This window comes from Bubalus bubalis, chromosome 1 (genome assembly GCF_019923935.1).
Source record: "Bubalus bubalis isolate 160015118507 breed Murrah chromosome 1, NDDB_SH_1, whole genome shotgun sequence".
NCBI classification, from domain to species: Eukaryota; Metazoa; Chordata; class Mammalia; order Artiodactyla; family Bovidae; genus Bubalus; species Bubalus bubalis.
The window spans coordinates 48639439-48927796 of record NC_059157.1 but is presented as its reverse complement, the minus strand read 5'-3'; the positions used below and the strand labels follow the sequence as shown (position 1 = coordinate 48927796).

Sequence of the window (288358 nt, the reverse complement as noted above, 5' to 3'; positions counted from 1 at the left end):
GGATTTCTTTGGAAGGACTGATGCTAAAGCTGAAACTCCAGGACTTTGGCCACCTCATGCGAAGAGTTGACTCATTGGAAAAGACTCTGATGCTGGGAGGGATTGGGGGCAGGAGGAGAAGGGGATGACAGAGGATGAGATGGCTGGATGGCATCACTGACTCGATGGACGTGAGTCTGGGTGAACTCCAAGGCCTGGCGTGCTGCGATTCATGGGGTCGCAAAGAGTCGGACACGACTAAGCGACTGAACTGAACTGAACTGAAGGGCAGCAAGACTTTCCCTCTGGGTTTCTTAATATATGAAAAAAGTAACCCCTAGGTTTTCATTGCCTCTAGCTGACCACATGCTAACTGCTATAATAAGCACAATGAGGAGAAAACAGGAAGGAGAGGTGAACTTATCTGGAGTGTAATGTGTTGTGTTGGGCACCAGTGGAAACATGGCTTTGTTCTCTAACTTTTTTATGTGTCGTAAATCTTGAAGACAGAGTCATCGTTTCTGTTTTTTACCCTCCTACCCACTTCCTACTTTCCTTGAGCCCACATTAAGCCCACGTGCTTCATGACTATTGGTTTGGAATAAAGAAATTTCTCCTTTGTTGACTCTCATTGTACCTTTGTCAAGTGATCAGAAATATTCCAGGACAGAGGGCAGAGACCTGAACTCCTTCATTGTGCTCCCGAGGGCCTTTTACAGATGCTTTCTTTCCATTCTGTTGGGTGCCCAGAGGGAGGTTGGTAATTTAGAAACTTGAAGAAAAAAGACCTCAAGCAAGAAAAGTCATAAAAGAATTTGGAGGGGTGGAGGAGGGCAGTTGTTAAAATGACAAAGACAATGTAAGAAAGGGAAAGAAAGGATGAAAGAGTGCTTTTTGTAACACTCTAGATTTTCAAGGCACCCAGTAAAGACTCTATAACCCCTCCCCAACCCAACACATCTGTTGTTCAGTCGCTCAGTCGTGTCCGACTCTTTGCGACCCCATGGACTGCAGCACGCCAGGCCTCTCTGTCCATCACCAACTCCCGGAGTTCACTTAAACTCATGTCCATAGAGTCGGTGATGCCATCCAGCCCTCTTATCCTCTGTTGTCCCCTTCTCCTCCTGCCCCCAATCCCTCCCAGCATCAGAGTCTTTTCCAATGAGTCAGTTCTTCTCATGAGGTGGCCAAAGTACTGGAGTTTCAGCTTTAGCATCAGTCCTTCCAAAGAACACCCAGGACTGATCTCCTTTAGGGTGGACTGGTTGGACCGCCTTGCAGTCCAAGGGACTCTCAAGAGTCTTCTCCAACACCACAGTTCAAAAGCATCAATTCTTTGGCACTCAGCCTTCTTCACAGTTCAACTCTCATATCCATACATGACCACAGGAAAAACCATAGCCTTGACTAGACGGACCTTTGTTGGCAAAGTAATATCTCTGCTTTTGAATATGCTATCTAGATTGGTCATAACTTTCCTTCCAAGGAGTAAGCGTCTTTTAATTTCATGGCTGCAGTCACCATCTGCAGTGATTTTGGAGCCCAGAAAAATAAAGTCTGACACTGTTTCTACTGTTTCCCCATCTATTTCCCATGAAGTGATTGGACCAGATGCCATGATCTTAGTTTTCTGAATGTTGAGTTTTAGCCAACTTTTTCAGTCTCCTCTTACCAAAAATCCCTGTTCCAACTGCCACCCCATCAATGATGGAGATTTGTGGAAAAAACACTGCTGCAAGAGCTCCCAATGGCCAAAGCCGGACAACCTGAGCACAAGATAATGAAAGTACATTGGATTGTAACCCAAAGTACAAAATAAATATCCATGAGTACATGCTAATATAATATGTGTTGGAATAAATAAATGAGGGAAAAAAAGATCTCCTGTGCAGAAAAATTCCAAATAATTTATGTAGCTACTGTATCCTCAAAGAGGTGGAGCGAAACAACCTACTCCTTAAGTTTGCAATGTGCAGAGACTTTCTTCTGAAAAGTAAGCTGTGGAAACAGAGGAGATGAGGCTAACTTGTCAGTGGAGAGTCCCGACACATGTGACCTTAGCCAGTGGTCAAGGTCAGCATCAATAGTGATGTCATATTGAAGGTGTGTATCTGATATAATGTGATGAGAACAGTACTTTGTATCTCTGGCTTTTCTTCCCCAAATCCATAACTCCTGTCTAATCAGAGACAAACTTCAGACAAACTGCAAATTCAAACTGAGGTATATTCTAAAAATTTCCTAGTGAGTACTCTGCAGAAGTATCAAAGTCATCAAAAGCAAGGAAAATCTGAGAAACTGCCACAGCAAGAGGAGCCTAAGAAACAATGATGACAAAATGTAATGTGGTGTCCTGGTTGGAATTTGGAACAGAAAAACGATGAGCTTAAAAAAAATTATTATACTGAATAAAGTATCAGTTCAGTTCAGTTCAGTTGCTCAGTCGTGTCTGATTCTTGGTGACTCCATGGACTGCAGTACTCCAGGCTTCCCTGTCCATCACCAACTCCCGGAGCTTACTCAAACTCATATCCAGTTGATAATGCCATCCAACCATCTCATCCTCTGTCATCACGTTTTCCTCCTGCCCTCAATCTTTCCCAGCATCAGGGTCCTTTCCAGTGAGTCAGTTCTTCGCATCAGGTGGCCAAAGTATTGGAGTTTCAGCTTCAGCATCAGTCCTTCCAATGAATATTCAGGCTTGATTTCCTTTCAGATGGACTGGTTGGATCTCCTTGCAGTCCAGGGGACTCTTAGGAGTCTTCTCCAACATCACAGTTCAAAAGCATCAGTTCTTCGGTGCTCAGCTTTCTTCACAGTCGAACTCTCACATCCATACATGACCACTGGAAAAACCATAGCCTTGACTAGATGGACCTTTGTTGGCAAAGTAATGTCTCTGCTTTTGAATATGCTATCTAGGTTGGTCATAACTTTCCTTCCAAGGAGTAAGCGTCTTTTAATTTCATGGCTGCAGTCACCATCTGCAGTAATGTTGGAGCCCCCGTCCCTCCCAAATAGTCTCTCACTGTTTCCACTGTTTCCCCATCTGTTTGCCATGAAGTGATGGGACCAGATGCCATGATCTTAGTTTTCTGCATGTTGAGTTTTAGCCATCTTTTTCACTCTCCTCTTTCACTTTCATCAAGAGGCTCTTTAGTTCTTCTTTGCTTTCTGCATATCTGAGGTTATTGATATTTATTGGTATTTCTCCCTGCAATCTTGATTCCAGCTTGTGCTTCATCCAGCCTGTCATTTTGCATGATGTACTCTGCATAGAAGGTAAATAAGCAGGGTGACAATATACAGAGTAAAGTATGGACTTCAGCTAATAATGATGTATCAACATGTGTTCATTAATTGACAAGTTTATTATACTAATGGAAGTTGTTAATAATAGGAGACAGGAGGTGGGGCATATAGGAAGTCTCTGTACTATCTTCACAAATTTTCTGTATATCTAAAAGTATTCTAAAATTAAAAGTTTATTTTAAAGAAGAGATATTAATATTAAGAATGAAACAGGTCTAAATAACTACAGATGCTACAGATATTTAAAGGATATATTATGAATAATTTTATGCCAATATATTTGATAACTTTGATGAAAGGGACACCATTGATAAATACTGAAGTTCATCCAGGAAGAAGTAGATAATGTAAATAGCACTATGTCTATTAATGAAATTTAATATCCAGTTTAAAACTTTCCTGCAGGGAACTCTCATACACTGTTCATGGGAATTAAATTGGTATAGCCACTGTGGAAAACAATATGAAAGTTTCTCAAAAAACTAAAAAAAGAACTACCATATGACCCAGTAATTCCACTCCTGGACATATATCTAAAAACAAAAACAAAAACTTTGAAAACACTCATTTGTAAAGATACATCCATCCCAACGTCCACAGAAGCATTATTACAATTGCCAAGATAAGGTAGCAACCAAAGCGTTCATCAACAGATGAATGGTTAAAGAGGATGTGGTACAGATATACAATGGGATATTACTCAGCCATAAAAAGAATGAAATAATGCTGTTTGCAGCTACAGGGATGGACCTGGAGGGTGCTGCTGCTGCTACTGCTGCTAAGTCACTTCAGTCGTGTTCGACTCTGTGCGACCCCATAGACGGCAGCCCACCAGGCTCCCCCGTCCCTGGGATTCTCCAGGCAAGAACACTGGAGTGGTTTGCCATAAGTGAAATGTCAGAGAGAGGAAGACAAGCACTGTATGATATCACTCCTATGTGGAATGTAAAAAAGAAAGCAAATTGGTGAATGTAAGAAAAAAGAAGCAGATTCACAGATATAAAGAACCAGCTAGAAGTCGCCAATGGGGAGACGGAAGTGGGAGGGGCAAGATAGGGGGAGGGGTTTAAGAAGTACAAAGTACTATCATAAAATAAATAAGCTACAAGGATGTGTTGTACAACATAGGGAATATAGCCAATACTTTATAATGACTCTAAAAGGAATATAACCTATATCAAATTTTTGAGTCACTATATTGTATACTTTGAAACTAATATAATATTGTAAAGTGGCTGTATTTCAATAAAAAAAGAAGAAAATAGTAAAAAGTTTTAGCTAATTGAATTCAACAATACATGAATAACATATTGTGACTAAATGAGGTTTGTAAGGAATGCAAGGCTGATTTAACACTGCATACTGAACACTAACAAAGTAATTTACATTATCAAAGTAATGATAAAACAAAATAAAGTGAATAAAAGTTCACAGAATAAGAAAGTATTATATAATACAGAGTAAAAAAGAACAAAACACCTAAAGTATGATCCACGAAAGAAAAATTGTTAAGTCAGACTTCATCAAAATTAAGAATGTTTTAGTTTTTTCAACATCATTGGAATAACTGGATATCCACATGCAAATGAAAGAAAACGTACTTATACGTAATGTAAGAAAATCAACTAGGGTGTAACACTTAACTGTTAAGATCAAAAGCTTTGAAACTCCTAGAAGAAAACATAAGGAATAAGCATTATAACATGAATCTTGACAATGATTTTATGAAAACGATATCAAAAGCACAGACAATAAAACCAAAACCCAACAAGACTACGTTAAGCTAAAAAGTCTCTTCACAGCAAAAGGAGCAATCAACAAAGTAGAAAGGCAACACATGGAGTTGGAGAAAATATTTGCAAAGCACATATCTTCCATGTGGATAATCTCCAAAATGTATAAGGAATTTGTATAACTCAATACTGAAAAAATTAATAACCTGATGAAACAATAGGCTAAGGGTTTGAATAGACATTTTTCCAAAGAAGACAAACAAATGTGCAACAGGTGGATGAAAAAAAAACCTCAATGTTACTAATCATCAGGGAGGGCAAATCAAAACCACAGGAGGACTCACCTCACACTTGCTTCACACGTGTAGGATATTAGTTCCCTGACCAGGGATCAAATCTGTGCCCCCTGCAGTGGAGACATGGAGTCTTAACCACTGGACCATCAGGGAAGTCTCTCAATTTTTAAAAAATTACTAATTTTTTGTTCTTCAGAAGTCGGTGTAAGAGAATGAAAAAACAACTCACAACTGGGGAGACAACATTTTCAAATCCTATTTCTGATAAAGAACTTGTATACAGAATATATAAAGAAAGCTCAAGATTCATTAATAAGAAAGTAAACTATTTTTGGGTGGGCAAAAAATGTGAACAGATACGTCACCCAAAAGATCAATGGATGGAAAATAAACACTTGGAAAAAATACTCCATATAGTTAGTCATTGCATGTGTGCTCAGGCGTGTCTCACTCTTTGCGGCTCTTTGGACTACGGCCCACCAGGCTCCTCTGCCCATGGGATTCTCCAGGCAAGCGTACTGGAGTGGGTTGCCATGCTGTCCTCCAGGGGATCTTCCTGACCCAGGGATCAAGCCTGAGCCTCTTATAACTCCTGCATTGTCAGGTGAGTTCTTTACCACTGGTGCCATCTGGGAAGCCCAAACTGTTTCTACATTATAAAAGTAGCACATTTATTTAGTATGAGATTTATGATAGATTTTTACTGACATGAGGAAAAGCACATGGTATTAATAAAGAAAAGTGAGATATACTCTAAAGTTGCTCAGTTGTGTCTGACTCTTTGCGACCCCATGGACGATACAGTCCATGGACTTCTCCAGGCCAGAATACTGGAGTGGGTAGCCTTTCCCTTCTCCAGGGGGTCTTCCCAACCCAGGGATGGAACCCAGGTCTCCCGCATTGCAGATCATTTACCAGCTGAGCCACAAGGGAAGCCCACTCTAATCACAGTTTAACTGGGCTGCCGTCTCTGGGGTCGCACAGAGTCGGACACGACTGAAGCGACTTAGCAGCAGCAGCAGTAACTGTCCTCTCTCCCTCATACCCACTTCTAGATAAAATTCCTGAAGGAGATGCACTAAAATTGTGTCTGGGTAATTATAGTTTTTCTATACTGTTTACTTCCATACTTTCCAAACTTTTTACAATAACCACAATTAATCTTTTTTTTTTTTTTACCCAGAACATAATACCTTAATTTTGAAGACAATTACCCAGACTGGTGAAGATACTGATTCATTAATCATCAGCTACTGGATGTCTGCTTTTGCATGGTACCAAGCTTCTGCTTGTTCATATGTCCACACACTTGTAGCTTTAGTTTTGGTGACAACTATTTGTTCCCTCCCTGGAGGTGGAGCATACTGATAGACTCAGCCGTACAGCTTGTTATAGCTAATGGAATGTGAGTGGACATGATTGAGGCCACTTCAGACCAGAAGCTTTAGGTGCAGTTATGTGGTTTGGCTTGGCAGTTTGCGCTCCTGCCCTCTGCAAGAGAACTGCATGAGGCATGGGGCTGTTCCTCCTTTCTGGGTCCCAGAGTGAGATGGCACATGAAGCTGACTTGAAGCCATCCTGCTATCCGAGGTAAGGGCACTGCTGACCTGCAGCCCTCCTACAACAGGAGTGAGAAATCAAGGTTTGATGCTAGAAGCCGCTGAAGTTTGGGGGATTGTTTGTTACTCAGCAAAAGCTGACCACTACATATTGCCTACTATAGACGTAAGCTCTCAGACAGTAGGGACCAATGTGTAGCATAGCACAGCAGTATGTGTACCACAAAATCTGGAATCCAAGTCAAGCGCCTCTGATGCCTTAAATTCCACATCACTGGGCCGAACTGTGTGAATGAGGGTTAAGGGCTTAGGTGGAGTGTAGCAGGCAATGGCACCCCACTCCAGTACTCTTGCCTGGAAAATCCCATGGACGGAGGAGCCTGGTGGGCTGCAGTCCATGGGGCCGCTAAGAGTCGGACACGACTGAGCGACTTCACTTTCACTTCCATGCATTGGAGAAGGAAATGGCAACCCACTCTGGTGTTCTTGCCTGGAGAATCCCAGGGACGGGGGAGCCTGGTGGGCTGCCATCTATGGGGTCACACAGAGTTGGACATGACTGAAGCAACTTAGCAGCAGTAGCAGCAGCAGCAGCAACGCTTAAAGATGCCTTTAAAAAGGAGAAGGAAATGGAAAACTTAAGAGAGAAAGAAAAGAAAATTTTAGAAATGGGGTAGAGGAATGAGAGAATGGAGTGGAACTGTAGAGAAAAGAAGTGGGTGAAGATGGAGAAGGAGGAAGGTACATACAATAAAAAGGTGGCTAAGAAATGCTTTCTATCTTAGTTACCACAGGTAGCCTTTCTGTTCTTAAAAATGTGCTGGCATCACCTTCTCCTCAAATGCACCCGTCACCTCCCTTCCTCAGCCAGAAAGTGGAAAATGCTCCACCGTGGGCTTTGGTGAAAGCATCTTCTGTCCTAGCAGCTCAGGGCACCACGGGGTCTGTATTTCTTTTCTGTCCACATTAGAGCTTCCTTGAGGTTCTCTTGTGTACGTTGCTTTTTCTGGGTGCTTGTCTCTGAATTGCCCTTTTCTCTTAACCTGCAGGTTTCCAGTTCAGGTCTGTCCTGTGCACCTAACTTCTCCCGGGAATATCTCACAGCTTCATCTTAACGCGTCACACCTGTCCGCCTTTCTTGGCGAGCAGAATTATTTGATGTAGGGGAGGGCCCAAGAAACTTCACTGAAGATTGAGATGTAGGTGGCAAGAATTTAAATTCATATTTAATAACCAGCTCATCTTTTTTTAATACCTAAAGACTTTTTTTTTTCAAAAGAAATAAAACCTAATTATGCACAAAAGAAATTCACTTAGAATTAATTCACTGGGAATTAAATCGAAAAAAAGGTAAAGATGTTAACAATCCTTTTAAAAAATAATTCAAATTAGAAAGACTAATTATAGGAACTCCTTTATATAACAGGAAACCAAGTTCTCTGAGGCATGGTGCAGAGGAATAGCTATAAAGGAGACCTGAAGAAAACAAAGTTTCTGATTTATGGGAGAATTTTTGTGGATGAGGAATACAATTTCCCTTGATGAAGTACTGCCCCATTCTGCTGATAAGCTGTGTGATTGTTTCCGGGGAGATCAAAGGATATAGCAGGACCAACATTTAATTCTGGAATCAGGATCTCAGAGTTCACCATCTTGGACTCATGAAATCAGGAAGAAAGGAAGACTGAACGTTTCAGTGGTCTCTCTGGTTGGAGAAGTCTGCCCGGTGAGTGATAAACCTGGGATTTCTATTTGGGGCTGACTTACCCAAAGCATTTGCTCTTTTCACTGCTCCCTGAGGACAGGCAAGGATCTCCATTAGGATCTGAGGGTTTATGCTTTCTGATTCCTTTTCAAGGTTTTATTTGCCAGTCATCAGACCATAGAGTAATGCCAACGTGTTAAATGGTGTTTTTCAAATTCTGGCTTGTGTCTCAGTGGGTCATGAAGTCAAATTTTAGAGCCTCTCATTATGTATTTTTGGAACACAGAACAGAATAGAAAATAACCAATGGCACTGGATCCATGCAGAGAGTGTTATGAGGGAACTGTGTCCCTTCAAAGTTCGTGTGTTGAAGTTCTAAACCCCAATACCTCAGAAAGTGACTATATTCAGAGGTTGTTATTGTTGTCGTGCAGTCCCTAAGCCGTGTCCAGCTCTTTGTGACCCCCATGGATTGCAGCACGCCAGGCTTCACTGTCCTTCTCTATCTTCCAGAGTTTGCTCAAATTCATGTCCGTTGAGTTGGTGATGCCATCCAACCATCTCATCTTCTGTCGTCCCCTTCTCCTTTTGCCTTCAATCTTTCCCAGCATCAGGGTCTTTCCCAGTGAGGTGGCTCTTGGCATCAGGTGGCCAAGTATTGGAGCTTCAGCTTCAGCATCAGTCATTCTGATGACCCATGAATATTCAGGGTTGATTTCCTTTAGGATGGACTGGTTGGATCTCCTTGTAGTCCAAGGGACTCTCAAGAGTCTTCTCCAACACCACAGTTCAAAAGCATCAATTCTTCATGCTCAACCTTCTTTATGGTCCAACTCTCACATCTGTACATGATCACTGAAAAAATAAAGTCTTTTCTTTTTCCAGCTGTGCAGCATGTGGGATCTTAGCTTCTAGACCAAAGATCGAACCTGTGCCCCAGCAGTGGAGGTTCAGAGCCTTAATCACTAGGGAAGTCCTGGAGATAGAGTCTTTAAAGTGGTAATTAAGTTAACATGAGACCATTAGATTGTGTACTAATCCAACATGCAGGTGTGCCTATAAGTTAGGACGCAGACGTACAGAGGGAAGACCACGTGAGGAACCAGCTAGAAGGCAGTCACGTGCAAGCCAGGAGAGAGGCCTCAGAAGAAACCAACCTGTCCACATCTTGATCTTAACTTCCAGGCTCCAGAACTGTGAGAAAATAAACTGTTGTTTACATCATCCAGTTTGTGGAATTTTGTTATGGCAGTCCTAGCAAAAATAGCAAACGGATTAAGTATTATTTTGTGGGATTTTAATTTCATCACACACTTACACATTTATGCTCTGAATATGGATTTACAGCCTGAAATTATTGAAGAACGCTGAGTTAGAGTGAGGCTTCATTTCCATAGTCAGGGAGTCAGCTACGGAGACCATCTGTGGCCATCCAGGTGAGGGCACTGACAACGGGGCAAAACCACTACCTGAACCACAAAGGCTGCCTGGGTCCCTACCAGCAGCAAAGAGAAGCCCCTGGCTTGGCAGTGGAAAATCTACTCTTACCTGGAATTTTACCATGGCAAAGAATGTGTGTTAGAACAATGCAGCAGTCTTTAAGGGCAAATTATTTATACTGATTTTTTTTTCCCCCTCAAGGGAGCAACTGAGCTTCCCAGGTGGCTCACTGGTAAAGAATCCACCTGCTAATACAGTAGCTGCAGGAAACAGGCGTTCGATCCCTGTGTCAGGAAGATCCCCAGAGAAGGAAATGGAAACCCACTCCAGTATTCTTGCCTGGAAAATCCCATGGACAGAGGAGCCTGGCGGGCTACAGTCCATGGGGTTGTGAAGAGTCATATCTGACGTAGCAACTGAAAATCAACTCAGTACCTGGTGAGCTCAACCATTTGTAATCAACCCAGAAGCCTGGCAGGAAGCTGGACACATTTCACAAGTCAGTAAGCCTCAGTCTCACAAAATCCATCCCCGAAAGTTTACCAACTGTGTTCACAGGAAAGCTCCTCTGGTCCTCATTCCATCTCTCCCTTCTTATTTTTGGCCCTAATAGTTGGGAAAAAAAAGTATTACTTTAAAACATTAAAAAAGCACTGCATTTGTTAGCCAAAATCAAGAGCAAATTCTCTCTTTTGATTTGAGCCTTATTCTTGGTGATGAGGCCAATCAATGCTTCAGGACATTCTAGAATCCTCAAAGAGTCATTTTGCTTTCTCCTGAAAAATTTTTTAAAAACACTTAATTTTTTTAGTTGCTCCACGTGGCTTGCTGAATCTCTTCCTCCACCAGGGATTGAACCCAGGCCTACAGCAGTGAAAACTTGGAAACCTAACCACTAGACCACAAGGGAACTCCCACCCCCTTATTTTATACTAAATAATATAACATAGCTTTTAGAGATAATCAAGCAGACTTCTGTTTTGTTGATGAGAGGATTTATGTTTCCAGGGGTGTGAGCAGACCAGGATCTCCCTGTTAGCAGAGCATCCTGAAACTGGGGTCTGCTTGGAAGGGGAAAATGTGGGACCTTTTGTAGCCTTTCTTGGGGCAAATGTGACTGACAGCAACAGCATCCAATCACATTTCCATTGCCTGAGTTGGGCAGGCCTAATGGGGCTGCCTCTGTCCATTCTTTGGAATAGATTTTTTGCAAAAGATTTGAGATCATCCAGTTGCATATTCAAAAGCAGAGACATTACTTTGCCAACAAGGGTTCGTCTAGTCAAGGCTATGGTTTTTCCTGTGGTCATCTATGGATGTGAGAGTTGGACTGTGAAGAAGGCTGAGCGCCGAAGAATTGATGCTTTTGAAGTGTGGTGTTGGAGAAGACTCTTGAGAGTCCCTTGGACTGCAAGGAGATCCAACCAGTCCATTCTAAAGGAGATCAGCCCTGGGATTTCTTTGGAAGGAATGGTGCTAAAGCTGAAACTCCAGTACTTTGGCCACCTCATGCGAAGAGTTGACTCATTGGAAAAGACTCTGATGCTGGGAGGGATTGGGGGCAAGAGGAGAAGGGGATGACAGAGGATGAGATGGCTGGATGGCATCACTGACTCGATGGACATGAGTCTGAGTGAACTCTGGGAGTTGGTGATGGACAGGGAGGCCTGGCATGCTGCGATTCATGGGGTCGCAAAGAGTCGGACACGACTGAGCGACTGATCTGATCTGATCTGATCTGATGTGTTTAATTTGTTGCAGTGCTGTGAAATTTACAACTCCGAAGGAGATGCACCCAACTTTTATATCTCCAATACAACACTTAAGTATGTTAATCTTTTTTCTCCCAGAAGGAGGGAGAAAAATCATAAATGGTGAAGATGAGTAATGCCAGGCTTCAAAAGGGGATTTTGACCAGAGGTCTCTCAGAACAAGCAACCGGAATTCTAGCATTCTGTTCTCACCATTGTAATTAGAAACATTTCACACAAAGCTGGCAGGCCGGCTCTCTAGTTTACAGCAGACTGGAAGGAAGCAGCAAGTTGGGAAGGCAAGTGTGATGACAAGCGCAAAAATAATAGCTAATAGAATAAGAAGAATAGTGACAACCACAATATTAGAGGTAGACTAAAGATCTTGGGAAGCCATCTCCTGGGGCCCTCTCGTGAAGGACCATCCCTCCCAGCATAACGTAGAAGCCCCTGGCTGTGTTTCAGACCAGAATGACACTGTGGAGTAATCAGGGAGACAAACAATGATTCTGTTGTGTAATGACAAAGATTCTCGCTTTGACCAAACTTTAGTTGGGGTTCTCTGAGCTTTCTCAACTGGGCCTCCACCTTGGCCTCTCTCCTTTTCCAGGTCTGCATACTTTTCCAGGTCTGCATAGCCTAGCTGTAGCAAGAATCCTGCTACGTTAATTTTAAGAGAACCCCTCCATTCTCAATATCTGGTCCCCCCTCTATCTGTGATCAGATTCTTCATCCCAGCACTTGATACCTGATCACCTTGGCTGCCTTCAAAAATCCCCTACTCTTTTTTTTTTTAGGCAACTGGTTTTATTTTAAAAATTATTTTGGCTGTGCTCGGTCTTAGCTGCGGCGTGCAAACTTTTAGCCGTGGCATGGGGGATCTAGTTCCCTGATCCGGGATTGAACCCAGGTCCCCTGCATTGACAGTGGGGAGTTTTAGCCACTGGACCACCAAGGAAGTCCCAAGATATCCTCTTGATGTCTCCTTTAGTAATTCCGCATCCACTGGCCCCCTCACCCTGCACCTTGCCTGTAAGTTCCAACCCATCTTTGCATTCAGAGGTGAGCCCAGTCTCTCTCCCTTGTTGAGACAGTCCTGACACCCATTGCAATAACCCCCAATAAAGTCTTCCTTACCATTTTAACAAGTGTCAGAACAATTTACTCTTTAACAGTCATCAAGAAGACAAGCCTTTCATAACAGCTTGCTTGCAGATGCTTCAGCTGTTTGCTGTGCGGGTCCCAGGAAGCTTAGGCACTAGCTCCTGCCCACTTTACTCTGGGGAGCCCAAATCTGAGAGGCAGAGCTAAGATAATTATTATGTTGGTGGGTTTTTACCAAAGCAGGGGTGTGTAAATTGCTTCCTGCTATGAGTTCCCAGCTGAACACGGAGCTCAGCTCAGTGCTCTGTGAAGACCTAGAGGGCTGGGATGGGGGTGGGTGGGAGGGAGACTCAAGGGGCAGGGGATATATGTACACATATAGCTGATTCACATTGTAGTACAGCAAAATTAACACAACAATATAAAGCAGTTATACTCTTTAAAAAAAAAAAAAGAGTTCCCAGCTGAAACCCAGCCTACATCTCCTTGGCAAGTGTCTCACCCTTGTGTGGGGCTGTATTCTCAGAGCGAGTGATGCTGTTTCCTAATCTTTTCAGGGCCCCATGTAAACTGTGTACCTGGACATATGTACCTGCTGGGTTCATATACCTGGAGCTGCTGCTGCTGCTGCTAAATCATTTCAGTCGAGCCCGACTCTGTGTGACCCCATAGACGGCAGCCCACCAGGCTCCCCCATCCCTGGGATTCTCCAGGCAAGAACACTGAAGTGGGTTGCCATTTCCTTCTCCAATGCATGAAAGTGAAAAGTGAAAGTGAAGTTGCTCAGTCGTGTCCGACTCTTAGCGACCCCATGGACTGCAGCCTACCAGGCTCCTCCATCCATGGGATTTTCCAGGCAAGCGTACGGAGTGGGGTGCCATCTCCTTATCCCAGGTACAGTTTGGAGAAGTAGTCTGAACACAGGTGTGGGATGGGTTACAGGGCAAAAGATAACTTTGTCTTAATACATTCAGTAGTAAGTCGGCTCTAACAGAAAGAAAAACAAATACAGTTGACCCTTGAACAACAGGAGTTTGAACTGAGCAGGTCCACTTAAACAGGGCTTTTATTTTCCAGTAGTACAACACGATCCACTGGTTGGTTGAACCATGGATAAAAAGAACCGTGTATATGGAGTGAAAATGAAGATGTTGGTCCCTGTCGTGTCCGATTCTTCTTGACCCCATGGACTGTATAGCTCACCAGGAACTGTAACTCCTCTTTCCATGGAATTCTCCAGGCAAGAAAACTGGAGTGTGTTGCCATGCCCTTCTCTAGGGGATCTTCCTGACCTAGGGATTGAACCCGGATCTCCTGCATGGCAGGCAGATTCTTTACTATCTGAGCTACTAGGGAAGCCCACATATATGGAGTTCAATTCAGTACAGTTACTCAGTTATGTCCGACTCATTGTGACCTCATGGACTGCAGCATGCCAGGCTTCCCTGTCTATCACCAACTCCTGGAGCTTGCTCAAACTCATGTCCATAAAGCTGGTGATGCCATCTAACCATCTCATCTTCTGTCATCTCCTTCTCCTCCTGCCTTGATTCTTTCCCAGCATCAGGGTCTTTGCCAATGAGTCAGTTCTTTGCATCAGGTGGCCAAAGTATTGGAGCTTCAGCTTCAGCATCAGTCCTTCCAATGAATATTCAGGACTTATTTCCCTTAGGATGGATTTGTCTGACCTCCTTGCAGCCCAAGGGACTCTCAGGAATATTCTCCAGCACCACAGTTCAAAAGCACCAATTCTTTGGCACTCAGCTTTCTTTATAGTCCAACTCTCACATCCATACGTGACTACTGGAAAAACTATAGCTTTGACTATACAGACTTTTGTTGGCAAAGTAACGTCTCTGCTTTTTAATATGCTGTCCAGGTTGGTCACAGCTTTTCTTTCAAGGAGCAAGTGTCTTTTGATTTCATGGCTGCAGTCACCATCTGCACTGATTTTGGAGCCCAAGAAAATAAAGTCTGTCACTATTTCCATTGTTTCCCCATCGATTTGCCTTGAAATAACAGAATCAGATACCATGATCTTCTTTTTTTGAATGTTGAGTTTTTCACTCTTCTCTTTCACTTTCATCAACGGGTTCTTTCGTTTCTCTTCACATATATGGAGGTCTGGTTATAAATGGAAGGTGGGTCCCCCAGCCCCCATGTTGTTCAGGTATCTACAGGTTGAATCGTCTACTTGAGAGGCCAGTGGTTCTCAAAACTCATTGTGCACCAGAATCACGGGGGAGCAGCTTCCCAGGCCACCCCCACCAACCACTGGATTCAGTAGCATTGGCCTCTTGACTGGGAATCAGCATTTTAAATAACTGCTTATGTGATTCAGATGCTTGCAGCTCATGCTTTGGGAATCCCCGTTTGGGAAGACTGCAGAGTCTGCCTAAGAAAACAACTGCTCTCGTAGGCAGAGTGAGGATGTCCTTGGTAAAGTCTTTGCATGGAGTCTGGAAGAGGTGATGTGAACAGTGATGGAGCTGCATTGTTAGGTGTAATCAAGTATCAGGGGTCTGGAAATTGTTGGAAGCCTGTAAAAGGTTCCAGAAAGATGGAAAAGGCTTCTCTCCTGGGAGGATGGGCCCAGCAACTTGATAAGAGGCTAGGGCCAGATGGGTGGAGCAAAGTTCCCAGTGGTGAGAATAAACAAGGAACATTCCAGAAGATTAATGTCAAATATTTAATTTTAAGTTGCTTACGATTACGGGTATTAATACCCTTCTATTGCCCTCAAACCCTCAGAAATTCTGTTTTGCAAACTCGTCTTGTGCCATTAGTCATTTGTGGATAAAGAAGAAACCCAGCCCAAGGACCAGAATGGAAAGGGGACCGAGAGTTAGGAGGCTGGAAGCAGCACAAAATTCACTTTCTGTCTTGTGAAGTTGCCTATTCTAGATTCCTCATATGAATGGAATCACAAAATACCTGTCCATAGCAAATTTCAGCTCGGAAGGGATGAGCAACAAATCTTCCCCACAAAGGTCCTAAAGCCCTGGTGTCCTACCTTTTTTTGAGCAAATATGTTTATCAATAAAGAAAGATGGTAAGTACACCCCTCTGATACATATGTATATCTATTTTTGTCAATAATAGACATGTGTTACCATACTAATATATTATCAGTATTACAAAACACATATCAAAACACAAATCAAGGCTAAAAAAGAAAGAGATCAGGGTTTCCCTGGTGGTCCCGTGGCTAGAAGCAACAGTTAAAACTGGACCTGGAACAGCAGACTGGTTCCAAATTGGGAAAGGAGTACATCAAGGCTGTATATTGTCACTGCACTTATTTTACTTACATGCAGAGTACATCATGAGAAATGTTGGGCTGGATGAAGCACAAGCTGGAATCAAGATTGCTGGGAGAAATATCAATAACCTCAGATATGCAGATGAATCCGTACTTATGGCAGAAAGTGAAGAAGAACTAAAGAGCTTCTTGATGAAAGTGAAAGAGGAGAGTGAAAAAGTTAGCTTAAAACTCAACATTCAGAAAACTAAGATCATGGCATCTGGTCCCATCACTTCATGGCAAATAGATGGGGAAAGAATGGAAACAGTGAGAGACTGTGTTTGGGGGGCTCCAAAATCACTGCAAATGGTGACTGCAGCCATGAAATTAAAAGATGCTTGCTCCTTGGAAGAAAAATTATAACCAACCTAGACAGCATATTAAAAATTAGATACATTACTTTGCCAACAAAAGTCCGTCTAGTCAATGCTATGGTTTTTCCAGTACTCGTGTATGGATGGGAGAGTTGAATTATAAAGAAAGCTGAGCACCGAAGCATTGATGCTTTTGAACTGTGGTGTTGGAGAAGACTCTTGAGAGTCCCTTGGACTGCAAGGACATCCAACCAGTCCATCCTAAAGGAAATCAATCCTGAATGTTCATTGGAAGGACTGATACTGATGCTGAAACTCAAATACTTTGGCCCCCTGATGTGAAGAACTGATTCATTGGAAAAGATCCTGATGCAGGGAAAGACTGAAGGCAGGAGGAGAAGGGGATGACAGAGGATGAGATGGTTGGATGGCATCACAGACTCAGTGGACATGAGTTTGAGTAAACTCTGGGAGTTGGTGATGGACAGGGAGGCCTGGCATGCTGTAGTGCACAAGGTCGCAAAGAGTCGGACACGACTGAGTGACTGAACTGACTGACTAGTGGCTAAGACTCTACCGTCTCAATGCAGGGCCCTGGATTTGATCCCTAGTCAGGCAGCTAGGTCCTACATGCTACAACTAGGAGTTTGCATGCTGCAACTAAGACAGAAGATTCGGAGTATCACAACTGAGACTCGAGGCAGCCAAATCTTTTTTTTTTAAAGGGAAGTGATGAGACATCAACACAAGAGCCCTAATAATTTACTCTTGTGCCTCACCCCAGCCCTGGGCTGGACTGAGTGGCTACTAGAGCACATGGGCTCCATATCGGAAGGGCTGACGGAAGGGAAGGTGACCTTTAAGTAGAGGAAGGACCAACCTTGCTGCTCTGTGGACGGGGCCGATTTAGTTAGCAGTCACTTGAATTACAGGAGAGCTGTAAGGAAGGAAACAGGAATCTATGTTCAGGTCAAAGGATGGTGCTGTATGTGCTTCTGAGACTGTGGTCAGTAGATTGTCTCCCAAAGAAAAGCCATGGCAAAAATATCTCTGTTACAACTCACTGTGATCAGTAATTAAAAGGGGGAGGAAAAAACCAACTTCAGGTGACCTTGAAACATTCAATTCTTGTTGACTGAGCAGGTATTCTGGGGCTTTTGCCCAGGCGTCTAGGTTCTCCAAAACCAAGAGCAAGATGACTATGACTCCTTTCACCAGGGCTCTGAGGCCCAGCTTTGGCTTTTTCGACTCAATCTTTAAAAATTGTGGAAAAATATAGATAAGATAAAATTTGCCATTTTATGATACTTTGGCCATCTGATGCAAGGAGCTAACTCATTTGAAAAGACTCTGATGCTGGGAAAGATTGAAGGTGGGAGGAGAAGGGGATGACAGAGGATGAGATGGTTGGATGGCATCACCGACTTGATGGACATGAGTTTGGGTAAACTCCGGGAGCTGGTCATGGATAGGGAGGCCTGGCGTGCTGCAGTCCATGGGGTCGCAGAGAGTCAGACACGACTGAGCGACTGAACTGAACTGAACCACTTTAAGGTGGGCATTAAGTACATACACAGTGTTGTGCAACAATAAGTACTCTGTGGTTCCAAAACATTTTCATCACCTGAAACAGACACTTAGTACCCATTTGTTAGAGGAGGTCATTGAGAGGATGTGCCTGCCTGTTGCCCCGTGAGCTGGACCTCGGCAGTTAGAGGCTCCGTGCCTTCTGCCCTGTCCTTGGAATGCACATTCTGTTCACTGCTCCCAGCATGGGAACGATTTTGAAGGACACAGACTTAGAAGAGCAATGTGTTGTTGAGACCATCTGGATGGTTTATGTGTGACTGCACCCCATGATGCCTCTGTATAAACTTTTAAGAGTCTGGTGGACAGGTGCAGAGATCTATTTATCTTGTAGATGCCCAAGAAAAACCTCGCTTATCAAAACTGCCCCTTACCGATCTCAAGCAGTCTGCCTCTTCCTTGGTCTCACCCAGTCCTGTGTGTACAGAGGCCGCTTTTACCTGGGAGACCCCTGAGGTTTTGAACCAGTACCTTAAGCAATAACTGCCCATTCTGTCCCCCACAGCCCTCATTCACCTCTAATCAACCTTCTGTCTCTGAGTGTCAGGCACATCATGAAAGTGGAGTCATATACAATATTTGTCCTTTTGTGTCTGGCTTATTTTACTAAGCATAAGTTTTCAAGGCTCAACTGGGTTGTAGCATGTGTCAGAACTTCATTTTTTTTTATGGCTCAATACTATTTCATTGCATGGATCGATCACATCTGTTTATTTATTCATCTGTTGATGGACACTTGGGTCATTTCCAGCTTTTGGCTATTGTGAATACCGCTGTAGTGAAGATGGGTGTGAATCTGTTTGAATCCCTGTTTTCATTTTTAAGGGGTACAAGAGCGAAGTTGCTGGGTTATGTGGTAATTCTAGGCTTAGTTTTGGAGGAAATACTAAACTGTTTTCTGCAGTAGCCATGCCAGTTTGCATTTTCAGCATTGATGTGTGGGGCTTCCAATTTCTCCAGGTTCTTACTAACACTTGTTAATTTTTGTTTTTCTTTTATAGTCATCCTATTAAGTGTGAAGTGGTATCTCAGTGTGGTTTTCATTTACATTTCCTTCATGATCAATGATGTTGAGCATCTTTTCATGTGTTTATTGGCCGTTCATATGTCTTCTTTAGAGAGATGTCTATTCAAGTCTTTTGCTCATTGTAAAATTGTGTTGTCTTTTTTTGTTGTTGAGTTGTAGGAGTTCTTTATATATTCTGGATATTAAATTTCTATCAAATATATGATTGATAAATCTTTTCTCTCATTCTGTAGGTTGTCCTTTTGTCTTTGGATGGAAATTTTTTTTTTTATTTTAATCAAGTTCAGTTTAATCTATGAAAACCTTTTGTGGCCTTTGGTATGGTGTTATATCTGAGAATTGCCAAATTGAAGGTCATGAAGATTTACCTCTGTGTTTTAAGACTTCTATGGTTTTAACTATTTAATTTGGGTCATTTGTTTTGAGTTAACTTTAGTATATAGTATGAGATTTGTGCCCAGCTTTCTTCTTTTGCATATGAAAATCCAGGTATCTCAGCATCATCGTTTAAAGAGGTTGTTGTTTTCCCATTGAATGGTCTTGGAATCCTTGTCTATAGTTAATCGGTTCATATATGTATGGGTTTATTTCTGGACTCTTAATTCTATTCCACTGGTTTCTATGTCTATTCTTCTGTCAATACTAGATTACTTTCTCTTTGTAGTAATTTTTGAAACTGAGAAGTGTTGAGTCCTCTGACTTGGTTCTTTTTCAAGATTGCTTTTACTATTTAGAGCCCAATTCCACACCCCTAGCAATTCCATAGAAATGTGAGAATCATCCTTTTCTTTTTGAAAAGAAAGATCGTTGGAATTTTGATAGGGATTGTGTTGAATTTGTAGATCACTTTGGGTCCAGCCCTGGCTTTTTTCTGGGACTATTAGGACTACTGAGAAGCTTCTCACCGGATTCCAGAGGGTTTAACCTTGGAACTTCTTAGCCAGAAGGTTCAGCAACTTCTCAGCACTCTGACCATGGTGAGATGGTGCGTTTGGAACAGTGAAGCCAGTCAGAACATTCAGTGACTGTCTGAGTGCATCACTCAAAACACCAACATGTCTCTCTCTTGCATTTGTTCCAACCCGGAGACCATACTTAAGAACCCACTGTCTTAGTGGGTTGATGAATCAGCACCCAATTGAGGAACTGAAATTGGACCAGCTGGGTGTTCTGAGGCTAATTGGAAAGCAGACTTTGAATAAACTCTTGGCTCTCCAGTAACTCTTCCCCTTTTATGAATGTATTTTAGTACTTTTGTACTTATATTTTGCAATGTATGTACATATGGTTAGGAGTGCATTCAGTTGCATGTAACAAAAGATTTATTTTTCTCTTATGATGAGAAGTCTTAAGGTAGGTGGTTCCTGGCATTAGTTCAGGCATTCAAAGATTTCAGGGCTGGCATCTTGGCAGTTCTTTCTGCCTTTCACTTGCAATCTCAAGATGGCTTCATCACTCCAAATATCACATCTACATTCATAACAGGAAAGGGTGGGAGAGGCAGCTCAGAGCTTATATCAAGGAGACAGAAGCTTTTCTAGAAGCCCACAGAAGTCTTCCTATTCTGTTTTGTCAGCTAGACCTGCATCCCCTGGCTCTCTGTAGTTGCAAGAGATCTGGAAATTTAGGGAGCAGGGTTGTCATGACTGGTTTCAACCAATCCTGATCCATTTCTCAGAGCCGGGTACATTATCTTCTGAAACAGAACTCGGATCCTGTGGGCAAGGAATAAGAAGTAGGATATCAGTACAGGGTATACTGGTACATGCAAATGGTGGTGGTGGTTTAGTCACTAAGTCATGTCCAACTCTTGTGACCCCATGGACTGTAGCCTACCAGGAAGCTGTGTCCACGGGATTTCCCAGGCAAGAATGCTGGAGTGGGAGCCATAACCTCCTCAAGGGGATCTTCCCTACCCACTGATTGAGGCCACGTCTCCTGCATTGCAGATGGATTCTTTACTGACAGCCACCAGGGAAGCCCAGTACATGACTATACATATTTGTAGTTATTTTATGATGTTTCCTTACCATTTTTTGACTCATGTGGGCTTGTTCTCATCCTGATGCTCTAATACCAGAAGTCATCTCTTCCTCTTTATTTCTCTGTTGGGCTTACATAATGGCTTGATACATTGTGATTGAACAGTAAATAAGGGGTGATCTCACCGACAGACAAGCTGGAAGGTTGCCCTCTTTAAGAGAACATGCACAAGAGGGGGCTGGACGGTGCTGTTCCTTTTCTGTTGATGAAAGTCTGATAAGGTAGGGAAGGCAGTGTGTGCTCACCTTGTCAGGCTGTAAACAAATTCAAGCGGAGTTACGGGCTCTGTGTCTTTAAGGCCCCGAGTTCACACTATCCATGATAGGCTTCCTAATTATATCCTTTAAATGTTAAAAACACTTTCTTTTCTTACCCTTTAGGGGAAACAAGCAGTATTTCCAAGAAAACATCTCATCTACGATTCAAACAAGGAAATAACTTAATAAGAAGACAAATAGGAAAAAAAAATCCCAATATTGTATTTGGGGAGATTTTGATAGTTCATTTAGATTTCCAAATGTGAACGTAAATGAAAAGGCTAAATACTTGAAAGTCAAAAATATTCCATATTTGACATTAAAATCAATGAATTGATCCACAGTCACTGAATGTAGCTAGTAAAAAATGTTAATTTATGGCTAAGTGATTAAACAGGGAGACAGATGGAGAATCAAATGAGTTTTCCCCACACCCAAATTTGCATACAGCTTCTGACAGCGCATACACTTACTGCTCTATATGGTGCCCTCCAGTACTCGAAGCACGTGGAAAGCTGTTCATGTCAGTTCTGCTCATGCCTCCCCAAAGAAAGTAAAGGGACTTAGATAAAATACAGAGCTCAGTTACATTTTCTTCTGGGTCTTATTCACTCATCCCTTTTGCTTCCATTTCATGATGGGAAGAACAGGCAATCGTGAAATAATGAAATTCTCTCCATTCTCCCTTGTGTAATGGAAAATACATTGGTTGAGGAATCCGAAGACCAGCTTATTCTGGCTTTCTCAGTAACTAGCTATGTGACATTTGGCAACTCTCCTCTCTCTCGTCCCTGGTTGCCTCATTAGCCATTAGAGCTTATTGTTGACGAGATTATCTCTAGGTAGTCCGGCATGGTGGAGAATTGATTTTGGATCAACCACATACCAGCTGAGTCATCTTGGACAACTTATCTTTGATACTGACCAGGGTTCTTGCCTTCCCCGATTGATGGAAATTAACTAGAGGCCAAACAGGGAAATCCAGGCAAGACTTATTGGGGCCCCTGTGCAGCAGGGGGGAGTGAGAATAAATAACAGGTTCCTTTACTTGCTGACTCCCTGAGTGCGGGCAAGCTTGTATCGGATATGGGGCAGGGTAGGAGTGTGTCCAGGGGTTGGGCTGAGGGATGGCTTAAGCGGTCTGCTCACCGCTCTCTTTGTGGTGTTGCGTGCAGGGGGGCATGCACAGTACCCTACATTTGCTTCCAACACTCCATTTTTGCTCCTGGCTCCTCAGAAATGGCAGTTGGATTTTTTTTCCTTTTTTGTCTTTTTGGTCTAGAATTTGCCCCAACGGTGCACGCACACAGTTATTTTTCGTCCCATATAGTTTCTGTGTGTTTTGTTGCTCAAGGAGAGCTGTGTCCAGGTGCAAGCATTGCGGTACTGCTGCGAAGTGTCCCAGGTCCCAGGCCTGTCTCACTTTGGCCACAATGTGCCATAGTTTCTTAGCCAATGCTTGATAGAGGGAACCTGGGAGTCTGTTCCTCGGATGGCATGAAGAAATACAACTCTGTGACCCAGACTTGAGCTGTCAGACACTGCTCCTCCCCTGCAGATGCTATCACAGAGCTGTGCCAATGAGGGAAGCAATTCCCTTATCATTGTTTGCAGAGATTCATTTTTAACCTTTCACTGAATTTTTAACCTCTCACAAATATGGAAGACCCAGTGATCAAGTGCCAGTTAGTTTTACAATCTGTTTCATTTTCATTTTTGTGTTGTAGCCAGTTGTTTGGGGTTACAAAAGTACTAAAATCTATTTTTCTTTTTTTAAGTTTCAAATGATTTCATGGTAGATATCACTGTCTGGTCACTATGTTGCCTTATTTCTCTAAAAGTAACTTGATTTGCTTTAAGTCTTAAGGTCATAGCAAATCAAGATGGTCTGCCCTTCCCTACCCAAGAGGTGAGAACCAGGTCCAAACCGGGCAACTTGGATTCCCCTCTAACTTGAATTTTATGCTAAATGGAGTAAGAATGGGCACTGTGCGCTCTTCACTGGTCGCTCCAGTTCACCTCCTCCAGCCATCCACACTGCTCAATGTCTTAGAAAGCTGATCCGTACAGAGTCCATCAGTGGACTTCCTTGACCTCTGGATTCCATTTGTGTTTGGCCACCGGAACGCCCTGCAGGAGGCCAGCAGGCAGAAGAAGGGTGATCCTGGGGTCTTTTTTCATCTTTTTCCCTCCCTGTCAGGCACTTTGGGCTGGCTCTTTCCCTTTCCCATTGCCTCAGCTCCTAGAAATGAGTAATTTCTTTCCAGAACTTTGCTGGTGGTCCAGTGGTTAAGAATCTGCCCGGCAATGCAGGGGACACGAGTTTGATCCCTGGTCCGCGAAGGTTCCACATGCCTCCGGGCAACTAAGCCCACGTGCCTAGACGTCTGAGCCTGCCGCCAGCTGCAGTTACTAAAGCTATAATTACAAGAGAAGCCACTACAATGAGAAATTCTCACCCCGCAACTAGAGAGGAGCCCCCACTGGCCACAGCTAGAGAAACTTTGTGTGCAGCGGCAAAGACTCAGCACAGCCAAAAATAAAAGAAAAATTTCTTTCCAGTTTAGTACCGCCAAAGAGCGGCAGTCCTGATCATCACTCCTCGAAAACCAGGATCGGTGTCAGTTGAGAACTGGAAGCTCTGCAGTTGTGGTGTGCATTTAAACATTAAAATTAACTCATAACCTCTTTCTTTTCTTGGCAAACATTCTTCAGTCAAAGCATTATTGTATTTAGGGTTGTCTATTTCCGTGTTTGTAGTAGTTAACCTGTAAAAAAATTTAGATATAATTAGCATTTCCTGAAATTCACCCTTTTAAAGTGTACAATTCAATGACTTTAGGTCACTTTTTATAAAATTAAAACATTTTTTAAAATTGTGCAATCATTTCCACTGTCTAATTTCAGAACATTTTGGTGATTCCAAGAAATCCCACATCCATTAAGCACTCACTCCCTATTCCTCCCTTCTCTATGTCACTGACATCCACTGCTTTACTTTCTCTCTATGGATTTGCCTATTTTGGATATTTCATATAAATGAAATTATGGATTATGTAGTCTTTTGTGACTGGCTTCTTTCATATAGAATAATACTTTCAACATTCATCCAGGTTGTAGCACGTATTAGTATTTCTTTTTATGGACAAAAATGCATTCCATTGTATGAATATGTTACATTTTGTTTATCTGTTCATCAGTGGATGAGCATTTTGGTTATTTCAGTTTTTTGATTATTATGAATAATAGTGCTGTGAATATTCATGAACAAGGTTTTTTTTTTGGAAACATCTGTTTTCAGTTTTTTTGGATGAATACCAAGAAAAGGAATTAGTAGATCATATGGTAATTCTGTGCTTATTTTGAGGAATTCTCAAACTGCTCTCCAAAGTAGCAGTACCATTGTATGTGCCCACCAGCAATGTAAGAGGATTCCATTCTCCACATCCTCACCAGCACTTGTTATTGTCTGTCTTTTTGATTGTAGTCATCTTGGTGGGTGCAGCTTGTGACTTTGATTTGCATTTCCAGTGGTTAAATCTTAGTGCTTTCACTGCCGAGGGCCTGGGTTCAATCCCTGGTAGTGGAACTAAGATCCCACAAACTGCACAATGCAGCAAAAAAAAAAAAAAAAAAAAAAAAATATATATATATAATTTATATATATAAATAAAAAAATATATTTATTTATAAAATAAAATATAATATATATTATATATATAAATAAAAAATATATATTTTTATTTATATATAAATAAAGTACCTGTCTGCCAGTGCAGGAGATGTAAGAGATGTGAGTTTTACCCCTGGGTTGGGAAGATCCCCTGAATGAGGGCACGGCAACTCATTCCAGTATTCTTGCCTGAAAAAGTCCCATGGACAGAAGAGCCTATTGGGTTACAGTCCGTGGCGTCTCAAAGAGTCGGACACAACTGAAGCAACTTCACAATAACTAATATTGTTGAACATGATTTTATGTAGTTATTGTCCATTTTGATGTTTTCTTTGGAGAAATACCTACTCAAATCATTTGCCCATATTTTAATTAAATTGTTTTTTTTTATTGCTGAGTTGTAAGTTTCTTATATTGTAGGTGCAAATCCCTTATCAGATATATGAATTGCAAAACTTTTCTCCCATTCTGTGGATTGTCTTTTCACATTCTTTTAAAACAATTTTGTTTATTTGTATTTTGGGCTGTGCTGGGTCTTCCTTGCCGCACAGGCTTTTCTCCGGTCGCAGCAAGCAGGGCTACTCTAGGTGTGCTGCATGGGCTCCCGTGCGGGTCTGCTGCTGTGGAGCACGCACTCTAGAGTTCAGACTCAGCAGTGGTAGCACACGGGCTCAGCTGCCCTGTGCATGTGGGATCTTCCCTGACCAGGGCTCAAACCCACATCTCTTGCATTGGCAGGTGGAGTCTTTACTGCTGAACCATCAGGGAAGCCCCTGTCTTTTCACTTTCTTGATGGTGTTCTTTGAGGCATAAAAGCTTTTACTTTTGATGAAGTCCATTTTATCTATTTTTTTCTCGAGTTGCTTGTGCTTTTAGTGTCATATTTAAGACACACCTTAAATATGAAATTCTCATCTATTTTATATTCTAATATTTCCTCTTTTCCATGAAATTCTGAGGAACTGTATTAGATATTCTGACTTTATCCTAAAACTCTCTTAACCACTCTTCCATCTGCTGTTCTTTCTTTCACTTCTTTCTCCAGTTTCAGTGAGACATAATTGATACTGTGTAAGTTTAAGGTGTACTTTGTGTGAATCACAACAAGCTGTGGAAAATTCTTCAAGAAATGGGAATAGCAGACCACCTGACCTTCCTCCTGAGAAATCTGTATGCAGGTCAGGAAGCAACAGTTAGAACTGGACATGGAAGAACAGACTGGTTCCAAATCGGGAAAGGAGTACATCAAGGCTGTATATTGTCCCCCTGCTTATTTAACTTATACACAGAGTACATCATGAGAAACGCTGGGCTGGAGGAAGCACAAGCTGGAATCAAGATTTCTGGGAGAAATATCAATAACCTCAGATATGCAGATGACACCACTCTTATGGCAGGAAGCAAAGAAGAATTAAACAGCCTCCTGATGAAAGTGAAAGAGGAGAGCAAAAAAGTTGGCTTAAAGCTCAAGATTCAGAAAACTAAGATCATGGCATCTGGTCCCATCACTTCATGGCAAATAGACGGGGAAAGAATGGAAACAGTGGGAGATTATTTCAGGGGGCTCCAAAATCACTGCAGATGGTGTCTGCAGCCATGAAGTTAAAAGACGCTTGCTCCTTGGAAGAAAAGCTATGACCAACCTAGACAGCATATTAAAAAGTAGATACATTACTTTGCCAAAAAAGGTCTGTCTAGACAAAGCTATAGTTTTTCCAGTAGTCATATATGGATGTGAGAGTTGGAGTATAAAGAAAGCTGAGCACCAATGAATTGATACTTTTGAATGAATTGATACTTTTGGTGTCCGAGAAGATTCTTGAGAGGCCCTTGGACTCCAAGGAGATCCAATCAGTCCATCTTAAAGGAAATCAGTCCTGGGTGTTCATTGGAAGGACTGATGCTGAAACTGAAACTCCAATACTTTGGCCACCTGATGTGAAGAACTGACTCATTGGAAAAGTCCCTGATGCTGGGAAAGATTGAAGGCAGGAGGAGAAAGGGATGACAGAGGATGAGATGGTTGGATGGCATCACTGGCTCTATGGACATGAATTTGAGCAAGCTCTGGGAGTTGGTGATGGACAGGGAGGCCTGGCGTGCTGCAGTCCATGGGATCACAAAGAGTTGGACATGACTGAGCGACTGAACTGAACTGAAGGTGTACAGCATCATGGTTTACATATATTGTGTAAATACTTACATATATTGATATTTAAATATTTATACATATTGATTTATAATATTGGGAAATGATTACCACCATATAATTAACTAACATCCATTTTCTCATAGATACAATAACAAGAAAAATAAAGAGGACAAAAAAATTCTCTTTGTGATGAGAACTCTTAGAATTTACTCTCTTAACAACTTTCTTACTTACCATATAGCAGTATTAGCTATAGTCTTCATTCTATATGTTACATTCCTAGCATTTACTTATGCTATAACCAAAATTTGTTCCTTTTGACTACCTTCCTTCAATTTCCCCTTCCCCCACTTTCTTCCTCTGGTAACCACAAGTCTGATACCTTTTTCCAAGTGTTTTATTTTTTAGTATTAGACTTCATATGTAAGTGAGATCATACAATATTTGTCTTTCTCTGTCTGACTTGTTTCACTCAGCATAATGCCTTCACGATTCATCCGTGTTATCTAAAGTGGCAGGATATTCTCATTTTTATGGCTAATTAATATTCCATTATACATAGATATGGAGAAGGCAATGGCACCCCACTCCAGTACTCTTGCCTGGAAAATCCCATGGATGGAGGAGCCTGGTGGGCTGCCGTCTATGGGGCCGCACAGAGTCGGACACGACTGAAGTGACTTAGCAGCAGCAGCATACATAGATATGTATAATTAGTTTACCCAATTTTTTTTCCTATTCATCTGTTGCTGGATTCTTAGGTTGTTTCCACATCTTGGCTGTTGTACATAATGCTGCTGTGAATGTGGAGATGCAGCTATCCTTTGGAGTTAGTGTTTTCATTTCCTTTGGATATATTCCCAGAAGTTGAGTTGCTGGATTATGTAGTAGTTTTATCTTTAATTTTTTGAGGAGCCTCCATACTGTATCCCATAGTGACCGCATCATGATTTGTTTAGTTTTTCTATATTCCATCCTAAGTAATTTCATCATATCTATCTTCCATTTCACCAATTCTCCTTTTAGCTGTGTCTAATATGTTGCTTTTCTACTTATTGATGATGTCATTTAATATATTTGTATGTCTCGAATCTCTGTATTTTTTAATGTCCTTGTTGTCATTTATAGCTGTTTGTTCACTTTATAGGGTTTCATGTTCCCTATTTAAGTCTTTACTTATTTCTAACATATTTAATTTGTGCTATTTTCCAGATTCTTGATTTTTAAAATCTTAGGGTCTCTAATCCTCTTATTTGTTTTGTATTATGATTGTTGTTTCTGGGAAAGATTGAGGGCAGGAGGAGAAGGGGGTGACAGAGGATGAGATGGTTAGATGGCATCATTGACTCAATGGACATGAATTTGAGCAAACTCCAGGAGACAGTGAAGGACAGGGAAGTCTGGCATGCTGCAGTCCATGGGGTCAAAAAGAGTCAGACATGACTGAGTGACAGAACAACAAATGGTCCCTGTGGATTGTTTGGTGTGCGTTTACATAAATACATATGTATGAATATATGTATGCGTGCATGCATGCTAAGGTGCTTCAGTCATGTCCAACTCTTTGCAACCTTAGACAGGGCTACTCTGGACAGATTCTAGCCTGCCAGACTCCTCTGTCCATGGGATTGTCCAGGCAAGAACACTCGAGTGGGTTGCCATGCCCTCCTCCAAGGGATCGTCCCAACCCAGAGATCAAACCCAGGTCTTCTGCATTGCAGGCAGATTCTTTACTATCTGAACCAGCAGGAAAGCCCCATATGAATACATGTATATATACTATATGCTGCTAAGTCACTTCAGTCGTGTCCGACTCTGTGCGACCCCATAGACGGCAGCCCACCAGGCTCCCCCGTCCCTGGGATTCTCCAGGCAAGAACACTGGAGTGGGTTGCCATTTCTTTCTCCAATGCAGGAAAGTGAAAAGTGAAAGTGAAGTCGCTCAGTCATGTCTGACCCTCAGCGACCCCATGGACTGCAGCCTTCCAGGCTCCTCTGTCCATGGGATTTTCCAGGCAAGAGTACTGGAGTGGGGTGCCATTGCCTTCTCTATATATACTATATAATGTAATACATATGCAAGTTCACCTTTAGCAAGGTTCTATTTTATGGCAGTCTAGTGTGACTTCTTTGCAGAGAATCTGAGAAATCATCTTGTATTTTCTTCTCCCCTGCTCTTTTCCCCCCTGGTCCAGGACCACTTTTTATATTAATTTCCGGTCTGGTGCTTTCTGGACTCTACTAGTATAAATTAGAATCTCAGATACATGAGGCAATGACTTAAAGTTTTGATTTCTTTTTATTTTTTTATCCAGAGCCTGAGCAGAAAACAGATGAGCTTTCTTCCCTACTATTGCCTGTGCTGGTGGATGAATGTTCCTGGTCTGCTCTTTTGCTGAGGTTGTCACTATTTGACACGTAAACTCCATGTGTGGTTTTTGACTCTTCCTTCTTCATCTCACCCCGGCCTCAGTTCCTATCCCCACATAAACATTGAAACTCAAGTCCTTTGGCCATTTGGAGGAGACCTGCCCCTCGACCCCACCCCTTGGCAACCTCATATCTACAGTGTCAACGCACATAATTTTTTCAGTTCTACATGGCCCTGGGATTTCTTCTTTCTTTCTTGTGAGCGCAGGTAAACATTTAAAAGGATTTTTAAAAACTATATTTTAGGCAGCAGGTCTAAGAGTTTGTTGAGGGTGGTTTATCTTATCTTAGCCTATCATCTTGCCGGTAGATTTTACCCCCCATTCTCACCACATGATTATTTTTAAAAAGTCTTTGACTAGGAGATCACTGTTACTGGCAAGCTTCCCAGGTTGGCTCAGTGATAAAGAATCTGCCTGCCAATGCAGGAGACTCAGGTTTGATCCTTGGGTTGGGAAGATCCCCGGAGGAGGAAATGGCAACCCACTCAAGTATTCTTACCTTTAAAAATCCCATGGATAGAGGAACCTGGTGGATTACAGTCCACAGGGTTGCCAGAGGTCGGGCAGAACTGACCAACTGAACACATACACACGCTGTTACTGGAATAAAATGAGCATTAGGCTCCTACGTCAAGCAGGCTACACTCATGAGAAGAGAGATTTAGTAAGGAAAGGAATCTTTGTTACATTGAATGTATAATGCTGAGCCATTTCTCTCAGCTTACCAGTTTTTTAGCATCTTCCTAACATGCAGTCTGAGCACAGGGGCTTGAATTATTGTTTTAGGACTAATTACCCAATGAGTGAATTATTAGATCTTTTTTGTTTTCTTCCCCTCTGGATCATGGAAAAGATGTCAACTCTTAACAAAACTATTGGGTTGGCCAAAGAGTTGGCTCAAGTTTTTCTGTAAGTGAAAGTGTTAGTCACTCAGTCGTGTTCAACTCTTTGTGGCCCTAGGGACTGTAGCTCGCCAGGCTCCTCTATCCATGAAATTCTCCAGACAAGAATACTGGAATGAGTAGCCATTCCCTTCTCCAGGGGATCTTCCCAACCCAGGGATCGAACCTAGGTCTCCCGCATTGCAGGCACATTCTTTACTGTCTGAGCCACCAGATGTTATGGAAAAACCCAAACAAATGCTTTTGTCAGCTCAATATTTTAATAACTGTCATTGGCGTCTCTGATAGAACTGTGATTGGAAAGATGTAGGAACAATTGGCTGAAATAAAATCTGAATTTTTTTTTTACCATCTCTGCTTATTATCTTAGTCTACATATAGAAATTTGACAACTAAATCTGAAACCTCCTATAGCATCATACTGTTACTATGGAAAACTTAAACTCTGCTCTATGGACCTATATAGAGTTCCCCAGAGTGTCTTCAAAGAATTCTGCAGGAAATAATCTATCTGTTTATTTATTCAGCAAATATTCACAGAGTGCTGGCCAGATGTCTGGCACTGGCTTGAGTATGGTCTTTGGGGAGATAGACCTGCCAACTTCCTGGCCCCCACTCTTTCAACCAGCGCAATTCTGCTGGTATCAGTTTAATAGTTGGTGTTCTGCATAAGGGGGTTCCGCTGCTTAGAAAATGTTTGAAATCTTCTGTGACATCAGATCAGTTGCTTAGTTGTGTCCGACTGTTTGCGACCCCATGAATCACAGCACGCCAGGCCTCCCTGTCCATCACTAACTCCCGGAGTTCACTCAGACTCACGTCCATTGAGTCAGTGATGCCATCCAGCCATCTCATCCTCTGTCGTCCCCTTCCCCTCTTGCCCCCATCCCTCCCAGCATCAGAGTCTTTTCCAATGAGTCAACTCTTCGCATGAGGTGGCCAAAGTACTGGAGTTTCAGCTTTAGCATCATTCCTTCCAAAGAAATCCCAGGGCTGATCTCCTTCAGAATGGACTGGTTGGATCTCCTTGCAGTCCAAGGGACTCTCAAGAGTCTTCTCCAACACCACACTTCAAAAGCATCAATTCTTCGGTGCTCAGCCTTCTTCATAGTCCAACTCTCACATCCATACATGACCACAGGAAAAACCATAGCCTTGACTAGACGAACCTTTGTTGGCAAAGTAATGTCTCTGCTTTTGAATATGCTATCTAGGTTGGTCATAACTTTCCTTCCAAGGAGTAAGCGTCTTTTAATTTCATGGCTGCAGTCACCATCTGTAGTGATTTTGGAGCCCAGAAAAATAAAGTCTGACACTGTTTCCACTGTTTCCCCATCTATTTCGCACGAAGTGATGAGACTGGATGCCATGATCTTCGTTTTCTGAATGTTGAGCTTTAAGCCAACTTTTTCACTCTCCACTTTCACTTTCATCAAGAGGCTTTTGAGTTCCTCTTCACTTTCTTCCATAAGGGTGGTGTCATCTGCATATCTGAGGTTATTGATATTTCTCCCGGCAATCTTGAGTCCAGCTTGTGCTTCTTCCAGTCCAGCGTTTCTCATGATGTACTATGCATATAAATTAAATAAACAGGGTGACAATATACAGCCTTCACGTACTCCTTTTTGTATTTGGAACCAGTCTGTTGTTCCATGTCCAGTTCTAACTGTTGCTTCCTGACTTGCATACAAATTTCTCAAGAGGCAGGTCAGGTGGTCTGGTATTCCCATCTCTTTCAGAATTTTCCACAGTTTATTGTGATCCACACAGTCAAAGGCTTTGGCATAGTCAATAAAGCAGAAATAGATGTTTTTCTGGAACTCTCTTGCTTTTTCCATGATCCAGCAGATGTTGGCAATTTGATCTCTGGTTCCTCTGCCTTTTCTAAAACCAGCTTGAACAACTGGAAGATCACAGTTCACATATTGCTGAAGCCTGACTTGGAGAATTTTGAGCATTACTTTACTAGCGTGTGAGATGAGTGCAATTGTGTGGTAGTTTGAGCATTCTTTGGCATTGCCTTTCTTTGGGATTGGAATGAAAACTGACCTTTTCCAGTCCTGTGGCCACTGCTGAGTTTTCCAAATTTGCTGGCATATTGAGTGCAGCACTTTCACAGCATCATCTTTCAGGATTTGGAATAGCTCAACTGGAATTCTATCACCTCCACTAGCTTTGTTTGTAGTGATGCTTTCTAAGGCCCACCTGACTTCACATTCTAGGATGTCTGGCTCTAGGTCAGTGATCACACCATCATGATTATCTTGGTTGTGAAGATCTTTTTTGTACATTCTTCTGTGTATTCTTGCCATCTCTTCTTAATATCTTCTGCTTCTGTTAGATCCATACCATTTCTGTCATTGAGCCCGTCTTTGCATGAAATGTTCCTTTGGCATCTCTGATTTTCTTGAAGAGATCTCTAGTCTTTCCCATTCTGTTGTTTTCCTCTATTTCTTTGCATTGATCTCTGAAGAAGGCTTTCTTATCTCTTCTTGCTATTCTTTGGAACTCTGCATTCAGATGTTTATATCTTTCCTTTTCGCCTTTGCTTTTTGCTTCTGTTCTTTTCACAGCTATTTGTAAGGCCTCCCCAGACAGCCATTTTGCTTTTTTGCATTTCTTTTCCATGGGGATGGTCTTGATCCCTGTCTCCTGTACAATGTCACGAATCTCATTCCATAGTTCATCAGGCACTTTATCTATCAGATCTAGGCCCTTAAATCTATTTCTCACTTCCACTGTATAATCATAAGGGATTTGATTTAGGTCATACCTGAATGGTCTAGTGGTTTCCCCTACTTTCTTCAATTTAAGTCTGAATTTGGCAATAAGGAGTTCATGGTCTAAGCCACAGTCAGCTCCTGGTCTTGTTTTTGCTGACTGTATAGAGCTTCTCCATCTTTGGCTGCAAAGAATATAATCAATCTGATTTCGGTGTTGACCATCTGGTGATGTCCATGTATAGAGTCTTCTCTTGTGTTGTTGGAAGAGGGTGTTTTTATGACCAGTGCATTTTGTTGGCAAAACTCTATCAGTCTTTGCCCTGCTTCATTCCGTATTCCAAGGCCAAATTTGCCTGTTACTCCAGGTGTTTCTTGACTTCCTACTTTTGCATTCCAGGCCCCTATAATGAAAAGGACATCTTTTTTGGGTGTTAGTTCTACAAGGTCTTATAGGTCTTCATAGAACCGTTCAACTTCAGCTTCTTCAGCATTACTGGTTGGGGCATAGACTTGGATTACTGTGATACTGAATGGTTTGCCTTGGAAATGAACAGAGATCATTCTGTCATTTTTCAGATTGCATCCAAGTACTGCATTTCAGACTCTCTTGTTGACCATGATGGCCACTCCATTTCTTCTGAGGGATTCCTGCCCGCGGTAGTAGATATAATGGTCATCTGAGTTAAATTCACCCATTCCAGTCCATTTCAGTTTGCTGATTCCTAGAATGTCGATGTTCACTCTTGCCATCTCTTGTTTGACGATTTCCAATTTGCCTTGATTCATTGACCTGACATTCCAGGTTCCTATGCAATATTGCTCTTTACAGCATCAGACCTTGCTTCCATCACCAGTCACACCCACAGCTGGGTATTTTTTTTGCTTTGGCTCCATCCCTTCATTCTTTCTGGAGTTATTTCTCCACTGATCTCTGTAGCATATTGGGCACCTACTGACCTGGGGAGTTCCTCTTTCAGTATCCTATCATTTTGCCTTTTCATACTGTTCATGTGGTTCTCAAGGCAAGAATACTGAAGTGGTTTGCCATTCCCTTCTCCAGTGGACCACATTCTGTCAGATCTCTCCACCATGACCCGCCTGTCTTGGGTTGCCCCACAGACATGGCTTAGTTTCATTGAGTTAGACAAGGCTGTGGTCCTAGTGTGATTAGATTGACTAGTTTTCTGTGAGTATGGTTTCAGTGTGTCTGCCCTCTGATGCCCTCTTGCAACACCTACCATCTTACTTGGGTTTCTCTTACCTTGGGCGTGGGGTATCTCTTCACGGCTGCTGCAGCAAAGCACAGCCATTGCTCCTACCTTGGATGAGGGCTATCTCCTCACATAGTGCTCTTATCTCTGTGACATAGCGCTCTTATTTAAAAGAAGTTCCTATTAAGCAATGATATTTGGGTGCCAGGGGCTTTTATAGTTTTATGTATAAGTTGATTTTTCATCCAACACAATGATAGGCACAAGTGGGTACTGTGTATTATTCAGGGTAGGTTATATTAAGATGCTGTAACAAACAACCTCTTAATCTCAATGGCTTACAACACAAAAGCTTTATTTCTTGCTTGTATTGCATGTCCTTTGCTCATCTTTCATGGCTCTGTTTACATATCATGCTACTTTGGGACTCAAGCTGACAGAGCAGCTGTGAACTAAAACATCGCTGCCCCATGGCAGGGGTCAAAGCAGAACATGGTGAAACTTACATCGCCTCTTACAGCTTATGCTTGAAAATGACGTGTCATTGCTTTGGACATTTCAGTGGCTAAAACAAGTCATATGGCTTTGCCAGATGTCACAGGCACAGGGAAATATTCTCTTTCCATAGCGAGGGGCGGCAAATATTTGAGAATAATCATGCAAAATGCCGTAGTATTCAGTAAATATTTGTCAATTAAACAACTCTATATAATAAATAATCTTGTCCCAATGCATTCTCAAATTCCAACCCTTTAAGCCATTCTCTCTGAATAGAAGTCCATGATTGTGTGCTTCTTCAAATTATGAGTTAAGTGGAAATGAGATTAGGATAATCTCAAGGTTTTTATTACCACAACTAAGTAAAAACTTCCCTCCATTACTGGGTAAAGAAATCACAACATCCATTCCTTTAACCCCACATTGATTGTGTCTTTTCAAAATGCATTCTAAAATATTAGAAGGTAAAAAGGCCTACCACTTCTAAGGATTTAGAAGAAATTCACATCATCAGAAAGCTAGAATGTAAATCCCATGGAGTTGAGGAGCTTAGTTCCGGAGCTAGATTGTATAAAACAGGGCTTAAAAAATAATCTGGAACCATCCTATGTAAAACTAATTGTCCACCAAGAGGAAGCCTCAAAAGGGGTTGTTGAGAATGAAGGAATGAAATGGATTCCAGACTACCATGACAACTTTCTTGATTGAAATGAGACCAACTTATAGACTTACAGAATTCTGTAAGTCTCTGAATTAAGAGAATCATATCATGCTCTGTATGAATCTATGGTTTCCCCCTTTCTGCAAAAATATGAAGGAAAAAATACAGATATTCTTGCTGGAATACTTAAAGATGCTTATCTATGCAAGAAGATACATAAAGGGAGGCCATGACTACTTTGCAGTGCAAGTGGCAAAAATTACTTGATTCACACATTGGAGGGACGGATGTTGAAGCTGAAACCCCAATACTTTGGCCGCGTGATGCGAAGAGCTGACTCATTGGAAAAGACCCTGATGCTGGGAAAGACTGAAGGCAGGAGGAGAAGGGGACGGCAGAGGATGAGGTGGTTGGATGGCATCAACGACACAATGGACATGGGTTTGGGTGGACTCCAAGAGTTGGTGATGGACAGGGAGGCCTGGCATGCTGCGGTTCATGGGGTCACAAAGAGTTGGACACGACTGAGCGACTGAACTGAACTTTTAGTGGAAGGAAATAATACTGGCTCTCAAAGCTGCAAAGCCCAGAGGTGGATTTGGTTTTACATGTGGCTGGATCTAGGTTGCCCCCATGGCTCTGTGGTAAAGAATCTACCTGCAATGCAAGAGACGCAGGAGATGCAGGTTTGATCCTTGGGTTGGGAAGATCTCCTGGAAGAGGGCATGGCAACCCACTCCAGTATTCTTGCCTGGAGAATCCCATGGACAGAGGAGCCTGGCATACTATAGTCCATAGGGTTGCAAAGAATTGGACAAGACTGAATTGAGTGAGTGATGGCTGGATCCAGAGTCTCATGCCATATTGTGTCCTCTCTGTCTCTTGTCGCTCCTTGTTTTTGTTTGGATTTATTCTGCAGGCTGGGTTGTATCCATCGAGGTTGTCCTCACCAGGGCCATGACTTTTGCATCCCATACCTCCCTTGGCTGAGCATTCAAACATCTCTGGAGTTAGCTTCAGCTGAACCATGTTTTCTGAGAAGGCGATGGCACCCCACTCCAGTACTCTTGCCTGGAAAATCCCATTGATGGAGGAGCCTGGTAGGCTATAGTCCATGGGGTTGTGAAGAGTCAGACACGACTGAGCGACTTCACTTTCACTTTTCACTCTCATGCATTGGAGGACATGGCAACCCACTCCAGTGCTCTTGCCTGGAGAATCCCAGGGACAGGGAAGCCTGGTGGGCTGCTGTCTATGGGGTCGCACAGAGTCAGACACGACTGAAGTGACTTAGCAGCAGCAGCAGCTGAACCATGTTTTAGCCTGCAGCTGGCCCGTGTGTATCCTTCCTTTGCAGCTAATCTGGGCCTCCTTGTGAACTCCCCCGGGGATACTCTGGGAGTCCTCACTCTCTGTCATTTGCTGTCTCTTCTTCTCCTTCTGCAGGGCATCAGTGAGACTTAGTATAACTCAGCCCATGCTGCCGTCTCTATAGGCTTTCCCCCCAGGTTTTTCACATGTCCCTCCTACCAGGACACTTTTCCAGGCCACCACCAATGAAAGCTTTAGCAACTGAGCTGCTACTTTGTGACCTACCAACCCAGACGGCATGGGCTTCCCAGGTGGCTCCGTGGTAAACACTCTGCCTGCCAAGCAGGAGACGTGGATTTGATCCCTGGGTGGGGAAGATCCCCTGGAGAAGGAAATGGCAACCCACTCCAGTATTCTTGCCTGGGAAATCCCATGGACAGAGGAGCCTGGTGGGCTACAGTCCATGGGGGTCACAAAGAGTAGGGCATGACTGAACGACTTGCATTCTCAGTAGACTTTGAGGGAAGAAGGGAGGGAGGGTCTGGTGCAACCCAGACTGACATGCAGTTTAAGGAAGATTCTGTGTGAGGATGCCAGGCAGTCCTCGAGCCCACCTAGGGGGTCACCTGTCTCTCAGGCAGGACCAAGTTATATCATATGCAGGGCTGGGGGTGAAATGAACATGCAGGATTCCCTTGTTAACAAATTAGTAACAGCAGAGGTTTTTAAAGCAAGCACAGGGCGCTTATGAGAGGAAGGCTCTGAGTGGCAGCTTGGGACTTGTGTTCATGAAGCCCTCCCTGCTCCCAGGAGTGGGCTGCCTCAGTATCCCCACTGCGCTCATCAATGCCTGGGAGTAGCTCATGGGAAAATGGGGGCCTCAGTGCCACACAGTGGTGGATGTCAGAGCCCAGTGGATGGGGCCTTTTGTGCGTGTGCGTATGTGTGTGTGTGTGTGCGTGCGCACGTGTGCATGTGTTTATTTTTGTCTCTTAAGAAGGTTGAGGATGAACCTTCTATTATTATCCTCTATTTCCAGCTAATACTTTAAAATGGAGCTGTAATCCTGATGCGGTTTATTTGTATGAATGGTGTGAAGTGGAGATTTAAGTCTTGCCCTTCGTTGATAATCGGGTATCGTATCCTTATTTACTGAATGGCTGTTTTTTTTCTTATTTAAATACCCTTTGTGTCAAACATTAAATTGCCACCTCTACATGGCTGACAGGAAGTGATAACGGAGCTGTCTTGTCTAGTTTTAACCTGGATTCTAAAGAGATTCCACATCCCACTTTCCATGTGGGAGCACCAGGCAAGGTTGGTAGAAAGGTGTTAGGACCCTGTTTTCTCAGACATACAGAGTGCACAAAAGGACTAAGAGTGAAGCTTGTTGCTGTTCAGGCGCTCAGTCATGTCCGACTCTGCAACCCCGTGGACTGCAGCACGCCAGGCTTCCTTGTCCTTCACCATCTCCTAGAGCTTGTTCAAACGCATATCCATTGAGTCGATGATGCCATCCAACCATCTCATCCTCTGTCATCCCCTTCTCCTCCTGCCTGTAATCTTTCTCAGCATCAGGGTCTTTTCAAGTGAGTCGGCTCTTTGTATCAGGTGGCCAAAGTATTGGAGCCTCAGCTTCAGCAACAGTTCTTCCAAAGAATACTCAGGATTGATTTCCTTTGGGATTGACTGATTTGATCTCCTTGCAGTCCAAGGGACTCTCAAGAATCTTCTCCAACACCACAGTTCAAAAGCATCAATTCTTTGGTGCTCAGCTTTCTTTATGATACAACTCTCACATCCATACATGACTACTGGAAAAACCATAGCTTTGACTATGTGGACCTTTATCAGCAAAGTGATGTCTCTGCTTTTTAATATGCTGTCTAGGTTGGTCATAGATTTTCTTCCAAGGAGCAAGTGTCTTTTAATTTCATGGCTACCATTACCATCTGCAGTGATTTTTGAGAACAAGAAATAAAATCTGTTACTTTTTCCATGAAGCTAGAAGAGGATTTTCCTTAGAGAGAGTGGGTGATGAATTTGGAGTCTCTCCAACCTAAAAGGGAGGAAGGGATGCTTGCCCTTCTTTCTAAGTTTAGAGAAAGGTGATCCCGTGGGCCCACCCAGACTGCTTGTTCTTTGTGTCCCACGGCTGTGGAGGGGGGATCCTGTTGGCTGGTGTTTGACTTATTCCAGAAAAATCTTAAACTCAAGGATCTGCCGCTACTCTGTGAGGCAAGGGGAGGTGTCTCCCCAGTTCTCCCCCAGGACTGCCCTCAGCCCCTCTACCCTCCTGGCATCATAGAAGCAATTTCCCAAATGACATCAGCTTAGCTCCTTGCCCTCTGGCTTCCTACTGGGTTTGGGCATCAGGAGGCCCCAGCGGAGGGGAGCGTGGACAGGAAGGGCTGCTGTTCACAGCTTGACATTCCTGCCTCCTCTCACTTCTCCTGGTCCGAGGCTGAGAGATGCTTCTGCTTTCCTAAGTCTCAGAGGGCTTCTCTTCTCTCTTGGTTCCCCCCAGAGCAGCCCACGCTTTTATGGCTTATCCTTTGCTGGTTTTTCCAGTAGTCATGTGAGAGCTGGACCATAAAGAACATTGAGCGCTGAGGAACTGATGCTTTCAAACTGTGGTGCTGGAGAAGACTCTTGAGAGTCCCTTGGACTGCAAGGAGATCCAACCAGTTCATCCTAAAGGAGATCAGTCCTGGGTGTTCATTTGAAGGACTGATGCTGAAGCTCCAATACTTTGGCCACCTGATGGAAGAGCCAACTCAGGGAAAAAACCCTGATGCTGGGAAAGATTGAGGGTAGTAGAAGAGGGCAGCAGAGGATGAGATGGTTGGATGGCATCACCGACTCAATGGGCATGAGTTTGAGCGAACTCTGGGAGATAGTGAAGGACAGGGAAGCCTGGAGTGCTACAGTCCATGGGGTTGCAGAGTTGGATACCAACAATTCCCTTCATTGAATCAGCTCCTGTTTCCCTTCCAAGTGGGCCATCTGCCTCCCACTGGGAAGAAACCTAGAGCCCACGTGTCACAACTACTGAAGCCCGAGCACCCCAGAGCCCGTGCTGTGCAGTAGGAGAAGGCTCTGCAATGAGCAGTTGGATCACTGCAACTAGAGAGGAGCCGCCACCTGCCCCAACTAGAGAAAACCCACGCAGCAACAAAGACCCATTGGGAGAGAAGGCAGGCAGCTTGCTGGAGCAGTTTTCTGCTGTCTGCCTGGTCTACCAGTGTATTCGTCACTGGGATACACTGTTCCGGTTATCTGTGCTGTGTAAAAAAGCACCCCAAACCTGGTGGCATTTTGAAAACTAATTTTCTTTCTTTATTTTTGGCTGGGCTGGGTCTTTGGCAAGAATACTAGAGTGAGTTGTGGTGCATGAGATGCTCACTGCAGGGGCTTCTCTTGATATGGAGAGAGGACTCTACCGAACTTGGGCTTCAGTAGTGGCGGCTCCCGGGCTCTAGAGCACAGGTTCCGTAGTTGCAGAGTACAAGCTCAGTTGCTCAGCAGCGTGTGGAATCTTCCCTGATCACGGACTCAAACCCATGTCTCCTGCATTGGCAGGCATATTCTTCAGAACTGAGCCGAAGCTCCTGGGTGGCATTTAGCAGCAATCACTTTATCGTGCTCACACATTCCGTGGGTGAGGTATTTGGAAAGGGCACTGTGCGGATGAGTCTTCTCTGCGCGTGATGGCTTGGTGTCAGCAGGCAGGACTCCAGGCTGGAGCGGAAAGAGCAAAGGCTGCAGGAAGCACATCTGGTTGGCTCCTTCCCTGACCTGCCTGGGGCCTGAGCCAGGCTTGCTGAGAGCTGGGGTCCACTGGGACTGTAGAGCCCAGCGCCTCCACATGTCTCGGCTGACTAGGGTATCTCACGGCATAGTAACTGGGTTCAGGGTGGGAGCATCCATGAGGAGTGTTTGGGTGATGACCATTATGAGTGCTTTGGGGGAAGATACTTGCTTAACTTGGTGGTTACAGGGGAGGGGCAAGAAGATGTGTGAAGCTGGTAAAAGCCGACAAACTTCCAACTGTAAGATGAGTAAGTTCTGGGCTTCCCCAGTGGCTAAGACTCTGCTCTCCCAACGCAGGGCACACAGGTTCCATTGCTCGTCAGGGGGCTAGACTCCCAGACGCTGCAACTAAAGAGCTCACATGCTGTAACTAAGGCTGGGTGCAGCCAAAATAAATAAAAAATAAAATTAATAAAAGATAAGTGAGTTCTGAGCTTTTAATGTACAGCATGGTGACTATAGTTAGAAGTTGTATACTTGAAAGTTGCTAGGAAGATACACCTTAAATGTTCTCACCAAACACACACACACAAGAACTGATAGATGTACTAACTCACCATATTGTGGTAATAATTTCACCATATATACACATATCAAATCATCATGTTGGATACCTTAAATTTACACAAAGTTGAAAGTCAGATATATCTCAATAAAGCTGAAGAAAAAATTAAGATGACGTTTTCAAACCATCTCATATATACTCAGCAGCTAACACAGTTCCCAGGACATAGAAAATAAACAACAAATGTTTGTTGATTGCACAATCAGAAAAGCTCAAGCCATGTGAAAAAAATATCACCCTTATTCTACTACCTGGAGATAATCACTATTAAAATATGCTTCTGCTATTTTTTTCAATGCATGGACTATATACACATATGTTCTTTTTACTGAACCATTACTTCTATAAATGCCACTAGCCTTATAATATTTTCTGCTTAATATTAAACCTTTTCTGTGTCCATAAATATACTCCCATACTTCCCAGGTGGTGCTAGTGGTAAAGAACCTCCCTGCTAATGCAGGAGATGTAAGAGATCCCGGGGTTAGGAAGACCCCCTGGCGGAGGGCATGGCAACCCACTCTAGTATTCTTGCCTGGAGAATCCCATGGACAGAGGAGCCTGGTGGGCTACAGTCCATAGAGTCTCAAAAAGACTGAAGCGACTTAACACGCATGCATGCAATATGGCATTTTCAGAGGTACCATATTTTATGCATTTGATCCTTAATGCTGGACAAGTGGATGTTTCCCAATATTTTGCTATAAGCAAATTCTGCAATAAACATATTTGTGTGCATGTCTTTATATTTCTTCTGAGATTTCTTTTCAGAAAAAATTCCTGGAAGCAACACTGTGGGTCAGAAGGTAAGCACGTTTTCAAGATCTTTCACAGATATTTCTACATTATGATTTTCCTTTTTTTTTTTTTTTTTTGAGGAACCACAACTGAAGAGTTAACAAAAGCATCCTTGCTTGGTTTTACTCTAATTGGAGTAGAATTGCTTTACAATGTTGTGCTAGTTTCTATGGTACAACAGCATGAATCAGCGATACATGTACATTGTTCCCCTCTTTCTCAGGCCTCCCCCCAACCCTCTCCCGTCCCATCCCTCTAGGTCACCACAGAGACCAAGCTGAGCTCCCCATGCTATGTAGCAGCTTCCCACTAGCCATGCACTCTACCCCTGGTAACGCGTATATGTCAGTGCCGCTGTCTCCATTCGTCCCACCCTCTCCTTTCCCCACTGTGTCCATAAGTCCGTTCCCTATGTCTGCGTCTCTATTGCTGCCCTGCAAATAGGTTCATCTGTACCATTTCTCTAGATTCCATATATATGCAGTAATAAATGATATTTGTTTTTCTCCTTCCAACTTCACTCTGTATGACAGACTCTAGGTTCATGCACTTGCAAGTTTTAAATGAGATTTCTTGTCTTTAAAACAATAAAGCATTCATGTATTTTTTAATCTCTTCTAAATGTTGATCTTAATGACTTTTGCTTTTTTTTTTATTTCCGTAAAATCAGGAGTGCTTCTGAAAAGAAATCTCAGGAGGCTTTCTAAAAATAGCCAAGTTTGCAAAAATGTTCAGATTTGAAAATGAAATGCGTCCCTAGTAATTGAATCCCCCTGCAAACCAATTCTTCTTGGTTCTGTGTAGCAGAGAAAATTGCAGGGTGAGAGGCGTCACAGAGCAAATTACTTGTGCTGCATGACTTGCAAACTTGCTTGAACAAAAACCCGGAGCCTAGATGCACACAGAGAGGTGATTCAAGTTTTCAGTTTTATGATAGTGATATGACATTTCATCTCTTGGAACACAATTGTGTTCTATGAGTTTTAATCTGGTTGGGGACCATCTTGTCTCTTTCATGGTGGCACACCTCTAGTTATATTAATGATGGGTGTTATCCTGATGCATAATCTAACTTTTACAGTCTAACTAGAGTTGCAGAATAAGGATACTGGCTGTCACACACATGATGCTGTTGTAGCTGCATCTACAATTGATCATCTGTGTATAATCAAGCTCTCCTTAAGCTTGTACTGTACATTCTACATGCTTAAAAGGTGCACATTCTCTGAATCATTTGGCTTCACGGTATCTTATATTGAAGCAAGCCAGTGTGATGGCCACCTACTTCAACTGTATCAGGGAGATAACCTGTAAAATCCATATCTGCTCATGTCTCTTACAGCAAACATCATTGGTGGAATAAAATACTAAAAGGCTTCCAATTTTTAGATAAAAAATAAAATGATATATAGTAGTTTTCTCCCCCTACTTTGAAATATAATCAACATTTAACATTTAAGGTTTTACTAGTTTATACTGTACATCATAATGATTTGATGCTTGTTTATATTACTAAGTGATTACCGCAGTAAGTTTGGTTAATATCCATTATGTCATATAGCTACAATTTTGAATCTTACTATGAGTTACTCTTTTAGCCCTTTTCAAATGTACAACATAGTATTGTTGATGACCCTCAGGATGCTCTACATTACATCCTCAGAACTTACTTATCTGATAACTGGAGTTGTATACTTTTTAACCACCTTCACCTCCCCTGGTGGTTCAGACAGTAAGTTATCCGCCTGCAGTGCAGGAGACTGCGGTTCACTTCCTGGGTTGGGAAGGTCCCTGGAGAGCATGGCGAACCACTGCAGTATTCTTGCCTGGAGAATCCCCATGGATAGAGGAACACGGTGGGCAACAGTCCATGGGGTTGCAAAGAGTCAGACACGACTGAAGCGACTGAGCACACACACACACACATATGTTATGTATGCAAGTTGTTAAGGGAGTAAGTGCTGAGCTCTCATCACAAGAGATGAGAAATTTTTAATGTTTAATTTTATGTGAATGTGAAACGATGGATGTTCATTAAATTTATTGTCATAATCATGATCTCTGACTGTACTATGTTGTACACCTTAAACTTATACAGCGCTATATATCGATGAAACTGGAAGGAAAGAAACCCCAGGAAGTCTAGAAACTCATCGATAGCGTAAGTAAATGGAAATAGAAATACATTCCTATCCCAGCTCATCAATGACATGTCACATTTCTTTTCTTCTGTGTGCTAATGGGAAAAAAAAGCCCAGTGGTTTTTCTCAGAATATTTCCATTGAGTTGTTTTTACCTTGGTGCCTGGACTTTTCTTCCTTGCCAGTCTTCAGCACTCTCTTGAAATTCATGAAGGCACACCATAGATTAGCCACCAAAGCTTTATTTTTATGCCTGTTTTCTTTTGTACACTGTACTGTATTACCAAAGAGGCTATAATTTTGACTTTAATTAAGGTGGAATGCATTAAAATCTTTTATTACATTTTTGGTACAAGGCTGGACTCAGAATTTGCTATTATGCATTTAGATTTCTTTGTATAAGCTTTAATGTGAATATGCTTTATTGATTCTCTTTTGAGATTGGTTTGTATTTTATGTTTTATGCTTTTGGTCTAAAAATAGCATTTAGTTTTCACATTTCTTTTATTTAAAAAAAATAATTTTATTGAAGTATAGTTGATTTATAATGTGTTAATTTTGGCTGTACAGCAAAGTGGTACAGCAAAGTGATACAGTTATATGTATATATTGGATTTCATATTCTTTTCCACTATGGTTTATCATGGGGTATTAAATATAGTTCCCTGTGCTATCTAGTAGGATATTACCAGGAGAAATATCAATAACCTCAGATATGCAGATGACACCACCCTTATGGAAGAAAGTGAAGAGGAACTCAAAAGCCTCTTGATGAAAATGAAAGAGGAGAGTGAATTGGCTTAAAGCTCAACATTCAAAAAACTAAGATCATGGCATCTGGTCCCATCACTTCATGGGAAATAGATGGGGAAACAGTAGAAACAGTGTCAGACTTTATTTTTTTGGGCTCCAAAATCACTGCAGATGGTGATTGCAGCCATGAAATTAAAAGACGCTTACTCCTTGGAAGAAAAGTTATGATCAACCTAGATAGCATATTGAAAAGCAGAGACATTACTTTGCCAACAAAAGTCCGTCTAGTCAAGGCTATGTTTTTTCCAGTGGTCATGTATGGATGTGAGAGTTGGGTGGTGAAGAAAGCTGAGCGCCAAAGAATTGATGCTTTTGAACTGTGGTGTTGGAGAAGACTCTTGAGAGTCCCTTGGGCTGCAAGGAGATCCAACCAGTCCATTCTGAAGGAGATCAGTCCTGGGTGTTCATTGGAAGGACTGATGTTGAAGCTGAAACTCCAGTACTTTGGCCACGTCATGTGAAGAGTTGACTCATTGGAAAAGACCCTGATGCTGGGAGGGATTGGGGGCAGGAGGAGAAGGGGACAACAGAGGATGAGATGGCTGGATGGCATCACTGACTCAATGGATATGAGTTTGAGTCAACTCTGGGAATTGGTGATGGACAGGGAGGCCTGGCGTGCTGTGGTTCATGGGGTCGCAAGGAGTCGGACACGACTGAGCGACTGAACTGAACTATGTGTGTCTGTTTCATATTTGATAGTTTGCATCTGCTAATCCCACATTCCTAATCCATCCACCCTCACCTCATGGCAATGACAAGTCTGTCCTCTAGGTCTGTGAGTTTGTTTCTGTTTTATAGATATGTTCATTTATGTCATATATTCGATTCCACATATAAGTTATATCATATGATATTTGCCTTTCTCTTTCTTACTCCACTTAAGATGATAATCTCTAAGTCCATTTATGTGGTTGTAAATGGCATTATTTCATTCTTGTTTATGGCTGAGTAATATGGCTCTCATTTATATGTGGAATCTAAAATGCATCTCTCCTTTGATGGACATTTAGGTTGCTTCCACATCTTGGCCATTGTAAATCGTGCTGCAATTAACATTGGAGTGCATGTATCTTTTTGAAAATATGGTTTTCTCCACATATATTGCATTTCCTTTACTTTTCACATCCATCTTGACAGTGGAGGATTCACTTTTCTTTACTGTTGTGGTCTCATCCCCCTGTTAAGGGCTAACACTTTCCTCTTGTTTGGGCATGGTGCAGAAGCCTTGGTCCAACCTCCCCTCCCAGCCAAGAGATCAGTAGCTAGGATTAAGTCACAACATAACATATTTGGTAGAAGTGCTAGTCTGAATAAGGGAGCAATGCAACCATATGTTGTAGGACCTAGCCAAAGCATGCTGGCATAAGCAGAAGAACAGAAGGAAGTGAATTCTCAGATGTTGGATGAAGGGATGTGGAACATGAAGTCAGATAAAGGAGAGCTTATCAATTTGGGAGTACTCTCCTGGGATACAATCAACAAAATGAAAAGGTAACTATAGGTAAGGAGAAAATATTTGCAAATCACATATCTGATAAGGGGTTAATTAATATCCAAAATATACAAGGAACTCATGCAACTCAATAAAAAAAAGCAGATAAGCTTATTGAAAAATGGGTAAAGGATCTGAATCTGAATGGGTAAAGGTCCATATAGTCAAGGCTATGGTTTTTCCAGTAGTCATGTATGGGTGTGAGAGCTGGACAAGAAAAAAGCTGAGGGCCGAAGAATTGATGCCTTTGAACTATGGTGCTAGAGAAGACTCTTGAGAGTCCCTTGGACTGCAAGGAGATCAAACCAGTCAATCCTAAAAGAAATCAACCCTGAATATTCATTCAAAGGACTGATGCTGAAACTGAAACGCCAATACTCTGGCCACCTGATGTAAAGAGCCAACTCATTGAAAAAACCCTGATGCTGGTAAAGACTGAAGGCAGGAGAAGTCGGGGATGACAGAGGATGAGATGGTTGGATGGCATCACCAACTCAAAGGACATGAGTTTGTGCAAACTCTGAGAGATAGAGAAGGACAGGGAAGCCTGGCATGCTGCAATCCATGAGGTCGCAAGAGTTGGAAGTGAATGAGTGACTGAACAACAAAGGATTTGAATAGACATTTCTCAAAAGAAGATATACAGATGGCCAACGGATACATGAAAATGTGCTAAGCTTCACTAATCATCAGATCAGATCAGATCAGATCAGTTGCTCAGTCGTGTCCGACTCTTTGCGACCCCATGAATCTCAACACGCCAGGCCTCCCTGTCCATCACCAACTCCCAGAGTTCACTGAGACTCACGTCCATCGAGTCAGTGATGCCATCCAGCCATCTCATCCTCTGTCGTCCCCTTCTCCTCCTGCCCCCAATCCCTCCCAGCATCAGAGTCTTTTCCAATGAGTCAACTCCTCACATGAGGTGGCCGAAGTACTGGAGTTTCAGCTTTAGCATCATTCCTTCCAAAGAAATCCCAGGGCTGATCTCCTTCAGAATGGACTGGTTGGATCTCCTTGCAGTCCCAGGGACTCTCAAGAGTCTTCTCCAACACCACCGTTCAAAAGCATCAATTCTTCAGCGCTCAGCCTTCTTCACAGTCCAACTCTCACATCCATACATGACCACAGGAAAAACCATAGCCTTGACTAGATGGACCTTTGTTGGCAAAGTAATGTCTCTGCTTTTGAATATGCTATCTAGGTTGGTCATAACTAATCATCAGGTAAGTGCAAATCAAAACTACAATGAGAGATCACCTCACACGTGTGTGAATGGCTATTATCATAAAGACGAAAGATAACAAATGTTGGTGAGGATGCGGGGAAAGGAAACATCTGTGTACTGTTGGTAGGAATGTAAATTAGCATAGACACTATGGAAAACAGTGGAAACACTGGAAAAGACCCTGATGCTGGGAAAGATTGAAGGCAAAAGAAGAGGGCAGCAGAAGATAAGATGGTTAGATGGCATCACCAACTCAATAGACACAAATCTGTGAAAACTCCAGGAGATAGTGAATGACAGGGAAGCCTGACATAGTACAGTCCATGGGGCTGCAAAGAACTGGACATGATTTAGCGACTGAACAGCAACAACATGGAAAACAGTATAGAGGGCCCTGAAAAAATTGAAATAGAATTACCATATGATCAGCAATTTCACTTATGAAGGCGTATCTAAGAGAGATGAATCCTTATCCTGAAGAGTTAGCTGTGCTCCTATGTTCACTGCAGCGGTATTCACAATAACCAAAATACGGAAACAACTTAAATCTTGGTCCGTGGATGAATAATAAAGAAAATGTGGCATATAAATACAGTGGAATATTATTCAGCCACGAATAAGAAGGAAATACAGGCATTTATAACAACACAGATGAATCTGAAAGACATAATACTAAGTACAATAAGGCAGACACAGAAAGACAAATATCGCCTACTCTTATTAATCTGTAGAATCGAAAGTGATCAAACTCATAGAAATGGAGGGAAGATGGGACTTCCCTGGCGGTCCAGTGTTTAAGACTGTCTTCCCCCACAGGGGGTGGGAGTTCAACCCCTGGTCAGGAACTAACCTGTATGCCACACAGTATGGCCAGAAACAAACAAATAAAAAACATGAAAGAAGTGGACAACTGGATGGGGCTGGGAGCAGGGGATATGAGGAGATGTTGGTCAAGGGCTAAAAAGTTTCAGTTACACAAGATAAGCTCTGGAGAGCTAATGTAATACAACAAAGTGACTATACTTAATAATATTATATTGTATGCTTGAAAACTTACTAAAATGGTAAACATTAAGTCTTCTCAAACCACACATACAAAAAAAGATAACTATATGAGGTGACATAACAAACACCCTTTTCCAACAACACAAGAGAAGACTCTACACATGGACATCACCAGATGGTCAACACCGAAATCAGATTGATTATATTCTTTGCAGTCAAAGATGGAGAAGCTCTATACAGTCAGCAAAGACAAGACTGGGAGCTGACTGTGGCTCAGGTCATGAACTCCTTATTATCAAATTCAGACTTAAACTGAAGAAAGTGGGGAAAACCACTATACCATTCAGGTATAACCTAAATCAAATCCCTTATGTTATACACTAGAAGTGAGAAATAGATTCAAGGGATTAGATCTGATAGACAGAGTGCCTGAAGAACTATGGACAGAGGTTTATGACGTTGTACAGGAAGCAGTGATCAAGACCATCCCCAAGAAAAAGAAAGGCAAAAAGGCAAAATGGTTGTCTGAGGAGGCCTTACAAACAGCTATGAAAAGAAGAGAAGTGAAAGGCAAAGGAGAAAAGGAAAGATACACCCATTTGAATGCAGAGTTCCAAAGAATAGCAAGGAGAGATAAGAATGCCTTCCTCAGCGATCAATGCAAAGAAATAGAGGAAAACAACAGAATGGGCAAGACTAGAGATCTCTTAAAGATAATTAGAGATATCAAGGGAACATTTCAGGCAAAGATGGGCACAATAAAGGACAGAAATGGTATGGACCTAACAGAAGCAGAAGATATTAAGAAGAGGTGGCAAGAATACACAGAAGAACTGTACAAAAAGATCTTCATGACCCAGATAATCACGATGGTGTGATCACTTACCTAGAGCCAGACATCCTGGAATGCAAAGTCAAGTGGGCCTTAGGAAGCATCACTACGAACAAAGCTAGTGGAGGTGATGGAATTCCAGTTGACCTATATCAAATCCTAAAAGATGATGCTGTGAAAGTGTTGCACTCAATATATCAGCAAACTTGGAAAACTCAGCAGTGGCCACAGGACTGGAAAAGGTCAGTTTTCATTCCAATCCCAAAGAAAGGCAATGCCAAAGAATGCTCAAACTACTGCACAATTGCACTCATCTCACACGTTAGCAAAGTAATGCTCAAAATTCTCCAAGCCAGGCTTCAACAGTACATGAACTGTGAACTTCCAGATGTTCAAGCTGGATTTAGAAAAGGCAGAGGAACCAGAGATCAGATTGCCAAAATCCGTTGGATCATCGAAAAAGCAAAAGAGTTCTAGAAAAACATCTACTTCTGTTTTATTGACTGTGTCAAAGCCTTTGACTGTGTGGATCACTACAAACTGTGGAAAATTCTTTAAGAGATGGGAATACCAGACCATCTGACCTGCCTCCTGAGATTTCTGTATGCAGGTGAAGAAGCAGCAGTTAGAACTGGGCATGGAACAACAGACTGGTTCCAAATTGGGAAAGGAGTATGTCAAGGCTGTATACTGTCACCCTGCTTATTTAACTCATATGCAGAGTACATCATGAGAAACGCTGGGGTGGAAGAAGCATAAGCTGGAATCAAGATTGCTCGGAGAAGTATCAATAACCTCAGACATGCAGATGACACCACCCTTATGGCAGAAAGTGAAGAAGAACTAAAGAGCCTCTTGATAAAAGTGAGAGTAGAGAGTGAAAAAGTTGGCTTAAAGCTCAACATTCAGAAAACTAAGATCATGGCATCTGGTCCCATCACTTCATGGGAAATGGATGGGGAAACAGTGTCAGAGTTTATTTTTTGGAGCTCCAAAATCATTGCAGATGGTGACTGCAGCCATGAAATTAAAAGACACTTACTCCTTGGAAGGAAAATTATGACCAACCTAGACAGCATATTAAAAAGTAACAATGTTACTTTGTCAACAAAGGTCCACCTAGTCAAAGCTATGGTTTTTCCAATAGTCATGTATGGATGTGAGAGTTGGACTATAAAGAAAGCTGAGCACTGAAAAATTGATGTTTTTGAACTGTGGTGTTGGAGAAAACTCTTGAGAGTCCTTTGGACAGCAAGGAGATCCAAGATCCAACCAGTCCATCCTAAAGGAAATGAGGCCTGACTATTCATTGGAAGGACTGATGTTGAAACTGAAACTCCAATATTTGGCCACCTGATGTGAAGAGCGGACTCTTTGGAAAAGACCCTGATGCTGGGAAAGATTGAAGGCAGGAGGAGAAGGGGACTACAGAGGACGAGATGGTTGGGTGGCATCACCAACTCAATGGACATGAGTTTGAGTAAATTCTGGTAGTGGGTGATGGACAGGGAGGCCTGGCATGCTGCAGTCCATGGGGTCACAAAGAGTTGGACATGACAGAGCAACTGAACTGAACTGAATGTGAGGGGATGGATGTATTTATTGACTTGATTATGGTGAATATTTTGCAATGTATACACATATCAAACTATCCAGTTGTATTACTTAAGTATACAAAAGTTCTCAGTGTCTATTAAAACTCAATAAAATTCTTGAAAGCAAAGTTATTGAGGCTTCCGCTTTGCATTCTCTTACAGGTTACTGCACTGAGAGGAAGCCTTGTCATGAGGATAGTCAAACTATTTGGAGAAGTCTATAGGGCAAGGCACTGGGGCCTCTTGTCAACAGCCAGAATGAACTTCCCATCCATGGCTCTTGGACTTGGACCATCCATCCCCAGTGAAGTCTTCTGGGATGGAGCATAACCATGGCCTGAGGACCATGCAAGCTGTACAAGCGGGCAGCTCAGATCTCCATAACTATACCATTGTGAAATCTGCAACCTTCCGTCAGCTCACGTCTGTGGCCACATTTGGAAGGGGGATCTGGTGGCTCCCTGATGGAGGAGGAAAAAGGACGAGCTTGGGTGTTGGTTTGTGTGTATGGTTACAAGCCAAAAACACACAGTGATTTGCTTTGACTGTCCCCAGGATTGGCCTTCCTTCTAATGGGTGGAGCTTCAGTGGTGTATTTGGTTATCTGCTGGTCTAGATGGAAAACATATGTCAACCATCTATCTCCTATCTCTACACATAGACTCATCAGCAGTAACAGATGGCTTGTCAGCTGATAAGGGGTCTCTGGAGAAGGGAACGGCAATCCACTCCAGTATTCTTGGCTGGAGAATCCCATGGACAGAGGAACCTGTCAGGCTACAGCTCATGGGGTCACAAAGAGTCGGACACTGAGCAACTAACATTACTGGAAGGAGAAACATTGGAAGGTCATTGTTCAAGGAGGTCTGAGGTGGGGTATGTGGATGGACCTATGACCGTAGGCACAAATGAAGATGTCTCTACCCATGTCAGTACTCCCCAGAAAGCCTCTGCCTTGAAAGGAAGAGGCTCTGAATAACCACATCTTTTCAACGATTCACTTTCCATTTTATTTTAAATTTATTGTTTTCGAAGGATAGCCCTGGTGGCTCAGATGATAAAGAATCTGCCTGCAATGCAGGAGACCCGGGTTCAATCCCTGGGCTGGGAAGATCCCCTTGAGAAGGGAATGGCAACCCCCTCTAGTATTCTTACCTGGAGAATTCCATGGACAGAGGAGCCTGGTGGGCTATAGTCCATGGAGTCACAAAGTATTGGACACGACTGAGTGGCTAATACATACAATGTATAACCAGGGCTTCCCTGGTGGCTTAGTGGTAAAGAATCTGCCTGCCAATTCAGGAGACTTGGATTTGATCCCTGGGTCTGGAAGTTTCCCTAGAGAAGGGAATGGCAAACCACTCCAGTATTCTTGCCTGGAGAATCCTATGGACAGAGGAACCTGGTGGGCTACATTTCACAGGATCGCCAGAGAGTCAGACCTGACTTGGAGACTGAACAACCACGAGAATGTATGCCCCAGACACTTTGCGTTTTGGCTTAAGACACCAGCGACCAAAGTAGCTTCCATTTAAGAGAGGCACATTCACGCCAATTTGCTTCATTTTATCCAGGCGGCAGTCCTGGGGACTAGGAGTGACAGGAAGGAGTTATTCCCTTTAGAGACGGAGAGAAGTGAGGTCAGAGATAGTAAATGCCCTACTCAGGGTCACCGAACGGGCTGGTGAGTGTCGATTCTGGTTTCCAGACTGGTATTCTGTGGCTCCTTGGGCAGTTGAGTGGAGGGAAATCAGAGCCCAGTCGCCAGCAGGCGGCGCCTGACTCTCGTTTGTCTGAGTCCGGCCACTGGACCGCCCAGGGCAGGCTTGTGCAGTCAGCCTGCCTGTGTGCCCGACCTGCAACAGATGAGTGGACTCAGTTCCCCGGTGTCCTTCCTCTCTGACCCCCCGCCCAGCACTCACATTCTAGAGCTGCTCCACTGTGTGCTCACTCAGGGGTCACTGCAGACCCCAGGATGCTGCCGGGTGCCGCCCAGTCCCCAGCCAGAACCAGACAAGGGTTAGCACCCATAATGGGGGTCATCAATTTCCAACCTTAGTGCTAATAATAGCCTTTCCCTTCCTGCCACACTACAAATGAGCTTGCTTGGAGGTTTATCTTTGTGGCATGGTTATTGATTCTTTTTTTTTTTCTTTCAAATCTGTCTTGATGATGTATGCTTTCTCTAGCAGAACTCAGTTTCGCTGTGTTTCTTTTTTTCTGCTTTCTCGTGTATCACGGTCCCCTCTTTGGCTGTGGGAGAACCTGTGAATCACAAATTCATTCAATCAGGACAGATGTGTATTGAGTACTTCCTGTACGCCTGGCTCCAGGCAGAGAGCCCTGAACTGAAGTCCCAGCCCTCATGGAGCCTCCATTCTAGGAAAGGAGACAGAAGGTAAACAAAGTAAATAAGGAAAATGCATGATTTGTCGGTGGTGTTAAGTGCCAGGAAGGAAAATCAAGCAGAGAAGGGGAAGAGGGGGTTGGGGAGGTGAGAGTCTGGGGGAGGTCTGCATTGTAAACGAAGGGGTCAGACCCAGGCTCACAGAGGGGGTGACATTTGAACCAAGACCCGAAGAAACAGGTATTTGGGAGGAAGTTTTTTTAGGGAATGCATAAGTTAAAGGGCCCACTGCAGGAGTAAGCCTGGTACTCGTGGGAGCAACAGGCAGCCTGGTGTGGCTTCACTGGAGTGAAAAGGGGAGGTGAGGTGGGAGAAGTAATGGGAGGGGTCACAGAGGGGGAAGCGCCTCGTGGTCCACAGGGATGTTGCTGGTGAGGATGTTGTTGGTGTTGACCGACAATGAGAAATGCAAGCAAGGAGAAATGGTCGGTGGAGGGGAAGGTGTGAGGGCCTCTTTCTAGAAAACACTTTAACTTTCATTTCTTCTCAATAGCCTCCCTCTGGAATTTGGAGGAAGGGACCAAACCTTAAATTGTTGTTATTGTTCAGTTGCTAAGTTGTGTCCGATTCTTTGTGACCCCATGGACTGTAGCACGCCAGGATCCCCTGTCCTTCACTATCTCCTGGGTTTGCTCAAACTCATGTCCGTGGAGTCGGTGATGCTATCTAACCATCTCATGGTCTGCAGTCCCCTTCTCCTTTTGCCCTCGGTCTTTCCCAGCATCAGGGTCTTTTCCAATGAGTCGGCTCTTCGCATCTGGTGGCCAAAGTATTAGAACTTCAGCTTCAGCATCAGTCCTTCCAATGAATACTCAGGGCTGATTTCCTTTAGGACATGGATTAGGATGAGAGAGAGCCTGGTGGCTGGCTTGAAGAGGGTGACAGAGGTGAAGGTGATGAGCTCTGGTCAAACGCGGGTGGCCTTGCGTGCTGCAGTCCATGGGGTCACAAAGAGTCAGAGGCGACTGAGCGACTGAACTGAACAGAACTGACATTTGCTGAGGGACTGGATATGAGACCCAGGAAGGAGAGAAAGCAGAGGATGACTCTTAAATTTTGGGGCAAATTTGGGTGAAGCCCTAGGATAGGAGTAGGGCGGTGTGTGTGTGTGCGTGCGCTGAGCCCAGTGTAAGTCCGAGATCCTTTCAGACAGCCTGGTGGAGAAGAAGGCGGTTGGTCACAGGACTCTGACTTAGGGAAGTGGTCCAAACTGGAGGAAATGCTTTGGCTTCCTCTGTGATAAGGGCAGTTGTGTGTGTGGCATTCTGGAGTGACTTTTCCAAGTGTGGTGATGATGCCAGTATTGACTGAAGGGGTGAGAGCTAAAATTTACCAGGTGCTTCTCAGTGCCAGGCTCTGGGCTGAATGCTCTGTGTGCATCATCTCGCTGAATCCTCACGCTTCCTCAATACCCCAGTTTTATAGATGGAGGAGACGGGGGCACGGGGAGATGGTGAGTCACGACTCACTTTCAGACAAGGAGTTCACTGCTAGGTACCGCATGCGGTCCGCTCTTCAGAGCCAGGCGAAGTTGCCTCCCCACCCCAGCCCGTGCCGGAGGGGACTCCGCCTTCCTCAGCCTCTGTGCTGTGACAAGATCACGGTGGACATGAACTCTGGGGACCATGAGTTCGAGTCCTGCCTCTGATTAACCGACAGCTTTCTTTGGGGAGAATCAAGGGGTAGTGCTCAGAGAATTGTCTTCCAGGCAAAGTTTCTTCGTGCCTGCTGTCTTCGCTTTCCTTCTCCAGTCACCAGCCGGCTCTGCCAGCCTAACTCCCTCCAGCCAACTTTCATTTCCTGGCCATGCCAGCCTGATTACTTCTAATTGTCTTTGACTGCTTCCAGCTGGGTCTCCTAGCTGGCGTTCTGTGGGAGCACACAGATCGTCTCCCAGCCATATGGTGGGAGGAGATGGAGAAGGAGACAGGGAGGAAGGAAGCAGCTGGTACAAGTCAACTGAGAAAGCTTTTCACGGCTTTCCAGCCCACTGTCGTTGGTAAATTTTTTTTTAAAGGGTTAATGCATCTAAGTTAGAGAATTGTCCGACTCTGACAAGACAAACAGTTATATTTGTTGACCACCCATAGGCAACCAACTCTTTAGAAAACTGTTAGAAATGTCTTTCCCCAGGACAGAGGGGGATCTTCCTGTCTGGAGCAACTAAACTCCACTCATTTGAGAATCCATGAACAATTGCTTTCACTTATGCAATAAATATATACTGAGAAATGGCCATGTCTCAGGCACTGTGCTAGGTGCTCCAGGGCAAATATCAATATAAAATAAGGGAGCTCCCATTTGCAAAGAGTCTAAAAGAGAAGCAAGACATTCAGTAGGAAGTAACATAGGACTTTGGGGGGCTTCCCCAGTGGCTTAGTGGTAAAAAATACAACTTCCAATGCAGGAGACGCAGGTTCGATCCCTGGGTGGGAAAGATCCTCTGGAGAAGGAAATGGCACCCCACTCCAGTATTCTTGCCTGGAGAATCCCACGGACAGAGGAGCCTGGTGGGCTACAGTCCATGGGGTCACAAAAGAGTCAGACATGACTTAGTGACTAAAAAACAACAATATAGGACTTAAGAAGAACGAGGGATATGGAATAAGAAAGAAGGAGGAGCGATTAGCCTCTTGCAGCTCAGTGATGGTGGAGGGCTTCATGAGGCAGGGAAAGTCTGTGTGGGTTAGAAATGGGGTTGGGGCAGCTGACTGGGCAAGTTCATGGCAGAGGCAAAGGTGCAGAGGTGAAGGCAGCTGAAATGTAGTGCTCAGGGAGGTCCCACAGGCAGATAAGAAATAGAGTTCGAGATAATCAGTAGAGAGTCTTCAGTGCTGGACTGTGCTTTCAGCTAGGTGTTTTCTGCATTTCTGTCTCATATGAGGGCAGTCCATTGTTTTGGGTACTCATCTGTCCTACATAAAGAGATTTCTGGGGTTATTCCTTATTAAACAAGGCCATTTCAGAGAACAGGACCTGTAGTTCAAACACCAGTTACGAAGCCCAGGAAGGGTAGGATCTGGACTTCTCTTTGGCATCCATCCCAGCTGATGGAGTTAGCAGTGAGCTTGAATCAAACCCAGGCATCAGGCTTGAAAAAGATTTAACGGGCTTGGATTTTCTCTCTTCTTCACCCCTTTCCTGACCTCCACCCCAAGAGGATAATTAAAAGGAAAGAAAATCTCTATTTCATTGTAAATGTCTTCCACCATGTATGGAAGAATTAGCTAGCTTTTTTTTTAATTCCATAAAGACACTTTGATGAACTGTCTCTGACATTTGCCTTACATTATAAGAAAGTAATTTCTACATTTTCATACAGAGCTAATTATCCAAAAATTTAAAGAAAGTTAAGAGTCCCTTGGACAGCAAGGAGAGCAAACCAGTCAATCCTAAAGAAAATCAACCCTAAATATTCATTGGAAGGACTGATGCTGAAGCTGAAGCTCCAATACTTTGGCCACCTGATGCAAAGAGCCAACTCATTGGAAAAGACCCTAATGCTGGGAAAGATTGAAGGCAGGAGAAGAGGGCAGCAGAAGATGAGATGGTTGGATGGCATCACCAACTCAATGGACATGAGTCTGAGCAAACTCCGGGAGATAGTGAAGGACAGGGGACCCTCGTATGCTGCAGTTCTTGGAGTGGCAAACAGTCAGGCAGGACTTGGTGACTGAACAGCAATACTCTACTAATACACATGCTATTAATTGGGAAAACTCTAAAACCTTTCTCTGAAAGAAGAGGCAGAATGGTTTCGCTCTCAAAGTGAGCTCCATATTTGTCATCCATGAGATGTTTGTTAAACATTCACTCTTCAGGCACGGTGCTGGTCATACAGCCTTTCTCTCCCCTGCCTTCCATTGTCCTAACATTTGATTGCTGAATCTGAGACATTCTTGTGATTACATTGGCCTTGCAGAAATTATGGGAGTGGAGTGGTGGTAAAGAAGCCCCTTAGGCACAACAAGAAAAACATTTTTAAAGTGTATTTTTAATATTGGGAAAAGGGAACGACGAGAAGGCTGATGGAAAACAACCTCAGTCATAACCCGTGAGTAGCTGATTATAGCATTTTTGAAACGAGATCTACTTAAAATAGGCGTTTCTCTGGGTCAGAAAGCCCCGGAGACACTGGATTAATGACTGCCGAGCATCCCTTTCTCATCCTGCCCCGCCCCAATCTCAGAGCACTGACGTGGATCGTGCCATAATTGTTTACCAAGGAATTAGTAGTGAAAGGAACTTGGTTAGGACCAAATCCTGCCTTTCAGCTCCGATGCTGTAACTCTGACGGGGGGTTAAGTACGCATTAAACGCTGGCGCCTTTTATCTGGCTGCTCAACAGGTAGCATTTTGCAATACAAAAGGGGGGTATCTCCCCCTACCAGCCCTCCACTCGCCACCCCCACCTCCCTGCCCTCATTTTTTGCTTTGAGAAGACTTTGGGGATCCCGGAGAGGATCAGAGTGGTCAGGGCGGTTGCACTTGTTTACCAGAGATGAGCAGGGTCCGGGCGCCTCACAACAAAAGCCTCCAGGAGCAGGGAGCGCTGGTCCACCGCGTCCTGCAATCGCCGGCATCGTTTCAATGGAAAGCAGCGAAGGTGTAAATGTACAAGCAGAGGGAGCAAACGCCCTGATTCCTACGTTGCTGCTGCTACTATTATTGTTGCGGCTGCTCCTCCTCCAACACCGCGTGCCCGCCTGGTGTAAGCCCAGGCTTTCGCCACTCCATCCTTCCATCCATCCACCCATCCCTCTATCCATTCATCCGGGGTCCAGAGGGTCCTACTGTGTGCGGGGCCCGGGGCTGGATACCGGGCACTTAAACCACAGTCCACCGGCTTCGAGAGCGCCTCCTTCCTTTCCTCCTGCCCCGGGTGGGTGCGGCTGCTGGTGGCGGATTTCTAAGCCGAAAGGTCCAGAAAGCCCAAGCCCAGAAGCCGGGCGAGAGGCACAAGCGGAGGCGGCCCGATTTGGGCGGCCCGGGAGCGCGCGTCTCAGAGGCCGCGCGGGGTCCCCCCCTGTCTGGAGCTCAGGTGGCCCCGCCGCCCTCCTCCTAGGGCCCTCCCCTCTCCGGCGAGGGTCGAGTTTGGCTGTTGCGCGCGGGGAAGGAGGGGCTACGAGGGATTTGAAAGTGCACACGCTGCGGAGTGGAGCTCGCATCTGTTCCCGCCGCCCGCGACCGGATTAAATTTCTGCAAATTCAAACTGAATGGGGCTTTCTTCTGCTGCCTTCCAGAGGGCGCCTGCAGCCCGCCGCGCGCGCCGGCTCTCGGGCGGGAGCGGCCGCCCGGCGCGCAGCTAGGAACTAGCAAGCCGGACCCGCGTCCGTGCGGGCCAGCCGGTGGCGGCGAGGGCGGAGGCGGCCGAGGCGCCCCAGGCTCCGGGACCAGACATCTCGGCTCCGGGACCCGGCACAGGATCGCGCCCCCCGCCGCCCCAACGCCCCTCCACGGCCGGCGCGCTCCCCGCGCACCCGAGCCAGGAGACGGTCACTAGCCGCCTGGACGGGACTCGGGGCAGGGTCTCCGCAAGGAGCCTCAGTAAAAGAACTTCTTGGGGGTGGGGGGCGGGTCCCCGGTACCCCGTGGCCCCGGCGGCCGCTATTGTCTGCGCGCCGCGCTCGGCGGCGGCCAGGGGCGCGGGAGCGGCGGGCCGGGCGGGGCCGGGCCCAAGGCAGCTGCGGCGGCGGCGGCGGCGGCGGGAGGAGCCCGGGGAGCCGGCCGAAGAGGAGGAGGAGCCGCGAGCTCGGGAGCCGAACCGGAGCGGCGCGATGCCGGCGGCGGCGGGGGACGGGCTCCTGGGCGAGCCGGCGGCGCCCGGGGGCGGCGGCGGCGGCGGCGGCGGCGGCGCCGAGGACGCTGCCAGGCCGGCGGCCGCCTGCGAAGGAAGTTTCCTGCCGGCCTGGGTGAGCGGCGTGCCCCGAGAGCGGCTCCGCGACTTCCAGCACCACAAGCGCGTGGGCAACTACCTCATCGGCAGCAGAAAGCTGGGCGAGGGCTCCTTCGCCAAGGTGCGCGAGGGGCTGCACGTGCTGACCGGAGAGAAGGTGAGCCGCCCGGGGCGCTGGCCCCTGGATCTCCCCGCCTCTCAGCCCCGGGATGGGAGATCGGGGCGGGAGGGGCGGCGGGGACCCTACGGGGAGCCAGCCCTGCGCTGCGAGTCTGGCTGCGGAGCCCCGGCCCAGCACCTCCCCGCTCCGCCTGCTTTTCCTCTCGGGTTGAACGCGGGGTCGAGCCAAACGCGTGCGCTAGCTCTCGCAGACCAGGATTCTGGCATTTCCCAGAGGAGCGATCTGGAGTCACTTTCCCTGGTGGGGTGGGGGAGTGGGGGGCGACTGGTTTCGCCGCGAAGCCAGCCGCCCGCAGCCTTTTTGCATCTCGAAAGGCGCCGCCTGGCGGACACCAGCGCGGGGTTGGGGTGCAGTGCGGGGAGGGGGGGACTCTGCTCTCGAGCCGATAGGGGCGGCAAGATCAGTGGAGAAGCTGGGCCCAGGACTGGAGTGCGTGGGCCCTGATGTTGAAGGTGGGAGAGCCGATTAGCCAGCCCTTGGGGGCCAATTTAGAGGCTGATCCCCCTCGCGGGCTCTGGGGAGGAGGTAGGGAAAGGCCGAGACCCCAGGGACATTCCCACCTGTGGGGTGCGGAGTTAGGGGACGTTTTACCTGGTCACAGGAGGGTTTTCACACGCCGCCCCTCCCACCATCCACCCTTCCCGCCCCTACGTCCTGGATCACCCCCACCGCACCCCCAGACATCCCACCCCCTCCTTCCCTCCTCACTCCCGCCGCTGGGGTGGGGGCCACTGGCACTGATACCCCCAGACTTCAGATGTTGGGAGAGACCTTATCTCCTAGAAGCGAGGAAAGCAAAGGAAGACCTCCTCCCGCCCCCAAGCCCCCCAGACACCTTGGAGCAGCCCCTCCAGCCCCTTGGAAAGTTAGCAGGGTGTGAGCCCTTGTCAGGCAAGGCCCTGCTAGACCTCAGCTGTTCACTTAGATCTGAGAAGAAACTCAATACAGGATGACTTACTTTTGAGATGCTGCGCAAGCTAGCCCGGGAGTTACTCTAAGTTTGGAGCCACTTCAGGCTGGAGCTTCATGGTCATCTCAGACTCAAGGCTCCCCCCACCCCCACCCCAGGCTGGGGCTTGCTCAGCCCAGGTCGGGTGGGTAGCAACCCCCTTTGGTGGCCCATTCAGACAGAGAGACGCCAGCAGTTTGGGAAAGGCAGGGAGGCTCCGGGCTTCCCACCTGCCCAGCCACTCTCTGCCCTGGGATCCTCTGCCAGCCTGGGGGTCCCGGACGCACTGCTGTGGGCCCTCTGACCCCAGAGCGAACTGCCCTGGCCTCTGACCCCCAGCTTCTCCTGGCTTTAATCTCTCTTGCCAGTTCCCTCCTGTGTGCTGGAGCCCCTGGCATGTGACTGCAGGTCTTCATCACCCTTGTCACTTGTTCCCTTCCTACAGTCTCTCGAGGTGGTGTGCCCCTTTGTTTCGGGTAAGTGGGGTTAGCAAGTGGGGTTAGCAGTGAGTAGTTTTCAAAGTGCCTCTGGCTTCAATTTCCATGCACAAGGGGGAGTGTTTGGGAGAGGAACTCACTGAATGGAGGGGCTCTTTCAAGAAGAAGAAGAAAACCCCTCCAAACCTCCTTCTAAGTCCAAAGTGAGCGGCAGCGCCGCTTACTCCTGGGTTCGCAGTGGGCTGGGAACTTAACCCATCGCGTCTGGGCGAAGGCGGGGATGCCCGCGGATCCGGCTCGCTAATTACAGAGAGCTCACTTCCGCGTGCCTGGCACTGGTGATAGAACTTACTTTTCACTCGAAATGTAGAGGAGTCAGTCTGGTTACGTCCGTTTCCTCTTTGAAACTTAGCAGAAAGAGACGAGGTGCTCTGCTCACAGCATAATGGGCAACGTTTAGGCGCGCGCGCGCTCCCCCTGCCCGGCCGCTTAGCTTGTTCGGGCTGCCTTATTCTCTCCTGTGGCTCGGCTCCTCGCCACTGCCCTTTCCCTCCCTAACATCAGGCTGTGTGCTTTGGCTGAACGGCCCGGGGTTGCACTCCGAACTCAGTCCCTAGCCGGGTGCTGCGGTTCTGTAGCTCAGGGCTGGGCCCCCAGGCACTCTGGAATGCGAGGAATTCCTGCCCGGATGGGGTCCAGTGAGGATTCCGCCCCACCCCCCGCACCCCTTAGGGGCTCACGCCCGTTTATCTCATCTTGTCTTTTTCAAACGCTGCATTTCACTTCCTCTCCGCAAGGGGAGGACCAATTAATTGGACGTAAAATTATTGCGCTGGACTAATTGATTGAATCTAGTTAAGGAAGGTGGATCTTAGAGTGGTGGAGCAGAGTGGGAGATATTTCTGATGTGTGCCCTACTTCAGCAGGGACAATCAGGGGCTCCGGGACTGCAAGCCTCCTGAGAAGTCTGGATTTTAGTTCACATAATGGCCAGCTTTAAAGAAACGATGGGTGTCATTCATAGCTTTTATCTCACAGATCCAATAACGCCTTGCTGCTGCTGCTGCTAAGTCGTTTCAGTCGTGTGAAACTATGTGCCACCCCGTAGACGGCAGCCCACCAGGCTCCCCTGTCCCAGGGATTCTCCAGGCAAGAACACTGGAGTGGGTTGCCATTTCCTTCTCCAATGCATGAAAGTGAAAAGTGAAAGTGAAGTCGCTCAGTCGTGTCCAACTCTTCTGGACCCCATGAACTGCAGCCTACCAGGCCCCTCCGTCCATGGGATTTTCCAGGCAAGAGTACTGGAGTAGGGTGCCATTGCCTTCTCCGAATAATGCCTTAATGCTTAACTAATAGATTTGGGGTTTTGGCAGATTGTAGAGATTAAAATGTGTGTGTGTGTGTGTGTGTGTGTACATGACTCTACCTTGTGTGTGTGTGTGTGTGTGTGTGTGTGTGTGAGATGACTCTACCTAGGAAGGACTGCTGAGTTGATGAGTCCCCAGCCCCACTCATGTGCTGGATCCTGTCTTACTAAGAACAAAACAAAGGTGAAATCAACCTCACACAATTTGCAGCCTTCCAGGTCTCTTTAAAAGGTGACCTATTAATAGAGATTTCACCCAGAGAGTAGTTACTCCTGAGAGCCAAGCTAGGGAACAACTGGAGGTGACAGGACCTGGAGGAAGGGAAATGAAATGTCCCCAGAGTGGGTGATGTGAGTGTCCCAGGAGGCCCTCTCCTCTCAATAATTTCCCCTTGGGGGAGGTGCATACTTTTTGGAGAAAGCTCTTCACTTTTCTCTTTTCCTTTCTTTTTGAGAGGACACAGACCACAGACCACACATGAAGTCATGAATGATGTACTAAGATGTGTGTGTGGAGGAATCGATGTATTCTCCCCCGCCCCTGCCCCCCACACCATCCCCAGAGTGTGAGGATCCAGGGCAACCTGTCCTGAGGAATCAGTTCAGGAAAAATCTGCAGAGGGGAATGGAGAAAAGGAAGAAGAGGAGGCGCCCCACGCCCGCAGTTGTGGTCTCAAACTGGGCATGTTGTTTTGGGTGATTTATGCCAAAATCCAGAGTATCACTGGTTTAGGGCACTTGGTGTGTGTTGCATTTTGATTTGTGCACGTTTCCAAAAAGCTATGGGTGCCATCCTCCACGGCACGCTGGGAATTACTGTCTGAATCAGGTTGAAAAATGAGACACTTTTCCCTGACTTTCATCCAATCCTATCTTATCAAGAGGCACCTTTTCTCATCACTGCCTGCAGGAAAGAATCCCCCCCCCCCACCCCACCTCCCCCGGCCCTGGCTTTTCTTTTGCATATCTCTTTCCAAAGTTGTTTGAGAGTCATTTGAATCCGGTTGGCCCTTTTACTGCTTGAAAAAAACCGACGGCTTTGGGCAGGGCCTCACTTCGTCCTCTAGGAGCTTTCAGGTGGTACAGCCTGCCTTAACGTGGCTTTAAAAATAAATCATTCACTAGATCATGTGAAACTCTTAACCGGCACATTCTCAGTCTTGTCTTTGACTAAGTTGATGATTAGACGAGGAAAAAAAATGATGACAGGATCAGACTTTGAAAAGGATTCTCGGTGGCTTTGAGACAAAGAATGAAGTTGCCGTGCAGGAGTATGAAGTGATAACTTGTAAAGACCCAGGGGGGAGGTGTGCTCACAGCCTTTGATGCTGGTCCCCAATACCTGGGCAATGCAGAGTCTCTGGCACTTGATAGGTTATGGTACTTAATTTTTCAAAAGTATTTGTTTCTCTCTCTATGGCTGCACTGGGTCTTTGTTGCTGCGCGGGCTGCTCTTCGTTGTGGTGCATGGACTTCTCATTGCAGTGGCTTCTCTCGTTGCGGAGCACGGGGTCGAGGATGCACAGACTCCAGTCGTCACAGCACATGAGGGCGGTAGTGGTGACGTGGGTCTAGAGCAGGGGCTCAGCAGTTGTGCCTCGCTGGCTCAGTTGCCTAGCGACTTGCAGGATCTCCCGGGACCAGGGATCGAACCCGGGTCCCCTGCATTGGCAGGTGGATCCTTAATCGCTGGGCCACCGGGAAGGCCCAAGGTTATCACATTTAAAACATGAAGAAAGTATAGTTGGAGAGGCTGACAGGGATGAGCGTAGCTGCCTTCAGGTATAGAGCTGTTTTCACCGACAGGCAAAACTGCAGGAAGGGAAAATAGTTATTGCCGCAATTACTTTTTTTCGGTGATTAAGTCTCTGTGAAGTTAGGTACGTAAAATGATTGGTTAAGATGCTTAAATACCTTGTTCTAACCCTTAGTTTTTTTTTTAAAGCCTGTTAATCATTTTCATTGGAGCTATTTTGGGGCTAAAAATAAGGGTTGCCTGCTTAGGAAGTTGCCAATAATTATGCCCGAGCATAATAGCTCCAGGTACCTGGAGTGAAGGAGTTACTAAAAATAGAATTTACTATGTTTTTCAGAGCAGGAAATATGACTAATTTTAGAGGTGGCCTTTTGGCAGATCCCTTTTTAGCAAGTATTTCGGAGACAAACAGGTGCTAAATCCTGTAATTTTTTTTTTTTAAGTGCTAGAAATTTAGCGGTAATAGCTCTGAGGCACAAGAAATGCTTAGGGAACTGGATATTCCTATTAACCCTCAGCAGGGATTTCTTGGCAAGTGAGAGGCATCGGGCAAAAAGCACCTGCTCTAAGAGTCGCGTGTGTAAGGCTGTGCCTATAATTTCGGAGATTGCATGCTGCAGTTCGAAGGCACAGTCTTTTTTGAACTTCCTGCCCTGCCTCATCTTTTTGAAGTCCTTGTGAATGATGGAAATTGGCACGTAGGGCTCGCTTCTCAGTGTTCATTGATCCTCAAGTCCCAAGGACTTCAAAGGGCGCTTTGAGTCAGCACAACAGTGCTGAACCATGCCCGTGAAGAGGAGCACAACCTGAAATTTTCTCTGTGGGTGTGTGGAGTCATTGCTGCCGGCTGGGCTCAACTACAGTGGTGTGCACGCTGGAGGCTGTTCCAGGGCCACGTGGCGGTCATCCATGCCCAGGGTTCTCCTCCTGGGAGGTGTGGGGACTGGCCCCCATCGTCTGCCCTGAGAAGGGGCAGGCTGGGTGTCCTCTGTGAAAAAGTGGGCTGGGCACGAGGTATCATTTATCTCGGGCTATACACCCCATCTCGATTATTCATGGTAACCGAGCAACCTGCTTGCTCTCTTGGCTAATTGAAACCTATAGATAATCCCTGAGCCTTATTTTTAGCAAACTGGCGAAACCGCTTCCCCCACTCAGCCTGGGCCCTGGCCGCTTTCAAGTGCTGATGTGAATTGAATTTCACGTTCTCTGATGCAGTGCTGCTGGCTGGTAGGATGACCGGCAGGAGAGGGGTGAACCACGGGGCCTGAATGGTACCCAAGGAGGCGGAGCTTCTACAAAAGCAGAGAGCTGTCACCCCTCCTTTCTCCTGAATGCCAGCTCAGCGGTAGAGCACTTTGTGGCGTATCCAGGGTCTTCCATGCGTTTTCTCATTAGATGCTTGAAGTGACCCTGAGCAAATAAGAACCACCTCTCTGGTATCCTTACCTGCGTTGACCACGAGGAAGTTGGCCTGGATGGATTTTTTCCTCTGACCTTCTCTTCTCTATTGTCAGGGTGTGCGCATGCTAAGTCGTTTGAGTTGTGTCCCAACTTGTTGCAACACTGTGGACTGTAGCCTACCAGACTGCTCTGTCCGTGGGATTCTCCAGGCATGAATACTGGGGTGGGTTGCCATGCCCTCCACCAGGGGATCTTCTCGATCCAAGGATCTAACCCACGTCTCCTGCGTTTTCCGCATTGGATGCCCTAACAAATGACCGAAAGGGGAGGGGAGTTTGGGGGAGAATGGATAGATGTGTATATATGGCTGAGTGGCTCTGCCGTGCACCTGAAGCTATCACAACGTTGTTAACTGGCTACTGTTGCTCAGTTGCTAAGTCACATCCAACTCTTTGGACATGGACCGTAGCATGCTAGGCTCCTCTGTCTTTCACTATCTCCTGGAGTTTGCTCAAACTCATGTCCATTGAGTCAGTGATTCCGTCCAACCATCTCTTCCTCTGCCATCCCTGTCTCCTTTTGCAATACAAAATAAGTTTCTTTAAAAATGACCACAAACTGGGGGACTTAAAACAACAAAATTTTATTTTCTTAGACTTCTGGAAGCCCAGAGTCCAAAATCAAGGTGTGGGTGAATGGGTCTTTGAAAGCTTTAGGCGAGGTTCTGGTACTTGCCAACCATCCCTGGTGTGTCTGGGCTTGGGGCTGCAGCACCCCAGTGTCTGCCTCTGTCCTCACAGGTCCTTCTATCCCCTGTGAGTCTTCTCTGTCTCCAAATCTCCCTCTCCTTATAAGGACACCAGCCATGGGATTTAGAAAAGTAGTGAAAGTGTCAGTTGCTCAGTTGCGTCTGACTCTTTGCAAGCCCCTGCCAGGCTCCTCTGTCCATGGGATTCTCCAGGCAAAAATACTGGAGTGGGTAGCCATTTCCTTCTCCAGGTCATCTTCTGGACCTAGGGGTTGAACCCAGGTCTTCGGCATTGCAGTTCAGTTCAGTCACTCAGTTGTATCCAACTCTTTGCGACCCCATGGACTACATTGCAAGCAGATTCTTTACTGTCTGAGCCACAAGGGAAGCCAGCCCAGTTGGATTTAGGGTCGACTGTAAACTAGTAGGAGCTCGCCTTGATAACATCTGCAAAGATCCCATTTCTCATAAGGCCATATTCACAGGTGCCAAGGATGGGACCTATGCATCTCTCTGCGGGGCACAGTTCAACCTGCAACAGCTTCTTAGATGATGAGGACTGGATTGTAGGTGACTTCCTGGGAAGCAGACCTTGGGAAGGAAGGAGTGTGGTCTTGGGGTGTATGCTCGGTGTATATCAGCACCGTGAGAGGAGGAGAGGTGAGGGGAGGCTGGGGGAGAAGTCAGGCAGCCTTGGACCCTGATGCAGTCCCAGCTGAAGTCCTCCACCCATGCCATGCAGTTCTCCAGGAGCTGAGATGTCCAAGCTGGAGGCTTTAGGTCTTTATATCTTTATATCTGGGGGGGGGGGGGGTGGGTCTGGGTTGGGGGGAAGGGCCCTGGACGATCATTGGCTGGGAGCGGCCCTGGGGAGGGGTGTGGCCTTGGACACTCGCCAAGGGCAGTTTCTGGGGCGAGCTCGCAGCAGAGTTCAGCAGCTGCGGAGGAAGTCTTTGGCCCAGAAGGGGAAGCGGGGCAGCGGGGCCAGGTGTCCACGGTTTCCTGCGGGAGACGGGCCAGAGTTCAGGGTCTTGATCTGAATCCAGGCCGGTTCCATAAACGGAGTGGGGGGCTCCCTGCGTCACCTTGCACACCTAGTGTGGTGCTCGCCTCCTCTGGAATGAGGGAACAGCCCACAGAGGCCAGTTCCCAGCACCGAGCATCATTGTGGGAATATTCTGGCATCATGTTTCTTTTCACTAGGATGCCCAGGGCTCTCTGTTGGGTTTGTGGGCGCTTTTGAGATACAATTATACATTCTATGTATTTTCTCTTGAGGATGTCATGGCCAGAGAGTTGGGCTAACTTGTCCACCAGTGGGTCTAATCAAGAGACAGTGGGAGAGACCCTCCCTTTCGATCACTCCTGAGTTGTGGGAAACTGGATAGTTCTCTGAGTCCTGGTTTGGGACATTTGGGTGACAGAAGGGTTGCTAGGTGAGTGCCATCTCCTAACATCCTGTTACCACTTCCACTGAACTGGCTCTGCCCTCCCTAGCTGCTGCTGCTGCTGCTGCTAAGTCGCTTCAGTTGTGTCTGACTCTGTGCGACCCCATAGATGGCAGCCCACCAGGCTCCCCCGTTCCTGGGATTCTCCAGGCAAGAACACTGGAGTGGGTTGCCATTTCCTTCTCCAGTGCAGGAAAGTGAAAAGTGAAAGTGAAGTCGCTCAGTCGTGTCCGACTCTTAGCGACCCCATGGACTGCAGCCCACCAGGCTCCTCCGTGCATGGGATTTTCCAGGCAAGAGTACTGGAGTGGGGTGCCATTGCCTTCTCTGCCCTCCCTAGCTATGCGGTTTCTACTTACGGAATCCTTTTTGGTTTTTAATCACTTCTGTGTGTTTATGTTTTAAGAGTCATTTGGTTAAAGTCTGGAATGGGTGATACAGACACGTGGTCTTAAATGGAAAGGTTTCCAGAGCGGGTGCAGCGAGAGGTAATTCTGCCTCCACCTGGGTGCCTGGGTATTGGTTGGATTCCTCTCCCCAGAGGCACCCCACTTCTGGCTTCCTGTGTCTCCTTCCACACATACTCCATCTTCATCCAAGTGTGCATACGTTTGATATTCTATACACATACATTTGTAAATGGATAGATATAGGAAGAGATATTTTTACACCATACATGCTGTTCAGTGTGTTGCTTTTTTCACTTAGCAGTATGTCTCGAACATCCTTTCCCCAAATTTACTAAAGAATTATCTTACTCTTTTTAATTACTGCGTGGTATTTAGTACATGCTGTTGTTCAGTTGCTAAGCTGTGTCCGATTTTTTTCAACCCCATGGACAATAGCCCACCTGGCTCTTCTGTCCATGGGTTTTTCCAGGCAAGAATACTGGAGTGGGTAGCCATTTCCTTCCCCAGGGGATCTTCCCAGACCAGGGATCAAAACTGCATCTCCTGCATTGGCAGAAGGATTCTTTACCACTATGCCACCATGGAAGCCCATTCAGTACATGGAGGTACCATATTTATTTAGCCATTCCTTGATGAGGACGTCAATGGACATTATTTAAAGAATTAAGCACAATTAAAGAATGGGCATTTAGGTTGCATACGATTTTTTTGTTACAGTAAATCCCCTACATACGAATTGAGTTCTGTTCTGAGAGCACATTCTGAGAGTAAGTCCAGTTTGTTCGGAAATCCAACAAAGTTAGCCTAGGTACCCAACTAGTACAATCAGTTATAGAGTACTGTGCTGTAATAGGTTATAATACTTTTCACACAAATAATACATAAAAACAAACACAAAAGTAAAGAAAACCTTTTTAGTCTTACAGTACCTTGAAAAGTATAGCACAGTACCACAGCTGACATGCAGGGGTTGGCGTCGAGTGAACGGGCAAGAAGCGTTATTGACTAGAGGTGGGAGATGGTAGAGCGGAAGGATCATTAGCAATAGGAGACGAAGGGCAAGCTGCAATGTGACTCCTGTTGATGGCAGAGGCTCTGAGCTTGAAATAAAGACACTGAGCGACTGGACTCTATACAGTGCTGTACAGTGAAGTACACAAAAGCACGACCATTTGTAGAGGATGCACGCACGTGACAACGTACACCAGACACGTGAACTTTCTTGCGTGATTGGACATGTGATTGCCCAGTTGCATCTTTGAAAGTTCACAGCTTGAAGGTTCATATGTAGGGGACTTGCTGTATCCCAATTGTGCTGTAGTACATATCCGTGCCTATGTATCATCTTGTAAATGTTCAAGTATATCTGAGGTTTAAATTCCTAGTTCTAGGTGAAAGGGTATGTCTGATTTTCTTTTTTTTTTGGCTGCACTGTGTGGCTTTCGGGATTTTAGTTCCCTGGCCAGGGATCAAACCCTGGCCCTGGTAATGACAGTGCCGACTGAGTCCTAACCACTGGACTGCCGGGGAATTCCCAAGGATATGACTGTTTGAACTGTTAATGCTGCTGCTAAGTCACTTCAGTCGTGTCCGACTCTGTGCGACCCCATAGACAGCAGCCCACCAGGCTCCCGCGTCCCTGGGATTCTCCAGGCAAGAACACTGGAGTGGGTTGCCATTTCATTCTGCAATGCATGAAAGTGAAAAGTCAAAGTGAAGTCGCTCAGTCGTGTCCGACTCTTAGCGACCCCATGGACTGCAGCCCACCAGGCTCCTCCGTGCATGGGATTTTCCAGGCAAGAGTACTGGAGTGGGTGCCATTGCCTTCTCCGAAACTGTTGATGAGTCTCGCCAAACTGCCTGCCAAGGAAGTTGTCCTAGTTTATACTCTCATCAAATTTCCAGATTTTTATCAGTATAAGATACTGTCAGACTTTTTGATCTTTGCCAATCTAGTTGGTTAAACTTAATATCCTGTGTTATGTGTAGTTTATCATATTTGTGAGTTTAACGTATTTCAAATGTCCAACAACAATTTGCATTTCATTTCTGTTCATTATTTGTGACCATTCACCATTTTCCCTTGGGTTGTTGGTCTTTCTCTTCCTGATTTATAAGCATTTCTGTGTATTAAGGCAATCAGTCCTCTTTCATGTATTTTGAATCCTCTTTTTGATGTATTTTGAAGCCTGACCCATCTTGCTTGCTCCCTGTTTCTTCTTTGTCTTTGTTTCTGGGTAGTTCTCGCAGCGATTGGTTCCCTGGATTCCATTAACTAGCAAGGGACCATAGCTGAGCTTTGAGGTTCTGTTCAGTTCAGTTCAGTCGCTCAGTCTTTGCGACCCCATGGACTGCAGCACACCAGGCCTCCCTGTCCATCGCTAACTCCTGGAGCTTACTCAAACTCATTGAGTCGGTGATGCCATCCAAGCACCTCATCCTCTGTCATCCCCTTCTCCTCCCACTTTCAATCTTTGAAGTTCTGTGGATCCCTGTAAATTGTATGTGTATAATTATATTTCTGGGACAAGGATCCGTAACTTCATCAGCTTCTAAAAGGAATTATTTACCCCCAAAATGTTAAGAGCTACTGCTTTGTTGCTCCTCCCTGTCAGCAGTGCTGTCTGAATGGAGGTTTGTGTGTTGGGATGAAGATTTGGGTCACTGTGGTGTGTTAGCACCTGTGCTAATTGAGTTTGAGTTGCAGATTACACTCAGATGAGGCAGATGTACAGTTGAGACTATGACCTTGGCTTGACATGCCTGATTTCTTCCTTCCTGCCCCTGCCAGGCCTGGGTCCCAGGGAAAGGATGTGATGGAGTATAGACGGATCTTTGGGAGAGCTTGACTCTTGCTCGGACAACTCTGAATTGTGTCCTGTTATTTCTTCCTGGGAAGGAGGATGGATATAGTGTGTGGTGGGCGGATGAGAAGAAAGAAAAAGAGGGACATTGGGAGAAGTGAAATCCTTTTGAGGAACAAAAGCTGCTGTTTAACTTGGACATAAAATGCACTGAGCCAGGTGTAAGCACAGGTGTACGCCTGGGGCCTTTTGGGGGTTGTTTTGTCCACCCAAGAAGCCCCTTGAGGGCGGGTCCTGGTGGAGTGAACAACCAGGCCTGTTTGGGACCCTGGGGGTCAGCATGGGCTCTCTCTGATGACCCTCTGTGTTGTCCCCATCCCCTGTTGCTCTCTGCCCCCTCACCTTGCTCTGTCTTTCCTCAAAGTGCGTCCCATCACCTGTGTTAGTTTGCTGGAGCCCCTGTGACTCAGTACTGCACACTAGGCGGTTAACTAGCACACTTATTGCCGCACGGTTCTGGAGGCCAGAGCCCAGGTCAGGGCTGGGTCTGCTCCAGGCCCCTCTCCTTGGTCTGTGGACAGCTGTCTTCCCGCTGTGTCCCTTCACGTCGTTGCCCTCTGTGTGTGTCATCTGCATTTCCCCTTTCTACGAGGATGTCAGTCATGTTGGATCACGGTCCGTCCTGATAACCTCACGTGATGACCTCTGGCAAGATCATCGTTGCCAAATAAGGTCACGTTCTCAGGTCCTGGGGGTTAGTCTGAATGTGTCCCCTCAGAGTTCATAGGTTAAAACCTCATCCCTGAGGTGATGGTATTAGGAGGTGGGGGCTTTGGGAGGTGATTAGGCATGAAAGCAGAGCCCTTATGAGCGGGATTCGTGGTCTTAAAGAGGAGACCCCAATAGCACAGGGAACTCAGCTCAGTGCCCTGTGATGACCTAGATGGGTGAGATGGGAGGCCCAGGAGGGAAGGGATATATGTATACAGATAGCTGGTTTGCCTCGTTGTACAGCAGAAACTAACAGAATGCTGTAAGCCAATTAACTCCGAACATAACACTTAAAAAGAAAAAAGAGAGAGCCTAGAAAGCTCTTTTGCCCGTTCTGCCACATGAAGACACAGTGAGTAGATGTCAGTCGATGAACCAGGGAGAGAACTCTGACCAGATACCAAATCTAAGCCTGCATCTTGGACTTCCCAGCCTTCAGAATTGGGAGAAATAAATTTCTGCTATTTATAAGCCATCTAGCCTCTGGTACGTGTTGTAGCAGCCTGGACAGACTAAGACAGGACTTACACTGATGAATTGGGGGCGGACTCCTTCCAACTCATAACATCACCTGATCCCGTGGTATATATTTACGGGCTCATGTGTTTATTATTTGTCTCCCCACTAGCCTGGAAGCCCCAAGAGGAAGGGAGCACTGCTGTATGCCTGGTGGCTAGAATAGTACCTGGTAGAGAAAGGATGCTCAGTGAATGTTTTCTGAATGGATTGAAGAATGCTTTGATCTCCCCAGGACATGCGGATGACCTTCTGGATGACAGTGATGTTCTAGTTGGCCAGGAATGGTTTGAAAGCCCTGTCTGTCTCACTCGCTTGCCTTTCCTGGTTGTGCCTATGTGAGCGGTGGGTAGATGGGACAGGTGGTTCAGCTAGAGCTCTTTGGGAAACATTCCAGACCCAGAACAGCTGTGCCTTCTTCGGGGACTCATTAAGGAAGCCACCTAGGCATTAGAGGGACCTACCAGAGGCAGAAAAATATTCTGCAATGTCATAGGAATGTTAAAGGACCCTCAGCTCTTTGCTGAGAAAATGTACCGACACCACAACAGATGGACGACGCTGCTATTTGCAAACATACATTTCTTTGGATGTCTCCCATGGAGATATATGGAGCTTTGGATTCTGTCTCTTTGACTACACATTTTTTTTTTTTTTTATAAGTTAATCAGTCTCTTGGCCAGCTTGCTGCCAAAACATTTAGCAAACCTGCTCACTTCTCTTGCCTGTTCTCTGAGCCGTTTGATTTGTTCTCATCCCTTTCCTTGAGTTTTTCTGTCATTTTTTTTAAAATGAAGTATAGTTGATTTACAATGTTGTGTTAATTTTTGCTGTACAACAGAATGTTTGGCATATATATTTATATATATGATTCCCTGGTAGTGCAGACGGTAAAGAGTCTGCCTGCAGTGCTGGAGACCCATGTTCGATCCCTGGGTTGGGAAGATCACCTGGTGAAGGAAGTGACAACCCACTCCAGTATTCTTGCCTGGAGAATCCCATGGACGGAGGAACCTGACAGGCTATAGTCCATGGGGTCCCAAAGAGTTGGATATGACTGAGCGACTTCACTTTAACTTTTTACTTTCATATATATATATACTTTTCATATATATATGCGTTCCTTTTTATCTTCTTTTAAATTATGGTTTATCATAGGGTATTGAAGATAGTTCCTTGTGCTGTACAGTAGGACCTTGTTTATCCATTCTATATATAAAAAATACATATATATCCATTCTATATATATCCCTTCTTACATCTGCTGACCCTGACCTCCCACTCCATCCCTCCCCTAACCTCCTCCCCCTTGGCAGCCACTAGTCTGCTCTCTGTGTCTGTGATTTGGTGTCTGTTTCATGGATTGGTTCATTTGTACTGTAGTTTAGATTTGGCATATCACATATCATATATAAATATTCCCCATATACATGAATGATATCACATGGTGGTATGATAATCTATTTGTTTCAATGTTGCTGCAGATGGCATTATTTCATATGGCTGAGTAGTATTCCACTGTACATATATCACATCTCATATATATATATATTTTTGGGGGGGTGTTGTACCTTGTGGCTTGTGAGATCTTAGTTCCTTGACCAGGGATTGAGCCTGGGGCTGTGGCAGTGAAGGGGCCCAAGCCCTAACCCCTGGGCCACCAGGGAAGTCCCTGTGCCACGTGTTTATTCTTTCATCCGTTGATGCACATTTAGGTTGTTGCCACATCTTGGCTATTGTGAACAGCGCTTCTGTGAACAAGAGGGTGCATGCATCTTTTTGAGTTATGGTTTTGTCTATATGCCCAGGAGTGGGATCGCTGGATCATGTGGTAGCTCTGTGTTTAGTTTTTTAAGGAACCTCCGTATGGTTCTCCATAGTGGCTGCCCCAGTTCACATTCCCACCAACAGTGTCGGAGGGTTCCCCTTTCTCCACACTCTCTCCACCGTTTGTTATTTGCAGACTTTTTAATGATGGCCACTCCGGTGTGAGGTGACACCTCATTGTGGTTCTGATTTGCATTTCTCTAATAACTGGCCATGTTGTAGCTCTGCCATTTTAATTTCCTACTGAGTTTCTGTTGTCTTACATCCGGTCTCTCGGCTTTCTGGCAAGGTGTCCGGCTCAGATACTCTTCTTCCAGGAAGCTCCTCTCTTCGTCGTGACCTACTCTTTGCCAGAGCTCTGTGTAAGCGCATGGCGAGGGTGAACAGCAGTGACGGATGCTCTCCGGGCATGGAGCATGGTGCTCAGGGTCAGAGGAGGTGGAAGATGCAGCTACCCACGAGGAGGCTTGCTACCTCTGTTCCAGATGATGGGGTAAAGTTCAGAATCCCAGTGATTCTTTATCTACCTGGAGCAAAGCAGGATTTTGTGACCTTCTGAATCATCAAAAGTCTACAGGAAAGGATTGAGTGCTTGCTCTCTGCTTTGACCACAAGGATGTAATACTGATAACGATAGTAATCATTAACATTTATGGATCACATACTGTCTGCTAGGCCACGCCCTAGATGCTTTGCTGCGGAATAGAATTTATCCCTTACAATGGCCTTCTGTAGTACGTACTGTTGTCCCAATTGTGCAGCCTTAGATTGACCAGCTGCCCGGGGTGCCCAAAGGCTTCCAAAGTCTTGCATTTTGAGAAACTCCTCAGGAAATGGCAAAACGAAGAAATCTCATCAATGTTGGTAATCCTGCTAAGGGTTTTCAAATAAAAGTATTTAAAAAATATGTATTTACTTACTTGGCTGCATTGGGTCTACTCGTGGCATAAGGGATGCTCACTGCAGCTTCTCTGTAGTTGTGGCATGGAGGCTCCGGAGCTTGGGGCTCAGTAGTATCGGCACGTGGGCTCTCTAGTTGTGGCACATGGGCTTGGTTGCTCTGCCACATGTGGGATGTTAGTTCCCTGACCAGGGATTGAATTCACGTTCCCTGCACTGGAAGGTGAATTCTTAACCACTGGACCATCAGGGAAGTTCCCTCAAATAAAAGTATTAAAGAGCAATGAATCAGGTCATGAACCAGCCATGAATGAACCAAAGCCTAAAGCCCTGGGGTTAACTGGGCTGCTTGTGGATGATGACCTCCATGTGTGGTCCTGGGTGGTGAGAGGGCTTTTTCTACCCCTAGGAAGGGGACAACAGAGGATGAGATGGTTGGATGGCATCACTGACTCAATGGATGTGAGTTTGAGCAAGCTCCAGGAGTTGGTGATGGACAGGGAAGCCTGGTGTGCTGCAGTCCATGCGGTCGCAAAGAGTCGGACTCGACTGAACAACTGAACTGAACTGAGAGCTCCAATATGCTAGGTTCACAGGGCACTCCAGGTCTCCCGAGTGTGGGCAGAGGTCCTGGTCTGCCATCTTTTACAAGTTCACTGTGAGATGAAGAGCTTGAGCCTGGTGTGTGTGTACTATTAAATAAAAATCATAATACTAAACTAAATATCAACACACATAACTTTTGGGTAGCAGACTTTCTTAGTGAAGGAAGTGATGAGGACTGGTACCCACTTTGAGTAGCTCTGGTTACCGTTCAGTCTTAGTTTTAGTACCTTTCCTTTGCACTGGAGGCAGAAAATTGTGTATGAGGATTTTGAATTAAATGGTGAAGCTGCAGGTGCATGTCTTATGTGGCTCACTGAACATTCGCTAATAGCCTCCTTGGTAGACCACCCCCCTTCAAGAATGAACACAGATTATTTATTGAAAACAAAGAAAATACCCAGCACCTTTGCCTTGCTTATTATGCAGATGGGCAGAGCTAGACTAACTTTTCTAAGCCCTTGGTCTGTCCTCATCTGGACTGAGAAGGGACGCTGGAGGCAAATGGAAGGAGGAAGTGCCGAGTGAAAATGCAGGTTTAGGGAAAGTGGCTGTAAAGTCTGGGATCCGAATATTCTAGCACGTTATCTGAGCCCTACTTTAGTGAAACCAAATGGCTACAGATGAGTGTTACCACTTACGTAATCTGGTCTTTCATTGGAATTACTGCAGCTCTGAAGTAGCAGTCGAGCTTTTTAAGTGCATTCTTTATTCCCGGTTAAAAATTTAATTAGAGAAACTAGTCGATGACTCAGTTCTCAGTTGAACGTTTACACTTACAATACCAATAAAAAACTTGAAAACACTTCTTGAGGTTTGTAAAGTGTCAGTCCCACAGGATGACATTTTATTCTATTAAAAACTAACATTTGTGAGCGGCAGTTGTAATTTCAAGGCCAATTTGACATAATGAAACTTGAATTTCCCTTTGGAGGGAAGGTGCTTTGTGGCTACGGCACTCCCACCCAATTCGTTACCCTGAGATGCCTTTTCCCAGATCAAGAATGAGCTTTTTATCATAGAAGCCATTAAATTAAAGTGCCTGAGAGCTCGTAGCGTAACAGATAGTTTCTTTCCAATAATCAGACTTAGAATAATGTCCTACAGATTCCAACAGGGTATATTTATTTAAAAAATATATCTAAATCATCGAATATAAGTCTGTTTTCCTACAATTAACTATAAATATCTCTAAAATAATTTTTTAAAGTACTTTGGATTAAGTAGCTCATGTTTTAGAATTCTTTAAGCTAGTCTAGTCACAGGTACATTCTAGACTATTTGAGGTTTCTAGTTAATCAAAATAAATCCAAGGCTAATATTTGTTAACTGCCATGGATTGATATTTTGTTCTTGCATTGCCACTTATATTACTATTTGCTACCACATTTGACTAAACATGTTTCATTATATACTCTACTTCTGTTTTAGATACCTTAAAAATTATCATTTTTAAATCTGATTATTTAAATATGATCCCCACCCCCAGTTCCTTTTGGAAAATAAACAGAAACACAAAGAAGAAAGTACAAGTCATCTGTAATCATACTACCCAGTGATAATCACTGGGTTTAGGTGTTTGGGCTGGTTACATGTGATACAGATGTATACATATATATGCATGCATATGTGTGTATATGTATACATTAAAAAGTGTGTTTTGATAATTAGTAAGGTTTATCATAATTTGTGTATTTGATTGAAAGTGTGTTTCCTCTTTTATTAACTATTGTTAATGATTTATCCCCAGGTTCCTCCTGTTTGTCTTATTGATTTGCACAAACTTTTTACATATTAAAGATAATAGCTTTTTTTTTTTTATCTGTTATGCTGCAGATGTTTTCTCCCAATTGGCATTTGCTTTTGATTTACTTTATGACTCCTTTTTTGGGGAGAGGAGTACAGAAAAATTTTATATTTTGTCTAGTTAAGCCAATTAGTCTTTTTTCTTCAGTTTTTCTCTTATTTTTTATGCTAAAGTAAACGAGAGGGTTTGTTGTTGGTTTTACCTTATAAATTATCAGTGAAGCTTGCCAGTGTTTCATTGTTGTCTGCAGAAAAATCTTTGTGTTGGATAGGGATTTTTGACTGAATTTTCTAACCTGTTGCATGACAATGGGGTCATGTATTAAAGCTCAGGCTTAGGCTTACAGACTGAAAGCCTTGGGTTCCTATGGCTTTTCTGGTGCTACCTAGTATCTGTGTGATCTTGTGCAAGGTATTTAAATACTCTAAATTCCAATTTTTGTGTTTGTAAACTGGTGATAATATCTCATTAGAATTCAAGGGAAATTTGACTAAATATATGTGTATATATAAAATGCATATCAATTACATAATATATACATACATGTGTATTTTATGTATATGTGGTAGGGTTCCCTGGTGACTCAGCTGTAAAGAATCTGCCTGCAGTGTAGGAGACACAAGTTCAGTGAAACGCAGGTTCAGTCCCCGGGTCGGGTAGATCTCCTGGAGGAGGAAATGGCAACCCACTCCAGTATTCTTGCCTGGGAAATCCTATATTTGTTAACTGTCCCTTTGCTGCTGCTGCTAAGTCGCTTCAGTCGTGTCCGACTCTGTGCGACCCCATAGACGGCAGCCCACCAGGCTCCCCCGTCCCTGGGACTCTCCAGGCAAGAACACTGGAGTGGGTTGCCATTTCCTTCTCCAATGCATGAAAGTGAAAAGTGAAAGGGAAGTCGCTCAGTCGTGTCCGACTCTTAGCGACCCCATGGACTGCAGCCCACCAGGCTCCTCCGTCCATGGGATTTTCCAGGCAAGAGTACTGGAGTGGGGTGCCATTGCCTTCTCTGGTCCCTTTGCTAGGAGTTCCCATTATTTCCATTGTAATCTAAGATCTCTTGCGAGTCCAGGATTGCACTGAGAATTTTTTACTGGATTATTATTGTCAAAATATCTGTCTTTCCAGTTCCTATAGTGCCCCCCAGACTTATCCCCCGTTCTTCAAAGGCAACTTTATTCGTCTACTTTTTCAGCTACATTTGGCTCCCAGTCATTCTATGATGTGAGAATAGAATATTGATTGTTTCCTGTTGCCTGTGGGACAGGAATGTTTCTTGAATTAAAGCTAATTTTGGAGTTTAAAGTACTAAATGTCAACTTTTGAAGATACTCTAAGATCTCTTTGTTAGAAGGAAGGTTATTCAAGGCCGAGGGGAAGGGAAAGGAAGATAGAGAAGGGAAAAAAGAGAAAACAGCTGATGGCTTCTTCTCCCTCTTCTGAGTCATTCCCTCTACACTCATGGAAAACTCTTTCCATTTTCATAATGTCCTTGTTAAAGATTTATCTCTTCATCTAAAGCCATTTGCTAGGTGTACTGTGAGGTCAGAACGCTCATGGCTGGAGAAATTTCCCAGTTGTGAGTGAGTTTCTAAAGAAAGCATTACCTTGACTTGGCTGTTGCAGATGATCACGTATTTTTTTTCATTCAGACATTTATTGATTTCTTTCATTATGCAGAGCCGCTGGCAGCTTGTATGGGCTTTTGTACAAATTAGAAAAACCATGAATGTCTAGACAGACTGGTTAGAAAAATGTGTTGCCCTGGGCAGACTGTTTAGAAAAAGGAGTCTCCTCTGGTAGACCAGTTGGAAAAAGGCGCCCCCTTTGAGTGGCTGCAGCTCCATGGCACCTGGTGCCTCGAGGGCACATGGGTGGGCAAGCCAAGTGGTGTCTGTCCCGAATGGCCCCTCCAGTGAATGTCTTTGTGTGTGTGTGTGTGTGTGTGTGTCTAAGGCACCAAATACACTGTGAGTAGACCCCAGAACCAGATCTGCCCTCAGGAAAACTGGGTTCTACGATCAGAACTGAACCGTGAACCACAAATACAGAACTTACGGTATTATAGTGAAAGTGTTTCCACAGACTTTACTGTATCGCACAGGGAAGTATGTTCAGCATCCTGTGATAAACATAATAGAGAAGAATATGAACAAGAATTGTGCTTATGCTAAGTTGCTCAGTCCTGTCTGACTCTTTGGGACCCCATGGACTGTAGCCTGCCAGGCTCCTCTCTCTCCATGGGATTCTCCAAGCAAAAATACTGGCATGGGTTGCCTTTCCCTTCTCCAGGGGATCTTCCCAACCCAGGGATGGAACCCGGGTCTCCTGCCTTGCAGGCGGATTCTTTACCGTCTGAGCTAACAGAGAAGTCCCATGGAAAAGAATATATATAAAAGAATATACGTAAACTGAATCAGTTTGCTATGCAGCAGAAATCAACACAACTTATAAATCAACTATATATCAATAAAATTAAAAAAAGAAAATTTCCTCAGTGAGTGACCGATGAAGCATTATAGGGTTTTAAGGAACCACAGTTAAAATTCTGCAGAATCAGTCCTGGTTCCTCTGTGGAAACATCCACTGTGTTACTTTGCTCCATAAAAGAAAGACAAGCAAGATGAAGCATCTGGGTGAGAAATAAATTCAGTTGTGTTTGTGTTACTCACTGTCTGGGAGACAGAAGACATGCTCTGGCATATGTAACATTAAGATCTTGGGGGAAATGCCCTTCAGTGGAGCCTCAAGACCTATGACCCCGCTGTCTCCTGAGTCATCATTCAAGGCGATGGAGAGGCCCAGGGCTCAGACTTCCTGTGCTTAAAGAACTGCAGCAGCTGTTCAACTGGGATCCTATAGACCCTGCTGCAGGAGTTCAAGCAGAAATATTCCCCCAAAGTGCTGATTGGACCTCGGCTCTTTCGGCACAGTACTTACCTTGGATGGGTAAATAGTGTGACCATTTAATGAAGGGTCAGTGACAATTATATGTGAGTGGAGAGAATGAAAAGCAAGACCTTAAAACAGAGTTGGTTTTCGTTGTTGTTTTTTTCTGGGAGAGGAACATGATGGTGTTGGATTTCTCCGTGTGTAATCTGAGAGGTTCATCCATCTCAGGGTGACAGAGGAAAATTTCAACATTAGGAAAGTACCGTGATTTATTACAAACAGCTGGGTGGGCCATGCCTCATTGGTGCCTGGGCATCAGCGACCTTTTCAGTAGAGTTGCTCAGTGTGCTCTGCCCCTGAAATGGCTTGTAGGCTGGTGTTTGGTGTTCGAAGTGGTTGTAAGCTGCTATCATCCCGAGCATCCTTACTTAGAGGCACAAGCCTTGCATCTCTTGGGGTTTTTGTTCTGGGATGAATTGTGTCCACCCTCACTCCTATCCACCTTCCCAAATCCAGTGTTGGAGTCCTAACCCCTCGGACCACAGAATGGAGCTGTTTTTGGAGGTAAGGACTTTAAAGAGGTAATTACAATAGAATGAGGTCTCGTGGGTGGGCCCTGATCAGCAGGGCAGGTGTCTTCATAAGACTAGGGGATGAGAAGTGCCCTGTGTTAGCTTGTCCCTCTGCCTTCCCACAGAAGCCTGTCCACCTGAGGGCCCCCAGCTCGAATCTGGGTCCTATATTTCTTAGCCTTGACGTTCACGCACGTGACCCTTGATGAATCCCCAGCTGGCAGAACCATTTTATGGTTTGTCATTACTGTCACGACAGACTTTGTATTTCATGGTTTTATCAGGGCTCCCCTGGTGGCTCAGATGGTAAAGAATCCACCTGCAATGCATAAGACTTGGGTTTGATCCCTGGGTTGGGAAGATCCCCTGGAGGAGGAAATGGCAACCCACTCCAGTATTCTTGCCTGAACAATCCCATGGATGGACGAGCCCAGTGAGCTGCAGTCCATGGAGTCACAAAAAGTCAGACACAACTGGGCACCTCAGCACACACATGCACACCAGGCAAAAGTAAGTGTAAGGCATATGTATTTTGCAAGTTCTCTCTTCTTCCAGCCTCTGTCGGCCACCCCTCTGTCTCTGGGTCACCCCTGGGAGAGGCCCAGCATTGAACTTTGCTGTGGGTTGGAGTGGGGCGGGGCGGGGCGTGGGGTGGAGGGTGATTAAAGTCAGACCAATGTGCCAAGTAATGGGTTCACAAAGTTTGGCGGGAAGGCACTTTCTGTGGATACTCAAAGAGACTGACTTTGAAAGCTAAGCCTTTGATAGCCTCAGAGCATGCAGTCAGTGTGCTTCAGTAGTTTGGTAGGAGCCTTCACCTACGCCGTTGGTGAACCTCCTCTCGTTTATGGTGCAATGTTACAGACACCGATGTGCGTTGTAGTGGAAGCAGTTTCGGTGATTGTCAGTTATCACCCTCTTCCCCTGTTGTGATAGGCCTATCCCAGGAGATCGCTGATTCCGTACTTACCGCTACAGAGGAAGTGACTTTAGGGCTAGCTGAGATTTCCTGATGAACTAACCCTACTCACATCTTCGGTTTCCACATTTGTATTTGTTTCCTGGGCCCGCGCCACAAACAGGGTGGCCTCAAACAACAGGAATTGTGTTGTCCAACGGTTCTGGAGACTTAAAGATTCTGAAATCAATTGTCGTCAGGGCCTATCTCCCTGTGAAACCCGGAGGGGAGCTTTTCTTTGCCCCTCTCCCAACTTCACTGGGCTTCCCCGGTGGCTCAGATGGTAAAGGATTTGCCTGCAATGTAGAAGACCCGGGTTCAATCCTTGGGTTGGAAAGATCCCCTGGAGAAGGGAATGGCTACCCATTCCAGTATTTTTGCCCGGAGAATCCCATGGACAGAGGAGCCTGGCGAGCTGCAGTCGATGGGTCGGATTTGCAAAGGGCCAGGCTCCAGTCGATGGGTCGGATTTGCAAAGGGTTGGACACGACTGAGTGACTAGCAGTTTCTTCCAGCTTCTGGTGGATTGGCAGCAGTCTCTGGTATTTCTTGGCTTGTAGCCACATCACCCCATCTCTCTCTCTGTTTTCCCAGTGTTCTCCCTGTGTCCCTTCTCTTCCTATAAGGACACGAGCCACACTGGATGAGGGACCCTGCCTATTCCTGTAGGACCTCATCTTGTCTTAACTAATTACACCCGCAATGACCCTGTTTCTGAGCAAGGCCCCACTATGAGGTTCAGGGTAAGATTTCAACTTATCTTTTTTAAAAAATACATTTTTAAATAATTTCTTTTATTTTATGTTTTGACTGCGCTGTGTCCTCATTGGTGCATGCTGGGTTTCTCTAGTTGTGGCGGCTACTCTGTAGTTGCATGCCAGTGGCTTCTCTCATTGCCAAGCATGGACTCTAGAGCTTGGACTCAGTGGTTGAGGTTCATGCGTTTAGCTGCTCTGAGGAATGCAGGATCTTCCTGGATCAGGCATTGAACCTGTGTCCCCTGCATTGGCAGGTGGATTTGTATCTACTGGACCACCGTGCATGGATGCTAAGTTGCTTCAGTCCTTTCTGACTCTTTGCGACCCTGTGGACTGTAGCCCAACAGGCTCCTCTGTCCATGGGATTTCCCAGGCAAGAATAGTGGAGTGGGTTTCCATTTCCTTCTCCAGGAAGTCTTCCTGACCCAGGGATCAAACCCAGGTCTCCTTGCAAGAAAGAATCTTGTAAGCAGATTCTTTTCCATCTGACCCCAGAACCCGTCTGGGTTCTGAAGCCCAGAACCAGGTTTTAGTGAGTGGACATAAAGACTCTTCTGTGCCTCTCCTGATGTTTCATGCATGGCAGGACTTGGCAGCTCGGGAGACTCCAGGTCTTCCTGTGGGGACTCTGGCTGCCCTTCTGAGGCTTTGTGACCGTCCAGAGGTTTCCTTCAGACAGTAGGACTCTGCCGAGCCCTGTGTGAGACCTCAGTTAATCAGTACTCTGGAAGTAAGCCTTTATCCAGAGTTGGCCACCAGTTCAGTGGTTTATTTTTAACTTCCTGTTGGGCCGGATGTGGAGTGGTTGGGAAGGATTCAGACACGACTGAAATGACTTAGCAGCGCCAGCGCTGACCTCATCGTGGGCTTTCCAGGTGGTGCTAGTGGTAAAGAACCCACTTGCTAATTCAGGAGACTTAAGAGATACGGGTTCGATCCCTGGGTCAGGAAGATCCCCTGGAGAAGGGAATGGCAACCTACTCCAGTATTCTTGCCTGGAGAATCCCATGGACAGAGCCTGGCAGGCTACAGTCCATGGGGGTCACAAAGAGTCGAATAGGACTGAAGCGACTTAGCACATGAGCAGTGATCTCATCTTTAATTACATCTGCTGAGACTTTATTTCAAAGACGGTTACATTATAGGATACTGAGGGGTAAGCTGCTTAGTAGCTTAGTCATGTCCAACTCTTTGTGACCCCATGGACCATAGCCCGCCAGGCTCCACTGCCCACGGGGAATCTCCAGGCAAGAATACTGGAGTGGGTTGCCATTTCCTCCTCCAGGGGAGCTCCCCAACCCAGGAATCGAACCCAGGTCTCTCACATCACAGGCAGATTCTTTACTGTCTGAGCCACCAGGGAAGCCCACTGAGGGGCTGGCGTTTACATAAATGTTTTGGGGGCACATTTCAACCCATAACAGCCTGTAGAGCCTGAAGTGTGTCTGCTAGGTTAGCTTGGGTAAAGCAATGAATTCGGAGGGAGGCACCCTGAGAGATGAAGGAGGTGAGGAGAAGGGGCTGACCATTCCCATCCACTCTGCTCACCTCTATGTGCTAAGTTGCTTCAGTCATGTCCACCTCTGTGCGATCCTATGGACTGTAGCCCGCGAGGCTCCTCTGTCCATGGAGTTTTTAAAGCAAGGATACTAGAGTGGATTGCCATTTCCTCCTCCAGGGGATCTTCCTGACCTTGGGGTTGAACCTGTGTGTCTTACAGCTCCTGTATTGACAGGCAGGTTCTTTACCACTACCGCCACCTGGGAAGCCCCTGCTTCCCTCTAGTCCCTGGGAGATGACTCTGGCCTATACACCCGGCTGTGGGTGCATTGCAAGCAGTTCTCCCATGGGGGTGTGGGGGTGGGCTCAGGCTCGTGGCCAGAGGGACCCACCAGGCCTGCGGATCCAGGCAGAGGTCAGCAGGAATGGGAAGGCCCTGTCTGAGGGAGCTTCAGAGATATCAGCATTAAGATTCTAGCATCAGTCACGTCCGTGTTCAGCTAATGTTTACACTTATGACTTGTACTTTTCTGTTTACACTGTCCCACCTGTACCACTGCTTCCGCTGTTCACCAGGTTCCGATCACGCGTGTGGTCGAACCCCTTCCTGTTTGTTAGGACAGATGGCATAGGATTGTTTCATTAGGCGGTGGCATAATGTAGAGATTTAGGATTTAGGCTTTAAGATAACTTGTTTTCATTTTTCTTGGTTGCATCAAGTTACCTGATTTAGCTGTTTTATAATGATCTAATAACCCACTGGGTAAGACAGCTTGGGCTTCAACCCAGGTCCAGTGGCCCCTCCACATGGCAAGAAGCAGCTTAGCTGTGGGTTGAGAGTCAAATTCAGGCTGCGCCTTGTCCCAGCTGGGCTGCTGGTGGGACTGTGTATAGACCAAGTTTCCACTCTGGTAAAAAGGGAAAATAGAGACTTCCCTGGCAGTCCCGTGCCTAAGACCTGTGCTTCCACTGCAGGGGGCCCAGGTTTGATCCCTGATCAGGAAACTAAGATCCCACATGCTGTGGCAAGGCCAAAAAAAAAACCAAAAAAAGGGAAAATAGTAGAATCTGTGGGGGTTGCATGAGACAATGCATGTGAAACGTCTTGCAGCTTCTTGCTTGGCAAGTGCCTAACACGTAGGACTAGCCCCAGTTTGAACTTTCCATGGTTTGGTGGCTGTGGTCTTTTAATTTGTTTCCACACTATGCAGTTAATGAAGAAATGGCGATTGCCCTATAGCTCATTAATCTTATGCTTATGGACAACTAAACTGGACAATTTACATCATCGAATGGCTCCCCAGCTAGTTCAAATATTTATGTAGCTTCAGTTATTGAGACAGCTGCCTACATTGATTGATCGATTTATCTGGACCATGGAGACCCAATCCTAATTACAACATGAATTTTTAATACTGTTCATACTATGAATCTTTTCTTTATGTAATGATAAAAAATACATTCAATATAATGGTATTATCACTACTGATCCATTTTAAAAAGTATGATAATGATCAAAGTATCTATTTTTTTCTTTTGGTGGAGAGGGAGGGGTGAGGTTGCAACCAGGAATCTTGTCTTCTATGAAAAACGCTATTAAAATCTTTCTGATTTTGACATAACAAAGTGCCATTAATTTTAATGGAAGAAAGAGATAACTAGTACTTGACCCAAATTCACAGTACAAGACCCAGTACCAGAGGAAATCAAACTGAGTAATAACTCCCATCACAGGCACACCTCCACCCCCACAAAAAAAAATCTCAGAATTTAAAATGTGTTTCCTTAGTGATCACTTTCTTTTTAAGTGAGAAACATCCTTTTGAAGTCGGTGATAGTCTATTCTCTTGAAATGGTTCTTTTTATTGAACTTGACTATATAAATATTTATGTTGCTGTGTATGCATATTTCGCATTGTTTCATTAGTTACTGTTTTGCCATTGGAATAACAAAAAATGTTTACTAGGTACAGATAATACCTTGTTGAAAAATAATTGTTTAAGTTGAAAAATAATTTTAACTCTTGGCCAAACAGATTAGTTTATTATTATGATTCTGGCTGCACTGGGTCTTGGTTGCGGCACTCGGACTTTTTTCTCCTTGCAGTGAGAGGGCTCGCTAGCTGTGGCTTCTGGGCTTAGTTGCCTGAGGCTGTGGGATCTTAATTCCCCAAGCAGGGATTGAACCCATGTCCCTTGCAGTGGAAAGCAGATTCTTAACCACTGGACCACCAGGGACGTCCCCACATTAGTTCACTCTTGCCCAAAAAATTCACCTTTGCTGCAGGCCATTGAGTAAATGATGAATAAAAAGTCTAAATTTTAAAAGAATTGTGAACAATGGTGTCCTGGATAGAATTGGGATAATTTCATTCCGGTCTGGCATTGCCACATTGTCCATGTCACCCTCGGTAAATCCCCAAACTCCTTTTAAATAAAATTTACCTCCTGTCATCAGTAGAAACAGAACTAAACTCCCACTCCCTTCTTAAGTGGTTACATTTTAGGAGGGTTTGTGCTTTGAAAAATGTATTAATACTTTGACAAGATGAGCAAGATTTTAGAGAAAAAAGAAACATTTGTAGTTAAGTCTTTCTAAAATTATCAGATTGTATCTAATGGGATGAATGCTGCTGCTGCTGCTGCTGCTGAGTCGCTTTAGTCGTGTCTGACTCTGTGCGACCCCATAGACGGCAGCCCACCAGGCTCCGCTGTCCCTGGGATTCTCCAGGCAAGAACACTGGAGTGGGTTGCCATTTCCTTCTCTAGTGCAGGAAAGTGAAAAGTGAAAGTAAAAAGTGAAAGCGAAGGCGCTCAGTCATGTCCGACTCACAGAGACCCCACGGACTGCAGCCTATGGGACTCCTCTGTCCATGGGATTTTCCAGGCAAGAGTACTGCAGTGGGTTGCCACTGCCTTCTCTACATAATATTGATTTAAAATGATTTCTTCTTTTTTTGGATAGCTGATTTAGATGATGTTACTCTTTGGACCTTGATACCATTTAAGAAAACAAAATGATATCAATGGAAAAATAACCTCTTTGGGGATAGGTATGAATTTCTCATCTGATAGTTATTGAAAGAGTTTTAGGGCTTCCCAGGTGGCACTAGTGATAAAGAACCTACCTGCCAATGCAGGAGATGCAGGCAACACAGGAGATGTGGGTTCGGTTCCTGGGTCAGGAAGATGCCCTGGAGGAGACCACGACAACCCACTCCAGTATTCTTGCCTGGAGAATTCTATGAATAGAGGAGGTTGGCAAGCTACAGTCCATAGGGCCGCAAAGAGTCGGACACGGCTGAAGTGACTTCGCACAGCACAGAGTTTTAAAGACCTCTTTAAGGAGGATGGAGCCAAAACCCAATTCAGTTCCTTCCTAGAACCATCTCTACCTGTACCCTGCCCCCGCCCCCCTGCACCCCAGCTCCCCGCCCAGGCTGAGCAATTAATCACAGCTCTCTGTCTAGCATGATTGTGACTATTCACCACAGAGGATTGGATTTTTATTTGTACATATTGAAATCCTGGGAATTTTCAACCAGGATTCGTTTCAGGAAATCGTTAGGAATCCATCCTCGCATTCCTTTTCTGTCTCTTTATTTTTTGCTAAACTTTAAAGGGACAAATGGTATGGAGTAGAGAGTGTAGGTATCTGGTGTTTCCTAAACTTTGTGTATCACTAAAGGCAGCTAAAAAAAAAAAAAGGCAAGAGAGTTCTTAATTTATCCCTCTCTCCCACCTTCCCCCTTGGGTAAGCTTGTTTGTGTTCTGAATCTGTGAGTTTGTTCATTTGCATCATTTTTAAGATCTTTCTGATTTACTTCACTTAGATAATCTCTAGGTCCATCTATGTTGCTGCAAATGACACCATTTCCTTCCTTTTTATGGCTGAGTAATATTCCATTGTATATATGTAGCATATCTTCTTTATCCAGTCCTCTGTGGATGAAAATAAATTTCTGTTGTTGAAGCCACCCCATCTCATGTTGTTTGTTATGGCAGCCCTTGCAAACGAATACACTGGGAGACGTTAATTCAGATGATGGAAAGAACAGCCTGTATTAAAAAGAAGTCCTGGAGCATTCTGGTCTCACCCAGGCGCTCTTCTTGCAGCCCGTGCCCTGCGCCCAAGTGCCTGCGAACATGTGCACACCGCCCATCCAGCCCTTTTGTTACCTGCTTGTGAATTTCTGGCTGGCCCTAAGAGCCTTTATCTGTTGTCAGCGGAAGCCGAGCTTTCAGGATTCCCAGCAAGTGGAGGGGAAGCTGGGAGGATTTATGGTGTCATTGCAGGAACACAAATTCTGCTTTCATGCCGACTGACACCATAAATGGAGGCGTATAAATCAGAGCACGAGTGGGGAAGGAAGACCTAGTTTTTCTCTTTCCAAGGAGCATGGGCGCGGGGGCCAGCCCTGATATTTAACACGTGATTTATGCAGAGAGGAAGGCAGCCTTGTGTGCGGGTGGCACTGGGAACCGGTCAGCAGACGCGGACTGAGGCCCTCGTGGGAAGGGGCAGCAGCCGTCCACGGGGCTGGAGGCGGGAGGGCTGGGAAGGATTCCTTGGCTTGGTGGCTGCACAACTATTATTGTGTTCCTTTTTCTGGAACCACCACATCTTCCCCTGCCCCTGCTCCCCCTCCAATTTTCTGGGGCTGGTGAACTTTTCCACCTTGAGCAGGTCATCTCTCTTCTTGAAGGTTTCCATGAGACACCCACCTCTCCCCTTGCAGTCCTTCCTTCTTTCCTTTCATCCCTTCCTCTCTCCCTTGCTTCCTACTTTACTCCCTGCCTCTTTACTGTGGTCCTGTCTTCCTTTTTTCCTTTCTTCCCCTCCCTATAAGCGTGGTGCGATTGTTGCTGTTGTGTTTCTGTGAACCCACGGACTGCCGCACACCAGGCTTCCCTGGCGTGTAATCATGGTGTGATTGATTACTGCGCTCATGTCCTTTCCCCACTGTGGTGTCACTATTGTTTGCTCAGTTTTAACTGCAACTAGGGAACGGTCATTATATGCCAAGCCCTGTATGCGGTGTATCCTGGCCACTATCACCCCCCAGTTGACGGATCAACAATTCGAGGTTTATTGAAGTTAAGTTTCTTGCATGGGGTTTCTCAGTTCTAGACCTCAACCTTGGTTTGGCTCCAAAAGGGGTGATTTTATTCTCACTCTGAATCTGTGTGATTGGCATTCTCCTCCACACTGTGCAGCTGAAGACCACAAGCATCTCTTCATTCCTTTCTTCGTTCACCAGACCTTTTTGTGAGTGCTCTGTCTCAGGTAGACTATGCTGGGTCCAGGGCTCAGAGAGTAAGTGACTCAGTCAAAGCTGTGGAACCAGGACTGCCTGTCCAACCCTGGCCACCTGCTACATCTGCCTGTTGAACCCTGGAAATGTGCCTGGTGTGAACTGAGATGTGCTGTGAGTCTAAAATCCACATCAGCCTTCAGAGACTTAGTATGAAGAAAAGAATGTAAAACAGTTTGTTAAGGATCTTTCACAACGTGGAAAAACATATCTGTGGACAGATGGATTAAAAAAATGCAGCACACATATGTGATGGAGTATTATTGAGCATGAGAAGGAAGGAAACCCTGACATTTGTGACAGCGTGGATGAACTTGGGGGACATGATGCTAAGTAAAATAAGCCAGACACAGAAACACAGATATTGCCTGATCTCACTCATATGGAATCTCAAAAAAAAAAAAAAAAAAAGACAAATCAAAGAAAGGTGATTACCAGAGGAGGAAGTCATGGGGAGCTATTGCTTAAAGAGTAAGGAGCTTCGGTTCTGCAAGATGGAAAGAGTTCTGGAGATGGGTGGTGGTACTCTTGCCTGGAAAATCCCATGGACGGAGGAGCCTGGTGGGCTGCAGCCCATGGGGTCGCGAAGAGTTGGACACGACTGAGCGACTTCACTTTCACTTTTCACTTTCACGCATTGGAGAAGGAAATGGCAACCCACTCCAGTGTTCTTGCCTGGAGAATCCCGGGGACGGGGGAGCCTGGTGGGCTGCCGTCTATGGGTTCGCACAGAGTCGGACACAACTGAAGCGTCTTAGCAGCAGCAATGGTTGCATGACAATGTGAATGCACTTGATACCACTGGATGGTGTACTTGGTAACGCTTGATTTCATATGAGATGTCTTTTACCCAAATAAAAATAAATGAAGAACAAACGAAATCTTCGGGACTATGTGTCTCACTACGACTATTATATGAAAACATTTAAAGCATGAAGATTTCATTCGACTGACAGCGTTCGGGCCAAATGAAAGTTGATGGAATCCAAGCTGGTCAAAATTTTGTTTCAAAAAAAGAAAAAGTAGGTAAAGGGGGCACTGGTGTCAGATCATGAACAAATTTTAATTTCTCCTCAAGGAGTTGAGTTTCTTTTAAACGCTCTGAGCACAGAAGATGGTCATAACCGTCCTTAGAAAGAAAACCCAGGGACTTCCCTGGTGGTCCAGTGGTTAAGATTCACCTTGTGATACAGGGGGTGCAGGTTCGATCCCTGGTCAGAGAGCCAAGATCCTCCTTGCCTCAGAGCCGAGAAACCAAAACATAAAACAGAAGCAATACTGTAACAAATTCAATAAAGACTTGAGGGGGAAAAAGTCGGGATGCCTCAGTGGGTAGAGAAGGAGGAAGGTGGAGACTTGAGGGAATCCCAGGGAATCCTTAGGAGACTGGGTCAGGGGTAGTGGAGGTAGGGAGGAAGGAAATTTCCAGATGAGATTGGGTGACTGGTTGCCATGGGGATGGGTTTTGGGGGGAGGAAGGGAGTCAAGTGCTCAGCCAGTTCAGTTCAGTTCAGTTGCTCAGACGTGTCCGACTCTTTGTGACCCCATGGACTGCAGGACGCCAGGCCTCCCTGTCCATCACCAACTCCCTGAGTTTACTCAAACTCATGTCCATTGAGTCAGTGATGCCATCCAACCATCTCATCCTCTGTCATCCCCATCTCCTCCTGCCTTCAATCTTTCCCAGCATCAGGGTCTTTTCCAATGAGTCAGTTCTTCACATCAGGTGGCCAAAGTATTGGCGTTTCAGCTTCAGTATCAGTCCTTCCAGTGAATATTCATGTAGGTAGTGATAATGATGGGCTCAATAAGGAGGGGAGCAATTATCTCAGAAGAGGAGTGTGGCGGGTATGGTCTTGGAGCAGCTGTAATGGGAGGGTTGGATGCAGGCTGTCTGAGTAGAGTATCCCGTGGGCAGCGGGGAATTGCTGTTCTCAGCCCGTTGACAGGGATGGCTGACAAAGGGTAGTCAAGCCCAACCATCCCATTATCTTCTGGATTCCACGGATCGATTTGCTTCTAGGTGATGTAATTTGAGCCTTCCTCTGTATTGGCCCCGAGTTACATTCTGATTCATTATATGTATGCTTGCTCACTTGCTAAGTCGCTTCAGTCATGTTGGACTCTGTGACTCCACGGACTGTAGCCCTTCAAGCTCCTCTGTCCATGGGATTCTCCAGGCAAGGATACTGGAGTGGGTTGCCATGCCCTCCTCCAGGGGATCTTCCTGACCCAGGGATCGAACCCGCCTCTGTTACGTCTCCTGCAGTGGCAGGGGGGTTTTTTTAGCACTAGCGCCACCTGGGAAGCCCCCATTATATACATACCTTTGGCTGATTTATGTTGATGTATTGCAGACAGCAACACAATATTGTAAAGCAATTGTGCTTCAATTAAAAATAAATAAATTGAAAAAGTTGGGCCTAGTTGGAAGAGAATTGGAGCAGGAAGGGGCTGCTGGGGGATCAGAGTTAAAGGGTAGTTGAGACAAATGGACATTGAATCTTTTAATCAGTGAATTTATTGATGTAGTATATTTGGTGCTTTCAGAGCCAGACGCTGTGGGGAATACAAAGATGAATCACACATGCTCTCAAAAAACTTGTCGTCTGTTGCTGAGCTGGAGCTTTTTGATGCGTTTCCAAAGCCAGAGAACTGATTCTAGCATTACCTGTTTTAATTTGTACCTCATCTTTTTAGATTTGGACCCCATCTTCCCTTAGGATTTCTGAGTTTTGGTGAATTCCAATTGGGCAGGGAATTTGGGCTTCCTTTTATCCTTGTGGATCATAAGTACATTTCAACGACAAAGGAAGCATGCATACGGTAGCTAAGTGGACGGGAGGCGGATTTATAGGAATCGCAACAACGGCAGTGCTGCTGCCCTGCGTGGGCAGCCTGGCCCGTCTGCCCAGCTCTCTCAGACTCCTCTGTTTTGCACTTTTCCTCCTTGCAGGAAGCAGTTTCTGGATTCCTACCTGCAGGATATCTCTAGGGTGTCGGGATGTGACTTGCTTTCTGCGTTGGAGCTGGAGTCAGGGCTCGGAGAGCCTGGTGATGGTGGCTTCAGAACTTCCCTAGTGGGGGTGGGAGGGTCTCCCAACCCTGGGTTCTGCTCTCATCACCAAGATCAGCCCTAATGAGCTCCGTTGTTTAAACTGGGGAAGGAAGCTTTCCCCCCTCATTTCCACAAAGACAGATTTTAGTGTAGAGTCCCAGGAGGGTGGCTGGCAGGGAGCCAGGGGTCAGAGCTGTGTTGCTCTGTGACATAAATTACAGCAATTAATGGGCCCCCATAAAAGACCGTGATCTGTGTTTGCTGTCCAGCATCGTTTCTCCTTGAATTAGAGCGATGCTGAAATTAATTATACAGCCAGCAGAAGATATTTTCTGCTTTCTGTTAAATGAGTATCCTCCACACAGGCTCACGCTCTACTCCGATGCGTTGAAGGCGTGAAACCAATTTATTTTCAAAACTTTCTACTGGGTTGTGCCAATCACCACAGTTTTCAGCCCTTTTACACTGAATTCAGGCTTGGGCTGGAGCCTCAGAGCCCTCAGCCCCATGCCGATTCTTCCTGAATTTTGGGGCATCCCCTCCAGCTCACACCTGCTCAGTTTACTTCATCCAGCATTGTCTAGATGTCTATACATCTAGATTTCATTGATGCAGATGAGATCTACACGGCCAGCCAGCCTATCACTAATAACTTGCATGAAAGTTCTATATTGGTCCGCTCAGGCTGCCGTAACAAAGTAGCACAGCCAGGTGGTTGAAATGACAAGTTTATCGTCTCATAGTTCTGGAGGCTAGAAGCCCAAGGTCAAGGTGTCAGCAGGTTAGATTTCTCCTGAGGCCTGTCTCCTCGACTTGCAGATGGCCGTCTTCTTGCCATGTCCTTGCATGGCTTGTCCCCTGTATGACTGGTGTCTCTTCCTCTTCTTACAAGGACACCAGTCCTGTTGGATTAGGGCCCCACCCTTATGTCCTCATTTAACCTTTAACTCATCTCCTAGTAGTCTCATTGGGGTTAAGTCTTTAACATAAGCATTTGAGGGAGACACGATTCAGTCCATAACAGGTTCTGATCTAGTTAAAATAGAATCTTTTCCTTCCAGCTGTACTTTCATTCATTCATTCAATCATTCATTTATTCATCCAAGAATGTTTGTTGGGTGTTGTCTTTGAACCAGAGAATATTCTGGTTGCAGAAAGCATGACAGCAAAGGAGGCAGAGCACTGTTTCTGCAGCACCACGGGCCAGGCAGACTCCACACTCAGTTGATGAGTTCTGTGGGGTTTAAGAGGTGCTGTGCACCATGGGGAGGAATAGACTGGACTGAGGCTTTGTTGTTGCTCAGTCGCTCAGTCGTGCCTGACTCTGTGACTCCACAGACTGCAGCATGCCAGGCTTCCCTGTCCTTCCTACTTCCTGGAATTTGCTCAAACTCATGTCCATTGACATGCCACCCAACCATCGCATCCTCTGCCGTCCCCTTCTCCTCCTGCCCTCAATCTTTCCCAGCATTGGGGTCTTTTCCAGCATGTGGGCTCTTTGCATCAGGTGGCCAAAGTATTTGAGCTTCAGCTTCAGCATTACTCCTTCCAATGAATATTCAGGGTTGATTTCCTTTAGAATGGACTGGTTGTATCTCCCTGTGGTCTAAGGGACTCTCAAGAGTCTTCTCCAGCAGCACAATTGGAAAGCATCAATTCCTCAGCACTCAGCCTTCTTTATGGTCCAACTCACACATCCATACATGACTACCGAAAAAACCATAGCTTTGACTAGGCAAACCTTTGTTGATAAAGTGATGTCTCTGGTTTTTAAAATGATGTCTAGGTTTGTCATAGCTTTTCTTCAATGGAGCAAGTGTCTTAAGTCCATGGCTGCAGTCATCGTCTGCAGTGATTCTGGATCCCAAGAAAATAAAACCTGCCACTGCTTCCCCTTTCTCCCCATCTATTTGTCACTGCTTCCCCTTTCTCCCCATCTAGATATTGGGGACCGGAGTGAGGGTTTGGCTGTTGATAAGTGGGTCAGGGGAGCCTGTGTGAGTGGTGCCACCTCAGCAAGACTTGTAGGTGAGGGTGAGAGTCTGTGGCCGGGGCGGAAATACCCCTGTCTCATCAGAGGACCTACAGGGAGGCCCGTGGGTGAGCAGAGGGGCTGAGAGGGGGCGGCAGGGAGATGTGGTCAGAGAAGGAGGCAGGTGCGTGATGCATTCTCCAGGCATCTTCAGGACTGTGACTCTCTGGGAGAAACGGGGATTCTGGGTGTGTCTGGTTGGTCTTTGCTTTAGGGGGGCTTTCTTCCCAGATGGACCTAGTGGTAAAGAATCTGCCTACCTGCCAGTACAGGAGATGTCAGAGACATGGGTTCAATCCCTGGGTTGGGAATGGCAACCCACTCTACCACTATTCTTGCCCGGAGAATCCCATGGACAGAGGAGCCTGGTGGTCTATGGTCCACAGGGTCGCAAAGAGGCAACTTGGCACACACACACTCACACCCTGTCCTTCTGGAGTAGCTATTCTGGAAAAGATGCAGATGGCTTAGACAAGGTGAGGAGTGGGGAAGGGTGCCTGGCAGGGGCACAGCCCAGACGCTGGGAGGGAGGGACTTAGGGGACACAGGGGGGAAGCAGGAGGCTCCTTCTGCGATGGATGCCAGGTGCCCAGATGGCACACTTCACTGCTGGTCATGGCTGTCCTTCCAGCTCTCCTTCTCCTTGGTGACTTCTCCCAGCCAGGGTCTCAGGAAGGGAGAGAGTACTCTCTTCAGCAGGAGGTCTGGGCACCTCCAGTGGAGCAGGGGATCGCAGTCCACCCCCATAGGCTGGCAGCGATCCTGAACTTCTCTCTGTGCTCTGTCTCACCCTGAGAGGGCCCACCATGGCTGCTGTTTGTTCCGCATCATCTGATCTCTGTTCTAGCATGAGCGTCTCGTGTCCGCTGTCTGCCTTCTGTCCAGGAACCCACGAGGCTCGCGCGTTAACTGGGGAGGCATGGAGCATCCATCTGTCCATCCTTTCTCCCTTTCCCTCCCTCACTCCCTTCTCCTCTCCTTACCTTGCACAAGCCTTGGCTTTGTCAGTGGCCCTGTACATGTTGCCTGAGCCTCTTCTGTGTTCCCGACACTGCCAGGCATGGGGCGTGGAAGAGTGAGCTCTGTTTGAAGTGACGGTGGGGATTGGGCTCTAGAAGAAAATGAAGTTACTCAGTCGTGTCTGACTCTTTGCGACTCCATGGACTGTAGCCTGCAAGGCTCCTCCATCCAGGGGATTCTCCAGGCAAGAATCCTGGAGTGGGTTGCCATTTCCTTCTCCAGGGGATCTTCCCGACCCAGGGATCGAACCCGGGTCTTCTGCATTGCAGGCAGATTCTTTACCATTTGAGCTATTCTACAAAAAGGAGGAGGCTTGAAAAGCGGTGAGAAGGGTTCAGCAGGACCAATCCCCAAATCAGGGAGCACTTTGTGCCATGAAGGAGGAAAGCCCTAATGGAACCAATGGAAAACCAGAATGGAGTAAGGGGGTTGTGGATTGCTGTCATGGATGGTAGAGGGTGGAGGGTGTGGTGCAGCTCTAATTAGGCTGGTTAGGGAAGTCTCTGACCTGGAGACTTTTGGAGAGGGGGTAAGAGTGGGAAAGAGTGTTTCTGCATCACAGTCACACACGAGCTGAAACCACGTGCACAGGTGGCGGCACATTTTGTAATTTTCATGGTCGAAGGGAAGGCTTTGGTCAGCCTGTGTTGAAGCTGAGAAAGTGGAGGGGAGGTGTTGGTCAGGTGGCCAGCTTACCCATGGCAGGCATAGAGATGAGCCACTGTGGCAGGCGGCTGGGACCTTTTTCTTTTATTTCTTCCCCTCCTGTCCTCGCCCTGGATGAACCAAGCGCAGTGCTGGAAGGCCAGACAGCTGCCTTCCTGGAAATGAGAGTGGAGGGTGTCCCCCACCGTTAAGAGTGTCTGTGATGGTGTGACAGCTGGGGAATTGCAGGGTGGCTTGAGCCAGTCTGGGCCGGAGAAAAAAACTGTAATCTGAGGTCAGAGAGAGGAGTTGGGAGTTGGGAGTTGCTCTGACCGAGAGCCCTGTGTGGGAGGGAATTCCAGGCAGGGGTGGGAGACCTCCAGACAGGATGGTGGTGCAGCCAGGGGGGTGGAGGAGGAGAGGGTGTGCAGAGATTTTGAGAGGTGGAGGCCTTGGTGAATAATTATGTGTGGGACTAGGGGTGTGATGGATGGAGGAAGATGCATGGCTGGGCTTCAGGGACACCTGTGGAGAGAACTGCTTCGGGGCAGTAGGGGGAAGCGATGGGTTTGGGGAGCCAGTGTGTGTGTCAGTCACTCAGTTGTGTCTGACTCTGCAACCCCATGGACTGTACCCCGCCGGGCTCCTCTGTCCTTTGGATTTTCCAGGCAAGAATACTGGAGTGGGTTGACATTGCCTCCTCCAGGGGATCTTCCCCACCCAGGGATTGAACCTGGAGTATCCTGTACTTGCAGGCTTTACCTCTGTGCCACCTGGGAAGTCCTTGGGGAGCCAGAGGACCATTCACACGGAGATGTCCCAGGCAGTACTTTATGACAACCGGGAGGATGGGGTGGGGAGGGAGATGGGAGGGGGGTTCAGGATCAGGGAGGGGGGATGGGGACACAGAGGTGTGCCTATGGCCGGTTCATGTTGATGTATGGCAAAAAGCAGCAAAATATTGTAAAGTAATTATCCTCCAATTTAAAGTGAAAGTTTGGGAAAGAGGTGTAAGCAGGATGTAGGTGGACTGGTCATTAAATGGATGCTTGTAGGCATCTGGGAAGTGGACGGTACATTGCTAATGTGAGGAGGGAGGTGGCCTGCGGCAGCAATTTGGCAAGATCAGGCTAGGAGGAAAAGCAGGAGGCTAGGAGGGAGAGTGGCCTCACGGACTGGGTGGTCAGGACGCCCTGGGGACCCTGGTGAGGACCTCAGGGAGTGGCGGGGGTGGGAGCCAGGTGGGGGGCTTCCTGGCTTCTGGTTCTACACACTCTTCGTACACAAAATACACAGACCCTAACACTTATTGAGGGCTTCCAGGAATGTTCCCAGGGCTCACCACCGCATAAGGTAGGCACTTTGATCGCCCCTCCATTTTTTGTAACAATGAGGAAGCTGAAGTAACTTAGTGCGGTCCAAGGCACCAGGTGGGAGGGGCCGGCTTTGAAGTCCAGGCGCCCAGCCTGGGAATCTGCGTGTCTGGCTGCTATAGTCTGCCACCCTCTGAGTTGCCAGCGTGTGGAAAAAAGCAGGAAAGGAACTCTCAGACCTGACCCCAGCCCTTGGAGGATGGACGCTTGCCCTTGGTTCTTACAGTCATGCTCTTCTGCAGGGTAAGGGTATCTCGTAGGATTGTGTGATGCTCGGGTGGTCCATGAGTCTGCTCGGGTAGCCACAGCAGAAGATCACAGACCGGGTGGATTAAGTGACAGACATTTATCTTCTCACATTTATTGAGGCTGGGAGTCCCAGATCAAGGTGCTGGTAGGGTTGCTTTCTCATGAGGCGTCCCTCCTTGGTTTGTAGGTGGCCAGCTTCTTGCTGTGGCCTCTTATGGCCTTTCTTCCGTGCAAATGTGGAGAGAGAGAGAGGTCTCTCTCATCTCTTCCTTTTCTTATATGGACACCAGTCCAATTAGATCAGGTCCCCACCCTTAGCTGAAGCTCCAATACTTTGGCCACCTGATGTGGAGAGCTGACTCATTGGAAAAGATTCTGATGCTGGGAAAGATTGAGGGAAGGAGGAGAAGGGGGCAACAGAGGATGAGACGGTTGGATGGTATCACCAACTCAATGGGACACGAGTTTGAGCAAACTGTGGGAGACAGTGAAGGACAGGGAAGCCTGGCATGCTGTAATCCATGGAGTCACAAAGAGTCGAACGTGAGTGACTTTGTGACTGAACAGCAACAATAACCCCACCTTTTGGGGCCCGTTTAACCTTTTGACTGCATACAGCTCTCTCCAAATAGAGTCATATTAGGGGTTAGGGCTTCAACTGTGAATTTGGGGTTGTGGTGAGGGGAGGGTGGAGACGATTCAGCCTGTGCAGATGGTCATCCTAAATCACTATAAAAAATCTGAATTATGGCCACAAGTAGGCCTGAAGATCCATGTCTCTTTCAGAGTGTACGCTTGGCGTGTATAACAGTGTCAACTATATTTTAGGTGCCTTAATAAGAGTTTGCTAAAGAAGAAATGATTCACTCGAGTTTAACCTAGTGTATTTATTAAGAAACCAACATGTCCTGGAAAGAAAGCTGTTCTTGGCTCATTTTTACGTAAAAAGAAAATTCATTCGGATCGGAGCCTCCTATTCTCCATGCATTCTGATTATTTAAAACATCACGAATAAAAGTGCTTTGATTAAGGGAAGGCTGAACGTACAGAAACACATTGGACGTTGTATAATGGCTGAAGCATATATGCATATTTCTGTGATATTAAAGAGTAGTGTCTTTGATCAGTGATTTCCTTCCTCTCCATCATATGAAGATCCATTTTACATCTGCCTTTTCATTTTGGAGATTGGATGCGTGACCCATCCTTGATGTATTTCAGAGGAATGAATTTTAAAGGCAGTGAAGGGTGATCCAGGATGAAGGGATGAATTATTTTAAATCCTGTTAAGTCTGATCCTATGTAGGCAATCTCAATGAAGTCAATATTTAAAGGAGATGAGAGAGTAGACTAATATTAAACCACCGCCTTGGGATTTAAAAGCAGCTCTGTTCCAGAGAGTTCGAAACACTCAAATGTGATTCAAGCCGCTGCTGCTGCTGCTGCTGCTGCTTCTTTTTTTTTTTTTTAATATGCTAAGGTGACAGGTCAAGGCGATGCTTTTTTTTTTCTTGGCTGAACTAAGTTTTGAATGCTCTTCACCCTCTACAGGTGGCCTCAGTGAAAGCAAAGCAATAATGATTATAAGAACATCTTTTTAAGGAGCTCTTACTAAGTGCCAGACATTTTCAGAGTGCTTTGTGAACATCATCTTTGCACACCCATGGGTCTGTGGAAGTGTGTGCCGAGACTGGGGCCACACGCTTTGTGCGTCCCTCATTCTAAGTAAAATTCTACATTGGAATTTTTCTCCTAAGACGTCACAGGGGTCATTAGGCGTGAATGCCTTTCTGCAGCTAGCCCCTCTCCGGAGGAATTAGGATAGGCGTGTTTCTCCTTCTCCTCCTTCCTCGTGTGGGAGGGAGCAGGCTTCCTATCCCCACAGACCAACCTCTTCCTTTGCTTTCTGAGGATCTTCTTCCTTTGCTTTCTGAGGATCTCCTTCCTTGCCATCACCCCTTCTTCCCTGTATCTTCTATTTCTCTACACCGTAGCTGCTGCCGCCTCATCTTGGATCTATTCAATTTTTTTTTTTTTGCCTTGGGATATTTCCTTTTCTTTTGTGTGAGCTTAGCTATTTAAAAGTTTGCTGATTTTATACACTGAGAGGTATTTATTTATTTATTTATTTTGCAGGAGCCTGGGAGTGATGATGGGGTGGGAGTTGCCATACTGCGATAAGTGTGGTGTCTTAATTAACGAGAAGCTGAAGAATGATCAGTTTCACCTGTGGTCCACTGTTGCTGTGTTCCCCTCTCTCTAGTAATTTCTCAGACTTTGCTACTTACTTGGAAATGTGGGGGCAATCCTTGAAAGCAGATTCCTCTGTAAAATTTCAGGAGGCTATGCAACTTGAAGCCATCAGAAAGTTGGAGACTTTGTTTTATTGACCGTTCACAGCAAAACTTCTTTCCCCATATGCTCAGGATGAAACTCACAAACTCCCCTGACAACACCTCCCACCCCCTGCCCCACACCCCATTCACAAACTCAAAGACCATGTTGGGAGTTCTAGTCTGGTCCATCAACTTGGGTCCTCAGTCCGTCTGTGCAGATTTAATTTTACTCTTTAAAACTCTCCTGACTGAATCAGTTTATCTTTTCAGCTAGAGACCCATCATCACACTGGGCTTCCCCTGGTAGAATTAGTGCCTGTAAATCTCTGATTACTGTCAAATTAAATTAGATGCCTCCCTTTGCTGATCATTGATCACTGCCAATTCCTTAATTTCCCATTCATCCCCCCCCCCCCATTTCAGTTGTTACAGACGAAGTTGATTAAACGGTTTTGTGTAATCAAGAACGTCATTCCATCTTCAGTATTATCAATACAGAGTTTACAAGTTTAGTGACGCTTACAAGTGAAGGTGTTTAAAAATAGAGAGGGGCCTTTATAGGATAGCTTCTCTAGGCGGGGCTGCCTTAGGGTTCAGGGTTTTCACAAAGGGACTTTCAGAATCAGTAGGACTTGGGAACCAAGATGTCAGATGATGGTGGAGTGGACCCCTGGTGTGTTAGTTTCCTGTGGCTGCTGTAATGCATGGGCTTCCCAAGTGGCTCTAGTAGAAGTGGGTTCCATCCCTGGGTCGGGAAGATCCCCTGGAGGAAGGCATGGCAGCCCACTCCAGTATTCTGGCCTGGAGAATCCCATGGACAGGGGAGCCTGGTGGACTGCAGTCCATAGGGTCACGAAGAGTCGGACATGACTTAAACGACTTAGCACGCGCACACACATGCTGTAATGTGTTACTGCAAGCTTGGTAACTTAAAACAACAGAAGTTTATTCTCTCACAGTTGTGGAGGCCAGAAGTCCAAAGTCAATTTCACTGGACCAAAGTCAAGGTGTTAACAAGGCTGTGCTCCCTCCGATGGCTCTAGGTGGATCCGTTCTTTGCCTCTCCCAGTGCCTGGTGGCCGTATTATCCCATCCCTGCCATCTCTGCCTGCTTCACCACTTGGACTTCTCTGTGTATTTGTGTGAAATCTCCCACTGCCTCTATTTTATGGGGACACTTGTGGTGACCCTTAGCGCCACCCAGATAATGTAGGTTAATCTCATTTCAGCATCCTTCACTTTTTCCAAATAAGGTCACATTCACACGGTCTAGGCGTGGGGGCTTAATGTCTTTGGGTAGCCATTATATAACCTACTCCAGGCAATGAAAGAGCTAAATAAATTATCCTCCTAATAATTGTGTGTTCTGTTAAGAAAGGCAGATCGTATTACTGCCGGGCTTTCAGACTGTTGTTTATTCACAGTACTTTTAAGAATTTCACTGCCAAAGGGTGTAATTTTTAAAACGTTGCAACATAGAGTTGAGCAGACAGAATCTAATTGTACTTTTCAGCATTCCTCTTTCTGCCCCCACAAGATGATGGATATATATTTGTGTGTATATATATGTGCATGTGTTATGCATATATACATATATTTTGTCGCAAATGAGTACAGTTTTTAAAGCTCTTGGCTTTGTATATACTGAACTGGTAGACCAAAGTGCAGCCCACTTCTGTGGGCAGATAGCATCAGCCTCACGTCGCCCTGGGATGTTGCAGGTTCTGATTTATCTGGTCTAGTCGCTGATTGTCCCCTCTTGGTCATACCTGTGGTTTAAGGGCCTGATAATCTCCATTAAAATGGGCGAAGGTGGTCAAAAGGTACAAACTTCTGGTTGTAAGATAAATCCGAAGGATGTAACAGGCAGCATGGTGACTGTAGTTAGCAATGAAAGTGAAAAGAAGTGTTAGTCGCTCAGTCGTGTCCGAGTCTTGTGACCCTGTGGACTGTAGCCCGCCAGCCCCCTCAGTTCATGGGATTCTCCAGGCAAGAAGACTGGAGTGGACTGCCATTTCCTCCTCCAGTAGTAAGCAATACCATATTGTATGTTTGGAAAGTTACTAATATTGAAGATCATAAAAATTCTCATACACACGCAAGTTTATAACTATAGTGATGGATGTTAACCTGATTTATTATGGTAAACACTTCCCAATAGAGACACACACCCAATCCTTATGTTGCATACCTAAAACTAATACAATGTTGTATGTCAATTGCATCTCAAGTTCTTTTTAAAAAAGACTGTTCTAGAAGAAACGATAAACTGTTTACAGCTGGATTAAGCTGTTTTCAGCTAGTTTTGCTTCAATGATTTAAAAAAAAAGGTTCACTGATTTGCTTGTTAGTAACCTGTTGGTCACTCATCATTTATAAAGTACTGTAGTGCAGCAAAGTGGGGAGTGGTCCCTGTGTTAAGGGGAGGGATTGGTGCTTTAAATGGTATCGCAGGTGGTAGGTATGATGGGAGCATACAATAGGAGTGTTAAAGAGACTTTCTGGGAGAAAGGTGGGACTGGAGTTAGTGTCTGAGGATTTGAAGGTGTAAAGAGAGTGGAGAGTAGCTGAACGTGTGGTCGGGGGAGTGAGGAGACCTGCTCTGGGGGGCTCGGAGTCTGGGCTGAACAGTGGCGGGGTTGATGGAGAAGAAGCTTCAGTGCTGGGCTGAGGCGCTGTGGACCTTGCCCGATGGGCAGCAGGGAGCCCCCAAAGAGCTTCAAGCAAGAAATCAGAGTTCTAGACATCAGGGCAGGGCAGAGTGTGAATTCAAGGGGCCAGGGTGAGTATCAAGGAAAAGAGGCAGGACATTAATGTCATAGTCCAGAGCAGAGGTGGCCAGACTTGTATTTTTATCACAAATCTGTCAAGAAAATAAAATTTGAAACCGACACAACAGTGTGAAGCAATTATCCTCCTATTAAAAAGTTACAATTTGAGTGGTGGTTGCCAGGACCTGGGAGGACTTAGGATAGAGGATTAGTGTTAAAAAAAAGAAAAGAAAAGAACATTTGAGCCCCTTTGTACAAACACGTATCTGCCTGTATCTGCCTGCCTGTTGTTCAGTCGCTCAGTTGTGTCCGACTCTTTGGACCCCATGGACTGCAGCACGCCAGGCTTCCCTGTCCTTAACCATCTCCTGGAGTTCACCCAACTTCATGTCCGTTGAATTGGTGATGCCATCCAACCATCTCATCCTCGGCTCCCTCTTCTCCTATCTTCAGTCTTTGCCCAGCATCTGTCTATCTATCATCTATTAATCGTTTACTAATTAATCGATATCACACTTCTGTACACTGAATGCATTATGAAGCAGTTACAAAATATAATTACAAAAAAAAAGAAATAAATAGAAATGAAAGGTCCAGTGTTTCTGTCCTGCAGCCCAGTGGCTTGACAGCCTCATAGAAGAATGCCCCTTGGGTTGCTCGAGTCTCACACAGACTCAGGGCATCTGAACGCTGGGAGGCAAGGTCCCAGATGAATGCAGCCTGGCGTGGGGACAGAGAGGAAGGAAAAGTGAGAGAGGCAGTGAGCACAAGCAGACGATGAGGTGTCAATGGCTGGTCGCCTTAGAGAGGAGAGAAGACGTAAGGAAGAAAAGAAGAGGGCAAAACAGTGTTGTGTTTTAAGGCTGGGTAAGTGAATTGCCAATAGCCAACGAAGGAAGGGCAGGAAGGTGGAGACTTGGGCAGAAGTCTTCTCTCCCCCTTCATCCCTCCATCCTTATTCCATTCTCCTTTCCCTCCCTTCCTCCTTCCTTCCTTCCCTTTCTGCAAAGCTGGAGGGTCTATACCTGTGACGTGTTGATTGTAGGGGAAGTGACCCAGGAGGGGCGTCCAGGTGGCAGCGGAGGTGTCACTTTGGAGCAGCAACAGGTTGGGCCTGACTTGGGGCCAAGAGTACATGCGTCGTGATTCAGAGGGAAAGAGGTGACCACTGGAAGCCAGGGGCAGCCGGACCTGAGGGCCTGGTGTAGAGCAGAGAAGGGTGGGGAGGAAGGGCAGGGCTACCAAATCCCTGGGCATTGCACCCCTCAGCTCCCTAAACACACTCCAGAACTGAAGATGGAGGCAGATTTGGCTGTTTCAGAAATGAAGGCCTGGGGGGACCCAACCAGGAGCAATTACAAGGTCTGAGCGAGGTGGGGTGGGGGTGGGGAGGGGTCTTGGCTGGAGGTGACCTTGGTGTTTTCTCCACAGGATAAAACACCAGGTTTGACACTGACTCTTCACTGAGCCTTCCAGACTTCTTCGAGCTGGCCTGAGTGAATGACATTCTCTTCCTTCGTGGTTGACTCTTCCGACCTTTGCTGATGTAACACTTTTCTTTTCTCCCTGGATGCTATTTCAGATCAGGCTTTGCTCCTGGTGTGGAGAAGGAGCGATGTGTCTTCCTAGGGTTTTGTGGCTAGTCAAGGGGGTAAACTTTGCCTGCAGTGTCTGGTAACAGCCGCATTCCTGGTATCTCCTTAGGTGGCCATCAAGGTCATTGACAAGAAGCGAGCCAAGAAAGACACCTACGTCACCAAAAACCTTCGGCGAGAGGGACAGATCCAGCAGATGATCCGCCATCCTAACATCACCCAGCTCCTCGATATCTTAGAGACGGAGAACAGCTACTACCTGGTCATGGAGCTGTGCCCCGGGGGCAACCTGATGCACAAAATCTACGAGAAGAAGCGGCTGGAGGAGGCGGAAGCCCGTAGATACATCCGGCAGCTCATCTCTGCGGTGGAGCACCTGCACCGGGCCGGGGTGGTCCACAGGTAAGGGCTGCGCCGTGATGCTGGCCACCAACTCTGGGCCGGACGCACTGCTCCAGTGCAAGTCAAGCAAGGCTGAATCCATCCTGGCTCTGTCCTTTAAATAGTTATGTGACCCTAGCCTGGTTACTTAACCACTCTGAACCTCAGTCTCTTCTTCTGTAAAATGGGAATAATCATGATACTCATCTCATAGTTGGTATAAAGGGAAATGAGTTGTTATACGGAAAGAACTTGGAACTGCGTTTGGTATGTAATAGGGGCATTTTAAGTGTTGGCTGCTCTTGTTATTATTATTTCCAAAACAATAAAAACTCTTGCTCAGGTGCCCGAAAGAAGCAGCAATGTTAAGATGGCATGAGACTGTTTTTTAGCAATGCTTGATGGTGCTTTCACTGTATTTGCTTTGCATATGGTAGTTGCTTAATAGCCATTTTATTCAATGGAATTGAATCACTACATGAATTGTGAACTTGCCTTTGAAAGTGAGGCTTGTTCCCCATAACTAACTAACCTTGTTCCCAAACTAACCTTGCAAATAATTATGAAAAGCAAACTTTTTTTTTTTTTTTGGAATAGCCTGTTCCCTCCTGAGGAGGCGCTTTGCAAGCAAACTGAATGGAGACAGAATTCTTGGCAGTGTTGCTGTTGGTGGTGGGGGCCGACTTGTAGTGCTAGACTAAAATAAGATCAGTGCTGCTGCTAAGTCGCCTCAGTCGTGTCCGACTCTGTTCGACCCCATAGACAGCAGCCCACCAGGCTCCCCCGTCCCTGGGATTCTCCAGGCAAGAACACTGGAGTGGGTTGCCATCGCCTTCTCCAATGCATGAAAGTGAAAAGTGAAAGTGAAGTCGCTTAGTTGTGTCCGACTCTTAGCGACCACGTGGACTGCAGCCTACCAGGCTCCTCTGTCCATGGGATTTTCCAGGCAAGAGTACTGGAGTGGGTTGCCATTGCCTTCTCTGAAAATAAGGTCAATAGAATATAGTAAAATTAAAAAAAATGAAAGTGTCCTCTTTTCCTCCCGAAAAAGTGTTGACTTCATCGATAAATGCATACTTCTTCTTCATGGAGTTATAATTCATAATTACTCTGGGTTGTTGAGAAAAATTAGGGCTCATGTTTAATTGATTCTCATTTAAAAAACCAAGATCAAGGAATTATATAGATATGCACACACATATGTTTAAAAATTTTGTATTGAGATACAGCTCACATCCCATTAGTTATCATTTTAAAGGGTGCAATTCAGTCATTTTCAGTATATTAAGAGTTGTGCAACTATACTCACTGCCTTAATTCTAGAATATTGCCATCACCCCTAAAAAGAAGCCGGGTACCCACTGGCAGTCACTCTCCATTCCCACCCCTCCTACCAGGCCCTGGTCATAACCACTACTAGTCTTCTTTCTGTATCTATGGATCTGCCTATTCTGGATCTTGCATATAAATGGAAACAATACATGGTCTTTTATGAGTGGCTTCCTTCCAGTTAACTTTACCAATGGGCTTGGCACCGGGGATGCTCTGCCCCTTGTGCCTGAATCTGGGACACGGTAGGGAGGTCTTGGTGGAGGGGGCAGGGAGACACTGAGGGGAAGTCCCAGTCTTGGATTGGGACTCACTGTGGGGAAGTCTCTGGTACAGGGGGGACACTGAAGGGAGGCCCCAGGCTGGGGGTGGGGGGACATAGATGGGGCAGGAGGCCCGGGCTTGGGGGGAACTGGGGGAAGGGGGAGGTCCCGGCCTTGGAGGGGAACTGGGGGGAGGGGGGAGGTCCAGGGCTGGGGGAGGGGGGCATTGGGGGAGGTCCTGGGCTTGGGGGGGACCTGGGGGGAGGGGGGAGGTCCCGGGCTTGGGGGGGAACTAGGGGGAGGGGGAGGTCCCGGGCTTGGGGGTGGACTGGGGGGAGGGGCAGGTCCCAGGCTTGAGGAAGAACTGGGGCGGGGGGAGGTCCCGGGCTGGGGGAGGGGGGCACTGGGGGTGGTCCTGGGCTTGGGGGGGACCTGGAGGGAGGGGAGAACTGGGAGGGGGAAGTCCCGGGATTCGGGGGGGACTGGGAGGAGGGGGAGGTCCCAGGCTTGGGGGGGAACTTGGGGGAGGGGGGAGGTCCCCGGCTGGGGGAGGGGGCACTGGGGGGAGGAGCCAGCCTTGGCCAGGCCCCATTCAGGCAGATCATTTCCTCGCTAAGGTAAGAAAATCTCTCCATGTACGTATTTTTAGTCAGACACACTGTTAACAAATCACGATTCATCAGAACTTTTCTGAGTTTCGATCAGCAAGGAAGGGAACATTCAGAAATTGTAAGTGAATAACCCTATTTTTGGCTGTTAACAACCCCCTTGTGTAACCTGCGGTGTCAGAGCTCTGCCACAATGGGGGACATGATGATCGTAGGATGCCTGGTTTGGTGATGAAGACGACAAAGGCAGAAACCTCGCAAATGAATCAGCTTGGGTTACCGGCTCCGCTGGTCATGGAGGAAAAGAGAACTGGGGGTGGAGCTTTCCGAGGGACTCAGGGTGTTATTACACGGGTTTCATGCTGTCAAAAATCAGATGCGCCCCGGCTCGGAGCTTCCGGGACAACAAAGGGAAAGCCAGCGAAGGCTGTGCATTGCTTGCTGGTCTCTCCTGCAGGAAATTCTCAACAACCCTTTTAAAGTAATTTTAACAAAATCCAGTCCTTCTCAGCGCAATTACTGTCAGAACGTCAAAGGAATGCATTTAATAATGTTTTGATAGCAACGAGGGTGCGCTTTCTCTCTCTCTGATCTCCGGCATTCCGCTTCGTTCCCCACCTCTTCGGAAATATATTCATCAGCCAGTAGTGGCAAAGGCTCAGATCTTTTGAAGTTAGGGAAGGTTGGAAATACAGGTGTCGTTTTGGAGGAGTTCTTCATTTTCTCCTCTAGAAATCTCGTTAATGAGTGTCAGCGCACGTGGGCACAGGTGATTAGGTGGTGGAGACATCACAGGAAACTGTTTCCAATATATTCCTGGATGGCTATATCTGGAATGTCTTGAATTTTCAAAGGTTTTGAGTGTCTCATTTCTAGCAGCCATAATCTGGTAATACACTGTAGCCTTTTTTAATGGTGGAGAATTGTCTCCTTTATGCTGCAGAGGTGGAAAGAATTCATAAATTATTTCAAGGTTGGGCTTCCCTGGTGGCTCAGATGGTAAAGAATCTGGCTGCAGTGTAGGAGACCTGGGTTTGATCCCTGGGTTCAGAAGATCCCCTTGGCAACCCACTTCAGTATTCTTGCCTGGAGAATCCCATGGACAGAGAGGAGCCTGGTGGGTTACAGTCCATGGAGTAGCAAAGAGTCAAACACGACTGAGGGACTAACATACATGCATATTTCAAGGTTAGAGTTTTCAAATGAGGAAGAGAGTTTAGATAGCATTTCAGAGATTTCCTGGTGTCCCTAGCAGGAAGATTTCTGAGCAAACCGATTGGATCATCCAAAAGGATTTAGGATGAATTTTGGTGGCTATGTTATATGATTTAAAGGGCTTTAGGTGATGTGTGTTAGAGGCTGCTTTAAAAAGCATAGTTCCTGATGAGTCTGATACTGTACCGTCATATCATCGTCAGCTTAATGCCTGGCAGAGCCCTCATTTCCTGTGAAATTAAATCTAAATATTTAATTATCGATCCAGAGCTATTTAAATATCTTTTAAAGGAAGTGACTCTTTAAAAATCATGTAACTATTACAAGTAGAAGGGAAAAAAGGAAACCAAACGTCTGTAAAGCAGATTTCCTTAGCTGGCAGAGGACTTCATTTAAAACTGAACCTGGGCTTCCCTGGTGGCTTGGTAGTAAAGAATCTGCCTGCCAATGCAGGAGACATCAGTTTGAGCCCTGATCTGGGAAGATCCCACATGCTGCAGAGCAACTAAACCCTCGAAACGCAACCATTGAGCCTGTGCTCTAGAGCCCATGAGCCACGGCTACTGAGTCCGTGCTCCAGTTACTGAAGCCCAGGTACCCTGGAGGCTGTGCTCCCCAATAAGAGAAGCCCCTTCAGTGAGAAGTCCGCGTGTCACAGCTAGAGAGTAGTCTCCTCTCACCACAACCAGAGAAAAGCTCTCACAATAACAAAGGCCCAGCACAGCCAAAAATAAGTAAAGTTATTAAAAAAAAAAAAAAAAAAAGACCTGCCATGTACCTTTCGTATCATCTGCTGCAACAGTGGGGTTGTTCACTTTACGCAAAGTTCGAATGTGGACCTCACATCTTCATTACACCCTCTGAGGACTGCCTGAGATAACTTTGGGTTTAAATTCTAACAAGGGTTTCTTTTTTCCCATTTTTCTTTTCCTCAACTGGGCTCACACCAACATCTGATGATTTTTCTATCATACAAAAAGCGTCGACCTTAACATCCATCATCAGGAATGCTGATTCTGCTGCGAGGCTCATTTGGGATTCAATTGTTCTTTCAAAATAACAAAGTCCAATCAAGCCGTACAGACAAAACACACCCGGGTAATACAATACGGCCATCCCTAAGCAGGAAGAGACAAGCAGGACTGGGAGAGAGACATGCGTGATCAAAGGGACCAGGCGCCCGTGTGTCAACACGGCTGCTCCCAGAGCCGTGACCCCAGTCACTCATCAGGGCTGGGAAGGGGCCTTCTGCACTCCGAGGAATGCCGGGCAAGAGAGGGGACCCTTCTTTGTTCTCGTGAGCCTGACAAGAAGCAGATCCCACCTGTGCTGATGGGGTTTTACGAAGTTCTTTTACCTTTTTGGTTTCCTTTGGAGAGGGGAGAGAGGGGAAGGCGGATGAGAGAGGGGTGACTTCTGCTTTACTTGGGGGGAGGGGACTGTTGCAGATCCCAGGGCGAGAACGCATATTTGGAGACATTGGTTATATAGATCAAAGTTTCTTTTGTTGGGGACTGAGAAAACATGATAAGAAACATGGGATTTCACAAAGCTCTAGCCTGACAAGTTTGTGGATTGGGTTGCACCGTGGTCAGCGTGTGGATTCTAAGCCAGACTGCCTGTATCCATGTTCCGGGTCTACCTCTTAAAAGCTGCACTGGGCAAATCTCTCAGGCCTTTGTGCCTCACTTTCCGGAACTACACAATAGGGGTAAGGGATTATCCACTTCATGTGGTTGTTGTGAGGATTAAATGACTCAATTCCTGTAAAGTGCTTAGCTCGAGACCCTCAGGAAGTACTGAGGATATGTATGCTATAACTACCACTGAGCCCACCTCATTCGTTTTATCTGTGGAGGCCGAGTTCTGTGTGTTCAAGGCCCCAGAGCTGTTCTCTGCTTGTGTTTGTTGCTTGGTCGTGTCCGACTCTTTGCGACACCATGAACTATACAGTCCATGGAATTCTCCAGGCAAAAATACTGGAGTATTTTTCACATCTCCAGGGTATCTTCCCAACCCAGGGACTGAACCCAGGTCTCCTGCACTGCAGGCTGACTCTTTATCAGGTGAGCCACCAGGCTCTTGAAATCTTTGGCTGAATTGTCTTCATCCTTCAGGTCCCAGCTCAGAAGCTCACCTCCTCCAGGAGTCCCTTCTCTGGTCATAGACTCCCTAGCACCTTCTATTTTGTTTTCCAAACACTTTTCACAAGATTGCTGTTGTTCAGTTGCTAAGTTTTGTCCGACTCTTTGAGAGTCGGACACAACTAACTCCTTCACTAACGCCAAGAGCTTGCTCAAACTCATGTCCTTTGAGAAGGTGATGTCATCCAACCATCTCATCCTCTGCCACCCCCTTCTCTTCCTGCCCTCAGTCTTTCCCAGCTCCAGGGTCTTTTCCAATGAGTCGGCTCTTCGCATCAGGTGGCCAGAGTATTGGAGGAGCTTCAGCTTCAGCTTCACAAGATAACTGGCTTGTTTCCTCTCTGGCTTTTGCACAGACCACCATCTAGCCCAGCGCCCAACCCAGTTCAGACACAGTAAGACTCTGTTGGATGAGTGAAGGGAAATTGAATGAATACAACTAGCGTCAGAGTTAGCACTGGGATGGAAGCTTTCTGGTCACCAATTCATGTTCTTTCTGGAAGATTCCATATTCTCTGGAATTTTAAGGGTGTTTCTTCATTGACTTCATACCATTTTATTTAGTTTTCAGGCCACATTTTGTCAGGTGGCATCTTTTTAGTGAATGAATAGCTCTTCCATTTTATGAGCAGAATTTGTTTCTGGAGCATTGTAGGAATTCAATAAAGGTTTCATTTTGAATAAATAAATCAGGTTACATGCTTAACACATTATTCTTGCATTTAACCAAATTGTTCATCTTATAAATAAATCAAAGATTAAAAAATCATCTGGTTTTTAAAAAATTATTTATTTTTAATTGGAGGGTAATTGCTTTACAATATTGTGTTGGTTTCTGCCACACAGCAACATGAATCAGCCATAGGTATACATATGTCCCCTCCCTCTTGAACCGCCTTCCTGCTTCCCACATTTGGTTTTAATACAGTGCTTTTGATGATTAAACCTAACTAAAAAAATATACAAAAAAAACAAACAAAAAAACTCTTGTTCACTGCAAAATGCCTGGGGAGTTATATGCTTTTCTTGAATGCTTTATTCTTAGCTCATTACTAAAATCCATCTTGTGGCCATATCCGCAGGCACAACTTTCTCCCCCAGATCTAGTCCTCTCTGAGTCTGGTCCAGGCTCCCCATCTCCTGTCTCGGGCCCCTTCTGTCTGACCTTTCATTTGCCTCCCAAGCTGGGCAAGATTGAAGGCTGGAGGAGGAGGGGGTTGGGCAACAGAGGATGAGATGGTTGGAGGGCATCACCAACTCGATGGACATGAGTTTGAGCAAACTCCGGAAGACAGCAAAGGACAGGAAGGGCTGGTGTGCTGCAGTCCGTGGGGTCGAAAAGAGTCGGATGGGACTGAGCGGCTGAACAGCAACAACTGTGTGCTTATCACCGAGGGAATCGCTTATCTGAAATCTGTTTTCGAGTCTCCCCTTCACTGTGTCTTAGAACCTTTAGCTTCACCGTCTCCCCTGGCCACACCAGCGTCTCACCTCGTGTCTGTCCGTGCTTGTGCAGCTGGGAGGGGCCCGTTTTTGTCATCCTTACCTGTCAATCGGCCCTTCCAGGTGGACCCTCTTAGGATACCATTTTCCAAAGAAAGAATCAGGAGCTCAGAGCATTTAAGTGACTCTTCCAGGGCGGCTCAGCAGGTCTGTTCGCAAGCCCTGACCTCTGGAGCCTGTCTGCCCTACTCTCAGGCTGCCGTCCTGGCCCAGGTTCGCCCCCCTCCTCCACACTAGGCCTTCAGCAGCTCTCCCCTGTCCTCCCCCTACAGCCCTCTCACCTCCTCTCCCCTCCCTGGCAGCCTCCACTTTATGCCCCTCTGTTCCTCCCCTTTCAGAGAAGGCAATGGCACCCCACTCCAGTACTCTTGCCTGGAAAATCCCGTGGACGGAGGAGCCTGGTGGGCTGCAGTCCATGGGGTCGCTAAGAGTTGGACACGACTGAGCGACTTCACTTTCAATTTTCACTTTCATGCATTGGAGAAGGCAATGGCAACCCACTCTGGTGTTCTTGCTTGGAGAATCCCAGGGACGGGGGAGCCTGGTGGGCTGCCATCTATGGGGTTGCACAGAGTTGGACATGACTGAAGCGACTTAGCAGCAGCAGCAGCAGCAGCAGCAGTTCCTCCCTTTCATCTTGGGTCTCAGCCCTGAGTGGCCCCTGTGGGTGAGCTCTCTTGAATTCCTGCCCCCCAGTTTAGGCCTGGGGTTCGTTAGAGGCCTGACCTTAACCACCTGGTGAGGTGAGGCCCCGTCATCCTGGTATTTGGGAAGCATGTTTGTGCATGTGCACACAGGCACATGTACACACACAGACGTGTGCTTGCACACACGCGCAGTCTCATACACGAGCGTGTGTTCCCCTTGCAAGACTGCGTGCACACACACTCCCTTGCTCTGTCTCCCCAGCAGCTGCACCTCCCCTCCCCCAGGACACCCCAGGACCCCCTTGTTTGTTATGGCAACAGGGTCCTCCCCTCCACCCCCTGGGTCTGGGAGGGCAGCGTTCCTCATGGCCTGTCTCCAAACCTTAGAGATTACTATCTTGAAAGGGATACCTTTAAAGGAGCCTTTGGGTGGGTGGGTTGTGGAGGGGGAGGGATGCTTGCTAGCCTGTGGGTGAACCTTTAATTGTTAGTCAGGCCTGTTAGCGCTTGTGCTTTTGAAATAACCCAGAACAAAGGGCTGGTGATTAGGGCTCTCCCCTTGGGCCTTCCTCTCAATCTCTGGAAAAATGCCTACTCACCACCCCACACCCCAACCGGACCCAGTGCTGGGTCTGCAGTTGTGGGGGTTGTGGGATGAATGCCATGAGGAGCCCCACCGGACATTTCTCCTGGCCCAGTCATCAGAGAAGGGCCGAGAAGCCTCTGGGTTGTGTTCCCTCTTGCTAGGGCAAAAGGCCTCCACTGACTGCTTTCCTTCGCTCCTAGGACACAGCGTTCCCACCCCAGCCCCCCAGCACTGTCCTGATCGCCGGTTCCGCCACACATGCCCTGTCCCGTTTCTTACTTGTCCCGAGTCCTCTTGGAAGCCCTACTGGTTAAGGGAAAGCCAGTTCCTGTCCATTCAGGGACCACTTTCTTTCCTTCCCCGGCGTTTTCAGTAACTCATTCACACTGCCTGCAGTCAGCTGGCCGCAGAGAGGAACTTGTCCCACTGCGGGTCGGGAGGACGAGCCCTCCACGTCTCTCTCTTCTCCGCAAGGTGGTTGATCCCATCACGGGCTGTTAAATGTGAAACTGAGCATCGCCTTATCGTCAGGTGCAAACTGGTCAGCTGTCAGAGCCTTCCCTCTCATCTCACAGACCTAACACCGAATACAGACAGATGTTTCGCTCTCGGGATGGAGCACCACGGGGAGGTTTTCTGGGTTACAGAGGCCTGCCAGTATATGTGTATATATATATATGAATCTGCCTGCAGTGTGGGAAACCCCAGTTTGATCCTTGGGTTGGGAAGATCCTCTGGAGAAGGGAATGGCAACCCACTACAATGATCTTGCCTGGAGAATTCCTTGGACAGAGGAGCCTGGTGGGCTACAGTCCGTGGGGTTGCAAAGAGTCGGACATGACTGAGTGGCTCACACACACACACACACACACACACACACGGTGCATTGTAATCTACTAACACTAAAACTTTGTGGATAAATTCACCCTTCTAATTTTTAATTTTTTTTTTTTTGGCTGTACCACATGGCTTACAGGATCTTAGTATACCAATCAGGGATTGAACCCTTACCTCCTGTTGTCGAAGTGCAGAGTTCTAACCACTGGACCATCAGGAAATCCCCTCGTCCTTTTATTCAAGAAGTTATCTTTCAATTTTTGGCCTCATGGGATCGTTCATGGTCTTTAGAGTCATTGTTGAGTAGCTGGGCAGAGGCTCTGAGTGGCCCGCTGTGCTGAATGGACTCATAATTAACTTCAGGTGGTAAGGATGCTCCACAGGGAACATCCTGAGTGAGGCTTGGCAGGGGCACATAGCATTCCTAGTACTGATCTCTTAGAAAGGGGAAAATATCCAAGTGTTACTTAAAAAGTTAATAGACTTAATTTTTTAAAGGAGTTTTAGGTTTACAGAAAAATCATGCATGCAAAACTAGAGTTCCCATTTCCCTTCCCTGTGTTTTCCCTATTATTACTATCTTGTGATAGTATAGGACAGTGGCTACAATTGCTGAATCAGTATTGATACATTATTGTTAACTAATGTACACAGTTTACGTTCAGGTTCTTCGGGGTGCATAGTCCGTTAGGATGTTCTTCGTGCTGTGCACTCTATGAATTTTGCAGATACGTGGTGCCATCTGGCCACCACCGTAGTGTGCAGAATAGTTTGTTGTTTAGTCACTAAGTCATGTCTGGCTCTTTGTGACTCTGTGGGCTGTAGCCTACCAGGCTCCTCTGTCCTTTGGATTATCCAGCAAGAATACTGGAGTGGGTTGCCATTTCCTTCTCTAGGAGATCTTCCTGACCGAGGGAGCAAACCCGAGTCTCCTGCATTCGCAGGCAGGGAAGTCCATATAGGATAAATTTGCTGCCCTAAAATAATGTGTTCTACCTGTACATTCTAGCCCTCCTTCTGCAACCTCAGGCAACTGGTGATCTTCTCCTTGTCTGTAGTTTTCTCTTGAGAAATGGAATATTTCCTGCCATATCACTAAACAAAGGATGTCACAGACATCGGTAATTGCAGCCATCATAAATGGTGAGCTAGTGAGTTCTGAGGGAGCTCAGGAGGGAAAGAATACCTGCCATCTAGTAGCCATCAGACCACAGCCATTCCCCACAGTGAGCCCTGAGGACCCTCAAGATGTGAAAATACAGGATCCTGGCCCCCGAGACTGGAAGTGCATATCAAAGGAGTGAGTTCAGTGAGGCCAGACTCTTGCTCTTCCCATACACCGCAAGGTGCTAAATTCCTTACCTTGGGACAGCTGGTTTTCTTTAATTTATAATAATCTTTTGATGTTCAGACTACCTGCCTTTGTAGGTAGTCTACATACTTCTACATAACCTAGCTCTCCTCCTCACCTCCTTGGAGCAGTTCTTTCAGGGTTATTTGATATGTTTCCTCCTGGGTTTGAAGTCCTAAAAATTCCTGCCGATTAAAACATAACTCTCAACTTTTAAGTTATGAACATTTTTTAAGTCTACAGTGTTTTTCAGAAGGTCATAGAGTTGGAATCATAGTTTATTCAGACAACCTTCTTTCACTTAAAAACATGCATTTACGGTTCCATGTTCAATTCCTGGTTTGGGAGGATCCTCTAGAGAAGGAAATGGCTACCCACTCCTGTATTCTTGCCTGGAGAATCCCATGGACAGAGGAGCCTGACAGGCTACAATCCATGGGATCACAAGAGTTGGACACAACTAAACCACCACCAAGGTTCTCCTAGGCTTCCCTGGTGGCTCAGTGGTAAAGAATCTGCCTGTTAGTGCAGGGGACTTGGATTCAATCTCTGGGTCGGGAAGACCCCCTGGAGAAGGAAATGGCAGCCCACTCTAGTATTCTTGCTTGGTAAATCCTGTGGACAAAGAAGTCTGCTGGGCTATAGTCCTTGGGGTTGCAAAGAGTTGTACATGACTTAGCAACTGAGCATTCATGCAAGGTTCTTCGATGACTTTCATGACTTGGTAACTCATTTCTTCTTTAAAAAACTTTTTTTTTTGATGTGGACCATTTTTTAAAGTCTTTATTGAATTGGTTACAATATTGCTTCTGTTTCATGTTTTTTTTTTTTTTGTTTTTTTTTTTGGCCACAAGGCACATGGGGTCTCAGTTCCCTGACCAGGAATTAAATCTACATCCCCTGTGTTGGAAGTTGGAATCTTAATCATTGGGCCACCAGGGAAGTCCTGATAACTTGTCTCTTCATATGACTGAAGACTATTCCATTGTCTGGGATGTCCCCCAGTTTGTATATCCATTCTCCTGCTGAAGGACATCTTGGTTGCTTCCAAGTTTTGACAGTTAGGAATAAAGCTGCTGTAAACATTCATATCCTAGGGTAAAATGACATTTTAAAATATGATTTTTGAGCCTTTTTCCCCTAGAGTCAGAAGGAAAGTCTTCTCCTTTGTAGATAAACCTCCAAAGACAAATCAGGAGGTGAAATAAAGCAAAAAGAAGTTGAATGTTCCCTTCATTTGGGTAGATTAAATATATTGATCTAGGTGGAGACTGATATACCTAACTTTCCATTAACTAGTCATGAAACTTTTAGGCAGTTCGATTGGTTGTCACTGGAATATTTTAGAAACTTTGATGAAAAGGTATGGGTAAATGCCCATTAACCAGCTTTGCTGTGAGCATTTTTCCTAGGGGTTGGGGTGGGTGTCTAGGGGATGCAACAGGTGAAAAGAAAAACTGATTTCATTTTCCTCCTTTTGCCTAATAATTACATTTTTATACTTTTCATCCTGGTTTTATGACATTTCCCTATTTTAAAAGTGGGTTTTTTTTTCTCTTCTACATCTCCTCTTATTTTGGGGGGCTTCCCTTGTGGCTCAGACAGTAAAGAATCTGCCTGCAATTCAGGAGACCCAGATTCACCCCTTGGGTTAGGAAGATCCCCTGGAGAAGGAAATGGCAACCCACTCCAGTATTCTTGCCTGCAGAATTCCATGGACAGAGGAGCCTGGTGGGCTACAGACCATGAGGTCTCAAAGAGTTGGACATGACTGAGCGTAATAATTACATTTTTATACTTTCTACCGTGGTTTCATGACATTTCCCCTATTTTAAAAGTGGGCCTTTTTTTCTCTTCTATATCGTCTCTTATTTTTAGCCTTTCATTTATATCGGTCTTCTAATCACTGTGGTTGGTTGTTCCTTGGTCTTTTGTGGCCCCAGAGTTATCCAGCTTAGTTTTATTGTTCTTGGCAGTTGCATTCTTTGACCTCACCTCTTTAAGCTGTTTTTCTTCATAATATTTGTTCTGAACCAAATTTCTCCTTGAATGCCTTCGTGTGGCTTCCATGCTTCCCAGGGAAAGAGGTTTAATTTTGCTGGAAATAAACTGTGGCCCTCTTTTAGATTAAATAGTGCTGCTGCTTTATAATCAGTTTTCACAGAATGCACAGTTTGGACTGTTGTTGGCACATTGTTTTGTGAGTCCCTGCAAGTGGCCGGGAATTACCATATATGCTTGAATATAAGGGTAAGACATAGTCTATCATTTTCAGGAAGGAAGAAGTGCCTTACAGAATGCTTGCAAAGTCTCTCATAGGATCAGGGCACAATCTCCATTATTTTCAACAGCAAAATACTAGTTAACCTTGACCTGACTCACCGATGGCCTTGGAAACTCTAGAAGTCTAAGGGAACCAATGGAAAGGGAGGTGATGGCATTTTGCGTGGCTTTAATAACAGCTGCTAAAGGGATATGACTCACAGTGTGAGAGTTTGTGAGACCACTCTAAAATCAATTGACTCAGTGGATAATTTATAGAGATTTTAAATGGGCTCTTATTATTTAAATGGCTTGGGATAATATTTCCAACAAGCACATCACATACAGATTCTAATGGTGCTTTATCTCAAACATCCAGTCAATTGAAAGGTCGCGTTACACTGGAGACTCCTGCTCTTGCCTGTCACAAGTTTGAATGAAATTCTTTCAATAAGATGTGAGGGCGTAGGAACAATATTTCTAAAGTAATTATGTTAAGATGATAGTATATGCTCTGAAATAAGATGGTGCAGCTTCATAGATAAATAGTGTAAATAGTCATTTGATCATTTCATTGCATTTCTAAAAATTATATATTTGTGTTTTCCAAAAAACCTTCTGAGGGCAGAGTCTTCCCGTTGGAAAAGTGAGGAGGATCACCTTATATGGTGGTAGTGGGGGGGGTGTGGTTTACCCTGCATTTGGACATAGGTGACATCTTTTAAAGACTGGTACAGTTTTTTGAGTGTATGGTTTTATTTAAATCGAAGGGCATGTGTACAGTTCTTCCCATTGGTGAACACGTATGGATTTGTTGTTGTTGAATTGCTAAGTCGTGTCCGACTCTTCTGAGACCCCATGGACTGTAGCCCTCCAGATTCTTCTGTCCATGGGATTCCCCAGGCAAGAATGCTGGAGTAGGTTGTCATTTCCTTCTCCAAGGGATCTTCCCGACCCAGGGATCGAACTTGAGTCTCGTGCACTGCAGGTGGATTCTTTACTAGTGAGCCACTTGGGAAGCCCACACCTGGACTGGGGACCATCCATCTACCTTCCCCAGATGCTCAGTTCAACACGATCTCCCTTCTTATTCAGGTATTCAGCCTTAAGGCTACGAGTCAAGGGTCAAGGATTCCAGTTTTGAAATCCAGAGGTGACTGTTTCGAGCTCACCTTTTCCTGCACTCCACTCCTTAACTCTTTTCATCTTGAAGTGCTGCCCTTTTGTTATTCCTGTGCCAGTACTTGCCTGACTGTTCCTTCTTAGCTGGCTCTGAATGTCCTTGTTCCTGCCAGCATGTTGGCGCCTCATTTTCCGCCCTCTCCCTGGGCGTCTCATGTCCTTTGAAGGCTCAGCTTCCTCCCATACGGAGGTTGAAAATCGGTAGTCTGTAGGCTGGACCTTGCCTGTAAGGTTGGCCCACGCTTTGTGGTTGTTACTGTGATTTGTTGCCAACGTTGAAAAACTGGGATTGAATCCAGATTTCTGGCCACTCTTGGAAGACGGGATGAGGCGGCCGTGCTGGGACCAAGTTGTAAACCCCTGTCCCCAGGAGGTGGGACACGGAGGGGGCATTTGGCTCCCTGGGCCTCCAGAGTTCTAGCAAGTGCTGTTCCCCTCATCTCTGCACTTCCAAGAACCGCTCGCTATCAGTCACCATTTTTGTTTATCATGACCATACTCTTCTAGTCCTAACAATAGAGATAAGAGGACAAAAATAACTCTGTTGGCTATGTCTGTATTCAGAAGTGTGAACATAAAAGCTGGACCAAGAATGCTGTGTTTCAAAATAAAAGGGAAAAAGCATTTTGTGTACATATAGAAGGGAACTAACTATATGCTCACACATTTAATGTTCATGGTGTGTCTGAGCTGACAGGTTGCAACTTAAGGTGCTCCTGATCATTGACATAGATGGCTTATACCTTCACCCACGTTTTTTTCTTCTGAAATCCCAAGTGATCTCTTTAATAATGTAGATTCATTGGTATTTACTGGGTTACGGAATGTGCAAAGGTACTGCGGCACAGTGGTAAGCAAGGCAGAATGTTTCATACCTTCAAGGGGCTGACAGTCAGCTTGTACAGGTACCACCAACCCCTCACACTCGGCATGACCTGGAGCATGTGTCTCCCTCCCACCTCCCGAGTTATCTCAGTGTCCATGATCAAAAGCCACTCATCGTCTGATTAGCAATCTTCATTCCATCTGCAAACTTAGTTCTCTTTGGTTATGTAATGTTTACATATCCAAGGATTAGAACTCTGACATTTTGGGGGTCTATTTTTCTGTCCACCGTAATAGCTGCTTGCAAAATAGTTTATTATCCCTTGATGATTTGTGGATGACTCTTGGGCTTCCCTGGTGGCTCAGCTGGTAAAGAATCCGCCTGCAATGTGGGAGGCCTGGGGGTTCGATCTCTGGGTTGGGAAGACCCCTTGGAGAAGGGAAAGGCTACACACTCCAGTACTCTGGCCTGGAGAATTCCATGGACTGTATAGTCCAGGGGGTTGCAGAGGTGGACATGACTGAGCGACTTTCACTTCACTTGGGCTCCAAGTATGATGGTTGTAGGACTGATAATCATATTTTCAATTAAGAGAGAAAAAAAAAAAGAAACTGTTTGCCTGAATATTCCTTACTGTGGCTGGTTTTGCTCACCATCTCACGAAAACGTGATCCCATTTGTATTTTCTCAACTGTTCTGGCAGTGCCTGTCTTGAATGATGTCTTCTACTGGTTTTCTTAACTTCTAAGTTTCAGCTCTGGCCCCACTTCTTTTGGAAACGGATTGGTTCTGCCCTCCTTGCTCTCTGTCTTCTCTGAAATCCTTTAGCTTTTTGACTCTGCAGCAATTACGTATATCACGTTTCATAAATATTTACTTATTGATTGTGTGAGTTTTGGCAGCAAGCCTTATGGGTTGGTTCAAAGTGGCTCTCAACAGTTCGTTTCCCTTCGGAAGCAAAATGTTATTCCACTGTTTCAAGTGCTTATCTGAAATGTTGTATGGTTTTGTTTATTTCAGAGACTTGAAGATAGAAAACTTGCTGCTAGATGAAGACAATAATATCAAGCTGATAGGTATGACTTTTTTTTTTAAAGCAAGATTATCCTTTAAGTGCTATGTTGTCAATTCTCAGTTATTTATTTCTGACTTTGAAAATTACCATGGTCTATTTCTAATCCCCAGACAATACTTCTAGTTCATCTCCTTTTACCTGCAACATCTAAGCATGGTTTTGAAGAATTTAAACATAAAACATGTTCTTAGGATTATTCTAACTTTTGCTTCTCTGTTAATTCAGATGGAGCTGAACTTGTGGAGGGGTTCTTTTTACTTGAATTCACCTGAAAGCTTCTTAAGAAAAGGGGAACATAGTTTGGTTCAAAAATGCTGCTCTTAGCTTGGCCATGCTTTATTCCACTTTTCAGTGAATGTAGGGGCACTGAAAGAAGAGGAAATGCAGCTTACCTCCTCTTTTTCATGTCTTCGCTTTACCCCCGTAGTACCGGATGATGGTACAGAGTGAAACAGAGGGCTGCTTTAGAGGTCTGTGCCAATCAGGAGGAAATTCCAGGGTGGAGTGAATCATAACTGATTTACCACTAAGGGTCCATAAGCAAATTCACCCCATGGCTTCTTCTCCAGATATATTCTACTTTTGTTTACCTGTATGGCTGCTCTTGGCAAAATCACAGGGCATCATGTTTCCACCCAGATGTTAGCCCCATCTTTTACTCCTTTCTTTCTTTTCCCACCCCAAGTGCAAGTAATTTCTTCTGTCTCGAGGGCTTGAAAAGACTTTCTGTTAGAAGAAAAGAGAAGGATTAACAGAACTTTGTGAATTTTAGCTTTTGTACCCAAGAAGGAAATTTTGTTTGGCAAATACTGAAAACCATCTCCAGACTCTCTAAAACACATCATTCAAATGACCAGTTATATTCCTTGGGATCCCAGATGGCTTCCAACCCAATAACAGGCAAGAGGCTGCCAGGCACTCCAGGCCTGGGTGATTAAGCATCATTGACAGGTGTTGATAAATACACCCATTATTAGGACATTAATAATTAAGAGGAAACCAATCCCCCCACCCCGACCCGAGGGATTTTTAGGATGTATTCGGGTTTTATTTATTTTAATTGGATGATAATTATAATACTGTGGTTCTTGCCACAGATCAAGAGGAATTGGCCATAGGTATACAGGTGTCCCCTGCATCTTGAACCCCCTCACCCCCACCCAATCCCTCCAACTTGTCACAGAGCACTGGCTTTGGATGCCCCGCATCACACATCAAACTTGCACTGGTTATCTATTTTACGTCTGGTAATGTATATGTTTCAGTGCTGTTCTCTCGGCCCACCCTCTCCTTCTCCCACTGAGTCCAAAAGTCTGTTCTTTCCATCTGTGTCTCCTTTGCTGCCTGCACGTAGGATTGTTGGTACCATCTTTCTAGATTCCACATAATATGCATTAATATCAGTATGTATCCTTCTCTTTCTGACTTACTTCACTCTGTATAATAGCCGCTAGGTTCATCCACTTCGTTAGAACTGACTCAAATGTGTTAGGATGTATTCTTAGAAGATTCTTGGATGATCAAATAATTTTTTTTCCTCCTTAAATCAGATTGTTTTACTATTGCACTTGAGTTGTCCTGAGAGCCAGGTGCAGCAGCCTTAAACAAGGCAGACTCTGAAATGTCTGCAGGATGTCTTTTTGCTCCTGGTTTCCGAGGTCTGCAGCATTAAACAAAGGCACGTCCTGGTGGGGGTGGGGGGTGAGGAATGGAGGAAAGGAGATTTCTTTGTGGGTTCCCTGGCAGGGTGACCTGGCACTTGTCTTTGGAAAACGTGCGGGGAACAGTCACAGGGTTGCCCTAAAGCTGCAGAGTGTGTAAGAGAGCAGACGGTGTGAAGGCTGGGTGTCCATTGTGGTATGAATGAGCACACCCCACTCCCCTGCGCGCTGTCTGTGCCGAGGCCGGCAACCCCAGCACAGTGTAGGCCACCGCCAGGCGGTCCCCTTACCCGCCCAGCACCCCCATGCTGTTTCTGCCCTTCACTTTGCCTCTCTCTCTGCCCCTGCGTGTGTTTTCGCTTCTTTCTCTTCAAGTGATAGCCCTAGACAATCAACGGTGAGAGTGGAGAGTGTTGAAAAGCACAGACCTTTCCACTGCTGAGAAGATTCTGGAAGAACCAGTCTCTGTAAATAGTGGGTGCATTTGCAAGTAGCTCACACCTTGGCCGGGCTTCCGCAGTAGCTCAGAGGTAAAGAATCTGACCACAATGCAGGAGATGCAGGTTCGATCCCTGGGTTGGGAATATCCCCTGGAGGAGGAAATGGCAACCCACTCCAGTGTTCTTGCCTGGAAAATCCCCTGACAGAGGAGCCCGTGGGGCAGCACACAGTTGGGCGCATGAGCACACATACACACACACACTGGCCACATAATAAACCCTCTTAGAGGAGACCTGTACAAATAAGATGAAGACATGGCAGACCTACATTAGAGCCCACAGGTCCCCTGAGATGGGTGGGGGGACCCTTTAGATACCAGAAGCCATTTTAGGCAGAGTCATTGCCTCTCAGCTTGGCAGCTTCTGAACTGGTACCCAGGCAGGCATCATAGCTCATCTGGACACAGTGGGCCATGTCAGAAACCAGGGGTCAGGAACCAGAATTCCCGAAACAGCTGCAAAGGAGGCTTTGATAACTGGGTGTCCCTTTGTTAGAACTTCTCGCTTGGCACCCATTCTCTCCTGACCCGCTAAACCAAAGAGCCCTAATGAATGTGTGAATGGAAAGAGACATGCCATCCCAGAGGGCAACTGGTAACAGCATTTTGTTTAGCAGAATCTGCATTTCATCATTTTTTTTTCATACAGAGTAGGTGGGAGAAGAAGAAGGGAGATGTTTGAGGCAAAGAAAGCCCAGTGTCTTAGGTGTTTTCTTGCTTCTGAGTTAGGCAATTTGGATCAAACATCTCTACAGCTGCCTTCTTGCAACTTGAAAGCCCTTTGAACCTTTCCTTCAAAGGAATTACCTAGTTGTTTATTCAAAGGTTGATTAAAGCTATTACCATTTTCTCTTAACAGTTTCTCTTTCTTTGAAATAATCTGATAAAAATAAATTTACTTAAGCCATGTAAGCCACGGTTCAAGTTAACTAGAATTAACTGGAATAAGATTTTATTTAATTAGGATCCTTTCCCCCCTTTTAAAAAAAGAAAGCAGTCTGATGTTTTTAGTTTAGTATAATCTTAAATGGTAACAGCCACAATTTAAAACGATTTTGCATGTCAGTTTTCCAAGACAGCGTTTGTTTGGGTGTTTTTTGAGATTCATTTCCTAACTCTCAGAAAACTGAGTGATAATTGGCTTATGTGTATACCAAATCTAATTGAGGCAGACCCGTGTGACAGTACTGGGAGGTGAACTTCCCCCTAGTTTCACAATTCTAATTATAGGCATATGTGTGAAATTTTAATAATTACAGTTGTGCATGGGAAACACACTAGTTATTTCTCCACAATATATTTTACATTAAACCCTTTTGGCCAGGTCTACATAAGTCACTTAAAATGTAGATTTTATCTTCTCTGTCCCACAGACCTCGGCTCATTTATCTTTTTGAAAGTGTGCTTAAGACAAGGCAAGACGCCAGTGTTCACAAGCTTGCCTGGGAGCAAGTGAGGAATCTGGTCTCTTATTTCCCCCCTCCCCATCCCTGCCCTTTTTTAAAATCAAGCACTTAGTTGTAGCCTCAAATCAAGAGCTGAGGGAGTAAACTGAAGGAGTTAATGGAACCCTCAGAGATCAGGAAGTGAGACTTTTAGTTTATGGGTTCTCAGGAGACTGGGCCTCTAACATGACTATTTATAAAATTACTCTAAAAATGTTGGCCCAGTAAATATGTTTATTCCATGGTGCTGTCTCTCCATCTTACTATAGTGGGTGCTCTGTATGCATTAATTGTCTCCTTAAATTCCCTTTGGGAAATTTTTTTTCTTTTTAGAGATTTTTTTTTTTTGTGTGGTGGACCATTTTTTAAAGTCTGTATTGAATTTGTTACCCTGTCGGTGGTGGTGGTGGTGGTTTCGTTGCTAATACATGTACCACTCTTGCGATCCGATGGACAGTGATGCTTTCTGTTTTATGCTTTGGAGTTTTGGCCACAAGGCATGTGGGATTGTAGATCCCTGACCCGGGATTGAGCCCGCACCCCCTGTACTGGAATGTGAAGTCTCAACCACTGGGCCACCGGCGAATTTTAAATGGCCATTCGACTGAAAGCTCAGAATCATTTTTCTACTTCTGACCCACCTCCCAGTTCTCCCACTTCAGTGATACTACAGAGTAGGGCCTGAGAGCAGGGGCCCTCAGAGTCTCTAGAACAGAGATCTCCTCCTAAAACACGAATCCAAGAGAGCCGTGGGGCCCCCAAAAGGGCCTCCTGGTGCAAGCTGGGCTGAAGGGAAAGCAAATAGGGGCCTTTTGTTCTCCTGTTTGTGAAGGCGGGAGTGGACGAGTAGGGAGCAGAGGAAGACAGGAGGAGAGAGGTTAAGAGAGAGAAAACAAAACTCTCCCAAACAAAAGAAGAGTCAAGTGTGTGAACAGGCAGCGCTCCTGGTAGGTTTGCCCATCCCGATTTTGGTTCTGATTTTTCATTCCAAGCTTCAGCTGAAGAGTTTGGGTGACCTTCAGAGCCTTGATGTGTTTTCTGCCTGGATGAGGTTCTATTTAGAAATGCTCTTTCATTGTACAGCTTAACCCAACGATCACAGGGGGGAACGTTTGTGGTGTATCTTGACCCGTGGTGTGTGAGTAACTTCATGGACTCACAACTCTGCCTTCCCGGCCCCCAGCGGGTTTTTTCTTTCATGAGCTTCCCTACAGCTTTCACAAGAGCCACGGCTTTGCAGGTGGAGACATGTTAGCGTGAAGGAAAACAAGAAGTTAGATGTATGTCCTGCCAGTTGAGAAAGTGCAAGGTTTTTTTTTTTCCCCTCGATGTGGAGCCTGTCTCAGACCACAGCCCCTTTCTGTCTGAGCCCCATGGGCCAAGTCTTCTCTTTGGGGACCAGAACCGTAAATATTTACGTTGAAGTTCAAAAGAGGAGGCATGATCTTAAATCTGCACTCAACAAAGTTTGAGGAATGATATCAGATGAGGACCAGACACTAACTGCTCTCTAATGACCTGTCAGCTGCCCTATCTATAACATCAAAAGTAAACAGAGCACAGAGGGCATAATGGGCCCAGCGTGGCTTTAGATGCTCTGAGTGCTTCTTTCTTCTGCCCCCTGCCTTAATCACCCAGGATCCAAGCAGTGGATCATTGCTAGAGGTCATTTAGTCTACTTCTCATTGCTATTTTTCTGGCCTTTTTTTTTTTCCCAGCCAACACTCAGCATTGTCTAAATCACTGGGTGTATTTTCCCCCCCCTCTTCAAATCACCATATGTTGCCTCATGCACTGGGAACATTCTTTTTTAAGAGACTTGCATGCAATGAAAACATTCAGCTGAAAAAAGTCAACTCTATCGGGTGGGATCGCGTGTCATCTGGGGTGACACCGACACCCGCCAGAGAATATCAATCTTCCTTCGGCTCTTACCCCCTTGGCCACTTGGAAGCCAGCAGGCTGACTCCAGGGACTGTTGGCTCGTTTCCTCCTCCTGCCTTAGTCCTCGAAAGCAAGCAAGCCTGTCTTGTTTTCCTGGATGACTCATAACCCAAAAGTTGATGAAAATATGTTTTGGTTCAGCATACTTTTTAGCTCTCACTGGATTTGATTGTGAGGCCCTGCTAGAAAATATTTCCAGTTTGGCCGGGGAACCACCGCCTGACATTCTTCTGTCTTGAGACCCATATCCAGGGGTTACGGTTCACAGCTGCTGGGTTTCCTGGTGGATGCGAAATGATGTGTTAGCCCCAGAGAATGTTTCCTTTCCCGCTGCCTCCCCCCAACCTCCCTCCTTGTTCACGTCCATGGTTTTCTATATCTGAGCCGGTTTTGTCCTCCTCTTTGCAGACTTTGGTTTGAGCAACTGTGCAGGGATCCTGGGCCATTCCGACCCATTCAGCACGCAGTGTGGCAGTCCTGCATACGCCGCTCCCGAACTCCTTGCCAGGAAGAAATACGGCCCCAAAATCGATGTCTGGTCCATGTGAGTTACTGAGCTTCTAAAACAGCTCTCTTATAACCTGTCTCCCTCCTGTCTGCATGGTCCCTTTCTGATGAGATAACCTTTGAGTGTTTAATGAGCATGCATTATCAGCTCTGGGATATATACTCAGTGATTCTTTGGGGTCCCACTTTCCACCGCTGTTCTTTCTGTCGTTTTTCCACCAGCTGCCCCAAGAGGCCCTAAATTTAAATTCAACAAGGTGCAGGGGGGAGAAGAAAACAACCGAGCACTTGCCAAGATGATTTTTGGTTTCACGAGTCACCCGTGTCCTTCCCTGCTTTCCATCAGCATCAGCATAAATCCCAGCCTCAGCCCTGGCCCCGCACTCACTGAGGGTCTGCCCACCTCTCCTGCCTCTTCACCCACTCCCCCCACCCCTCCCCAGTTGCTCACGGTTCTTCACACAAGTTGTCTTCTGTTTTGTCTTCCCCACTGCTGGGCTTTGCAGTCGCTGTGTCTTTCATTGAAGTGTAGGTGGCGTACAATATCATGTTAGTTTCAGGTGGACAACACGGTGATCCAACATTTATATATATTACGAATTGACCAGCACAGGAAGTCTAGGAACCATCTGTCACCATACGGAGTTACTGCCGTGTTACCGACTGTATTCCCTATGCTATACGTTACACCTCCGTGACTTACTTATTTTCTAACCGGAAGTTTGTACCTTTGGATCCCCTTCATCTATTGTGGTCCACCTCCCACCCCACCCCTGGCCCCCGCCAGCAACTCAGTGGTGCTTTCCCCTGGAATGCTGTTTCCCAGCTCTTCGAATGGCCCGTCCAGCTCCACGTCCCAGTATTGATCAGTCTCACCACTGTGGAGTCCGTCTCTTGTTCTGGGGATGCCTAGCACATGGCACAGAGCCTGGGCTGGAGAGGGAGAATGAAGGAAGGACGGAAGGAAGGATAGAAGGAGGGAGGAAGGAGAAGGAGAGAAGGGAGGGATGGAGGGCAGGACAGGCATTTCAACCACATGAACAGAGGCTGGAGAGAATGAAAGTGTTAGTAGCGGGGAAGATCCCCTGGAGGAGGAAATGGCAACCCACTCCAGTGTTCTTGCCTGGAGAATCCCATGGACAGAGGAGCCTGGCGGGCTACTAGGGGCCACAAAAAATCAGATGCGACTGAGTGACTTAGCATGCGCTTATGAACTATAGCCCGCCAGGCTCCTCTGTCTATGGAATTCTCCAGGCAAGAACACTGGAGTGGGTTGCCATTTCCTCTTTCAGGGATCTTCTCTACCCAGGGATCGAACCCAGGTCTCCCACATTGCAGGCAGACTCTTTAGCGTCTGAGCCACCAGGGAAGCCCTAGAGGCCAGAGGGTCAGCACTAAAGCCAGCAGAGGAAGCAAACAGAGGAATGTGAGTGAGTGAGGAGATTGCAGAAGGTCTGGTTGGAGATTAGTCAGAGGAACCAGAGACGAAATGAGAATCTGAGGGCACCAGAATCCCCTGAACGTTCCAAGAAAGGGTCGACTCTCCTTGGAAGCGCAGCTCAGCTCATTCAGCCAGGGGGTGAGACGTTAGTGGGGGTCAGCCTCCATTGCTGAGGCTCTGAGTCCGCTGTTTCCTTTGATCCTCAGGACCACCTGTGAGGCTGGCTATTACCCTTTTTCACATAGACAGGAGGGTGGCTTGGTGGTTAGTATGGCCCAGGTCCACTCAGCCTGTAGGCTGAGGAGCTGCGCTCAGCCCTCAGGGCCCTTCAAGCCTCAGGCTGAGCTCCGGGTTCCTCCTAGTTCTCCAGAGGATGTGAGAAGGCTCCTGTGTGCAGCAGGTGCCATGTACAAAGGTGCCGTGTGCAGAGGGTGCCTGTGTGCAGAGGATGCCGTGTGCAGAGGATACCGTGTGCAGAGGGTGCCTGTGTGCAGAGGGTGCCGTGTGCAGATGGTGCCTGTATGCAGAGGGTGCCGTGTGCAGAGGGTGCCGTGTGCAGAGGGTGCCTGTATGCAGAGGGTGCCGTGTGCAGAGGGTGCCTGTATGCAGAGGGTGCCGTGTGCAGAGGGTGCCTGTGTGCAGAAGATGCCGTGTGCAGAGGATGCCGTGTGCAGAGGGTGCCTGTGGGCAGAGGGTACCTGTGGGCAGAGGATGCCGTGTGCAGAGGGTGCTTTGTACAGCTGACTCACGGGGGACCCCTGGGGCAGGGGAGTGGTAGTAGGAAGCAGAGGCAAAGGGTGCTTCCTCTTTGAGGTGCCCTGGGTAATGTTACCGGCATTGCTACTCACAGATTTTATACTGTGCCCAGACGGGCCTCAGAATCCTTCTCAACACAGTCCTCCAGGCAGCCAGCCTCAGTGGATGAGAGTCAATACATAGGTGAAATCCATTCATGCCCTCCTAAGTATCTGGCATGTCATCTGCCCTTAATAGTTATTTATGTATGAAGGGGGGCTTCCCAGGTGGCTCAGCGGTAAAGAACCCGTCTGCCAGTGCAGGAGCCACAGGAGATACGGGTTCGATCCCTCGGTCAGAAAGATCCCTGGAGGAAGAAAGAAACAGCAACCCACTCCACTATTCTTACCTGGAGAATCCCATGGACAGAGGAGCCTGACAGTCTACAGTTTGTGTGGGGTTGCAAAGAGTCGGACATGACTAAGTGACTGAGCATGCATGTACACATGTATGAATGGGTGAATATGAAAGTCTGAGTCTATAATCACTCTCTTTCCTCAGCATTTAGGGAATTATTTATGCTAAATGGAAAGCTTTGAGAGGAATAGTTTGTGAAACAAAAAACAAAATGAAATAACAAACCCCCTCCCTCCAAAAAAATACCCAAAACAAACCACGTGGACAATGGGTAGTCTGAAAGACCAGGGGTTCAGGGGTGTCACAGAACTGTGGTGATAGGGACTGGGCCGGGTGACAGTGATCAAAGGGAAAGAGCTTGGAGAGGAGGTGACAGTTTGCTCCTGGGGTCCTGCTCTCGAAGGAGCTTGACAGTACAGCGTCATCACTGGTCATCATGGTGACAAAGATTGGCCTGTGTAAACGGGACCCTTTCTGGCCCATGACTAACAAAACAGGCATCTCCGCAAAGTCTAGAACTGCTGGTGGGAGGAAAGAAGGAAGGAAGGAAGGAAGGAGCCTGTGGCTGTCAGAGCTGTAGGAGACCACCTGGCCTTATAACTGCCTGGGGCCTCTTGTCCTCTCCTGGGAACACTAAAATGGAGACTGATTATTTATCTTGTGTGGAGAAATACAAAGGAAAATGAAGTGTGTGGACACTAAGGGAGAAAGGGGGAGTGGGATGGATTGGGAGATCAGGATTGACACACGATTGATGGGTGCGTGTGTCAGTTGCTCAGTCACGTCCGACTCTTTGCAACCCCCATAGACTGTAGCCGGCCAGGCTCCTCTGTCCATGGGATTCTCCAGGCAAGAATACTGGAGTGGGCTGCCATGCCCTTCTTCAGAGAATCTTACCCACCCTGGGATCGAACCTGGGTATGCTGCGTCTCCTGTGTTGGGAGGGGGATTCTTTACTACTAGTGCCACGCGATGCCATGTATAAAACAGACGACTGATGGGAACCTAGAGTATAGCACAGGGAACCCTGCTTAATGCACTGTGGTGACCTGAATGGGAAGGAGATCCAGAAACGAGGGGATATATGTGTACATATAGCTAATTCATTTTGCTGTACAGTAGAAACTGACGCAATGTTGTAAAGCAACTATAGTCAAATAAAAATTAACTTTTAAAAATGAAAATGAAAAGCACAGGCTGCAAAAGGATCCTAGGGTCAGTATTAAGCTCAGACTTTGTTCCTGCCCCTTCTTCTGAGTCCCTGGACCCTGGAAAGGAAACCACATTTAGTGACCATTTTAGATGCTCCCCTTCTTAGTTTTGGGGCCCCGGGATTAAAATAAAGGGACTTGGGCCATTGCCACCTGCTGTGTCCACATCCGTCCAGTGGCTCCATCCAGGTGGAGGTGAAGCTTCAGAAGAAACTGTAGAAGAAACAGAGATGACCCGAGACTAGGATGCCTGGACCCTCGCCTCCCTCTTCCACCCTTGCTGCTGGCAGGACTGTGTCTGGGGCAGTGGGGCACTTCTCTGCTAACTTCCACTTAATTGCATTTTTCTTTTTTTTCAAGATGATGATGTGTAACTGAAGGTCTCTTGAAAGCTCTCATCAGGCCTCATTCTTGGTCATGATGCTGTCAAGCAATGTACACGAAAGTCTTTGATAAGTGATTATGTACTTGACAGACTCTGGGCTTCAGTTGATCCTGGCAATGCTCTGGAGGCCCATGGGGGATGTCCAGGTAGACCAGAAACCCCAGCCCCCTGAGTCCTTTGTTTTGGTCCCCAACATGGGGAGTCAAGGTGGAATAAATTCTCACCCTTGCTCAGCCACCAAGGACCATGTTTTGCTCTTTCTAGAAACCAGGTTTTCCCAGAGCAACTCTGTGTTAGCTGACTCCCTGAAACATTCCCTACGGGGATGAGACCCCCATGATCCACACCTCATTCACAGGGATGCTATAAACTAGGCCCTTTTTAGAAGCTGTTGATAAAGCTTAAAAAAACAATAGGAAGCCATGTGAGCCACATGCTGGCTTATGAGAGATTTGTTCATTCGGCACATATTTGTGGAGCCAGGCACTGGGCCGAATTCCGAGTGCACGACAGTCTGTCCGACTCCTGTAATGATCATGGTTAACCCTTGCGTACCTCCCTCTGAGTGTCGGGCAGTGTTCAAGGGCTTTGCGTGTTTTAGCTCATCTCATCTCGTCTGCCTCAGAAGTCTTCGGGAGAATGCTGTGTGGTCCCACTTTGCAGATGAGGACACTGAGGCGTGAGGAGCTGTAGACACTTGCCCAGATAACACAGCTGATGGGTGATGGGGCCAGGATGGGCCAAGGTGGTTTGCCTCTAGAGTTCTGCCTTTAATCGTCACCCTCTGCTGCTTCTGCCATGTAGCTCTTCCTCTTGTAGGATTCTAGTGGGGCAGGCAGGCAGTTTTTTAAAAGCTGTAAATTCACTGCAGTAGTCTCTCTGGAGGAAGTGGGAGGGCTGCAGGGAACAAGGATGGGGGTGGCCTCTTGAGAAGACCTCAGAGCCAAATCTGAGGATGAGAAGAATCAGCTATGAGAGGAAGAAGATGTGGGCAGAGGCTCCAGGCAGGACAGAACAGGATGTGTGAAGGCCGTAGCGTGGGAAGGAGTGGGAAGGGGTGTGAATTTTGCCCTAAAGGAAGGGAGAAGCTATGGGACAGTTGTAAACAGATGCAAAACAAAATGTTATGGATTGATTGTTTCTCTCCAGAGAAAGACATATATGAGAGTCCTAACCTCCAGGACCTCAGAATATGACCTTACTTAGAGATGGGGTCTTGAATGAGTTGAATGAGGTCATTAGGATGGGCTCTGTTCCAATAGGACTGTGTCCTCATATAAAGCGGAGATTTAGATCCAGGGAGACACAGGGAGAAGGCCATGTGACGATGAGGGCAGGGACCCCGGTGACCCATCTGCGTCAAGGAACCCCAGATGGCCAGCAAACCAGCAGAGGCCCAGGGGGCCGCGGGAAACAGACCCTCCCTCACTGCCCGCAGGGAACACGAACCCTGCCGACACCTTCAGCTCAGACTCCGAGCCTCCAAAATTGTGAGATGATAAATTTCTGTTATTTAAACTCTGCCCTCTCAGGAAAGGTCAAAGGTGAGTGAAAACTGACGGGTCCAGATCCCAAGAGCCAATCTCCTCCCAAGTGTGAAATATTTCCTTTATTAAGTCAAGTGTACTACCTGGGAGATGAACTGGATGAGCTGAAGTCTCGGTCACCCCTCATCCCCGCCCCCCAGTGGACTGTAAGCCTCCATCAGCCCCACCAAGAGAGGTCATCAGATGGTCAAATCATAAAACAGAAGTCTCAGTCCTTGCTGTGCCCTATAGGCAATGCATTATTGGCTATGTGAAAACCAGGAAGCAAAGAAATCCCCCAGTATGTAGAACTTTGTTCACATGATTGTGGAAAAGTCCCTGGAGTAAGAGAGGGTTAGCCTTGCTGCAGAAATACTTTTTTTAAGAGTTCTCTGAGTCACATTTGCTTGTGTCTGTTTGGGCAAAACAGATGGCCCAATGGCCAAGCCAGGGTCAGGAGAAGAGATATTTTCTACCCCTTGATGGAAAGAGTAACATGGAATTTGTGGTTATTTTTAAAAATGGAACACATTTATCTACTGCTATCTACAATCTGCCTGTAATGCAGGAGACTCGGGCGATGCCAGTTTGATCCCTGGATCAGGAAGATCCTCTGGAGTAGGAAATGGCAACCCACTCCAGTATTCTTGCCTGGAAAATTCTGTAGATAGACAAGAGGAACCTGGCGAGCTACAGGCCATGGGGTCACAAAGAATCGGACACGACTGAGCACGTGCGCAAAAACATGTTCTGCTGCAGATTGAATGGTGTCTCCCCCAAATGCATATGTTAAACCACTCACTCCCAATGTGATGGTATTCAGAGATGGAGCCTTTGGGAGGTCTTAAGGGTGGAGACTTCATGACGGCATTGGTGTTCTTTTGAGAAGAGCTTGCTTAGTCTCTCACATGGGAGGACACAGAGAGAAGGCTGCTGCTGCTGCTGCTGCTAAGTCGCTTCAGTCATGTCCAACTCTGTGACCCCACAGATGGCATCCCACCAGGCTCCTCTGTCTCTGGGATTCTCCAGGCAAGAACACTGGAGTGGGTTGCCATTTCCTTCTCCAATGCATGCATGCATGCTAAGGCGCTTTAGCCATGTCTGACTCTGTGCGACCCTACGGACAGCAGGCCACCAACCTCCTCTGTCCACGGGATTCTCTAGGCAACAAAACTGGAGTGGGTTGCCATTTCCTTCTCCAAGGTGGCTGTCTACAAGCCAGGAAAAGAAACCTCAGTGGAACTTGACCACGCTGGCACCCTGATCCAGACTTCCAGCCTCCAGAATTGTGAGAAAATTAACTTCTGGTGGTTAAACCACCCCTTGGGATTATGGTAGTCAAGCTAAGACACTTGCTTATAGGTGACCTAGAAGTCTCACCTTTAAACCAATAGAGCATGTCAGGAGACACTGTGTAGAGATCAAATGTGGCTGCTCAGGTGGGTTAAATTCAAGAAGGCATCAGGGACTTCCCTGGCAGTTCAGTGGTTGAGATTTTGCCATTCAATACACGGGGTCCAGGTTCAGCCCCTGGCTGGGGAGGTAAGATCCCACAGGGCTCATAGCCAAGAAACCAAAACATAAAACAGAAGCAGTATTGTAACAAAAAATTCAATAAAGACTTAAAAAATGGCCCACATAAATTTTTTTTTTTTTTAAAGAGAGGCATCGAAGGAGAGTTTAATCTGCTTCTGAGGGATGAAGTAGTTTGTCAGGTAGAGAAGAGGAGGAGAAACTTTCCAGGCAGAGGGAACAGTTGAGCAAAGGCAGGAAGGTATGAAAAGCCTGATTCCTTCTGCTCTTAATCTTGGAGAAAACACAGCTTCAGAGCCTTCTTCAAGAGATTAATTTCCCAGCACTTTGGGGCATTGTGTCTGAGATGTGGGTAGGTTTCTATTTGGTGCCCACAACTTGGCTGGCAGCACTGGAAATTGAAAGCCCAGAGAGAACTTAATTTGAAAGGCTGTTTAAAAAAAGTGAAAGTGGGGCCAGTTTTCTCCCCGGTCAGACACTGTTATTACAAAGCACCCCTCCTTATAGCTCTGAAACAACAGAAGGAAGAGTCCACTTCCAAAACCAAAAGCAAGCTCCCATCTCCAGACGTGTTTTTTTGTGTGACCTTGACAGGTAGATGGGGCCTTTCTTTAAGACTTCTGACACTGGTTCAGGAAGAAAACCAGCTTGTCATTCAAGGAAACTGTGGGAAAGAAAACTCTTCCCCACCAAAGGGGCCCCTAGGAGACTCCTCCTCTAGTGAACCAGGAATTAACAATGGAAATGGAAAATGGTGAGCATGTGGACGGTGACTGCAGCCATGAATTAAAAGATGCTTGTTCCTTGGAAGGAAAGCTACGACCATCCTATAAAGCATATTAAAAAGCAGAGACTTCCCTTTTCCAACAAAGGTCCATTTAGTCCATGTTAGGATTTTCCCAGTAGTCAGGTACAGATGTTAGAGTTTGACCATAAAGAAGATTCTCCATTGCAATTCCTGCTCAGGAAGCCTCAGGTCTCACTTTGGGTTATAAAAATCAACAGCATTTATCATCCTGGAGATTCAGCCTAAATTGAGAGAGAAAAAAAAAGGGGGGGTGTCCCACTTTTAACATCTTATTACATATAATATACAAGCTGGCTCAGCAATAAGCAGTATTTATAGGGTCTTAATTATGAGTGCTGATGAACTGATGCTTTGAAATTGTGGTGCTGGAGAAGACTCTTGACAGTCCTTGAACAACAAGGAGATCAAACCAATCAATCCTAAAGGAAATCAACCCTGAATATTCATTGGAAAGACTGATGCTGAAGCTGAAGCTCCAGTTCTTTGGCCACCTGATGCGAAGAACTGACTCACTGAAAGAGACCCTGATGCTGGGAAAGACTGAGGGCAGGAGGAGAAGGGGGTGACAGAGGATGAGATGGTTAGATAGCATCACTGACTTAATGGACATAAATTTGAGCAAACTCTGAGAGATAGTGGAGGACAGAGGAGCCTCACATGCTGCAGTCCATGGGGTCACAAAGAGTCAGAATACAACTTAGTGACTGAACAACAGCAACATCTTGGGGAATTCTTATTATTTTCAACAGTCAGTGTTTTTGTATTTGGACCATATATGCATATCTCTAAAATAATTCACTTCTTCCCTTTAATCCATATGAATGAAATATCTATATCTTTATTTCCAATGAATTTTGAAATTTCAGAGACAAAAACTAAATGTTCATTCTGTTGCAGTGAACCTTTTGTTTTATTGTTGACTGGCTTTTTCTCAAAGTGGCATATATGCTAATTAAAAAAGAAAAAACTTGAATGCAGATATACTTTTTAAATGAAAAGAATCAAAACTAACTTAATTTTCAAAATATTATAGTGCTCTCTGGAGAGCTTTGGAGAGTCTCTAAGGGTAGGGAAAAGGGGAATGGAGAGTTCCCCCAGAGATTGAGAATACAACATTTTTTCACCAAAGCTGCTCTTGGCTCTCACGGGGCCATCTGGAGTGGGAGAAGCATTTGTGTGAAGACCTGGAGCTTAGTTGAGTGCCCTGCACAAATATCCAGGCCATCTTCCCAGGCACACTGAGTGGGAAAAATCTGTCCCAGCACTGTCCTTTTGGGTAGATAAGTTGGCTGAGGGGCGCCGTCTTGTTTCCAGTTCTATCCCTGTGTAGACCTAGGCTTTCAGGAGGAAGAGCTGGAGAATTCGTTTCAGTCCCCAGAACTGTTTTGTAAAAGTACACCAGACACCACCAGCTACTTCCAGGACTCAAATCTGGAAGGATAGCATTTTGTCTCCATTCAGGCTCCCTTCAAATGAAAGATGGCAGGAGAAACAGGCAGAAAGAACAGCCTGATGACTTCTTTTGGGTAGTTTAGACTTTTTGCCTTTTTTTTTTTTTTTGGATCAGAGAAAGGTTCATTGCAAGGCCATGCAAAGAGATGAGGTGGCTTATGCCCTAAAGAGCCTTGAGCTCCCCAAAGGGTTTTGGCAAAGCATTTTTAAAAGCTAGGCGAGGGAGGAGGGGTTCCTCAGGTTACATGCACATTGACTTTTAGAAGAGAAACTTTCTTTAGCTTCAGAGATTTTTCAGTTAAAAAATCCACGACTTTTTGTTTTTGGAGCTAGCACGCTCACTTAGAAGAGAAGAGGGAAGAAAGGAAAAGGGGGTGGGGGAGTCTTAAATCCACAAGAAAATAATCTTTTGCTGAACGCAGACCATATAATGGAGTGGTAGTGAACTTCGTGATTTTTCCAATGGATGGACCTGTTCCCACTCTATTTTTAAGACCTTAAATTGGAGGTTGTACTGAAAGCTGATACTGAAATGTGGAAGGCTATTGCTTTTAGGCAGAGAATTATTTTTAATTTTTACAAGGCAGTTTCTTTCTCGAAGAATCACACGGAAGCAAGGCATGTCAGCTGAAGGTTCTCTCAGCTTCCCTCTGGTATAAGCTGAGCTGCCCACCAGCCCTGTGAGAACCAGTATTCACATACACCCTGACATCATAGCTCTGCCAATTACTTTGTCTCTTGTGTCTTGTTAAAGTTGCTGGTTGACTTCTCCAGGGAGCTGAGTCCCTCGGTCTTTCCTTTCGGAGATGCCAAGTGATACCCTAGCTTTCCCTCCAGGGAGTATTTTTGTGTATTAGACTAAATATCAGGACCACTACTTGGCTCCTAATTTTTTTTTTTTTAATTATTTTCATTTATTTATTTTGCTGCGTTGGGTCCTGGCTGTGTCGCAAGGGCTGTAGAGCGCCGGCTGCGGTAGCTCCAGCACATGAGGTCTCTAGCTGTGGCCCACAGGCTTAGTTGCCCTTTGGCATGTGGGATCTTAGTTCCCTGACCAGGGACTGAACCCGAGTCCCCTGCATCGCATGGCGAGTTCTTAACCACCAGACCATCAGGGATGTCCCCTGGCCCCTGGTTTAATCCCAAAGATTCCACGTCTACATTTCCCGGGACCCCTTCCTCTCTTCTTCCAGCTATCCTTCCGGTGCACTTTTTCTTTCTCTTTTGACATTTGAGTATTCCACCTAGTCAGTGTCTCTGGATTTGCTTGCATCCGTTGGTGACTCACCCTTATTTCTCTCTGTTTGGAAGCCTTGAATTTTATTTCTTGTTGGCCTCCTTTGGGCTTCCCTGGTGACCCAGTGGTAAAGAATCTGCCTGCAGTGCAGGAGATGTGGGTTTGATCCACGGGTCTGGAAAATCCCCTGGAGGAAGAAATGGCAACCCATATCCATGGACAGAGGAGCCTGGTGGGCTATGGTCCATGGGAATGCAGAGTCGGACATGACTGAGCGACTGAGCACGCACGCAGGTCGCCCTCCTTCATCCCAACATCTCGTTACTTTCTTTCAAACTCTTTGTGGTTCTTGGGGGCCCCATGTCTGCCAGGGAGAAGCGAGAAAGCCCCTGGGCCATGTTTCAAAAGACACATCAGGAAATTCTGAACATGTTTTGAAACTTCTACTAATTCTGTGGGATTATGGAGGTTTATACACCGCATTCCACATTTCTCCCTTGGTATTCTCACATCCTTCCGAAATGTCAAAGGGGCTAGATTTTCCTTATCCAGATATTAAACATGTATGAAAACTCTAGGGGAGGGGGATTAAGATGCTCAGTCTGGTTTCCCTTTTCAAATGTACTGTGGCCATAGGACTATTAATGTAGATTTCTGTTATTATTTGGCAATAGGGTACAAATATAATTGTAGCTTTTTATCTCTTGTTTTTAAAAAGTTTTGTGATGAAACAATAGGTCGCATTTATCAAGTACTAAGATTATGTCAGGCATGGCATTCAGTACTTTCTGTGGCTTAGTTCATTTGACCCTGATACGACCTGAGAGGTCGGGTCTATTATTATCCATATTTTATAGGTAAGAGATGCTGGATAGAGAGCTGGGTCTTCTTTACAGATTTATGACGGTTTTTGTTGATGATAAACTTCCCTGAGAGAAGTGAAATCTGGGGTGAATTTGGTCAAAGAAGCAGTTTGTCATTGTTGTTTAGTTGCTGAGTTGTGTCGACTCTTTGTGGCCCCTTGGACTGTAGCCCTCCAGGCTCCTCTGTTCATGGCATTCTCCAGGCAAGAATACTGGAGTGGGTTGCCATTCCTTTCTGCAGAGGATCATCCTGACCCAGGGATCAAACCTGAGTCTCCTGCATGGCAGGCAGGTTCTTTACCATTTGAGCTACTAGGGAAGCCTACTACATGGATTGAGTATCAAAAAAACCACCTACGGGAAAAATAATTTTGTTTAAGTACCAGACTCTTCAGCCTTAGATATGAGTGTCAGAGCAAGAATTAATGCATACCGAGGTGAGTGGAGACAGGACTGACTGGTCCCACAGCTGATGGGTAGGAGTTATAGACTCTGGCTCAGTATTTGAAGCCCTTGCCCATGCATAGCATTGCCCTAAATGGCCTGAGCTGCCTTAGGGGGTTGGAAGAGCTTGACTCTGAAGCTTTACCGGGGTCCCCAACAACAACCTTGTGGAGTGTCCCATGGGGTTTCTGTCCCCAAGAACCATGTGTCCAAGATCCCTTTAAATGCACAAATGGTACAATTTGGAAGGCCCTCTTAGCTTTCCCGCTTTATCAGTCTCCAAGAATCCTCCAAGCAAGGATGGTTGGCTCTGCCTCAAACGTATCCACACTGCAGCAGTACATTGAAGGTTCTCAAACAGGTTAGTTCCTCTAATCCCCTTTTCCTCTGCTGCCAGACTACCTCTCCTCCCGGCTTCCTGGCTTCTGTTATATCGCCACCATCGTCCGGCTTTCCACGCTGCGTCTTGGCGTCTCCCCTTCAAACGTCCCTGTTGCTAATTTTCCTCCTCTCTCTTTCTACCATATGCTGTCCCTCCCATTCAGAACTTAACGAACAACGTGCCTCAGTCTGCTGGTCCCCATTCTGAGCCCCTTCCACCCACTTCATGCCAGATGACTGCCCTGCAAATTATTTGGCCACAGAAAGTTTATTCACCCAACATCTAGTCTTGTCTTGAGGATGGTGTTCCACTAAGCACACACAGGGAATTGCTGCTTTAAACAGTGCTGCATATGCTTTGTTCATTCTTACCTGCATTTCCTTTTTAAAAATTTAAATATTTATTTAGTTATTTGTTTTGGCTGTGCTGGGTTGTTGTTGCCGAGCAAGGGCTTTCTTTCATTGCTACGGGTGGGGGCTACTCTCTAGTTGCTGTGCACAGGCTTCTCATTGCAGAAAGCAGACCCCAGGGCACTCGAGCTTTCGTGGTTGCAGCGAGTGGGTTCCATAGTTGTGGCACATTGACTTGGTTACCCTGCAGCACGTGGAATCTTCCTGGATCAGGGATCGAATTGGTGTGCTTTGCATTGCAAGGCAGATTCTTCACCACTGGACCACCAGGGAAGCCCTTTTGTCTCCAGTGCTTGGTCCACATAATTTATCCTCGTAACCAGTTGGCCGAGACAGATAAACTCACACACGTATACTTATCCCAAGAGGGCTCCCATCTTCAAGTACTTATTATAGTCGTCTCTCTCCCTTAATTGAACTCCTCTGGGGTCCAGAGCCGCAGAGTTCAGCATTTTCTTATCCCCTCTGCACTCACTACTTGAAACACTTGAACTTATTTATTTGTTGATTTGCTGGTTGTCTGCCTTCATCCAGTTCTAAGTCTGAGATGGCAGCTCCTTGTCTGGTATCCCCTCCGGGGGCCAGCCATCAATACCGCTGCATGAGACTGAGAGCCAGCCTGCAAGCATTGAGAAGTGAATGATGCTGTATCCGTCTGCTTAACTCCACTTCGAGTTACAAAGCAAGAACTGGGTCTTAGCATACGTCTGCAATTCGAGAATGACTTCTAGCCGGAGCCCGTGGATTCTGGACCTGTCCCTCTCCAGAGTGCTGTAATTCAGAGGCACCTCAGTGGAACAGGCCCCATGGGTCTTCATTTCAATCAGTCTCATTGGATTTGTTTTGACTGGAGATCTTGTTGCCTCTTTTTAAAACACTCCCCTGGGTGCTTTTGAGCACTCGAGATCTCTTGGTAGGCCACGCATTTCACCCCATCAGGAAATCTCATCAAAATGATATTAGGTTTTGCATATCAGGAAAAGAAAAATCCTCCAAGAGCTATACTGTTCTCTAGTTTGGTTTTGGATATAGGTGGTGAAGCCCATTCAGAAGGCATTTTGACCACATGTGAGCTGGATGGCAGAATCTCCCAATAAAAACTGATATGAAAAATAAGAGTGGGAAAGAGATCTCCCTTCCTCCCCACCTCCAAAGGAATTTCTCTAGGTGCAGGCCAAAATGGAATTCAAGAGAAGAGCGAAACACCAGTTTGGGGTGTGAGACTTCTGTCTCCAAGGGCTGAGTAGTAGCCAAGCAGGCTGGCCAGACTGTGACTTGCCCTCCCGTGGAGGGTCTTGCGGTGTATTTTTTTGATCTGACCTTCTCCAGGCTCCACCTTGTAAACTATACTTGAAAACCACATTATGGCGAACTACTTTTATTCGAGGTTCCTACTTACACGAGATTCCCCAGGCATTTTTCACATCATTTGGTCTGGACTTCCTTCCAGAAGAAAAGGACATAATTTCCCCTCCTTATGGGGGCAGCTTCTGAAGCTCTTTATTTACTTATTAAAAGTTGAATAATTAATTTTTTGGCTGTGCCCCACGGCCTGTGGGATCTTAGCTCCCCGACCAGGGATCGAACCCATGTCCCCTGTAGTGGAAGCGTGGAGTCTTAACTACTGGACCTCCAGGAAAGTCCCTGAATTTATTCCTTTTTAATTTTTATTTTATATTGGAAGATAGTTGATTTACAATATTGTGATAGTTTCAGGTGTGCAGCAAAGTGCTTCAGTTATTCAGATACATGGATTCATTCTTTTTCAGATTTTTTCCCATATAGGTTATTACAGAATATTGAGTGGAGTTCCCTGTGCTATAGAGTTGGCCCTTGTTATAGGAGTGTGTGTATGTTAATCCCAAACTCCTAAGTCATCCCCCTGCCTCTCCCCTTTGGTAACCCCACGTTTCTTTTCTGAGTCTGTCCCTGTTTATAATAAGGTCATTTGTGTCATTTTGACGCTCTTTAAACCCTGTTGTCACCACAGTCCGACTCTCCGCAGCTGCGCTTTCGCTCGTGCCTTTCACACTTCGTGTCTCAGCGCAGAGCTGAGCGCTCGAGGAATGGCCGAGCAGCGCCGGGGTGGACACGGAGGCGGCAGGACCCAGCTTCCCCACACCCCTGGCCGCTCTGTCTTCTTCCTGGCTCGTCTTCCGGTCTCACGTCTGGTGTGTCTCTCCTTCCAGAGGTGTGAACATGTATGCCATGCTGACCGGGACCCTGCCTTTCACGGTGGAGCCTTTCAGCCTGAGGGCTTTGTACCAGAAGATGGTGGACAAGGAGATGAACCCGCTCCCCGCCCAGCTCTCCACAGGTAATGCACCTGCCGCTCCAGGGTCCAGGGCCGCTCTCCGGCCTCCGGAAGCACTGTGTCTCCTGCAGCTTTGGGGTCTGGACGACCCTGTCACTGCCCTGTCTCTTCCTAGTATGAAAACGAAGTCTCCAGAAATGGTTGGGTTTCCCATCTCTAAGGACACACTTCCCTTCATCTCCTCTGAGTCCTTTCCTTGTCCATTATAAACCCGACCCCCTAACTTCCTCCTTCCTCCTCCTGCACACAGTACACGCCTATCAAAAGGATCCTATAGTCTCTCTTGGAAAAATAATTGCAGACTGAATTGTGTTAAAACTCACCTCATTATAATGTTGACTCGGAAAAAAGAAGGTCGATCATCACATTTCTATTGTGTGTTCCTTAGTCAGCTCACTGTAAAGAACTATTAGTTTCATTTGAGTTTGTTCTGGGATTTGTTTAGCAATGTGAGTTTCCAAGTCTGTTCAAAAGCTTTTAAATATATATGGGTTCGGTTACTTGATTAGACTAAATCCTCAGGTGTGTTTGGAAATTACTCTCAAACTTTAGCTGGTTCACATTTCAGTAAACAGTTCATGTTAAGGTTTGGTTTCAGATCCAGGAAATGACTGCAATTTGTTCTTTTGTTTGGTTTGCAATTCACTTCAAGTTCCTGGCCTCGGCTTGGCCTTGATGGTCATTTAATTGGCTCCTTAGAATAAACTCAGCTTCACTGAGATAAGGCATGTGGCCAAAAAAGAAAAAAAGGAGTAATTATTTGATTTCAACTTATGATACATGGTTCAAATATGGCATTTTTGTTTGACTACTATTAGGCTTTTGGTTTTTGTTTTTTTTTTTTTGCTTGAGTTTATAAAGCATCCATGAAGCTGACCTAGAATTTATGCTTGCCAAATGACACCCAAGCTGAAATGCATTCTTCTATAATTATCTAATTCGGTTCATTCTTTCACCTCGGCTGAGGCGTGTTGAATCTCTGGAGGCTGAAAGCAAAGCAGGCATTATGTACTTGGGAAGATGAGTTACGTTTCTGTTGTTATAAAAGGAATAGTTCTGCACTGAGACCTGTAACTCGTGGAGTTAGAAAGTGTGCAAAATGTTGATCAAATTGTTTTGTTTAGGGTTTAGAGCTTCCCAAAATGTTGAAAGTGCTGCAATGGAAGCACATTCATTCATTCATATTTCACATTTATTCACTTATTCCACAAATCGATCCTGGGCATCAACTTGCTGCTAGAGATGTTCTAGGCTCCAGGAAGACAAAACAGTATCTATCCATGTAGAGCTTACATATCAGCAGAGGAGGCAAAAAATAACAGATAAACACTCGTGATGTTTAGTAGTTTCAGTGTTCTAAAGAAAATTAGAAAGGGGCTTCCCTGGTGACTCCGTGTTAAAGAATCCACCTGCCAACACAGGAGACACGGGTTCAATCCCTGGTCCGGGATGATCCCACCTGCCTCAAAGCAGCTAAGCCCCTACACCACAACTACTGAGCCTGTGCTCTAGAGCGGGAAACCGCAGCTCCTGAGTCCATGAACTGCAGCTCCTGAAGCCCACATGCCATAGAACCTCTGCTCCACAAGAAAGACAGGCTTGTGCACTGCAACCAGAGAAAAGCCTGTGCAGCGATGAAGACCCAGAACAGCCAAAAATAAAGAGGATAAACCAGGATAAGGGGACAGAGAGTAAAGATACAGTTGGATTTTTGTTTGTTTGTTTTTTAGCCACTTGAGGTTTATAAACAACTTTTTGTCGTGGTATGAGTGTGGACTCATACGCAGTTGTGAGAAATCATGCAGAGATGTGTTTATGCTTCACCCAGTTCCCCCCATTGATGGGCTCTCAAATAACTGCAGTTGAGGGCTGCCACTAGGACGCGGCTAGAAGCCACTGGCCTTATTCGGACGGACATGCCCTTGTGTTGGTGTGTATCGCACTCCCTGCACTGTCATCACCACATGTGTAGACTCATGTGATAATTAAGTCAAGATATGGAACAACTCCCTGACCAGAGTTCCTTATCTTACCCTCTATAGCCTCAGCCAGCTCCCTGCCTCCCACCTTGCCTAACCCCTGGCCACCACTAACCTGTTCTCCAATTCTGTAATTTTGTCTTTTCAAAAATCCAGTATATTTGTATCTCTTTTTTTTCCACTGAGCACAATTCCTTTGGCATCCATCCAAGTCGTTTCACACACCAATCCTTTGTTTCTTTTTCTTGCTGAGTAGTAGTCCATGGTATAGATTTACCATAGTGTATATTTTTACCCACAGAAGTATATTGAGTTGTTTCCAGATACTATGAAGAAATCTGCTGTCCATATTTGTATGCAGGTTTTGTGAGAACATGTTTTCACTTGCCTGAGTGAAATAGCTGGGTAGTATAATAAGCGTATAATTGGTTTTGTAAGCAACTGTGACATTTCTGTTCTGAGTGGCTGTACCACTTTGCGTTCTTTCTAGCAAGGCATGAGTGATCCAGTTTCTCTGCATCCTTGCCAGCATTTGGTACTCTCACTTTTTAATTTTAGCCATTCTGATAGGGATATAAATAAGATTTAACACGTAGAAATAAATGCAGTCTTTCAAGGTAGTCTCTTTAAGAGTTATATAATCATAGGACTGCCATGTTTCAGAGTGATTTTGAAGTTCCTCTGATTGTTCAAGCCTGTTTTGTCTAAAGTGTCCCAATACAAAGAACAATAGGAGGTTGTTTCTAACTTCATGCCTGGAAAAAGCAGACAGTGTTCACTTTGAATTCCAGTGAGACCCTGAAGAGCTAGAGCTGCTTCTCATTGTACTAGTCAGGATAGCCTAGGTTATGCTGCAGTGACAAATAGCCCCCTGATCTCAGTGGCATAAGACAACAAAGATTCTTTTTTTCTTGTTGGTTGTGCCATGTAGCATGCAGAATCTTAGCTCTCCAAGCAGGGATTGAACCCATACCCCCTGCCTTGGAAGCTCGGAGTCCTAACCACTGAACAACTAGGGAATTCAATCAAGATTCATGTCTCATTCATGCTACATATCTGTGGAGAGTTGGATCAAAGGTTGAAGGGTTCTGCTCATTCTTGTCAATCAGGCTCCCAGACCAGTGGGGCAGCCACTATTTCCAATGTGTCTGATCCGTGCAGAGGGAACCAGAAATCTAGAAGGTTTCTTTCCAGCAGTGAAATCTCCCACCAACATTCCACTCATAACTTGTAACTTTCTAAAACATTTCACATGGCTTCACCCAGCTAAAGGAGCTGAGGAAATGCAATCCTACCATGTGTCTGGAAGGTGAAAAGACAGAAATATCTGATTAAGCAGCATTACTCGTGTGAGCCACAGGCTGTGGGAGGAGGGGTCCCTGCCATCGGCACTGGGGTGTGTCGGGCAGGGCAAGGACAGGCGGACTAAAAGCACAAGGAAATCAGTTTCGTTGCTTCTGAACCAACGTTGTTTTTAGCCCAGTACTATTACTCAGCATTAGCAGACTAGGCTCTAGGTGCCTTCTTATTGTGACAATTAAATTACCTTCAAAGAAGTAAAAGTTGCACCCTGAAAATATCTTTTTTTTTTTTTTAAGTCGGAGGGAGCAAAAGAAATATTAGAAATGTTCCAAGCAATTTCGGTATGATTGGAGTTGATATCCAGTCTCACATAGCTCTTGCTTGGAACAGACAGTTTTGACTTTAGCCTTAAACTCTGAACTGAACTTAAACTCTGTGTGTGCTTTTTAGAGATCTTCATATCTGTACAGGACCTTATAGTCTTGATTGGTCAAGCATGAACAAGCATGAAATGCATTTTTATATCTGATTTTATGCATTTATATATCTGATTTTATGATATAGGAATGTGGACATCGCCCTCCTCCCCTTTTGACTTCCCTGATGGCTCAGTGGGAAAGAATCTGCCTGCAATGCAAGAGACCTGGATTCGATCCCTGGTTTGGGAAGATCCCCTGGAGAAGGGCATGGCAACCCACTCCAGTATTCTTGCTTGGAGAATCCCATGGACAGAGGAGCCTGGTGGGCTACAGTCCATGGGATTGCAAAGAGTTAGACATGACTGAGCTACTAACACTTTCACTCCCCCCTTTTATTCTCTTACTATTCCAACACAGAGGGTTAAAGCCTAAGATGAGTAAATGTTTCAGTTCAGTTCAGTTCAGTCACTGAGTCGTGTCTAGCTCTTTGCGACCCCATGGACTGCAGCACGCCAGGCCTCCATGTCCATCACCAGCTCTCAGAGTCCACCCAAATCCATGTCCATTGAGTCAGTGATGCCTTCCCACCATCTCATCCTCTGTCATCCCCTTCTCCTCCTGCCTTCAATCTTTCCCAGCATCAGGGTCTTTTCAAATGAGTTAGTTTTTCACATCAGGTGGCCAAAGGATTGGAGTTTCAGCTTCAGCATCAGTCCTTCCAATGGATATTCAGGACTGCTCTCCAATAGCAAGATATGTAAGTATCTACCCACCTCAGGCTTTAACGTTTTGTGCCAGGTTTGTGCTATCAAGCATAGTGTGGGCACATAGTAGTTGTTCAGGTAATCTGAGTCCCTGGCCCTTGTGTTAAAGTGTGTGGTCTGGGAAGCCAGCCCACAGATTCATTTGGCTGCTCAGCTGTGAGATCTGGCCCGGTCCAGTAGGGCCCAGAACTGCACCTTCGATGCTGAGGAGGCTCAGGTCATCTTCTCTGGTTTATAGAGTGAAGGACATCAGTTCTGGGGATCAGCCACTGCTTTCCGTCAGCCCCCTGCTTCTCCAACTCTTTGTTATTTGCACCCCAAGTTGACCACTTTTCCTTCCACCATGCTGGCCCACCCTCATCTGTGGTACCGTGTGACACCAGTTTCTTTACGTCCCAGAATACTAGCTTCCAGCAGCAGGAGTGGCTGCCATTTATTGAATGGCCGTGGGTAAGTGCTTTTCATAGTGTCTTCTGTTCTCATAACAACTCTGTAAGTTAAGCTCTATTATTCCCAAGTTATCGAGGAAACTGAGTCCCAGCAAGATTATATAGCTTCTCCAGTTTTTTATTTACTTCTCCTTGACCCCCAAATCTGAACTTCCCTCCTGTACTAGGTTGCTTCTTTGAAAGTGAAAGTGAAAGTCACTCAGCTGTGTTTGACTCTTTGCAACCCCAGTCCATGGGATTCTCCAGGCCAGAATACTGAAGTGGGTAGCCTTTCCCTTCTCCAGGAGATCTTCCCAACCCAGGGGGAACCCAGGTCTCCCACATTTTGGCAGATTCTTTAACAGCTGAGCCACGAGGGAAGCCCAAGAATACTGGAGTGGGTAACCTATCCCTTCTCCAGAAGATCTTCCTGACCCAGGAATCGAACCGGGGGGTCTCCTGCCTTGCAGGCAGATTCTTTACCAACTGAGCTATGTATGAAATGTTGCTTCTCTATTTTTCCTTACTTTATTTTGTGTAAGATGCCCCCCTCCCCTCCCCACTGCAGATTTGGCAGTGTTATCTGTTGTCCTCATGTTTTGAGTAATATCAAAACCGAAATATCCAAATTGAGAATGTGCCATTTTATTAAGTGTCTCATTAACACATCTTTATTAATTTATATCACTCATACTTGTAATGATCTCTCCACATCTACTGTATAACAACACTTTTTTTTAGGTGAAGTTGGAAGAATTTTTGCCAAATTTGAGCTGAAAAAGAGCACAGTGTTATTGCCCTTTGAGTCTGCTCTGCATGCTTTCCAAGAATCGTCTCTCTTCCCCACCATGTAGTTCGAAAGCTTAAGCTGTTGGGATCTTTCCAATTCTGGCTTCTAGACAGTTTCTCTTTGTGCTTGTTGGTGCTTGTACATCACAGAGTTGTGAATGCCTTTCACAGCTTCCATGTTTTCCTTTTTTGTCACTATACCTCAAGGAAGGCATTTTGAACGCATTCCAGATACTCACTTTAGATCAAGCGGGTTTTGCACCATGAAGTCACTGAGGTGATACTGAAGGTGGATGTCAGCATCCGTGAGGGACATGTCAGTGCCAGTTGATTTTACGTGAAAAGATGCTCAGCATCACTCATTAGAAAGATGCAAGTCAAAGCGACAATGAGGTGTCCCCTCACACTGGTCAGAATGGTCATCATCAAAGAGTCTACAAATAATAAATGCTGGAGAGGGTGTGGGGAAAAAAGGAACCATCCTACACTGTTGGTAGGAATGTGAATTGGTGCAGCCACTATGGAGAACAGTATAGAGGTTCCCTAAAAACTAAAAATAGAGTTATCACCATGCGTGCGTGTGTGCTGGCACTTCAGTCGTGTTTGACTCTTTGCAACTCTCTGGACTGTAGCCCACCAGGCTGCCATGTCCATGGGATTCTCCAGGCAAGAATACTGGAATGGGATGCCATGCCCTCCTTCAGGAGATCTTCTCGACCCAGGGATCGAACCTACATCTCCTGGGTTGCCTGCATCATAGGTGGTTTCTTCACCCCTGAGCCACTGGGGAAGCCAGAATTACCATGTGATCCATCAATCCCACTCCTGGGCCTGTATCTGGAGAACACTCTAATTTGAAAAGATACATGTTTGTAGCAGTACTATTTACAATAACCAAGACAAGGATGCAACCTAAATGTTCATTGACAGATGACTAAAGAAATTGTGGTACACACACACACACACACACACACACACACACACCCTGGAATGCTACTCAGCCATAAAAAGGAAGGAAATAATGCCATTGTAGCAACTTGGGTAGGCCTAGAGATTATCATACAAAGTCAGACAGCTAGAGACAAATATCATATGATATCACTTATATGTGAAATCTTAAAAGAATGATTTAAATGAATTTATTTATAGAACAGAAACAGATTCGCAGACATGGAAAACAAACTTATAGTTACCAAAGGGCAAGGAAGGAGGGATAATTAGGAGTTTGGGATTAACAGATATGCATGACTATATATAAACAAGGTCCTACTGTATAGCACAGGGAACTATAGTCATTATCTTGTAATAAACTATAATGATGAGAATCTAAAAAAGAATATATATATAGATAGGGTAAAAAGGATTTCCGAGAAGCCTCAATCGTCAAATAATTGCTGTTGCTGCTTTCTCCTGGGAGCTGATGGTGAAGGAGCCTCTGGTACGGGTGAGATCTCTCTCAGCATCCCATGGGCTGCAATAGAACAAAGAATCTGATGGCTTTGCCTGCCTCCTGGGGCTCTTTCCCAAGGCACGGGCTCATGGAGCTCACACAAGGCAGCCCAGGCTCCAGAAAGCTGATGCTTGGAGGAAACAGGTTTTGTACTGGAGGAGTGTGTACCTCCTGTGACACAGGGCTCAGAGAGGGACCACACCCTGGGTGGGTCATCCCTATGCCTGGCTCCGAAGACCAAGCGCTGGCTTAGAAGTGCTGGGTGGGATGTGTGGCCATGGCCCCCACAGCTTTCCAGAACAGTGGAAAATATTTTTATGCCTTTTGCTCATGAGTCATAGGGATATTCAAGACCCTCACACAGACTTCAAAGAGCTCCAAGGATGTTTTCAAAGTCCTTTTTGGATACTAATGCAATATTTGTGATGTCCAAAGAAAGAAAATTCACTGGTAGAGATCTGAACTAAAATTACTTGTGCTCATCAGCAATTTGTGATGGTGCAGAGTGCTTGGTTCTGAAAATAGAACAAAAACTCACATCCAGTCTGTTCTTAGCTCTTCTGGGTAATCACACTCTGAAAAAGCCTGGGTTGCTGTTTAGGTCCTTTGAGGGTAAGCAACAGAGATGTCCAGTTTTCTGTTGATGGATGGAGCTGTGTTCCCTCCCTGTGAGGCCAAACTACGGTAGTGGTAATGGCAACCTCCTTCAAAAGGATGTAGGCCAGCACACCATGGCTCCTGGAACTGTTGTATTCAGTGCCCCTGACCCGCGGCATGTCTTCCCATGCCTCGACTGCAGACTCTTGGACACTCACAGGTAACTCTGGCTCAGTGTCTTGTGGGGTCAGTGCTCCTTTCTCCTGGGTCCTGGTGTGCACAGGGTTTTGTTTGTGCTTTCTAAGAGTCTGTTTCCCTAGTCCTGTGGAAGTTCTGTAATCAAGTCCCACTGGCCGTCAAGTCAAATTCCCTGGGGGTTCTCAGCCCCTTTGCCAGACCCCCAGGTTGGGAAGTCTGTTGTGGGCCCTGGAACTTTTGCAGCAGTGAGAGAACTTTTTTGGGATAACTGTTCTCCGGTTTGTGGGTCTTCTGTTTGGTGGCTCTATGGTGGGGCTGATGGCGACCTCCTCCAAGAGGACTGGAGCCATGCTGTGCCTCCAAGGCCTGCTGCAGCCAGAGCCCCTGTCCCTGCGGCAGGCCACTGCTGACCCATGCCTGCACAGGAGACACGCAAACACTCAAAGGCAGGTCTGGCTCAGTCTCTTGTGGAGTCTCTGGGTCCCGGTGCACACAAGGTTTTGTTTGAGCCCTCTGAGTATCTCTGGTGGGTATGGGATTTAATTCTAAACACTGTTTCACCCCTCCTACTGTCTCATTGGAGCTTCTCCTTTGCCCTTGGATATGGGACATCTTTTTTTGGCGGGATCCAACATTCTCCTGTTGGTGACAATATTAATCAAGAAGATAGCAGAAGAGTACTTGTGGAAAATTCTTCATGAAATGGGAATACCAGATCACCTTACCTGCCTCCTGAGAAACTGTATGCAGGTCAAGAAGCAACAGTTAGAACTGGACACAGAACAACAGACTGGTTCCAAATTGGGAAAGGAATATGTCTGTATATTGTCACCCTGCTTATTTAACTTATATGCAGAGTACATAATGAGAAACGCTGGGCTGGAGGAAGCACAAGCTGGAATCAAGATTGCTGGGAGAAATGTCAGTAACCTCAGATATGCAGATGACACCACCCTCATGGCAGAAAGCAAAGAAGAACTAAAGAGCCTCTTGATGAAAGTGAAAGAGGAGAGTGAAAAAGTTGGCTTAAAACTCAGCATTCAAAAAACTAAGATCATGGCATCTGGTCCCATCTCTTCATGGCAAATAGATGGAGAAACAATGGAAACAGCGAGAGACTTTATTTTGGGGGTCTCCAAAATCACTGCAGATGGTGACTGCAGCTATGAAATTAAAAGACGCTTGCTCCTTGGAAGAAAAGTTATGACCAACCTAGACAGCATATTAAAAAGCAGAGACATTACTTTGCCGACAAAGGTCCGTCTAGTCAAAGCTATGGTTTATCTACTAGTCATGTATGGATGTAAGAGTTGGACCATAAAGAAGGCTGAGCACCAAAGAATTGATGCTTTTGAGCTGTGATGTTGGAGAAGACTCTTTAGAGTCCCTTGGACTGCAAGGAGATCCAGTCTGTCAATCCTAAAGGAAATCAGTCCTGAATATTCATTGTAAGGGTTGATGCTGAAGCTCCAATACTTTGGCCACCTGATGCGAAGAACTGACTCATTGGAAAAGACCCTGATGTGGGAAAGATTGAAGGCAGGAGGAGAAGATGACAAGAGGTTGATGACAAGATGACAAGAAGAGACAAGAAGATGACACAGAGGACAAGATGGTTGGATGGCAACACTGACTTGATGGACATGAGTTTGGGTAGGCTCCAGGAGTTGGTGATGGACAGGGAGGCCCGGCGTGCTGCAGTCTATGGGGACACAAAGAGTCGGACACAACTGAGTGACTGAACAATGACAACAGCAGAGATGTCTCAGAAACATCATTAACTGAAGAGTCTCCTGGTTTCAACTCATTATGCTCACAGTCTTTTTTTCTTTGACCAATAGATGCCCTGATTATGCATCCAAATGACCTTACAATATAGGGAAGTGGAGAGAAGGGAGGTGGAGGTTCCAACAAGAGAGAGCCCTCTTTTAGAGCCCCATTTGCTCTTCAGAGCACTGAAGAACATTGTAGAAAAGTTGTATTTGGAGACCCAGCTATAAAACTTAGAATATTAAATACCTCTCATGTCTGCTTTGTCATCTACACATATATTTTTACTGCATTCTCAAAAGGAAATGGCCTTCCAGTGGCCTCATCCACTGCTTGGAAACCTATGTGGAGGGGTTACCTGGTGGCCTGACCTAGCAAAAGTTTTTCCTTTGGGGTTGGTTCTGGCATCAGAGTTAGCCCCTCTTGACAGCTTCATTTTTACCCTGCAAAGACGGTTGACCATAATACCCATCATTCTTCAAAGGACAGTTTTAAAAATGACAACTGAAGCCTGTGAGAAAGTGACAATTTATATGACTTTTCATTGAAAGGTTAGATTATCTTGTTGCTATTGTCTAGTTGCCAAGTCATGTCCAACTTTGTTGCAACCCCTTGGACTGCAGCATGCCAGGCTCCTCTGTCCTTGACTATCTCTCGGAGCTAGCTCAAATTCATGTTCATTGAATCAGTGATGCCATCCAATCATCTCATCCTCCATCACACCCTTCTTCTGCCCTCAATCTTTGCCAGCATCAGGGTCTTTTTCAATGAGTTGGCTCTTCGCATCAGGTGGCCTAAGTATTGGAGCTTCAGCTTCAGCATCGGTCCTTCCAATGAGTATTCAGGGTTGATTTCCTGTAAGATTGATTGGTTTGATCTCCTTGCTTTGCAAGGAACTCTCAAGAGTCTTCTCCAACACCACAGTTTGAAAACATCAATTCTTTGGCGTCCTGCATTCTTTATGGTCCATCTTTCATATTTGTACATGACTACTGGAAAGACAACAGCCTTAACTATATGGATTATCTTAGGAAACTAAAAAATAGCTTTAGGGGAAAAGACTTTAAAAGTTTGGTGACCAAGCAAATTAAGATTAGTTTCCTCAAAGTTTTATTTGGTATATTGGAAATGGGATATCATGTACAAAGTTACATAAAAGAATATTTTTTCTATTGCAAGGATACTATCACAGTGCTTTATAAAATGAGTATAAATAAGAAAACATCCTGGTCCCCAAACTCAAGCAAGACAGAGCATCTTCATTTTCAGGGAATCCCTGGCAGCCTTTGTCCATATGAGGATCTGCATATTCTCATGCTCAACAGTTTTGGAGCCTGTGACCTTTATGTGCATTATAAACATTTTCTTTAGTGTTGTATTTTTGTCTGCATTGTTATAATCTTAAAGGATGCACGTATAGCACAGGGAACTCTCCTCAGTATTTTACAGTCATCTATAAGGGAAATGAATCTGAAAAAGAATCTGAGTCTTGGTTGTGGCATGCGTGATCTTTTAGTTGTGGCATGTAGGATCTAGTTCCCTGACGTGGGATCTAGTTCCCTTGCAAGGGATCGAACCCAGGCCCTCTGCATTGGGAGCACAGAGTCTTAGTTGCTGGACTGCCAGGGAATTCCATATATATACAAATATATATATATATATATATATATATATATATATATAGTGGTTTAGACGCTAAGTCATGTCCAACTCTTTGTGACCCCATGGAGTATAACCCACTGGGCTCCTTGGTCCATGGGATTCTCCAGGCAGGAGTACTGGAATGGGTTGCCATGCCCTCCTCCAGGGGATCTTCCCAACCCAGGGATCGAACCTGCATCTCTCACATCTCCTGCATTGGCAGGTGGGTTCTTTACCACTAGTGCCACCTGAAAGGCCTATGTATAAATTCCTTAAAACCTACCTTGAGATCCAGCATTGTCTTTTTACATTTGTCCATTCCTCTTTGGCTCACCTTTAGTGGTGAACCACAAGAGAAACCACAAGGGGTTTGGGGAAGTATGGTATGTGGGGAGACCCACACCAGTTCCTGCTTTACCATGTTCCAGATACCTCCTTGGACAGATATCTTATACTCTGGATGGGTGGCCCCCCAGGATCCAGAAAATAGATGAGCAGTGGCCCGGGAGGTGTGGTGGGTCACCTACCTTGGTCTGCCTTCAGCCTGTAACAGATGTGACGTTTGCCCAATGTCTTCACAGGAGCCGTGAACTTCCTGCGTTCTCTCCTGGAACCAGATCCTGTGAAGAGGCCCAACATTCAGCAGGCGCTGGCGAATCGCTGGCTGAATGAGAATTACGTGGGCAAAGTGCCGTGTAACATCACCTATCCCAACAGGTACTCAGTGCATGCAGAGGGACCCTCCTCAGGCGAGATGGGGCCTGTCTTACAAGCCGTGAATAGTTGTGGACAGGATGCTCTATGTGACTCAAGGGAAGGCCACATCTTCTCTTGGCTGCCCTGCCCCTCTCTGCACCCACAGGTCCGCACGTGGGGTTCCCCTCTGTGCACCAGGGGAAGTGTAGGCGGGGCCATCCCACGTGGTTGTGCAGAGTGCACCCTTCAGGGGGCACCTGCCAAAGGGTACATGGGGGCTGAAGTCCAGGCTACTCTCCCCTCCTCAAACCTGCTGCTGAAGGCCTCTGTCTCTCTTGAGCGGCACCTCTTTCTAATTCACACAGAGGGACTGTTTAGACAAGCTAAGGCCTGAATGAGCAAGTGAGTGTGTGTGTGTGTCTGAGTAAGCCTGTGTGTGTGAGTGTATGTGTTTCAGTATGTGAATCTGTGTTGAGTGTGTGAGGGTATGTGAGTGTGTATGTGTGTCTGTTGGAGTGTCTGTTTGTGTGTCTGTTTGAGTGTGTGTGTGTCTGAGTATGCCTGGTTGTGGGTTGTGGATGTCTGTGTCTGTATATGTTTCAGTGTGTGAATCTGTGTTGAGTGTGTGAGGGTATGGGAGTGTGTATGTGTGTCTGCTGGAGTGTCTGTGAGTGTATCTGAGTGTGTGTATGAGTGTGTGTGTGTGTGTTCCACTCAAGAGCTGTCCTGCCAGCATTTGTTGGAATCCAGGGGAATTGCCCCCGTCCCTTCAAAATGACCCACAGGCTCCTCTTTTGCCTCCTCTTTGCTCTGATGTTTGTTTCAGCCCCGAGTCCCTGCTCTGAAATGTTGGGGGCAGGAAGAAAGGCGGGAAAGGCTTCAGCCCATGTTTCCCTGTGCCGTTTGCTCGAGAAGGAGTCCATGAGGAAGCTTCCAGGCAGGAGCCCACAGTATGGAAACACGGAGGGACACCTTGTGATGGCCCACGTGTCCCCGAGTGGGGGTATCGGCTACAGACTTGTAAACAAGCACAGGAAAATCCTGGGCTTCCCTGGTGGCTCAGTCAGTCAAGAATCCGTCTGCAAGGCCAGAGACCCGGATTTGATCCCTGGGTCGGGAAGATCCCTTGGAGAAGGGAATGGCTACGCACTCTAGAATTCTTTCCTGGAGAACCCCATGGACAGAGGAGCCTGGAGGGCGACATGGGGTGGCAAAGAGTCACACAGGAAAATACTTCCTTGACCTTTTCCCCTACTCGTTTGACATACTGCTCACTAGTCTGAGTTAGGGGGATAAGGACCCTCCCCTTGGTGACTTTATTTTGTAAAAAAAATTTTTTAATTTTTTTTTTTTTTAATGTGGACCATTATTTTTTAAAGTCTTCAATGAATTTGCTACAATACTGCTTCTGTGCTGTGTTTTGGGGGTTTTTTTTTGGCTGAGGCATGTGGGATCCCAGCTCCTTGACCAGGGACAGAACCTGCATCCCCTGCCTTGGAAGGCGTAGCCCCAACCACTGGACCACCAGGGAAGCCCCCCACCCTTTGGTGACTTTAGAGCAAATGTGAAGACCCCAGGGGCCAAATACCTTCCAGGACTGAGACTCACCTAGAGTCCTTCTTCCTTCAGACCTAGAGGGGCCTGCACATTCTAGATCTGAAGCCCAGGTGACAATGCGGGAGCCACTGAAGAAGGGGGACGCGTAGAGCAGTGACAGGGCAGGGAAGGGGGTGACATCCACCCAGGACAGTCTGGAAACAGGCCCTGAGCCCTATGAAAGCTGCAGCAGCAGCTTCTCCAAACAAGAGGGGCAGGCAGAGCTCCATCCTGGGGAGGAGGCTCTGAGGGGCTTCCGAGGGCGTGCGTGGACATTGCTGGGACCTGCAACCTGGCTCCTGGGCCCCACTGACACTTGCCTTGGCCAGAGAGAGCTGCCATCTAGAATTCTAGCCTTTGACTCATGAGAGGTAATTTAAACAAAGTCTAGGGGACTTGGGTTACCAAGGGAACCTGGAAACAGACTGCTGGTTTCCAGTGCTGGCTCGATGTGGGCTAGTACCTGAAATAGACACCAGAAATATTAGCCGAACGTGAGATGGAAAGCGAAGCCAAGGGGCCGAGCCTCATTACCAGGCTCACGCTGCCTAGCAGTACACAGCTCTGCTCTCTATAAGGGAGTAGGCACCGGTGGCGGCCAAATGAGTCATTAACCTAATGTAATCACCATCTAAATGAGCAGACTCAACCCCCTCAGTGCAGCAGGTGTTGAAGGGCGTGAAGCAGCTATTAGAGATACAGCCCTCCCTCCTTGCTGGTTGCATCTTCATTCAGAGATTCATGCCCTGCTCATTTTGTCGCTTCTCCACGGGTTATAAACAGCCTTTTGTAGATTAAATCGTAAATTCTAGGTACCTGTACTAGCTCTGCCAGTTTGGTCCTTTTTGCATTTGGACTTGGTCAGAGGCATAAAGGCTGTTTAAGATCTAGTTGGGTAGATTGTAAAAATGATTGAGAACTTGCATTTGAAGGAAAGCGGCAGCTCAATGCCTTCTCTTTAGGTAAGGCTCATTACTCATTTAATGAGGCAAATCAATGTCCAATTTTTCGAGGCAAACCAATGTCCAATTTTTAAAGTAATGAAACCAGAAATCTAAACTGTTAGAAAAGACACGTCTTCCTTAGTCTTTATTTTGAAAAAGATAGAATGCAAAAAAAAAAAAAAAAAAGTGCCCTTGATAATTATTTTTCTGATTTTACCAGGACACAGATAAACAAAATAAGAACACGCAACCGGAGAAAGGAATATTTTCTCTTTGAAGTCTATTTTATAGCTTCTCAACATATGTAGCCCCAGATTTAATTATTTTAGATGTTGTCAGTGTTTTACTGTTGGGAAAGAGAGAAAATAAAGGTCTCATGTTTTCTATCACTGTTCTGTAAAGCCTTCTGTTAATTCCTTCAAGCCTCTGAGTTGACCTGCAAGAGGCAAGAAGAAAATATCTTTAAAGGGAAACTTTTTATAATAAGTTCACGCCAGTCAGTTACAGATGTCTGCTGTATACCAGGCTCTCCTCTCTGTTCGGGCAGCAGACATTTTTTTCTAGAGCAGACCTTGGCTGCCTCCTCCATCACCCTGCCTGGGACTGTCTCTCCACCTGGAGATGGGTGGGAGGGAAAGCAGGTCATTGGTAACAAAGGACAGAATTAGACCACACTGGAATGAAATTGACTTTAATACATATTGACTCAAAATTGTACCTCGTATTCTAGAACACTTTTTAAATATTGTTTATATCATTGAAACTTGGAGAGGTACTACAAATTCAACAACTGATACAAGTATGGTTGGTGGTGGTTTAGTTGTTAAGTCGTGTCCGACTGTTTGCAACCCTATGGACTATATAGCCTGCCAGGCTCCTCTGTCCATGGGATTCTTCAGGCACTCAATATATACATTGCATATTGAAAACGTTCAAAATATTGCTATTAGTCAAGAGCCAGTCTACGTTTGGCAGAGCTCACCTGTTTTTGAAGACAGTGGGTAGGAAGGGCAGAGACTGCTCACTTTTCTCCTCTCACCTCTGCCTCCAGCCCCACCCTGGTGGCATCTCACACCCAGAGCACACTCCCTTCCAGGACCTGCTCCAGGTAGAGCGTGGAGCTATCCAAACGGCAGCCATGGATGATTGGCTGGGGTGGAGTCACAAAAATCATGATCTGATTGGCTGAAGGAGTGGCCATGAGGCTGTGGTCTGATTGGCCAACATAAAAGGGCAGTGATCTCATTGGCCAGGAGTGGGGTCAAGTAGGCGTGGTTTCACTGATTAAGAGCACGGCCAGGGGCACATGGATGTTACCAGGTGGTTTCAAACAGTTGTGTTCTGTATGTTAAGTGCTTTGGCAACCTTCAAGTAATCGTATCCTTTTAAAACAGATGTTATTATTTTTAACCATTAATCATAGCAAGCCTACTCCAAACTGTTTCTAGAATTTGCGATTTTTGTAGCCAACAGGAGTGAGGAAGGCAGATTTTGTAGTTTATCGGGAACCTTTTCTTTGGGTGGCACTTAGCCAGACCTACGAGAGGGAGAGCTGACCTAGTTACAATAGCCAACAGACCCAGGTCTGCCCTTGCTGTCCTTGTGAGCTTGGCAAGTTGGTCTCTTCTTCTGCACCACTATGGGGTTGTACCCTGTGGTTTTTCCTAGTGTTATGGTTCTGCTGCTGCTAAGTTGCTTCAGTCGTGTCCAACTCTGTGCGACCCCAAAGACGGCAGCCCACTAGGCTCCCCCATCCCTGGGATTCTCCAGGCAAGAACACTGGAGTGGGTTGCCATTTCCTTCTCCAATGCATGAAAGTGAAAAGTGAAAGTGAAGTCACTCAGTCGTGTCCGACTCTTCGCGACCCCATGGACTGCAGCCTACCAGGCTCCTCCGTCCATGGGATTTTCCAGGCAAGAGTACTGGAGCGGGGTGCCATTGCCTTCTCCAGTTATGGTTCTGAGGTCCCACCAAAAATGTCTCCAGACTCTTTGGTGGGGCTACAGAGCTTTCTAGCCAGATGCGCTTGCTTTCTGCTCACAGAGTATTGTCCTTGCCTCTCTCTTCTGGAATGTAGAACGTTGTATCTGTGACACACCTCCACTACCAACACATGTATTCCCTATGCCCTTCTCCTGCTTTCATGTTCTACATGGCTGCTACTTCTTGCCAGTGTGTGCCTGGACAAGTTACTTTCCTGCTGTGGGCCTCGGTTTCTTCATCTGTTAAATGGGGATAATAATGGTTTGTTGTTGTTTAGTTGCTAAGTCATGACCAACTCTTTTGTGACCCCATGGACTGTAGCCCGCCAGGCTCCTCTGTCCATGGGATTTTCCAGGCAAGGATACTGGAGTGGGTTGTCATTTCCTTCTCCAGGAGATCTCCCCAACCCAAGGACTGAACCCATGTCTCCTGCATTGGCAGGTAGTTTCTTTACCACTGAGCCACCAGGGAAGCTCTGGTGCCCTTCGTAAGACTGTTGTGAAGAATAAATGGATTTATTTTCTCTCTTCCCCATTGCCATGTAAACTCCATGAAGCAGGGACTTGAATGAGCAAATAAGTAGATATATACACACCTGGCATTCATTTTGGGGCATTTTATCACAAGGGAGTTTATCTTCATATCACTCCTGTGTAGAAGCTTTAACCTGTCCTCTGAGAGCATCCAACTTCACAGCTGAATCCCAAATCCCCTCTTTGTGAACTCACATTGTTCACAATGAGAGCTCACATTGTTCCTTTAAACATGGTCTGGGCTGGCTCCTGAATACCCTTCTTTCCCAACCCAACATCCACCCAAACTACGTGGGCTCTACCCAGTTCAATAAATACATTTTAAGGGAAAAAAAAAGTCAGATTGTAAAGAAATTTGGGATGAATAGGGAAATTGGAATATAGTCTAGATATCAGAGAATATTAAGAGATTTCTAAAATTTTGGGGATGTTTTGAAGGTATTATGATCCTGCAGGAGATGTCATTGGTTTTTAAAGATGCATCCTGAGGTGTTTAGGAAAAAAAAGTTTGTGATTTGAAATACTTTAGTAAAGGAAGAAAGAGGGAAGTGAAGGGAAGAAGGAAGGACAGGAGAAAGAAAAGGAAAAAAGAAAGGGAGAAAGAAAGAAAGAAAGAAAGAAAGGCAAAGTGCTAACAGTTAGTTCAACCAGGTACTCAGTTCAATTCAGTTCAGTCGCTCAGTCATGTCCGACTCTTTGCAACCCCACGAACCGCAGCATGCCAGGCCTCCCTGTCCATCACCAACTCCCAGAGGTCACCCACACCCATGTCCATTGAGTTGGTGATGCCATCCAACCATCTCATCCTCTGTTGTCCCCTTCTCCTCCTGCCCTCAGTCTTTCTCAGCATCAGGGTCTTTTCCAATGAGTCAATTCTTCGCATCAGGTAGCCAAAGTATTGGAGTTTCAGCTTCCACGCCACTCCTTCCAATGAACACCCAGGACTGATCTCCTTTAGGATGGACTGGTTGGATCTCTTTGCAATCCAAGGGACTTTTAAGAGCCTTCTCCAACACCACAGTTCAAAAGCATCAATTCTTCTGCACTCAGCTTTCTTTATAGTCCAACTCTCACATCTATACATCACTACTGGAAAAACCATAGCCTTGACTAGATGGACCTTTGTTGACAAAGTAATGTCTTATTGGCTGCACACATAGGGTGATACCCAGATGGCACTAATGGTAAAGAACCGCCTGGCAATGCAGGAGACGCAAGAGACACAGGTTCAATTCCTGGGTCGGGAAGATCCCCTGGAGGAGGGCATGGCACCCCACTCTGGTATTCTTTCCTTGGAGAATCCCATGGACAGAGGAGCCTGGCAGGCTACAGTCCGTAGGCTCACACAGTCAGCCACGACTGAAGTGACTTAGCATGCATATATAGGGTAATTAGACTATTCCCTTTCTTTTGTTGTGTATGTTAATGGTTCATAATAAGAAGTCAAGTGAATGAATGAGTGGACTAACTGTCCACGAGGGAGCCCTTGAGTGTTTGAGGGTGGGAGGGGGTTTCTGTGCTGCCATGCTTGTGAGCATCATTAAGGGGACCCCAGAGCCTCGCAGTGACTGGTTCTCTGTGCCTCTGTCGAGCAGGATTTCCCTGGAAGACCTGAGCCCCAGCGTGGTGCTGCACATGACCGAGAAGCTGGGCTACAAGAACAGTGATGTGATCAACACCGTGCTCTCCAACCGCGCCTGCCACATCCTCGCCATCTACTTCCTCCTAAACAAGAAGCTCGAGCGCTACTTGTCAGGGGTGAGTGGGGCCCTGTGTTGGTTCTCTCTGCTCTCTATGAACAAAAAAAAACCAGAGAGCTCTGACACCCGAAGTGTTTCCCAGTGGCCGACACTTGATCTGAGCTGTTAATTGAAACTCATGTGAGGTTGAGTTTCCTGAATGTGGCAGAAAAGAGGAGCAAAACCTGCTTCTCGGGGAGTGCTTTTTATCTGAGGTGTTTTTAAAATATTCTCCCACAGAGCTAAGTTCTGGGCCAACTCGCAAGAGACTCAAGCTTTTTTTCCCTTCAGCTTCTTGTTGCCTTTTTTGTTCCTGTTTCTCTTGGCTCCTTGGGGTCCCCACTTAGGGGTACTGGGGCTTGTGTGGTCATAAAAACTGGGGAGCAGAGCCGCTCAAACATTCACCTCTAAAGCAGGGTAGATGAAAAAGCCACTCTTCACATTGACTTCTCTAGAAAACAAGAGTGAAATTGACCACGGCTTCTTCAGTTAGTCTGGGCACCAGGCGTCCCGTGTCACAGGTGAGGGAGGTGCAGCTGGGGGTCTGTGCTGGACCGTGGTACCCTCATGCTTTGGTCACATGTATCCTTCTGCACATGCAGTTTATAAGTGCCTGGGTGAGGGAGTTTACATGCTTCCATATCTGTGTGTGTGTGTGCTTAGTTGCTCAGTCGTGCCCGACTCTTGCGACCCCATAGACTGTAGCCCACCAGGCTCTCTCTGTCCACGGGATTCTCCGGTCAAGGATACTGGAGTGGGTTGCCATTTCCTGCTCCAGAGGATCTTCCCGACCCAGGAATCAAACCCGTCTCCTGCATTGCAGGCAGACTCTTTATGGACTGAGCTACAAGGGTTTTGACTAAATCGTGCTGTGCGTGCTAAGTTGCTTCAGTCGTGACAGGTTCTTTGCGACCCCATGGACTGTATAGCCTGCCAGGTTCCTCCGTCCATGGAGTTTTCCAGGCAAGAATGCTGGAGTGGATTGCCGTTTCCTACTCGAGGAAATCTTCCCAACTCAGGGATCAAACCCAAGTCTCTTAGGTCTCCTGCATTGGTAGGCGGCTTCTTTACCACTAGCACCAAGTGGGAAGCCCTTCATAAATCAACTCTTTCCAAATGAACAATGGCTGAAAAAGAAATCTGCAAAGAAAGCTAGATCAGAGGCAGTGGGGATTCTGCATATCTTTCCTGCTGTTTCTCCTACTCAGAATGGTGAGGGCTGACCAGATCTAACAAGAAGTCATGCAGAGAAATGTGCAGTTGTTGGGAAGCCCATCTGAAGTGTGATTGCACACCCACTGTCTTGAAGCATGGTCTTCATCCTGTGTGTGTGTGCCTTGAGATCTGTGTGAGGTCATCACTGTTAGGAAGACATTCAGAATCCAAAACATGAAGATGAACTTCTGGAATTTTGCAGTGCTACTTAAAGTCGTGTGATATGGGAGATTGGGATTGACATATATTCACTATTTTCCCTGGTGGCTCAGATGGTAAAGAATCTGCCTTCAGTGCAGGAGACCTGGGTTTGATCCCTGTGTCAGGAAGATCCCCTGGAAGAAGGAAAGTGCAACCCACTCCAGTATTCTTATCTGGAGAATCCCATGGACAGAGGAGCCTGGAGGGCTGCCGTGCACGGGGTCGCAGAGTCAGACACGACTGAGTGACTGAGCACACATACTGCGTATAAAATAGATGACTAATGGGATATAGCACAGGGAACTCTACTCAGTGCCCTGTGGTGACCTGAATGGGATGGAAATCCAAAAACAGAGGGGATATGTGTATACACATGGCTGAGTCACTTTGCTACATAGCAGAAACTAACAACATTGAAAAGTAACTGTATTCCAATAAAAAATTTAAAAAATACATAAAGTTATGTGATAGCCCAATTAGAGCTAAAGATGAAAATTCACTGACAGTTGGGGAAATGGTATTCTCCTGGTGAGGTAGAAATGACCAAAATGATGCCCAGAAGACAAGATGGTTAGACTGTGTCTCTTGTTAGCAAATAGATTTGGAAGACGTCTAGAAAACATTGCTGAATAGATCAAGAAACTTGATGGGAGGTTTGTTAAACAATGCAATGGAAGGATAGATGTTTCTAAGCTGATTCAGCTTAGGGTATTTCCTAGATTTGGCTTCGATGTGAAATTATCCACAGAAGAACTTTTTATTTTGTGTGAGCCACCAAAGGAAAGATATAGGACTTCCGTGGTGGCTTAGATGTAAAGAACCCGCCTGCAGTGCAGGACACCCAGGTTTGATCCCTGGGTTGGGAAGGTCCCCTGGAGAAGGGAGTGGCTACCCACTCCAGTGTTCTTACTTAGAGAATTCCATGGACAAAGGAACTTGGAGGGCTACAGTCCATGGGGTTGCAAAGAATCAGACACGACTGAGTGACTAACACTTTCACTTTCAAAGGAAAGAGGTACTTTCCTTTGATGAGAAGAAACATTATAGTAAATGGCTGTTAAAAATGAAAGCAGTGTTTTATGAGGGAGAAAAAAAAAAAAAACATGCTCTAGAAGCAGGGATGGAATGAAACTTTGGAAGGGAGCAGAAATACAGCTGGATTTCAGAAACAATACCATGGTCACAGGAAAGCCGCCACAGGAGAGAAGTGGAGGTCAAAAAGACTGGACCCCTGACCCATAATGTTTTATTTATATCATTTTACTATGTGATAGGAGGGATTAAGAAATTCTCTTACCCCAGAGAACAGAGGTCCTCTGTTCACCTATGGTGATGGACTCCAAAGACATGTTAGACTTGAAGCCATTTCTCATTTCTCTTTTATTTCTTTAAACGAAGTTGTTATTTGTTCATTTTTGGCTGCTCTGAGTCTGCGTTGCTGTGCACGGGCTGCTTTCTAGTTTCGACGCCTGGTCTTCTCCTTGCGGCGGCTTCTCTTCTTGTGGAGCTCGGGCTCTAGGCGCACAGGCTTCGGGAGCCGCAGCGCGTGGGCTGGGTACTTGTGGTACATGGACTTAGTTGCCCTGTGGTGTGTGGGATCCTCCCGGACCAGGATTGAACCTGTGTTTCCGTGTTGCAAAGGGGATTCTTAACCACTGGACCACCACGGAAGCCCTAGTGGTTTTGTAAAAAAACCACATGTCCCATATATTCCTTATCCTTTTTAAATCCCCATTTTATTGCATATTTTATAATGTACATTATTTTATAATGTATATTTTATAATGATATATTAGTACAGTACATGCTTATAATTTATAAAATAAATATGCACATATTGTCGATACAACTTTTTCACTCATATGGGCTCCAGGTCACACCATTTAGAGACCACCATGCTAGAGACAAGCAGTTCTCAAGTAAAAGGGACAGAGGAGGGTCACACACTGATTTTCTTTTTGAAATAATGAATGCCACTCAAATATGAGTTTTAAAAAGTGTTTGCAGGAAACTGCCTATAACGTTCATGATTCCACATGTTTAAAGGGTGACACTGTACTTTCCTAAGCATATTCCTTCTCTCAGCAGAATCAGTGCTCCGAATACTGATCGGTAAGATAGAGGGGCTTTTGTGTTAAAAAATAGTTTCTTGCATCTACCTCTGTAGAGACCCAGTTACTCACACTCTTAAACAATCACGGGGCTCATCCCAAGTAAGAGACATTTGTGTGAAGCTCTTGGGCTGTGTCCTGCCTTCTCCAGGTGTCTTGCCATCTTCTGTGATCACTCAGCATCAGAGCTGCAAATGTTGCAGGGTGGCAAAGCTTTGTGGTTTTGTCTACTGAGAAGCTGGAGTAGGAAATGGCAACCCACTGCGGTATTCTTGCTTGGGAAATCCCATGGACAGAGGAGCCTGGAGGGCTACAGTCTATTGAGGCGCAAAGAGTGGACATGACTAAGCGACTGAGCACGTGCGTGCACACACACACACACCCCCACACACACTGCTGAGAAGTTCCTGGTAGAAGCTAACATAGTTCTAACAGGGGACGGTTCTTATTTTATTGTCTGTTTCACACTTAACCCTTAAATCACAGGACATAGATGGTCTGAGAACCAGTGTCTAGGTGGTTGACTGCTTTTAAGAGTGAATTATTCCCCACAATGGTCCCATCACTTCATGGGAAATCGATGGGGAAACAGTGGAAACAGTGTCAGACTTTATTTTTTGGGGCTCCAAAATCACTGCAGATGGTGATTGCAGCCATGAAATTAAAAGACGCTTACTCCTTGGAAGGAAAGTTATGACCAACCTAGATAGCATATTGAAAAGCAGAGACATTACTTTGCCAACAAAGGTCCGTCTAGTCAAGGCTATGGTTTTTCCAGTAGTCATGTATGGATGTGAGAGTTGGACTGTGAAGAAAGCTGAGTGCCGAAGAATTGATGCTTTTGACCTGTGGTGTTGGAGAAGACTCTTGAGAGTCCCTTGGACTGCAAGGAGATCCAACCAGTCCATTCTAAAGGAGATCAGCCCTGGGATTTCTTTGGAAGGAATGATGCTGAAGCTGAAACTCCAGTACTTTGGCCACCTCATGCGAAGAGTTGACTCATTGGAAAAGACTTTGATGCTGGGAGGGATTGGGGGCAGGAGGAGAAGGGGACGACAGAAGATGAGATGGCTAGATGGCATCACCGACTCGATGGATGTGAATCTGAGTGAACTCCGGGAGTTGGTGATGGACAGGGAGGCCTGGCGTGCTGTGATTCATGGTGTCGCAAAGAGTCAGACACGACTGAGCAACTGAACTGAACTGAACTGATTGCCCACAAATAACTATAGCTAGTCCACTCAGTAATTTCCATGCAAGGCTAATTTAATTGTACCCAAGGCACTGTCCCAGTTATTAATATCATTAACCAATTACTAACAACCATATATAATTTTGAAAGGGCAACCAGTGAACTAAAAAGTAAAATATTATACTTTAATTGCCATTTCTCCCTTCTCCCTTGATTCTTGCTTCCTCTTTCTAAAACCTAGATGCATAGATTTTAATTTGGAGAGCCTGTAAAGGCCTTCTGGGAATATTTGTTGACTGATTCATTAATCAGTCATTTAATTTCAGCTGTCGCCAGAGAGGACTGCACCTAAATTGTACCCCTAGGCCATCTTAGGTGTGGTTATATATCTTCTTCTTTAAGCTATATTATGAATTGCTGTGATTTTTATTGGGGTGGGGAGCAGGAACTAAGGCTGTTTTTTTATACTTGAAGTCCGGTTGATAGAGTGTTGTGTTAGTTTCATGTCCACAGCAAAGTGATCCAGTTATACCTATATATATATATATTCTTTTTCAGATTATTTTCCATTGTAAGTTTTTATAAGACATCAAATATAGTTAGTTCCCTGTGCTATATAGTAGGTCCTTGTTATTTATCCATTTTAGACCTGTTTTTATTTTTTAGGTTAATTAATTTATTTTTGGTTGCACTGGGTCCGTGTCGCTTCACGTAAGCTTTTCTCTACCTGCGGTACACGGGCTTCTCATTGTGGTGCTTCTCTTGTTGCAGAGGATGGGCTCTAGAGCACAGCTTTAGTAGTTGTGGTTGCAAGGGTTTAGTTGCCCCATAGCTTGTGGGATCTTCCTGGACCAGGGATTGAACCCATGTCCCCTGTATTGGCGGGTGGATTCTTATCCACTGCGCCACTAGGGAAGTTCTTAGGCCTGTTTTTATATAAGCAAGACCTGCATCCCGTTCAGTAGTTCCATAAAGTGAGCTGTCCTCCCCAGCTCACATACTCAGTCTCTGAGCTCACATCTTAGCGTGGCCTTCGTCGCACAGATGAAAGAGCAGAGGTGCGGCAGGGGCAGTGGCGTGCCCAGGGCCACCAAGCCCTTTTCTGGCAGAGCCAGGAAGCTGGGTCCTGCCTCTCCCCACGCTCCTGCGGGCTGTCCTCGGAGGAGTCTCTGCACTGCTCTTCAGTGCCCTGCCAACCGCATTCTGTTGTTTCTCAGCCAAGCCCTGGCTTAAAAATTAATGATTGCTTGATAGACATTCCTATTTTCCAAGAGTTAAGCCAGGCTTTTTTTCTTTTCTTCTCCGGTAGAAATCTGACTTCCAGGACAGCATCTGCTACAAGACCCAGCTCTACCAGATAGACAGGTGCAGGCCCACCAAGGAGCCCTATGAGGTGAGTGGCTCCCCAGAGCAAAACCCGGGACCTCTTAGGAAGAGTGGATTTCCCTTATGGGAAGAGGACTGGAAAGGAAGCCAGTTGTTGTGGGACATGGAAGTAGCCAGAGACAAATACTTACTCGCTTTCCTGAGCCCTTAAGAAATGGCTTACCTTGATGGCTCAGATGGTAAAGAATCTGCCTGCAATGCTGGAAACCTGGGTTCAGTCCCTGGATGGGGAAGATCCCCCGGAGAAGGGAATGGCTACCCACTCCAGTATTCATGCCTAGAGAATACCACGGACAGGGGAGCCTGGCAGGCTACAGTCCCTAGGGTTGAAAAGAGATGGACACAACTGAAGCGACTCACACTTTCACTTTGTAAGAAACGGCTTACAGCGGGGCCGCTGTTGTTCAGTCTCCAGACTGTGGTTCTCAGCTGTGGTCATATGGTAGGATCCCCAGGGGGCATTTCAACTTGTGAATGCCTGGGCCACACCTCAGACCCATTCCATTGGAACTCAGGGGGCAGGAGTGGGGCGGGGGTCGATGTTTTCTGTTTTTTTTGTTTTTTGTTTTTTGCTGCACCATGTAGCATGTGAGGGATCTTAGTTCCCCGACCAAGAATTGAACCCATGCTTCTTGCAGTGGAAACACGGAGTCCTAACCACTGGACTGCCAGGGAAGTCCCAAATCCGGGGACCAGTATTTTTTAAAGCTCACTGGAGGATTCCCAATGGAGTCACAGTTGGAATCTACTGTCAGATCGCCAAAAGATAAAAATGAGATGCTGAAAGACATGTGTATGTAACACTTGGCATCAGGAGAAGAAAGTAAGGAAGGTGAGGATCGGGAAAAAGGATCAGGAGTGAACCTTTCCGGTCTGCTGTCCCTGGCGACCTGATGCTACCTAGGACGTACCTGAGGGAAAATACCAAGATTCTTTGGTTTCAGAGTAAAGACTAGTATCGTATTATCCCAAATTCGGACCCCAAATCCGTGTTTGTTAAGAGATCATGCTAGCATCTCCAGATCCAGGGCCTGGAGCACAGGGTGAGGGTCCCCCACCCCAGGACCCCTCATTCACTGTTCTGTCCAGTGGGGGCTCCCTTGCCTGCTCAGGGATTTCCCATAGAATGTGGAGCCCGCTGGGCTGTGCTTCATCGTGGCAGGAGAAAGCAAGTGGGACGTGGCCCAGACCATGCAGTGATACAGGTGACAGGGTTGCTGAGCTGCCGTGTGTGAATGAAGCCGCCCTGAGCATCAAGGCGGGGCTGGTGTAGGCAGCTGGGTTGGGAAGGGAAGGCTGATCACTCTAGACAGAGCCTGGGGGATGGCATGATTCAAGCAGGCAGAGAAGAGGAGATGCTGATGACAGGAACGAGTGAAGGTCCTCGGGCAGCCGGAGACCCAGAAGGGAAGGATGTTGGGGAGGACATGGGAAAGGTCAAGTATAAAATGGCCCGTGGTGACAGCTGAGCAGCTGCTTGTCGTGGAGGAAGTGGAAGGGCAGAGAAGAGATTGCCTGGATTTTGGGGGAGTGAAGACGGTAAGCATAGATCTCTCTCTGGATGATGCTGGTGATGAATGGCGAGGGGGGGACATGACCACCTCTGCTTGAAGGATGCACGGGGTTGGGAAGGAGTCAGGGTCGGGGGCAGAGGAAGGAAGCACAGTGGAGGGTGGGGACGGACAGGCATTCGGAGCAACCCAGGTGGGGTCTAGCCCTGACCCTGGGCTGAAGGCCCCCTTCCTCTGAGACTGTGAGGCTCCAGCATGGTGAGGGTGGAGATGAGCCTTTGGTGGGGTGGGTTGTGTGGGTTGGTTCTGGGCAGGAAGCACATGCACAGCTTTTGGGTTGCGAGAGGAAGATCAGAGACGGTGAAGGGCTAGACACCCCCGAGCTCCAGACCCCACCGGCCAATTGCCAAATCTCCTCTTTCAGGAATGTAGGTCTCCAACGCAGCACACAGGAACCAACCCCACAGCAGCCCTCCTGCCCTGCCCCTGTTCTCTGTCTCCAAATGGCGGCCTTGCCCTCAATCCTGGGCAGAGGACTTTTTATTCCTTTCCCTCACCCCCAAGAGCTTCCCAGGTGGCTCAGGGATGAAAAATCTGCCTGAAATGCGGGAGACGCAGGTTCGATCCCTGTGTCGAGAAAAATCCCCTGGAGAAGGAAATGGCAACCCAGTCCAATATTCTTGCCTAAAAAAAAAAAAAATCCCATGGACAGAAGAGCCTGGTGGGCCACAGTTCATGGGGTCGCAAAGAGTTGGACGTGACCGAGTGACTGAGCATGCACATGGCAAGTTCACCCCTAAGAGCCAGTCTGTCACCACGTTCTGCCAGCTTGACTCCTGGAGCTGCCCAGCCCCATCCTCCCGCCCTGGTCCAGCCTCCAACACCTCTTGCGTGGACCTCAGCCACAGCCTCCTAACTATCCCCTCTTCGTCAGCATGAATGCAGTCATGACTACACGCGGTCCGCACACAGGGCAGAGTGAGCTATTCACACTCAGATGAGACCGTATTGCTTCCCTGCTCGAAGCCTTCAAAGGCTTCTTCCCCATGGAAGACGAACTGTGACGTGGCCACCGTGTCCCAGATCGGACTGGCTTCTGCCGGCAAGTCCAACCTTATCTTTTAGCTACCCCTACCCCCACCCCCACCACCCTGCTTCTTGCCCTTATTATTATTATTATTATTTTTAATTTTCATTTGGTCACTCCCTGAGGCACGTGGGATCTTAGTTCCCCAACCAGAGATGGAACCCGTGGCCCCTGCATTGGAAGTGCAGAGTCTTAACCACTGGACCACCAGGGACATCCCCCTGCTTCTTGCTTCATGCTCAGTCCCATGGGCCTTCAGACTTCTGTGCTCTCTTGGTTTCCAGGGCTGTACACACCCTGTTCTCTTCCAGAATGTTCTCCCGATCTCTCTCTGCTGAGTTAATCTCTGTCTTCAGATGCGACGGCAGGGTCATGTCCTCATCAGTTCGGTTCAGTCACTCAGTCGTGTCTGACTCTTTGAGACCCCATGAATCACAGCACGCCAGGCCTCCCTGTCCATCACCAACTCCCAGAGTTCACTCAAACTCACGCCCATCGAGTCGGAGATGCCATCCAGCCATCTCATCCTCTGTCTTCCCCTTCTCCTCCTGCCCCCAATCTCCCCCAGCATCAGGGTCTTTTCCAGTGAGTCAACTCTTCGCATGAGGTGGCCAAAGTACTGGAGTTTCAGCTTCAGCGTCAGTCCTTCCAATGAATACCCAGGACTGATCTCCTTTAGAATGGACTGGTTGGATCTCCTCACAGTCCAAGGGACTCTCAACAGTCTTCTCCAACACCACAGGTCAAAAGCATCAATTCTTCTGCACTCAGCTTTCTTCACAGTCCAACTCTCACATCCATACATGACCACTGGAAAAACCATAGCCTTGACTAGATGGACCTTTGTTGGTAGAGTAATATCTCTGCTTTTGAATATGCTATCTAGGTTGGTCATAACTTTCCTTCCAAGGAGTAAGCATCTTTTAATTTCATGGCTGCAATCACCATCTGCAATGATTTTGGAGCCCCAAAAATAAAGTCTGACACTGTTTCCACTGTTTCCCCCGTCTATCTGCCATGAAGTTATGGGACCAGATGCCATGATCTTAGTTTTCTGAATGTTGAGCTTTAAGCCAACTTTTTCACTCTCCTCTTTCACTTTCCTCATGGACCCCTGCTATTCTCTGACCTCTGCCTTTGGGTTGCATCTCTCCAGTGCAGGCTGTCACACACCTCCTGCCTCCTGGGGCTGATCCCCTGGATGAGGTTCTGTTTCTTCTGGGATGATTTGATTCTCATCTCTCTCCTACTCTGGTCTATGAATTCCTTAAGAGGAGGGAAGGCGTCCCTGTTATTTATTTCTTTGACAGCTCTAGGTCTTAGTTTTAGCGTTAGTTGCCCTGCAGCACGTGGCATCTTAGTTCCCCAACCAGGGATCAGACCCGAGTTCCCTGCATTGGGCTCTTAACCACTGGACCATCAGGAGGGTCCCTGGGACAGCATCCCTTTTGTTCCTCACAATGTCTCCAGAACCTGCATGATGGCTGGCTCACAATAGAGGCTTAATAAATATTTGAAGAAATGAAATAATCAAGTGGACCTTGGCCTGAGTCTCAGAAAATGGAATTGGGTCAGCGTCTTGGGAAGGTCGAACATTCCAGTGGGACACCTAGCTTGGTTAAAGTAGGGGGACCACCTGCATGACAGCATTCAAATCGAATTACCATCCCTTGATGGCCATGCCCTTATGGGAGGGACCTCTTACAGTCACTTGCACTGGCGGTGGTCACCTCGGCTGGGGTTCAGGGGATACAGAAGTCGCCATTAGGCTCCCCTGCCTCTTGTTTGACTCTTTAGGGCCTCAGGTAATAATGCAAACTTATATGTGCCACATCCCCTAAGTGTGTATCCTAGGCGGCCTCTAAGCCACTCGGCTGGTGTCCATGTCCTTGGTTGCCCTGGTACCCGACACTGCTTTTGTGCTCGAAAGTATCAGAGCCACGATGTGAAAGGGGCCTCTTTTTTTTTTTTCATCTAGATTATTTTTCTAGCTGCTTATTGCATTTGGCCTGAAAACACATGGTAAGCGTTTTAAAACATTTTTTGCAATATTTAATGGTTAGAGTTGCAATAGAAACGCTAATGGGGAAACAGCATTTCAATTTTCTAGTTTCCATTTGTTTTCTCCAAACCGCAGAGATACTTGAGCTAATTAAATTACAGGCTCTGGCTAGATGACCCAGCTCCTCTCCGTTGGAACCTAGCAAAGTGGAATGGGGCCAGCTAGAAAAAGTGGTGAGAAAGGCTGAAAGAGGCCAGATTCTCCAGGGAGAGCCCACTCTCGGCCTCTGTGGGCTTTAGCCCAGCTGGTCCAGGAGGAGAAGCAGAGGGGATGGGTGGTGTGAACAGGAACAGTGGAGTGAAGTTCAAGGTTGTACACGAGTGGGCTAGGGGGTGGCTCTGGGGCCGTGTCTGGGCATTGAGGGCAAGTGTTGGCCTCTTTCTTCTTCTGGATCCCAGTTCTTTTTCTCCTAGGAAACAGAGGAGCTGACTTAAGCAGAAAACACTTCCCTCTCAGGATTCTAGTGCAATCATGGTATGACCTTGCCACTTTCTCCCCGTCTTCTTACTGTAGCAGGCAGAGATCACGTCTGGAAAAGGGAGACCCTTGTCTAACCTTGGGGAAAAGGGAAACCCTTGTCCCACCTTGGGCTAATGCCCCAGAGACTCCTTTTCCTAAAAGAGAGGTCCAGAGAGGTGGGGGTCGGGGGGCGCCATGGAGGGGCATGGCAGGGCACTCATCACTAGTAAACTGGCTCAGTAAAACCATAGAGAGCCGGAAGCCAGTGTGGTTCAAGTCTTGAAAAATAATGCTGATATGTAGCAAAATGTCACTTAGAAATACGAGGGCTTTTCTGCGGTATCCAAGTAACACTGCAGTTTTGGAAGTTAAGTCATCCAGACAGTGGCAGAGGGACTGTAGGAGTCTGCGAGGGCTCCCATCACAAAGTCCCACAAACCAAGTGGCTTAAACCAGGGGTCCCCCATCTCCGGAATCTAATGCCTGATGATCTGAGGTGGGGCTGATGTAATCATAATAGAAATGAAGTGAGCAGTAGAAGTGATGCGCTTGAATCATCCCCAAACTATCTCCCACTCCAGTCTCTGGAAAAATGGTCTTCCATGGAACCATCTCCCAGTGCCCCTGGGGACTGCTGGGTTAGACAAAAGAAATGTGTCATCTCTTGGTTTGGGAGTCCAGAAGGTCAAGGTCGTGGTATCTGCAGGACTGATTCCCTCTGAGGATGGTGAGGGAGAATCTTTCATGCCTCCTAGCTCCTGGTGGATGCCAGCAGTCTTCAGTATTCACGGGCCTGTAGGAGCATCCCCCTGATCACTGCCTTCACCTTCACGTGGCATTCTCTGTGTGTGCGTCCATGACCAGTTACCCCCTTTCTGTAAGGATTCGGTCACACTGCACTAGAACCCACTCTGATGATCTTGACTTGATCACCTCTGAAAAGGTAACACCAGGAAGAGGTTCCATCTCAAAGGCCAAGGAGAGCGAGCTTTCACACTCCCCCCTGTACCTCCTGCCAGGCTTCAGAGGGGATGGGATGGGCCTGTCCTGACCGTGTCTTCAAGTAAAGCTGCATTCTGAGGTCTAGGGGTTAGGACTCTAACATCTGAATTTGGGGGAATGTGAAGAAATGTGGGCTTCCCAGGTGACTCAGTGGTAAAGAACCCACTTGCCCAGCAGGAGATGCAGGAGATGTGGGTTCGATCCCTGGGTTGGGAAGATCCCATGGAGAAGGAAATGGCAACCTACTCCAGTGTTCTTGCCTGGGAAATTCCATGGACAGAGGAGCCTGGCAGGCTGCAGTCCATGGGGTCACAAAGAGTTGGACACAACTGAGCAACTAAGCCACCACCGCCATCGTAATTAAATGCATAATGGGAACTACAAGTTTAAAGGTAAAATATTACAGTATTTTCTTTGTGTCATTTCAAAATCTGGTCACATTGAAAGAAAACTTTTTTAAAATTTATGTTACTTTTGGCTACAGCGGGTTTTGGTTGTCGTGCCCAGGCTTTCTCTAGTTGCGATGACCAGGGGCTACCCTTCACTGTGGTGTGTGGGCTTCTCACTGCAGTGGTTTCTCTCGCTGTTGAGCACAGGCTTTAGTTGTTACGGTTCATGGGCCTGAGATCTCGCGGGTTTCAGTAGTTGTGGCCCATGGGCTCAGTTGCTCCAAGCCATGTGGAATCTTTCCAGATCAGGGATTGAACCCGTGTCTCCTGCACTGGCAGGCAGATTCTTATCCACTGGACCACCAGGGAAGTCCTGCACGAATTTTAACAATCAAGTTTAGAATTAAGTCTCTGCTGTGGTAAATCAGAACTGTGGTTGCCTTTGGGGACAGGAAGAGAATGTGGGAACGAGGGACTTCTGGGTGTTGGCTGGGTTTTGTTTCTTGATCTGGGTGCCGTTTTCACGCGTGCTCTTGTTGACTGAGAAAACCGAGTCAACGCCTTACTCGTCATCAAAGCACCCCTCCGTCATGTGTCCTAGACTTCAATATAAACCTTACCTAGAAGATCTCTCCAGGGCAGGAATTAGGGCATCTGCCGCCTGCTTCTGGGGCAGTTTGGTTTCTTGTCTGCAAACACTGAGATGGGTAACCCTCAACCAGAGCTGCAGGTGGGGAGGGGTGAGTTTAGGGAATAAACAACAAGTGTAGCTTCTTGAATTGTTGAAAAATGCTGGGTTTTTTGCAGGCCTCCCTGGACACCTGGACAAGAGACCTTGAATTTCATGCTGTGCAGGTAAGAAATTGGGGGGGAGGTTCTGATGGATTAGACAGAGTCCTCCAGAAAAATGGAGTCAATAGTGTGTGTGTGTGTGTGTGTGTGTGTGTGTGTGTGTGATGCATGGACACCCAGGGAAGAGTTTATGTTTCAGCTCCAGTCCCAAGTCTTCTGAAGGCAGAATTCCTTCTATCCCAGGACACTTCAGTCTTCTCTCTCTTGTTTTTTTTAAATTAAATTTATTTTTAATCAAAGGATATTTGCTTTACACTATTGTGTAGGTTCCCGCCAAACATCTTCTCTTAAGCCCTTCAACTGATTGCCCAAGACCCACCCGGATTGTGGAGGACAAGCTGCTTTACTCAAAAGCCTAGCAATTTAAATGTCATTCTTATCTAGCACAAACCTTCACCACAAACTGTAGACTGGTGTTTGACCAGACACTGGGTGCCCTGGCCTAGCCAACTTGACACATGAAAGTCACCATTGCATATGACCCTGAAGATTAGTGAATCGCTGCCCAGAGCTCCAGAGTCTGCACACCCCTCATCCTGTCCTCAATTCAGACATGCAGAATCCTATTATAAGTGGATTTGTCAGAATCCCCTCAGATCAGATCAGCTTTCTCTGTGTGTGTGCTAAGTCACTCAGTCATGTCGGACTCTTTGACCCTATGAACTGTACCCCACCAGGCTTCTCTGTCCATGGGATTCTCCAGGTACTGGAGTGGTTGCCATGCCCTCTTCCAGGGAATCTTCTCAACCCAGGGATCAAGCCCATGCATGTCTCCTGCATTGGCAGGCATGTTCTTCATGTTCTTTACCACTAAGCCACCTGTGTAGTTGACTTTTTTTAAATTCATCTTGCTATAACAACAAACTTGGCTGTACATTTGTGTTTCTACCTGTAAAGAAGTGGGGTTTAGAACAGTCCACGGCTTCCCAGTTCAGTGGCCTAATTTATGGACCAAGCCCTTTGTATTCTGAACTCATTTGTTTATTTCCTATGGCAGAATCAGGCCTCTGTGGCTTCCCTTATGTAAGGGGCTTGGGCCTGTGCTCAGTCGCTACATCGTGTCTAACTCTTTGCAACCCCATGGACTATAGCCTGCCAGGCCCCTTTGTCTGTGCGGATTCTCCAGGCAAGAATACTGGAGTGGGTTGCCACGTCCTCCTCCAGGTTCAGTTCAGTTCAGTCGCTCAGTCGTGTCCGACTCTTTGCGACCCCATGGACTGCAGCACGCCAGGCCTCCCTGTCCATCACCAATTCCCGGAGTTTACCCAAACCCACGTCCATCAAGTCGGTGATGCCATCCAACCATCTCATCCAGGTTAGGATCTTCCTAACCCAGGGACTGAACCCACATCTCCTACATCTCCTGCATTGGCAGGTGGATTCTTTACCACTGAACCACCAGGGAAGTCTGGGTCTGCATATTCAAGGCATCCAGTTTTTTTGAAAAACATCCATGCACATGTGTGGTGGTTGGAAAATGGTTTAAAGAGAAGAGGCTGTTTTGTGTGGGGTTTGCTTGCATCGGGGGCCTCTGGTTTCCTCCTGGATCCGCCTTGGAGGGTATGGACTGAGCATGAGGGGGCAGAGAAGACCCCTGAAGCTTCAGCTCCACCACCCGCCCTTAGGCACATGCGGATGAAGAGCACAATGCCCACCCATGAGAATCAGAGGGAGACCGAAGAGGCCTGCAGGCAGCCAGTGTTGCTAGGTGGGGTGTGCAGGAGTGGGTGCAGGCATGTCGAAGGGGGAACATAATTAGTCCTTCTGAAGATCTGTTTCTGTTACATAAGGCAATTTAGCATCCTTCTCCCTGGGAAATCTCTTTTGGAGAAAATAGGCCATGCAAATGAAAATGGTAGAATTGGAAAATCGGTCGCATTTATGAACCTCTGCTTGGAAGACATGAAGATGGCTGCTTGTAAACAAGTCAGTTTCCTGAGGGGTCACCAGGACAGATCCAGGGCATTGTTCCCCACCCCCAAGGAGCAGATGGGCAGTAAACTCTTGGCATCTCCCTAGAAACCCGTCACTATGAAGTCATCTGTTCTTTCAGGCTGAGAAGAATGCTCTGGGGGTGGGGGAGAGGATGGGGGTAGTTTGGAGGAAGTACCACGCTGCGAAAGATTGAGGGCAGGAGGAGAAGGGGACGACAAGGGATGATATGGTTCGATGGCATCACCGACTCAATGGACATGAGTTTGAAGGACATGTTGAAGGACACGAAGCCTGGCATGCTGCAGTCCATGGAGTCGCAAAGAGTTGGACACAACTGAGCGACTGAACAACACCAAGGTGCAGGATCGACAGGGCAATGTGAGTAAGGTTCCCCAGACTCTGGTCCTAAATCCACGTCCCCTCTCTTCTGTCCCCATCGTGGGCTTTCTTGTTGTTGTTGTTCAGTAGCTCGGTCGTGTCTGATTCTTTGTGACCCCATGAACTGCGGCACAGTTCCTTGTTCACTATCTCCCAGAGTTTGCTCAGACTCATGTCCATTGAGTTGATGGTGCCATCCAACCATCTCATCCTCTGTTGCCCACTTCTCCTGCCATCCATCTTTCCCAGCATCAGGGGCTTGTCCAATGAGTCAGCTCTGCTCATTGCCAAAGATCCCTTTGTGGGTTTCAGGAGAGATTTCTAGAGCCAACCTTGATCTCGTCCTACGGAGAACTCTCACATCTTGGATACCCTTGGTTCATGAGCTCTGTCTGGGTGGTGATACTGGCCCCCCTGAAAGTTTGCATCTTGATCCTTTATCTTTGAGAAGCCACAGAGAGTTAGAAAGGAGCTGAGATGAACCCAGGAGGCTGCCGGCAGGAGCCCTCTGAGAGTAGGAAATGCAGGGTAGCCCAAAGGAAGATGTACTCACTGTCCTAAAAAAAGGGGGGCAATGTGGGGGTTGTGAGTGGTGGGGGGCGGGGGAACTCCAGTTTTATTTTTTCTTCCAAATATTGTTTTACAATGTATCACAAAAGTGCATTTTATTTCTATTTTCTTGTTTAAGGTGTTATCAGGTAGAACTGATGAGTTTGCTCGTAAAAACATAGAATGGAGCCAGACTTTGGGATGGAATTCTGCCAGACTTTTTGGGACAGGCCGTTTGTTGCTTGGGGAGAGGCTGGGGATGGTGAAAGTTCATTCTTCTTTGCTGTAGAGCAGAGGGCCTGTTGGTGTTTGATAGAAAGAGGGAGAGGGAGGCGGTGGAGAATTGCTCTTGGCCTTGACCTGGAGCGGATGCCCCGCCCTCCGCTCTGCCCTTCATAGCATCCTGCTTATGGTCTCATCTGTAGCATCCTGGATGCCCTGGACTACAGTGTGGTCCCTGCCCCAGCCAGTCGCTGTGCCTAGCCTTTCTCTCTGCCACCAGAACAAGCCTGGCCCTGCTCCATCTTCCAGAGGGCAGTGTGGAGTCAAGGGTTAAGAACACATCGACTTTCAGGGAGGGCTGCGAAAATCTGAGTTGCTGTCAGGCTCCTGGGTGAATTCTTTTTTTTTTTTTTTTTTTAAATGAAGTATAGTTGATTTACAGTGTTGTGCCCATGTCTGCCGTACAGCCAAGTGACTCTGTTATACATGTGTATGCATCCCTATTTTTGACTATTCTTTTCCACTATGGTTTATCACAGGATGTTGAATATAGTTCCCTGTGCTCAACGGTAGGCCCTTGTTCATCCATCCTGCATGTAGCAGTTTGCATCTTCCAACCCCCAAGTGCCACTCCTTCCCTCCGCCCCGCCCTCCCCTTGGTAACCACAGGTGTATCTCTATGAGTCTCTTTCTGTTTTGTACATAGGTTCACTTGTGCCCTGTTCTGGGTTCCACATATAAGTGACATCCTGTGGTACCTGTCTTTCTCTTTCTGGCTCGCTTCACTGAGGATGAGAGTCTCTAGTTGCATCCGTGTTGCTGCAAGTGGCCTTCTCTTTTCACAGCTGTGTAGTGTCCGTCGAGTGTATGTAGCCACATCTTCTGTATCCGCTCATCTGTCGACAGACGTTTAGGGTGTTTGCAGGCCTGGGCTGTTGTGAATAGTGCTGCTGTGAACACAGTGGTGCATCTTTTTGAATTGTCTGGGTGTATCTAGCTACTGCAGGCACCTCTGGAAGAGCGGATAACAGGATTTGCCTCATCAGGGGTCATGCCCTTAGTGTAGTGTCTGACATTCCAAGCATCCTCAGTGAAGCTGGTGGTGGCTGATAAGACGCTGGTGAAGGTGTTTGCAGGAGCTTCACCTCTGCCTTCGTCCTGCCCACCCGCCCAGGGGGGGCGCGAGCCACCTCAGCCGAGGGCTGGGCTCCCAGCAGCTGCTGCCCTGAGGTGGCACTCGAGGCTGGGGTGCGTGCCCCCACATCCAATTTCTCTTCTGCCATCTTTCCCACTCAAAACCTGGACACAATGAACCCCAATCCAGAAAGGCTTTGAAAATCCTTGTTAGAAAGGGCTACCCAAGTGCAAGGGGATGTTTCCTTGAGAAGCTTTTCAACAGCATCCATGAAAAATAGATGAGCTTTCTTGAATTGCAAATGTTCTTAAGGTTTAAGGCAAAAAATGTGAAAATTGGTCTCTTCCCCCCCACACCCCCACTCCTGGTGAGGTCAGGGATTCGGTTGCCTCTGTTTGACAGTAAACATCAAACAGTCTTTAGGCCAGAAGAAAGCTTCTTCCTTGTGGCATCACCCTTCCCAGAAGCTTGAACCCAATTAATTTTAATTCAGTTCCGTTTCCACTGGCTTTTTTGTTTTTGTTTTTAATGTTTCAATAACTATTTGATAAGCTTTCTCTCCATGCCTGGCTTCATGCCAGAGGCTGTGGGGTTGAAGATGTATAAAACAGTCAAATTCACTCCCATCAGAGGGATTATAATTGAGTTCAATCAGGGCAAGACTTGACAGCACAAATGGCTGAATTGTGCCAATTGAAGTTCACGAGTAAGCGCCCACGTGAGCTCCCCTGGTGGCTCAGTGGTAAAGAATCTGCCTGCAGTGCAGGAGACACGGGCTCAATCCCTGCGTCAGGAAGATCCCCTGGAAGAGGAAATGGCAACCCTCTTCAGTATTCCTGCCTGGAAAATTCCACGGACAGAGGAGCCTGTCGGACTACAATCCATAGGGTCGCAAAGAGTCAGACACAACTGAGTGAGCACACAGCAGAGACATGACTTAGTGACTAAACAACAGGAGCCCACGTGAGCAGAGCAAGACAGGGGTCAGAAATTAACCCAGGCAGGCTCAGGGCTCCATGGGTCGGTCGTCCACCTCCTCGGCTTCACTGAACACATAAACACTGAGGTTATGATGGAGCGCTTTTTGCCTCTGCAAATCCGCTACTTGGGGAGAATCTTAGGACTCTGCTGTAGCTAAGACAGGAGGTTACCAGGAGTCCTCATAGGCTTTACCTCGGTTTGTTCAGCTTGTTCTAGGAAAATGGACCACCCAGGGATATCCTTGCCCTTGTTGGAACATGTCAGAACAGCACAGTGCAGGGAGCTGGGGAACACCGAAGCCCACTGTGGCCCAGAGAGAGGACCGTGGCTTCCCTGGAGTGTCCTCTGGGTCTGGGCGCTTCCTTTGACGCAGCTGAGAGCCTGGTGTTTTAGAAAACTGAGGTTTCTTAACTCTACTTTGATAACTATTCAAAGAGGGATCCTGTTCTGCATTCTTGTGTGCGTCTGAGTACCTATGTTTGCTTCTGATTGGAAGGATAAAAAGCCCAAAGAACAAGAAAAAAGAGGGGATTTTCTTCATCGACCATTTTCCAAGAAGCTGGACAAGAACCTGCCGTCGCACAAACAGCCATCGGCCTCACTCATCACGCAGATTCAGAGCACCAGGGCCCTGCTCAAGGACCGCAAGGCCTCCAAGCCTGGCTTCCCAGACAAAGGTGGGTCAGCGTGGGGGACTGTCTAGGCCTCTCATGTTCGACTGCGTGGCTGTTGTATATCCCATGCTGGTTTCTGTGTGGGCCCCTGGGACAGACACTACTCCTGTGCCCATGGGAAAGCAGAATTAATGCTTGAGAGGCAACGTGAGAACAAGACCTTGTCCTGACTGCTTGGTGTGGTCCACCTGTGTGGGTGGGATTTGAGAAGCCAGAGACGGGGTGGGTGCAGAAATCAGGGTGTAAAGTATTGCAGGAGTAGAGACTGGGGTTCATAGGCTTGTGGGTGCAGAAATCAGGGTGTAAAGTATTGCAGGAAACTGGGGTTCATAGGCTTGTGGGTGCAGAAATCAGGGTGTAAAGTATTACAAGAGTAGAGACTGGGGTGCAGGAGCAGAGATTGGGGTGCAGGAGTAGAGATGGAGTGCAGGAGTAGAGATTGGAGAGCAGGAGCAGAGATGGGGTACAGGAATAGAGATGGGGTGCAGGAGCAGAGATTGGGGTGCAGGAGTAGAGATTGGAGAGCAGGAGCAGAGATGGGGTACAGGAATAGAGATGGGGTGCAGGAGCAGAGATTGGGAGGGATGCTTTTGCAGAAGCAGATGTCAAGGTGAGTGGTACTATGGGAGCAGAGACTGGGGTGCATGGTTTTGTGGGAGAGCAGATACCAGGGTGCATGGCATTGTGGGAGTAGAAACTGGGGTGCTTGGTATTTTATTGAGGTAGCAGAGATTGGGGTGCATAGTATCATGGAGCCAGGCATCAGTGTTCAGTTTTAGGGGGCAGAGATTGAGGTTCAGGAGCAGGGATGGGGCATGCTCTCGTGGGAGCCTTCCCCGAAAAGTACACCCTGAGAGGCAGTGACATGTGGTCCACAGAGTCTGGGCTCTGGGTGGAGGTAGGGTGCTCAAACCCAGCTCTGAGGCTGCTGATGCCCCACGTTCCTCACCCTTTGAGGATCTTTACTGATTCCCTTCCTGGTGAAAAGAAACCTACCTGTCAGAGCTATTGGGTGGATCCAGTGAGATAAAGGCTCCCTTGATGGTTCAGATGGTAAAGATCCCTACATCAGGAAGATCCCCTGGAGGAGGACCCACTCCAGTATTCTTGCCTAGAGAATTCCATGGACAGAAGAGCCTGGCGGGGTACAGTCCATGGGGTCGCAAAGAGTTGGACGCAACTGAGTGATTTACACTTTCACTTTTCACTTCAATGAGAAACACGTGTGGGCTTCTCCTCCTCATTCATCATCCAGCACGTGAGGTAACTGATGGATATGGGTCTCCCTCCTCTGGAGCAGGCATCCAGGGATGCGGAAAGGAGACTTAACACACCCTGAGAGCCTGGAGGGGGCACAGAGAGCCAGGGAGTGAGTGTCCAACTGTGGAGTAGAGGAGCGTTCCCCTTACAGAGGAGGGATGGGAGAGGTGGTGGAGTCCAGCCTTAGATCCCTTTGTTTTAAATGTGAAGAAACTAAGGTTCCAGGAGGGCTCTGGCTGTCTGACGTTAACCAGCAGGAAAGTATACTGTTGTTTTTTCAGTCACAATATCATCTCTGACTCTTTGCTTTGAGACCCCATGGACTGCAGCACGCCAGACTTCCCTGTCCTTCACCATCTCCCGGAGTTTACTCAAACTCATGTCCATTGAGTTGATGCTGCGGTCCAGCCATCTCATCCTCTGTCGCCCCCTTCTCCTCCTGCCTTCAATCTTGCCCAGCAGCAGGGTCTTTCCAGTGACTCAGTTTGTCGCATCAGGTGGCCAGAGTATTGGAGCTTCAGCTTCAGCATCCTTCCAATGAATATTTAGGGTTGACTTCCTTTAGGATTGACTGATTTGATCTCCCTGTAGTCCAAGGGATTGTCAAGAGTCTTCTCCAGCATCACAGTTCAAAAGCATCAATTCTTCGTTGCTCAGCTTTCTTTATAGTCCAACTCACACATCCATACGTGACTACTGGAAAAACCATAGCTTTGACTAGACGGACCTTTGTTGGCAAAGTACTGGGGACATTCAAAACAGTAGCATGGGTCTTTCTGACTCTAGGAGGGACCAGCTGTCCCCCAGGGAAGAGCAAATCTACTTGGTTCCATTTCATTCTGCAGGCGTCAGGAAGGCAGGGGCCCCACTGGAGAGACTGGGCTTGTCCCTCCTTGGGAGACCTTCCTTCCTGGCTTTGGAACCAGCAGTGAATCCGGGCCCTCAACAATGGCATCCTGTGGGTTCCCCGAAGGAAGGTCTAGGTAGTAGCTGCATATTTGGGGTTAACTTTGTAGCAGGCCTCCCTGGTGGCTCAGATGGTAAAGCGACTGCCTACAATACGGGAGACCCAGGTTTGATCCCTAGGTCAGGAAGATCCCTTTGGAGAAGCAAATGGCAACCCACTCTAGTATTCTTGCTTGGAAAATTCCATGAATGGAGGAGCTTGGGGGAGCTACAGTCCATGGGGTCGCAAAGAGTCGGACATGACTGAGCAACTTCACTCACTTATGTAGCCCCAGAGGCTACATAAGAGTCTGTTCCTTGGTACTTTCCTGGGCCAGCTGTCATCTGTTCCTTTGCATTTTGCCTTTGTCCTGGGATTTGGGAGTCTGTGCCGAGAAGCGCTGAGGATCCTGTGTTAACTGTTCACACTGACCACTCATGGGGTGGCGGGCACTGCTTCAGCTCTTACCTCAGCCCATGAGATCATTCTCACTCCCATTTCTAGAGATGAGGAAATAGCACAGAGAGTTCTCCAAAGTCAGGGAGCTGGTAAGTGATGGAGTCCAGATTTCCAGCCCAGCAGCCTAGCTCTAGAGCTTTCTCTGCTGACCAGGGTAGCTGACTCCCTCCTGGGAAGGATGGGGTGAGGAGGAGCCAGCCGACATGCCTATCGCTCTGGCAGGGTGACTGCCCTTCTTGCTGGGGACCATGCAGGGTCTGAGTCTCTGCCCCGGGGCTGACTCTGGGGTGGGAATGAATAGGGTGCCTGTGGGAGGTATCCTGCCAGTATTTACACCTCTAGGCAAGCAGAGGAAGCAGAAGGGGGTGGAGGGAGAAGCTGGGCTGCAAGATTGGGGCGCACAGCCATCTGAGGGAGAGGCAGGGGGCTTGCGTGCCAGCTGGAACACTGGAGACGTTAGCCATCAATGAAATTTCCCGTCTCTCTGCCCGTGAATCTCAGGCATCTGTGCTGGCCCCAGGAGGAGATTTATTTGGGGATCTGTGTGTATATTTATGTAAAGGAAAGAGGATTCCCAGTGCCCTTGGCTGTCGCCGAAGTAGCTCCCGGTGGCAACAACTCGTTCCTGCCTCCAGGCTCCAACAGGGCTGTCAGGTGTAATGGTGGGAGAACCAACCAAGACAGGGCCTGATCCATGGGAACCTGGCTTCACTTCCCTCAGCGCCAAACACCGGGGGTTTTCCCTTTCTTCTCTGCCAAAGCCTGCAAACCTGGATTCTAGCCTGTGCCAGCTTGAGATGGAAGCCACGGGAGTTGGCTGGTTGCCTGAGATATATAGATGAAGAGTGTTTCACCCCTGTTCAGGATTGGGTGAGGCTCCAGGGAGACCAGAAGTCATGAGAGAGTCTTTAAAAGGGAGGAAATTCTGGGGCTTCCCTGGTGGCTCAGTGGTAGAGAATCCGCCTGCCAATGCGGGAGCCACAGGTTTGATCCCTGATCTGGGACGATCCCACATGCTGAGGAGCAAGTTAGCCCGTGTGCCACAACTGTTGAACCTGTGCTCTAGAGCCCTTGAGCTGCAACTGCTGAAGCCCATGTGCTGCAAGTGCTGAAGCCCACACACACTGGAGCCCATGCTCTGCAGCAAGGGAGGCTGCCAAAATGAGAAGCCTGCACACCACAGCTAGGGAGTAGCCCCAGCCCAGCAATGAAGGCTCGGCACAGCCAAAAGTAATGAATAAATAAAAATTTTAAAAAGGAAGGAAATTCTGACACATGCTCCAGCGCAGGGGAACCTGGAGAACACTGTACTCAGTGAAACAAGCCAGTTACGAAAGGACAAATGCTGTCGATTCCACCTACATGAGGGAGCTAGAGTAGTCAGATATATAGACCAGTTGCCCCAGGCAACCACTAGCAGATCTGCAAGTGAAGAGTTCTGTTTCACAAGCATGTGAATGTACTTAACTGCCCTGTACACTTAAAAGAGGTTAAGTAATAAATAAATAAGCAGTTTAAAATTTATGTTATGTAATTTTTGCCATAATATTTTTTTTAAAGTTACGAAGAAACTTTCCTTCCGGTTTTGATTATCTGAGGACTAAACTTGCAAGTCCTCAGTGAGTTGGGATCCACATGCTTCCGGCAGTTTTGTGGTCATTCTGTTGAGCCACAGACCTTTTCATTCAGAGGCTCTTGGGCGGGGTCCAGAATTTTAAGCAACAGAAAGGAGAGCAGAAGTTAAGCTGGTGCCGTGAGGCAAGTCAGAACCCAGGAGGCCTCCTGTCCCCGGCCTTCTGTCTGCTCCACTCCAGGAAGTCCGTCTGATTCCCTGTGGGGAGAGTGGGAAGCCACGTGCTCCTTGGTCCCGTCTGACCTCCCTGGGCACCTCCCGCCCCATCTCAGTGCAACTGGAGGTCCGAGTACGTGGGAACAGGGCCGTGGGCACTGACTGTGTGGCGTCTTCTCATTTCCTTTTCTTTCTTGATGTGCAGATTCCTTCGGCTGCCGCAATATTTTTCGCAAAACCTCGGACTCCAATTGTGTGGCCTCCTCCTCCATGGAGTTCATCCCGGTGCCACCCCCCAGAACCCCCAGGATTGTGAAGAAACCGGAGCCCCCTCAGCAGGGGCCTGGGAGCACCAGCCTCCCCGTCAAGGAAGACCCCCTGATGCTGGATATGGTGCGCTCCTTCGAGTCCGTGGATCGTGACGACCAGACAGAACTACTCTCCCCTTCCCATCACTATAGGAGTCTGAACTCCCCTGGGGGTCTGGCTCGCTGTGAGCGGACACTCTCGCCTGTCCTGCTGCCTGGAAGCCCGTTGCCTCTCCAAACTCCTTTGCACCCCACTCTGGTCTCCTTTGCTCACGAAGAGAAGAACAGCCCCCCCAAAGAGGAGGGCACATGCTCCCCAGCCCCGGGGCCCGGTAATGGCCCTGCGCAACCCCTGGGAAGCCCCAACTGTGTCAAGAGCCGAGGCAGGTTCCCCATGATGGGCATCGGACAGATGCTGAGGAAGCGGCATCAGAGCCTGCAGCCTTCTGCAGACAGGCCCCTGGAGGCCAGCATGCCCCCGCTGCAGCCCCTGGCCCCCACAAGCCTCTCCTTCGACTTGGCTGATGGGGTTAAAGGCCAGTGCTAACCTGGGGCAGAGAAGGGGATCTGGGCGTTTCTAAGGAAAGCAGTGGAGCAGCTCCCTGTATCAGTCAGGGTGCAAAGACTCTAACACCTCTCCTGGAGTACCCTTCACAGCCTCACCTCCTCCTGACAGTCGCTGTCCCTATAGCTGAAACCACAGACCCAGAGCCTGTACTCCCCATTCTCATGTAGGGTCCCCACTGGAGATGCTGAGACTCCCAGGAAGGTTGGCTGTCTGTGTGGCCAACTCCATCAGCCATGGCCTCCTTCCTCCCACCTACTCACTGGCCCTCCACCCACCTCCCTCAGCCGGGCTGGCAGGGAGAACCCCGCGCTGGCCTCGGCCTTCTCAGACGATACACCCTTCTGAGCCGTCTCTCCACGCTGTGCTCTCTGTGCGCCTCTCAGTGGGTTGGTCTCATTTCAGCAGTCACGTGGCAGGGGAAGCACAACGTGGTTCACCCAGGCCACAGTTTCCCCTCCTTTAATCGAGAGAACTCCCTGCAGGGTGGCAAGAGCTGGTCACCCAGAGAACCCAGCTTCAGGAGCCCCTGGAGAAGATGGGCAGGAAGCTTAGAAACCAGCACCACCCTCTCTGATTGGATCCAAGACTGATCCCCACAGCGGGGTCCCCAGTGAATGGAAAAGACCAATGTGGGACACTCATTTGCCAAGCAGGGTCTTGATGGAATTTTTTTTTTCACTTGGTTGAAACTTGCTAACAGTTGAATTATTAGTATCTTCTCCAAAGGTGATTGTTCTTTATGTGATGTCATTAAATTGAGTCAACATGATTTTTAGAAACCTGGGTGGTGAGAGGGGAAGTGATTTCACCAAACTCCTGTTCACACGAGAGGATGAGCATGGAGGGCATCAAGGCTTGCCCAGGTGACGTTTTCAGTGGCGCTGGCCCGTGGTGGCCTGCAGGGGGGGACGTGATCCTCAACGGCTGCCTGTCCTTCCCATTGGATCACCAGAGCCCGGATCCTTCTGGAAGGTGCAGAGCATAGTTACAGTCGGTTATTTAGAAAGAGAAGACAGGTAAGGTTGAATATGGACGCGCCCGGAAGGCACCGTTAGCTCTGTGCAATGCAGTTTTCAAGCTGCCAAGGCGACAAGTGTGGTTTAGAGCTCAGCCAGCTTGCCGTGAGCAGTGAGAGACTCGTGTGCAGGGGCTCACGTTCAAAATACAGTACTGTATCTTCTTTGAGGAAAGCAGGGTTCCTCAAACAAGGCTTTGAATCCGTGGTCGGTTTTCACACCTTTTGCCAAGGATGGAACCAAAGATGCACCTCTGGGTCTGTGTCCATGCCGTCCCTGTGTTGTGTTTTATGGATCCCAGTGTTGTGTGTGTCTAGTTAGGAGCCTGCCGGGAGCTGTCTCCACTGGGGCTGGGGCCCTGGCCCTTGGTGGGGACCACTCGGCCATGAACAGAATTGGCAGAAGTAGAATCGGCACAGGTTGGATGCAGGTCAGCTCGGAGACAGGTTCCACTGTGGCTTGGAGTCTTCAACTGCTGGCTGCTGCGGGCGTGACCAGAAACTGCTGCTGGGGGCACCCCAGGGCTAGTCCTCCCAGCCCACTGATGTGAAAGAAGGCCATGACCCTGGAGCCCTGCAAAGCCCGCCTTCGCTTCCACTGGCAGCCAGCCTGTGCCAGGGAGTGCTGGGGGTGGGTCTTCCTTTCTTCTCATTCCACACTGGTGACCTCCTTCTGGCCCAGATGTCCCTGACTGAGCAAAGAGAGGGTGGACACCTGGCTGTGCCCATTCCTGGCTGATCTTGACGAGACCCTGGGCGGCTGCTCCCCCTCGCCTTGTTGGGGATCGTCCCAGCCCTGGGGCTTGTTAGGAGGAGGTCAGACTCCCTGACGTGGGTGGCACTCCTTTGGATGGCTCCAGACCAGGTTCTGGAACTTTCCACTGAAAAATAGAGCTTTTTTTTTTTTTTAGCAGAGAGAAGAAAAGAAGCAGCTGAGACGTCCCTCTCTCCATTTGACATGGAGTGTTGGGTTTTTGATCAGTGAAGAAGCCTCTTTGAAGATGGTTTCCAGCTGCCAGTGTGGCTCCGCAGGCTTGCAGGCTGCGTGCCCGCGAACTTGGTCTAAGCTCTTTCTGTCTCTCTCGTGCTTTACTTGCCTCGAGACCATGAGCGTTTCTGTGTCGCTGTGTTCACCTGCTGGGACGTGTTCCCCGATCCTGGCACGCTTCCAGAACAGCCGACCGTCTGCGTCACCACTGGCAACTTGAACTGTGAACTCAGGTTTATTCCAAGCCCAGTGAGAGGTGAGGGGGCAGTGAGGAAGGGGAGAACCTGTATTTTGTGTGTGTGAGCGCCCGACAAATCTATGGAGTCGAGTGAGAGGAGAAATGTTGAATTCTTTATTATTTTATTATATTTATATGGAGACCTTGAGTATCCCTTTGGTAAGTACAAAGTGTGTTTTGTCTCTTGGACCCATGGCTGTCTCTTGTTAGTCTGCACCCGTGAGCTCAGTCAGCCTGTGTGTAGTTACTGCCGAAAGTGACGACTATCATCGTGTGATATCCGGAAGTCAAGTTGGCTTTGGTTGTACGATTTGGTCATAAGTAAGGACTGTATTTATGTCACCTTTATGAAATATATGTACTTTTATAACGACTGTGAAATACACTTTTCCCTCACTATGACTGCTTCGTTTATTGACTGATACGTCTGAAAACTAAGAGTATGTTGCAAAAGAGTGGTGTCAGCTTCTAAGCAAGGTTCTTGGCCCAGCAACAGACAGAATACAAGAGGGGATCGAGGTGCGGGTATTCAGGCATTTTTGGCTTTGCCTCATTGCTACAGGGGTGCCTGCAGACTTCTGTCTGCCTGATGTACTGCAAATGGCCATTCAAGGTGAATCACCATTTTTTTTTTTTTTTGCAGGGGAAATGTTCAGGTTCCTCCTTGTGAGAGTGTAAAAGTGTTAGTCACTCAGTCATGTCCAACTCTTTGTGACCCCATAGATTGTAGCCCACCAGGCCCCTCTGTGTATGGGATTCTCCAGGCAAGAATACTGGAGAGGGTTGCCATTTCCTTCTCCAGGGGATCGTCCCGAATCAGGGATTGAACCCGGGTCTCCTGCATTGCAGGCAGATTCTTTACTGTCCGAGCCACCAAAGAAGCCCTGGAATTCCTGAATTTCCCTGGCCTTCCTCCCCATTTTCTCACAGGCATCTGCCCTAATAAAATCTTCACATGCTTAAGCCCATTTCAGTGTCTGCTTAAGCTAGACCCAGACTAGCTTAAGGCTCTGAAAATGACACATGAAGAATGACATCAGTGAACGTCCCCTCTAGATCTGGTCCTTGTTTCAGGACTTGGTGAGGGTGAGGGGGAATTGAAGTGATGAGTAGAATGAAGGGGGAGTCCAGATGGGCTGTTTGGATTGGCCCAGTTCTGACTTCCTTTATAACTGTTCACAAAACGTTTTTCATATTTATGGACTTGCTTAAGCCCTGTGTCCCCTGAGCTCTGTGGCTGCCCTGTGCAGTATAGCATGGTAGAAATCGAGAGGCCCGTGGTTTCCGCTTCATGAAGCTCTCTGAAGTTTGATGGGGTGGGGGTGGGGGAACCAGAAGCTGTAGCTAGTATTGATGATGATAGCAACCCACTCCAGTATTCTTGTCTGGAGAATCCCATGGACAGAGGAGCTTGGAGGGCTCCAGTCCATGGGGTTGCAAAGCACTGGACATGACTGAGTGATAAATCCTTCTTTGTTTCAGGAATCAGAGCATTTTAGAACAAAAAGGGACTTGAGATTATCTGGTGCAAGCCAGCTTTTTTTTTTTTTTTTTTTTAATTCTTTTTGCTTTTGAGCTTTTTCTTTTGTATTGGGATATAGCCGACTGACAGTGCTGTGATAGTTTCAGGTGAACAGAAAAGGGACTCAGCTATACATATACTCCCAAACTCCCCTCCCATCCAGGCTGCCACATAACACTGAGCAGAGTTCCATGGGGTGCAACCCCAGCTTTTTTGAAGAAGAGAAAACTGGGGGCCCAAATGGTGTAGGGACTCCAGGGTCCTGAGTGAGCTGGTCCCAGAGGGGTTTGGGGGGACATGGCCCCTACCTCCACGAACACAGAGACATCAGAGGGCTTGGCCACCACGGACAGAGGGGAAAGTCAACTGCAGACTCAGCTGTCCTTATAGCACACATCTTTGAGGTGCCTGTGTGGACCAGGTCTTCACAGTGTTAAGTCATTCTCAAAATCATATGGCTTGTTGAGATTCTGAGCATCACGGCCTTTCCGCCATCTACCATCAACTCTTAAACCGGGACAAAGACTCTCTTTCTCAACAGATCTCCCAAGTAAGCAGCCACCCTGGATCACCTCCTTATCTACATTAGCTGTTAAAAGGCTGCTGGGTTTTACTAGATTAAGTCAATAAAATACTGGCTATATAACCATGTCATAAAATGAGACCAATTCAGAAAGAATGCAAGACTGATATTTTTAAGGGGGAGGGGGCGTCTGGAAGCCTCTCGATTATTGCATTTGTTTTCTCTACAAGACCCTCTCTGTGCTACAGGCACAGTTAGAATAATTCAGAGCAGGACTGGGAGCTGGTTCAATTTCATGTCATCACTTTTCAGTGAAAGGAGCATATTTCCTGAGTAGTAAATGAGTGTATTATTTGTGGCAGTTTTTTTTTTTTTTTTTTCTGTCAAGGGAGCGCTTCAGACATCTGGTTCCAAAGACAAATGTGGGTCTATATTTGTACTTCTTTTCTGCAGACCTCTTTTCAGGACACTATCTCTCAGAGCTGATGTCTGTGGCACCAAGGTCTCAGGGCGGTAAAGAGTGGGGAACATTGTAGCCTTTGCGATTTCCTTCCACATGTATATCAGCCTTTGAGCTTGGAAGAAAAGTTATGACCAACCTAGATAGCATATTCAAAAGCAGAGAGATTACTTTGCCAACTAAGGTCCGTCTAGTCAAGGCTATGGTTTTTCCTGTGGTCACGTATGGATGTGAGAGTTGGACTGTGAAGAAGGCTGAGCACCAAAGAATTGATGCTTTTGAACTGTGGTGTTGGAGAAGACTCTTGAGAGTCCCTTGGACTGCAAGGAGATCCAACCAGTCCATTCTAAAGGAGATCAGCCCTGGGATTTCTTTGGAAGGAATGATGCTAAAGCTGAAACTCCAGTACTTTGGCCACCTCATGTGAAGAGTTGACTCATTGGAAAAGACTCTGATGCTGGGAGGGACTAGGGGCAGGAGGAGAAGGGGACAACAGAGGATGAGATGGCTGGATGGCATCACTGACTCGATGGACGTGAGTCTGAGTGAACTCCGGGAGTTGGTGATGGACAGGGAGGCCTGGTGTGCTGTGATTCATGGTGTCGCAAAGAGTCGGACACGACTGAGTGACTGAGCTGAACTGAACTGGAGTGCACATAAGGAGGCCTTTGGGGGCGGCAGCTCTGAGTGTGTGGAACAGACTGATGTACTGGAAGCTCAGGCACTAACCAATGACCACAGCACAGAGTGGACAATGCCAGGGAGATGCATTATTTACAGATGAAATAAATAAATGGCTCTGATTTAAGGGCCTGAGCTAGTTACACAACATATTCCTTGCTCGGGAGATGGCCCAAAGCTATTTTTTCCCCTAATATTTATTTTTGGCTGCATCGGGTCTTAGTGGTTGCATGTGGGATCTTTGCTGTGGACTCTCTAATTGTAGCACAGGGGCTCAGTAGTTGCGACACATGGGCTTAGCTGTCCCACGGCATGCGGACTTCCCCGGTGGCTCAGGGGTAAGGAATCTGCCTGCAGTGTAGGAGATGCAGAAAGATGCCCTGGAGAAAGGAAATGGCCACCCACTCTGGTATTGTTGCCTGGAATATCCTGTGGATGGAGGAGCCTGGCGGGCTACTGTCCATGGAGTCACAAAAGCAATGGACACAACTGAGCGACTGAACAACAGTGTGCGATCTTGGTTCCCCAACCAGAGATCAAGCCCAGGTCCCCTGCATTGGATGGCAGATTCTTGACCACTGGACCTCGAGGGAAGTCCTGGCCTAATAGGCATTGTGAAAGAAAAGTCTTTGGCTGTTATTGTATATATAAAGCCTCAGGAATAACAAACCGTATTCTTTCTAGGCTTTGTTACCATAGCCAGCTAACCAAGGGCAGAGTGCAAGCATTTGTTAGGAATAAGGCTTCCCGTGCAAGATTAGGTAGTGAATTCGCGGCAGGTCTGAGACGGACATGTCTTTTGTGACCCTTCCCCAGCATTCAGCTCTCTTATGACAACCAGTGTGTCCGAGAGATCAGGTTTTGGTGTGATAGACTGAGCCCCAGATAGCTGTGATTTGCACAATAAAGCTTTATTTCTTACACAACGTTTATGCAGTTTGGCTGATGCCAGAGCAGCTCTCCTCCATGTGGTAACTCAGGGATCCAGGTTGCTTCCAGCCTGCAGTTCTGTCCCTTCAGAATGAAGCTTCTCTGGCTGCCATAGCCAAGAAGCTTCCCAAAACAGGGAAATCAGGCATGCTGCAGTCCATGGGGTCATGAAGAGTCAGACACGACTGAGCGACTGAACAACAAAATAGCCAAAGAAGGGCAAGCTGGAGAGCTTCCACTGGCCCTTGAGAGCTCCATAAAGGCCAGAACTAGTCCTCTGGGCCTTCCTGTGAGCAAGATGCTGAGAAATGTGTGGGGGTATATGGTAATTTTGAGCATTACTTTGCCAGCATGTGAAATGAATGCAATTGTGCGGTAGTTTGAACTTTTCTTCAGCATTGCCCTTCTTTGGGATTAGGATGAAAACTGACCTTTTCCAGTCCTGTGGCCCCTGCGGAGTTTTCCAAATTTGCTGGCATATTGAGTGTAGCACTTTCACAGCAATATGCATATTCTGGGTGCACTTAATGTTTCTGCCACAGGGGAAGTACAGATGCCTCTCTTAACAGTCCCTTAACATTGGGCTGGACTTTCCCATTGTTACACGGTTATGGATCCTCCTCATGTACAAGGATTGTTCATTGTTCAGTTGCTCTGTCACGCCCAGCTCCTTGTAACCCCATGGACTGCAGTGCTACAGGCGTCTCTGTCCTCCACTGGCTCCCAGAGTTTGCTCAAATTCATGTCCATTGGTGATGCATCTCATCCTCTGCTGCCCTTCCATTCTCCTTTTGCCTTCAGTCTTTCCCAGTATCAGAGTCTTTTCCATTGAGTTGGCTCTTCACAGCAGGTGGCTGAAATATTGGAGCTTCAGCTTCAACATCAGTCCTTCCAGTGGATATTCAGGATTGATTTCCTTTAGGGTTGACTGATCTTGAAATCCAAGGGACTCTCAAGAGTCTTCTCCAGCAAGGATAGGATTATTTGTCCTAAATAAAGGGATGAGCATTGTTAATTATTAATACTTCCCTTAATTTAAGAGGACAGTTATAGGCTGAATTGCACATACCCTCCAAAATTCATATACTGAAGACCTAACCCCAGATACCTCAGAATGTGGCTGTGGTTGGATATAGGGCCTTTAAAGAGGTGAGTTAGGGACTTCCCTGGTGGTCTAGTGGTTAAAACTCCATGCTTCCACTTCAGGGGGCACGGTCAGGGAATTAAGATCTCACATGCCATGAGGCACAGCCAACAAAATACATACATAAATAAACATAAAGAAATAAAGAGTTTAGTTTAAATAAGGCCACCATTGGAAAGTGAATTCACTTAGTCATGTCTGACTCTATGCGACCCCATAGACTGTAGCCTACCAGGCTCCTCCATTCATGGAATTCTCCAGACAAGGGTACTGGAGTGGGTTGCCATTTCCTTCTCCATTGGGGTGGGCCCTAATTCAGTCTGACTGGTGTCCTTATAAGAAGAGAAAATTTGGACACACACAGAGGGACACCAGACAGGGGAAAGAGCATATGAAGACCCAGTGAGAAGGCAGCCACCTGCCTGCCACAGAAAGTGGCCTCCGGAGAAACCCAACCTGCAGACACCTGGGTCTTGGACCTCCGGCCTCCGGAGCTGTGAGAGAATTAATGTCTGTTGTTTAAGCTGCACAGTCTGTGGTATTTGGTTACGGCAGCCCCAGCAGACTAACACAAGGGGAAGGCCAAATAGAAATATTTATGTATTCTACAAATCCTACAGATTTTGTCCCATATGTTGAATCTCATTTACCCTTTTCTTGCAACTACATTACTCCCAGAAAGTTGTCCTTTTTTTGGTAGTGAAATTCCACCTTTTCCAAGCATCTCCTGTGTGCTAGGCCCTAGGCCAGTTACTTTCAAGGGTATTTCTTCCTTCAATCCAGAGACCCACACACTTTTTCTGTAAAGGGTCAGGTAGCAAACACTTAGACGATCATGCAGTCGTTGCATATTCTTCTTTGTGTTTTCCTTTTTAACAACCCTTGAATAATGTGGAAACTGGGGCTCTGCTGGTGGCTCAGTGGTAAAGAATCCACCTGCCAGTCCAGGAGACATGGACTGGATCCCTGATCTGGGAAGATCCCACACGCCTCAGAGCAACTAAGCCCCTGAGCCACAACTACTCAGCCTGTGCTCGAGTCTGCAAGCCGCAGCTTCTGAGCCCACATGCTGCAACTATTGAAGCCCGTGTCCTAGAGCCCTGCAACAAGGGAAACCATCCCAATGAGAAGCCCGCACCCCGCAACTAGAGAGTAACCCTTGCTTGCTACGACTAGCGAAAAGCCCACGCAGCAACCAACACCCAGCACAGCCAAACATTAATACCATTTTTTAAAATGTAGAAACCACTTTTTTTCTGGTGGGAAAACATAGGCCACACAGACTTTGATCCTCAGGCCTCTGTCTTTAAGCCTCACACGGACCCTGTGGAATGGTCAAGTTGTCTTAATTTTAGAGGTATGTGTAGGTAGCTTTGGAGAAGGAAATGGCAACCCACTCCAGTATTCTCACTGGGAAAATGCCAAGAACAGAGGAGCCTCATGGGCCACAGTCCATGGGGTTGAAAAGAATCAGACTGACCATGCACACCACCACAGGTAGCTTGCCCTGTTCACATGACCAGCACATAGATGTTCAGATGTGTCCCATCACCTGAGAGCTCCTGGGAATTCCCTGGTGGTCCAGTGGTTAAGACTCTGCTTCCAAAGCAAGGGGCATAGGTTTGATCCCTGGTCAGGGAACTAATACCAGGCACATTGTGTGGTATTAAAAAAAAAAAATACCATGATTAACAAAGTAGTTGAGTAATAAAAATATATACTAAAAAAAGAGAAAGCGAGAGCTTCTTCCTGTATTGCTTTTGGTAGATTTCCAGCTCTGGTTGCTATCCATAGGGCATAAAAATGTTTCGGGGGAACATCTTGGTCACCAGTCTGTTGCTGCCACTTAGTCCCACTCTTGGATTCGTCCTACAGAGCAGAGCATGGCCCTAGTGCTCAAATCACATTCCATTCAAGCCGTTTTCCATTCTCTTTGTGAATGGCCTCTCTAAAATGGGCTCTTGCTTGCTCATAAAAAGAGAGAGCTTAGTCAACTTTTAAGGGAACAAGTCTAAATCTGGAGCCCACGTGGAGCTGCGTAATGGCTCGTAGACGAATCACGGCCATTACTCACACCTGGATGACGTGGTGTCACCGCTGGCTGGACCAGCGTCCCTCCACTGAAAGATGAATCGTGCCCTCTGAGTCAGAGAGCCCTGAAGAGCCCATTCAGAGTCCTTCCCACCCATGGCCACTTCAATGACGTGAGCCATACTCACTTTCAGAGCATTGGAGCTCAAGTCACAAAATCACAAGGATCTTGGGGTCACCTAGTTCCTGGGCTTAGTCCCCTCAGGAGTTTGGGGCAGTCCAAAAAGAGCACTGATAAACAGGGGTTCTCAGGATAAACATGAAGCAGCTTCTTGGAGCAGAGTTTTTATAGTCCACTGATAATCAAAAATAAATTTTCCTTTTGACTTAAAACTAACATGTGTCATGTATTCAGATGCAAAATTAGTGTGAATATTGTGAATCCACCCCTGAATGTCCTCTTTGCTCTGGACATTTCAGGGGATAATTTAAGAGGCAGAGTCAGAGTCAACTTTCCTCATTTACAGACGATGCATTTGAGTCCAGACCGGAGAAATGAGGCATGAAGAACATAAACTTGTCATTGGCAACATCTGCCTCCATGGTCAGTTCTCTTCTCACCATGCTGGGTGAAGAGACCAGAATTAATGGGGGCCTGGGGATTCTTAGAGCTGTCATGACGTCTGGAGTCCGTTTTTTCCCCTTTGCAAATTTTGGGCCACAGAGAGGGTGGACCTGGTGACAACCATAATAGAAAGAAGGAAATTGATTTGTGAGGAGTGTTTGAAAGAAGAGGGTATGTCCAACTGCTCTTTCCACCTTCCCAAGTATGATTTGACATGCCCTTCTCTGCATACTCCTGGTTCTCCATGAGTACAACCAACACATGGATGGATGGGTGAGTAGATGGTGGATGGATGGATGCGTGGGTGGGTGGTGGATGAATGGATGGGGGGGTGGATGAGGGGGTGATAGATGGATGGGTAAGGGGATGGTGGATGGATGGGTGGGTGGATGATGGGTTGGTTGGTGGATGTGAGTGGATGGATGGGTGGATGGTGGATGGATGGATGGATGGGTGGGTGGATGGTGGATGGATGGGTGGGTGGATGGTGGATGGATGGGTGGGTGGATGATGGATTGGTTGGTGGATGTGAGTGGATGGTGGATGGATGGATGGGTGGGTGGATGGTGGATGGATGGATGGGAGGGTGGGTGAGCTGATGCATGAACGATAGAGTAGGTTCCCTACATATGAACAAGTTCTGTTCCCAGAGCATGTTAGTAAGTCCAATTTGATTGTAAGTCCAACAAAGCTAGCCTAGGAACCCAACTAACACAATTGGTTATAGTACTGTAATGTAATAGGTTTATACTACTTTTCACACAAACAATACATAAAAAACATAAAAAAATGAAATAGTTTTAATCTTATAGTGCAGTACCTTGAAAAGCACAGTGGTACAGTACAACAGCTGGCATACAGGGGCTGGCATAGTGGAAACAGGCAAGAAGAGTTACTGACTGGGGGACGGAGAGGAGGTGGGAGATGGCAGAGCTGAAGGATTGTCAACAAGGAGGGCAAGCTGCCATTTCAGTCCTGCCTGAAAAAGTTGATGGCACAGAGCTTGAAAGAAAGGTCCTGAACTACCAGACTCTCTGCAGTACTGAAGAGCAAAGGACACAAAAGCACAGCCGCTTGCAGAGGAGGCACACACACAGCAACGCACACCAGACACGTGAACTAACTTATGTGATCGGACACGTGAACGCACGTTTGCATCTTTGAAAGGTCACCACGCGAGGGTTCGTATGTAGGCGATTTACTGTGTTAAGAGTGACTGTCGAGAGGACTTAGATGACTTTGATTAGTGGATGGCTGAAGGGCACTTAAGGGAAAGGAAAATACTCCCAATCCAGAGTATAAGCCCCTGAATATAAACATTCAAGTGGAGGGTCTGGGAGACAAATAGGGCTCACATATGGGGTACCAACATCCTCCACAGAAGATGGCCAGAGTGCCAACTCACCCTAGTATTGGCCCATGTGCCGCCCTGGCAGCAAGCAGCCATGGGCCTTGGGTGCGTGGTGAAGCCATTGTCCCCATTTCCCCCATGCACGTATGTCCACTTGACTGTTTTCCTTTGGAGACTGGGTAGAGACTTGGCATGAGGGTGAGATGCTGATGAGATTAGCTGGGACAGTACCTGGCTCACCATCGCCACCCTCATGCCAGTTTACTGAGGCCCAGACTCTTCGGTGTACTCTCATGCTGACTCTGAAGCACTTTTTCTTACTAATTTTCATGTCTCGCCACCCCAGTTTTTCAGCTCTGTTGCACACAAATCATCTAAAAGCTACAAACAGATAATGCATTCTTACAAGGGAGATATAATGTCTAGTCAAGTTGGCATTCTTCCAACTCCATCTCACCCCAGTTGACCTGGTCCCTTCCCCTCTGCTATGGGCTGAATCATGTCTTTCCACCATCCATATATTAAAGTCCTAATTTCCAGCATCTCAGACTCTGAATATATCTGGAAATAGGGTCTCTTTAGAGAGATAAAAGTTAAAATTAGGCTGCCGTTAGGGTGGGCCTTTATCCAATGTGACTAGTGTCCTTATAAGGAGAGGAAATTTGATCACGCAGAGAAACGCCAGGGATACAAGAACACAGAGGAGGAACTGCGTGAGGACGCAGGGAGAAGGCAGCCGTCTGCAGGCCACAGAGAGAGGCCTCGGGAGGAGCCAGCCTGCCAGCCCCTTGATCGTGGGCTTCCAGCCTCCAGAGCTCTGAACAAATAAATTGCTGCTGCTTTAGCTTCCCTGTTGCTATAGGAGTCCTTGCAAGCTAATACCCCCACAGATTCCAGGTGTGGAAGCAATGAAGACCCCCCCCCACCACCACCACCACCTGCATGAGGACAGGCAGAGGCTATTTCTCAGAGCTCACTGTAGCCAGGGAGTCAGAATCATCTCTACCACCGAGTGGGAAAGCTTCATGGTGGAATCAAGGGAAGGCATCAGGTGTGCCCCGACAGGAGGCTGTTGCCATGGAGAAGCTGGAGGCAGGTTAACTAGAAGCAGGGCATCCTATGTGATTGGGTGGGGGAGCATGGCTGGCTGTTTGTAGTTGGTTTGCAGTTGGAAGCAGAGGTAAAACTAGGGAAACTGGTGATTGCTGACCAAGTCCTGACCTATTGGACTGACTGTTGCAGAGGGAATGGTTTGGTTTCACAGGCTGGTTACTGCAGAGGTTGAAAATCAGAGTCCCATTTTTCCATGTGTCTATCCTGCATCGCATAGGTCTTCTCATCCCATTTACTTGGCTGTGCTAGTTTCCCGGGACTGCCATAAAAAATGACCACAAGCTTGGTGGCTTAAAAACAACAGAAATGTGTTCTCTCACAGTGCTCGAGAAGAGAGTTTGAAATCACGGCCAGGCCGTGAAGGGTCTCGGGGAGGACACTTCCTTGCCTCTTTCAGCTTCTGGCGATTCTTGGCAATCCTTGGCATCCTTGGATTGTAGACTCATGACTCCAAAGTCAGCCTCCATCTTCACTTGCCATTTTTCCCTGTGTGTCTTTACACGGACTTCTTAGAAAGACACCCGCCGTTGGATTGGTGTCTAACTCAGCAAGATCTCATCTTTAATCATATCTGCAAGATGCCTATTTCCAAATCAGGTCACATTTCTAGGGGTCCAGGTGGATGTGAATTTCAAGGGAGACAATATATGATGCACTGGAGAAGGCAACGGCACCCCACTCCAGTACTCTTGCCTGGAAAATCCTATGGACGGAGGAGCCTGGTAGGCTGCAGTCCGTGGGGTCGCTGAGGGTCGGACACGACTGAGTGACTTCACTTTCACTTTTCACTTTCATGCATTGGAGAAGGAAATGGCAACCCACTCCAGTGTTCTTGCCTGGAGAATCCCAGGGACGGGGGAGCCTGGTGGGCTGCCGTCTATGGGGTTGCACAGGGTCGGACACGACTGAAGCGACTTAGCAGCAGCAGCAGCAGGCTCATTAAGGGCTCTCTTCTGCCATCACCAGGGTTAATAACCTGGCAAGTCTGGACCCAACACGGGGTCTTGGGCACCAGAGAGGAGCCCACTCTGTGAAGTCTCAAGATGTTTAGAACTGAGGATATTAGGAAATGATGTTTTGATTGAAAACTTTGGGACACTTGGGAGCGGGGGAGGGGAAGAGAGGAAACCACATCTGGAGTGAGTGGCAGGTTCACCCCAAGGAAGGCAGACCCTGGGGCCAGGTTGATGCTTTTTTACCTTCTGACATAAACTTTTTTTTTTTTTAACTGTGCTCTCTGGGTCTTTGCTGCTGTATGAGGGCTTTCTCTAGTTGCAGCAAGTGGAGGCTGCTCTCTAGTTGCAGTGCGGGGCCTTCTCACTGTGGTGGCTTCTCGTTGCAGAGCGGGGGCTCTAGGGTGCATGGGCTTCAGTAGCTGTGGCGCGCAGGCTTGGTTGCCCCGTGGGAAGTGGGATCTTCCCCTGCATTGGTGGGTGGGTTCTTAACTGCTGGACCACCAGGGAAGTCCCTGACATAGACATAGAGAGAGAGAGACAACCTGGGGTGGATGCTGAATTGTGAGAATACTGTGTCCAGTTCAGTTCAGTTCAGTTTAGTCGCTCAATCATGTCTGACTCTTTGTGACCCCATGAACTGCAGCACACCAGGCCTCCATCACCAACTCCTGGAGTCCACTCAAACTCATGTGCATTGAGTCAGTGATGCCATCCAACCATCTCCTTCTCCTCCTGCCTTCAGTCTTTCCCAGCATCAGGGTCTTTTCCAATGAGTCAGTTCTTTGCATCAGGTGGCCAAAGTCTTGGGAGTTTCGGCTTCAGCATCAGTTTTTCCAATGACTATTCAGGACTGATTTCCAGGGATTTATGAAATCTTGATTCGCCACAAAATCCGTGGATCAACATACTGTTCATCCTAAAACTCTGTCTTCAATAAGAATATGCTCTGAACTTCAGGCACATTTATCAAGCCCCAGAAAAAGACCGTATTCCACTCAGTGTCTCCCGAAACAAGTGATCTCATTCTTCAGACCAGCTTCTCCTGGGCTCCTTCTTGTAGTGAAGGGCATCACCGATGTCTCCTTGTCCAATTCGCATCCTGGACCACACTCTCCCCCTCACATCCCATGTCTAGTCCATTCACAAATCTTGTTAGCTCCCCTCTGCCAAAGATGAAGGGCTAGTGAAGGCTAGTACAAGCTCCACATGGAGGTTTGAAACCCACTCTCCATTCATGCTGCTTAGCAGGGTGTAGAGGAAGATGCAGAAAATCCAGAATCATCTCTATAAATAGAAATTTGAGGTAGGAAGTAAATGAGGATGAAACAGTGACTATATGAAAGACCCTTAGAAAAGTCTGATACCAAGCAAATGCTAGAGACGTGTCAGCTCTCGTGTGACAGCCGTGCTAAGCTGTTGTGCAAAGCACCAGAATCAAGGGCCTGGGTCCTCATTCTCAGTCTGCAGTGAAGAGCTGCCCTACTCTTTAGGAAGAGACTCCTCACTGAAATAAAACGAAACCCACTGATTGCAGCCCCTTGGGAAATTACACTTGTGTTCTAGCATAGCTGCCATTTTTCAAAATGCTTTGGGGGAGTTCCATTTTGGTGTCTCTCTTAGAATTCATAATATTCTTTTTTTAATTGACTTTTTAAAAAGAATTTTATTTGGTGTTCTTTTGGCTGCGCTGGGTCTTTGCGGCTGTGTGCAGGCTTTTCCCTAGCTGTGGCGAGTGGGGGCTACTCTCTGGGTGCTCAGGCTTCTCGCTGCGTGGCTTTTCTTGTCGTGGAGCATGGGCTCTAGACAACAGGCTTCGGTGGTTGTGTGCACAGACTCAGTGGCCTGGGGCATGTGGGATCTTCCCAGTCCAGGGAGCGAGCTCAGGTCCCCTGCGTTGGCAGATAGAGTCCAACCACTGGACCACCACAGAAGTCCTTAAGTGAAGGGAAGTCGCTCAGTCATGTCCGACTCTTTGCGACCCCATGGACTATAGCCTACCAGGCTCCTTCGTCCCTGGGATTTTCCAGGCAAGAGTACTGGAGTGGGGTGCTATTTCCTTCTCCAGGGGAATTTTCCTGACCCAGGGATCAAACCTGGGTCTCCTGCAATGTAGACAGATGCTTTACCATCTGAGCCACCAGTCCTTAATTGACCTTTTATTTTGGAAAAATTTTAGATTTACAGAAAAATCACAAAGACACTACAGCCAATTCTCCTTACCTGTATAATCTTCACCCCATTCCTCCCATTGTTATACATCTTACATTATCAGAGTATTTTTGTCACATTAAGAAACTGACATGGGTGTATTACTATTAACTCATCTCCAGATGTTATGGAAAACTCATCAGTTTTCCCATTAACTGGACATTTTCTGTCCCAGGATCTAGTCTAGGATAGCACATTGCATTTCATTATCACGTCTTCCCAGTCTCCTCTGGTCAGTGGCAGTTCCTCAATCTTTTGTTTGAGGGTCTCAAGGAGTACTGGCCAGGTGTCCTATAGAACGTCTCCTAATAAGGATTTTTCTATTGGTTTTCTCATAACATTGTATCAGGGTGTACCTGGGAGCCACACGGCAGCGTGATGATACGAACCTCAATCATTTGCTTAAGGTAGAGTTGTCAGGCTTCTTTGGTGTTGAGTTACTGTTTTCCCCTTTTTCTACTCTAGTCTTTGGAAGCTAGTGACTAAGTAAGAAGAGGGGGAACCAAGCTCCCTCTCTCAGAAGAGGGAGTATTTCTTCTTTGGGGAAGATGTATCTCTTTTCCCCCAATTGTTTGTTTATTCAACCACTTATTGATATCAGCATGGACTTATGGCTTATAAGTTTATACTTTAGGTTATAAGTCAATATACATGATTTATTTTGTTGCCCAAATCGTTCCAGATTTGGCCATTGAGAACCTTTTCATGTTGGCTCTGTGTTCCACTGACACGCTTCCTCCCTTTTGTTTTTTGAGCACTCCCTTACTTTCTGGCATTCTATGCTCCAGACTCATCTTATGTTTTTCCTGCTTCAGTCCTAGAATGTTTCCAAGGAACCGTGATTCATTACATTCTTTTGAATGTCACCAACAGTGCCAAGTCCAATTCCTTTGTGAGCAGGTTTAAAAAATACTTTAGGACTTCCCTGGTGGTCCAGTGATTAAGAATCCACCTTCCAGTGCAGGGGACAGGGGTTCAATCCCTGGTCCAGGAAGATTCCACATGCCACGAAGCAACTACTGAAGCCTGAGCTCCACAAGAGAAAGCCCATGTGCAGCAACAAAGACCCAGCACAGCCAAAAACTAAAATAATAAATGCTGAAAAAGTATTTTAATAACCAAATATCACTCGGTATTTTATCTGGTGACACAGATTGGTAATCAAGTGAGTTAAATAACCTCTTTCATCCAAAACTATGAGACAGAAGAAAGTAAGGGCTGAACCAAAGCAATGGCATAGTTGAGAAGCAAATCACAGTCAGTCTTATTAAAAAAGTATTTGACATTTCCCAATGACTAGGCAATGGCACCCCACTCCAGTACTCTTGCCTGGAAAATCCCATGGACGGAGGAGCCTGGTAGGCTGCAGTCCATGGGGTTGCTAAGAGTCGGACATGACTGAGCAACTTCCCTTTCATTTTTCACTTTCCTGCATTGGAGAAGGAAATGGCAACCCACTCCAGTGTTCTTGCCTGGAGAATCCCAGGGACGGGGGAGCCTGGTGGGCTTCCGTCTATGGGGTCGCACAGAGTCGGACACGACTGAAGTGACTTAGCAGCAGCAGCAATGAGTTTTGTGTTTGTGCATTAAAAAATATGATCAACTCTCACCTTTTGTGGGCTGCACGGAGCGTGAACAATGTCACATACGTGAAAGAAAGAAATGAACACTTCCCTTTTGCTTCTGAAGCAGGGCATTTTTCCTAAGTCTTGGGGATGTTGAAGTTTGCCACCATGAATATTGACACTTAGCTTCTGGATCATAATAGAAACACCATGTTCCATGATCAGTTACTATTTTTCTCAAAAACATGTGTGCTCTTTCATTTCTTCAAACCCCCCTTGAACAATCTGAGCAAATGCCAAGGCTTTTTAGCTTTAAGTTCATCAATCAAAATTCTTGGCAAGTTTTCACAGAAATTTCCCTGGCATTCAAGTCCACTTCCATCTGACTGTAACACTTCAGCCATCATGCTCACAATTAATTGTCCGGCGTGCAGATCTTTCAACATTTCCATTGCTCTTTTGAAGGACAAGGCAACTCCCCATTCTCCATCGCTGAACAACCTCCTTCCTTTCTTAAGCCTTTCATGACAATCAAGAACTCTCTTCTTTGCCATCTGTTCTTGGCTTTTTCTCCAAACGCTTTTTTTTTTTTTAATGTCAGATGTCTAACTCGCCTATTGTTCTATTTTATAGGAAGTTGGAGACTCTGCTTTTAAAAACTGCCCTCACTTTTACTCAGGCTTGAAGAGACATGCACGTCCTCTGCAGCCCCCTGGCACAGACCTGCCTGCATGGTGTGGGAAACCCTGCTGGTGCCAGGCACAGGCAGGTTATGGCAAATCCCTTTAAAAATCAGTTTCTGACTTCCGCAAGTCTCATGGGCCACTCCTTTGGACACAAAGAAATCCACCACAGTGGATGGACAGATATTCACGGTGCAAAGAGTTAAAAATGCCTGTCTTGTCTATGATGATTAATTTCACCTGTCAACCTGTCTGGCCATGGGGTGCCCAGATTCACTTTTATTTGGAGTATGTCTGTGAGGGTGGTTCCAGATGAGATTCCCATTGAAATGGAAGTGGACTCAGTGAAGCTGATGGTCCTCCCCAAAATGGGTGGGCATTATCCAATCCCAAATAGAACAACAGGTAGAAGAAGTTGAGAGTCTCCCCTTTCATCTCTGCCTCAGTGCCAGAGCTGGGACATCCCATCTCATTTTCTCTGGCCTTTGAATTGGGGTTTATATACCAGATGGTCCCTGGTTCTCCTGTCTTTGGACTTAGACTAAATTATATTAGTAGCTTTCCTGGGTTTCCAGCTTGCAGAGGGCAAACTGTGGAATTTCTCAGTCCCCAATTCCTTATGATAAATCTCTCTCCCTCAATTTCTCTCTCTATATAGGGGTGTGTGTGTGTGTGTGTGTGTGTGTGTGTGTGTTAGTTGCTTAGTCGTGTCTGACTCTCTGCAACCCCATAGGTATATGGGGGCTTCCCAGGTGGCTCTAGAGGTAAAGAACCTGCCTGCCAAAGTAGGAGACATAGGAGACATGGGTTTGATCTTTGAGTTGGGAAGATTCCCTGGAGGAGGAAATGGCAACCCACTCCAGTATTCTTGCCTGGAGAATCCCATGGACAGAGGAGCCTGGCAGGTTATAGTCCATAGGGTCGCAAATAGTCAGACACGACTGAAGCAACTTAGCTCACATAGGTATAAACATTCTACTGATGCTCTTCTGTGAAGAAACCTGACTCATACACTCTCCTTAGAAGGACCATGTGCCCTGTGGCCAGGAGCAACCCCTAAAATCAAGGTGTTGTCGGGACTGAATGAAATTCTGGAGGCGCTGTTTGCCTGCCTTTTCAGCTTTTAGTGGTTGCCTGGATTCCTTGGCTTGCGGCCACTTCAAAGTACACGACTCCCATCTCTGCTTCCTTCATCACACACCACCTTTTTCTCACTCTAAGCTTCCATTCCATTTGGAAGAACCTTTGTGATTAGACTGGGCCCATCTATATAATCCAGGACACTCTCCCCTTGATAACATCCTTACATCCTTAATTTAAACACATCTGTAAAGTTCTTTTGCCTTACAGAGTAACACTGATAAGTTCTAGGGGTTAGGATGTGGATATCTTTGGGAGGGGCATTCAGTTCAGTTCAGTCACTCAGTCGTGTCCAACTCTTTGCGACACCATGAATCACAGCATGCCAGGCCTCCCTGTCCATCACCAACTCCCAGAGTTCACTCAGACTCATGTCCATCGAGTCGGTGATGCCATCCAGCCATCTCATCCTCTGTCGTCCCCGTTTCCTCTGCCCCCAATCCCTCCCAGCATCAGAGTCTTTTCCAGTGAATCAACTCTTTGCATGAGGTGGCCAAAGTACTGGAGTTTCAGGTTTAGCATCATTCCTTCCAAAGAACACCCAGGACTGATCTCCTTTAGAATGTACTGGTTGGATCTCCTTGCAGTCCAAGGGACTTTCAAGAGTCTTCTCCAACACCATAGTTCAAAAGCATCAATTCTTTGGTGCTCAGCTTTCTTCACAGTCCAACTCTCACATCCATATTCAACCATAACGCCCTGCTCTGATTCTCCTGTAGCTGTTGATACATATCCTCATCACTTAACTTATGTTAGCTTGTAGGTGTCTACTTCTGCATGCATCTTGCCCTTCCCACCCCAGCTGTTCTTCGAGCTTCATAATCTTATCTTTCTCGCCTTGTATTGCCCATACCAACTGTGCCTGGAGCATAATAGGCGCTCAGCAAACATTTGTTGAATAATGAAATGAATGGAGATCTCACCCTGATTTTAAGATCAGACCTTTGGCTGGACTTGACATATATTGAGATTGCCCAAGAATTTAGTAGTTCAGAGAGGAAAGGGCTCAGCAAGTTGTTTCCCTCTCCTGTACCCATCCCCCCCAAGCCCAGAGAAGCAACAGGCACCACTTTCAAAGAGCTAGAGGTTGGGGGTGTCCAGGCAGCCCTTCAGCTCTCCGAAGGTCTTTCCTCCCTACACAGGGGAGGTATGAGGTTTGTAGGTATTAGTATTGCCAGTTTTGCATGTTGCCAAACCACACAGAGTTGGAGCTTGTGATCTGATTTGGACCCACCAACCACCCTCCCCATTGTGGTGTATGGGCTGTGAATTCCCCTGATTCTGGGCCAAGCCACAGCTGTGGGTTTGAAGCCACCATCCAGCTCTCCCACAGTGGTAACCTGGAGCCCTGATCCAGGGCCGTGCCTGTGACCCCACTGACCTAAGAGATGCAAAGCTGTATGACTATGGTTTATCAAGGTTACCACGAGGTCGCATGTCCTGCCTTTAGCCTCACAGTGCGGCTGGCATCTCAGATCCTGAAGGTCATCGGGCCCTGTGGTCCTTATTCTGGGCTGCAGCAAGATAGAATTTGGGGAGGGGCCTTCTGGGTAGGTATTAGTGTTATAAGTCAGTTTTTTCATGAGCAGTTCACCAGACTGGAAAATAATAAGGCAAAAGGGCTGGAGGGACACAAATGACAAACTTGTAAACAGCCATTTTAGATTTGGGTCTGGAAAGGAGAGTTTCACAACGGCTGATCCAAATGGAGAGCCTACCCTTGGGGGCCTGATGTGGGCTTGTCAGGAAAGCAGCTGGCTTGGAAAATGCAACGAAGGCCAGCGTGTGAGTTTTCACGGACTCTCGTGTATCCCCCGGGCTGGGAGGCTTAAACAACAGGCATGTACTGTCTTACAGTTCCGGAGGCCACAAGTCTGAACTCAGGGCAGGTTTAGCTTTCTCTGGAGGCTCTGGCGGATAACCGCCCCCCAGGCCTCTTTCCCAGCTTCTGGCGGCCTCAGGCTCTCCTTGGCTTGCAGTCGGCTGTCACCCTCCATCTTCACATCACCTCCCCTCTGTGCATGAATTTGTCCTTGTACCCAAATTCCCTCTTTTAAGAACACCAATTGTTTTGGATTAAGGCCCATCCTAACGACCCCATCTTAACTTAATTATCTCTGTAGGAACTCTATCATAATCTCCAAATTAAGTCACATTCTGAAGTCTTGGGGGTGACGCATTATCTTTTAGGGGGGGAGGGGTCAAATTTAACCTACAACAGCCAGTCACCTGGAAATGAGAATTTTTGCTCAAAATGACATTTCTTCTGGAGAAGAACGTTCTCTACATTTTGTGGGGTGGGTTGCTATGGGTAGAAAGGGACAGAGGAGTCTGATGAAAGGCACCAGAGCTCCCCTGTTGTGACTGAACTTCATAGAAAAGCTTCCTGATTATCAATGACAAGGCCATCAGTCCGCCCGTGACATTGATAGAACAGTTCAGAATAGACCATCCTGTCCTTAGCCTGGGCTGGGACTGATGCCTTTGTTTTCTTTTCAGCCATTGCTCTGGTTTTCATCTCACCACTGATTAGAGGGATGGTGATTATGTTAATAATTCCTTCAATACAAATTTATTTGTGTTTATAGACATAAATCTATACATATTTGTTTATTAAGAAGTGAGTTGCTAGAGATCTAACAATAAGGCTCTGCTTTGGCCCTTAAATATCAAAAGAGACTCACATTTCTATATTTGACTGGAAAAGTAGCAGAAGGCTTTTTAAAACTGAGGGTTTCCCCCCCTAATTATAATAATACAGTTGCATTTAAGCAAGTCTAGAAGATTAGAAAAAAAAAGGAAAAAATGTTTTCCCCAGATCCCATGCCTAAAAACATTTGTAATTCTTTCCTATGCACTTATAAACACATTTTTACCCTTCACAGGGTTTGCTCATTTTACTATTATTTTTAAACTTTTTCTCTGGAAATAATTTTAGGCTCATGCAAGTTGCCAAACTAGTATGGAGAGTTCTCATGTACCTTCCCTCAGTTTTCCCATGACGATATCTTTTTATTTATTTTTACTTTTTGGCCACACTGCAAAGCTTGCAGGATCTTAGTTCCTTGACCAGGGATTGAATCCTGGCCAAGGCAGTGAAAGCGCCGAGTCCTAACCACTGGACTACCTAGCCAAGAGAATTCCCTTATTTTTAAAAAGTAATGTAAAATACATACAATATAAATTTTGCATCATCTCAAGTGTCCCACTCAGTGTTGTTACGTATATTCGCACTGTTGTGCAACCATCCCTGCTGTCCATCTTTGGAAATTCTTTCATCTTGCAAAACTAAAACACCAGACTCATTAAATCAGAACGCCCATCTTCCTTCCTCCAAGCCCTTGCTCATAGTCGTTCTACTTTCTGTCTCTGCATCAGCTCTGCTAAGGATCTCATATAAGTGGAAGCATACAGTATTTATCCTTCTGAGACTGGCTTATTTCACGTATCATAATGGCTTCAAGGTTCATGTGTGTCAGAATTCCCTTTCTTTCTGAGGCGGAATGTGTAGTAGCCATTGTATGGCTACACCACATTTTCTTTAATCATTTGTTGACGGACGCTTGAGTTGCTTTACCTCTTGGCTATTGTGAATGATGCTGTTATAAACGTGGGTGTATAAATACCTCTTCAGATCCAGCTGTCACTTCTTTTGGGTATACACCCAGAAGTGGAATCGCTGGATCACACAGTCATTCTGTGTTTAGTTCTTTGACACCCTGCCATGCTGTTTGCCACACTGGCTGCACCATTTTATACTCCCAGCAGCAGAACACAAGGTTCTAATTTCTCCACGTCCTCGCCAGCACTCTCTATATTCCGTCTTTTTGATAATAGCCATCCTAATGGCTGTACCCACTGATAACATCTTCTATAACCATAGCACAATTAGCAAGATATATGAGTTTTTAAATTTTATTTTTCTTTTTAATTGCATATGCAATCTTTTGTGGCCACCAGCTTTGTTTACTTAACAAAATACAGATACATAACAAAAGCATTTGGCCCTGTCACTAAAACCTCTCCATAAATACTATTTTCTTTGGCAGTTTCCTACTCCTTTGAGGGGCTGTGGTTTCCCTGCCATGAGTGGACTGGCCAGGCTGTGAGGCCAGCAGGTCACCGGGTCTCCTGTGTCCTCAGTGACTCCTTGAGCCTGATGACCAGGAGTGGGACCGCTGAGTGGGAAAATGAGACTTGGTGTGTGATGGCTCTTTTTCAGCTTATTGGTGCAATAAGCCACCAGAATTGGAAATATTGCAATAGCAGGTCCATAGGAAGCCTCTAACATGTGGTCTTGAGGCTCAAAAGGGAAGACAGAAGCTGGAGCTTTGCTTTGGTCTGAGTGAGGGTCAAGCCAGCAATGACTGCAGAGGAAGAGCTACTCTCGTAGCAACTGTGTTTGGCCCATACATTAAATACAGGGCACTTAGACCTCAGGACCTTGCCCTTGTTGTTCCCACTGGATGAAACAGCCCTAACCGCTTGGCCCTTACATCTCTGCCCCGTAATTACACATTCCTCCTGGCTTAGCTTCCTGTAGCTTCCACAACAAAAGACCACAAACAGAGTGGCTCAGAACAGCAAAAAGTTACTCTCCTACAGTTCTGGAAGCCAGAAGTCTGAAAACAAGGTGTCCATAACCAAAGCTCACTTTGCTCTTGTTATTTAACCACTAAGTTATATCTGACTCTTTTCGACCCCATAGACTTGTTAGCCCACCAGCCTCCTCTGTTCATGGAATTCTCCAGGCAAGAATACTGGAATGATTTGCCATTTCCTTCTCCAGGGATCTTCCTGACCCAGGGATAGAACACGCTTCTACTGTTTGGCAGGCGGATTCTTTACCACTGAGCCACCTGGGAAGCCCCCTTATGACCTCATTTAACCTTAATTACCTTCTGGGGGCCCATCTCCAAACACAGTCACATTGGGACTAGGGCTTCAGCATAGATTTGAGGCATCTATAACATCCTCCATGAAGACTGATCACCAAATACATTTGCAAGACACACAAACCTGGAAGGCAGCCTTCTCCTGCCTCTGTGCTTGCATGGGTGATGGGGGCCCCTTGCCTTGGTAGCCACAAATGCACCTGGCATTGTGGCTGAGGGGGTGGGGTTTTCCAGGGTCCCCTGTGCATTTCCCCCAGCCTGACCTCTCTCTTTGGCAGCCGACAGCAGCCTCAGCGAGTCTGAGCCAGGAGTGTGAATGTCAGGAGGATCCCAGGCATTGCTCCTTTCAGCGTGATGGGTGTGGAGGTCCCCAGAGGACCTCACGTTGGCAAAGGGCAGGGAAACTGTGGATGAAAGGCAGCATCTCAGACATCCTCATCTGTCCTGGAACAGGCACACGGTGGTGGCGCCCAGCCTGTCCCCATCCATGTGGGGTCAAACAGCTCCCAGGAGGACACAGACAGGAATTCACGGCAAAGCCTGTGTCAGTGGTCCTCCCTGCCAGCCACAAACCCAGCTTGTTAGTTTCAAAGGCTTGGGGCAAAACATACCATTGTAGTGAGTTAGACCCATTTATAAAAGAAGCTCCACATAGGAGGTTTTGCCAGCATTTCTGTTTCACATCAACTTGCTGTTTGATTAAAATGTTTTGGTGAACTTCTCTGATGGTCAAGACAGTGTTGGTCATACAGTCAAAGGCATGGTTTTTCCGGTAGTTACATATAGATGTGAGAGTTGGAGCATAAGGAAGGCTGAGAACCGAAGAATTGATGCTTTCAAACTGTGGTGCTGGAGAAGACTCTTGAAAGTCCCTTTAGACAGTAAGGAGATCAAACCAGTCAATCCTAAAAGAAATCAACCCTGAATACTTATTGGAAGGACTGATGCTGAAGCTCCAATACTTTGGCCACCTGATGCAAAGAGATAACACATTGGAAAAGACCCCGATGCTGGGAAAGATTGAAGGCAAATGGAGAAAGGGGTGGCAGATGATGAGATGGTTGGATCACATCACTGACTCAGTGGACATAAATTTTCATGAACTCTGGAGATGGTGAAGGACAGGGAAGTTTGGTGCTCTGCAGTCTATGGGGTTGCAAAGAGCTGGACACGACTTAGTGACAGAACAACAACAACGGTGTTGGCCAAGGAAATGTTATCAAATCTTGCATTAATTCTGGGAAATGGGTCCAGAAGTCTCAAGGATACCAATGCAAGCATTTCCACCTCTTCATCTCATTCAGAATGATTGCAGAACCTTCCAAGGGGTCTGGATTTCTGGCAGACAGTGGCCCTCACTCACCCTGCATCCCTGACATTTTACAGAGCTGTGACTTTGGGAGGTAAGCTCTGGATAGACCAATTCACAAGGGAACGAAATGCATTATGGTGTTTCTGCAATGCTGGAAGTTTCAAGCTCAGTTCTGAACTTTCCTCTTTCCTGGGGGAATAGGAGGACACTGAGAAGGGAAGGAGGTTAGGAAATGGCCTTTGGTGTATGGAATAAAAACCTGTCCTTCAACAGATAAAAGGTGAAGATGCTAGGACATTCCATCTTGTCTACGTGTGTTCATAGGTGGTGCTAGGGTTTCAGCTTTGTTTCAGAGGGCAACCCAGCCATGAAGTTCTTCACTGAACCTCCAAATCTGAGCTTTCTCTGGGCAGGGAAGGTGGGAAGGTCTGCTAATAAATAGGTATCCAGGTTTCAACAGCTTTTAAGTTCTATTGCCCAACTTCAGTAGTTATGTGAACAGGCAGATCTGGCTGTGGGCAGAGGGGAGGGGAACCCAAGGAAGGAAGAGAGGTAAGGGTCTGGGTGACATGGAGATGCAATAATTTCCTCTTGCAAAACTCAGTGCTGGTTGTTGGCTCTGATTTTTCCAAATGAAATCTCCATGTGACCAATGGCAAAGAAAAAGTGACTGTCATCTCTTAAGACTGCCATGAGTTATGATTTCAATAAACCCTGGGTACCACACTTTTATTAAATCCCCCAATACCTGCCACTTTTGTTGGTATAATGGTATTATTTTGCTATCATTAAAAAAAAATCAGAATCATGTCCATTTTGAGGTAAACCCTGGGAGTTACAAGTGAAAAGATTTCCTCGCTTGAAATGAGTGGAGACCACCTCCCTGAGTTGTTCAAAACCCTCCTAGGAAACTGTATTGTTGTTTTTAATTTCTGTTTCTGGAGTTCCTACTGAGGTTGAACATCTTATGTTTTTTTGTCATTTTAATTTTTCTCAGAGCATCTGGCCCACGTCTCTTTCCTTAACTCTCTCTTGGAACCATCTTAGAATTTTGGAGAATAATAAGGAGAAGTTGTTTAGTTGCTGAGTCACCTCCAACTCTTTTGGTGACCCCGCGGACTGCAGCACACCTCTCTCCTCCACTATCTCCTGGAATTTGCTTCATGTCCACTGAGTCAGTGATGCTCTCTAATCATCTCATCCTCTGTCATCCCCTTCTCCTCCTGCCCTCAACCTTTCCCAGCATCAGAGTCTTTTCAAATGAGTCGGCTCTTCACATCAGGTGGCCAGAGTATTGGAGCTTCTGCTTCAGCATCAGGTCTGGGTGTTCAATGAGTATTCAGAGTTGACTTCCTTTAGGATGGACTGGTTGGATCTCCCTGCAGCCCAAGGGACTCTCAAGAATCTTCTCCAGCACCACAGTTCAAAGCATCCATTCTTCGGCGCTCAGCTTTCTTTATGGTCTCACTCTCACTTTGAACATCCTCAAATAATAGGACAGATTCATGTTATATCTGCTCGTGACCTGCATTTTAGATGATAAAATCTCATGATTATCTGAAAAGAAACAGTGAATCAGATTTGTCTTGTACTTAAGGCATCTAGACATCACCTACGTGGAAGATTTCAGAGAGGTACACTAACCCTATTTTTGCTAACCCCAACCAACATCACTTGTGGACTCCAAGGACTCAGGGCTTATCTAGATTAGGGTTTGGAAGTGGCATCTGATCTGGAAAAGACCAATGGGCTGAGGAATTGAGTCTGTCCAGATTGATGGGCTTCCCTGGTGGCTCAAACGGTAAGGAAACTGCCTGCAATGCAGGAGACCCAGGTTCGATCCTTGGGTCAGGAAGATCCCCTGGAGTAGGAAATGGCAACCCATTCCAGTATTCTAGCCTGGAGAATTCCATGGACAGAGGAGCCTGGCGGGCTATAGTCCATGGGGTCACAAAGAGTTGGACAGGACTGCCAGATGAACACACATACACACAGACTGATGGGGCCCAGTGCAGAGAGACGGCTGGAATGAGTGGCAGGATGTGTGTAAAGAATTCAGCCTTGCCCAGAGCGAGTCTGGCCATTTCCCTAAGCTTCTTGGGGGAGACTTCTAAGCCCTTGGGATGTCATGCTTGATGGGAGCTTTCTTGGTTTGCCTGGAGGCTTTGAGTCACACCAACAATGTGATTTAGGGCGGGGGCTTTGCATGGCACGGTTATCAGCTAACCTCTGGAGGAGCTGGAGACAAGTCTATTCTGTGGGGGGCCGACCAGGTTTAAATGATGGACCCCCCGTAAAGGCTATGGATTCCGAGGCTTGGTGAGCTTTCTTGGTGGGCAGTACTGTGGATTGTCACACATCTGTGCTGGGAGAGTGGTGCTGGCCTGACTCTGCTGGGAGATAACAGCTGGAACTTTGCATCTGGCTCTTCCCCTTTCTTTAAAATTTTATTTATTTTTGGCTGCACTGGGTCTTTGTTGCTGGATGCAGGCTTTCTCTAGTTGTGGCAAGCAAGGGTTATTCTTCAGTGAGGTGCACAGGCTTCTCGTTGCAGTGGCTTGTCTTGTTGCAGAGCACAGGCTCTTAAGAAGCTTCAGTAGTTGTGGCTCATGGGCTTTGTTGCTCTGAGTCATGTGGAATCATCCTGAACCAGGGACTGAACCCATATCCCTTACGTTGGCAGGCAGATTCTTATCCACTGTACCACCAGGGAAGTCCCTGCCTTTGCATCTTTCTTGGTCTCCACCCTATGCTTCTCTTCCCTTGCCTGATTTTAATCTGTATCCTTTCACTGTAATAAACTGTAACCATGAGCATAAAAATTCAGTGTGTTCTGTGAGTTCTCCTAATGAGTTATCAAACCTCAGGGTGGGGACTGTGCCCTCTGAACTTGGCTCTTGGTGCAGAGGTGAAGACTCTCTGTACACAGCTCCCAGCCTTCACAGCTTCACAAGCAAAGACCAGCAATTGCGGGAGGAAAAAGGATGGAAGCTTAATTTTTCCCTTGTGACTAACTGCATCTCACCTCCTCCATCATCCCCTTCCCTTCCACCTGCTGGCCCTGCACTGGTGCCCACTGGGCCCAGATCTCCAGTTACCAATGAAGAAGTAGAAATGACCGAAGAGCACTTACCTTCATGGAGTTCCAAGGATTTCACACATGAATCCAGAGAAGACAATGGCACCCCACTCCAGTACTCTTGCCTGGAGAATCCCAGGGACAGAGGAGCCTGGTGGGCTGCCATCTGTGGGGTCGCACAGAGTCGGACACAACTGAAGCGACTTAGCAGCAGCAGCAGCAGCATACATGAATCCAGTTAAGCCTTTCCTATGTCACAGGGTGAATTAGAAAAGCAGACTCAGATTAGCATCTTTTATCTGTTATTTAGTGAAGAATTAGTTCATGATTTGGTCCAAACAGAAAAGCAAGCCCCTTGGAGCTTCCATTCAGTCATCACCCATGAAAGGCAGGGTCTCCGTGCCCTCTCTGAGTCAGGACCAGCTCATTTTTAGGTATATCTCATTTCGTGTCCCAAATCAGTACTCCCTAGGCTTCATTTGAGTTCAGGTGCTTTTATCTCTCACAAGCAAACACAGATATGAATTAAAGAGAAGCAAAATCATTCAAGTGAAATGTCAAGTTCAGCCATTCAAGTGAAATGTCAAGTTCAATTTCACCCATATGAATTTTCTTTTTTGCAGACTGAGCAACTGGCACATAGGCTGAACAATGAGAGTTTGTCCCCATAGACAGATACTCCAAGATGAAGAGGAGAAGAAGCTGAGCCTGGCCCGGATAAGAGACCACATATTTCTCATTCTCAAGGTCAAGGAGATCTTCCTGACCATACATGCTCAGAAAGGCTTCTCGAAGGTCAAAAAGGGAGGGGGCAGCACCCCATCATAGGTGATGTCAACTTACTCATAGGCTACTTCGCTAGGATCCATCTTGGCTATGAGATACATGTGCATAAGGGAAGAACCCTTAGATAGGCAAATACAGACTCAGAATCAGGCAGAACATGATTAGCCAAAGGAAACCGAAGAAATGCCCCATATAAGTGATTTAAACTACCACGAGGGTGTATGCAATTCTCTTTCTCTGAGCCTGCCTGTGTGTCTAGCCACACATACCCTTTTTCCTCCACTTCACTTGTCTTACTACTTCCAGGCTCTATGTAGAAATTCATTTCTGCGCAGCTGACAGGCCAGAGCCTTGTCACTGGCCACTGGTCTAGCAGCTAGGATTCAGCGCACTCATCTCTTCAGCCTGACTTCAATCTCTGGCCAGGAACCAAAATCCTGCTTCAAGCTGAGACCATAAGGACTGCAGGCACAGACCTGTGGGGAAGATATCCTCCCCAGAAGTGAAATAGAATTTTCTATGGACTGTTTTTTCCTCTCTGTAAAAATCTTTTCCCTTTTTCTACAACCTTTTGCCTCTCAAAGCAGACATGCTTGAGATTTGAGAAGTTGGAATTCTATCTTCACCCATGACAGAGAGTATACACCCTGCCTGTTTCTTAAATGAGTATGGATGGTCAGTTTGGAGGAGAAGAAAGAATTACGATGGACAGGGGGCTTTGCTGACCAAGTCAGCATCAGGTGATAAGCTAGAAGGGTGAAAACACTGCATCATTTATATCAGAGATGGTTCACACCAGACTCCATGGACTCAGTCTGAATGCCAGTGGCTCATTTCCTCTCTATCTGCGGCATCAGGATCCTGGTAGGAAACAAGCATTCTCAAGCTGGGTCACTGAGGGATGTTTACTGAAAGGACAGCCTACAAGGTGTGGGCTGATTTAGAGAAGGAACCCTGGGAGGCAGCATCAGTGGGAAGCCGTTGCCTTCAGTGCCTATAGGGAGAGGCAGGGCATGGTCACCTCCAGGTGAAGAGACAGTGGAGCGGCGGGAACTCTCGACGGGGCAGTGACATTTGCTAGATGGACAGAGCCATAGGTGACACAATAGTAAAGAATCACCTGCCAATGCAGGAGACACAAGACACACGGGTTCAATCCTGAGTCAGGAAGGTCCCCTGGAAGAGGAAATGGCAACCCACTCCAGTATTCTTGCCTGGAGAATCCCATGAACAGAGGAGCCTTGTGGGCTATGGTCCATGGGATCGCAAAGAGTCAGACACGACTGAGAAACAGCGATGACCAATAGAGCCAAACTGGAGCCCCGCAGTGGAAAGGGACCCTGGAGAATAAACATCCGAGGCCCATGCTCCATCCTTCCACCTAACTCCAGTGCTGCCTCCCACTGGCCGACACCAGCTGGGGGGAGGCTGGTGACATAGTACATGCAGGCCAGCCTTGCAGTGGGAAGAGAAGAGTGGGGAAGGGCAGAGGCAAACGAGAAACATCAGGCCGGTCCATCTGTCAAGGCACATTCCAGAGGATCATGCCCTGGGTAAGGGTTTGCAAACCCAGACCTCCATGTGCCTTCCCTCTGTCCCTTCACCTCGTAGACAAAATAGCTGCAAAACCAAACCTCTTGTAGCTACAGAGAACTTTCCCCTGAGCATCCCTTGCCTGGCCTGTCCAGAGCTGTCCCTGGGAGGAGAGAAGGCTAAGACATGCCATGAAATTCTTCCAAATCATTAACTCAGATGACTCGTTTCTTCCCACCCTGCTCTATGGCCTGTAGTTCCAGCTTTGTGGGGTGTGTGTGTGCATGTGTGTGTGTGTGTGTGTGTGTGTGTGCACGTGTGTGTGTGCATGTGTGTATCCTCGGTCCACAGTCCCTGGATAACAGCCACAAATGTCTTACCAAGGGGTCCTTCCAGAGCTCAGTGCCAAGTGCAGCCGAAGCCTTGCTTTCCTTTCTCCTAAAGTGTAAAAGCAAAGCCTTCACTTATTGGAACTTATATGATCACTGGGGTTCTCAATCTGGTGGTGGGGGAACTCGAGTTGTATGAAGAGGCAGCTGCTGGTTGGATGAACTGAGAACTCAGTGAGAGGAAAAGTTAAGGAATGTTTCCCAGAACCTAAAACACAGAATCTCCACTCTGACAGCTGAGTCTAGAATTTTCCTCTTAGAAGCCTTGTAAATCCCTAAGAAGGTAGCATGATGTCATGAATGTCACCCTAGGAATGAGTTCATCAGGAACCTGTCTCCCAGGAGCCGGTTTTGCAGCAGGCAAGCCAGGGGCCAGTCTGGGGGAGGAGACAGGAAGGATGAAGGGTCCTTGGGGATTCTCCAGTGTTCTGGACTTTCGTCTAACCCCAGCAGTGGTTCCTGGAATTCTAAACAAAGCATGAACTCTGCAGAGGGCCCAGGCATGAATTCCTCCTGGGGATCTTCTCTAGAAAGAATATGAATTCCCTTTGCTTTTCCACCTCTGAGTGGAGCAGAGTGGGAACTCCTGCACCCTCTCCTTCCCAGGCCCCTTCTTCTCCTAGAGGAGAAGGACATATGGGCTACATACCTTGGAAGACATAGCCCCCCTGCACCCCACTTATGAGCGAAACCACTGCAGGCCGGCCAGTGGGAAGGGAGAGAAGCCACAGATAGAAAGGGGCTTCCAGGAGAAATTCTGTTTGTATCACACAGGCCGGAGTTGCAAGTTCTGGAAGGGCCAGTGTGGCGGCTCGACAATCAGCCTACACTGTGAAATCAGGGGAAAGAGACAGCAAAGGAAAGTTTTCCTGGAAATGAAACAAACAAGCAAAAACAAGCCACCATACAAGGTGGGATGTGGATGGAAGAGGCAAGGATGGTGGGAAGACCTCACAAGATCTGCATCCTCAGGCCCCTCAAGGATTCTCTCTGCTGCCTGAGGCTGGGCCTTGGGTCCTGCTTAGCATGAAGCAGCCACATCACCTTCTGATCTACTGCAACCAGCCCCCAACTTGCTGTCCTACCAGACTGGAGGCCCCACAAGCTTGGGACAGTCACTCCAACTTGTTCTCTGGACCCTCTTTGCCTTAAAAGCCACATGAAGGGAGCTTCTTCCAGGCTCTACTTTTCCAGTTGGGAGATCTTTTCCCTGAGAAATGAAGAAAAGGATCTGAGTTACCACCATCCACCTCCGTGGCTATTCCACCCCACAGACTTGGCCAGCACTACTCACCTCACCTGGATGCTACAGAACTTGACCTCAAGGTGAAGAGATCCCAGTCACACTGGCCCCTTGATCAAAGAACAAGCTTGGAAATGGCATTATTTCATTCTTTTTTATGGCTGAGTAATATTCCACACATATAGAGATTGTCATATTGAGTGAAGTAAGACAGAGAAAGACAATATTATATGATATCATTCATATGTGGAATCTAAAGAAATGGTACAAATGAACCTATTTATAAAACAGAAATAGAGCCACAGATATAGAAAACAAGCTTATAGTTACCAGAAGGGAAGAGAGGGAGAGATAAATTGGGAGATTGGTGTTGACATATATACAACACTATATATAAATGCTAAGTCACTTCAGTCATGTCTGACTCTGCGACCCCATAGACGGCAACCCACCAGGCTCCCCCGTCCCTGGGATTCTCCAGGCAAGAACACTGGAGTGGGTTGCCACTTCCCTCTCCAATGCATGAAAGTGAAAAGTGAAAGTGAAGTCGCTCAGTCGTGTCCGACTCTTAGTGACCCCATGGATTGCAGCCTAACAGACTCCTCCGTCCATGGGATTTTCCAAGCAAGAGTACTGGAGTGGGGTGCCATTGCCTTCTCCGAATATATATAAAGTAAATAACTAATAAGGACCTATTGTATAGAACACTGCACTCTACTCAGTACTCTGTAATGGCCTATGTGGAAAAAGAACCTAAAATAGAAAGGATACATGTATGTGTATAACTGGCTCACTTCACCATACACCTGAAACTAACACAATGCTGTAAATCAGTTATACGCCAATAAGAATTAAAAAGAAAAAAGAAAAACCTTAGCCCTCTGGCTGTTTGAGGCTGCCAGTCTGTTGAGAAGCTATAGACTAATTGTGAAGAGAACGGGGTCTCCCTACAGACAAAGAACTCTTGATGCGGGCTTGTACGTTAATCAGTGACGACGGTCTGGGGTCTAGTACCTTAAGATCCCTCCCTTCAGGAATATGACTCAGCCATAAGAAAGAATGATTTACTGCCATTTGCAGCATCATGGATGAACCTAGAGATTTTTATCGTATTAAGTGAAGTAACTCAGACAGACAAAGACAAGTATAGTATGATATCAATTATATGTGGAATCAAAAAACAGTACAAATGAACTTACAAAACCAAAACAGACTCACAGACATAGAAACAAATTTATGGTTACCAAAGGGGGAGGTGGGGGGGGAGGGAAAAAGCAAAAGTATAGGATTAACAGATACACATTATACTATATATATATATATATATATATAAAAATCTATATGCTATAGACTATATGTGTGTGTGTGCTCAGTTGCTTCAGTTGGGTCTGACTCTTTGTGACCCATGGACTGTAGCCTGCCAGACTCCTCTGTCTAGGCAAGAATACTGGAGTGGGTTGTCATGCCCTCTCCCAGGGGATCTTTCCAACCCAGGGATCAAACCTGCATCTTCTGTGTCTGCTGCATTGCAGGCAGATTCTTTACCCACTGAGCCACCCAGGAAGCCACAGATATATATATAAAGAGAGAGAGAGAGAGAGCAAGCTTGTCTTCTACATCTGTGACTCCTTCTGTTTTATAAATAAGTTCATTTGTATCATTTTTTAGATTCCATACACACACACACACACACACACACACACACATATCACTTTGTTGTACACTTGACACTAGCACAATATTATGAGCTTCAATTAAAAAAAAGATTCCACCCTTTAGAAATTTGCTTTCAAATATTTATCTCATCTTGACAATCAAGAGGAAAACTCGCTAGTTGATTTGTCTACAGAGGAGAGTTTCTCAGCCTGGGCACTATTGATGTTCTGGTTGGATCACTCTTTGTTGTGAGGTTGGTCTTGTACATTGCAGGGCACTTGGCAGCATCCCTGGCCTCGCTTCACCAGATGCCAGCAGGTTCCGTCCCCTCCACCAGTCATGGCGACCAAAAACATCTCCAGACATTGCCAAACATCTCCTGGGGGTGTGGGTGGGGCAAAATCGGCCCCAACCGAGGACCTCAACTTCAGAATAATTTTATTCAAACCCCAGATAATGTGTTGCACAGGTCTGTGATACCTCATGATTTATTCATCTCAACTGAATCAGGAATTGGAGAGGTAAAGCTATGACTAAGACATCACCGCTGTTCTCCTGAAGCTTGGCACATGGGACTGGAAATGTCCCACAAATGACTGGACAGAAGAGAGAAGGTGAATGCCTCAAGGTAGAAGAGGAGCTCTCCCTGCCTCACTTTTGATCAGGAAGTAAATAACTTTTCCAACAGAGGATGAAATGGTTGGATGGCATCATCAACTCGATGAACATGAATTTGAGCAAGCTCCAGGAGTTGGTGATGGACAGGGAAGCCTGGTATGCTGCAGTCCACGGGTCGCAAAGAGTCGGACACAACTGAGAGACTGAACTGAACTGAACTGAACTAACTTTTCCCCAAGTCCTCAGTAGATCCTTCCTTATGTCTCATTGGTCGGCCCTGCTGGTCACATGCTCACTCTTAGACCAATCACTGGTCAAGGGGTAGGTGATTGCCAGACAGGCTGAGCCAGTTGTTACTCACCCTGTAGGGGGAGTGTTCCTACATGCCCCTGCTCCCAGCCACTCACCCTGGAAAACATTTTTTTTCCCCCCAGCAAACAAGTAACTGGAAAGAGTACCAATGATTCAGCCAGCAGAGTCTGCCACATCATATCCCAGGACTGGGTCCCCCTGACCGTCTTTTATCCTCTTATTACCACCCACAGAATATATTCTGCTCTTTGTGGTCACAGAAACTCTTGATTTAATGTTTTTGGCTTTGCTTTTTATGAGAAAGCGAAGTTTGGGCTGCCTTCAGATAAAGTCACAGTAGAGTTCAGTGCCTCGTGTCAAGAACAGACATTGAAAAAGAGTTGAGTTGCTTCTGCCTTGAAATGTGAGCAGTCTATTGTGGTTGCTAAGAGTTGATTCATCCTCTGGCCAAAGGGGTTTACACCTGCTTTATTAATAAATGCACAACCGGGCCACACAAAGAAGCCACCAGCTATGCGTGTCGTGCTCAGACGCTTGCTTTGAAGACTGTAAGATACGCTTGGTGTCTGGTCGGCTGCGTGTCGGGCCGTCTTGCCCACACTTGGCCTGGCGTGTTCAATGACAGCTGCCACTTACTGCACACTTACCTGCCTCGTAAGAATTGTTGTAAGAATTTCTTCAGAGGGAAGGAAAATGATATAGGTTAGAAACTCAGATCCATACAAGAGAGGAAGAGCGTTAAGAAGGAATAAATGAAAGTAAAATAAAATACTTTATTTTTAAATTCTTGATTGATTTAACGGGCTTCCCTGATAGTTCAATGGGTAAAGAATCCGCCTGTGATGCAGGAGACCCCTATTTGATTCCTTGGTTGGGAAGATCCGCTGGAGAAGGGATAGGTTACCACCCACTCCAGTATTCTTGGGCTTCCCTTGTGACTCAGCTGGTAAAGAATCTGCCTGAAATGAGGAAGACCTGGGTTTGTTCAAAATGATAATAGCAACAGTGTATCATATGATTATAACTTATGGGTAAGTGATATGAGTGACAGCAGTCTTATAGGAGGTGGAAAAGAGGAATTGGGAATGCTCTGTTACTAGGGTGTTTGCACTACACATAAAGTGGTGTAATGTTATTTGAAGTTGGACCTAGATTAGCTATAAATGTATATTGCGACTCAAGGGCAACTGCTGAATACCTTTTAAAAAGAAGTAGAATTGATAGGCTAAGAGAGGAGACAAAACGGGATCCTGTAAAATGCTCAGTGAAAACCTCAGAGAAAGCAAAAAAGAATGAAAGACCAAGAATGTAGTAAAAGACAATGAACAGAAAATAGCAATAAATACATTTGTCTAAATATAACAATAATCATTTTAAAATCTAAGGTCCAAATACATGAATTAAATGACAGACATCATCCGTGTGAATCAAAAAACAACACCCAACTATACATGGTCTACATCAAACCTACTCTAAAGACATAACTAGAGGGACTTCCCTGGTGGCCCAGTGGCTAAGACTCTGCACTCGCAATGCAGGGAGCGAGGGTTCAATCCCAGGTCAGAGAACTAGATCCCATGGGTCACAACTAAGAGTGCACGTGCTGCAACCAAATATTCTGCAAGCCGAGACTAAGACCTGGCACAGCCAAATCAATAAATCTTTTTTTTTTAAGGCATTAGATGAAAAGTAAAGGGGTTTCCTGGTGGCTCAGTGGTTAAGAATTCACCTGCCAATGCAAGACATGTGGGTTCGATCCCTGGGTCAGGAAGATCCCCTGAAGAAGGGAAAAGGAAATGGCCACCCACTCCAGTGTTCTTGCCTGGGAAATTCCATGGATAGTGGAGCCTGGTGGGCTACAGTCCATGGGACTGTAGAGTCGGACATGACTTAACAACTACACAACGACTAAAAGTATGAAGGAAGATATACCGTGTTAACATTAATTAAAAGAAAGCCAAGAGTAGCTATAAAAATATCAGACAAAGCAAACTTGAGAGCAAGGAAGTAATCAGTGGTTTCTACCAGCTCCAGAGGAGAGAGAGAGGGATGACAAAGTGGGGACAGTGGGTGTTTAGGGCTGTGACGCTACTGTGGATGACGCTGTATTGGTGGATACAAGGCATTACCCGTTTGCCAACACTTACAGGACTGTACAGGACAAGGAGTGAACCCTGATGTAAATAATGGGCTGTAGTCAATAATAATAAATCAGCTTGTTCACAGTTGCACGAATGTACCACACCAACAGAAGATATTAACAGTAGGGGCCATTTTGCAGGGAGACAAAGGCATATATGTAAAATCTATGTACTTTCTGCTCAATTTTTCTTTGATCTTCAATCTGCTCTTTAAAAACAGTTTAAAATTAAAATTTTAAAACTGAAATGAAAATGGAGAGATCACAACAGACAACACAGAAATACAAAGGATCATAAAAGAGTACTATCAACAATTATATGCCAATAAAATGGACAATGTGGAAGAAATGGACAAATTCTTAGAAAAGTACAACTTTCCAAAACTCGACCAGGAAGAAATAGAAAATCTTAACAGACCCATCACAAGCACGGAAATTGAAACTGTAATCAAAAATCTTGAGCAAACAAAAGCCCAGGTCCAGACGGCTTCACAGCTGAATTCTACCAAAAATTTAGAGAAGAGCTAACACCTATCCTGCTCAAACTCTTCCAGAAAATTGCAGAGGATGGTAAACTTCCAAACTCATTCTATGAGGCCACCATCACCCTAATACCAAAACCTGACAAAGATCCCACAAAAAAAGAAAACTACAGGCCAATATCACTGATGAACATAGATGCAAAAATCCTTAACAAAATTCTAGCAATCAGAATCGAACAACACATTAAAAAGATCATACACCATGACCAAGTGGGCTTTATCCCAGGGATGCAAGGATTCTTCAATATCCGCAAATCAATCAATGTAATACACCACATTAACAAATTGAAAAATAAAAACCATATGATTATCTCAATAGATGCAGAGAAAGCCTTTGACAAAATTCAACATCCATTTATGATCAAAACTCTCCAGAAAGCAGGAATAGAAGGAACATACCTCAACATAATAAAAGCTATATATGACAAACCCACAGCAAACATTATCCTCAATGGTGAAAAATTGAAGGCATTTCCTCTAAAGTCAGGAACAAGACAAGGGTGCCCACTTTCACCATTACTATTCAACATAGTTTTGGAAGTTTTGGCCACAGCAATCAGAGCAGAAAAAGAAATAAAAGGAATCCAAATTGGAAAAGAAGAAGTAAAGCTCTCACTGTTTGCAGATGACATGATCCTCTACATAGAAAACCCTGAAGACTCCACCAGAAAATTACTTGAACTAATCAATGACTATAGTAAAGTTGCAGGATATAAAATCAACACACAGAAATCCCTTGCATTCCTATACACTAAAAATGAGAAAACAGAAATAGAAATTAAGGAAACAATTCCATTCACCATTGCAACGGAAAGAATAAAATACTTAGGAATATATCTACCTAAAGAAACTAAAGACCTATATATAGAAAACTATAAAACACTGGTGAAAGAAATCAAAGAGGACACTAACAGATGGAGAAATATACCATGTTCATGGATTGGAAGAATCAATATAGTGAAAATGAGTATACTACCCAAAGCAATCTATAGATTCAATGCAATCCCTATCAAGCTACCAACAGCATTCTTCACAGAGCTAGAACAAGTAATTTCACAATTTGTATGGAAATACAAAAAACCTCGAATAGCCAAAGCGATCTTGAGAAAGAAGAATGGAACTGGAGGAATCAACCTACCTGACTTCAGGCTCTACTACAAAGCCACAGTTATCAAGACAGTATGGTACTGGCACAAAGACAGAAATATAGATCAATGGATCAAAATAGAAAGCCCAGAGATAAATCCACGCACATATGGACACCTTATCTTTGACAAAGGAGGCAAGAATATACAATGGATTAAAGACAATCTCTTTAACAAGTGGTGCTGGGAAATCTGGTCAACCACTTGTAAAAGAATGAAACTAGAACACTTTCTAACACCATACACAAAAATAAACTCAAAATGGATTAAAGATCTAAACGTAAGACCAGAAACTATAAAACTCCTAGAGGAGAACATAGGCAAAACACTTTCTGACATACATCACAGCAGGATCCTCTATGACCCACCTCCCAGAATATTGGAAATAAAAGCAAAAATAAACAAATGGTACCTAATTAACCTTAAAAGCTTCTGCACATCAAAGGAAACTATTAGCAAGGTGAAAAGACAGCCTTCAGAATGGGAGAAGATAATAGCAAATGAAGCAACTGACAAACAACTAATCTCGAGAATATACAAGCAACTCCTACAGCTCAACTCCAGAAAAATAAATGACCCAATCAAAAAATAGGCCAAATAACTAAATAGACATTTCTCCAAAGAAGACATACAGATGGCTAACAAACACATGAAAAGATGCTCAGCATCACTCATTATCAGAGAAATGCAAATCAAAACCACTATGAGGTACCATTTCACACCAGTCAGAATGGCTGCGATCCAAAAGTCTACAAGTAATAAATGCTGGAGAGGGTGTGGAGAAAAGGGAACCCTCTTACACTGTTGGTGGGAATGCAAACTAGTACAGCCACTATGGAGAACAGTGTGGAGATTCCTTAAAAAACTGGAAATAGAACTGTCTTATGATCCAGCAATCCCACTGCTGGGCATACACACTGAGGAAACCAGAAGGGAAAGAGACATGTGTACCCCAATGTTCATCGCAGCACTGTTTATAATAGCCAGGACATGGAAGCAACCTAGATGTCCATCAGCAGATGAATGGATAAGAAAGCCGTGGTACATATACACAATGGAGTATTACTCAGCCATTAAAAAAAATACATTTGAATCAGTTCTAATGAGGTGGATGAAACTGGAGCCTATTATACAGAGTGAAGTAAGCCAGAAAGAAAAACACCAATACAGTATACTAACGCATATATATGGAATTTAGAAAGATGGTAACAATAACCCTGTGTACGAGACAGCAAAAGAGACACTGATGTATAGAACAGTCTTATGGACTCTGAGAGAGAGGGAGAGGGTGGGAAGATTTGGGAGAATGGCATTGAAACATGTAAAATATCATGTATGAAACGAGTTGCCAGTCCAGGTTCGATGCATGATACTGGATGCTTGGGGCTGGTGCACTGGGACGACCCAGAGGGATGGTATGGGGAGGGAGGAGGGAGGAGGGTTCAGGATGGGGAACACATGTATACCTGTGGCGGATTCATTTTGATATTTGGCAAAACTAATAGAATTATGTAAAGTTTAAAAATAAAATAAAAAAAAAATAAATTACAAATAAATAAATAAAACTGAAACAGCACTCACTGTGAGCACTTGGCCCTCTCCTCCCCCTATCACCAAGCCTGATCAGAGCCTCACCTCTCTCCATCCATGGAGCCCCTGAGAACTGAACACCCTATGACACCCCTCAGGACCCCCAGACTGGCCTCTGCTGACAGTTCCTTTGTGTCCGTCTTGGACAGAGGGACTGGGGACAAGAGGCTCATGACAGAGTCCCAAGGATACACAAGGGGAATCTGAGGCCCCTCTCTGGTCTTCCAGAGAGATGTTAGGTGAGTGAGATGTGGTTTAATGAAAGAAAAGGGGGCAATTCAGCCAGAGGGAGGGCTCCTCCCTCCCCAGAGGCCCACTTCTGAAGAGGACTCAGTGGATTGGAGACTCCTTGGGGCCACTTTGATTAAAGAAGAAAATGAAGACTTCCAGTCCCTGTCTCACTCCTGGAGTTGAGTCATTGCCCCCTATCCACCCCTCCCAGGAACACTTGGATTGCACAAAACTGATGACAAAGGAAATCTTTGACCTCATAAGACCCTGCCAGTTGCAAATGATGCATGAGACAGGGTGCTCAGGGCTGGTGCTCTGGGATGACCCTGAGGGATGGAATGGGGAGGGAGGTGGGAGGGGGCTCAGGATGGGGAACACTTGTACACCCATGGCGGATTCATGTCAATGTATGGCAAAAACCACCACAATATTGTAAAGTAATTAGCCTCTAATTAAAAAACAAAAACAAAAAACAAAGACCTTGCCAGTTGCAACTGATTCCTCCTGAGCTGTTAGGATTGGAATTTTCATTAATACCTTTTGATCTGGTGGCCCTGCCTGTCCGTCCACAGTGACCACAGACAAAAGAGAGAGGGAGGCACAGAAAAGAGAGATCCCTGGGACCTTTAGGGGGCAGGACCAGGCTTCTCTGCATAAGAAACTTTAAATGAGGAGAATAGACTTTACTTGGGGACAGAACTCCACCCACCTGCGCCAGTGTGCTCTTGTATATGGAAAAAGACACAGCCTGGCCCTGCTTTGGACCCCCTGGGCTTGCTGTAGGTCCAGGTGGGGCTTAGAGTGGCCCACCTCCAGGCTCCGATCAGACCCTGCCACCTCCCCCAGGACCTGCATTAACGAGATCTCTTCCTGTTTCAGAGCACTTAGGGAGAACTGTTTCGTAGAACCTGGCTGGTGCCTCCCCCTCCCCCACCCAACTCATCTACCCTGGTTACAGAGCAATTGCTCACCTTGGAGACAGGACACTCCGCAGGCTTCTGAGCGGTCAGTTGTGGCTCACATGACCACTGGCTCTCAGACGCGGAGCTGTTAAGCCATGGAAAGCCTGCTGCCTGCCTCTGGATCCACTTTCCAGCTGATCCTGGAGCATCTGCAGGGTGTTCTTCTGGTGGTTTCGAAAAACTTGACCAATGTCCTGAATCACCCTATCTTTCTCTGGAATACCATGGTACGTACTGTGATGATAGATTTGATAGTGAAGAGGCGATACACTTTAAAAAGTGCGAAATTGCTGGGCCAAGAGGGTTCTGCCCACAATGAAGTCTGTGGACTATGTAGTGAGGATGAGAATGCTAGACCAACAGCACAAGCTGATGAAGTCCTCAGGTCCCCTGGGGTGGAGGCCAGTCCTCCCAGCTTACAAACCCTGTGTTGGTTGGGCATGAATGCAATGCAGAGCAAGTCTTCATTTCGGGGCAATGTTGACTTTCTGAAAAAGGCACAAGAGAGTCAGCCTCCTCAGTTTTCCCAAGTGACTGATAGAAAACTCATCTCAAAAGCATCAAAGAAGGGTGGAGAAGAATCTCAGAAGAAAATGGTTGATTCGAAGATCACTCATTTTCCAGAAGGTTCAGTTCTGCTCACCCAAGACATTGCTAGATGGAAGATGAGAGTCCAGAAAATGAAGAAGAATAAAAGGTTGGAGCAGTCCAAGTCACAGATGAAACAGGTCCTGAATGGTAAGCTCAGCCTACTGACACCAATGGCTGAGCACGTGCTGATTAGTCCCTTGCTTGACCCCCTCAGACATCACGTGGAGGTTGGGAACCCCAAGGTCCCACGAAAGAAGGAAGCAGAATATGGTCCTCCACCCAGCCATAGATCAGAAGCTGATCTGAAAGGTGTTATCAGTGGAGCTGACTTCAGTGGGTCCCTTTGGAGTCCTAAAGAAATAGCCCAACCACTGTGGGAAGAAAGGCAAAGGAATGAAGAGCTTTCAGGACAGATATCAAGTCTTGAAGCGGAAGAAGCATCTCTGTGGGATGAGAATTAACAGCTGGAAAGAGAGATTCGGCAGCTAAGGCTGCAGCTTCAAGTTCTGCTCCAAACGTTTGAAGATTACGTAGCACAACTTCAGAAAAAATATCTTGAGGGGGAACTGCACTGCGTAGACATGGAGAAGAAGCTTGCCAGGGTGTGTAAAACTGTGAAATCCTTGAGCGAGGATCATGACCTCTATAAGAGGATGGCGGAGGAGCTGGGCAAAGAACTGGAGAGAACCAACTGCTACCATCAAAAGCAGATCTGTGTCCATGAGAAACGGGCTCAAGCACTGGGGATGGCAGCTGTGTCTACCGAGAGGAGGCTCAGGGAGCTAAGGAGAGAAAGCAACCACGCGAGGCAGATGCTGGCCAAGCTCCACTGCAAGTTCCAGCCTTTCCCAAGGGGCCCGCGTGCTCCTGCTGCTGCTCCACCCGCAGCCCACAGAGGCCCCAAAGGGTCAGGGCACCCTCCCCCAGGTCACCAGGCTCCCCAGGGAGCAGGAGGGTCACGCGGTGAGGGTTCCGGGGTCTGAGGTCACCTGCAGGTTTGGTTCAGCTTCCCCAGAAGCCAGGTGCTGAATCCTCATAACCGCAGCTCAGCGTCTGCATATGCTTTCTCTTTAATTTTGATGTCTCTCTTTTTAGTTTAGTGACTAATATTTAACTGATGCCACAATGGCTCTTATTCAAGGAGATATTCTAGTATTTTAAAATAAAGATTTATGTAATATAATTCTTATTTGTTCCGTTTCTTCATATATTCTTAACATAATTCTTATGATTATATTGAGCTTCCCTGGTGGCTCAGCGGTAGAGAAGCCACCTGCAGTGCAGGAGATGCAGGTTGGATCCCTGGGTCAGGAAGACCCCCTGGAGGAGGGCATGGCAACCCACTCCAGTCTTCTTGCCTGGAGAATCCCCTGGACAGAGGAGCCTGGCCAGCTGCAGTCCATAGGGTCACACAGAGTCGGACACAACTGAAGTGACTTAGCACAGACACACGCATTAGAATACGTATTGCCATAGAATTTTGATTTAAATAAAAAGGCCCATTATTATTCTGATCATCACTGAAGTTTAACACGGATATGCTTAAAACAATAAAGATGGTTTTGTATGCCATGAATATTATTAGAAGTCTGTACAAGTAACATTTATCTGAAGACATTTTGATTAATTTTTTTAAAAACAATTGGGGAAAAAACCCTACATGACACTCAATTCAAGCTTAACATATTTCTATTAGGTTAGTCCTAAATTCATAGGTTAATTTTGAAGAGTTAGCATTTTGCAACAATTTTTTTCTTATTTTGTCATTTTTTAAAGCTTTTCTGTCTTGTTGAAGACATTGGTTTTTAGATAGCTCTAAATTTTACACAATTATAATAAAAGTTTTCCCTGGATGGCAAACACACACACATGCAACCACAATGTAGAAACAAGGCACTTTTAGTTTGTATGACATTAACAGAGCATGATTCAAAACTAGAGTCGCAAAATTTTAAAAAATGTTTAAAGAGAAAGAGAAAGAAAATTCATGCTCACACTGCATATATAAAAAAGATACCCTAACGCGTATATGAGTTAGCCAAAAACTTTGTGCTTTTCTGTAAGATGTTATGGAAAATCCAAACAAACGTTTTGGCCAGTCCAACACATTGAAATGGCAACCCCACTCTAGTATTCTTGCCTGGGAGATCATGGACAGAGGAGCCTGGCAGGCTACAGTCCATGGGGTCGCGAAGGAGTCCGACACGACTTAGCAACTAAACAGCAACAAACACATTGAATAGGAGAGTTGCCTGGTTTATCAGTCGGGATTCCAGCAACACTTCATCCCAAATGGTGTAGATGGAGAGACTGTCATGAAGGTTCAGCTTCCTGAGTCATGGAGGGATGAGGGAAGGACCGAGGATGGGAGTGGGGCAGGATGGGGGGGGTGTGGTTCCCAGATGCTGATGAGAGAGGACACAGTTCCCTCTCCGAGCCTGGAGGGAGGGCAGGAAGTGTGTTGCCTGGTCACGGGGAGGAGAACAACTGGCCCCCACCCTCTGCGCTCCTGGGGTTTGCTTTCCTGCTGCAGTGACAGCAGCCACCTGCCGGGGCCTGGGTGGTGTTGGCGGGGAGCCCGCCTCCCGCTGCAGAGCCGGCCAGAAAAGCGCCCAGGTGGACCTGGAGAGTGACCTGAAGATCTGAGCCTATTTGAAAGTGTGTGTGTACTGTGCTGCGTTTGTTCACATTTCTTGAGTACACATCTACTGAGCCGCTACGACGCCTGCAGCACTGTTCTAGGTGCTCAGGATCCAGCCGATGGAAAAGCCTCACCATGAGGCCTGTGGACCCACAGAACTAGCATTCTAGTGAGAGGCACGGTCAGATAATATAAAGGAAGCAGAAGAGGTGATGGTGGACGAGGAGGAAATGACGAGATCCCCGGCTTGCGGCTGTAGCTGGGCTGGCCCCCTCTGCCCACTGCAGGGGCCTTCGGGCTGTAGTCTTGGCGGGGCCTCACCTCAGCAGAACCCTCCTGGGCAGCAGTTTTCACAGCCCAGCATGCAGCCTGCTGGCCCCGGGGCTGAGCCTGTTGCCTGCCTTCTTCCCCGCTGGGGGCTGGGGCCCCAGGCTGGTGTGGAGAGGCAGGGCTCCTGCCAGAGCAGCAGTAGCCAGAGCGGAAGGAACACGCCAGCTCCACCTTTGGGAGCCCCTAACAGTTCTTTCTGGAAGTGCTCACTTCCCCTCTTGGGGGTGTTTTTTTTGTGGCTGGATCCAGCCTCCTCATTGCCCAACTCAGCCGAGCATGATGGTTAAGAGGCTGACTGTGGGTATCACCACGTGACTGCTGTGTGTCTTTGGCCAAGTCTCTTAACCTCTCTGTGCCTCAGTGTCTCATCTGTAAAATAAGAATGCTAATAAATAGTACGTATGGTGGGTGTGAGGTCACGTGATAACACTGTGTGTGCTTACTACAATGCTTGACACACACAGCAGAACTTATATACGCCGGGAGCAGCAGCAGCAGCAGTTTCTCCCTGGACCAAATGGAGCTCCGAAGTGATGGGCTGAACCAAGCCTGGAAGGCAAACAAGACATCCACAGTAAGGCAGGTGCGTGCGGATCCAGCCGGAGGATGAGGACACAGGAGGTGCAGCCAGCCTGGCCTGCGCCAGCTGACCAGGGCATGATGGCAGTGGGTAGGCTGGCTGCGCAGGGTGCAGGTCCCCAGGAGGCTAAGGTGGCTGCAGGGAAGCCACCAAGACCCACCAAGGCCTGGGACTCCAGCACCTCCAATAATCCGCCCTCAGGCCCTCAAGGGTGGGGCTGGGCTGAGCCTGTACGTTACATTGCTCTATGGGCCAGAGCTGGTCGGGCATCACCCTCATCATCTGTAGAAGTGGGTACCTATGGGCGTGCTGAACATGAAGCCCATTCTTTAATGACCCTCATGGGGTTGGGGGAACCAAGAAGAGTGAGCCTGAGACACTTACAGCTGGGTGGACACTTGGCACACTGTGAAGCCTGTGGGTTCTTTTTTCTGAGCTTTAAAAAAAAAAAGCTTATCTCTTTTTCCTCCTTCCCAACGTGCTTAGGTCTTCCACACTGCCCTTTGGCTCACTCCTAACAATGATCACGCCTTTAAGCCTGAACTTTCCCTACTGGGTCTATTTAAAATTCACACTTTCTTCCCTCTCTTTCACTCACATGGCTCCATTCCTGAATACTCATCAGCTCGGTATGAGATGAAGATTTTAATCTTGGATTAAAATCCAAGATGGATCCACACTGTACTCTGAAAGGCTGATGACTCTTGGGAACATTTGTATTTTTAAAAATGATGCCTGGTAGCCAAAGGACTCAGGTTTGAGGAGGTGCAAGAGATGTTCTTCCTGATTCCTATATCTCCCGCTCATCTTTTCTCCCCATATTTCCTTTTTCTCCTTCTCTCCCACCCCTCCTTTCTCCCCATTGAAGGAGCTTCTATTCCCTAAAGTTGTATAGCAAGAAGGAAAAGACAAAGAAAGGGGTGTAATCAGACATTTCTCTTACAAAAATCACACTGCCCTTTCATTTCTACCTCCTTCCGTCAGTTCAGTTCAGTCGCTCAGTCATGTCCGACTCTTTGTGACCCCATGGACTGCAGCATGCCAGGCCTCCCTGTCCGTCACCAACTCCTGGAGCTTAATCAAACTCATGTCCATCAAGTCGGTGATGCCATCCAACCATCTCCTCCTCTGTCATCTCCTTCTCCCACCTTCAATCTTTCCCAGCATCAGGGTCTTTTCCAATGAGTCAGTTCTTCACATCAGGTGGTTAAAATATTGGAACATCAGTTTTGGTATCCTTCCAATGAATATTCAGGACTCATTTCTTTTAGGATTGACTGGTTTGACCTCCTTGCAGTCCAAGGAACTCTCAAGAGTCTTCTCCAACAGCACAGTTCAAAAGCATCGACTCTTCAGTGCTCAGCTTTCTTTAATAGTCCAACTCTCACATCCGTACATGACTACTGGAAAAACCATAGTTTTGACTAGATGGACCTTTGTCAGTAAAGTAACCTCCTCCAATAGCCACATTTTTTTCCAAGCCTTTGAAATTTGTTATGTGTTTGAATGTCTGTGCTTTTCTGTTTTTTTCTAAAGTTTTTTTAAAATTAATTTTTATTGGATAAAACACTTAAAAAGAAAATGTTAATTGCTATCTAAGATACATACATGAAAGTGTAGCTTACACACATAGACACCAGAAATGTACAGCCCGATGGATGATCACAAATGGACACGTGAAGTAACCACACCCCAGGGCAAGAAAGGGGCCCTTAGCCAGATCTTCAGGCTTCCTCCCAATGCCACCTTCTCCCCTCTACTCTAATTCTAATGCCATAGGTTGGTTAGTGCTTCAATATCTTATACTTGTCTTCTTCTGAGCTGGGTCTCTTTCCCTCTGCAATTTGGTTTTGCTTAGAGTTGTGCTGCTTTCATTTCATTCTTAGCTAGCGTTTCATCATATGAAGTTATGGTAATTTATTCATCCTCTTGTTATCAGACATCTGGGTGGTTTCATTTTTGAGTAATTACTAACAATATGGCTATGAACATTCTTGTTCATATCTTTGGGTAAACAGTATGTGTGCCGAGCCGCTCAATTGTGTCCAACTCTTTGTGACTCCGTGGACTATAGCCTGCCAGGCTCCTCTGTCCATGGGATTCTCCTGGCAAGAATACTGGAGTGGGTTGCCATGCCCTCCTTCAGGGGATCCTCATGACCCAGGCTTGAAACCTGAGTCTCCTGCATAGGCGGGCGCATTCTTTACCACTAGTGATTAATTTTCACTTATTTTACTTCCTAATTGAAAGTCTTCTGGCTGTGGTCTCAGCAGCAGATCCATGACAGGGAATTTCAGATCTAAACTTGTTTCCAAAATGTCTTGGCCATCTACGTTAGTTCCCCAGGGTTGCCATAACAAATTACCGCAAAGTTATTTTTTTATTGATATTATTTATTTTCACTGCTTCTTAGAATAGGCTCTTCTATGATATGCCTGCCTGTTCAAGACTCTTACTCATCGTTTCCTTTGGGTTGTCTTTTGCTCTTGTTAAATTAGTAGGGGTCTTATAAATTTTTATTTCTTTACTTTTGGCTGCTCTGGGTCTCTGTTGCTGTGCCTGGGCTTTCTCTAGTTGTGAGTGGTGAGCAGGGGCTGCTCTCCGGTTGCAGTGTGCAGGCTTCTCACCACCCTGGTTTCTCTTGTTGTGGAGCACAGGCACTAGATCACAGGCTCAGTTGTTCTGACACACGTGTTTAGTTGCTCCTCGGCATGTGGGATCTTCCCAGACCGTGGACTGAACCTGTGTCCCCTGTGATGGCAGCCAGATTCTTACCCACTGGACCACCAGGGAAGTCCCTAAATAGTTAATAGTGTCTTTGATGAACAGAAGCTCTCTACTTTGGTGAAATCTAGTAGATCAATATTTTCTATGATGGTTGTTGTTTTATGTGTCTTGAATTGCTGACTCCAATGTCATGAAGACATTCCCCGGCTGCATTTCCAAAATTGTTATTGTTATCACTTAAACCTGATCTGAAATTGACTTCTTTGTATGGTGTGAGGAGGCTGGCAAGAGAAATATTTTTCCCTACGGATAGCTGACTGACCACGAACCATCTATTGAAAAGCCCCCTTTTCCCCTCTGTTTCATGGTGCAAATCTTTTGTTGTAAATCAAAAACAAAAGTGTTCTTTGATATGTGGTTCTGTTGCTGGGTGCTCTATTCTGTTCCATTGGTCTGTTTGGCTGTCTTTTTGCTGATAACACACTATTTTAATGACTAGCTTGGTAAAAAGTCTTGCTGTCCAGGGAGTCCAAGTCTTGCTCGTCCAGGGAGGGCTAGTGTTCCAGCTGTTTTGTAGTTCCTTAGGATGGTTTTGGCTGTTCCTGGGTGTTTGAACTTTCACACATATTTTAGAATCAACTTAACACTTTTCACAAGTATCTACATAGATTTTGATTGTGGTTTCATGTAACCTACATTGTGACTGCATTAATCCATTTGGAGAGAACTGCTATCTTTGCAGGTTTCCTGGGTGGTGATAGTGGTACAGAACCTGCCTGCCAATGCAGGAGACATAAGAGACTTGGGTTCCATCCCTGGTTTGGGAAGATCCCCTGGAGGAGGGCATGGCACCCCACTCCAGTGTTCTTGCCTGTTGTGCTACAGTCCGTGGGGTCGCAAAGAATGGGACACGACTGAAGTGACTTAGCACGAACACATGATATCTTTACATTCCTGAGCCTTCCAATCCATAAACTTAATATATACCTTCATTTATCAAATCTTTACTTAAATTTGTAAGTAAATTTACTGGATATTTTATTTTTCCGAGTATTTTATTTTTTCTCTGTGGAAGTCCTTCATATCTTCTGTTATATTTATTCCTAAGTATTTAACTTGGCTGATCCTATTATAAATGATAGAGTTTTAAGTCTTTTATTTTCTAATTATTTGTTGATTATTCTTATGTTGATCTTGTATTCAATAAAATCTAAATTAACTTCTAAAAATATTCTTATCAGCATCAGTGTTTGTTTCCCAGGGCTGCCATAACAATGACCACAAATTTAGTGGCTTAAAACAGCACAAATTTATTGTCTCACATGTTCTGGAGGCCAGAAGTCTAAATATAAGATGTCATCCGGGCTTCACTCCCTATGAAGTCTCTAGGGGAACATCGTTCCTTGCCTCTATCAGCTTATGGTAGCCCCAAATGTTCTTTGCTGTGTGGCAACATAATTCCAATCTCTGCCCCTGTTTTCACATGTCTTCTCTCTATGTGTCTCAAAGCTCCCTCTTGGGCTTCCCTGGTGGCTCACTGGGTAAGAATCTGCCTGCCAGCACTATTTAAAATAGTTAGGACGTGGAAGCAACTTAGATGTCTGTCAACGGACGAATGGATAAAAAAGTTGTGAAACATATACACAATGGAATATGACTCAGCCATAAAAAGGAACAAAGTCAGTTCTAGTGAGGTAGATGAACCTAGAGCCTATTATACAGAGTGATGTAAGTCAGAAAGAAAAAAAGTAAATGTCGTATATTAATGCATATGTATGAAATCTAGGGAAATGGTACTGATGAATCTATTTGCAGAGTAGGAATAGAGATGCAGATGAAGAGAATTGTGGACTTATGGGCACAGCAGGGAAAAGAGTGGGTGGGACAATTGAGAGAACAGCACTGAATACATACATTACCATATGCAAATAGAGAGCTAACAGGAAGTTGCTCTATAGCACAGGGAGCTCAACCTGGCAACTTATGACAGCCTGGAGGGGTGGGATGGAGGGTGGGGAGGTGGGAGGGAGGTTCAGGGGGAGGGAACATAGGTATGCTGAGCTGTGCTTAGTTGCTCAGCCGTGTCCAACTCTTTGGGAGGCCAGGGACTGTATCCTGCCAGGTTCCGCTGTCCATGGGGGTTGTCCAGGCAAGAATACTGGAGTGGGTTGCCATGCTCTTCTCCAGGGGATCTTCCCAACCCAGGGACTGAACCCAGGTCTGACACACTGCAGGCAGATTCTTTACTGTCTGAGCCACCAGGGAAGCCCAAGAATACTGGAGTGGGTAGCCTATCCCTTCTCCAGAGGATCTTCCCAACCAAGGAATTAAACCAAGCTCTCCCGCATTGCAGGTGGATTCTTTACAAGATGAGCTACCAGGGACACCCAAACGTATACCTACGGCTGATTTATGTTGATTGTAGAGTAATTATCCTCCAATTAAAAATAAGTAATTTTTTTAAAGGGGGGGCTTAAAAAGAAAAAGAATCTACCTGCAAGTGTAGGGGGCATGGGTTTGATCCTGGTCTGGGAGGATCCCATGTGTGGAGGATCAACTAAGCTGGGGCACCACAGCTAATGAGCCTGGGCTCCAGAGCCCATGCTCTGTGACAATGGATACCCAGCTCAGGCAAAAATAAATAATTCTTTAAAGTCTCGCTTTCTCTTTAAAAAAAAAAAAAAAAAAAAAAGCTCCCTCCCTGGGAACTTCCTGGTGGTCCAGTGGTTCGGATTCCATGCTCTCACTGCCAAGGGCTAAGATTTAGGGCCCATTCTGAACCCAGGATGATCTTATCTCAAAATCCTCAATTTGATATCATCTGCAAAGACCTTATGTCCAAATAGGTCACATTCATAGATACTGGGGGTTAGCACTTGGACATGTCTTTGGTGGGAATACAATTCAACCTGCTACAGCATCCCAGCAAATTCATGTGTTTCAGCCTTTCTTTGCTTGTGGAAGCTCTGCACTTTGCTTTCTTTTTTCACTTTGCAGTGTGTCTTGAAGATTGTTCCATACCAGCTGTTCACATGTCGCCTTGTTCTCTCGAAGGTTGCTTGGTTCTCCACTTTGGGGAAATATCATAATTTAAGGGACCCACCGTCTATTGCTGCACATTTGGGAGAAAGCAGAGCCTTAGAATCCACTCAATCCCATTCTAGGAGGTGACTTCTCTGGCCGAGTGGTTTCTATCCCTGAGTTCAGGCGCCTCCTCTATAGGGTGGACAGTGGAGAGAGATGGTTGCCACCTGACTTCCAGCTACCAGGCATCAAGGTCTGGTCTGCCCCTTCCACTGAGCACTTTCCAGGGAAGGTCTGGGGAATGGAGACAGCACTCCGTCTTCCCTGATTCCTTCCCTGGGCACAGGTTGATGGTGGTTTGCATACATGGGAGGGATGCTCAGGAGGAGATAGAGGGTTCTGACTCAAGCAGAAGGAGCATCCTGAATGAGCTCCATCTGTCGTGTCCACATCAGGGGCTTAGGGTGTTGGGTGGAGGAAAATTGCAGCTAGATGCCTTCTGCCCGAGGCTCTGCCCCCCTCAGAAGCACAAGCAGGACTCTCCCCAGGCCCCATAGGGTCCAGGCCACTAGTCACTTTCTTGCCTTTGTTTTATAATCCTCTGGGCAACTTCCATGCCTTATTAAGGTTCGGGTTTCTGAAATAAAAACCAGATGCTCACTGCCTCAGCACTGTGAATGCTTTTCTAGAACTCCTTCAGAGCCGCTCATCTCAGGAGTCCACGACGGCCACAGGCAGTGTGTCTGCCCGTGGCTTCAAAGTGCTCAAGAGCCTGCTGCAAAAATCATGTGTCATAATATTATTCTTCAGCATAGGTTAATTATAGTAATTTTTCTCAGCTCACAGCAGCTAGAAAATCCTCTGTGACAGCCGAGGATCCAGGTTCCTGGGATCTGTATGCACCCTGGGTTTATGTTCCCATTTGCCTTGACATACCGGTCCTCGATGAGCCTAAGGTCACCTTAGTCTGCAGAGACCTGTCACATGCCGTCAGCCCTCGTGTCCTCACCCACTGCCACAGCTCGGGAATCCCAGAGCTTTCGTAGCTGGTCGATGGTCTTGGACGCAGCAACACTTGTCCAAACTGTCTTCCCCCATTTATCCTTTTCATCTGAAATCATTCCTATTCATTTGTAAGTGCAAAGAAAGAAAATGAAGTCGTTCAGTCGTGTCCGACTCTTTGCGACCCCATGGACTGTAGCCTACCAGGCTCCTCCGTCCATGGGATTTTCCAGGCAAGAATACTGGAGTGGGTTGCCATTTCCTTCTCCAAAGCATGAAGTCTTCAGCTATCTAAACCCACAGCCGAGGCTCAGGGGTCGACCTGGCAGGGTGAGGGTAGAGGTGGGTCTTCTGGCTCTGACACTACCATGAAAGCCCGTGACCTTGGGCTCTCCCATCAGAGGTGCTGAGTGAGCCTCATTTTACCCATGTATGCATTCAATCACCTGCTGAGGCTACAGAAAGGAATCAGGCCCCACCCAAGCTCTCAAGGGGCTCACAGTCTAAGGTGGGAGACCAAGTTGAAAACCCAGGGCTGGACAAGGCACTTCAGGGGCTTTGACAGAAGTATGTAGGGCTGACCATGTGGACACCATAGAGGAAAAGCTCAAATCTCCCTACTATGTCAAGATGCCAAGCTTGCACCAAATGTGGAATGTGAGTGGGCATTTACCCCACGGGGCAGGAAGGCAGGGGATTGTGGAGAGAGCAGAGGGATGGGAAGCGTGGCATCCTGGGGAATGATAGGCAGCCCAATGCAGTTAGAGCATGGAGAGCAAGGGAGGGCCGAGCTGGGAAAGACCTATGTGCTCTGCTCCGGCTTTGTCCCCAGGATCTGGGTTCTCACTAGGGGTGTTTCCCAGTATCTGCAGACATCTAAGAAGAATTTTTTAGTTGCAGCATGTGGGATCAATTCCCTGCTCAAGGATCAAACCCCAGGCCCCCTGCATTGGGAATGCAGAGTCTTAGCCATTGGACCACCAGGGAAGTCCCTGAAGACATTTTTGATTGTCACCACGAGGGAGGTAGGGGTGCCACTGCCATGTGTGGGTAGGATGAAGCTGAGCATCCTGAATGCTCAGGGCAGCTCTCTCCTCTCCTGCCCACCAAAGAATTGTCCAGCCCCAACTTCCCAGGTGGGGCTAGTGGCAAAGAACCTGCCTGTCAATGTAGGAGACCTAAGAGACACAGGTTCGACCCCTAGGTCAGGAAGATCCCCTGGAGGAGGGCACGGCAACCCACTCCAGTGTTCTTGCCTGGAGAATCTCCATGGACAGATGAGCCTGGTGGACTACAGTCCATGGGGTCGCAAAGAGTCGGACACGGCTGAAGCAACATAGCGAGCACACACACGAGTATCAATAATGCCAAGGCTCAGAAACCCTATTCTTAGGTTAATGGGGACCTGTCGGAGGGTTTTGAGCTGGAAAGTGGCACACACAGCGACCTTCCAGGTGCACCACAGGAAGCAGAGCCGAGGCAGGAGCCCTGGACAAAGAAAGATGGCTTTGGGAAAGAGACACGATGGCACAAGCTTGGAGCTGACCGACTATGGCCCACGGTCCAAATCTGGCTCGCCATCTGTGCAAAAGGTGGAGTGATTTTACAGTTTTCAATGGCTGAGAAAAATCAAAAGATGAATACTCTATTGTCAGATGTAAAATGTATATTAAATGCAAGTTTCTGTATCCAAGAGTAGTTGCTTTGGGACACACACATTTCTTTCCCTATTTTCCTATTATTTAGGATGCCCTTTGAGCTACAATGAGAGCATTGAGTAGTTTTGACAGAGATCCCGCAGCCCGCAGAGCCTAAATTATTTACTATTTGGCCCCTTATAGAAAAAGTTTATCAACTCCTGGCTTCAACCAAGGCAATAAGGTGGAGATGGCAGAAAGACATAGGCCCGGTAATGATATAAAAGGAATAGAATTGATGGCTTGATCACCAACTGAATATGGTGACATGAAAAGAGAGCATTATCTAGCTTGGGAGCTTTGATAAGAGGGAAAAAGGATTCAGGTTTCAGGGGGAGATAATGGACTGGGTTTTGGATATATAGAGTCAAATATGAGTGACATAAGAATAACTATAAACTGTAATTCCGGGAGATAGCAAAGGAAATGGAAGCCTGGAGTGCTACAGTCCATGAGGCTGCAAAGAGTCAGACACAACTGAACGATAGAACAACAACAAAACTCTAGGTTGGACACAGGACTGGGGCTTAAGAAAGATGTAGGGTCTGGAGATGAAGATTCACAAATCTTCACCCTGCAGAGGATGGATGAAGTCAGGACAGCAAGTGAAATGACCTAAGACAACGTTTTTTTTCTCTCACCCCAGTTTACAGGTCACAGCACTCTTGGGGAATCTACTAAAAGCTTTGGCCTTCCAGTGAGAAAAAGAACACACTCAAAATTCTTCATGGGGGTTTCTGGTTCCAGAATCACAATGAAGTCTGGGACGCAAGATTAAGAACTTCTAGTCTGGAACAAATAAGAGCAAAAACAAGGTCAAGTATAACACATCAGTATTAGAGGTGTAGGCAAAGAAGAAAAAAAAAGAGCCTGTGAGGGAAGCTGGTCTGACAGATGGGAAGAGAAGCTCTACAAACTAAGCCCAAGAAGAACAGATTGAAGGATCAAGGTGTTCTGTGCCTTAGAGAGGTTCGGCCACATGGTTGAAGACAGCCCATCAGGGATTCGGTGGCAGTGGTCATGGGTGAGCTCTGTCTGGACCTCTAGGGGGAACTGGAGACTAGGTGAGGCTGGAGGCGGGGAAGGCAGGCAGCAAGTGCAGGCTCTTCTGTCCGGGGTTGCGCATGAGAAAAGAAGAAAGCCATGGCAATAGTTTTGGTTGGATACAAGGAGTTGAGGATCACTAAGTATGTGTTGCTGGTATAGTCTTAATCTGAGATGGACTTGAGTTTTATAGTATTTTGGCAATGAATAACAGACAAAGAGAGGTCACAAATACAGAAGCGAGGAGCAGAGGAAGCTGAGGAGCAAGATTCTGGTCCTGAGAAACTATAAAACTCTTAGAGCAAAACATAGGTAGAACACTCTATGACATAAATCAGAGCAAGATCCTCTATGACCCACCTCCTAGAGTAACGGAAATAAAAAAACAAAAATAAACAGGCGGGACCTAATTAAATTTAAAAGCTTTTCCACAGCAAAGGAAACTATAAACAAAATGAAAAGACAAGCCTCAGAATGGGAGAAAATAATAACAAGTGATACAACTTATTAAAGATTAATCTCCAAAATATACAAGTGTTTCATGTAGCTCAATACCAGAAAAACAAACAACCCAGTCAAAAAGTGGGCAGAGACCTAAACAGACATTTCTCCAAAGAAGACATACAGATGGCTAACAACACATGAGAAGATGCTCAGCATCACTCACTATTGGAGAAATGCAAACCAAAACTACAGTGAGATATCACCTCACACCAGTCAGTGTGGCCCTCATCAAAAAACCCACAAACAATAAATGCTGGAGAGGGTGTGCAGGAAAAGGAACCCTCTTGCACTGTTGCTGGGAATGTAAATTGATATAGCCACTATGGAGGACATTATGGAGCTCCTTTAAAAAACTAGGAATAAAATTACTATGAAAGAAAAGTGAAAGTGAAGTCGCTCAGTCATGTCTGACTCTTTGCGACTCCATGGACTGTAGACTACCACACCCCTCCATCCATGGGATTTTCCAGGTACTGGAGTGGGTTGCCATTTCTACTATGCTGCTAAGTCACTTCAGTCGTGTCCGACTCTGTGCGACCCCATAGATGGCAGCCCACCAGGCTCTCCCATCCCTGGGATTCTCCAGGCAACAACACTGGAGTGGGTTGCCATTTCCTTATCCAATGCATGAAAGTGAAAAGTGAAAGTGAAGTCACTCAGTCGTATCTGACTCAGTAACCCCATGGACTGCAGCCTACCAGGCTCCTCCGTCCATGGGATTTTCCAGGCAAGAGTACTGGAGTGGGTTGCCATTTCTACCATATGATCCAACAATTCCGCTGCTGGGCATATACTCTGAGAAAACCATAATCAAAAAAGACACATGCATCCCATTGTTCATTGCAGCACTATTTGCAATAGCTAGGACATAGAAGAAACCTAGATGTCCATTGACAGATGAATGGATAAAGAACTTGTGGTACATATATACAATGGAATATTACTTAGCCATAAAAAGAAAGCATTTGAGTAATTGAAGGGTTTACTTGAAGGATAATTGTAAAGCAATTATCCTTAAATTGAAAACAAATTTTTTTAAAAAAGAAAAAAAGAGATCCTGGAGGAGATGGTGCAGATGGTGGGGATGGGGAGGTCAAGAGAGTTCACTGTTGACCCTCCAGTTTTCCACACTTCCTTCCACTCACCACATGTCCCCTGCTCACCATAACCAGACATTCAAATTCAGCTGAATGTCTATAGCCTCCCTTGTGTGTGTGCTGGGTCTCTTCAGTCGTGTCTGACGCTTGGCGATCCCATGGACTGTAACCTGCCAGGCTCCTCTGCCCATGGGATTCTCCAGGCCAGAACACTAGAGTGGGTTGTCATGCCCTCCTCCAGGGGATCTTCCTGACTCAGGGACTGAACCCATGTCTTCTGCATCTCCTGAATTGCAGGCGGATTCTTTACCCACTGAACCATCTAGGAAGTCCATAGCTTCCATTCAGATCAGATCAGATCAGATCAGTCACTCAGTCATGTCTGACTTTTTGCGACCCCATGAATCGCAGCACGCCAGGCCTCCCTGTCCATCACCATCTCCCAGAGTTCACCCAGACTCACATCCATCGAGTCAGTGCTGCCATCCAGCCATCTCATTCTCTGTCGTCCCCTTCTCCTCCTGCCCCCCAATCCCTCCCAGCATCAGGGTCTTTTCCAATGAGTCAACTCTTCGCATTAGGTGGCCAAAGTACTGGAGTTTCAGCTTTAGCATCATTCCTTCCAAAGAAATCCCAGGGCTGATCTCTTTCAGAATGGACTGGTTGGATCTCCTTGCAGTCCAAGGGACACTCAAGAATCTTCTCCAACACCACAGTTCAAAAGCATCAATTCTTCGGTGCTCAGCCTTCTTCACAGTCCAACTCTCACTTCCATACATGACCACAGGAAAAACCATAGCCTTGACTAGATGAACCTTTGTTGGCAAAGTAATGTCTCTGCTTTTGAATATGCTATCTAGGTTGGTCATAACTTTCCTTCCAAGGAGTAAGCATCTTTTAATTTCATGGCTGCAGTCACCATCTGTAGTGATTTTGGAGCCCAGAAAAATAAAGTCTGACACTGTTTCCACTGTTTCCCCATCTATTTCCCATGAAGTGGTGGGACCGGATGCCATGATCTTCATTTTCTGAATGTTGAGCTTTAAGCCAACTTTTTCAATCTCCACTTTCACTTTCATCAAGAGGCTTTTTAGTTCCTCTTTACTTTCTGCCATAAGGGTGGTGTCATCTGCATATCTGAGGTCATTGATATTTCTCCCGGCAATCTTTATTCCAGCTTGTGTTTCTTCCAGTCCAGTGTTTCTCATGATGTACTCTGCATAGAAGTTAAATAAGCAGGGTGACAATATACAGCCTTGACAAACTCCTTTTCCTATTTGGAACCAGTCTGTTATTCCATGTCCAGTTCGTTATTCCATGTCCAGTTCTAACTGTTGCTTCCTGACCTGCATACAAATTTCTCAAGAGGCAGGTCAGGTGGTCTGGTATTCCCATCTCTTTCAGAATTTTCCACAGTTTATTGTGATCCACACAGTCAAAGGCTTTGGCATAGTCCATAAAGCAGAAATAGATGTTTCTCTGGAACTCTCTTGCTTTTTCCATGATCCAGCGGATGTTGGCAATTTGATCTCTGGTTCCTCTGCCTTTTCTAAAACCAGCTTGAACATCAGGAAGTTCATGGTTCACCTATTGCTGAAGCCTGGCTTGGAGAATTTTGAGCATTACTTTACTAGCGTGTGAGATGAGTGCAATTGTGCGGTAGTTTGAGCATTCTTTGGCATTGCCTTTCTTTGGGATTGGAATGAAAACTGACCTTTTCCAGTCCTGTGGCCACTGCTGAGTTTTCCAAATTTGCTGGCATATTGAGTGCAGCACTTTCACAGCATCATCTTTCAGGATTTGGAATAGCTCAACTGGAATTGCATCACCTCCACTAGCTTTGTTCGTAGTGATGCTGTCTAAGGCCCACTTGACTTCACATTCCAGGATGTCTGGCTCTAGGTCAGTGATCACACCATCGTGATTATCTGGGTCATGAAGATCTTTTTTGTACAGTTCTTCTATGTATTCTTGCCATCTCTTCTTAATAACTTCTGCTTCTGTTATGTCCATACCATTTCTGTCCTTTATCGAGCCCATCTTTGCATGAAATGTTCCTTTGGTATCTCTGATTTTCTTGAAGAGATCTCTAGTCTTTCCCATTCTGTTGTTTTCCTCTATTTCTTTGCACTGATCGCTGAAGAAGGCTTTCTTATCTCTTCTTGCTATTCTTTAGAACTCTGCATTCAGATGTTTATATCTTTCCTTTTCTCCTTTGCTTTTCACTTCTCTTCTTTTCACAGCTATTTGTAAGGCCTCCCCAGACAGCCATTTTGCTTTTTTGCATTTCTTTTCTATGGGAATGGTCTTGACCCCTGTCTCCTGTACAATGTCACAAACCTCATTCCATAGTTCATCAGGCACTCTATGTATCAGATCTAGGCCCTTAAATCTATTTCTCACTTCCACTGTATAATCATAAGGGATTTGATTTAGGTCATACCTGAATGGTCTAGTGGTTTTCCCTACTTTCTTCAATTTAAGTCTGAATTTGGCAATAAGGAGTTCATGATCTGAGCCACAGTCAGCTCCTGGTCTTGTTTTTGCTGACTGTATAGATCTTCTCCAACTTTGACTGCAAAGCCTCCATTAGTCCTTCCTAATAATCTGTGATAAATGTCAATCTAGGTGGAAAAGTTTTTGGAACTTTATCCAAAATATTGGGTTGGACAACAAGTTCATTCTTGTTTTTCCATAGCACCTTATGGAAAACTGGAATGAATTCTTTGGTCAACATAATACTTAGCCTAACTTGAACCTTACCAAAAAAGTCTGGCCCCTAAGCAGTATGTGAACTCAAATTTATTGATGCCATTATTTGCTTTTAAGGAAACGATAAGTAGGTGTTGATATTTTAATGACAGTTACCTTGTTGAGTGGCATATATAAAAGTAGTTGGTTTAAGATATTTGAACCAATCAAACACACACTATGTCAAATGAGAGGTGCAAATTAGTAGTAAAATATATAATAAATCACCCTTTCCCAGTCCTGCTGAGTTTAAAAATTCCTATATATGGTAATAGGAATCATTAGTAATCAGTCAGTGCACATTTCCAGAGAACTTGCCAAAATATTCCTGTAATTGCTGAGTGTGGGAGATTGTTTCTTTGGTGGCTTCTAATAAATACAGGTCCCTCCCAGTGTCCCCTTCCCTTGAGTCTGGGTTGGCCTGGACCTTCCTTAAAAAGGTGAAAAAATAAAGTGTGTCAGGCATGATAGTGAGCCAGTTTTAGGTCTCTATCTTTTAAAAGTAAAGTAGCTCCAGAGCTTTTGTGCTCTGGGGAAGTCAGTTACCATGTGAGAGGGCCAAATGCCCAGAGATGAATATGTCAAAAGGAAGGCCAAGCTAACCATGTGAAGGAGCCACATGGAGAACAGGGGCCACCCCCGATCCCAGGTGTGATAGCTGAGGCCCCGGACATAGGAACCAAGCTGAACCATATCAGACAGCCCTAGCTGCTCAGGTTACCAAGTTGGTACCACATGGAGCAGAAACAAACTCCCCACACCAAACTCTATCCAATTTGCCATATCTTGAGCGCATAATAAAATGGTGCTATTTCAAGCTGCTAAATTTCAGTTATGTTTTGCAGCAAAAGAAAATAGAATCTTGGAGCTTTCTGGTAAACTTAAATCACACAGAATGGAAGGAAGACATGCACAGTAAATGTTTGCAAAGGATCAGATCAGTTGGTTGGCCTTGGGTAGTGATGAGCTGGATAAAGCTAGATCCTTCACTTCAACCTAGATGAAAGTCAATTCTGAACGGTATTTAGACACTTCTGTAAGACGTTCTAGAAAATGTTGGTAAGATTATATTGTTAGTGAACCAAACTTGAATCCATTTACCTACGTGTAATAAAGCCAATCTACACCAGGTTGTGGTCAAGGAAAATGCAACATATATTTCTGACTCCAAGCAAGGAACCCAGGTAGCTAGTGCTTAAAAAGCCTAAACTCCCTAAAGGCTTCCAGAGAAAGATTTTAAAGATGGGGCTAGAGAAGGGGGGCTTGTGGGATGTGTAATCAGTTCACGGACATTCTTTTGATTGGTTGGTGGTGAGGAAATGAGGAATCAACATTATCAACCTTCTGGTTCCAACCAGTATGGGATCTACATGCTTATAGACAGTATGCCATTAACCTCTACCAGATGGTGGGAGTTTCAGTGTTTGCAAAACCATTCAAAGGATAAGATTCAAGATGTTATCTCTGTCTTTAGAGAGATAAATGGCTAAACTATTACTATTTTGTCTTGCTTGACTTTTCCTTTCCTTCTGCCTTTTCTCACTTCTCTGGTTAAGTTTACTCTTTGGAACTCAGGGAAGGCTTAGGAGGCTAAGTTTATCTCCTGATGAGGTAGGTTACCTACACAAGAGGTAGGTGGAGGATGTGGCAGGTGGGGGTTGTCTATTTTGGGAAGGCCCCATAGGGTCCTGCTCAGTTACAGTATGTTTACGAGTTTTGGGTCTCCTTTGTCATGGTGTGGGCTTGGGAAGGGAGCAGAGGCACAAATAATCTATGTTCCTTGTATTAAAAATCCTAAAGGCCAGATATACAAAAAAGGAGAAAATAAAAAGTGTCCATAGTAACATCACACCGAGATGACACTCTTAGCATTTTTGTTTATATTCTTCTAGAGGATTTTTCATGTGTGCTAATGATGGTAAAATGTGGGCTTATATTGTGCAATCGCTCCAGTCTATTTTGTTTCACTCTATACTTTATCATAAACATATGTTCATATATATCAATTAGGGCCACATAATTTTACATCAATGGATGTCTAACAAATATCTGATTGCGGGAGATTGAGACTGGTTGCAATTTTTCAGTTCCACAGGGAATGCTTCGGTGAACACTGGTATAGCTAGATCTCTGTGCAATGCAATATTTCTTAGAGTAAATTCTGATACATGGAATTGCTAAATAAATGAGCTTGCATTAGTGGAGGCTTTTTGCTGTGTAATTTCAAATCACCATAAAGACAGAGATGCAAAATTCCACCATTCCCAATAGTACCAGAGGATAACTTTCCCTGCATACATGTTCTTCCAAATCATGGGTATTGTCACTCTTGTTAGTTTTCAGAAAAGTCACTACTTCTTGAAAATTGCTTCTAGTATTTGACCAAATTGTCCATAGGTTCCAACTGCAGGTAAGTCAAGCACCACGGGAGGCGTGAAGGTCGGGAGAAGAGCAAGATAGTAAATATTTTAGGCTTTAAGAGTCAGACTGTGAGAATATTATGGAGATACTTACATAATCACTGAAAAATATGAAGATGGTTCTTAGCTTGTGGTGGTGCCAAGCAGAAGGTGGGCTGGATTCGACCTTTGGGCCACAGTTTGCTGACCAAGGCTCTAGACTGTCATTCCTCAAGCCTGAGGCACTTCCTCTGACAGTTTTTCAAAGGTCAGGGGTGTGAGTCCACATAGGGTAACTCTCAGGATGGCATTTTCTTCAAAAGTCCCCCGTGGAAGAATTTTCTGGAATCCTAGATCGCCATCATTTTCTGTGGTCTATTAAAATACTCCAACCGTGGCTCTGGTATCCAGGTGGTTACATCCATGGTCATGTAAGTGTGCACTCAGACAGCTAGCAGAACTCATGCCGTCAACATACTCTTAGGAGACGGGGTTCTTTCTCACTGTGTAATTTATAATATGTAAGTTTTCTTTATATATTTCTTTAAACATGTATGTTTTCTTTATACATATTTTTTATAATATGTATGCTTACTTTTCTGATCATAGAAGTATTATATACTTGTTTTAAGAAGTAGAAAAATTATTAATACACTTGCCTATCAGAAAGTGAGTTAGTCCCTCAGTCATGTCCAGCTCTTTGCTACCCCTATTGACCATAGCCCGCCAGGCTCTTCTGTCCATGGGATTCTCCAGGCAAGAATACTGGAGTGGGTAGCCATTCCCTCCTCTAGGGGATCTTCCCAACCCAGGGATTGAACCTGGGTCTCCTGCATTGCAGGTGGGTTCTTTGCCATTGGAGCCACCAGGGAAGCCCCACTTATCAGAGACAACCTCTATTAATATCTTGGTTAATTTCCTTGTAGTTGTGTGTGTGAGAGAGAGAGAGAGAGAAATAGAAAAATGGAGAGAGACAGAGAGATGGAAGGATAGACAGAGTCAGAGAGAGAAATGAGGGAGAAAGAGACAGACACTCCAAAACTGGGATCTTATTTGTATACAGGGTTCTAAAGGGATAGTGTTATTCATTTAGTGTTGAGCAATGGGGTCCTTGGTTAGTTGATACCACATCACATTGATGTGCCTTTTTCAAGTGAATTCCCAGCCGATAGACATTTGGGCTTTTCTCAATTTTCCAATGTTATAAATGCCACACAGAATATCTTTAAGTGCAAGTCTTCATCCACATTTTTAGCCTTTTATTATCTCCTTACAATAGATTCCAAAAGCAGGAACTGTCTTTCAAAGAGTAGGCATGTATTTGGGCTTCCCTGGTGGCTCAGTGGTAAAGAATCCGCCTGCCAAGCAGGAGACGAGGGTTTGATCCTTGGACTAGAAAGATCTCCTAGAGAAGGAAATGGCTACCCACTCCAGTATTCTTGCCTGGGAAATTCCATGGACAGAGGAGACTGGTGACCTATGGTCCATAGGGTTGCAAAAGAGTCAGACATGACATAGCAACTAAATAACAACAATACATTTGCTTTTCCAGAGAAGTTGCACTAATTTATGGTAATGTATGATCATAAATATATCCTTAGAACAACAAAATTTTCCAAATTTTACTAAGTAAAATGCTATTTTGTTGTTGGATTAAATCATGTTTATTTTATTTCTAGCTGTTTTTTCTTACCATTTTCACATGTATATTATCCATTTGCATTTCTTTTATGAAATATATATTTGCATTTCTTACCCATTTTGCTATTTTTTCTATTTTCTTATTCTTTTGTAAGAATTCTGTAAACACTAATAATATTAACTCTATTGTTATGTTACTGTCCTATATCTTGCAGATATTTTGCAACTTGCCCTTTAATTTTTGGAGGGTAACTTTTTGGTGTGGAGAAGTTTTATGTACCTTTACGTATTCATATCCAACAATTCTTTCTTTGTGACTCCTTCCCTTCCTTTTATGTTTGGGAAATTCATCTGTGGGATCATCCTCTAACCCACTGAAACTTTGAAGTCTTTTTTTTTTTTTTAATGGCTCCATGTTTTATGTTTAATTCTTTAAGCCATCTGGAATTAATTTTAGTCTAGGTTAAAGTGAAGGATCCAGCTTTGTCCTCCTCCCCCTTCCCCAAAGCTAACCATCTGATCTGTCTTTATGAACTAATCCTTTCCAAACATTTAATGCATGACTTTCTCCCACCCTGCCGTCTTGGGGGTGGGGAATCGGGAAGGGGAAGGAAGAAGGAAGATAAAGAGATGGAGATTCTCTGAGCTCCCCTGGGCTAAAGCTGCCTGGTAAGTCCTCCGGTGGGGATGGGGGCTTTTATCCCCAGCAGACCATGATTCTCTGCAAGGTGCTGAAAGTACCCCTGCACAGAGCAGCATTTCTCAGCCAGGAGCAACAAGAGTGGCAGAGGCCATCTCTAGCCATGGCCCCCAATCAGAGATCTCTGATTCAACTTTGTCTGATGCTGAATTATCAGCCTGAGCCTGGGGAATGGTGGCTCCATCTCAGGCATCCATGTGGGCACCAATGTGCTTTGTTGAGGGATGGAAGTAACTGTCCAATGAAGACCCACCCTGCCCTCCAGGCTCCTCTCCCAAGTGTAATATGTATGTGTATCCCATGACCCTGGGGCTTTCAGAGATTCATCTGTCTGGTCATCTGTCTCCTGGAGACTATGTCCTTGGCCACAGCGTTGGCTAGTCATGAGCTCCTCTTGCTACGTTATTTGTCTAAAAATTTACCATGTGGACAATGTGGACTAGTTGGCCACATACAACAAGGAACTCCAACTAGTCCATCCTAAAGGAAATCAGTCTTAAATATTCATTGGAAGGACTGATGCTGAAGCTGAAACTCGAATACGTTGGCCACCTGATGCGAAGAACTGACTCATTGGAAAGACCCTGATGCTGGGAAAGATTGAAGGGAGGAGAAGGGGACAGCAGAGGATGAGATGGTTGGATGGCATCACTGACTACATGGACATGAGTTTAAGTGAACTCCGAGAGTTGGTGATGGACAGGGAAGCCTGGCGTGCTGTAGTCCGTGGGGTCGCAAAGAGTCGGACACGACTGAATGACTGAACTGAACTGAACTGAATGACCCTCTAGGGATTGGGCTTCGCAGGTGGCACTAACGGTGAAAGAACCTGCCTCCTGATGCAGGAGATGTAAAAGACTCAGGTTTGATACCTGGGTCAGGAAGATCACTTGGAGGAGGAAATAGCAACCCAATGCAGAATTCTTACCTGGGAAATCCCATGGACAGAGGAGCTAGGCAGGCTACAGTCCATGGGGTTGCAAAAGAGTCTGACACGACTGAAGCGACTTAGCACGCATTGCCTTCTGGGAACTCACAGTCTGAACAGCATGTGGCCAAGAGACATCTCAATGCTGCCTGGGCCTTAAGGATGACAGGCAGGGAGCTCCGTGCTTGGGGCTGTGATCCTAAACCCACTGCTAAACCTACAGACACTTACTCAACCAGTGTTTCTGAAGTGCCTCCGAGGTACCTGGACACTAGTCACTGGAGGAAGGCTGTGCAGATACATTTTAAATAAATACATTCATATATGTACAAACATTATTATAATTACAAATACACTTGCTTTTATTTTGAGTACATATAAACATGTTACAGTTAACCCTTGAATAGCATAGGGTCAGGGTCGCAGCCAAAATTCCACATATAACTTTTAACTCCCCTCACAACTTAACAACCAAGAGCCTTCTGTTAAATGGAAGCCATACCAATAGCATAGGCAACTCACACTTATTTTGTACATTATATTAATATGTATTATATACTGTATTCTTACAATACAGTAAGCTAGAGAAAAGAAAATGTTGCTAAGACAATCGTAAGAAAATAAATAACCAATAAGGACCTACCAAGAGTTCTAATCGAGGACCCTGTATAGCACAGGGAACTCTTCTCAATACTTTGTAGTAGCCTATATGGAAAAAAAATTGAAAAAAGAATGGATATAGGTATGTGTATAACTGATTCACTTTGCTGTACATGTGAAACTAACACAGTGCTATAAATCAACTATAATAAAAAATCTTTTAAAAAATAAAGAGAAAAGAAAATCATAAGGAATGAAAAATACATTTACAGTCATATACTGTATTTATTTGCATCATGCATTTATGTCATCGGCTTATAAGATGAATTGTCTGTCAGTATCTACATCAGTATTATCGTATATGATACAAAATAATGTAGATAGTATAGGATCCCATTCGGGTTACTTCTCTTTCCTTTCAGTTCTGTCCTTTAAAAAGAAATTACTTATTTGTCTGTGTTGGGTCTCAGTTGCATCATGCAGGACCACTGCTGGGGCCCATGGGCTTCTCTAGTCGTGGCGTGCAGGCTCTAGGGCACGTGGGCTCAGCAGTTGTGGCACGTGGGCTTGGTCGCCCTGCAGTATATTGGATCCTAGTTTTGAGACCAGGGATCGAACCTGTGTCCCCTGCATAGGAAGGTGGATTCTTAACCACTGGACCACCAGGGAAGTTCTCTTGCTTCCTGCTTGCATCCACCGGCATATGCTTGCCCCCATGTCCAGATGGCTCCTACTCTTTCTACAACTGCGTAGCAAAGTGACGACCTTTGTATAGGATGCTTTGACTTTCAACCCAAAGGGTGGAAGCATAGTATGTATATACTCGGGTATGGTGGCTTTTATTGTAAAGCTCAATCAACTGTGTGCAGAAGACATGCCGGGGAGAGAGGCCACACACACACAAATTTGCACTTTATCATCATAATAAGCTTTGAAGGATTTTGCTTTTCTTTCTCCCCTACTTTCCTCCCTCCCTCAGTATAATTATTATTGACATTCTGAATGGATGATTCTTTTTTTCACCAAAGAAAAGCCCTTGTCCTCTGCAGACAGTCTCCCTGCAAGGAGGAAGGTTGGGGTGCTTCTACTGTGTGGTTCGATGTCTGCAGTTCCATGGTTACGTGGGAAGTTGTTTGTAGGTGTAGTTACTGTTCCTAAAGTGTGCGCAGGGGAAAACACATAAGCACATTTTTAAAAGCATGTTCTTTTTGATGGATCCAGATCCCTTTGTTCAGAGAGTGTCAGTCTGCCCACCTCTCTGCTCTTCTTCCTCCCCTGATACAGCCACGTGAGCACAGGTCTGAGAATCTACCTACAAGGAGCGCTAATAAAACAGGAACATTGTGTAATCAGCTGCCATTCCAGTCCCCGGGCTCCTGGCACTCTCCTGGATGCTGTATGTGGATCGTTCCATTTAACCTTCACAGCAGCTCACAGAGGCAGGAACTCCTTTGGTCATACCCATTTTACAGATTGGGAAACTGAGGATCAGAGAAATTAAAAAACTAGTTCAAAATCACATAGCTAGTCAGTGGCAGAGCTGCGGTTTGAACCCAGCTTCCTGGCTCTGGAGTCCCCACTCCTGATTTTTTGCGCTTCTAACACTAAGACTTAGTTTACGGGGTTGTTAAGAGTCCCCACGCAGGCCTGGCTCCTACGAAGTCCCTGAATTGTAGCAGCAGTGGTGATTAGTGCTGGGATTTGTGACTTACTCTCTGGGTGTCCCCAGGCCGTGTCCTGATGGGGGCCTGTGTCTCCCCATCACAGCTAAGGTCACTAGATGTCCACCTATTTTCCTGAGAGGCTCAGATGGTAAAGAATCTGCCTGCAATGCAGGAGACCTGGGTTCGATCCCCAGGTCAGGAAGACACCCCCCCCCCAAGAGAAGGGAATGGCAACCCACTTCAGTATTCTTGCCTGGAGAATTCCATGGACAGAGGAGCCTGAGGGGCTACCGTCCACGGGATCGCGAAGAGTCGGACACGACTGAGCGACTGTCACTTTCATTTGCACTTTATATTCGTGAGCAAGGCTGAGCTGAGGGCCAGCCCCACCAGAAGGGCAAAGACTTCATCTCTTCGCCTTTGAGTTAATGCACTTCTGGCAGGGTGCCCCCTCTTTCTGCTTGTCTCTGTCCTTCCGGTCTGGTGCCACCTCGGGCCCTGTCCTCCCAGCACATGTCCACCTGGTGCAGGGGCTTCTCTGACCACGATCACGCCGGCCTGGGTGTCGAGGCGCTTCCTTCTCTCGGCTTCCCCTTCTGCTGGGCATCAACTCAGTGACTGGGCCTGAGTCTGGCTAATTTGTCTGGAAGCATCACCTGCCTACAGGGCCCCATAACCAGAGCTGAGGAAATCGCCTTCTAGGATAATTTGGAATCTAAATGCCCCCTTGGAAGAAAAGTTAGGACCAACCTAGACATTAAAAAGCAGAGACATTACTTTGCCAGCAAAGGTCTGTCTAGTCAAGGCTATGGTTTTTCCATTGGTCATGTATGGATGTGAGAGTTGGACTATAAAGAAAGTTGAGTGCCGAAAAACTGATGCTTTTAAACTGTGGTGTTGGAGAAGAGTCTTGAGAGTCCCTTGGACTGCGAGGAGATCCAGCCAGTCCATCCTAAAGGAGATCAGTCCTGAATATTTATTGGAAGGACTGATGCTGAAGCTGAAACTCCACTACTTTGGCCATCTGATGCAAAGAGCCGACTCATTTGAAAAGACCCTGATGCTGGGAAAGATTGAGGGCAGGAGGAGAAGGGGACGACAGAGGATGAGATGGTTGGATGGCATCACCGACTTGATGGACATGAGTTTGAGTAAACGTCAGGAGTTAGTGATGGACAGGGAAGCCTGGCGTGCTGTGGTTCATGGGGTCACAAAGAGTCGAACACGACTGAGCGACTGAGCTGAACTGAAATGCCCCTGGATGCTCTATAACTTTGGCACCACAGTGGGGACCACAGTGAAAAGCCAAAGAAAGAGAAGCATGGCCTGAGAGAGGAGCTGAGGGTGGGAGAAGGCACCTGGGGAAGGTGCCTTTGCAACACACATGAGAGGTGGGTGCCCCCATGTGGATGGTTCTCGTGTGGTCGTGGGCTGGAGGGAACCACTGGCTGCACTCCAGGTCTTCCTTGGGATGCCCTGCCCACCATCTTGGTTCCCTCCCTGTTGCCAGGAAACATGTGGATAGCATCCTGCCTCACTGCAGCGTCCAGAGGCAGCCTCTGCGCTGTGAGTCACCTCTCACATCCCTCCAGTGGAGAGGGCCCATCTGAACCAGGACCACCAGCCGACACCACCATCAGGGCTCAGAGGCTCCCCAGGTATTCCTGGGCAACACAAGTACTGATTTGCAAAACAGGGCCTGCTCTGTGAATAGGCACGTTCAGTTGAGTTAGGTGAGGTTAACTGTATCTGCAAACAGAATCTCCAGGGGAGCTGGTTAAAAAGGCCGATTCCAGGGCTGACTCCACATACTTGGAAGCTTGATCAAATCTAACCCTTACTTGGTGCCAAGAATGACCCTCTGCACTTTACATGTGTTAATTCACTCAGACCTGACAACCCTATGAGGCAGATGCTGTGATTATTGTTCCCCTTTCACACACGAGGAAACTGGCACAGAGAAGGTGGGTACCTTGCTCTAACCACACAGCTCATAAGTGGCTGGCCTCTGAATCCAGACTGCACAGTTCCAGAAACCGCTGTCCAGCCCGTTTGAGAACCTGCTGTCTCAGGTAGAGAAGTCGTTCTACTCTCAGAAATGGCTTTTCAATGTACTGGGCTAATTAGAGTTCAAGTCATGAGCTTAAAGAAAACCTCTTTCATCTATAAAATTCATATTAACCCCACAAACATGCTTCTTTCACCAAAAAGAGCTGAAAAGTTACATCTACACAAAAACTTCCATGAAGATGTTTATAGCAGCTTTATTCATAATTGCCAAAAGGTAGAAGCAACCAGATGCCCTCAGTGGGTGAGTGCATAAACTGTATTGCTTGTAGACAGTGGAATATTATTCAGCACTAAAGAGAAACGAGCCATCAAGCCATGAAAAGACATGAAGGAAACTTAAATGCATATTACTAAGTGAAAGAAACCAATCTGGAAATTATGTATACTGTAAGATTCCAACCGTATGACTTTCTGAAAGAAGCAAAACTATGGAGATGGTAAAAATATCAGTGCTTATGGGTGGATAGAAGGGAAGGAGGGGTGAATGGGCAGAACACAGGATTCTTAGAGCAGTGAAAGTACTCTGTATGATGGATACAATATAATGATGGATACCGGCCCTACATTGGTCCAAACACAAAGAATAAACCCTAATGTAAACTACGGACTTTGAGTGATAGTCATTTGTCAATGTAAGTTCATTGATGATAACAAAAGTACCACAATATTGGGGTGTGTGGATAATGAAGGAAGCTGTGTTTAGGGGAGTGGGGAGTATATAGGAAATCTCCGTACCTCCCATTCAATTTTGCAATGAACATAAAGTTGCTCTAAGACATAAAGTTTATTAAAAAAAAAAATCACAGTTCTCAGTTAATCAGCCACCTCACTGTCCTCTAAGTGGGATGGAGTTATCTTTCTAAACTCTGTAAGAAGCTTCTGAACCCATGTGGGAGTCATTTACCATTTTGAGGCTCTGATGAAAGTATGGATTCTCTCCTCATAAAAAGACACTTACACACAAACATGCATGCACCTTTTATATGTAATAAGCAGGGATCCTCAGGAAATCTACAAACCCCAGGTTGAGAACCCCAATCTCAACACGTTAATCCTCCCTTAGCCATGCCCCTCCACTCCCATCTTTGTGTCTTTTTTAAAATTTTTGGTCAGAAAGAAAGAATACCTAGGAAAATTATTTGGTTGGAGGCAAAGTAATTAAGGCACAATTTTACTTTTCCTTGGTGCTTATAAACATTCATCTTAATTAAAGTGCTTTAATGAGACTAGAGCTCAGGGCTGCCAGGAGACAGGATGAGACAGGGATTACAAAAGGTCATTGCTCGCTGAACCCAGGATGCTTAGCCCTGAAGTGACCCTTTGCCTTGGGTAGGTTTAAAAAGATTCTTCCTGGCAGCAGATGTGGGTATTTGCTTCCTCTTTGAAGTCAGCTTTCACCATAAACTGTAGAGTTATATTACTGTGTGTTATTCAGCAAATGTTCAATTAAGAAATACCTGGTGATGGTCAGTTTTATATGTCAACTTTGCCAGGCTCTGGTGCCCAGCTTTTTGTTTTTTTTTCATGTCATCATTTTTAAAAGTTTTTTTTTTAATTGGAGGATAATTTGTTTACAATATTGTGTTAATTTATACCATACATCAACATGAAACAGCCATAGGTTTACCTTTGTTCCCTCCATCATGAAACTCCTTCCAACCTCCCACCCCATCCCACCCCTCTAGTTGTCACAGAGCACCAGGTCTGAGCTCCCTATGTCATATAGCAAATTCCCACTGGGTGTCCGGTTACTAATCAAATACTAATCTGTTTCTGGGAAGGTATTTGTAGAAGTGGTTAACATCTACAGAAGCTGACTTTAAGTAGATTACCCTTGGTAAGATGGCTGAGCCCCATCCAGTGAACAGAGAGGCTTTAGGAGTAAAAAACTGAGAAGAAGGCTTCCTGGAGAAGAAATTCTGCCTCAAGACTGTAGGATCAACTCCTGCCAGAATATCCAGCCTCCCAGCCAGACCTATCAACTGTGGGCCTGACAGCCCTCGAAACTGCATGAAAGTGAAGTCGCTCAGTCATGTCTGATTCTTTGCGACCCTACAGACTATAGCCCACCAGGCTCCTCCATTCATGGGATTCTCCAGGCAGGAGTACTGGAGTGGGTTGCCATTTCCTTCTCCAGGGGATCTTCCCAACCCTGGGGTCAAACCCAGTTCTCCCGCATTATAGGCAGACGCTTTACCATCTGAGCTTTTTAAAAATAAATACCTTAGATGGATAGATTGGTGAATGGATAGATCCGTTGATCAATCCAAAGATAGATCTGGATTTATCTACCTGTCAATCGATTGATCTATCCATCCATCTGTTTACCTATCAATCCACCCATCCATCTGCATGTATCTCCCATTGACTTTATTTCTTTTGGAGAACCCTGAATGATACACAGCCCAAAGAAGCCAGCGACCCATACGGATGACAATTGCTCCCAAAAAAATGAAAGATCGGTATGCTATCAAATGCCACATGCTTATGCACACCCCATGCCCAGAGCTCCTAGCCCCTGGGAGGAGAGATGTGAGTTCAGAATGGGGAGCCAGGAGGCAGGCAGTCACCTGGGTGCTCCTCCAGCTTTCTCGTGCAATGGTCTCCCTGAGGCCAGTGCGGCAGGTGAGGGGCTGGGAGGGTTTGTTTAAAACTCAGACTCTCAGCATCCCACCTCCCAAAGTTCTAAATCTATGGGTCTGGGCTCAGACTCCTGCCTTTGAACAATCCCTCAGGTTGATTCTACAACAGGTGACCCTTTGAGAAGCAGAGCTCACAGGATGGCCTCCAAGCCCCAGACCAGACTGGAGTCTGGCCTTCACTCCCAGGACTTCCTCATCAGTCCCTCCAGTTCCAAAGCTGGGAGCAGAGGATGTAGCTTTCAACCCTCTGGGTCTCTGGACAGGTTTAGTGGCCTGACTGTGCCTGTTGACATCCAAGTACTTAAAATCGGGGAAAGCAAAGGCCGGGCTCTGTGGCTTCCACGGCAGAGCCATTAAGCTTATGGACTCTTAGACCAGACTGCCTTGGGTTCAGATCCCAACTTGGTCTCTTACTGAGTCTTCTTCTTCCCCTCCTCTTCCTCTTCCTTCTTCTTCTTTACAACTATTTTTATAGCCACATGTCACCTGATTTCTCTTCCCCCACACTTGAGGTACAACAGAGTGCACTTGCTTAACTTGCCAATCCAGCGGCCATTTTGGTCTTCCCCCTATGATCCAAAGTTTAAACAGTAAAATATAAATGCTTTGGTCCTAAGATCCTGGGGGAGGGTCACAGTTTGATATTGACCTGTAGCCTTACTTTATGCTGCAAACCTCACTGAGCAAGACGGAAAGGAATCCAGGACTCGCGCCAGGCGCTGGCCCGACAGCCAGCACCAGCCTGGGACTTTCCTTCCCGTGGTCAGCGCCCACCTGCTTGCGGGGTAGCTTTGCCCCTCCTCCAGCAGAGGGGTTGCCTGTTGCTGCCAAACCTCGGGGTGCGTGTTCTCAGCAGATGCTGCTGGCCTGCGTTTGCGAGTGATGAATAGGGCTGACCTAACGTTGCCCTGGAGCTGAATTAAAGTCTCTCCTGGGAAGAGAGTGATGGGGATGCAGGCTGGGTTTCTGGGGCAGAGTGGGGAGGAGAGTGGGGATGGGGTGGTCATAAAACATAAAGGTAGGAGGCTCCGTGTTTGTTCAGGTGACGGAGATCTCCCGGGCTGGCCCCCGGACGGTACCGGGGCCCCCTTTTCCTTCCAGCACTTGCTCCCTCTTGACACTCCTTACCTCTGGCCTCTCCTACAAACAGGCTGGGAAAACGTCTGGAAAAACAGTCCTGGGCTGATCTAGCCAGTGAAAGAGGCCACGTGGAGTCTGTTTAGCTTTTTAAGTTCTGATTTTATCTTGTTTATAAAATCCATCTGGAGAGGGGAGGGAAAGGGGAGTGGGCCCTGGGGAACAAGTAACTTCTGACTGCTGGAAGAAGTGGCATATTTCCTGGGCCTGGGGCTTGCTTTGCCTGTCACACAACTCACAGCCTCTCCTGGGGGGAGCCTGTCTGCTTATCTGAGAGCAATTCAGAGGCAGCCTTTTTAGCTTTAGCTACTCAGCTAAATGTCACTCCCTCCAAGAAGCTCTCTCCAGGCTCCTCAGGTTTTCAACACTTTCCCTCATGGAATACATGAAGTTGTAGTTACACGTTTATTATATGACTTCATCTCTAAAATAGCATCCTAGGTCCTCTAAGAGCAGGAACTAAGACTTGTTCTTTTGTAACTCCTAAGGTCTAGAAGAATGCTTTTCACAGAGTAAGGAAGAGTGAATAAATGGAGGGATGAATGGGTCAATGGTTGGATGGATAGATGGGCTGATGGATGGATAGATGGACAGATGGATGGATGGATGGAAAGATGAATGGATGTATGGGTGGGTGGAGAGGTGAACAGAGAGGTGAATAGAAGAATGGATGGAAAAAGTTTGCAGACTTGCCTCAAGAACTACCAACACTTGCTGTCTCTCTCTGAGTTTTCTTTGAATATGATGCTAAAATGATTCCCTTGTCTTCCGCTGACATGAATCAGTGATCTGTACAATAAGCATAGGAGGAGTGATGGACTTTCACCAAAAGGTTAGCTCACTCCTAAAATATGGTTCCGGGAGATCCGGCCTGCATTTCTCCTCCTCAGGGGATTCTGCCGGGCACAGGTTGGGTGCTTGTCTCAATTGAAAGCGGCTGTATCTGCCCCATTTCTCAAACTCCCCCATGGAATATCTGCCACAGCAGACCTGACCAAGTACATCACAGCCTTAGGGATCAGAAACAATTTTGTGGCATCCTTTATGAATCTCTCAGGTGGTGGGAGAAAATTACTCCCTCTTGCTAAGATGGAACATGGTATTTAACAAAGATTGCTGGGTTGGAAACCAGGACATCCACTCCTGGCCTGGTTCTGCCACTGATTTGCTCTGGGATTTGGGGGCCAGTCACTTCACCTCACTAGACCTCAGCCTCTTTGCAAAAAAAAAAAAAAAAAAAAAAATGGGGACTGTACCAATGCCAAGATCAGCAGGCTCCAGAGAGACAAATGTCTGGAAACCAGGCCCTCGACCTTGACCTTCATGACTCAGGGGACTCTACCAGTCCTCCTGGTCTGCCCGCCCTCGCCGAGGACACTCCCAGGGGGTTGGACACAGCCAAGACCAAGGCTGTTTAGCACAGTGGTTACAAGCTCAGAGCTTGGCTCCATGCTCTAGAGTTCTGCAGCCTTGGGCAAGTTCCTTAATCCCTCTGGGTCTCACTTCCCTTCTGTCTGTGAGATACAGTACATCTGCACAGTTGCTTCTGTCGCGTCCGACTCTTTGCAACCCTATGGACTGGAACCCTCCAGACTCCCCTGTCCATGGAATTCTCCAGGCAAGAATATTGCCATGCCCTCCTCCAGGGGACCTTTCCTAACCCAGAGATCAAACCTGCGTCTCCTGCATTTTCCACTTTGCTGGTGGATTCTTACCACTGAGCCATCGGGGAAGCCCTAAGGTGTACTAATGATGAGCTAATGGTCCACCACCTCCCCCAACACTGCCAGCAGGGATTAGATGGAAGATGCGACACACATGAAATGCCTCATGCAGTGAGCACTGGAGGGACATGAGCTGTCACTACAGAGGCTCTGGGAGATGATGGGGCCGTGGATCCTGGCCTTCCTCAGGTGGGGCTCAGCCCCAGGACACTGAGATCTGTGGGTCCTGGCTTCTAAAAGTGCATTCAGCTGCCGCACTGCTGGTGTGAATCTGGGTCGAAGTCAGAGACCTGGTGGCTTGAATGAAACCCTCGCCTGGATAAAGGGAGCCCAGCTGTAAAGGCCAGTCCTTAGGAGACAGGAGCAGGGCTTCTGGTCACCCAGGTGCCTCTTTGTCTACTCCCTCCCTCTGTCCCTGTGGCTCTGTGGGCGCTTTCATCTGAGCAGAGGGCCTCTGACCTCTGACCGGGAGGTGGCTGCCCACCGCAAGCCTGGTGATCATGCAAAACATAAGGAGAGCCAGAGACTCCTGGGCCTAGGAGGGCTGCGTTCACACAGAGGGCCCTGAGAAGGCAGCTGCCCCACCACTGATCATTTTGAGAATGGCTTTTTCTCCGGCCGTCAACCCTTTGGCAGCCAGGCCCTTGAATGCATTGGAGTAACAGGGCAGCAAAGTGGGCTGTTGAAGGTGACAAAGGCGCCTGTCCCCAGGTGGCTGGGAAAGCAGCCCTGCATTGGAGTTGGAGTCAGCTCGGGCCGTCCTAATGGAGGACCACCACGCCCATGCATCGTCCCACTAGTCTGGAGGCTGAGACGAGGAGGTCCAAGGGTTGGCAGGGTCGCTGCCTCCTGACAGCGGGGAGGGAGAAGCTGCTCCAGGCCCCTCCTCTAGCTTCTGGGGCTTTCTGGGCTCTCTTCGGTGTCCTCGGCTTGGAGATGCACCTCTGCCTTCATCTTCACGTGGCCTTCTCCCCATGTGCATGTCTGCATCCTAACGTCCCCATTTTACAAAGATAGTCACACTGGATGAGGGGCCTTCCTACTCCAGTCTGACCTCATCGTAGCTAATTCCATCTGCAACAACCCTAGGTCTGCACATCGGTCACATTCTGGGGTCCTGGGGGTTAGGGCTTCTGCATGTGAATTTGGGGGAGACAGAAACAATTTAACCCAAAACAGCTGGCTTTTCCATAAGGAGGGGGCAGTATTGGGTCCACTTACAGCTGAGTTTCAAAGCTTATGGGAGACAACCCGTTTCTTCTCTGTGTAGAAAGGAGCTCGGAGATCAAGGCAATCTACCTTCTGCTGATGGATCGCCTCTCACACCCAGAGAGTTTGAATACATCTCTGTCCCTTCTGAGTATGAATACATCTAGAAAGAGGAACTGACTCCTACCTTCCCCCTCCTTGGACCGTTCTTCAGTGGACCTCAAATCTTTCCCAGTAGCTCCATCCCTTGTCTTCAGCTCACAGACATGCTCAAGGATGTCTTCAGCATCCCTTGTCTGAAGCGCCATCCCTCATCTCAGCTTCAGATCACGGCAATAAGCATAGGAGGACTGATGAGCTTTCAGCTATTGTCATTGTAACACAGACCAAACTGAGTGTGCCACCAGGCCCCATGTGTGGGAGAAGTGCCCTGGGCTGGCATTGGAAAATTCCAAAGGGACCCTGTCTTTGTGATCCACTCCAAGAACTTGACAGATGACTTTGGACTGGTCACCTGGCCTCAATAAAATGAGATGTTGTAAGCAAGTCAGTAGGGCTTCCCTGGTGGCGCTAGTGGTAAAGAACCCACCTGCCAATGCAGGAAACAAGAGACGCAGGTTCCATCACTGGCTAAGGAAGGTCCTTGGAGGAAGGCATGGCAAGCCATTCCAGTATTCTTGCCTGGAGCATGGCTGCACGAGCAGGCAGTAAAACAAGGCATGCGAGGGTGGACAGGCCCGTGGTGGACTCTCGGAGGAGTCAGGTGAGCTGCGGCAGAGCCCAGGAGGGCGGACCCACAGGCTCCTGCCATCTAGCTGGGTGACCACAGGGAGGTTACTCACCCACTCTGGGCTCCCTAGTGTTGGGTGTGGGCACAAGAGCACCTGCCCAAGGGTTTCTTAAGGATGATGCTCAGTGCAGCCAGCGCAGGGATGGGCATAGACAGGAAGCAGGAGGTCCAACTTGGAGTTCTCTCCAGGACACTAGGCACCCTGACCTGGGCCCAGTCATCAGCTCCGCGTGTGTCCCTCTTTCCTCCTTAAAGTGGAGTTGATGAAAGCTGGGTCTGAATTGAGAAAACCCTTGTGATATGATCTGAAAATGAGGAAATGCTGTCCAGTGTATTATCATCTCCTTGGATTCCAAGCCTTGGGAGGTGATAGTCTTGCTCCACGCTTTGTTGGACCATGATTGTTTTTAATACTTTGAAGGCAGTTCAGATTTCCACTTTTACCATGTTGATTGCTGGAGGTCTGTTTTCTTACTTTAACTGTGCTGTGTTTTCTTGGTCATTCATGTTCTGGTAGGTGTGTTTTGTTCCGTACATTTGAGCAAGCGGTCCATAGGGTAGCCCAGAGTTGGACACAACTGCAGTGACTTAGCACGCACACCCATTTGACATGGAGAGATCTTCACCAGCCAGCCATTCTTAACTGGAGGTGAGGTAGAAGCCAATCCATCAGGGAGCCCTGGTGGTGTCCCCAGATATCTGATGATAACTGCGTGAGTGACCCTAGGCATGACAGCAGAGGTTCCCAGCTAGGTCCAACCCAGTCTGCAGAACTGTGAGCAAAGGTGTGACTGTTGGTTGTTATCCTACATCACTAAGTTTTGCTGGGTTGGCTCCCCAGTCCCCTGTACCCCGCTGAAGAAGGTGGAAGGGGCAGTCAAAGGTCTTGACTCACAGAGGGAAGGAAGGGAGACAGGCATGCAAGTCCCTCCTGTTCAGTTCTCCCAGCCTGAGCTCCCAGGATGAGCCCTCCAAACAGCTCACCGGCTTCTGCGGGGCTCCATCCTGCTCTGTCTCCACACGCTTCAAGCTCAGAAAGCCCTGGACCAAAGCCTTGCTCCATCTTCTCCTCACCTACCTCTACTGACAAACTGCCTCCTGACAGATGCTCCCCGCTTGGCCAGCCGTGAACGCATCACAATGGAACACTTGAGCTGAAAGACCAGTTTCTCACTTGAGATCTCTGCAGCCAGGCAGAGTCGGGCCAAAATAAAATTAAAAAAAAATCAATATTAGCTTTGCATCTATCTGACATAAATTTGCTTTCATCTAAGATATTAAATCATTTACAAAGTCCCTCCAGAAATGATGTACTTTCTATCCTTCCGTGAAAGGCAAGCAGTTGGAAAGATTTTTTTTTTAATTGGAGGATAATGGCTTTATCATGTTGTGTTGGTTTCTGCCATAAGTATATGTATGTCCCCTCCTTGAACCTCCCTTCCACCCCACCTCAGCCCTCTAGGTTTTCACAGAGCACTGGGTTGAGCTCTCTGTGTTACACAGCATCTTCCCACTAGCTGTCTATGTTACATATTATAATGTGTAAAGATCTTAATGAACTGAATCTTAATGTGTAGATCATAATGAACTGGATTACTGTGATGGGGTGGTTAGTCACCCAGAGCCAGACATTCTGGAGTGTGAAGTCAAGTGTGCCTTAAAAAATACTGCTGTTAATAAAGCTAGTGTATGTGATGAAATTCCAGCAAAACCATTCAAATCCCTAAAGGATGATACCACCAGGGTTTTGCATTCATTATGTCAGCAAATTTTGAAGACCCAGCAGTGGCCACAGGACTGGAAAATCTCAATCCTCCTCCTAGATCTCAAGAAGGGTAGTACCAAAAAATATGCTAACCATCAGACTATTGCACTCACGTTCCAAGGTAGAAAAGTCTTGCTTAAAATCTTGCATGCTAGTCTTCAGCATTATGGGAATCAAGAACTTCCAGATGTCCAAGCTGGGTTTAGAAAAAGAAGAGGAACAAATTGCCAACATTTGCTGGATTATAGAGAAAGCAAGGGAATTTCAGAAAAACATCTATCTCTGTTTCATCGACTACACTAAAGCCTTTGATTGTGTGGATCATGATAAACAGTAGAAAGTTCTTAGAGAGATGGGAGTAGCAGACCACCTTACCTGTCTCCTGAGAAACCTGTATGCAGATCAAGAAGCAACAGAACCCTGTATGGAACAACTGATTGGCTCAAGATCGAGAAAGGAGTCCAACAGGGCTCTCTGTTGTCACCCTGTTTGTTTAAGCTATATGCTGAGCATGTCATGAGAAATCCCGGGCTGGAGGAGTTACAAGCTGGAATCAAGATAGGCGGAAAAACATCAACAACCTCAGATAGGAGGATGATACCATTCAATGGCAGAAAGCAAAGAGGAGCTAAAGAACCTCCTGATGAGGGTGAAGGAGAAGTGTGAAAAATATGGTTTAAGACTAAATATAAAAAAACTAAGATCATGGTATCCGGCCGCATTACTGCATGGCAAATAGAGGGTGAAGAGGTGGAAGAAGTGACAGATTTCCTCTTCTTGGGCTCCAAAATCACTGCAGATGGTGCCTGCAGCCATGAAATCAGAAAATGATTGCTTGGCAGGAAAGTGATGGCAAACCTAGACAGTGTGTTGAAAATCAGAGACTTTAGTCTGCTGACAAAGGCTGTAGAGTCAGGGCTGGGGTCTTCCCAGTGGTCACACACGGTTGTGAGAGCTGGACCATAAAGAAGGCAGGATGCCAAAGAATTGATGCCTTTGAACTGTGGTGCTGGAGAAGACTCCTGAAAGTCCCCTGGACTGCACAGAGATCAAGCCAGTCAATCTTAAGGGAGATCAACCTTGGATATTCACTGGAAGGACTGATGCTGAAGCTGAAGCTCCAGTATTTTGGTCATCTGATGGGAACAGACAACTCATTGGAAAAGTCCCTGATGGTGGGAAAGATTGAGGGCAGAAGGAGAAGACAGTGTCAGAGGATGAGATGGCTGGACAGCACCATGGATGCAATGACCATGAACTGAGGCAAACTCCGGGAGATGGTGAGGGACAGGGAGGCCTGGCCTGCTGCAGTCCCTGGGGTTGCGAAGAGTCGGATATGACTGGGCAACTGGGCAATGTCTCAATTCATCCCACCCTCTCCTTCCCTTTCCGTGCCCGCAAGTCTGTTCTCCGTGTCTGCGTCTCTATTCCTGCCCTGCAAATAGATTTTTTTTAAAGAAACAATAAAAGAACACTATATAATGGTATGCCAGAATAGAAGGCTAAAAACCATATTTTCCTAGCAAAACAAGAGATAGTCTAATTAGAGTGTCTAGCTAATGGAGATTAACAAAATCTTTTTGGGAAAATCTATGGCCATGTGAAGAGCCATCCATGTTTGAGAGCTCTTAGCTCTGGGAGGGGAAGAGAGTGGCTCCCAGAGAGTGGAGCTGGCTGGGGTCACAAGGCTACCCCACCAAGCTTTGCATTTTTCCCAAGAGAAGGCTGTGGTCCAAGTGGTAACTGATGTTAGGTCTTTGCTCTGAATTAACTCAGTTCTCTAATGGCTCTGCATGGAGATTTAGTGTCCCCACTCTAGAGAGAGAGAGACAGAAGCTGAGACACTGAGCACAACACAGACTGTAGGGGTCCCTGGGTCTTACTCCTTCTGCACCAGCAACAGGGGCTTCCCTGGTGGCTCAGCTGGGAGAGTCCACCTGCAATGCCAGAGACCTGGGTTCCATCCCTGGGTTGGGAAGATCCCCTGGAGAAGGAAACGGCTACCCACTCCAGTATTCTGGCCTGGAGAATTCCACGGACTGTAGTCCATGGGATGGCAAAGAGTCAGACATGACTGAGTGACTTCACGTCACTTCACCTCACCAGAAACAAATACGTCACAGACAGAAGTTTAGGTGGCCTCCCTCCCAAGCATGGTCTCCCGGCTCCAGGAGACCTACGCTAAGCGTGCCTCCATCTGGAAGGCAACACATGCTTGGATGTGAACCAGTGGTAAGAACATGAGAAAAACAGCGGGGGCAAAGATGGGGCTGACAGAAGGGCCGGGGGCAGCCTCTGGGAGTGTCCCCTGCTCCCACGGGCCCTTGCTGTGGTCCCAGGAGAGAGGCAGGTGGACAGTTTTTGTGAGGCCTCCCAGAGAGGCTGGCAAGGCCTGGGGGGAGCTTCAGGCTCCATGGACCAAAGGCATCATCCCCCAGGTGTCAACCCTCTTTGAAACCCTATTGCTCCCTGGGGGCGATGGTCATCCTTTTGGGCTGTACTTAAGTCTCCACCGTCTCCTTTGAGATGGCACTGTAATTTGCTCACTTTCTTTCTCTCCCACGAGCTGTGGCCTTTTCACAGTGGCCCGCAAATGCTGATCTAAGGGACCCCCATTCCCATCCCCTCCTACCCCAGTAAAGGAGGAAAGGAAAAGTCCCGAGTCTATTGAAGAAGGAGGTGTCTGTACTGGATGCATAGCAAGGATGACAAAAGAACTTGAGAATGTCATCTGTGGGGCAGAAAGCACAGATGTCTTCTTGGACAGGTGAGATCTCTGGGGTTCGGCCCCCTCATCTTTAACAAAGGCTGAGCACCCCCAGGCACCCTCAGGGTGGCTGAGAAAATGAAGACGACAGATGGCCTGAAGGTCAAATGTTTTAGAACCCACGGCATTCTTGCAAATACACAGCATTGTCAAGGGTGCCTAGTAATTTGGAGATGGGACCAGGCATGTGGACCAACTGCTCTGTATTTCTTTCTTTCTTAATACTCCTTTTTTTATTTTATTTTTAATTTGGCTGCTCTGGGTTTTAGTTGCTGCACGTGGGAACTTCATTGCTGAATGCAGGCGTGTGGGATCTAATTCCCTGACCAGGGATTGAACTGGGGTGCTTGCATAGGGAGAGTGGACCACCAGGGAAGTCCCTGCTCTATATTTCTTTAATTAAATAATTAATTTATACCCTGCCTTCTTCCAGAAGGTATTATAATGGAGCAGCTAAAAATCTCCATTAACATAATTTTTGTATTCCAGAAGTTATTAATTTTTAATTTTAGAAAATACAGATTTAAAAAATACCAACCATCCCCTCTCCTCACCTCCACACTCATTGTATCCATTTTTGTGTTCATTCTTCTGAGCTTTTTTTTTTCCCTTCTATTTCTGTGCATCAATATACTTTTAAATATTTACTTAACGAAGACAGGATCTTACCAGATGATTGTTTTTGAACTTTACTTTTTACCTTGTAAATTGAGAATATCTTTCCATGTCTATAAATATAAATTTGCAATTATAATTTTTAGTGGCTCCTAGAGTAAGACTTATAAGACTCTTAGGAGTCTGTAATAAGATTGTGCATACACTTGAAACAAAGCTTTTATTATTTTATCTACTATTTTTTCTAGTTTTTCATTACTATACATGGTAGTAGGTTAAATATCTTTATGCAGAGTGTGGAAGGAGATCTAAAGATAAATGAAACAGTGAAAAAAATCATGGTTTTGCCCACCGTATTCCCTTGCCTACCTCAAATTAGAAAATAAAAATGTGCTTAGCTGCTCAGTCATGTCCGACTCTTTGCAACACCATGGACTGTCATAAAAAAGGTTCAGCCCGATTCTGGTTTATCTACTATGATACTCCTCCAGTCTATTTTTGAATATCAAATGTATTTCTTTTTTTATTTTTATTGAAGTATAGTTGATGTACAATATTATATGTTAAAGGTGTACAATGTAGTGATTCACAATTTTTTTTTTAAATTTTATTTTTAAACCTCAAACACTGTATTAGTTTTGCCAAACATCAAAACGAATCCGCCACAGGTATACATGTGCTCCTTTTGTAGTTACAACATATTGGTTGTATTCTTCATGTTGTTCAGTATGTCCTGATAGCTTGTTTTATATCTAGTAGTTTATATCTCTTTGTCCCCTATCTGTATATTGCCCTTCCTCCCCACCAGATGCAAAGGGACGACTCACTGGAAAAGACCCTGATGCTGGGAAAGATTGAGGCAGAAGGAAGGGGGTGAAAGAGGATGAGATGGTTGAATGGTATCATCGACCCAATGGACATGAGTTTGAGCAAACTCTGGGAGATGGTGAAGGACAGGGAAGTCTGGTGTGCTGCAGTCCATGAGGTTGGAAACAGTTGGACATGATTGAGTGACTGAACAACACCCTTCCCTCTCTCCTATCCCTACAACTCTTTTTTTTTTCCTCTTTCTTCTTTAATTTTTAAATTATGAAAATATGATTGCATATTTATAGGAGACAGGAAATACAAAACAAAGTTATATATAATTCCACTGTCAGTTCAATTCAGTTCAGTCACTCAGTATATTACAATTATTTTTTTAAATAGTGTAACTCTTTCATTTTAAAAGAAAAGCTTTCTTTGCTTCACTGATGCCTAAACATGGGATTAATTTTACCTTTTGGTGCTTTTATGCCAACACTTCTTAGAATGACATTCTCAAAAAGAGATTCCTGGGCCAAAGGAAATGAATCTTTGCAAGAATGTGAAGACTCAATACCTAATTGTTTTCCAAAAATGATATTATAGGTTTATATTTTTTAGAGGTGAATCTATTTTGCCACACCCTTCTTTGCTAATCTTTTAGGCCAAAAGTAGCTTTGCTTTGTTTTCATATGCTTTCTATTGACTAAGGAGGTTGAATCCTTTTTTTTTTTTTTTTACGTTGATTGTGTGCACTTGTTGTAGGAATAGAGAGTTCTTACTCTATCTCATTTACTTTATACTACACTATTTGCCTCTTTCTTTCATCAGGTATCCCTTTGTATTTTAAGATATTAAATCCTATGTATGTCACATATCACAGCTATTTTCCCAAATGTAATTTATCATTTATGTTTTTTCTTTTTTTAGAACTCTAAGACTAAAATATTTATTATAGTAATTTCTCCAAGTATGCTACTTTATTGATATTTCCTTTGGTGGTGTGCTTAGAAAGCTTTTCCTACTACACATTTCCTTCCTACACGTTTACATAAAAGTTTACCTCTTTTTCCTTCTGGTACCTTGATTTTTTTTTTAATATATAAACCATGTGCAAGTTATTACCATGGATGTTATGAGGAGGAAATCCTGCTTGATTTTTTCCAAATGGTTAGCCAGTTTATTCCAAAATGATGTATGGACTGGTTCATTCTTCTCCACCTAATTGGAATTCCATCTTTATCATATCTGATTATTTATAACAAGTAGAGTTATTTCTTTACTTTTCATTCTGTTCCTTATCTGTTTGTTCCTAAGACCATATCAGTTTATATTTTTGTCACTTAAAAAATATGTTTTAATATCTAGTAAAAATCAATACTTTGGCTTCTTTTAAAAAAAAACAAAACTGACCAGTTTCACATATTCTGTGGGTTCAACTTTAAAATGACTGTCAAGTTCCAAAAATAATTTTTTGGGGATGGAGATTGAAATTCTATTGAATGTATATAGTTAGTTTGGGATGGATGAATACATTTATGATGTTAAACTACCCCAATTCTATTTTATTTTTTTAGGTAGGCTTTAAAAAACTTAAAGTTTGTAGTTTTCTGACTCTAGATTCTGTATGCCCCTTGCTTTCTTAGTATTTTATATTTTTGTTGTTACTGTGAGCAACCTCTCTCTCTTCCTTCATGTTTTCTCAGCAACCACATACTGTTGCTAGTCAGTTCGTATTCCATCTCCATGAAGGCAGGAGCTCAGAGCCTGCAGGCCATTTGAGATCATCTTTCCCCCCATTAATGTCAAAGTTGAGAGTTCTGGTGGAAGGTTCTACATGCACTTAAATTTGTTGGAAGCATCTGGGAATTCATAGTACATTCTTTCAGAATCTCTTACCACCCCTAGATGTGATAAACCAAAACACAGGTCTCCCGGACAGATTTCCTCCTCTCTCTGGGCAGTGTGCATTCAGTTTTCTCTCCCTCTGCTTCTCAAAGGAAAATCCAAACGCCCCATTCTCACTCTGGGATGTGCAGACCAAGGGGGTCCCTGACGGCCTGTTTCATCTTCTGTGCATCTCACCTAGCACAGTGATAGGCACAAAATTAGGACCCCTAATATAAATAATTGATTTGGAACCACTTGGAGACTAGACTGTACCCAACGGTCCTCAAGGCTGGGGAGTTATCAAAGGACTTTTAAAAACTACTGATGCCTAGGTCCTAGCCTTGGAAATGCTGGTTCAACACACGGGATTGAGCATTAGCATATTCTAACCCCCTTCCCCTACCCCCACCCCAGGAGACTCTAATGTACCTCCAGGGCTTAGAACCACTAATTTAAATTATGGCCAACTTTTTCATCAAATTCTCATTTATAAGCAGCAGAAACACACTATGGATGATTTATGCAAAAAAGGGGGTTTATTTAAATAATATTTAAATGATTATCTTTGATCTTTGGGAGGGCCAAATAACAATACAAATGTCCTACATCATATTATAGATTGGTACCGTGATGGCTGAGCACTGAAGAATTGATGCTTTTGAACTGTGGTTCTGGAGAAGACTCTTGAGAGTCCCTTGGACTGCAAGGAGTCCATCCTAAAGGAAATCAGTCCTGAATATGCATTGGAAGGAATGATGCTGAAGCTGAAACTCCAACACTTTGGCCACCTGATGCTAAGAGCTGACCCATTGGAAAAGATCCTGGCTGGGGAAAATTGAAGGCAAAAGAAAAAAGGGGCAACAGAGAGTGAGATGGTTGGATGGTTGGATGATGCGATGAACATGAATTTGAGCAAGGTCCGGGAGATAGTGGACGACAGGGAAGCCTGGTGTGCCTCAGTCTATGCGGTCACAAAGAGTGGGACACCACTTAGCAACTAAAAAACAGCAACAATCGTGATAAAACTATTGCCCACAGCTGCACACATAGACCAAGGGGGCAGAGCTGGGTTTCAAGGAGTCATTCTCTAGCAAAAAATAATGAACTGAAAACTAGGCACAAAAGCAAATATTTAGAATGAGAGAAAAAAATATCCAAAAACATTTTTAAAGCTGATAAATACCATAAGCATCACAAAATCTAGAAATAGTACATAATAATTTATTTGCCTGACACACCTCAGGTTATATTTTTCCATTTCATTTTTGGGCTATGTAAGAATAAGGTTATAAAATGTAATTTATAGTATTTTCTGTAGAAAGATTGAAGGCAGGAGGAGAAGGGGATGACAGAGGATGTGATGATTTGATGGCATCACTGACTTGATGGGCATGAGTTTGAGCAGGCTCCAGGAATTGGTGATGGACAGGGAAGCCTAGTGTGCTGCAGTCCATGGAGTTGCAAAGAGTTGGACACAACAGAGCAACCGAACTGAACTGATAGAGGGAGGAGATAATTCAGTCTTTCTTTTACTCTGGTTGACCCAGATTTCTTTTCCAGGTAACTTAAAATATAGAAGAGTTTCAGATTTACAGAAGTCGTAAAGATAGAGCAAAGAGCTCCTTTATACACCTCACCCATTTTCCCTTATTATGTATTTGTTAACAAATGAATCAAATTTGAAATGTTATAAAATAACTCCACACTTTATTTGAATTTTATTAGTTCTTTCCTAAGCTCTCTTTTCTGTTCCAGGATAACACATCCCACTCATTTAGTCATGTCTTCTTAGACTCCTCTGGGCTATGACAGTTTCTCAGATGTCCTTTCTTTGTGGTAACCTTGAAGTTTTGAGCTTTATAGATATTTTGTAGAATGTCCCTCGATTTGAGTTTGTTTTTGTCATGGCTTGACATAGAGTCTAGGTTTGGGGCAGGAAGACCACACAGATGAAGGACCACTTTCATCTCATCAGATGTTAACCCTGATCACCAGCTGGCTGAGATCCAAACTTGTTTTGTATTTTTTATAATTTAGAAAATTTTCTTTTGGCTTCATACTCATTATTGTCAACATCATGGAAAGTTGTTGGATTGTTGTCATATTTGGGAAAACTTCTATCAAGTTTCATTTGTGATCCTGAGAGGTTCAGAAGGATTTCCCACAGACGAGCTTCTGGCTCTGTGCGTTCCGTATCTGATTTCTCCTCGGCTCTCCACATAGTTCAGGACCTGGCATGAAGGACATATCTATTTGCAGCACAAGTCCTGGTCCTGAACCTTCATGACCTGAGGCTGAGTGAATCAGCACAGTGGGAGATTAAAGTGTTTCTGGAAGCCATTCTGATACCAGGTTGGATAACACATAGACCCACATAGAAGTGTTACACTAGACCCTGATTAAATGTACCCCTGCTCACCTTCCCCGTAATTAGCTTGTCCCTCTCGGAGAAGGCAATGGCACCCCACTCCAGTACTCTTGCCTGGAAAATCCCATGGATGGAGAAGCCTGGTAGGCTGCAGTCCATGGGGTCGCTAAGAGTCGGACACGACTGAGCGACTTCACTTTCACTTTTCACTTTCATGCATTGGAGAAGGAAATGGCAACCCACTCCAGTGTTCTTGCCTGGAGAATCCCAGGGACGGGGGAGCCTGGTGGGCTGCCGTCTATGGGGTCGCACAGAGTTGGACACGACTGAAGTGACTTAGCTTAGCTTAGCTCTCAATGCTGCAGCCACTCCAATACCAAGAGTACAAAGGACAGCGTGTTCTTCGGAGGGGAAAGAGAGTCTTAACCAATGGCACCGAGAATATCTGGCTTTTGAAGATTTTACAAAAATGCATCAACACGTTGCTGAAATCCTCTTCTAGGTTTTGGAAGAGGCTCATTCGAGTGAAGAGGCCTGAAGGTAAAGAGTCATTGGAGGGATTTCCCTGGCTTCAGTGGTTAGGACTCTGTGCTCCCATTGCAGGGGCTGCAGGTTCAATCCCTGGTCGGGGAACTAAGATCCCACATTTGCTGTTATTCACTTGCTAAGTCACATCTGACTCTTTGCAACCCCATGAACTGCAGCACGCCAGGCCTCCTTGTCCTTCTCTGTCCCCTGGGGTTTGCTCAAACTCATGTCCTTTGGGTCAGTGATGCCATCCAACCATCTCATCCTCTGTTGCTCCCTTCTCCCACATGCTGTGCCACAAAAAAAAAAAAAAAAAAAAGAAGAAGAAGAAAGAAAGAAAGCAAGCAAAGAGTCATTGGACTCACTGTTAACCTGGCTTTGCAAATGCTTCAGTGGATACCACTGACCTGCTTGGCCCTGGACTTCAAATGCTGCAGTTTGAACCACTGCAGTGGTTCAAAGGCATCAGTGTCTCTGGTGTGCCTGCTTTGGCATTTCACCTCCTTCCAGTTCACACTTTGGGCAGGTGGTTTTTGATTGGCTGAGCCTAGATTATACAACTTGGCCCCAACTGTGGAGAAGGCTGGGGACGTATGTTTATCTGAGGTTACAGGGAGAGGGCAAGCTCTTCTACTGTGGGATCCCCAAAGCCAGAGAGGAAGCTTCATTGCTTGTATTTGCATAAAGAAACACAAAATGATGCAAAAGTGGTTACTTCTGAGGGAAAGATACGTGGAGGACACAACTTCTTAATATGAATATTTGCATGTCATTTTGAGTTTTGAAATGTAGGCATATACTATCTAGTCAAAAATAAAAGTTTTGGTGGGGGACTTCCCTGGTGGTCCAGTGACTGTAGGGGGTGCAGGTTTGGTGTCTGGTTGGGGAACTAAGATCCTGCATACTATGTAAAAAAATTAAATATAAATACATAAAATTGTAAAAGATAATATAATCATATTACCAAATGTCACAAATCTGGATAACTTCTCTCCTTAATCAACATTCTCAGCAAGGATCAAAAGAACAACTCTATGAAGTGTACTGCATTTAAATCTGTATGATTTTACGTCACCAAATCCATCCATCCAGTCCTCTACCATAACTCCGCTAGTGGCTCAGATGATAAAGAATCTGCCTGCACTGCAGGAGACCTGGGTTCGATCCCTGGATTGGGAAGATCCCTTGGAGAAGGGAATGGCAACCCACTCCAGTATTCTTGCCTGGAAAACCCCATGGGGCCTGGTGGGCCCCAATCCATGGGGTCGCCGAGTCAGGCATGACTGAGCGATTAACACACAATCTCCTACCTCCTTTCCTGGCCTCTTTTGGAACCCCTCCAAATAACTCATTTTCACAAAAGCACCATGAATTGGCAGTGATTACCCTCACTAGGGAGGGGGAGAATGGTGTGGATTTCCCATACAATGCGGTGTAATATGACTTGGTTTCTTGTTGGGAGATTTCAGAAGAGTTTCTTGCACACAAAGAAGCCCTATCAGAATCAAATACCACGTGGAGTCCTGAGGTAGAATGAACCAGTGGAATGATTCTGAAGATTTATTCATTGCCCAAAGATGAATCTTTAGGGTTTATGAAATTGAGGGTGGGGGATGGGAGAAATCACCATTCATGGGGAAACATGGAAGGTTCCAGAAAGTGTCTCCAACCTCTGAGATCTAATGCCTGATGGTCTGAGGTGGAGATCATGTAATTATAATAGAAATAAAGTGCATAATAAATGTAATCCCCTTGAATCATCCCCAAACCAACCTGCCATCCCCCCTCTCCCCTCACTATCTGTAGGAAAATTATCTTCTATGAAACCAGTCTCTGGTGCCAGGAAGGCTGGGGACTACTGCTTTAAGGCAGTCTTTGTCCATCGAGACCAGGATTCCTCTTAAGAAGAGAAAGCCCTTGATGAGAATGATCCCTGGAAGGAGACGACCCAGCCAGTGTGATATTCAGAATTAGCAACTTGTATGGGATGAACCTGACCAATCATAATGTACTCGAGCCATTATCTTACTGCCAGATATCCAGCTGATTTTCTCAGCCCTTCCACTAATCACTCATATCAGCATTTTCCTTCTCTTGGTCACCAGGGATTCTAGATCTTCTCCAAAGCTCAGAAACCCATGGGATTCAGGAAGAGGAGGTAGAGAGACAGCTAGATCTTAACCGCTATCTTTCATGGAGCAGTCAGATGCCACCATCACATAATCTACGTACTGAAAGTCAAAATGTTAGTCTGTCAGTCATATTTGACTCTGTGACACCATGGACTGTAGCCCACCCGGTTCCTCTGTCCATGGACTTTCCCAGGCAAAAATACTGTAGTGGGCAGCCATTCCCTTCTCCAGGGGATCTTCCTGATGCAGAGATTGAACCTGGGTCTTCTGCATTGCAGGCAGATTCTTTATTGCCTGAGCCATCAAAGAAGCCTAACCTACGTAGACCCTAGACAAATAAGAGAATGTACACCTTACACTCAGTGGGCGTTCAGTAAATATGTTTGACTTAGGGTGGAACATAAGCTCCTTTGGAGTGAGCTTTATGGTGATATTCCTGGAACTGAGTCCACTGACAAGTACATAGGAAGTGGTCTATAAATATTAAGAACAAGTTGATTAAATTAATGTGTTGGCTATGGGCTCTGCCAAAGTCTTTCTATAAGGATCCTCCATTGGATTTTTAGAGATGCTCCATGCTCAGTAATACCATTCCAATCCTACATGGCCTAGTCTAAGAAATGGCAGAAGAGCCTGGCTTTGGATGGTCTCTTCTCCTGGCAGGACAGGCATGGGAACAGATCCTGCTCTTCATGAGCTTCTGAAGAATCTTCTTTAGAAAGCTCAGATTCATCTGGAGTTCCTCCTGTTTCCCACCCAAGAAGAAGGGAAACTTGCCTTCTTTGAATACCATATGAAACCTACCATCTACTCCCACATCCAGGCCTTGTTCCTGTCCATCAGCACAACTGGAGTGTCAGTTATTCTGGGTATAATATGCAGAGATGGAAAATTCCAGGTGTCCATGTTAGTCATCACAACCAATGTGATTCCAAATATCTATTTAGTTGGACTTTTTTTAAGCTTTTCAAGTGAACCACTCCAGTCTTGTTTTTTTTTTTTTTTAATGAGAGACCTACCTAAGCATCATAGGATAAGCACCCAGTAAGAACAAGCTCCTGATCTCTCAGCCCTGGGTGTGATTCCTTTCTTCATGTGTACTCATATTCCTTGTTCAGATTTTGGGGCTTTACTTCCCGTGATAACTCCAAGGTTGCCTTTAGGCAGAAGAGCCGTTGAGATTCTGTCTGATGTTCTGCCACAGATTTGATGCACTGATACGCTCTGGGCATAGGGCCACTAATCAAGAATGAATGACTCTGTGTGCAGTATAGAATTTACCTTGTCAATGCCCTGCCTGAATAAAAGTGCCTTTGCTTATTGAGAGGCCTTGGGCCTTGACAGAAAGTCTATGCTAACAAAGTGATTTATGGTGGGGAACCTTGGACCACATGGTATCAAAACCTGCCTTTTGGAGAAGATGGGGACAAAAGTCAGCCATGCAGATGTCCACCTGTGCCTACATGACTGAACCCGAATAAAAACTCTGGACACAAAGGCTTGAGCTTCCCTGTTTAATAATACTTCATGCATATTGCTTCACATCACATTATATCATGAAGAAGCAGTTGTTCTTGGGACAACTTACATCTAATGACTCCTGGACCCTATCCTGTACTCTCTTCCCCTGGCTGATTTTCACTGGAATCCTTTCACATTAATGAAATGTAGCCACAAGTATAATGACTTCTCTGAGTTCTGTGAGTCCTTCTAGCAAATTATCGCACCCAAAATGTAGTCTTTTTTTTTCAACTTATTTTATTGAAGTATAGATTTATAATGTTGTGTTAATTCTGAAGGCGGTCTTGTAAGTAGGTAGGGTAAGGGTCCTTGGAGGAAGAGAACTAGACAGGACTTTCTTGAAATGAGAGAAGTAATTTTTGACCTAGGCCATCTTGTGATCTAAGCCTGGCCACAATGTTTGTCCTTGAACAGGTCTCAATAATAATCTTAAGGGAACAAAAGGATGCAGGAACAAGCAACTGTTATCAGGCAAGAGGAGTAACAATAGCAAAGACAATAAATCAGTTGTAAAGACCCCCAACCAGGCTTCTCTGGTGGCTCAGATGGTAAAGAATTTGCCTGCAATGTGGGAGACCCAGGTTCTACCCCAGGATCAGGAAGATCCCCTGGAGAAGGGAACGGTTACCCACTCTAGTATTCTTGCCTGGAGAATTCCATGGGCAGAGAGCTTGGTGGGCTACAGGCCACGGGGTCACAAAGAGTCAGACATGACTGAGCAGCTATCACTTTCACTTTCAAAGACTCCCAGTTCTGTTTCAGTGGTAAAGATTAGCCTGACGTTTCTACCACCAGATCACTTGCAACCTAAGACAGGATGATGTTGACCTCTTCTGACCTTCATGGCTTCAGTCAACCAAAGCTTAGGCTCCACTGATTGCTTCCACCCCTTCATGAATACTCATATACCCGTGGCTTAAAACTCCCCCAATTTTGCTGTTTGGGGAGACACTGCTTTGGAAAAGATCCCTGGTGTTCTCCTTACTTGCTGTAAGTAATAAATCCTTATTTCTCTCAACCTTTGTCTTGACTGTATCTCTTGTCTCAACACCCTCCAAGAGATGAACTTAGTTTTAGAGTAACAGTCTTGGCTCAAACTTGCAATTTGTGTCAGAGTGAGAGTGGTCTGGAAGACCCCCAACTTATTAGTGACAAAAGTGATGATGGTCCTGAACTCTGCAACCCTAAAGGTGGAGCCCCAGCACTAACCCACCTGGCCAGAGTTGCCATGAGAAGCGATCAGCATCTTCGTCTCAGGCCTCGGACGCATTCTAGTCTTACTCCTGTCCAGGTCGACAGGTCTCTTCTCAGTCATCCCAGGCTGTTCCCAGCAGCCTCTTTCCACCACTGAACTCCTGCTTGCCCTTTGCAGCCTTCACTGCTTCATCCCCAAGCCAGGGTAAGCCATTCTTCTTTCTACTTAACCTCCTGTTGCAAAGTCTCCCTTTTCCATATCACTGCCTTCTCTTACGAGGTACAAACTCAGGTTCATACCTACCCAAACGAGATCTTTCTTCTGACAGCCAGTTCCTGAACCATCCAAATTCACTGTAGCTTCTGAGCTAGCATGTGCCTATCAAACCAGCTTGCTGAAAATAAGTTCCAATAATCAGACATAAGGAGATCCCATTAAAATAACCTAGGAAATTCACTATTCACCACAGAGCTACACATGGAGACCTTGATTTGAATCCTGAAAAGCAGAAGCTCTCTGAATTGAAGAGAAAGAAATGACGTGAGATACTTTCTTGGTGGTCCAGTGGTTAAGACTCTGCTGTGTAATGCAAGGGATGAGGGTTCGATCCCTGGTTGGGGAACTAAGATACCACATGCCATGAAACAACTAAGCCCATGAGCTGCAACTAGAGAGTCGGTGCATCACAACAAAAGATCTCACACGCCACCACCAAGACCCAACACAGCCAAATAGATAAATATTAAAAAAAAAAAAAAGGAAATGCATGAGAATTGGAAAGGACAGTTCTGTAGCTTGTAGAAGGCAAACCAATAAAAACTGAGACAGAAAGTTAGATTTCCTATTCTATTTTTTCAATAGTGATCCAATTAATACTTGAGCTAAATGCCATCTACAATAGTATCATGTTTCTTTAAATCTCTGATTAAATGTTGGCGAAGTGCAGTTAAAAACACAATAATTTGGATCAACTCGCAAAGAATTCAATACGAGTTAGGGAAAGTTAGAATTACAGAATATAATGGAAGAAACACAGCTATATTACTTCTAAGCACTTACATAGATTTTTAAAAAATGGTAACCAGTAGAAATGTTATGAGCTCATTGTCATAAGTAGACAATTTTCATATGCCATCTCACATTATTTTAATCCAAATTTGTGTTATTCAATTCCTTTAATAATGTGGAAAAGAGTTTCCATTCTTAATCAGGTTAAATCTTTTTCTTCCAAGGCATGTAGGTTGTTTGGTAAACTTTATAAAAGTCTTGTCCCTCGTGAAGATAAAATTTGAGAAAAGAGGAGGGATGGGAAAGAAGCCTAAATCAATAAAGAATTACTTGATTTGAATGAGCTGACATATTATAGGTCTACAATATCAAGAGATGACTTGCTTTCCACCAATAAAAGTAGATACATACTAACAAATGTATGGTCCAAAAAAGGCACTATTCATTGCTCATCTCATTTATTTATGCAGTTTTATTTTCATGCACTAATTCATTTAGCAAACATTTCTTCAACACCTTTCTCATTTCAGGCCTTGTATTTGGTTTTGATGATTCCAAGATGTGCAAAACACTATTTCTATCAGCAAGGAGTTTGCAGGATCCAAATGACTACAGTGTGATGAATGGCTGTCTGGTGTGTTCTCAGAGAACACAGGGTGGGGATACTCTCCTTCTTCCTAACCAATAGAGTTAGCTATTTCCCAGCCTCCTGTACCGTGGCATGTGGTCATGTGACTTAGTTCTCACAATGGACTGTAGACAAAAGTCCTGCCGTCCACAGCGGGGTGTCGGCTTTAAGAGATGGGTGTGCCCCCTCTAGTCTTTCTTTCTCTTGGAATGCGACAGAGTGATTCAGCTTTGGCCACAGATGAGGACGATGTCCTTGAGTCTGGAGGATAATGGAGCAATGACTTGACAACTTGGAAAAAATTGAGTCCCAGCCCACAAGCCTGGCACCCCTGAGTGAACAGATGGAACAGAACTGCCCATAAATCTGGCATGCTCACTTTGGCACTGTTACTTGAGGGGGAGAAGAACAACTATAATTTAAAAATGACTTTATGATGGTGTCTTTTTATTTATTTTTATTATGAAAAATATCAAACATATAGCAAAGTTTAAAAAATTACACAATGGACAGCCATATGCCCACAGCTTGTATCTACCATTAACATTTTACTACAAAAAAAAAAAAATTATAAGCCTATCCATCTTTTCACCCAACTATCCATCCACCAGACTTTCTCACTTTTTGGACACAATTCAAAGTATATTGCAGACATCTGTATATGTTCCTTGGTACATTGGCATGCATGTTATTACCTAGATTCCAATACTTGTTTTCCTCTTGATGAAAATTTTATATACAATGAAGTACACAAAACTTAAGTGTATAACAGTTGAGTTTTGACAAGTATTCACCCATATAACCCAAACCTATCCCAAGAGAAAAATCATTCCATTTCCCCACATGTTTTATTAGGGTATTTCTGTTACAGTAGCTTAGCTTTATCCCAACTCACTCAGAGTAATAATTTTAATAACAGTTCCATGAGTTGAACACCTTTGATGGCTCAGGAATCATATATGCAAATCTTATTTAATTTTCATAATAATGACATGAGGTAGGTATGATTAGCTGTACCCTATAGTTTAGAAAAATAAGGTTTAAGAAATTGTTCAGCTTCACCTGGCTAGTAAGTGGCAGACGTGGGTTCTGCATCCAGGGTGTCTGCCTCCAAGTCCCCCCAACTTCTCACCACATTCTGGGTGACCGACCCTACCTGGGGGGCTCAAAGAAGAGGAAAACACTGAAGCTACATGTTGAGCCTCAGCCCTTTAAGACTGAGTTGACCTAAAGGACAGAGCAGGGAATAGGCTTCCAGGCAGAAGGAGCATCATACACAAGGTCAATGAAACATACAATACAAGCAGGAGTGTGTGGCATTTTGAGAATTACTATTGTCTCCATCCAACCAGTCCATCCTAAATGAAATCAGTCCTGAATATTCATTGGAAGGACGGATGTTGAAGCTGAAGCTCCAATACTTTGGCCACCTGATGTGAAGAGCTGACTCATTAGAAAAGACCCTGACACTGGGAAAGATTGAGGGCGGGAGGAGAAGGGGATGACAGAGGATGAGATGGTTGGATGGCATCACCTCCAACTCAGTGGACATGAGTTTGAGTAAATTCTGGGAGTTTGTGATGGACAGGGAGGCCTGGTGTGTTACAGTCCACGGGATCACAAAGAGTCGGACACGACTGAGCGACTGAACTGAACTGAACTGATTGTCTCCATCTGCCTACAGCTTAGGGTAAAGATGTGAGGGTGGTCAAAGATGAGAGTTAAAAGTTGACCAGGGTCCACCTGCTAATGCAGGAGACACGGGTTTGACCCCTGGTTGGGATGATCCCACATGCCATGGAGCAACTAAGTCTGTACACCACAACTATTGAACCCGTGCTCTAGAGCCTGGCAGCCATGACTACTGAACCGACATGCCATAACTCTGAAGCCCACATGCCTAGAGCCTGTGCTCCGTAACAAGAGAAGCCACGGCAACGAGGAGCCTGTGCACCACAGTGAAGAGAAGCCTCCTCTCATCGCAGCTAGAGAAAGCATCACAGCAAAAAGACTCAGCACAGCCGAAAATAAACAAATAAATAAATAAGATACAAAATTTAAAAGTTGACCAGGGTTCCAGTGCTTGGCTCAGCAGATTGCACTTGGCCCTCTAGGCAGTGGGAAGCCATCAAAAGATTTTAAGTAGGGAACTGACACAATTAGATTTGATTTTTAGGATACCATTTAGAATATTGTTGGTGATGTAGGGAATTATATGAGAAAGAAACAGGAGCTAAAAAGACCTATTATGAAACAAGTGAAACAGTCCAGAGGCTTCAGGACCCAAACTAGGGCAGTCACTGTGAAGACCAAGAGCACACGTTGTGGAAACAGATCAGAGAATCCCCAATCCTGGTTATTCTCTCTTCCCAGGCAAACTTGCATCTCTTCTGTATGTGCTCTGATTAAGGAAATCTCCTCTATTAACTTTGTGATAGGAACCGCCATTGTCTTCCACGATATCCTTTATTCCCTTCCACAGTAACATAAGTTTCAGCTTGAGTCAGTTCAGTTCAATTCAGTTCAGTTGCTCAGTCGTGTCCAACTCTTTGTGACCCCATGGACTGTAGCATGCCAGGCCTCCCTGTCCATCACCAACCGCCAGAGCCTACTCAAACTCATGTCCATCGAGTCGGTGATACCATCCAGCCACCTCATCCTCTGTCGTCCCCTTCTCCTCCCGCCTTCAATCTTTCCCAGCGTCAGGGTCTTTTTCCAATGAGTCGGTTCTTCACATCAGGTTGCCAAAGTATTGGAGTTTCAGCTTCAGCATCAGCCCTTCCAATGAATATTCAGGACTGATTTCCTTTAGGATAGACCGGTTGGATCTCCTTGCAGTCCCAGGGACTCTCAAGAGTCTTCTCCAACACCACAGTTGAAAAGCATCAATTCTTCTGTGCTCAGCTTCTTTATAGTCCAATTCTCACATCCATACATGACTACTGGGAAAACCATAGCCTTGACTAGACGTACCTTTGTTGTCAGCTTGAGTAATCTAGTTAAAAAGATGATGTTTTCCAGCCTCGCTTGTAGGCTACAATTATGACCAACTGTGTGGTCAGGCTGGGTCACTGGGATGTGAGCAGAAACTGAACGTGCAGCTTCTCAAAGACACCCATACTCCCTTCCTGCTTCATCCCTTTTTCATGGGCTGGAATGTGGAGGTGATGGAGAGCCATCCCTGACAATTTGTTCAAGGAGAAGCTGCTTACGGATGGAACAGCAAAGGATGAAAATGTCTTGGCTCCACACACAGTTGAGCTGCGCCCCTGTACTCCTTGTCTGGACTATTTCATGACAGAAATAAATCTTTATCCCACTTGAGCCACTGTATTTGAGGAGATGTTATTACTGGAATCCAGTGTGAGATAGTCCAGAGTAGCTAAAGAGATAGATTCTCCCCCTATAGATTTTACTCTTGACAACTCAAGGGCAAAATGCAGTTAGGAGAACTGATGGCAAAAATATAATCCTTGGTATTAGAGAGACTGGGGGTTGGAATACAAGCATGCCATTGGCTGGGTGGCCTCAAGCAAGCTTTTTTATTTTTTTGGCCATGCCTCGGGGTTTGTGAGATCTTAGTTTCCCGAACAGGGATCCAGGAACTGAACTTGGGCCTCCTGCCACGGTGTGTGGAGTCCTAACCACTGGATCACCAGGGAAGCCCCTCAGGCAAGCTATTTAACTTCTCTGGACCTTGCTTTGTCATCATGACCTAATTGTTTTCTTCTGCAGAAGGGGGTAAATGGCCGCGTTACGGTCTACTTTCCCTGTCTAGTGAAAAATCTGTGCCCATTGGTGGGCCTCTCACACACTGGCTATTGTGTGAATGACTGGGGGAAGAAGGTAGAGACAGCCCGCCAGGAGAGGCATCTCACAACACTGCGGCCAACACGTGCTTTTCCCTCTGATCAGCATCATACCGACTTTCTGATTTTTTAAGAGAGTTAATTTTTTAAAGAGAGGTGCTAGATTTATGGTGAAATTGAGAAGGAGGTGCAGAGATTTCCCATACACATGCATAGCCTCCCGCATTATCAACATCAGTCATCAAAATGGCATATGTGTATTTTTACCATGGATGAACCTACATGGACACATTATAATCACTCAAAGTCTGTAATTTTACTTCAAGGTTAACTCTGGGTATTGTCCTTTCTACGGGCAAATGTATAGGCAAGTGGCCATCATTATAATATCACACAGAGTATTTTCCCTAGCCTAAACAATCATCTCTGCTTTGTCTCTGTACTTCTGTTCCCCTTACCCCAGGCAACCACTGATCTTTTTTATTTTCTCTGCAATTTTGCCTTTTATTAAATGTCATCTAGTTGAAATCATACAGTATGTAGTCTTTCCAGATTGGTTTCTCCAGCATGACCTTCCTCCCTCCCTCCTCCCCTCCCTTCCTCCTCCCCTCCCCTCCTCCTCCCTTCCTTCCTCCCTTCCTTCCTCCCTCCCTCCTCCCTCCCTCCTCCTTCCTCCCTCCCTCCTCCCCTCCTCCTCCCCTCCCTCCTCTTTCCTCCCTTCCTTCCTCCTTCCTTCTTCCCTGCTCCCCTCCTTTCCTCCCTTCCTCCCTCCCTCCTCCCCTCCCTCCTCCCCTCCACCCTTCCCTCCCTTCTTCCTTTCCTCCTCCCTCCCTCCTCCTTCCTTCCTCCATTCCTCCTCCCCTCCCTCCTCCTCCCTTCTTCCCTCCTCCCCTTCTTTCCTCCCTTCCTCCTTCCCTCCTCCCCTCCACCCTCCCCTCCCTTCTTCCCTCCCTCCTCCCCTCCCTCCTCCCTTCTCTCCTCCTTTCTCCCTCCTCCTTCCCTCCTCCCTCCCCCCTCCTTTCCCACCTTTCCCTCCCCCTGCTCCTCCCTCCCTCTCCCATCCCCTCTGCTTCTTCTTCCCCTCCCCTCTCCCCACCCCTCCTCCACCTGCCCATCCACCCATGTCCTCAGGAAGCCCCCAGTGCAATGCCCAGAGGGGGAACGTCAGGCTGCCCAGGACGCAGCTCCCAGACAGCTCCAGGGCCCTCAGGAAGGGGAGGAGGCCAGGCTTATCTGAACGTCCTTCCGATGTGCAAAGCCTGTCTCCTCTGCCGTTTTTAGCAGGGCTTAACTCTGCCCTAGGCCTCCTGCCGTCATCCCAGACTCTCCCTCCCCGCTGTCACTGGCGCCCCGCCGGCCCGCGGACAGCCGGCCCGCTTCGCTGACATTGTGAGGCGTCTGCCTGGACCGCGGAGGAAGGTGCTGCAGTTACCCTGGAAATCCAAGTGCCCGTGGGGATGGGGACTCTAATGGGACTCCGACTGACCACTGGAAAAGCCCTGGACAAGATGTTAAGAGTTTAGGGACAGTGGTAAGCCAGCTTGCTTCTCTGGCAAAGAATTACAAACCCTGGCTTGAAAGGGGATAAGGGGCCATGTAAGATGCTCAAACACAAACTCGCCTTTAAGTGGGTTATCTTGCCAGTTACTCGGTGCTTTTGTTTGGTTATCCATGGGGCAGGGGATCAGGAGGAGTTTGGAGTTATACCTGCAGAAAGAGAGAGATGGGGAAGGGATGGAGGAGAGGAAGATGTCTCATTCCTCTGGGTGGGGAAGATCCCCTGGAGAAGAGATAGGCTACCCACTCCAGTATTCTTGGGCTTCCCTGGTGGCTCAGATGGTAAAGAATCTGCCTGCAATGCGGGAGACTGGGGTTTGATCCCTGGATTGGGAAGATCCCCTGGAGGAGAGCATGGCAACTCAATCCAATATTCTCAGGTGTACCCTGAGAGGGAACAGAAAGCTCAGTTTTGATGAGAGGTGTGTTGAATCCTCCTGCAGTCCCAACAGCACCATTTGGGGTCCAGGGCATGCAGTCGGGGAGGGGCTCCATCTCAAGCTCCATCTTCTCATTTTGCCCCAGGTCATGGTGCAACTCAGGACCTCTGAAGGCTTGGCTACCCTGAAAGGGGGACTTTGGGACTAGACAACACATGGCCAATGGGTCAGTTCACCAAGATCCTCTCCCTCTGGGTCTGCCATGCCAGGGACCGGCTATGGAGGTACCGGCTATCTTTGGTACCTTTGGAGGTACCAAAGAGAGGCCCCAAGGCAGAAGACTATGAATGAATTCTTTTCATTTTGAGAAATAGTCACAATTGTAGTTATTAGCTATAGCATCCCATTCAGCGATCTTAAACAACATGCAATTTTTCTTTATTGACTCAGGGATGGATATCATATACTGTTTACTGAGCATGCTTCCCCAGGATCTACCCTCCCTTCCTCCTACGAGGTGCAGAAGTGCCCGCTGGACTACATTTCCCAGCTCCCCCTGCAGCCAGCTATGCCCACGTGACTGTGCTGTGCTTCAGTGTCTGACTCATTGCAACCCCATGGACTGTAACCTGCCAGGCTCCTCTGTCCATGGGGATTCTCCAGGCAAGAATTTTGGATTGGGTTGCCATGCTCTCCTCCAGGAGATCTTCCCAACCCAGGGATTGAACCCAGGTCTCCCGCATTGCAGGCGGTTTCTTTACCATCTGAGCCACCAGGGAAGCTCAAGAATACTGGAGTGGGTAGCCTATCTCTTCTTCAGGGGATCTTCTCCACCCAGGGATCAAACCGGGGTCTCCTGCATTGCAGGCGGATTCATTACCAGCTGAGCCACCAGGGAAGCCCATGCCCATGTGACTAAGTTCCAGCAAATGGGATGCTGTGGAACTGAGGTGTACCACCCCCAGGGTCCTGTCCTTCAGGGAAGCTGCCTGCCCTCCATACCTTTTATCTGGGCTGGAAAGTGGACTTAGGGATAGTGAAGCAAGTTCAACGAGGGGGAGACCACAGGAAGCAGCAAGGAGGGTTGACCTGGCTGACCTATTAGAACTGCTGCACACCTTGGACTGCCCTGGATGGCTTGAATGTCAGGGTGAGAGGAAATTGAACCCTCTCTCTAAGTCTCTCCTGCTTTCATCTCTGTTAAAGCAGCTGAACCAATATACCCTAACTGCATCCAGGAATAATTGGCTTTTCATTATGCACACCTATTGGTGTCCAGAAAACATGAGAGTTAAACTTGAACCTCCTTTTTCCTTGAAATGTCACCCGTTTTTGCCTCTTAACCAACACAATCCACCACTTTCCTCGAAAGGGCTTCTTATCTTAGGAAGCTGGCCCAGAATCCTTTAAAAAATATTCAGATTCTCAAAGAGCCAATGGAAAGGTCAAATCAGCTGGTTCCACTCCAGAGAGGGACCCTTGGTTTTAGGAGCTGTAGGGATCTCCATGGGCCCCATGACCTTATATGCCAGATTCTGATGGCAATTTTAATTTAAAATATTCTGGACCAGGTCATATAAACATATTTGTCAGTGTGTGTGCCATGGTTTTCGTGGAGAAATATGGTCGCTGTCCCTAAGGCCCCTCAGCTGAATGTCAGCCCTTTACGCTACTTTGCTTTCTCACACTCTGACTGTCAGCCCCAGAGGGCATGAACTCAGGAGACCGAGCCAGTCACCCTGACCTGCTCTCCTCCCTGACTTGCTTTTTATATTCTGACTTGATTGGAACTGTACTTATCTATAGAGAAGTGTTTCTCTCTCTCTCTGTCTCTCTCTCTCTTTTTTTTTTTTTTTTTTTTTTTTTTTAGAAATTAAGCTCCTTTAGAGATTAAAGTTTGGCTCCCTCAGCTTTCTTGCAAACTCACAGTATTAAAACTGGGTCATGGAAAAATAGTTGCTCCATTTTCTAACCAGACGATAGCTTTGGGCAGTGCCAGGCTCTCCTCTACTGGGCCCTCCTTCTGGACGGGTCTCTCTGTGACCTCCCCTTCTCCCTGCCAAGGGCACTCACCCTTTTCACTTAGCAGCTGAAGCTGCACTATCCCCTTTCCCCTGTCATCTCTGATTGGTGCTAGTGACTTCCTGCTTCTCTTCAAGTACCTCCCTGCTCCTCCCAGGATGTATTCTGATCAAGGACAAGGACACTTTATTGAGTCATGGTACTAAGGGTGAAATTTCTGGTCTGTCCTCAAGGGTTTAAAGCTCTGAGACTGTCGTGGATTATACTATTATTCAAAAATATTTGCAGGCCCTTCCTGAAGGAGATGGTACTCTGCTGTTCCCCTCCCAACCACCAACATCAGGCTTGACGATGTGACTTGTTCTTGACAACAAACGCAAGCAAAAGTCACGGGACATGGGTCCTGTCCGGGCACAAGCTTTAGGAGCCACAGCATGGCTTGCTGGGTGTCTTCTCCCTTCTTCCACAGGCTGGACAATGGTCCAGAAAGAGGCTGCTTCCTCAGCCTAGAGCCCAAAGAAGATGGCATGAAGCCAAATATAGTCTACCCATGGTGAACATGTAACTTACGCAAGAAATAAACTTTTGCAGCTGTAAGTCATTGTGGGTTGGGGACTGTTGTTGCTGCAGCCTGACTTAGCCTTTTCTGAGTGTTACAGAGCACATATGCAAATGCGTTCAGACTCTTCCCTCTACGAAGCTGTGCTTTTGCTTGGACTGGACATGCCAGGATCTTGCTGCATCAGGAGAGGCTATTGTGGAGAGATTAGTCTACCCCTGCTTGAGGC

General features: G+C 46.1%; 1 protein-coding gene across 6 annotated transcripts; it reads left to right on the top strand.

The window, feature by feature from the left end:
• Positions 1-59429: 59429 nt before the first annotated feature.
• Positions 59430-188123, top strand: HUNK (hormonally up-regulated Neu-associated kinase). 6 transcript variants are annotated; one of them, XR_003108226.3, is made up of 12 exons: positions 59430-59720; positions 104671-104963; positions 120716-120771; positions 126728-126863; positions 141860-141987; positions 153903-154038; positions 160669-160831; positions 166841-166924; positions 174235-174282; positions 179976-180156; positions 184813-186209; positions 187410-188123. XR_003108226.3 is itself a non-coding variant. In XM_006074586.4 (11 exons), the coding sequence occupies exons 1-11, from the start codon at positions 59445-59447 to the stop codon at positions 185460-185462; spliced, it is 2151 nt and encodes a 716-aa protein (XP_006074648.3). In that variant the 5' UTR covers positions 59430-59444; the 3' UTR covers positions 185463-188123. The 6 variants fall into 6 exon arrangements, 2 of the variants coding, with proteins under 2 accessions (XP_006074648.3, XP_025137529.2); XR_006549692.2 differs by having other exon boundaries at positions 184813-186499; XR_003108225.3 differs by having other exon boundaries at positions 184813-187129; positions 187413-188123.
• The last annotated feature ends 100235 nt before the right edge of the window (positions 188124-288358 follow it).

What these genes read in the sequence shown, in the direction of transcription:
- HUNK (XM_006074586.4), top strand. Translation starts at nt 59,445, where the DNA reads ATGCCGGCGGCGGCGGGGGACGGGCTCCTGGGCGAGCCGGCGGCGCCC. An exon ending in AACATCACCTATCCCAACAG is followed by an intron (nt 154,039 to 160,668) that starts GTACTCAGTGCA and finishes TCTGTCGAGCAG; the next exon opens with GATTTCCCTGGAAGACCTGA. An exon ending in GCCTGGCTTCCCAGACAAAG is followed by an intron (nt 180,157 to 184,812) that starts GTGGGTCAGCGT and finishes CTTGATGTGCAG; the next exon opens with ATTCCTTCGGCTGCCGCAAT.